The sequence below is a fragment of the Silurus meridionalis genome, chromosome 18, assembly GCF_014805685.1.
Source record: "Silurus meridionalis isolate SWU-2019-XX chromosome 18, ASM1480568v1, whole genome shotgun sequence".
Taxonomy (NCBI): domain Eukaryota; kingdom Metazoa; phylum Chordata; class Actinopteri; order Siluriformes; family Siluridae; genus Silurus; species Silurus meridionalis.
In genome coordinates, this window is record NC_060901.1 from 7781438 (window position 1) to 8023000 (window position 241563).

Sequence of the window (241563 nt, forward strand, 5' to 3'; positions counted from 1 at the left end):
TTATCTGGTTTATTTGAGAAAAGGGGAAGGAAAAGCGTTGAAGTGGAAATATCTTGTTTTGCGACTGTTGCACAATATTAATATTAATAAAAATAAATAATAATAATAATAATAATAATAATAATAATAATAATAATATAATACATTGATAAAATATTAGTTAACATAATATATTATTAGGATGTGCTTGTATATTAAAAATAAATATTAAAAAAACAAAAACTATATAACAACAAACCCTGGGCCACAGACACCGTTTACTTGAATACATTACACTAATATATATTTATACATGTTTCATACATTATTGTGGTTATTACATTTCAAATAAAACACGCCTACTCGATGTTCACAGCCAATCGCGTGTTACAAACGGAGTACATTGGTGGGCAAGTCTTGTTTTCTGAACTCCTATTGGTCAGATTATGCATATAGGAAAATTGATTGACAGGTCAACAAACTTCCTGCAGAAACGGAGTGAAAAAAAGCAGAGAAGTGGAAAGTGCGCTTCTGTGTTTAACAATGGCTAAACGGTAAGATATACTTTTAATAAAACTTTGAAATGCAGGAATACAGTCGAATAGTGTTTATAACAGAGCTCTGTGTCATTGTGGGCGTTTTTAAAAGTAAAATTGTTCTGTTATATTTAGACAATTAAAATAGGGTTGCAGCAGGTGTGGTGGCTGTAGATTAATGCAAATGCAGGATTAATTGTCTTACAATAAAACAGACTGGTGATCTTATATTAAATTCGTTTGTACGTATTTAGATCTGCTAGGTGTTTATTTTATTTCTAACTAAGTTTGACAAAAAAAATTATAAGTAAAATAGCAGAAAAAAACAAACAAACAAACGTGGTTGAAGGACATGAACTAAATTTACTACTGTATAGTTATTTATTGCTAATACTGAAGCATGTTTTTATTATAATTATATTTGGAGATTTGTGACGGACATCCGGGTCACAGCCCGAGACGCTGTTTAGATTGTCATGTTAAAATGTGGGAAGTTGCGTGAGAATGCTCACGAGGGGAGAAATCTACTAAAACCGTATTTCTTCGATAAAATATGACAAATAATTGTCTTTTCTTGTAAAACTAAACTAGTTTATACAGACAGTAGTGACTTTGACTACTTTCTGTGGTGACAGTTTGTCTGACTTTATTGTGCCTGTAGGGGAAATTCTGCAGTTGCCTGAAATGATTACAAAGTGTCGCAAAATAATAATAATAATAATAATAAAAACAAGTATGCGACGCCCGAGGGTATGTGCAGGTGTGTGTACTACCAAGCTGCTTTACACTTATTATAAACGTATTTTATAAAGGGTTTTAGTCAATAAAGTAGTTTTATGACGATTTTTCACTTTGTGTTTTGTGAAGACTTATCTAAGATTTTATCTGAATACCCTTTGTACCTCAAAAACAACAACAACTACTCTAAAATCTCTCATCGTGTGTGTATGTGTTTTTAAATTCTTAGAATAAATGCGAAATGTAAACTCACAAAAGAACAAGTGTTCATACCACAGTTCAGCACTCTGCCAGTCACCTGATCATGCCATAGAAAGACCCTATATCCATTTTCCTAGAACAACAAGCTCAGTCTTGTTTAGTAAGTATACTCATGACATTTGCCCAGCAGGAAAAACATGTATGCCAGGATATGAAACCCGATACAAGAGCATTGGTATTTATTTACTGTCCTGGTGCTGTTGTTCCCTATTCATTTGTTTCTTTTATAATCCTTAAAGTAAACAATGAGAGCAAGAGTGACTGCTTATGCATAGAAATGATTAAAATGCAAGTAGTAAGCATGCCTCGACAGTGTCTGTGTTGAACCTGACTTGTTGAAATGTTCTGTGTTGATTGGATGCATTGTTACATGCTCAAACTGTTGTCATATTTGACCGGGCCAGTCCTAATGTAGACCAAGAGCTTTCTGCGATCCTAAATGAGTTGTGGAAGTTGGATGTAAACCGCTTGAAGCCAGGAAAAGACTATACCATCAATCTACAGGTGAGAGTTTGCTTTAAAACGGCATCATCAGAATCAGAATCAGGTTTATTGGCCAAGTGTTTTGACACACACAAGGAATTTGGTTCCAGCTGTCTCAAAATGACAGACATAAATAACACTATACATTCATTTTGGACTATACAAGACAAAAACAGACAATACAAGACAATATAGACAGTTTGAGTATTGAATATGGATACAGAGTATATGACGGATCAGTAATGTACATAGTGTGAGAGTGCATGGTAGTGAAAATAACAGTATTGTGCATCAGGTAAGATAGTTACTTTAGAACTTTATACAGAACAATATAAAGCAATACATTTTTAGAACAATATAAAGCAGCAATAGTGTGTGTAACATATGGATGATGTGATGACTGACAGTTCTGATAGTGCAGTACTTATAGATATGAAGCAGGAATATAGTTATTAATGAGGCTGATTGCCTGGGGAAAGAAACTGTTCCTGTTTCTGGCAGTTCTGGTAAACAAAGTTCTGTAGCACCTGATATGGCAAACCTACTACTATTACCCAATGTACATTTTTGTATAAAAAAAAAAATTAAAAAGAATCTCTGGGCATATTCAGTAATGGAATACTTTAGTTTTTTTAAATAATTATAATCTTAAAAACAGCATTTTATCTGTAAAGCTTTAAACATGCTATAAATTAAATTCCTTTTTTCTTTCTTTAGCAAAGGAATTTCTAATGTACAGGGAGTGCAGAATTATTAGGCAAGTTGTATTTTTGAGGATTAATTTTATTTGAGGATTTAATTTGAACAACAACCATGTTCTCAATGAACACAAAAAACTCTAATATCAAAGCTGAATATTTTTGGAAGTAGTTTTTAGTTTTAGCTATTTTAGGGGATATCTGTGTGTGCAGGTGACTATTACTGTGCATAATTATTAGGCAACAACAAAAACAAATTCATACCCATTTCAATTATTTATTTTTACCAGTGAAACCAATATAACATCTCAACATTCACAAATATACATTTCTGACATTCAAAACCAAACAAAACAAATCAGTGACCAATATAGCCACCTTTCTTTGCAAGGACACTCAAAAGCCTGCCATCCATGGATTCTGTCAGTGTTTTGATCTGTTCACCATCAACATTGCGTGCAGCAGCAACCACAACCTCCCAGACACTGTTCAGAGAGGTGTACTGTTTTCCTCCTTGTAAATCGCACATTTGATGATGGACCACAGGTTCTCAATGGGGTTCAGATCAGGTGAACAAGGAGGCCATATCATTAGATTTTCTTCTTTTATACCCTTTCTTGCCAGCCACGCTGTGGAGTACTTGGGCGTGTGTGATGGAGCATTGTCCTGCATGAAAATCATGTTTTTCTTGAAGGATGCAGACTTCTTCCTGTACCACTGCTTGAAGAAGGTGTCTTCCAGAAACTGGCAGTAGGACTGGGAGTTCAGCTTGACTCCATCCTCAACCCGAAAAGGCCCCACAAGCTCATCTTTGATGATACCAGCCCAAACCAGTACTCCACCTCCACCTTGCTGGCGTCTGAGTCGGACTGGAGCTCTCTGCCCTTTACCAATCCAGCCACGGGCCCATCCATCTGGCCCATCAAGACTCACTCTCATTTCATCAGTCCATAAAACCTTAGAAAATCAGTCTTGAGATATTTCTTGGCCCAGTCTTGACGTTTCAGCTTGTGTGTCTTGTTCAGTGGTGGTCGACTTTCTGCCTTTCTTACCTTGGCCATGTCTCTGAGTATTGCACACCTTGTGCTTTTGGGCACTCAGTGATGTTGCAGCTCTGAAATATGGCCAAACTGGTGGCAAGTGGCATCTTGGCAGCTGCACGCTTGACTTTTCTCAGTTCACGGGCAGTTATTTTGCGCCTTGGTTTTTCCACACGCTTCTTGCGACCCTGTCGACTATTTTGAATGAAACGCTTGATTGTTCGATGATCACGCTCAGAAGCTTGGCTATTTTAAGACTGCTGCATCCTCTGCAATATATCTCACTATTTTTGACTTTTCTGAGCCTGTCAAGTCCTTCTTTTGACCCATTTTGCCAAAGGAAAGGAAGTTGCCTAATAATTATGCACACCTGATATAGGGTGTTGATGTCATTATACCACACCCCTTCTCATTACAGAGATGCACATCACCTAATATGCTTAATTGGTAGTAGGCTTTCCAGCCTATACAGCTTGGAGTAAGACAACATGCATAACGAGGATGATGTGGTCAAAATACTCATTTGCCTAATAATTCTGCACTCCCTGTATATGTTTGTATTAGAATACAATAACTACATAAATAAACACAACACATTTCTTACTGTTAAATGAATCTCTGAAAAGCAAAAGAATACTTTTATTAATAAATCTTAGCAGCAAGTTTGCATTTATGTTTCCAATTATGAATTTAAATCTAAAGTCACTTGTTTACTGAGAAATGTTTTATTCTTTATTTTTTCCCAGGGAAAAGCAGATTATGTGGCCCAGGGCAGTAACAGTGCTAGAGACAAAGCCAACAATCCTCTGTTCACATACGTTAACGAGGATAAACTTAAAAGCTTGCCCACATATGCCAGTAAGTACCACCAATCCATCCATTTCGTGTGTGTGTGTGTGTGTGTGTGTGTGTGTGTGTGTGTGTATATGTGTGTGTGTATGTGTGTATGTATGTATATATGTGTAAAGGTGTGTGTGTGTGTGTGTGTGTGTGTGTGTGTGTGTGTGTGTGTGTGTGTGTGTGTGTGTGTGTGTGTGTGTGTGTGTGTATATATATATATATATATATATATATATATATATACATATATTATATTACACGTATGTGTGTGTGTTTGTTTGTGCATTCTTATAATGTATATCTGAATGCTTGTCTATTGTTTTAATTAATAGCTTGTTAATAATAACAAAGGCAAATTTGTTTACTAGGTGTTCTGGGTCATACTGTTCCCTAAATAGCAAAGGATGTATAGTTTATTTATTATTTGAATAGTAAAATATTTGTTTTCATGGAAAAGTAAAACTACACAAAAGCAATACGTGTTCATACCACAGTGAATTAACCTTTTATTGTTGTTGTGGTGATACTTTGTTTGTGTTTGTTTGTTTGTTTAGCAATTGAAATTTCATCACATTTTGGAATCTTTTTAACGCCATCCAATCCAAACATTATTGTAGTTTCTAATTACATAATAGCTTTACCACAGGTAAATAGATTTAATTACCACTTGTGAGTCAGCCTAATAAAAAAAGCTTGTATAGGACAACACCAGTTGGGCATGAAAATCAGCGTGTTTAACAAATATGAGTGTTGTTATAAAGGAACATTTTGTTAAATAAATTATTTTCATGATACCTTAAAATCCTAAAATGGAGCATGTTTACTCAAACTGGTGAGAAATCTCTGAAGGGTTGTCTACAATCTGTCCAACATTCTCTCTTCAGGCTTTATAAAGCTCTTGGACAACTATGAGATGTCCACAGGTGTGGCGGAGAAAGTGACCAATGATGAGTTGGAGGAGAATAATGTCTTCCTCAATGCCATCTTACAGACCCAGGTCATGAAGGTACATCTCCAATAGTCTACAAGGGTTACTTAGTGACACAAGCCATTTTTAGAAGGAGTTTGTCCTTGTCCTAACTCTCAGCTGTTTGTCTTTCAGCGTGCACATGGATATTTAGTGAGTAAAGGACAATCCCCATCTGATGTAACTCAGTTTAAAAAGCAGCTCTTTGACCTCTGGTTCAAACTTTACCACAGAGACAAAAGTGGAGGGTGAGTACAAAAAATATTGACCTCATACTTTGAGAACATAGTATTTCAACAGCCCCAATCATCTCCTTTCCTACAGTGTTCATTCACAGCACAGTAAATATAGTTTTATAATTTTAGATAAGGGAATTTGGATTTGACTTTTGCATTGTTCATCCAAATGCAGAATGCAGGAGGAACATCTGTAGCTGATCAATGGATGTTCTGATCTCATAAGCATTGTACAGTGTAACCCCATTTATTTATTTGCCTCTTTCTTAGACCACTGACCTTATATTTTCTTTTTTTTATTTTGCTGTTAAAAAAAGTAAAACAAATAAAAATAATAAACCCAATATCTTCAGAATACTCAATGTTGAGTTGCTATGAATGTGAAATGTCCACTAGATGGCGGTATTTACTTCAAATTATAGCCACTATCAGGTCACAGCATGTACATGATGTAAAAAATATTGTTCATTACCATATGTGACTTTTCTTAACCCCTTTTCTGAAAGATCACTGAATGAATGCTTATGAATGAAATGTTTTCTTCGATAGCCTCAGTCCTTGGTCATACAGAGATGCCCATACATTGCATTCAGGTTGTTTTTTTGTTTGTTTGTTTTTTGTCCCCATTACAGTGAAGACTCCTGTGGATTTGAACATGTGTTTGTTGGCGAGACCAAGTACGGGAAAGAGATCATGGGCCTTCATAACTGGGTTCAGTTTTACCTGCAGGAGAAGCTGAACTTTGTAGACTACAAGGGCTACAAAGCCAAAGATAAGGACATGGTATGTAGGTCTATTGATAGTACAATATCAATGTCTGTTATTATGGGCGAATGAATCTAATACAGAGTAACATACAATAATTGTGGAATGAAGCAGCAGTGAGAAGCACATTTTTAAATTTGTGTCTCATGGACTGTATCTGACCTAAAAATGAAGATGGTTCACTATAGGTAGTAAAATAAAGCTTTACTACTGCATAATGCGCTAATGATTTTATTAATCATTCGCGAGCTACAGGTTTGAGTACTTTGGGTAGTAATTTAGTTTCTAACACCGATAAAGTTTTATGAGTGTCTTCTAAAATATATATCTTTAATACTACTTGTACTTGGTGTCTCATCTGCTTGAGTCTTGTGTTTAATGGTCACAGCCGGATGCGAACGATCACGTCATTAACCTGCAGTTCAGCTGGAAAGGCCTGGTGAAGCCAATGGGCAGTTCATTCATTGGCGTCAGCCCCGAGTTCGAGATTGCGCTCTTCACCATTATATTCCTAAAGAGCAACGAGCGTGTGACCAACGCCATCGTCAAAGTGGACGAGTACCTGCTGGAGGTTGTGGTTTGTCGACATGGACGTGCTATTGGAACATCCTACCCCAAACTGCTCAGCAGCAACAACAGGGATGTGTAGTGTGTTGTTTCTTTCATATGTACTCGGATCGAACACCACTATTCAAAACCTGCCTTTACATTTTATTTGAAATTTTTTCCATGATTAATTGTTACAGAACGGTGCTACAGTGCTGTTTTTCTGTTTACATTTTTTTTTTTATATTTTCACATTTTATTGCATCTGAAGAACCAACGCTGTTATTCGTATATACGAATCGTAGAAATTTAGTCTATAATATTATACTGCTTTGAATGTTAATTTCAAAGCAAATTTCAGGTTAAAATTTGAACACTTATAGGGAAAAAAATGTTTTTTAAATAAACAAGCACAAACATGACAAACCTTTTATGTTTAAATTAGTTTTCTGTTTGTTGTAGCTAATTTTTTTTTCTTTTTTAAATATGGCAACATTTTACATGTTAGTCCTGGATATTTGTTAATGGACTATTTAAATTTATTGAGTACTATTAAGTACAGTACTATTATTATCTTTATGTCCAGAATTATTACTTGTTGTTGGATATATGCAGGTCATGTAGTAGAAATGCTTTCTGAATGCCCATCTATATTTTGATGTATATAATAAACTGAATTTGTAATTTAAACACAAGGTGTTTGTTGTCGTTGCTTTTTATAGATGGAAATTAGTATAGTAAAGGTTTAAACACCTAATTCTAGCTACAGTAGCCTAAAACACCATTATGAATCAAAACCTATTAGCAGTTTAGTTACTGTCCAGGAAGGCTTTAATGTATTTAACTGATCCTAGCTGGCATTATTGGCAATTTATTGTTCTGAATACAAAAAAAGCACAAAAAATTAATTAAAAGTGAATCAAATGTTTTAAGATTTAGAATTTTGCAAAAGTCTTCATCTATTTTAACATTTAGGTGTGTGTGTGTGTGTGTGTGTGTGCGCTGTCAAGTTTGAGATAACACCGGCCAGACATTCCTTCCATTCCAGCATGTAGATAAAGTAAATGTCCAGTGGATAACACAGTTAAAAATAACACTTTACAACGGTCCTCTACTTTAATGTGACAAAAGAATTTCAGCAGGAAACAAAACTGGCAAGTCTATTCCATACAGTTGAATGTAAAAGTTTGTTTACTTGTAGGACGGGAAAGAAGAGCAAGGTATAACAACAAGACATTTGGTATGATGAGTTTTACAATGTTCCCTCTTTATTACAAATATGAAAAATGTCAGCTAGAAGGAAATGGGATTTGTTTAACAAATTGTGTATTATTTTCAAATAACGTGTCTGCCCACACTTTGCCTTTATTCTGGTCTAAATCCTTTGAACAATGTTCAAATGTCCACTCATTTATATATCCTTGAAGAGATACCTGATATGTAACACGCAGTTCTTCACTTCTTGTCCCATTCTTCTGGATATAAGTTCTATCTATGGCAGATGTCAAACCATGACTTTTTATACTACAGTGTTTTTTTAAATACATATATATAATTTTGCATCATTATGCCGTCCTTGTATATGCCCACATTTTCAAGTTTAACATCTTGAAATAACATTGTTTTTTTTTTTTTTTGGAAATACATTTCGGAAACACACAATTTTTCTTCAGTTCCCTTCACACACAATAGGGAACGCAAACCTTTGCTCTCAGTTGTACGTGATACAGAGAAAACCAGGATGAACTGGAATCTTTAAACACTGTCAGTCTTGCATATGTAGGGGCAACTAACATGGTCTTGGCTGATCTTTTTTACCAGTACAATTCACTGTAAATCAATGATAAAAATCTGATACTTATTCAATAAAATAAAACTGTGAAGAGTCTATACCATAATCATATATTCCCTAATCCACAATATCTACTTCCAGGATTTCCTGGCGGTCTTGGTTGTCTTGCTGTACCTCTGATGGTCACTGACACGGTTGCGCAGAACATTCACGTCATACTTTTGCCTCTTCAGCTTCTCACTCAGGTCAAACTTCTCAGCATGGAGCTGCTGCAACCACTGCCAGAGATCTCTGGCTTTCTCAGCCAGTTTCTCCTGGTTAAGGTGGTCGATGTTGAGTGGCTTGCGGCGCTCCATGAGGGCCTTGGTTTTCTTCTCACGTTCTGTCAGCTTCTTGCCCTTTTTCGGCTCCACCTTCTGCAGGTAGCCTCCATAGCCCTTATTTGTGAGTAGTTTCTTCTTTTTGGCCTCCTCCTCAGCTCGGAGTTTAGCTGCCTCTTCCTCACGCCGTGCCCTTTCTTCAGCCAAACGGGTCTGTCTTTCACGCTCCTGTTCGGTTCGAATGCGCTGCTGCTCTGCGCGATCTGCACGTCTTCGCTCAATCCGTGTTTTTAGGGCTACCAGCTCATCTTCCTCTTTCTGCCTGTTGGTAAAGTGTGCCTCGATGAGGCTCTGAAGCTCATTGTAGTCTTTCTCGACACGTTTACGATGGAGATCATCAAAGTCCACCTTCTCTCCATCGGGGAGTTTGGGAGGGACAATGGCAGTGACAAACAACTTTGGCTTCGGCTTGGAGTCTTCTTCTTCTTCTTCCTCTTCTTCCTGTACCTCATTGTCTTCATCTGCCTCATTTTCTTCATATTCTATTTGAGGGGCCTCCTCTACATTCTCCTCTTCTTCATATTCTTCCTCTACTTCCTCCTCTTCCTCCTCCTCTTCATACTCTTCCACAATATCCTCAGTGTCAGACATTGTAGCTATGATGTGCCCTGTTCTTGTGAGAATGGAAGGTTGAGGAACAGCCTCAGCACACCACTTACTCCAGCTGGAGATAAGAAGACTGAAGGGAGTGAGCTGTCGTACATGGACGCCGTGTGCTTTTATAGTCCTCCTGGACCATGTGACACCTCTTGAGTGAAACCCCTCACGCCTAAGACTGTGAAGGGAGGTTTTTGGACAGATGCACCCAGAGCTATTTTCTTCTTTAGACTTTTTCAGTTTCTCTAGGACCCATACACACACTCTGACCTGTGGCATGTGCTTCCTGCTATGTCAACCAAGTTCTTTTTTGAGTCACATAACAGATGTACCCATTTGTACCTCATAGGTTCTTTTGCAAGTTGTTTAAATCAGGCAAGCCACGGAGCTTATCTGTGCTCATAATTAGTTCTTCCAATCATAGTAGTTCTTCAATGTAAATGTAGATTTTCCTCCAGGAATAAATGTTTCTTATGATCCATTTCCTTTCATTTTTAATAGCATTTGCAAATTGTACTGTGCCTTTCATAACATGGGGTATTCAACATTCCAGCCAACAGAGACACCAGTCTAAAAGAGGGCAGACTGAAAGTAAAATTGCATAACCTTTATGATTGAACTTCAGGCAATATCATAAGGAACACAGACGGTGCCTATAGAAACTCATCATGCCCTAACAACTTTACCTTTTGTCACGTTACACTCTGGCAAATACATTTAGAGCCGTATGTACACATAACCTTTAAAGTGAAAATAACATTAAAACATTTGTGAAAAATCTGTTTTGGTGTTCAGCTCCTTAGAGAATACCATTAGAAACTCGCTTAGGTGCAACCAGTCAACTTCCAGATCGAACACCAGGCTATTTGCCCCATCAGTTGTAGTGGTTTTGATTACTTCAGATCATTGCATGATACTACAATGAATTCACCATGGTTGAGGAAAGTGCTTTCAAAAGGCAAAGGTTAGGAGAAGGCTACCAAAAGATTTGTACGGTACCACCAATGTGGATATGTTGGTAGCTGGTTGTGTTCTACTCTCCAAAGTCATTTTTCTTTAGCATGGATAAGAGAGCAATAAATAGGTCTTGAATATGATCACGTTGCAATGGACCTGTGGAAACAGTCCCACTCAAAAAGCTCTTACTATTGATCACAGAAAGGTTGACTTGTTCCTAGATGTTTTAATGATTACATTTCATGAACATCCTTTCTGCAGACAGTTCGGTGGTCCCCGAGAGCTGCGGTAGGAATGCGTTTTTATCAGTACTTCTTTGACATCACGTTGGATACATCCTGAAGTTTCCTTGATCTACCTGAAACATTACTATTCACAGCATTATAATTCACTTAGCAGCCATTAATAGATGCACTTTGTAGGAGTGCAGTTGCTGACTGAAGACCACCTGTTGTTATTCAGTTTCTCAGACCCCACCTTTGTCATGTCAGTCAATGGAAAGAGACCACCAAAGAATCTGATATTACTCTTGTATTGAGTGCAGCAATAATACTGGCATGGCGCTGGCTTAGGAGTGTGTATCTGGAGCTGCAGTTTTGCTACCAGACAATAAAAAAAACGGACATACAATAGCTTTATTGCGTGCCACAAATAACTTTCTGTTATCATGAGAAATCCCATCAGACTCACGCCATGCCTGTGCGTCATTTGCAAGTGGCAGGTGGTGGTTGCTTTTAAACCCAGCCTCTGTTAGGACACAAGTAGTGAAGGACAGCTGTGGCTATCAATAGAAGCACTTGTGATAACAGATAAGAGCCAAAATTAACCAGTCCCCAGTTCCAGAATTTCTACTTCACACATCATCATAATTATCCTGTACCTTGAAGAAATGCACTTCTATAGAACATAATGTAATGGCACCATTTACAGCAGTGTTTTTTTTTTGTTTGTTTGTTTCAAACACCAATAAATGATCCATTACAAGAGCAGACTGCTTTGTGGTGTAAGTATACTAATCTTAAATGTCCATTATTCATTGAAAAATTTTAGTATTAGCAAATTTCTGTATTATAAATAAAATAAAACCTACATTCACAAAAAAAAAATATATACCCGATCCTGTCACTCATTATTCCCCTTTAACTGAACCCCAATGTTATATAGTTTTAAAGAAAATTTCTGAACTAAATTTAGTCCCAAATCCCAAATTTAGTCCCAAATCCCAGTGTTCTGAAGACAGAGACTATTGTTATTTACACTGTATTTATTAAACAAGCACGAGAGTACACAGTTAGCACAAAGTGCTGAATAACAACCTGTTTCAATTACACAGATGACTACATGAGAAAAAAATGCAGCATAAAAAATTTTGGATATGAAAAGGAAACGTGAGCGAACAGCAGCAAAGTGAAACAGGTCAGAGAGAAAGGTGGAGAACGAGGGACAGACAGACTGAGAGGAGTCTCACTGTGTACAATAAATGCAAATCTACAAATGTTCTTTAATATATATGCTTTCACAATGATATAATTATATCAAAAATATATCAGTGGGTCTGAGACTGAATGAAAGAAAAAGCACATACAATGGCAAATATACAGTTTGTATGCACGTATTGAACAAATTCTTATATACAACAAAGGTTCTGTACCAAGAGAAGTCCTGACGCTCACTGAGATTAGAACATCAGCGAGGAGAATGTTATTATTTTTTTTTTATTATTTTTCCAAGAATTAGAGTGCCAGAGTAAGCTTGGGTATAGTCCAAGTAATAATATGAAGGAGTGCTTACAGAAAGGATCATGCACTCCTGACAAAAACCCCCTGATTTCCCTTAATTAGTGTGTGTGTGTGTGTGTGTGTGTGTGTGTGTATGTGTGTGTGTGTATGTAAAAAAAAAAAAAAAAAAATTTATATATATATATTTATTTTATTTTTTTTATTTTCTTTTCATTTTAACACACACACACCAGTATGTGATTTCCAGGATGCTATGGTGACGTGAGAACCTGTGGATACAAACAATTAAATATTAATTAATGCATGATGATTAAAAATATATATTATATATAAATTGCATAAAAAGAAATGTCTTATGCTGTTTTCTTTATCAATTGTTTACTATTATAATGCAGAGGAAAGGCACTGAAAACGATCTTAAACGGAACAGGGTGTTAACACTGGCAGACGAATCAGGATCTTAAGGAGGACGAATTTTATTACTGACTTGGTTCAGGCATATTTACAATCCAAATCATATGAAAACAGATTTCTGATCCTTAAATAACTTAAACCTATTTTCATTCTTGATGGTGAAATCCACCCCATTCTGTAAATAGTATTAGAGAAGTTTCAATGAAGAAAACAAACCTGTTCAAGGACTGTTCTGTCTCTGGACTTTTGAGCTTGTGTTACAACCAGAATCCTCGTTGTGACGTTTCCCAGATGACTGTACAGTGCTGGAGTGATGTCCCCGCCCTGGAAAAGACACAGACATTTCTACATAAGGTCTAAAAAGGCTTAGTACAGAACACAGAAATTTAACTCCTTCTTCAAAGTACATATAATACACAGTCAGACAATTGAAAACTATAATTTGGTCTTGAAGTCATTACCTTGTTGTAACACAGGACCAAGGATCTGCTGAGCTTCCTGTCTGTAACACACCATTCCACTACTGCTGCCAGAATAACCTAGAGACATTAAGCATCATGAGCATCATTATAAACAAGCTGCACACTTTGGTGAGATTCCAATTCTCACATACGCTGAGTGGGTTAGAGCTGTAAAAAAATCTCAAAAGTCCTCTTAATCTCCATGGCCCTCCAGAGGCTCCCAGTATTACAATGCATTTAACATCTTTACAAATTACAGCAATATTGTTCATCACTTATTAACATCTTAGTCATGTTTGCAGTGGGTATATTCTCAATGATTGAATGAACATTTTTGAATAATACAGTCAGCCATTCATGGCACAGTGCTGAAAAATATGCAGACACAGTGCAAGAGCTTCAGTTCATCTTCACATCAAGCATCAGAATGTGGCCTCAGGGACTTTGATTGTAGTATTCTTGTTGGTTCACATGAGCTGGTTTAAGTAAATCAGAAATGGCTAATGGTCGGGGATTCTGTGAAATCGAGGTAATGGATGTATAATCGCTCATTACAAGTGTGGTGAACAGGAATGCCTTTCAGAATGCTCGACATGGTGAACCTTGTGGTGGATGAACTACAACAGCAGAAAAAACCACGATTGGATCAGAAATGAAGAGGAATCTAAGGCTAGAATGGGGACAGGTTCACTAAATCTGGAAGAAAAAAACCACTATTCCAGCCTTTTCTTCGAATCTCCAGTTTTAATTCCACACATTATTTCTGCATTTTTCTTCAGTGAGTGAGAACAGGATGTGATTTCACTGACTTGACCATGACCAGGTTATTAGAGCCAGAAAAGACCTGTACATGATTCTACATGATTTTTTCTGTTCTAATTAGACATCAAATGTCTTAACCAATGAGCTTAACTGCCTTATGATCTGGAACTTGTGTACAAGTGCTCGTAAAAAGGCTTGTTGGTAAATGTGTGTGTGGATGTTATGTACCTTGTTGTGTATTGCAACTAGGAGAATATACCATCATTCCACTGGTCCACTCCCCCTGAGAGTTAGCAGGCATCTGGAACCCTAAAGTAAAGTAAAGCAAAGACCGTCTGAGTTGTTGTATATGTTAAGTGCAATATACAGTGCAAAAATATGTTTTAATAGATGGAGTTGTTTTAATATGAATGTCAGTTTATACAGTTACACAAATAAGTTACTCCAGCTTTCTGCAATTGTTAAAACAATTATAAACAATGGTTTCATAATGGTAACACCTAAAATGCACCAAAAACTGAGGTCGCCCAATTTAAAACAGAGAAAATAACTGTTGTACTTTATGCTTGTACAGCAATACAATGCTGTGGTCCTAAATAATGTGTTATGCAAAACAAGTGCAGGAAGGCATCAGGCATTTAAATATACCAGAGGATGCAGCAGTTCCCTGGGTGGCATCTGCACTGGGGATTCCCATCACGCTTGTCCCATCATGCTTTTCCCCGTTTCCGTTAGGGTTGGATGGCACCATTGCCAGCAGACCTAAAAGAATCAGGACTTGATTATGTCATAGGAAATATGTTTCATTTCAGTCTGGAATGTTCATACTGTAATATAAATTTAGCACAAGTTAAAAATTATACTCCAAAGAGACCTAATACAGTTAAATGTTTTAATCCTCTCCCTATGATTAGACACTATATAATTTACCAGTCATTTTCATTATAAGATCAGACACTATATAGTTTACCAGTCATTTTCATCCTGAGATCAGACACTATGTTTTTTTACCAGTCATTTTCATCCTGAGATCAGACACAATGTAGTTTGCCAGTATTTTCATCATGAAATCGGACACACTGAAGTTTAATAGTAGTGCTCATCCTGAGATTTGACGCTATTTAGTTTACCAGTTATTTTTATTATAAGACCAGACACCATGTAGTTTCCAGTCATTTTCATCCTAAGATCAGATATGTTGTAGTTATACTGCGTATATGTAGTCAGACTGAAAGTATGTCAGCAGCTTCATTAGCAAGCTTAGAGGTTTTCATCTCTGATGAAGATCTGTAGTTACTTTATTTGAAATACCTCAGTTATCCTAATAACTTCAAACATTTTAAGCATGTCTACTTTTAGTAACATCATTAAGAGCAGACACTGTAAATTAAATCATGAAAGCAATCAAGATTAGAGTAAAAACTCCAAAATAAAGCTAATAAGTGCTGTTCATGTCTCAAGCTACACAGACGAGACTTACCCAGACCACGGTAACATGACAGCTGCTGGTAAATCTGCTTCATGCGCTCGATGTTGAGACGGCTAGCTTCTGCATGGTGCACCATAGGCTTTGGGTAGTGCACACCAATCACACACTTGGCTGACTTCTGCACACTTTCAGGGGCGTTCCATGGATCATAAATGTACTTTGCCGGAAATCCTCTGAGCACTGGTAAATACCGTCTACATGAGAAAGCGAAGCAAATTAGTTACATGTGCCTTTTAGAAAACTATTTATTCTAAATATTTATTTACAGAAACAATAATATCTTAAACAAACAAATCTTATGATCCAACCCACCGTATGTAGTCCCCGTTGGGGTCGGTGCGGCGGCCGAAACCCACTGGGCAGTAGCAGTGGAAGAACTGCTGGAAGAAGGAGCTGCAGGAGAGCCACATCCAGCTGCCTGCATTCACACTCCAGTCTGCATCCAGCAACAGCTCCTCAAACACCTGGTACCATAACAGTGAACGTTGTATTGCAGCAATGACATAAGCTTGCAGTGACACCTACTGTGTAAAGCATGTCACTACACCATCATTTTGTATGCAGTTTTTTTTTCCAGTTAAAGACGTTAAAAAAGACAGATTAAATACTGACGTCATAAAGTTATCCTTAAAATGCACTGTAATTATATGTTTGCTTGGCTCAGATTTTTTTTCAGCTCATGTTTGCTTGGCTCTTTACGGCTTAAAGGTATCGGGTGTAACTAAAATAAAATAAAGCTACGCAAGATACCAGTTCTCATTCGCTGTTTGAACATGTTGATTAAAGACTTACAAAAAGAGAAAGGAAAGGTAAAAAAAACCCTGTTATACAGGCTAATGGACATTAAGATTTGAAAAGGGATTTGGTAAACAATGGGCCTCATTTATCATGCGGTACAACCAGTTCTGCAAACAAAAAACAAACTAAAACTAAATTATATAAATAAGGAAACTTATATAAGAGACTAATGATTGTGAAACTTTACTCTTTGATGGGTTTGAAATTGTACACATTGTAGAATATACAATATACAGATTATGTTGACTAGTTTAAAGTAATTATTACAATTACAGACACAAATCTAATGATTATTATTAATCTAATTGAAAACTATTTCAGCAGACTAGCTATTGAATTTAGGGAAGGAAAAAAAAAAACGATGAGGAAAGTAGAAGGCTTGTTTTGAACATAACGTTAATTTAAAACTACTTTAATTTTATTTGGGTGGTACTTCGTAAGGATATCTGCTATCTAGAGCCTTCTGGAGGAGGAAATGAGCTTGCCAGTGATTTAGGAGGTGCCACTGGTGCTCAGCAACGCACCACCAGCTTCAAACCGTGCGCACCTGCACATTCCTATTCTGCCGAGTTTAATCAAAGGCGCATCTGTTCTGACTGGAATAATACGGATCATTATGATTAATGGTGATAATAGATGACCAGTAATTGCATAGCACTCTGTTGCAGCGATTGCTCAGATTCAGGCAGAGTGTCAAAACCAGAGTACTCGAAAGTGCACATATACTGGTTTGTAGCTGGAAGCTGGAAATATAAATTGTAGCCTGGGTATAATGTTTTACTTTAAAATAGATAACTTTTATTGAATTAGTGGATGACTAACAGTAAACAAAAGATCAGTTCTTAAGACACAGTACCTTCATGCCCTCTTCCCAGCTGACCCACAAGTCTCCACGTGTGAGGAAGCAGGCCACGGCGTGCCGCGCCAGGTGGTGAATCCACCCCTCCTGCCTCAGCTGGGTCATGATGGCGTCGATCCAGGGGAAGCCTGTCCTGCCCTCGGCCCACTTAGCCAGTGCCTCTGGGTTGCGGTCCCATGGGATTTGCACGCATATGGGGTTGCCCTCCATTTTGTCAAAGCGTGGATTGTTGGTTGCGGCTGTGTAGAAGAACTCGCGCCACAACAGCTGGCCGTAGAGCGAGAGAGGTGGCGAGCTGTTCTTCTTTACCTGAGGGATGCACACGGGAGAGGTGTCTGCCTGGATTAGTGTGACCCCAGAAATAGCTTCAGAGTGGTATTTTGATTATTGTAAGTTTTACTGATCTACAATAAAGAGACAGGTTCTTTTACCTTCTTGTAAAGGTCTGTGAGTTTGAAGTAGAAGAGTCGACACGAGAGGCAGCCAAACCTCAAGTAAGGACTGAGGCCAGTAGGACTAGCCAGCAGCGAGTTGGCGTTCATTCGGGGACGCTCAAAGTTGGCCACCCATGCCTGGAAGCATCGTTATGGATTAGTGACCATTTGTAAAACTGTGCCAAACTGCATAATTTATATAAATTTTGATCTTTATTTGAATGGTACAATTTATATGGAAAAGATTATGTCTGACTGTTAAAAAAAACAAAAACATTCATTTCTGACCTTTCTCTCCAGATGCCTCTCGAGTCGTGTAAGGGCCTCAGTCTCTCCCCCAGGCCACACAGCTGAGGACAGACCTTCTGTGTCAAAACCTGGACACAACAATCAAAAACAAGCTACTGAGCATTTACAAATTATTTGTCACAACACAGCATTTTAAAATATCTTTACACGTGTATAAACAATTTGTTAAGATGGATTGTTGGAAAACAAAATATCTGATGTTAACTGTGTGAATTACGTGCTGCATGTGAGGCAGTGAATCAGGATCTTCTGTAAGCTCTTGCATGAAAGATTTGACACAACCAGGAAACCAATTGGGAATCAATTCCTGAAGTAAGCAAATTGAACAAAAATGGTGGACGAATTAGAATATGAAGAAACTTACCGAGCTCTTCCAGGGAAGGAACACCAAACTTCTCGTCATGATCATCAGAAAGAGGAGTGGTGCGAGAGCCCATGACTTCGGCTGTGATGGCCTCGGCGGGAGTCTCCACCGCCTCCATTCTGCTGATGAGGGTCTGGAAGCGCTTGTAGGTGAGTGGAGACTGGCCACCATTGAGCTCGATGATCCTGAAAGTGTGAGTTAGTAAAGTGTGAAAATAGAAGATTGTGGGAAAAATTATGAAATCTGTTATAATTCTCCATTGTATCAATTTCCGATACAGCAGTGACACTGTGGTAGTGATTGACCATTGCCAGGGTACATACTTGTCCAGATCATAGAGTGTGTGGGAGATCCGTACTGTCACCTCCACTCCGGCCTCACTGGCCAGCTTTTGAATGGCTGCATCTCGCTCTTTTCCAAACGGCTCAGAGTCATACTCATAAGACAGCCGGGTGATGTTCCACTCCTGAGTGGGGATCAAGAGAACATTATTAGCCTTAACAAGACAAACAAAGGCTCTAAACAGAGAGTAAACTCCTGTGAAAACAAACTTGGAAAATGCTGCATGTAGCAAGACTGGAAGGTAAAACGAAACTGCTTTAAAAAGAAACATAATGGCGATGATCTGTTGGTTTTGTTTAGGACCTGGCTAGAGGGCTAATGAACACAGTTCAAAATTAATAGAACATTTACTGTAGTATTTTAGGCATTTTAACACTGATCAAATTATTAAAAACTAAAACAGACTTATTGTTACATACAAGGAAGTGCAAAAAATAAATGTAATTACATAATAATTGTAAATGTAATTAAATGTAATTAGTCAATTACTGCATTTGTACCTTCATTATCACAAGGTTATAAAATGGCCAAACAATGTAGGCCAAGACATTAATTATCCAAAAATCTAAATAAGATGAGTTTAAAAGTTTATTTCTCCCATTCTTATCTCATTCCCAAAGTATTTACTTTAAGGTTCCATAAACTGACATCGCTTACTACATTAACAAACCGCAAACCTGAATAAATCAAAATCATCATTAATAAATCATTCTGACAAACAAGCAAAGTTAGTTAACATGTATTATTAAATGTAATTTATTTAAATATATATTTAAATATTCAGGATTTAAACATGAATCCATATAAATGTGCAAAATTGTTATTAGATCATGTTTATTGCTGTTATTAATAAAACCCCACCTTTCCCAGAAAGTAACTATAATTATGTTAAATAAGGTGTTGGTTGTTGTGGGCTTTTTTTGGTTTACTATCGGAAAAAGAAAAAACTTCACACGTTAGTAATTTAATTAATGTTATGTGACGTATTAATCCTGAAGTTTATTCATATTATGAACTACTGAAATGGATTACAATATATTTTAAACATGTAACAACCTTCCTGTTGTAACTTTTTTTTGGAACCGTCTCAAAATTAAAGTTTTACTTGAAATATATATATATGTGTGTGTGTGTGTGTGTGTGTGTGTGTGTGTGTGTGTGTGTGTGTGTGTGTGTAATTATCAAACTTAATTCATCCCTTAAAACCGTTCGAAATCCGAAATGTTCGAAAACCGGACCTAATTATGCCAGACTGCTTGTTCGCTTTTTATAAAATCTTTTTTTAATATGTCCGTTATAAATCTGTCTTCTGCGCATCGGGTCTGAAAAATTTTTCCCAAATAAAAAAGTTCGCTTTTGAATGTTGTGTTTAAGGCTGCTGACGTGTTGTCATCTTACCTTGAAGAGCCGAGGGAAAACATCAGTTGGCTGGCCCCGGATTACAAACAACCGGGAGTTGAGCTTGCGAAGGCTGGTGTCCAAGTCCTCCAGACACTGTAGTAAAAACCTGCACAGAATAACATGATATACAGTATGCAACAGTTATTGAGGAAGTCTTCTGGATTCTAAACATTCATGCCAAAGCATTTATAAAACATTTAAACTAGACTCACTGATGGTTCTGTTTAAAAGATTGACAAACAGTGAGTTATATTACATCAGCATGGTGTCAGTAACATTAGTACTCCTTGTTACGCAAAACTCTTAACTGAAAATATGCAGCACGAGTGTTATGTAAGCAAACCATTCTTATATAAGGTCAGTGAAACATCTCTCTGCTTTTCACAGACCCGGACCTTTTGTTTTAGCAATGCCTTAAAAGGTATTTGCACAAATGTGCCTCATTTATTTTGATTTACTGTTTTAAATCTTAAAGTACATTTAAACACACTGAACCCTGTATTCCATGCCCAAGTCCTACATATCACTTTCCTGGACATTTCCAGCATTTAAAATAGAATCTACTAAATAACTGGCTTTTGTAAAGCAGAGGGGTTTTACCTATACTATTTAGGTACCTGGTGAACACACATGACAATTAAATTTATCACAGTCCTCCACTTTTCCACACATTTAACACACACTCATTACTCATCACAATCCAGTTCAACATCATTTATTTATTATTATTTATACTTGACCGTATTACACTGTTTACATGCTGTTTTTTGCACCTCTTGACTGCTGCTACTGCTGTTTTTTGCACTGCATTGTGTTTGTTTATATTTACTCTCAGTTATAGTTTTTACAGTTCTCATTGCACAGTACTGTATATTCAGAGTATACAGTAGGTTTACTGGGCGGCGCTATCTTGGGTTATGTGTTTTGTCTCGTGTTGTCTGTCTGCACTGGTTTTCGTCTGCACTGTTTGCACTAGGTTGCGCTCGATGCAGTTTATGTAGCTTTATGTTGTGTGTTGTAGCTCTATGTTGTTTATTGTAGCACCAGGGTTCTGGAGAAACGTTTTATTTTTCCTGTGTACCACTGTGTACAGAAGAAACGACAATAAAAGCCACTTGACCTAACAACAGCATTCAGAGTCAGTTTTAGACACAAATTGGCATTTTTAGGGGGAATGCTGATATTGCATTCAGCTGTTAATAGCAATGGACCTTCATATACCAAATTATTATATCACCATGAACTAAGATGGCCCCTGTAGGTCATATCCCATAATGGCTTCTGACCAAATGTTAACTAATCTAGCATAATCAGTAATGTTTTAGGAGATTCATAAAATCAATATTTCATTACATGAGGAGTTTGCATTCACAAATTTAGTAAACAGTTTTTAGACTACACACGTGCCATTGAATGACCGTTTATAGCTGCTAGAACTCCTCTAAATTATAGCAAAATCTTCTGTAATACTAAACGTACAAATGGATTTCGCATTTTTAAAATTAAAACCAAAATGTTATACTGTGATAGATGCGAATATAAATATTTCAATAATATAACAGAAACCGTCTGTAATCCAGAATATGTTCATATACATCGTTGCTTCAGGATAGTATTTACAGTTTTCCTGTCTTGAAATAAGCTCCACCACAAGGTTGCTAAACTCCGCCCCTTTACTCTTCAATTCAGGCAGTTGCGGGCGGTAAAATACTCGTGTGTGCGGGTTGCGGGAGAATGAAATCAATCTTTCGTGGTCTTAAAAATATGTATTAAAAATGTATATATTACTAAAAACAAAAACGGTTATGTAGTGCTACAGATATTACTTCATTATTAAAGAAAGGAACAAACAACAAAACAATACCTTGGCCTGTTTTTTTTTTATATCGTTTTAGTTGGTGTGCTATTGTTCTGAAAAGTTTTCTTGTTCATGTCCATGTTCATCATTTACACAAAAAGTCAAACTCAAATAAAACTAAACTTGTTTGTTAACATGTTTTGTTTCTTTTTCAAAAAGAACCGAGTGAAACTAAAAAAGCAGGGTAGTGAGAAGAAGCAGTCAGTGCATTGATAATAAAACTACGGTAATAAGTCCTTAACTCTGTGTTCTGTTATGTAGCACTATGCTGTTTATGTAGCACCAGGGTCTTGGAGAAACATTGTGCCATTTTAGTGTGTATATATGCTATATATGGTTGAAATGACAATAAAAAAAGATCTTAAATAAAAAAAAAAACAAGATATATGCAAGGAATTCATTGCACTGCACTGTAGTGTATATGTGACAAGTAACATTCTCTTCTTTCTTTCCTATTTAGTGTCATTTGGTGAGATTGCACTCGCTACATTATATTACATGACAGCGTGGCTTAAATTCTCAAATCTGATTGGTTAGAAAATGTATTTTATTTAATAGCACCTCTGACAGTATCTAAATGGCAGGTTTATATAAATGACATGTATCCTAATGTATCCTAACTTTTTTAAGTCAAAAGCTTCTGTTTCATTTTATTAAAATGACTACAACCAAACCTCAAGACATGGTAATAACACTGATGATGTGGAAATGCATTTCTAACTTGCTGCTTTAGGGTTCTGGATTATTAAATCCACATACATACACAAACATGAACACAAACAAGAGGACTGATTATTGTGTTCGAACTCCTGTTGCCCACATTAACCGAAGAGTATTTTCTAACCGAGTCACACCCACAGACACAAGTCAGAGACATGAATTATTGCTGTTGCCAGGTAACGAGCTCAGTAGTGGTCTGTATTATCCTGGTAATAACAGGGTACATGGTGGGTGAGAGTAAGCCAAAAAATCCATGTCTTTCTTGCACATATTACTCATTTTTTTCAAACCAATTCTGAAGTACAACAGTAAAACGTTTCAATCATATCTACATTATTCTACAGTATTTATTGGCACCCTGTGTGAGAATGAGCAGCAACTAATATTAACTGTGCACCACTGTACACTATATTCTACTATAATATATAAGCTCTGTATATCTGAAGCCTCCCATAGAAGAAAAATAAATGCACTGTAAAATGTTGCGACAGCTATAGAAGACTATTAAGATGTCTTTCCCACATTTCGTTTTGTGAACAATCCCGCTTCAATCCCGATCATAAAACAAGATGAAGGCTAACGCATGCTTCTGTGAAACCGGCTGCCAGGATGTGCCACAGAGAAATATACCGAACTTCAACAAAATAATCTGCCCATTAAACAAATGGCTGTGAGAGTATCAGGATTCAAACGTGTGATTTCTCAGAAAAGACTCTAAACTACAGCCATGTCTCAAACTCTGGGCAGAGGTAATCAGGTTTTATTTGCTTGTGTGTCCACTACTGGGAGAAATGCAAACTGTTTCAAACTTTTTAACTTTTTATTACAGCAATAACTGGGTATTATGAGGCATCTGTTTCTTTTATAGTGGAGCTTTGGATTCCCACAATCTCATATTAATGGCCTTTTCCAAGAAGCTGAGACACAAGTCAAAGTCAAAAGAACTGATTTTATCATTCATTTTATAAACGGATAACAATTTTATTGCATTTGTTTGAAGTACCGTTAGGTTTACTTATTTATAGGTATATTTCTTAACCCACACAATTGAACGGTGCCAATAATTCTGCTAACCATGTCAACAATTTGCCAATTACGAACGGATAGCTTCATACACATGACACTCAATACCAGATTAAACCAATTAGACTGGTAAAACCTTTCTTAAAAACAGTTCATCATGTCAAATCTTGTGGTAGTTACAGTGGTTTGAAGGCCGTCTACACACTGCTCATTTAAAGCTTATACGCTATGATTAAGAAGAGATCACTAACACATTCAGGATATTAGAAAGACATTAATCACCACATGTAGAATGCACATGAATACGTAAAAAAAAAAAAAAAATTCAAAGTACAGATTGTGTTTCAACAGTCCTTAACAGTTTTCATCAACAGTGAATAAAACTGTTTATGTACATGGCATTAGTTTTGATTACACTTTTGGCTCGTTCATTAAATGTATGATATAACCTTACTTTCGGCTTCTCCCGTTAGGGGTCGCCACAGCGGATCCTCCGCATGTTTGATTTGGCACATGTTTTTATGCTGGATGCCCTTCCTAACGCAACCCTCCCCAATTTATCTGGGCTTGGGACCGGCACTAAGAGTGGCTGGGGTTGGTTCCCTGACCGGGGATCGAACCCGGGCCGCAGTGGTGAGAGCGCCGCATCCTAACCACTAGACCACCAGGGGGACCCCCCATTAAATATGATATAATAAAAAAATCATTAGTACAATTCTTAGGAATTAAAAAGTTTGTGGAAAAGGAGAGCATAGAGTATTTCTCCTTACTGTAATAGAAAAGATCCCTGTTTTGTACAGTGAGATCAGACTGATCAGTGAATGCTGAACAGTAAGTAGGTCACTGGGGGAATCAGTCACTTCCATTACTATTGCCCCTTCATGTCACACTGACCCACTTCTACAGGTTGTACAATAGATACACAAGGTGATGATACTACAGATCATGATGTTATATAACCAAGATACATAACAAGACTCATCAGCCACACCCACACTCACATGTGACCAAACAAACTCTCTGGAAGCTTCTGGAAAAGCATGTTTTAAAAACCCAGACCAAGTGATTTGTTTTAAATGACAGTAAAATGATCAGTGATATTGTTCTTATCTGGCTCCTATCATGATTGTCTGAATCAGTACATTGCACATTTCTAGTGAAATTTGTCCCAAACGATTCCAAGGACCCAGACCGGGTGTTGTTTTTGTTGCAGTAAAATTAATAAACAATATGGTTATAAATTAAAACAATAAAACCATTCAATGTGGCTTTTTTGTGACAGGCGAATAAATAATTATAAACAATACATTTATTGCAATGCCGCCATGCAGTCAAATGATCAATATTTTCATGTCAGTGACTTTGCTGCTATACTTTTTTATCATTATTTTTCCAAGTAGCAAATGTAATGACTTTCTGAGCGGATTACTGCAGTCGATATATAACTCTCTACCTCATAGTGGAGCTGATATGAGTTGAGTAAACACACACTGTTAACTAACCACCATTTGCGCAATACCAAAACTGAGTTGCAATTGGGTTGGTCATTATTCCCAACAACCAAATACTGAAATCTCTATGCAACATTGTTTGCCACCGACCAATAAGTAATAACAATAGATTTTATTTCTAGGAAAATAAAGTGCTCTATCTATCTATCTATCTATCTATCTATCTATCTATCTATCTATCTATTCATCATTATAATGTCTTCTACAACTAATAACATATTACTATTACTTATCTCTATTGTTTCCCAACCTCCAATCACTATTTACCATTGTTTCCAAGAAACAATTATTGATCATTGTAAGTCTTCTTCACAGACTTCTTTGCCATAAATTATTTTCCTGTTTTATGTATAATAAATAAAACTGATTTATTCAATCTGTTTACAGGTGGTCACTTGTTGCTCTATACTTCAAATGTTATCACTCTGGTGGACCAAAGACAAACTCATTCTTTAAAAAACAAGGGATAATTTATAATTGTACATTATTATAAAACTTTATAGTAGTTTATGTAACACATTTTGAAATGCAACTCATCTATGATGATTCAGTAGATATGCAAATCAGTAAGTAACCTACAGTGACCCTCAAGTGACCCATGAAGACTTATAGTGACCTATACTAACCTATAGGGGCCTACAGTAGCTTATAGTGACTAGTAGTGACCTATACTAACCTATAGGGGCCTACAGTAGCTTATAGTGGCCTATAGTGACTAATAGTGACCTATACTAACCTATAGGGGCCTACAGTAGCTTATAGTGACTAATAGTGACCTATACTAACCTATAGGGGCCTACAGTAGCTTATAGTGACTAGTAGTGACCTATACTAACCTATAGGGGCCTACAGTAGCGTATAGTGGCCTATAGTGACTAATAGTGACCTATACTAACCTATAGGGGCCTACAGTTGCTTATAGTGACTAGAAGTGACCTACACTAACCTATAGGGGCCTACAGTAGCGTATAGTGTCCTATAGGGACTCAAATACCTAGAGTGACCTACAGTGGTCTATAATGACCCATAGTGACGCAGTTAGAGTGTACACACAGCTCCCATACCTCCACCTGTTGATTCCGACGTTAGACGATCCAGCAAACCAGGGGTCGAGGATGTACACACAGCGCACACTGTCCGCTCCCCGGATGGATTCTTGGAGGGAAGGATTGTCGTGGAGCCGCAAGCCCTTCCTGAACCAGTGGATTGTATTTACGACCATTACTTCACCGGACAATCTCTTTAAATGTTAATATTCGAGGTGTCAAAACTTCTCAAAAAAGTCTGTGCAGTCCAAAAAAAAATGGATGGTTTAATTATGGTTTATGCAAATCGCCCTAAAACTTAAAAAAAGTGTAAATTGTTGAAAAATCAAATTATCCTTGCTCTAACAAAACACTCGCCATTATGTCAAAGCTTTTAGACACTGGCCTCAGCTGAACCATTGGGATACGAAAGTGCGTAGCTGTATACACGGCAGGCTTTAGGACCGAGCTGTGCGCTGTACTCCCCTGTTGTATAACTTGTTTTTTTTTATTATTATTATTTCTAAATCATACAAATAAGATAATAAAATAAGGTAACAGACAATCAGTTCTGTTACCAGTAGCTGCTTTTGACAAAATAATGAATCGTGTGTGTGTGTATAGTTGAATGAAATCAAATCCTCACACTCTCTCCCTTTCTACGCCAGCACGCTCTCCGAAACGGTAACGGTTACATAAATAGTAATAGTCGCAGTCAACTCAGTTCCGACGCCCTAAACGGCTGAAGTCGGTGTCCAGTAAGGCACGGAAAAAAATAAAGATCCTCCGAATCAATCTCGGCGTGTATTCCTATTTACCGCATCCAGCTGCAAAACGTTGTATTTGTCTCTCCTACGTTGACGCTCGAGCGCACTTTTTGCCCACGTAACTCCCTCGCTCCACCCAGACTAACGCGCACGTGGACCACACGGCTTCTGATTGGCTACTCCGCACCCTGCCGTCACTAATCCTAAAGTCACGTTCTTCTAGTGTGATTGTCATAGTCTGTTGTATTTTCCCACTTTAATGATTAACCCGCCCCTGAAACAACTCAAATAACGAATTGAATAATACAACTTATTTCAGATATTACAATTGATCAATATACGCGTTTTAACGCTCTTTCAACAAATGGTTGCGCGAGCTCTCTCGACGTTGATAGGCTGTAGCTAAAGTCCCCGGATGAGCACATGCCATCAGGCATGAACGAAGAAGGAAGCGCCGTCCTGCGCATGCGCTGGAGCGACGTGCGCGTTCTCTGCGCTCGTAAACAACGAGTTGCGCGTTACGCGTTTACGTTTACGCGTCAGTATGAAGAGTTTGTCGAGTTTACGTGGCTTTATTCTCAAGGGTCAACGTTTCATCACAGAGTATAATAATATTATTATAATGTGGTGCTAAAACACGACTGGAAAATATTGAGTTTAAATCCCAGCATCACCCACCGAGCTGCTAGTGGGCCCTTTTGGGCCCTAACCATCATCGCAAAGTTGTATAAATAAGATTGTAGGTCACTATGAATAAGGGCGTCTGCCAAATGCCATTAATGTAAATGAATCAAGGCTCCAGTTTCTTCTCGCTGAACAAGACCACGAGGCATCAACTGGCTCTATGATCATTTCTAAATATATTGTAAATATCGTACTTCTTTTCAAAAGTTTCCAAACTTTTTCGTCATCTGAACATTATTTTTAGCAGTGTTTCCCTGGAGAAGTTAAGCAGGTTCACATTAAGTGAATGTTTTACTCCTTGTTTTATTTTTAAGGTTTGTTAAGTTATTGACATTGTTTCCATCTCGAGTTGCTTCTCTAATGTTTACAACCCTGCCTTATCTCATTTAGTTTCAATGCCAGGCTTTCTTTTCTTGCTTTAAATGAGCTGCAGTCGATTGGTAATAATAGTCTTTATTAAGTTTATTAAACATTAATAATGAATAGATCAGTGTTTTGGACACAGTTGGCATTGGCGTTATTTGCATGTATTCACTCGCTTCTCCAGGGACAAGTAGGCTACCTTTTTTACTGGCATACAAGTAAGAGCTCAGGCACATTGTGAGAATTGGCATCTTCATGGATCTTTAGGCTTTTCATGTGAAACCATGACCACAAAGTGGTCTTTAAATGGAGAGAACTCAATCCAGAGGTAAACCATTGGGATAAATCAGGCAGATCTGAAATGAGGGAAGAGACAGAATCACTGGTCACTGGTACCTCAGGGGCATGTTTAACTCAACAAATCAAGCGAGAGAGATAGATAAATAGAGAGAGAGAGAGAGAGAGAGAGAGAGAGAGAGAGAGAGAGAGTAGCTGGGTGAAGAAGACAGAGAAATAAGGAATATGTATCCTTATATTGACACAAATTATTATTTCTTTATTAATAATAAGAATATACATTAAAGAATCATTTGTATTGGTTTTTGGTACGGTTTGTTATCAACATGAGAGCAATAAGATGTAAATGAGTGTTCATTAATAGGAAGCATTTATATATTTTTTGTACTTTCACACCCTTTCATCATTTGCAATGAGACACAATCCAAGAATACTTACTATTGGAGTAGCCCATACATATACAGTACCTTTAATGTATCACATTTTATTTACATCATGTGAATGGATGGGTGAACCATCCACAGCACCGAGTCTGACTCTGGCTATGGGTCTGGGTCGGCTTATTTAGTATGTTATAAAAAAATTAAAAAAAAACGTGCAAACCCTAAATTAGACAATAACTACTATCAAATGTATTAAGTATAATAATATTGCCGTTTGGAATCAGACGTCTGTTCTGATTCGTAAGTTAATAAATAAATAAATACTACTACTTCTATGGTGTCCACACATCTCTGCACTGCTATAGCCTTTATATTTATTCACTGTACATATGCTTACATATATACATATATATATATTACATGCTGTAAATATGCTACATATTTATCTCACTTTTTGCACAATTGCTACTTTTTGCACTTCTGGTAGATGCCAAACTGCATTTCGTTGCTGTGTATCTGTACTATGCAATGACAATAAAGTTCTATCTATCTATCTATCTATCTATCTATCTATCTATCTATCTATCTATCTATCTATCTATCTATCTATCTATCTATCTATCTATCTATCTACTGCTACTACCATCAATAATAATAATAATAATAATAATAATAATAATAACCAGGGTTTTATGGGTGTAAAGTTCTGAAATGAATAAAACCCCCAGGTTCCAATAAATAAACAAATTATTTCCCACATAACATTGGGCCTTATTTTCGAGGCGTGTTGGAATTGGCATACACACTCGCCTGCATTACCGCTGTTGGCCACATGTGGGAAGCAAACGTATATTACAAGCGCATTACGTCTAAATTCCATTTCTACTTTAACATAAATGCTCTCTATACGTGAGCCTTCTTCAGCCCAGACATAAAACAGGACTAGATTAGTACATGATTAGCGCAGGTTTGTGTTGAAACCTGAAAACTGGATAAATCATAACTTACAACCCCTATAGTGAAAGTGGCAGGTCAACTGGTTAATGCTCTGGGTTCCTGATCAGAAGTTTCAGTGGGTCAAGCCCCAGAATTGCGAATCTGACGCTCTTGGGTCCTTGAGCAAGGTCCTTAACTCCCTGTGCTCCAGGGGCGCTGGGTCATGGCTGACTCTGTCGCTCTGACCCCAGCTTCCTTGCATCGCTTGAATAGGCGAAGAAGTATTTCACTGTGATGCAATGTAAATGTGACAAGTAAAAAGCACCTTGTTAAAAATCTATTTCAGATACAAGCACATTGGCTAAATATTAATATATTTATATAGCTGTGTAGGTTTGTTATGATTTTATATGAATCTTTTTGACAGCATGCAATGTTGAGATAATGCTCAATAGTATCAAGCATTTATATTTCATCAGTACTTTCAGACACTTTCATCATCTGCAATGAGACACAATCCGAGAATACTCCAAGTGTAAGGTGAGGGTTACGTAAATTGCAACAACTTTGTGTCTTAACTACTTTGCCTTTAATGTAGCCAATACATATACATCTAATAAATCACATTTTTTTAAACATGGCTCCACATGGATAATTGTGTGTGTGTGTGTGTGTGTGTGTGTGTGTGTGTGTGTGTATCCTTCCTGATTTAGAGATGCCACCAGGATGCATTTAAGACGAGGGCAAGCTGGCAGATGCATTTTGATGCTTTGGGTGATGTTCTACTGGGAAACATTGGGTCCAGGCTTTCATGTGGGTGTTACTTTGACAAGTATTTTCTTTTATGGTAACATTATTTCCTAATATCAGTGTCTTCTTTCAAAAGAAATGATCAAATAAACAAATTCAACAGGAATGGTTTGAGGAGTAAGAGGGAAGTGTTGTCTCAGATCTTTTCCAGATCTCAAACTGATTGAGAATCTGTGGGATGTGCTGGACAAACAAATCTAATCCAAGGAGGCCCCAACCTGTAACTTTTCACACTTAAAGGATCTGCTGCTCACATCTTTTGTGCCAGATACCACAGAATATCAGAGCTATTTTGGTAGCACAAGGTGTGTTTTAGTGCGCGTGTGTGTGTGTGTGTGTGTGTGTGTGTGTGTGTGTGTGTGTGCGTGTGTGTGTGCTCGTGTTTGACTTGTCTGTTTGGTATTTAATTCCGGAATTAACATACCCATATCTATTTGTTTTGATGTGTATTTTGTGTTCATTTACAGAATATCCCCATTACTGCTCACTCAGACATTCATTCTCATCGCATCATTATGCAATTCCTGTAAAATCTTTTTAATAGGTCATAATGACCGAAATGTTAATTAGTAAGTCTAGGTGTGCCACTGCATTTGCATAATGATGCTTTGTGCTTTGCTAGAAGAATAAAAGTAACTCTGTCACAAACATAACTACATTCTATAAGACACTGTGATGTTTCCAAAGCAACCAGAAGATCATGCAGCAGTAACTCAACAAAAAGGCAGGATGTCTGTATCCCAGCTAGCTACTACTCTCTGCAGACAATACATGTACTCAACAAATCACAAATTAAATGGTAGGCAATTGAGCGCACAACTGAAATATTTATGCAGTGTAGCCACTGTGCTGCTTACTAATGAGCAGTTGCAATCAACTCGAGCAATTGGCTATACAATTAGAAATATATATATATATATATATATATATATATATATATATATATATATATATATATATATATATATATATATATATGCCACACCTCTTAATAGGCATATACATATATTTTAACCAAATTGTAATGATAAACCACAGCATGAAGATTAGAATAGTAGTAATAATAACATGGTTTTGCATTCGATAAAAGTGATGATTAGAAAATTATATCAGAGTAATACTCAAAAATGACACCAAGGACTGATAAAATGATCCTCGGTGAACTAAAAACATATTCAGGTTAAAGAATTAAATAAATCAGCTACATGCTACTAACTGAAACAGCTAATAGGTAAGGGTGATTTCTATGGGGTATCCTGCTGCCCTTATCAATTTATGATTTTAATGAAATTGAATTCCAAATGTAATGAGATGATATTTCATGAGATTTTATGTGCAGGTGCTGTGGATAAGGAGATGGCTAGTGGCATCCTAAGGATATTCATAAGGCAAGGCATTTTGTACCACAGCAAGAACTCTGACCCATGCCATGTTACTCTCAGCTGGACATATGCGCTTCCTCATGCAAAGTGCATCTGACTTCAAAAAGTTATCCGACTACTAAAGCTGTAGCTCATCATGCCAGCTAACGATGTTAAAAACTGCATCTCTATGTGAAGAGCAAATTGTGGTCTAAAAGCCAGTATGAAGTGGTCAATCACGGACATGTCAAAAAGCGTGGGGATAAAGATAATTCGCAAGTTCAATAACTGAGAAAATGTGTTGATAAATGTGGTTCTTATTAAATAAACACTCCAGCATCTGAACAAGTAAATGTCATGAAGAGCATAGTGATATTTAGTAATTGGTTTGTGATGGTGTACTGAAAAAGCCATGTATAAAAGTGTACAATCGGACTGTATTTTATTTTGTGTTCATGTATGTAAAAATTGTAGAATATCTTTTTTAAACATTAGAAAAATTAATTTATATATTTCTGGTGAATATGCTGTCACCTTGCTGTATAAAACTCAGTATTTAAAAATGTCACTATGGTAAAATTACTCTTTTACATATTGACACTACCTACTGTATTAAGTGCAGAGCAACATGCATGGTGCTATTTAACACTTAGTTAAACTATTCCAGCTGCCAACTATGTAGCGTTTTAATCAAATCAAAGACATTTGTAGTTCCACTTGCTAATTAATTGATTTTTTTTAGCTGTCTTGCCACTTCTTGTGAGTTTTTGCTCAATATATATATAAAGTATACATTTTTATAATTAAACTAAAAATAGTATTACAGTTCTAATCAATGTGAAAACAAATAAACTAATATGCAGTCCTAAGAAGGATTCTGCTTACATTCTGTTTCTCATTTAAGACTATTAGCTTATACTTCTAGACATTAATCTGTTCCATGTGACATTGAAATGACATTGAATCCAAACAAAGTAACTGAATTCTTTAAAATTCAAAAATGAATGTGTCAGGGATCCACCAGCCACACCTTCACTCAACCCACCTATCACTCCGAACAGCTCTCCTACGTACTAATCATCTACACCTGGAGCTCATCAGCCTCCAGGCTATATAACCACCGTTCCTCACCAAGCACATTGTCCGTTCTACAGTTTAGGCTGACGAACATTACTGGACTACCCAAACCACCTTCACTATGTGTAGAGGTTTGGTTTCCCAGCATCGGGACTCTGTTTAGCTCTTTGAGCTTCTGTCTACTCGTTGCGTCTACCAGGATTTGCTACATCCAGATCTTGTCTCTGGTTTGCCGTTTTCTGCTTTTGCCCTGTGATTATTCATTCGAACTTTGTTTACTGCACTTCGGTTTCCGGCACGTTCTTCCGCCTGACAGAATGTGACTCATTCTAATGGCTTTGGATGAACTGGCACCTTTTAAACCGCATTTCTGTCACGTTACTTACAAACTCATAAATGAGTCATGACTCATGTCATGAATATACAAACCCACAATTCAATCCTATATACCACTGAGACAGGATAGTATGAGAGATTTCTCTAGCCTATGACAAACAAAAAAAATATGCATGCACATGAATACTAGACAACAGAAGATGGTCAGAATGCTTTTTCTCTGTTTTTCAGCTACATGGGTGTTTGGAAAATGACTACCAAATCCCTTAAACCTGTAATTTCCAGTACATTGTAATTGCAACCCAGACTACTGTGAGAGTTTCCACATTGTCAACATCAATTAGACTTGAGGCACAGCGCAGGTTTGTGGGGGGGTCAGAATTCTCAAGGGATAATTAAATGTGCATTTTTTTTTTTAAATAATCTATTAAAAAGGAATTCATAGGAATGAATTTGAATGTAACTTGCAATGATGATATACATAATGTCCTTCTTTATTCATCTTTAAAACATTCATTTATTCATCATTAGTAACTGCTTTGTTCTGGTCAGGGGCACAGTGAATCCTGGAACTTATCCCAGAAAGTCCTGGATGATACACAGTCTATAGGGCACCATTATCACACATCCACACACTCATTCCTGCTTAGGGCACTTTAGTGTAGCCAATACCAAGCATAACTTGGGGAGTTTGAAGAAAACCGGAGGACCTGCAAGAACACCAGACGGCCATGTGAAAAAATACGAAAAGCACTACAAAAACAGTGACCTAAGATCAGGATTGAAGTAGAAATCCCAAAGCTGTAAGAAATCAACACTACCTGCTGAGGCACCACACCACCTGTTTACTGCTGTGTTCCTATAAATTTCATTCGAATAAAATTGCAGCTGCTGCACCATGACACCATTACAGTTTTATGTTTATGTGCATTTCTGCATGATCACTCATTTACTATTATTACTGCCTGAAAACACCCTCGCAGGGTAAACAGGAAGACACTGTATCCATTTGGCAAATTGGAAGCTTAATGAACTTAATTAAGACTCCAATCCGCAGTCCACGGCTGCCACTTGATTAGGTCTTGAAAATGAAATTGGACCTTGCCATTAATGACACAATCACAAATTGTGTTATATTAATCATGCAAATCTTGAATTACTTGATTACTGTATACCAAACAGCCTTCCCCTGATGCTCTGTGGGGTGTCACAACATTTATTGATTAAATAAATCACTTGAGCTGGTTTTATACTATTAGTATGTAGCATGAGTTTGTTTGTACTTATGCGGTTAAGATTCTGACACAAATTCTTTTTTTTTTATATATTATGAGAATAATGCACACCTGGCTAGGGAATAATTAATAACCAATGATTAATAAGATGCTGTGAGGATGATTAAGCAGCAACAGTGATGAGGGTATGCTCTTATCTACCGCGTAATAACACACACGATTATTGTCTGTCTCTTTGACATTTTTCACATTCATTAAAAGCAAGGTTTTTCATTGGAAATATTAAAAAATAAATATAACAACAATAATAATAACAACAATAACAATAATGTTCATTTTGGTTTAAAGGAAATAAATTAAATTAAATCGACATTTACAATAATTCTTTTGGCTGATGTTATCCAAGCACACAGCTGAGCAGTTGAGGGCTGAAGGTCTCGCTAAAGAAGTCAACAGTGACTAGGCAAATCTAATCCCATCTGTCCTTGAATAAATAAATGAACATCTGTATTATGCTGATTTCCTTTACTGTCAAACTGAAAGCTATTATAATATTTTGCACTTTATATTTTATATATTTGAAAATATTATACATATTATATACACTATAGGCCACGTCTTTTGATTTTTCTGGTTATTTTATTTTCATGAATGTTAAATGTTTATTGGGATTATTATGATTGTTCTTACTAAATTGTGATATTTAATGTTTGTCACCTCATGAAGATTATGGACCTTTAAAGAAGTAGATGCTGAACTCGCAAACATCCCAGAGACGTACCAGTGACTATTGACACTGGACCTCCTGGAGTGTTTAAAGGCTCTGGCATGGAGAAGCTGATGTTGGATCTGTGATGATCGCAAATGTTAAGCTATTTTATGAGTTGCTCAGTAGCTCCTAGTTTTATAACCATAATGACTGTAGAAGACTGTAGGAACATCATTAGTGATAATCTTACATTCCAGTGCTCATGTTAGTTCTCACTCTCCAGTGTTCTGTATTGCTTAAAGACTATAATCACACTCTTGATGTCACTCAAATGAGGATGGGTTTTGAGTCTGGTTCCTCTCAAGGTTTCTTCCTCATATCATCTAAGGGAGTTTCTCCTTGCCACAGTCGCCATGGCTGCTCATCAGGGATAAACACACATCGTTCACCTTAACTGTGGATTTCTGTAAAGCTGCTTTGAGACAATGTCTGTTGAGAAAAGCGCTATAGAAATAAACTTGACTTGACTTATGTTTGGGGATGAGATTCTGTTTGCTTTTTTTTTGTGCTAACATTGATTTTACAAGCAGTTGATAGCATGCTGATAGCTACATGTATGCAATGACCTTGACTACACAGCTATGGTGAGAATGGTGTTTTACATTGTGTCTGTGAAAGACGCAGTCTGTGTTCTTATCTTATCTTTTTTTTCCCAGCATCTTTAGCCTAAACAGCCTCTGCAGGCAGTTTGATAGATGATGAGCCATGAGGAGTGAAAATGATGCAGAACAGATCAGCTGTTATACCGCAGTAAGTGTCAGAAGGCATCTCAGCCCCCATCATCGTGACTTCTGCCTGGAACATGTTGCTTAAAGACTATTACCTTCTCCCGCCTCATTAGTCTATTTCAACATCCAAAATGGATTAGGACGATTCACTTTCATTCGTCCTTTGCTGATTCCGTTTTTTTTCCCTTGCATTTAATTCCTTTTGTTCGCCATCAACACCTTAGCAGCTAAACGCAGTGATAGGAATCTCGGGTTAAGTCCAGCCTCTGGCTGTCACTCAACCAAAATCCCAGGGTGTTTATTGGACACTTTCATGGATTATTTGCATATCCCCGCCCATCGAGTGGTTCTGCAGTGGCTGGAGAAGGTATCAGTGATCGAGCTCTCACACTGCGCGCACTAAGTTGGAGAGGCGCTGAGACTCTGGAGGAAGATCCGCCTGTTGAGTGTTGAAGGAGTGAGAGGAGCTGCACCTGTGCGCATCTCCCCAAACGATTTCTCCTACAAATTTGTTTTTATTATTAGACTTTTCATCTTAGACTTTTTTTTTCTCCGTGCGCTTTAATGTAACCACATTCTTTCTGCCTTGTTCCTTCCCGTTAAAACGCAAGGCACAGCCCACAATTATGAGGTGCAGCCATGGCAGGCAAGGGTAAGGCAGCCGCGAGGACGCTGGAGGATTTGACGCTCGATTCCGGTTATGGTGGAGCGGCGGACTCGTTTAGGTCGTCCAGCGTGTCGCTTTGCTGCTCCGACACGCACCCGTCGTTCCCGCATGGGGGAAACTGCTGGCATCTGACCGAATCCATGCACAGCAGACACAACAGTCTGGACACGGTGAACACCGTGCTGGCGGAAGACACGGAGATCCTCGAGTGCTCGGGCCAGTGTGCCAAGCTGCCCGAGCTCGAAGAGGTGCCGTGGAGCGTGGCCGAGGTGGAGGGCGCGCTGCGGAAGGACGACGAGGCGGTGCGCTCGGCCGGCGTGCCCCGCGACATCGTGGCCAAGCTGTCGGCGCTGCTGAGCCGCGCGCTGGTCCGGATCGCCCGCGAGGCGCAGCGCCTGAGCCTGCGCTACGCCAAGTGCACCAAGCGCGAGGTCCAGAGCGCCATCAAGGTGGTGCTGTCGTGGACCATCTCCGCCAACTGCGTGGCTGCGGCGCTCGGCGCGCTCTCGCTCTACAACATGAGCACCGGCGACCGCTTTAGCCGCGGCAAGTCGGCGCGCTGCGGTCTCGTCTTCTCCGTGGGGAAGTTCTTCCGATGGATGGTGGACAGCCGCGTGGCTCTGAGGATTCACGAGCACGCCGCCATCTACCTGAGTGCTTGCATGGAGACCCTGTTCCGCGAGGTGTTCGGTCGCGTACAGAGGAGCGCGCTCGTGGAGAAGGAGAACGGCGTTCCCAAGCTCACTGTCGAGTCCCTGGAACAAGCGATCAACAACGACTCAGAGCTGTGGGGTCTGCTGCAGCCCTACCAGCACCTCATCTGTGGCAAAAACGCAAGCGGTAAGAACCTGAAGTGAACTTTATACCATTTTACTGGTATTCTGATGCTCTCCGGCTTTGTCACCTACGCGCAGGGACCTTCTCACCTTAATACCACCATCATACCCACTGCGTATCCTGTGCCACTAATACAATTTCATAGCTTACTTTTTATTCTACTTAATGTTTAGGCACAAATATGAATCAGCTGGAAAAATGGAAAAAAAATAGTTGTCCATCAACCCCATTTATTTTTGGCTAAACCAGTTCAATTCATTTTAGATATAAATAGCACTGGTCTAAAAGTCATCTTAAACTTGATAAAGTGATTTAGACAGATGTTTTAGATCAGAAAAGGATTGACAAGGTTTGCACCCTGCACCGTTATATGCATCAGTGGGTCAGATCTGATAGTAGTGATCCAGTCTTTCCCTAATACTCACTTCCGAACCAGCAGCTCCATTCTGATTCCCAATACACATTACAGTAGTATTAGTATAGAGAAGATTAAATTCAGTAATTTAACTACTTAAAATATCTGCATTCTCTATATTAAAATTTAATTACTGGGTAGTCCAATCACTTAATCCAAGACTTACTCAGTCATCACAACAGTAGAGAACAATATTATTTTTACATAACATCAACCTCTGAGTGTTTTATTTCTCTTATACTGTACCACAACAATCTTTCAGCGAAACAAGTGTTTATCAATTCAATTGTTAAATGCAATTAATAAGAAAAAAATGCATAGCTGTCTGTCCTGATGACTTTCTCATGTCGGAAAAATGGGGGAAATGAAGCTTTTGAACTGGACAAAGCATTTAGCACTGGATAAATGAAATCTGTTATGTTGAGTGTCATCATGCAAGTCCTTATGTAAGATGTTACTATAGAAAGAAAAACATATTTGGAACCAGCACAATGATTTTCTGACCAATCAGATTTGAGCCTTCTATAGAAGGTTGGGATGGTTGGTTGGGATGTGCGTGTTCAATGCTGTGTTTTCCAGACTTTTAAACAATCCCTTATAAACAATTGCAACTGTACTAACATAGGTTTACAGTCGCATGCAGAGACAGCTATCGTAAACACTTAATTCGCTAAATAAGGTTTGTGTGCTTATGTAAATATGGTAATTTTGAGAAATGGGGTGAGGGATGGGAAGATAATATTAAAATGACACATGTAAGTTATGGAAATTAAAATGTCACAAGGAATATTTTGATTTTTTCCCAATCTTATCACACTACTTTATCTCTGATTTAGAGCAGGTAGAGTTCTTGATCTAGCGAACTATATATAAAAAATAATTAATGAAATTAAAGTGACTTTGATACTTTCAGTCAAATTGGCAAGTGACAATAGTTTAAGGAGGCTAGTTCATGGCCATGTGTGTGTTACACACTTTTTCATGCACGATGTTTATGCAAAGAACCATTTTTGTTTCATTTTTTTATTTGCTGACATGTCAAAACTTGATGAATATGACCACATTATAGTCCTCCTCCATCTGCTTGTATTAATAGCATCATATATACAAAAGCCTCATCGTAGATAAACATTTAATCACAGGTTTCGTTTAACAGGGAGAATTCCAGCATGTCACTGGTGATACAGGAGCTCACTCTTAGAGGTTATTTGTTGATTGTTGATTTTATATTAACCCATAAAGCATTAGAGAGATTGTGCATATGAACATTGTCAGAGCCAAGTTCTTATTTAACACAAAAAGGGTTAAGATTACCGTATTATTCAGACTATAAACCGCTGCTTTTTTCCCACGTTTTGAACCCCGCGGCTTAAACAACGAAGCGGCTAATTTATGAATTTTTCCTGGTTTTTTTCCGGTTTCACAAACTTCAAGCCAAAAATCTGAACCCCATAACATTAGACCAATTAAATTTCCGAACGGAAACGAAAAAACACACTTCACCTGTGTTCTGAGCTGCACGGCATCGAGAGAAAAACTTCACCGATGGAGATTTTTAAACGCATGACGATGCCAAAAGAAACTCCCGAGAGAAATAGTTGTGAAAGGAAGGAGGAAGACAGTGAACAATGCCTTTCTTGGTCGGCTACTGTTTAGATACAAGACGTTGTAACGTGTTGAGTCTGGGTGAAGGGAGAGCTCGCTTCTGGCATGCTATTCCCAAAATACCGCTATGCTCCTAAAGGGAGCGCAACATATTTCACCCGTTATACCGTGTGTAACGTGTCTTTCGTTAAAGCCTGTGTAAAGTACATTAGTGTAGACACCTGCGGCTTAAAGACAGGTGCGGCTTATTTATGTTCAAAATAAAAATATTTGTAAAATTCAGTGCGGCTTATATATGGGTGCGCTTTATAGTCGGTATACTATGATAGTTAATTCAGTGTAACAACTCAAAGAGTTTTTTCCTTCTAACATCTTGTAGCATCATTATGATTGTTTTTCTTGGAGGACATACCGTGTCGCTTTGCTGAATCGAGAAGCATGCACAGCAGGCCTTTTGTTCCCAGCCTTGTTATTAATTTGGACAGTTGAACAGGTGCGAGTTCACCATTCGCTCTGCTGCATGGTGTGCTGCACAACTGCTTCCTACACCTGTTGAACCAGCCATTCCTCTAATTCATGCAATAATGCGAACCTGTTTCGACATTACGCATTTTGGTGTTGGTGATTGCCATGTATTTCTTGCATTTCTCACTCCGAGTGTTACGTCAGTGATTACAAAAAGACAAGGTGACAAGAATTTAGAGGACTCTTACTTTACCAGGAAGTGAAATTTCATCATGTCAACTACTGTTTTAGAAAGTAAGAGTGAATATTATATATAGGTATATATCAAACTTCTTATACCTAAAATATTCAATATTGCTGAATCTGTCATCTCCTCTTTATCAGAGATGTATTTCAGTAGTCAGGAATTCGGGAGATCAGTAGGGACTGGTACTTGGCCAGATATCAAATAAACAACCGGTTGCGTAGGCACCGCTTAAATGAGTGATTTATTCTAACCTGCTGATAGCGATCAACAAGGCACTCAATTACATTTACAAACAATACTAATAGCTGCTTTACTGTGTAGATAGAACATAGCAGTAGCAACAACAAAGGTATTTTACAGAATGTTTTCTAAAGTAACTAAAGTAGGGTTGTGCAATACTGTACAAAAAATGATTTAATTTTAAGTGATGAATGACAATGATTAAATCAGTGGTTCTTAACCTTGTTGGAGGTACTGACCCCCACCAGTTTCATATGCGCATCCACCGAACCCTTCTTAATTGGAAAAATAAAATATGATTTTTTTCAAATTTAAAACATAGGTATATATTTTACTGGTGCTCAAAATAAACCCTGCATCAACATCGCTGTGTTCAAAGAACAAAACCATTAAAACATGATTTTCACACAAAAACAAAAACATAATAATGAATATTTACTGCAAATCAGTGTGACTTCTGCTCACGAATCATATGACTCCCCTGAGACTGACTCACCGAACCCCTGGGGTTCGATCGAACCCAGGTTAAGAACCACTGGATTAAATCTTTTGTTTTGCTCTTACATATTGCAGTTCAAAACTATGCAATTTATATGTAGTTTTGTCATTTGTTAGAAATGTGTTGATGTGCAAAATACAGCACCATTGATATAAATTAGTGCAACCAAATGCACTATTTGTGTTTAATTAAAAAATAAAATATATATTTTTTTATAATGGCATCAAAAGAAGAAAAATGTTTGCATATTTCTTATAAATGGCATAAAATTTTGCCAAGTAAAGGATGCATCATATGTATACTAAACTTCTTTTTGGACCTAAACGTATGACATCAAACAAATCGGCTAGATAGTATGAATCTAAAAACAAGTAAGTATGATGTAAAATTAACATATCAGCTAGGTTTTAGAGTACTGATTTCCATACTAATAATTAATAATCATGAATATTTTCTGTTAACAAGAAAATTACGATTATTATTAAGTAGAAGTTGTGTGTAGTAGAATTTTTGTGCAGTTTATTTGCGTACAAAATGTCAATTGCACATATTGTGAACTTCAGTAATATTAATGCATTGCTAAAAATAAGCTCTCTATCAACTGACCTGCATTACTGTAAACATAGGGACATTCAATAATTGACTTTAGCACCTTCTGAGTAGTTGGAGATTCAGTATTCCTCCCACTCAGGAGACCTAGCACCTGCAAATCCACCTGCTGTTGTTATCTCATGTGTTATCTAAGAGAGCGGATTTATAGATGGATCGTTCTGGAACTTTCTCGCTGTCATTTTCTTTCCTGCTCCTGCCCCCGGAGAATACACAGATGACTCGACAGATTGCCATCTTTACAGAGTTAAGATGCAAAGCACCAGTTTTTTTTGCCAAAGCTGGCTTTGATGCATTTTTATTGCACTGTGACTTTGGAGCGAACGAGGTGAAAATCTCGAAGCCATTTCACAGCTCCTTTGAGTGCAGAAAACAAAGATGAATGTCCCACTTTTGTGTGTGAGTAATTCCTACTCCTCTCAGGTGTACTGCACATCTTCACCTCATTTCTAAAACGTGTAAAAGTGTTGAAGGTCCTTCTCATGTGGGTTGGGAGCTTTTAAGAAATTGTGACGCAGCTTCATTTGAGACATCTGTCATCAGACTACAGGAAATACCTCATTACTTAATGGATAAAATGTGTGTGTTCGTAACTGAAGATGAAAGGACAATGTCGAAGGGTAGTATGAAATGAGATAAATGTTCGGCTTAGATAAAGAAAGAAGAGAGATATGGCGATGAGGAATGAAAAGTTTATGAGATAAGAAAATGGAGGGCAGAAGGAGGAGGACTTTTAAAGAAGATTTATTTTTAAGATCGCAAAACAAAGTTGTGGCTGTTTTACATTGCAAATCTGAATAGATGATGCAGTGTGTAAAGAGCAAAATTGGAGCAAATTTGCGGTTATAGTACCGTAATTTCCGGACTATAAAGCGCACCCATATATAAGCCGCACCCACTGAATTTTACAAATATTTGTCTACACTAATGTACTTTACACAGGCTTTAACAAAAGACACGTTACACACGGTGTAACGTGTGAAATATGTTGCGCTCCCTTTAGGAGCATAGTGGTATTTTGGGAATAGCCTGCCAGAAGCGAGCTCTCCCTTCACCCTGACTCAACGCGTTACAACGTCTTGTATCTAAACAGTAGCCGACCAAGAAAGTCATTGTTCACTGTCTTCCTCCTTCCTTTCACAACTATTTCTCTCGGGAGTTTATCTTTTGGCATCGTCGTGCGTTTAAAACTCACCCGATGGGTTTTTTCCCCCGATGCCGTGCAGCTCAGAACTTTTTGTTCGGAAATTTTATTGGTCTAATGTTGTGGGGTTCAGTTTTTTGGCTTGAAGTTTGTGAAACCGGGAAAAACCCAGGAAAAATTCATAAATTTGTCGCTTCGTTGTTTAAGCCGCAGGGTTCAAAACGTGGGAAAAAAGTAGCGGCTTATAGTACGGTAATTCGTGTGGTATTAACAACAACATAATTACTGAAATTACAAACTGTAAACAATTTTGATATTGTGGGGATAACATTATTAATATGGGTATTCTGAAAATGAAATGTACTGAGATTTTATTATAGATTTTTTATATAATTATTTTGTTTATATTATTTTTATTATTGAAATTCTGCATTTGCAGATTGCATTTGCAAAAAAAATGCCTGACTTACATTTCTTAAATGTTTTCTTTTGTGATAGTTATTGTAAGATTCTATTTAATATATAACGTGAAAATAATATCCAGAAATATATTTTTATACTTTGTGGAGTTTATCATTTTCCCAGTGTTCGTGTTGCTCCACTCTGGGTCCTCCGGTTTCTTTTCACGCAACCACATGCCAGTATTTTACTATGAGGTGTGTGCTAATGGTGCAGTGCAATGGACTGGCATCCCATCCAGGCTGAGTTTTTCCTCCTTGTGTTTTGTGCTCCTTGGCCAGCGTTCAGATCCTCTATAACCCTGATGAGAATAGATCAGTTAAATCAATAATTGACTATTTTCTTGGGTAATAAATTTACACTTATACATAAAAGTCTTTGTAAATATGCTGTTGCCTATAAGAACATGCTGTGTGACACATCTAGAGAACCATGTGTTAAAGTAAAATGCAGCCACAGTAGCAGCTTTCCCTAATTTAAAATGATTGGACTATAAAACTTGATGGCAGCTTATGAAACTGACTGAAAGGAAAAACGAGCTGAAACAGACAGTTTATGTGTCCTAAGAGTTGTCCATGGTGTATTTTTTATCATACATTATTCATAAAGTATTATCTCATTTCAGACAAAGATGAGCAACATGTTCTACATGTAACACGTTCTACAAAGTGTCTAGATATTTTCCCAGCTAAACGTTAAGTGCTGTAATTTGAGTATCACGCATTTTAAAATATCCCTAAAAATATTAAAGTTAATATTAGTGTTTTTTTGTCTCATGGCACAATGGGCAGAGTTGAAGCCTCGCTGCTCCAGGTTCACAAATTCGACTCTGCGCACTTTTTACTGTCTGACTTTTCATATGGAGTTTCCTTATGTAGATTTCCTCCTCTAGATTTCCTCCCTCCCAGCCCCGCGAAAAGCATAGTGCATTGGTAACATTAAATTGCCCCTAAATGTGAATAAGTTTGAGATTATGTGTGTATATCACCTAGTTTTTTTATTGCCATCTCACACCTAGTGTTTTTGGTGTAAGCTCTGGATCCATGTCAGTCAAATGGCCTTTTTCTAAGACAGAAGGTGGTTGCTTTTATTCACGAAATGTATCAGGCTCTCTAATGTATGCTAAATATCTGTCTGTTTAGCAATGTATTTTTTTCTACATTAATGTTCTTAATAGTCAGTAATTTTATTTACTGTATTCATGCTACTGTAATCATTCCATTTGTGCTGCTGTAAACATAAAGATATATATGTGCTAATTTAATGACTGTTCATCATAGTATTTGCATACTGAATTTTATTTCAAGGCACTTATTATGTTATAGTATACACTAATCATTTTCAGTCAGAGTTCCTTCTCAGGTTTTTACATCCCTGCCGAATTTCTCAGCTGTGTTTCTCTTACCGTAGCAATCTACATGTGTTTTATACAGAGCTCTTATAGATAGTGAATTCATCAGTGAGAGTATAATATGTAGCTTAATACTGTATATGAAGCTTTATCCTATAAGACTTTCCATTAGTGTGGCATAGCATTATTGGATTCAAGACAACTTGGCCAAGACAATGTTAAGACCACAACCATAGCCATTAAAGCCAGATTCAAAACCGAGCATAAGAGTAGGGCAAGACCAGGATGAGATCAACACAACACAAAGCTGAGCCATTTCAAATATGCTGGCTGTATTATTTCCCTTACCTACTATGCAATTTTTAATAAAAAATTAATTAACTCATCTACATTTTGTCCAATTATGTATACACAATAAGTATAGCCCAGTCTTTAAGAAGCTTCAGTTTAATCCTTTTTATATTATTACACTGTAAGTACAGCTGCTATTATTCTGAGCAAAAGAAGATGAAGCATTTTGAAGCAGTCACTTGAAATTTATAGGCGTTATAACTCCATGTGTGGAGACAGACATTGTCATTTTGTACTGTTACAAGAGAACATTACGTTTAATATTTCTTCATGGAGATGATATAGTCTTGGTTAGTACTGAGAAAATATATTGGGTGTGTAAAATTTTGCATGTGATAAGTATAAGTTGTGGTCTTAACACCAGTACTGCAATACTTTACAATAATTAAAATAAAGGTTTTAGTTTATTGTATCATTTTCAAAGGAATCACATGGAGGAAACTAGTGAAAACTCAAAAAACTCACAGGGCAAGAATGAATGTTATAATGTACTAATGGTTATCATGAACAATCATCCAATGTTGATTCATCATCCAAGTGTGGGCAGGATATATCCTAACAATATTTTAGTCATTTACAGTGTGGTATCTTTTGCAAAGATACAAAACATCAAAATATTTAAATGCTCTATACTGTACTTATAATGATTAAAACCTAATCGCTTATAATGATTATGACTTATAATGATTATGACCTAATCATAAGAGTATTATGAGAGTGTGGGTGTGAAGATTTATGCTTATTCAGTATTCAGTCAGCATTTTAATTAGTCCCAGAGGAGTTGAATGGAAAAGTAAGGTGTTTAATACACACACACACACACACACACACACACACACACACACACACACACACACATACATATATATATATATATATATATATATATATATATATATATATATATATATATATATAACTGTTAAACTATCAAACTGAAATTTGAATTGGGAATAGTTTTTAGTAATGGCTTCAGAGTTTGCAGCACGGTGACATATTGTTCCAGTGAACTGTTAAGCTTCTCATGGAAATTGAATTTGGACTCACATCTGAACTACATATGCTTAAGCTTGTAAACTCAGTGGGGTTTCTTAAAGTTATTCTTAAAGAAATTATATTTATTGGAGAAAGCTCAGGAAACACAACATCTGGAAATAAAATAGGGCATCTATTAACTATAGGACTATTGAGCATGACTGGTTAACCAGTGCAAAATAAAATGTCATCATTCGGTCACGATCATTTAGCTTTGTGAACAATACTGTAAAATGTGCTCCGCACCATTAGTATAACGGTGGCTCACTTTATTGGTGTTTAAATTATTTGCTTTGCTTCACTGTGAAGCTCAATAGTTTTACAACCAAATAGCAGTGACTTCTGATCTGAGACAATAAAAAACTGCCTGTGATCACATGTTCTAAACTAAGGCACCAAAACTAATATTGGCCGATCACTGATCAAATACAGTATTTATACCAAAAGTTTATAGCTGATCAATTCTTCATTTCAAAATTGAAACAGCTCTGGTGTCCAGTTCATGAGTTGATTGTGCTCTGTTTTCCACTGGTTAGAGGTAGAGATGTAAATGCCTCTCCAGAAGGCGCCTGATGACTGTGCAGCAAGCCTACGCTGGGCCTCTAGAGAGCATTGAGCTCAAGGCCCACGGCTCACACACACACACACACACACACACACACACACAGGCATGACGCAGCTCTTCATAGCACTCTGCTGCACGTGGATCCATAGAGAGAACAGCTCACTGCTGCAATATGCCAACATCTAGCTTCCACTCCTCTCAACTTTGCTCTGAGAAGCTGCTCGAATGCTAATTCAAAGTAGGTTAACACTGTAAATCATTTATAGACCTTCAGCCTGTAGTTGATTTATTATTTAATGTACTGAATTATACAAAATCAACAGTTTCTTATAAGTATTCTTATGATCATCACATCAAAAGGGTCAATCATGGTGATGCTTTGGCTTTACCCATGTATTGTTTTTTATTTGTTTTGTTTTTTAACAGAGGAATCAGAGTTTGAACAGAGACATGAAGTTTCATGTTCATGTTCAAGTATGGTGTAATAATAACAATTTTTACAGGACTGCAATGTAGTTATTGATAAAGTATTCACATGAGATCATTTTCAAGTATTCTGTCTATCTAAGATTGTAGATTTAAACGACATCAATATCACATCTGTAGAATGCCCTTGATTGGTTGATACAATTTATTAGGAATGAACAAACTAAATTATCGTTACATTATTCTCATCACAGTATGTATTCAGGTGTCTGTCCTTGAACCACCTTACGTATGACTCATCTTGGAGTCAGATTAAACACAAATTTTTTTCCAGACCAAATGTTGGAGTCATTTGTGGAAAATATTGAGCATAGCCCCTGTGCTTCATTCCACAGAGGTCAAAATGACCATGTGTGCTGCACCTTCCCTGCCTAAAACTGAATTTATTACAACTGAAATAATAACATAACACTGCTTTTCTGATTGCAAAAAAAAAAAAATTATCACAGAACACTTCCGTTCATTTATCTCAACGTTAGAATGCGTACTGTATGTCAGATTATCATAACAGCACTAATCAGAGTGCCATTTGTCTGGTAAATGTGAACAGTCCTATAAATACAACACAAAGATGCTTTAAGCTTCACTCATTATCAAATGAAATCCAGGTTTAAATGGCTAAGAATAAGACAGCGTGACATTCCGGCACCTTAAACTGGATTTGAATTTCTATATTGATTGGACTGTTTATCTTCTAATTAATTTCAGCTGGCAGCCTTTCTATTTCAATTTCATGCTTAATCCATGCTGTCGTGAGCTACAGGCTTGTGAGAATTTCCAAGGTCATGGGAATTCTGTTAACGTGCATAGAAAATTATGTCACAGACATCATTGGTTGTGTGGAGCACCTCTGCTTGAGTGATAATGATGGTTTTACTGTGCTGAATTTGAAGCAACCAGAGGTATGTGGACATTATGTGTAGTTATACAACAAGACTGTTGAATTCTAGAGTCTGGCTGTTCAGAAAGTGTTGTTCATTTTCTAGTAGTTCCAGCTGTAAGGCAAATGTTAGGTTTATATTTTTGTGCTTTTTTTTAATCAACTTCTATGGTGTCTGTTCCTTATAATCTAAACATGATAACAAGATAAGAAATTTATTTCATTTAAATTAAAATAAAGGATCACACTGATCGGTTATTAACATTAAAACCAGTGACAGTTGAGCAGTTCTCAGAGTTGAGCAACTTTGACAAAGGGCAAATTGTAGGCCATATACAGTGATTATAATAAAAATGATCTAAGGAAATGAATTGGTGAATTTGTAAATTGGTGACAGAAAAGGTCAAGCCGTGTGGTGATCCGCATTGTACTGCTGAAAAAGTGTTTCTGGTTCTGGCATTCACACTGATGTTACATGTACCACATCCCTAAACATTTTTGAAACAAGCACACCTCTTAATAGCATTGTATGGAGACCATAGCTCTTTCTGATGGATAATGTACCCTGCCACACTACTAAACCTGCTCAGGAATGGCCATGACAAAGAATTCAAGGCGTTTATTTACCCCAAAATTTTCTCAATCCCAATGGAGACCCCACTTTAGACATACAGAACTGAAAGGATCTGCTGCTAACGTTTTGCTTCCGAAAACCACATCACCACTTTCAGAGGTCTTGTGTGGCCAATGCTTTGATGGGTCAGAAATGATATGGCTGCACAGTGGGGTAATACACCATTTAAGAAGGTGGTTTTAATGTGTGGGTTATCGGTATATAATTGTTAGTATCCTACCATAGAAACATCTTTAGGACATAGCATCTTTAAGTTTCTTAATAATGCAAAGCTGCATTTCTGTCTTACTTTATTACAAGACAGAATATGACTAAAGGAACGAGTTTTTAAAAGTAATTGATAATAGGAGCTAACTTGTGGGGATGAAAATGTATAAAAGTGCAATTCTAATTGGAAATATTGATATATTCAGTACACCAGGTCACTGGTGTACTGAAATGGGAAAGAAAGATTTGACACATCACATCTTATCAGAATGGATTGCTGATTGCAATATTTAAGAGGCAAATACCAAGTAGCAGATCCTGCTGAAATGACAAGGCTATAAATAAAACGCCATAGTCACACACTCTGAGTAGGTCTGTAATTTTAATTTAATAAGAGGGGTAGAGAGCTGCTCTGCATGGCTAATAATTCATATATATATATATATATATATATATATATATATATATATATATATATATATATATATATGTGTGTGTGTGTGTGAGAGTGTGTGTGTGTGTGTGTGTGTGTGTGTGTGTGTATGTGTGTGTGTAAATATGTGTGTATATTAAAATGGCATAATAACAGGCAAGCACTCCAATTAACCTCTTGCCTTTGTGTATAAAACCCAGATTTGCAGCTTTCTCCTGAATATTTTCATTTGTTTTAGAATCGTGTTGTGCACTGCATATGATATGTTGATATTTCTCTTTTTTGCCCAAAGGCGAGCTGCACAGCGTCTATCACTTGAAAACACATCACCAGATACTCTGCACATGCCTGCAAACAGACATTCTGCTAATATGTGATTGCAGCTCATCATGGCATGGACTTAATTGCATGAGTTTCTAGATTTTTCTCCCTGATTCACATAATAAGAGTTAAACTCAATTCTTAATGCTGAGTTAAGAGGTTTAAAGATTTTTCCACTGCTGGCCTCGGAATTAGGATGACATTGATTACTAGAAAGCTTTGCCACAACACAATTTGGCTGAAAAAACAATTATTTTTTTTGTAGTGGGTGCTGTTCCTAACAGAGAATACTAATTAAGGGTTTTTTCTGTCTTTTTAGTTCTATAATGGAAGGGATAGACATGATAAAGATTGATAAGTCAATACACTATTTACAGAAATTATCAACAGTATACAACAAAAGAAAAACATTTGAATCGATATTTCAGTGCATATTCTGTTAAATTCTTGCAATTTTTAGATTCAACCTGTTTATCTAGTGTGAAATAACAGCACTTAGGCATATAGGCAGAAGTGATTGTGATTTTGATTTTGTGTTTGAAGATTGGACTGCTCTAAAAGGTTCATGCTGGGTTTAAAACTCCTAATATTTTAAACAACACAACAATAAAGAACACTAACTTTATTCATAGGTCATCAGTCCTTTTGTGAAATTTGTAGTTTGCTTGGATGATGCTTATGTCTACATTAGTTTCTTCTCTTTCTTCCTCATTTCTTTTTTTTTTTTTGTTATTCTACCTCATTAAGATTCATTACACCTATGATTGCATTTCACAAGTTCCTTCTCAATCACTGCTAATGGCGTGTTAGGGATGTGTCAGTGAAGTGGGCTGAAAACTGTCATCTTAAATGGAGATTTAATGGTGGAATCTCTAAGTTTTTCAGTCTTGGTTTTTCAACCTGACATGTTATTGATAGACTGCAGGAATCTACACTCTGGGCTAGAAAGAAATCAGCTCTAACCTTGCTTCTTCATATAGTTATTTGTGTTTTTCTTATGGTGTATTAATAATATTGCATTTGTACTCTGTTCAAAAACATTTGTATTTGTTAATAGCAAATAGTTTGTTAAGCGGAAAGTGTTATAGTGATGTGGAGGACTCAGTCCTGCTAGCACACTTGTAATTTTTCCTACATAAGAATACAGTTCGGTGACATTTTTCAGCTTCTTGAAGATTTAAAGCTGGATTTATCAAGATTTATGAAGTGCAGATGTAAAAGTAAAGGGTCAGTAGGTTGGAGTGGCATCGGGGACTTGTTAAAACAAATGTATTTCTAGATCTTGCATGATATCGTTATTTATACTGTGCACTGCGTTTTCAATTCACTATATTAGATTACGACCAAATTGTGAGCGGTTCAGGTATGAAACAATACATCATCTCAAGGTTTGAAAAGATGACAAATAATCTTACTTGGTAAACAGTTGGTGAAGGCAAATCAATCATGTGGTTCAATTATTCACATTGAAAGTTCTTGCTTTTCTTACTGATCAAGTTGTAAGAGCAGATTAATTAAAGAGAATTAATGAAGCTTGTTGTCGGTCTGCCGGCCACCTAATGCATTCATTCTAGTAGGCATTCGGACGATTCGTCTCTATCTACATCTCCATCATCTGCATGAAGCTGAATAATGCATTGCTTTGGCGAGTAATTTAATTTTACCACGATTCACTGCAGCACAGGCTGAAAGCAGTCTGCACTGAGAGAATTTGAAGTGAACTTCTTTCATGCTCACCCAAAGATTTTTGCACTGCTTGTAAGCAGCTTTACAGAGTTTGGAATGAGATTCTGTTCCTTAATGAGCATGCTAGGGAAGATAGTGGCAACAAAAAAAATCTTTCTTAGACATCCCTAAGAAAAAACCCTTGTGAGACCTCAAAAAGGTTGGGTTATAGTGGGGTGATAAATCATTATAGTATACTGGTGTGGAAGAGATTAGTCAAACTGTACTAATTGCGCTGTTTGAAAAGTTCAAACAGATTGTAATAGGTTGCTTTTAAAATGACAATAGCACTACTTATATGCAGTCCACAATCCTAAATTTATTCAAGTGGCAAAATGAGAAATAATGCATCAAGGTTCAGCTGAATTGAAGCGCTAAGGGAGCTCCTTAACTTTCACACCGAAATTTTTTATTTTTTATTTTTTAAATGGGAGCCTTAGAATCTCTAGGGCTGGTTTATAGTAAACTTGTGGTAACCCACTCTTCATCAAGTTGTAATTAGCAGTTTTCAAAAGGCCTCACTAGGCTATTCTGGGAGCGCTGATAATTACTGTTTTGGTGCCAGCCTCGAGAGAGAAGTGTAGGGCCTAAAGGAAGCAACAAATTGAAATATGTTTTTTTTTTTCCCCCACTTGACAGGTGCTGAAGAGAAGCAAATACGGTGCTTTTAGTTATAGAGGTTACAAAGATTAAGGTTTAGCCAGAGGTCACAACTAAATAGAATATAATTTGTAAACTGGAAGAATAAAGGCTTGATTTAGGCTTTTTAGAAAAGAGACCTGGATTAATCTATTCCAGTAGCTTTATATAAGGGCAGTGGATAATCAGGACACATGACCTTGTATAAATGATTTCTCCTGCTTTCGTCATTGTGGATGTGGATGACTCCAAAATGACTCATTTATATTTTCGCAGTTTCTAAATTAGTGTTAGGGTCATGATTAAATCACGTCATCACAGAAACATGACATTTACATACCAAAGGTACACTAGCATACAAATCATGACATTTGTAACGGTACACAAAATCAGTACGTACCTCAATTCGGTACGGTTAGGGAATGCAAAACATATAATTGGTTGTCGTTTTTTATTATCGCATTATTTTTCACATTTGTGATCATCAACATATGAACAGTTTACATTTTTGAAGCAATTTTAAATAAAATTCCTGCTTGGTTGAATAATATATAACATTTTATAATATTTTATTTTTAAAATTTAAATAGAATAAATCTAATTATTGCAATATACTTTTTTATTTTATTGATTAAATTGGGTAATCAATACAATTGGCACAAATTAAAATAATTAAATACAATTAAATAAATGGAAAATATTAATGAAATACTTTACACCATCTATTATGTAACAGCTACTGGTTTGCACATAACAAATTAGGTTATAACATACTGTCATAACCCAATATAATAACAATCTGTCACCTGATTTAACTTAACATGCTTTATGACAGTTAATATGTGCTGCAACAATCGTTTTAAATTTTTTATATGGTCATTACCTGTGAAAGGGTTTTATAGGTGTTTTGTTGTCCTAATCCACTATATAACTCTGAGTAGAGTTTTAATTTTTTATTCAAAACCATTTCTTAATAATGAGGTGTAATTTGTTTGCCAGGCCGTATACATCTGTATTTTAATGTTATATATTGTTGTAAACACTAATCTCTTTATCATATCTTTTCATCTTAATACTGCTTGTGAATTAATTGCAGACGTTATTGCATTCTTGTTTACAATTGTGGTTGTAGATAGTTCAGGTTAAACCTGCTTGTGGATAGTAATTGCCATGAAATGATATCCAACTCTCATTTTGCCCTCTGGGTTTATGGGTCTAGACTTGATGATATCTGCTGTGAGGAACTGGAGGTACTCAGGAACTTACTCAAAGTCGCAGATCATGTCATGTGACTATACATGACAAACAAGAGATTCCTGGGAAATTTTGGTTTTACTGCTCACTATGTCTTTGCATGCAACAGAAATAGGCTTGGCCATACTTTTTTATTTATAACAGCCATGCTTTTGCCCCTTAGGGTAAGACTTACATGCTCACAGTCACCTAAAGCTCTCTGGCTCTATTCTATTCCTTCATCTTAATTTCCCACAGGCTAGACAGAGAGAGCCTTAATTTTTCAGAGCACTCATAAATGTGGTGGCACTGGGGGATTGTCAAGGGCACATTTTTCAATCCATTCCTTTGGCTGACCGTTGGTTTGTGATGGTTTGTTAAATGCTAATCATGTCTCCCACATTCTTGTACCTGCCATCAAACTTCCAGAAGGGTCACTCACACAAAACCAATACCGTATTTTTCGGACTATAAGCCGCTACTTTTTTCCCACGTTTTGAACCCCGCGGCTTAAACAACGAAGCGGCTAATTTATGAATTTTTCCTGGGTTTTTCCCGGTTTCACAAACTTCAAGAAAAAACTGAACCCCATAACATTTGACCAATAGAATTTCTGAACGGAAACGAAAAAAACGCACCTCACCTGTGTTCTGAGCTGCACGGCATCGGGAGAAAAAACCTCTATTGGGTGATTTTAAACGCACGACGATGCCAAAAGATAAATTCCTGAGAGAAATAGTTGTAAAAGGAAGGAGGAATACAGTGAACAATGACTTTCTTAGTCGACTACTGTTTAGATACAAGCCGTTGTAACGCGTTGAGTCTGGGTGAAGGGAGAGCTCGCTTCTGGCATGCTATTTCAAAAATACCGCTATGCTCCTAAAGGAAGTGCAACATATTTCACCCGTTGCACCGTGTGTGACGTGTTTTTCATTAAAGCCTGTGTAAAGTACATTAGTGTAGACAGGTGCGGCTTATTTATGTAAAATATTTAAAAAATCGTAAAATTCAGTGGGTGCGGCTTATATATGGGTGCAATTTATAGTCTGGAAATGAAGGTATATACAGCCGATAAAAAAATTTCATACACAACTGATAAAATGCAAGGTCTTTTGGGATATGTTAATTGTAGAAAAGCTTGAACGTGGTGTACGCACACAAGATCTGGGAACGGATTCAATGCTTTTACATGAATTCTTATGGTAAAATGACCATGTGGAAACCCTCCATACTGAAACCTGTAAATTGTTGTCAGCTTTTCCAGTATCGAATGGCTGTTACAAAGCACTGACACTGGAGAATTGTGATTCCAAAGATGCTAAATTACTGCAACAATTTATATAAACTTGTGTCGTGTCTGCCATTCAAGTCCCTTTATAATTTGTTACTATTGGAAAGTTCATATATTAAAGTGAATGCATTTATAGAAACCATGTAGCATTGTGTAAGCCTTGTTGTATTGAGAATTCTACAACAGTGTGCTCTGAATTCAACAGCTCTTGCCATGCTCTTGCCAAGCTGTTGCCATTCTTGCCTAACTTTAGGAAACATAGCTAGGTATATTTCAACATTGTTTGGCAAAGTCACTGTTGGAACAGACAGCACAAAAGCTTTAGATTTACTGAGAGTGCCAGCTGCAGCATGAGGTGATGGACAGCATTTCTTTCTGTCCCTTTCACTCTCTCTCTCTCTCTCTCTCTCTCTCTGTCTCTTTCTTTCTGTGTATGTCTGTCTTGGCTTTACTTGCATAGCCAGACACTGAGATTTTAATGACTCTCCACATAAAAACACCCCTCACATCCTTCACAGACAAGAAAAAAGCACACAACTATATACATTTATTTTTATTAGATGGAAGCCTTTCTTAGAATGCACAGTGACACTGAAAAGGAATGAAGCATTGAGGAGGAGTGGGTGAGCTCCAAAAGAGACTGTCAAGTAGGAGCATCAGATGACAGTACTGCAGACACGTTCATCATGCCTCACGCTTCCTCGCTCCCCCACTCTCCCTCGGTGTGGGAATTGCAGTCCAGCTGTTCTGCCCCCTCATTTTTTCTGATTTCATAAGTGAACAACTAAAGATTTTTTGCAAGACCTCATAGCGACCTTTGAAATTCAGTTCTGTAAAGTCTCCCAAATAGTCACAAACTTTTCAAACGTTTGTGATGGTTTAAGAGTTTCACTTAACTTGCCATAACGTGCTAAATATACCTGGCCTCATTTATCAGTCTTGAGTTCGAATGTTTTCAGAGGCCAAACTGAACAAAAATTCCCAACAGATTTACGGTTACATTGCTTTACATCGAACTTGCGTATATTGCTAAATGCGGTAAGAACACACGCATGTTAATGGTACTGCTGATTTTCATTTTGGTGACAAAAATCTATACAAAAAAGAAGCTCACAGGTAGCTAAAGACAAAAGAGAACCTCCTGCTATGTATATTAAGTGAGGCTGAAGCAGCATATTTGTGATGAAACATGGAAATAAAGAAATTATAATCGAAATATCTATGAGTGGCAGGCCATGCATTTCACACTTAGGTCTCAGTCGTGTCCAGTACACCATCAATCCACCTCTAATTACCATCCTCATGATGCCACAGCTAAATTATACAGAAATGCAGTATAACAGAGCATTGCATCATGGACAGTCATCTCATGCAGTGAGAATAAAAGGCATTGCTAAAACAAGAAACCCTATTAACACAATTTAACAAGTCTCCTTAAAGTGGCGCTACATACACTGTTTTGGATGAGCTTCCTCGTGATGTCCAGCTTTTCTTGAAAAGTCCGTCTTGAAAATGTCTTTTAAGAATATCTGTGACCAAATCCATTTCTTCGCCTCTCTCAGCCATTGTGTCATGAAAAAACAGCTATTAAATCTGCATGAATATATTTGAGCTTGTGCAGTTTGCTGCAGATGTGGTTTGAGAGCTGTGACAAGTGACTATACAAACAAAGGAGATGAAAATGCTGATGTTATTGTACGCCTGATAGATGGCCCCAGTGCCTTCACCTATATCTGATTGGTTAAACAACTGCTTCACACAGTATATAATTTACGCTACAGGCGTTATCTATATATAGCTGCTTATATATGCACTGTATAAATCTATTTACCTGCATGTCTGTTCACCCATGCAGAGCAAATTTGAAAAATAAAGTCGATTTTGTACAAATTACCTTATCAAAACAAGACGAGGCAGACTGCCTTTGATCGCATAGCAGTTATCATGTCCAGGGTACAGGATCTCAAATAGGATGTCAGGGTTAGATTATTAATTTGTATCACACTGCTGAGAAACATGACTAGACAAGGACTAGAGGTGCAAGACAATGCATTTTATTTTTAAAGGTCTTGTCAGCCAGGGCTCAGAATTTTTTTTTATTGAAATACTTCAAGTACGAAATAAAAGCTATTGTTTGAAGTCACAAAAAATTACTTTCAAGATTGCATTTTGATAATAAGATAAGATAAGATATACCTTTAATCATCCCAAAGTGGGAAAACAGCACAGTTTTTTCTGTGTTTCAGCAGCAAAGAAAAAGAAATGTGCAAATATATATAAAAAAAAGTTGAAACATGATACAGTATATACAACATATTATATAAATATAAAAGAACATAAAGAGACCACCAATAAGTAGTTACGCTATCAAACATATTGCACATAGGTAATATTGCACGGTTTTCAATAATTGTTATTGTACATTTATCGCATAAATAAAAATATATAAAAGCACAACATAACATCACATATCGAAGCTTATTTAGATATGCAAATCCTAATTAGCTTGCAATTTTATGTTGTGAGAGACAGAACCATAAATTAGTAGCGTTGCAGAACTGCAAAGTGAATTAATCATGGTTTCTGGTTTGCAATTTCTAACATATAAATGATAAATTGTTTTTATCAATTACTCATGCAGTGATGTTAAGATTAACATTACATTTCCTATTAAAATAACTTAAAAAAAACTAAATTTAATAAACTTAAAAAAAATCCTATAAACATTAAAACCAAATCCAAACAGTACACACAGCTGGTCTAAATGCTGACTGTTTTTTATTTGCTGCTGTCACCTTATATAGTATAAATTAATATATACTACAATATATACTATTATATCCTATAAAATATACTACAGCATACATACAGTATGTAATGTTAGATTTGTAATATTCAATGTTTAGATACAGAAAAGTAGGAGTCAAAGGCCACATTGTTCATAATATTGCAGTGATACTTGTTCTGAACTGACTCTATGTCTATATTTTGTTCCATTTTTAAATCATTTTTGCATTTAGAATGTAAATGTTACATTTACAATTTACATTTTTACACACATACAGCTTGGGGGAAATTTGAGCAAATCCGAAAAACAGATTTTTGGAATAATTCATGATTGCAAACTTTTCGCTCGTTGGACACAAGTGGTCATTAATTTGGTTCTTCAACATCTGACTTAAATTAACCTTATAAATAGCTTTACTTCAAATATTTTACCATTTAAGTTAGACAGAAAGTGTGACTACCATCCAATTGTGTGTGCTTTTTGATAACCTTGACCAGTTACTGCCAAAACATATTTATTTTAAAACAAAAATTAGAGTCTGTGCGATCGCATATAATTGATAGAATAGGTATGAATATGAATAGGTATTATGTTAATTAATTGCATAAGCATATCAGCATAGAATTAGCCTGTCCCAACTGAAACCTCCATTACTCTTTTCTCTCCTCTCTGTGGCCCTGAGGATGTTTTATGTACGGGGTGAGAAATGTTCCTCACGTAACAACTTCTGCTCATTTGGCAGCAGCAGGTGCTGCACTGTGGGTTGCATTCAAGTGTCAGCTAAAAAATATGGCATGTTTCTTCAAGGTTGTTTAGTGGAGCCCTGAATCAGCACTCATGTTGACATGGTGAATTGTACCGCACTCTAATATATTTTCCCAAACTTTGCTTTTCACGAGTTCAGAAATTCATATGACTCGTTCTATTCAACTTCAGCTGCTTACAACTTACTTCAGACCAATGCAGCCTGTTTTAATTCCCATGATCCTGATATGTTGGAATACACAATGTTTTTTGCATTAAATAATACCCTGTTTAATTGTTTGCGAGGTCTTTGTTGAGGAAGCTAAGCGCTACAGATGCACTGTTATATTTGCTGTAAAGCAAACATTTATATCTTGTGTGCACATGTAGCTCGATACTTAGTTTGTTTTACTGTTTATATGGAATTTTAAATGTTCAACCTGTGGGTTTCCTCTGGATTCACTGGTTTCTTCTTTCCTCTAGAAAACATGGAGATGGGTGGATTGGTGACTGTAAATTGCTCCTAGGTGTGAATGAGTGTGTAAATGTGTGTTCAGTGCCCTGGGATTGACTGCTGTCCAATCCTGGGTGTGTTCCTGCCTAATGCTCATTGTTCCTGGGATATGGCCTTTGAATTCACTTAAGATAAACACTTTGTGGTGTCAAAGCAAGCTTGTTAACACATTCAAATAGTGATAAGTTTAAAACATGACATAAAAAACTTGTTTCATGTATTGCATCTAAAATATTGCATCATTGGTCTGTAATTCTATTGCCACACCAATACTATATCTTCCTCGGTATGTGATTAATATGCATAGGAGTGGCTTTACAAAAGGATCGTATGCAAATTGATAACCGATGTTGAAAAATGTTAAAACTAATTTAATAACAGGGTTTAAAGTGGATCAACTCTTTTACATGAGCAAAATAACATGAATTAATCAATGTGTCATTTTGGAACTTGCTTCAAAACACACACCAGAAATGATGATTGCATTTGCAATTCAAGTAGATTGAATGGTGGTGTTTAAAAATGTCGAAAATTGTTTTTGCTATTTAAAGACAAAATACAAACAAAAAGTTCCTTATAAATGTGGAAATATATATTTGAGAATTCACTGATACATACATAGATCTTGGTTTATTATGGGGTATACCTCATGGAAGTTATCTTATATCTATACTTATTTATTTTTTGTCCGTTTCACATTTTTAAAATGCCAATGGCTATTTGGAGGAAAAAGGACATGTACTGCCTTTTGGTGTGATGCTATTTTAATATTTGTTTGGTAAATCACCTGAAACAAACTCTCACCAACTGCACAAAAATCTGAATTGTACAAGCAAAAGCTTTTATTTGGTATCTCAGTAAATCGGCCGAAGTAATGTGCCAATCTTATAAATAGTAAACCAAATTAACAACTAAATGTTGGAATACAATAGGTGTAAATCAGAGATTGGGGATTGTGATAGTCATGCAATTTTCAATCTAAATTAGTTTCTCAACTGTAATTGTTGCATTGTTGAGCATTGTGGCATTGATGGTAAGACTTAAAATCCGATAGACAACTGTGTTTGTGAGTTTAAAGTTTTTTTATTTTTATTTTGCAATGCTATAATAGGCTCATTCCATATTCTGAATGGCAGCGGTAAAAGTTCTATTTAATCCAAGCAAATAAGAAAAAAAACAATACAATTATAGTTTTTTTGTTAATTGTTTGCAATTACTTTTACATAATAACCTCAGTTTGTACTTTTGCATTCTTATCCAAGGGCATTAAAAAAATACCACATTTATTCTCATTACACTTGTGAATGCGTTTACATGTACAGCATTTGGTAGATGCCCTCACCCACAGCGGCTTACAATTATCTCATTTATACAACTGAGCAGCTGATGATAAGGGTCCAACAGTGACAGCTTAGCAATTTGGGGGTTTGAACTCATGACCTCTCAGCTGATGGTGACTGTTTCTCATAAATCTACAATATTGTCTGGAATGAAATCAGTCCCAACCTTTGTTTTTTTCCATAAAAAAATCTATTTAGCCTTTTAGCTTGTTTAGACCAGCCAGCCACCCCTGATGCAAATATAGACACCTAACCGAAAAATAGAAACCCAATTCCCGATTGATTTATCCAATTTTTTAAGTTAAACAGCTCCCAGCTATTGAGCATGCACAGTTGGGTCATGTCATTGATGGATGCTCCGGGCCTGTCCTAAAAGATGTTGCACGTTATTGGGTTGCCAGTCCTACTTTAGCCATTTGTTTTGCTATTGGGCTGAAAGTAGGCCAGAGTGTGCCTGAGAGCACACATGCCAAATGATTCAGCATGCTCCCATCTTACAGCAGATGCTCCAGGGTTCCTCCAGAGGTTTCTCACAACTGGACCCATGTTAAAAAATAATTCTCTTTGCTCCTCTTATTTACACCTCTAAACAGATGAGATTGTGCATCTAAGAGAATTGGTAGTTTTTAATTTTTAGGTGGAATAATGCAATATTTGGTGGTAGCACTATCAACTCTCGAAGTAGTTCTTGCAGACTCATTCCAAGATAAACTTAAGCTAAAAATGCCCATTCTGTCCCAAATATACCTCCCCCCACTACGCATTTAGTATTCGGTACTGTTCTAGTTATTGGATATTGGAACATTATGGTTCTTGTGGTGTCTAGTCAGTCCCACAAGCTTTCAATGCAAGGAGAGATTAGGGGGAAAAAGACACACAGACATAACTTTTAAGGAGGAGGAGAAGGAGTTGGGGAAGAAGAGAGTGTTGAACCAGTCTAATCAGAGCGGGGAAATGAGGCGAGTCCCATGCGGCACAGCTCCGCCTGTAGGCCAACTTGTCTTTGACAGCTCTGATGGATAGAGCTATCCGATCTCCAGAAAAAAAGACAAAAATGCGAGGAAAGTGGCAGACACACTGCAGGTGTGTCTCTATGGGGCGCTTACTCTGCATTATTTGCTAGATTTCACCAGCAGAGATAGAGGACAAGAACAAGACACCTGGAAGAAAAGATGGAAAAGTTCTCACTTGCCCCTTCTTCTTATGACCCTAAGAAAGGTCATCCTTTTTCTTAACTCCCAGGGACCTGCATTTCTCACTCACACAACTACACACCTCTACTACTTGTTTCACTTTGGTTACTAAATAATTCATAATGATTGTTAAAATTCTTTACATTGAATAACAGTACAATAAATTGGAACTTTAAAAGGTTCCTGCTTTTAGGCAAAAAGTGTTCCTTTTCAGGGTTATTATTTGGTAGTTACAGTGTTCTAAGTTTGCTAACAGGGTTACCGCAGGAAAAATTCTAATTAGCTTCACTGGCAAGGTTTTTCTCCACTCCAGTTGACATTAAAATACATTGGAAAAGCTCTAAAAATGTTACTTAATAATCCAAAAAACAAAACAAAACCAAAAAATAGTGAAGAAACTGACAAAACCCTACATGAACTAGTTAAGCACATATTGAAACAGTCTAATTATTATTAATTAAATAATTAAATTCCCTGGTTATCTTATTGTTATTGTTATTAAGGTGAGATCCAATATGTATTAGACACAGCATCACAAGATGGCTGATTCACACTTTATTTCCCAGCACACAGTCACTCTTATGTTCAAGGTCACTTGATTATTGGTTACACACCCTTGGACTCAATTACACACACACACACACACACACACACACACACACACACACACACACACACACACACACACACACACGCACACACACAATATCCTAAACTCACACCTACTCACTGTGAAGTCTGGCTCCATGTGTATCCTGTGTCGATTCTAAGCCTTTGTTTTTTTATGACACCACCTGGTCTCGATCTGGATACTGCCTGGCATTTTTTTTTGTTTACCTGTGGTAAGAAAATTAGCCGTCATTTATTAGCTTATTAGTATGGAGCAAAGCTGGTAGTAGCAAATTAAATCTATTGAGTAAAGATTTATATATATATATATATATATATATATATATATATATATATATATATATATATATATATATTTACATTTACATTAACAGAAGAAGCACAGATCTGGTGTTGCTGGTTAACAGATTCATATTTATGCATCAGATGCACAAGCCAGGTGCTATAGTGGCAGAAAAACTCCCTGAGCCAACATAAGAAAGAAAGCATGATAGAAGTCAGTTCAAAAGGGAATCCATCCTTATCTGGATCATTTATATATATAGTTTATACAACTAAGCTCTGTGTTGTTCAAGTGTGTTGTTCAATGCAATTATCCATCATAGTCTTTGTTTGAAAGAGCAGCAAATCATTGAAGGAAGTCTACAGCATCCAGTAGAGATTATCAACTGAAAAGAGTCTTGGGCATGAACTGTTTTTTTGGGAAGTATAAATCTTCAGGGTATCCATGTGGGACCATCTACAGAAGCAGAATATGAGTCACGGGTCCAAAAATCTGCAAGCAGAAATAGCGCATGGGGAGAAATCAGGCAGCTCCTCAGGGAAAGAGAAGACACAGCAGAAGAAGTGTGTCAGGATTAGGCAAGAACTTCACAGGGGGCAGCAGGAGGACACTACATTACATCGAGAGAGCAGATTATTATGTATGCTCTTATCCTAAAGTGGATTTATAAATCAATATAATCTAAGATCACAAAGTCTCACAGAAGGTAAAATCAGGAACTAGGAATTTGAAACAATAAATTCTTCATTGTACCTTTCTTATGTGTGCTACATCTTTATCATTTAAATCTGGATTATCACAAAGATTCGATGAGGAGAAATCCACTGGTATGAGCTAATTCTTTTTCTGTCACACACTACAAATCAGATTTGCTCCACTCAATTTCATGCTGAAATCAGATTCGAATTTTTTACCGCGCTTCTCGTGACTGAAGTCAATAGCGAGGCAGAATGGGAGGTAATTTTTTTTTTTTTTTTACAGCATCACCTTTAAGGGTTTTTAGATATGGCTGCAAAATCTGTTAGAAAGATAACATGCTCAGGTTATATAGGATATACGGTAATTGTAAAGTCCTCTGTAGTAACAATAAAGAAAAAACTCCTGGATGGTATAAATATTGATATAATATCTATATTAATATCGATATGTGATATGGTTGATATTGATCTGAATACTATGAATAATATGTATAATATGAATAATTAGATTCATTTTTATTTTAAAGAATACCTCAACTAATATTAATAAGAGATGACCCCAAAATTCCTGGAATCTAAATGTGGTGTGACAATGATGATTGTGTTTTTTGACTTTGTTTGAACAGACTTTATAGAGAGAAAATAGCAATTGGAAAACAATGTCCAGAGAAGTGTCATCTTGCCCCACATTAACTGCGCTCATTTCATTGCCAAGGAAAGAAGTTTTAGACGGAATCAATATGGTTATCTTTACCATATCGTGCTCCTTTGGCTGTTCTTTGATTCCCGAAGTAAAAATGAGACTGAAGGAAAAGACATTTGCGACCATGGAACAAATACAGGAAAAAACGCAGGAGACTTTTGACATGATGACAAAAGACTACAGGAAATGTTTCCAGAAATGAGAAATTGTGAGGAAATGTGTATTGCATCACAAAGATAGAACTTTGAACGGGATTAAAAAAAGAAAAAAATCACGTACATTTAAATACACTAGGTTTTAAAAGAAAAAAATCATAATTCCTTGGGAGTTTTTGGATTTCCCCTTGTATACAGTCCTATCAGATGCATTACACCACCCCATGGTTGATCATTTTCATATAAGCATAAATCCTGAAGTGCTTTAATATCAGTAATTCAATTATTAGAAATGACAGCATATATTTATCTTTGCATTAAAATCTTGTTGAAAGTTCTAGACACAGGTTAGTGTATGTTATCACTGACATTATAGCAGCTATAAACTGCTGTCTTGTGTTCTGTTGAAGTTCTACCATTATGTGGTATAAAAGTTAGTTACAGCCATAGCTGTGTTACACAGGCTGTTTTAAATAAAAGTCCTTCCACATAAACATTCAATATCAACTACTATACATTCTTGAGGTATAACATACTTGTTCATCTACAGGGAGTGCAGAATTATTAGGCAAGTTGTATTTTTGAGGATTAATTTTATTTGAGGATTTAATTTGAACAACAACCATGTTCTCAATGAACACAAAAAACTCATTAATATCAAAGCTGAATATTTTTGGAAGTAGTTTTTAGTTTTAGCTATTTTAGGGGGATATCTGTGTGTGCAGGTGACTATTACTGTGCATAATTATTAGGCAACTTAACAAAAAACAAATTCATACCCATTTCAATTATTTATTTTTACCAGTGAAACCAATATAACATCTCAACATTCACAAATATACATTTCTGACATTCAAAACCAAACAAAACAAATCAGTGACCAATATAGCCACCTTTCTTTGCAAGGACACTCAAAAGCCTGCCATCCATGGATTCTGTCAGTGTTTTGATCTGTTCACCATCAACATTGCGTGCAGCAGCAACCACAGCCTCCCAGACACTGTTCAGAGAGGTGTACTGTTTTCCTCCTTGTAAATCGCACATTTGATGATGGACCACAGGTTCTCAATGGGGTTCAGATCAGGTGAACAAGGAGGCCATATCATTAGATTTTCTTCTTTTATACCCTTTCTTGCCAGCCACGCTGTGGAGTACTTGGACGGTGTGATGGAGCATTGTCCTGCATGAAAATCATGTTTTTCTTGAAGGATGCAGACTTCTTCCTGTACCACTGCTTGAAGAAGGTGTCTTCCAGAAACTGGCAGTAGGACTGGGAGTTCAGCTTGACTCCATCCTCAACCCGAAAAGGCCCCACAAGCTCATCTTTGATGATACCAGCCCAAACCAGTACTCCACCTCCACCTTGCTGGCGCCTGAGTCGGACTGGAGCTCTCTGCCCTTTACCAATCCAGCCACGGGCCCATCCATCTGGCCCATCAAGACTCACTCTCATTTCATCAGTCCATAAAACCTTAGAAAAATCAGTCTTGAGATATTTCTTGGCCCAGTCTTGACGTTTCAGCTTGTGTGTCTTGTTCAGTGGTGGTCGACTTTCTGCCTTTCTTACCTTGGCCATGTCTCTGAGTATTGCACACCTTGTGCTTTTGGGCACCCAGTGATGTTGCAGCTCTGAAATATGGCCAAACTGGTGGCAAGTGGCATCTTGGCAGCTGCACGCTTGACTTTTCTCAGTTCACGGGCAGTTATTTTGCGCCTTGGTTTTTCCACACGCTTCTTGCGACCCTGTCGACTATTTTGAATGAAACGCTTGATTGTTCGATGATCACGCTTCAGAAGCTTGGCTATTTTAAGACTGCTGCATCCCTCTGCAATATATCTCACTATTTTTGACTTTTCTGAGCCTGTCAAGTCCTTCTTTTGACCCATTTTGCCAAAGGAAAGGAAGTTGCCTAATAATTATGCACACCTGATATAGGGTGTTGATGTCATTAGACCACACCCCTTCTCATTACAGAGATGCACATCACCTAATATGCTTAATTGGTAGTAGGCTTTCCAGCCTATACAGCTTGGAGTAAGACAACATGCATAACGAGGATGATGTGGTCAAAATACTCATTTGCCTAATAATTCTGCACTCCCTGTATTTATTATTATTCTTAGATAATAAAGTCCACCCAAAAATGATGTAATATGTTACCATGGAAATGATAAGGTAGTCAAATGAATGCATTAAAATAAATTTTACAGACACAACTACTGTCAGATCCTCTACCCATACAGATTCAGCCAGTTCATAAAGTGCATATGGTGGGCTAAAATACTATAGTATACTGCATATATTTTCAGGCATAATTTCTTTCATTACACTGGAACATATGAGGACAAACATTAATTATATATTTACATTAAGGGCCCTATGCTTCATTAACAACCACTATTTCTGTTTCTCCCCATTTGTATTATAGTATTTTTAGTATTTTGAATATATTTGTAGTAAATGTGGATAAGCTTTAGTCATTACATTAGGCTGGCTACAAAGCAAACTAACTAGATCATTTAGTCTAGTTTTGGAACAGCTAAAATTTTTGGCCCGAGCAGCAAAAATGTTGTCCTTCACCATAACATTAATGTGTTTGGTGTCAATAGTTTAATACTGTAATGACGGCCAAAGCTGAACAGAGACTGACACACAGTGTGACATTTTCCTGCTGTAAGATTTCCCTCTGTTCTTTTCCTTCACCTTCATCTTTACTGCTGAACAAGCCGACAGCAAGGAAATGGTTCACTAGGAAGAATCTTTAGCTAGATAGCCATCTATCCTGCACAAACCACCTTGCATCTATGAACTGGATAAGCTTGCAGTATGTGGTCGCCTGCAAGAAAATGACAGACACCTCCATGGTTTGCTGCCAAGAGAAATAATCATGGCCATAAACATTTAGTGCTAGAGGAGGATTCATGAGAAAAGCTATTGCTGTGTTTGCGTAGTTGTGGGGGAGATGCAGAGTGAAAATATTTAGCCACATGTAATCAGCGCATCTTCGTTTTGAGAGCATTTTACTGTCACGGCTGGTTCATCACACTGAAAGGGAGGTGGGTTTGAGTTTGCATATATGCAGGCATGTTTGTGCATGGGAGAATTATCTTAATCAGCTTATTAAAGGAAAGCAAGGCTCACGGTGTGCGGCTTTGGGAATGGAACAATTGTCAGTTTCACTGGAGCATTGCGGATTGAAGAAGGCATTATTCTGTTGCTTAATATACGGTTTTAATGGACTAAATACACTAGACTAAATGTCAGTCAGTGTTAGCTTTTTAAGAGGCATGTTTATGCAGTATGTGGATTAGTCTCATAGCTGATACACTATATAGGCAACATCCCTTTCGAACAGCCCTTCTGAAATCTATGGGTATTAATACTGACTTGTTTCTCTTTGCTAATAACCTTCACTCGTCTGAGAAGGATTTCCATTAGATTTTGGAGTATGGCTGTGGGGATTTGGTAATTTAACCACAATATCCAACATCTGCAAACCATGTCAGGGAGCTCACTTTGTGAATAGAAGCATTTTCATGATGGAACAGTATTGGGTTTCTTAGACACACTGATGGCAATCCTGAAGGTACCAACACAATAAAAGACAATTGTGTGCTTCTTTGTGGCAACAGTTTGGAGAAGAACCACATACTAGGGCCATGTCAACAATCAACATATGTTTGTCCATATATTGTACATTAGGTATTACTTTCAATTTATGATGCATAATAATTTAAACACAAAACAGTGAAGAACTAGAAATTCATATATAAATGAAACACAATTACAGTTTCTTATTCTGCATATATCGTGAAAAACATTCATGATTTCAAGCAACATTTTCTTAGTTAGGCTATAATTATTATTTTTTTCCCATTAATAAATTATTTTTGAGATAATTTTAACCTGACAAAAATAGTCTGAATATGAGCTGCCTTCTGTTATAGAGGTATATAGTTATCTGATAGCCTAAAAACTTGTATTGTTATGTATAGACAGAGATTTTTTTTCTTCTGTATTTGCTAATCTATTGAATCTTTTCTCTTTCTTGGTGCAAATCTTTATCAAGACGACCTAGTGGTTAATGAGCAAGTGCTGAATCACTAAATATGTTCTTATTAATGATGCAGTATAAAAGGCCTGCAGGAAAAAAGAGTTTTGTTTGAAAAGTGTGTCTACGACCTAACCTACTGCTGTTGAGTGATTCGTGTGAAACACTGAAGCAGAAAGTATTCTTTCTTGCATTTATAAATAGAGTTTCTTTCCCGAGGCAGTCAAGCTCCTCAACGCCCTGCTGAACCCCAGCACACTACTGAACTGAACAGAACTAAACCAAACCCCACCACCATCAACAATGTTCACAGCTACTTTACAAAACCAAAAATATGTCTCAACAAAACATGGAAACATTTTTTTATTTACTTCTTTAACATATTGTCTGTTTTACATGCAGTGGTAAAAACATTCAGTCTGTGTATGGATGTCTAAATCTTTACTATCTACATAGGATTTCCTCACATAATGAATGTTAAGCCTTGACCAAGTTCTTAAACAGCTAAGTGCCATAGAGAAATGGACATTCATGAAGCCTAATCAGTTGATTTTGTATTCAGATACTGGCTGTCAAAATGTCAGTGGTGCTCTCGGGCTGTAGTCAGCCTGGAGCATATTTTAAAGCATTTCTATTTCTTTTCATTTTTGGGGATAACTAAAATAAAAAGCGAGAATGGAATTTTTCTTGCAATTAAGATACTTTAACAGAGATTTTTATTTCACTGTAGGAAAACAGTTTTCAAAGGTATAATACAAATGTGATTCTGTTGATACTGTTTGTGCAGTTTTTGTAATATGGCCATGCTATTTCACCACCTCACCATTTCCAGAAAACTCCTGCTGCTGTTATAGATAACATTATGAGATGGACCAGGATACACATAGTCTCATCAGGTTTGTACTTGCTACCTCTATCATCCATTTTGTCCAGTGGAAAAACCATAAAAGTTAGTTTTAATAATAGTCATAGGTTCAAGTCATGTAATTTGCCACCTTACTGAGATATTTTTATACCTTATTGAGATATTTATCGCAGCAGAGCTTCCTGCTACTCATTGTACAGTTTATGACAGATTATGAAGTGTAGTAATGCGAGACAAAAATCTTTGTTCATTCTATCTTCTTTATTCTGTATAGATTTGATGTGGTGGGCTGGCTGTTATGTGTTATGTATGTGATGTGTTATGCCTGAGAAAGAATGATATTGTGCAAATGTTTGATGAACATTCTGCCAATGGGTTTGTTATATTACATGAATATTGATGAATAGATCAGATCAGATAAATGCTAACAGTTTAAATGGTAAAGCATGTATTGGTCACAATAATATTCAGTGAATATATTTGACAAAGAAAATTCTGATAAAAACTAATTGAATGTGTTTTTGCTAGTCAGACGATTTTTCATGTAATAACTATGCTGTTTTAAGTTTTTTTCCCCCACATGAGCACCAAGCAACCAGAAAGAAAAAAAAAGTCAAAGCAGGTGTCATCATCAGTAGTCAAGCTTGCTGCATTCTACTGATCACAGCTAATAAGTATCTTTCTTGTCTAGCATTATTTCCCCTTCAGTGAATTTTCTTTTCCATATATTTATATATGTTTTTTTCTCATCTTTCTTTAATAGTTTAAAGGTGTCTTTAATATCACTATGTATCACAATATATCCAAACCATAATTGTTGGCAGCTATGGTCCGAATCATAATTTAGCTATCTTCTACAGATGGGATAGGGTCACTCACACTCAACTCAGTTTCTATTAGGGAGTTGATTAGGAAACCCAGCTGCACTCTAAAATGTAATTAGCTAACTTGATTCGAAAACACACAAAGTCATTGCCTCGGAAAAAGTGAAGTAAGGAAAGCAGGATCAAGAGGTTGTGCCAGTTAATGAGTTTGAAAGTGGTTTGTACTGGCTTTCCTATATTCTCCTCTGAAAAATGCTGCATGGTGGGTAATTTCCTTCCATTTTGTCTGCAGGAGATAAAGCAGAGATCTTTAAAGTCTGCATCACACCAGTGGTCTTGTGTCTCAAAGCTGTGAGAAACTCCATACAGAACCACTGAAGACTTCACAGCTTCGTGAGCTGATAAGGATAGCCTGAAAAATGCGAGAATGGGACACGGGTATTGGCCAGGAGCTCACCGGAGAGGTTAGGTTATCTGAAGTTTGTGCAGTTTCCCTGCCTCTGCCGCAAGGATTATTTAATCTCAGATAAGCACAAAGGAATACTTGTGGCTTATCTTTGAAGTTCAGCCCTAAGGTACACAATGCAACTTAAAGAGTGATTCCACGATTGCGGTACTATTTAGTCTTTATCAACCTGCTCAGAAAAATTCATCTTTTAATTTTTTTTCTTATCATTTATCAACACTGAATCTAAGGAACCAATTTAAAACGAGTCCATCTCGGGCAACAGTGTTACATTTTTGTAGGTAACTATACTGAGATTTTGTTATAAGTAAGTAAATGTTGTTGAGTTTATTAGCATGGACTTATCAGATATACACTGTACGAATGGCTAGCATCTTATTTTATCCCATAAGGACATTAATCTATAATGTAATGTCATCATATAGTGAATGTGACCTAAATTGTAGTTTTATATGTGTAGATGTGTGTGTGAGCTGCATTTGTATACAGAGCAAAGTTCATAAAAAAGTGATAGAAGAGTTCAGAAAGACAATCTCAATGCAAATTAATTAGATTTTTTGATTACAAATTTGACACTAAGATGATTGTCTCAGTACATTAGAAAGCTAACACATAGCCACTTTAGCACAATTTACAGGTTAAACAATGCAGAAAAAGGTGGTGCTTGTTAAACAGGTTAAACAATGCAGTAAAGGTGGTGCTTATATCAGATTTTTCCTCAGTTGTGTTAATAATTCTGTCATGTTAACTCTAGCAAAAAAACACAAAATGATCTTATTCGAGGAGATTTAAAAGTGATGAGAATTTGTCTTGTATCTATAGTGAACACAAATTTGCACTGGAAAATAGCATCAATTCTAAATCTATGATCAATTCTTCATTTTTATCCATACATATCACATTTGTTTACATTTTTTGTACTATATAGTTTATTATACATTAAAAAATCAGAACATAATAAAATGTGTTTAAATTCCTCAAGTTGTACTTTGCACAAAGACAGTGCACAAGTCCTACACAAAGGAAGACACATGAACAGGTCAAGATTGAAATAATAAAAAAAAAATCCAATGACTCTGAACTAAAAAAAGGTGCTAAACTAATGAAATGGCTAGAAAAGAAGGAGCGTGAACATTAAAGGAAAGGGATTAAGGTTTATTGATTTTATTGAGTGGCCCAGAAGCAAGCAGCACATTTGTGGAGGTTGTTCCAATGATAATGAATGGAGTGCACACTAAGGCAGAAAATTATGAAATGGTATATTTAATCCTCTAATCTTGTATCAATAACCTGTTTTAGCCACATCTTATAAAATGCACCCTAACTAGTCCTTGTGCTAGACATGTGCTATCTTTTGATATTTTAGTGTCTACTACAGTAGACAATATACAGTAACTTGCATAAACCTGCAAGTACCTGCTTACCCTTCATCTCTGCAAACTTACAATTACAAATGCATTTTCATGCATTTTTTACTTTGCTACACTGAAATAAAAAACTCTAGCTGCTTATGCATGGATTTAACCATAAGCAGCTACAGTTTTTTATTTCAGTGTAGCAAAGTAAAAAATGCATGATCCTTACTATAAATCGCTATAAATGTTTCTCAGCCTTAGCTACATCGCTCAAGTTTCCAATTGATTTCAACTACCGTAATTTCCGGACTATAAAGCGCACCCATATACAAGCCGCACCCGCTGAATTTTACAAATATTTTTATTTTTAACATAAATAAGCCACACCTGTCTATACGCCACAGGTGTCTACACTAATGTACTTTACACAGGCTTTAACGAAAGACACGTTACACGCGGTATAACGGGTGAAATATGTTGCGCTTCCTTTAGGAGCATAGCGGTATTTTGGGAATAGCATGCCAGAAGCGAGCTCTCCCTTTACCCAGACTCAACGCCTTACAATGGCTTGTATCTAAACAGTAGCTGACCAAGAAAGTTATTGTTCACTGTCTTCCTCCTGATTTTCACAACTATTCCTCTCTGGAGTTTATCTTTTGGCATCGTCGTGCGTTTAAAAATCACCCGATGGAAGTTTTTTCTCCTGATGCCGTGCAGCTCAGAACAGAGGTGAGGTGCGTTTTTTCGTTTCCGTTCGGAAATTTGATTGGTCTAATGTTATGGGGTTCAGTTTTTTGGCTTGAAGTTTGTGAAACCAGGGGAAAAAAAATTCTGCTCACACAAGTAATACTTTTCTTTGTATCTGTCTACGTATTAGATATTTTCCAAACAATATATCATAAAATAGTAAAAAGTACAATCTAATTTAAACCAAAGCAACCCTTAACAGTCAGTTACTCAGTTTGAATGAATGAACACTGCAAATTCAGTAGGCAACATGTAAAAGAATGTATTTCGTATTTGTACACGAGCTTTGTATTGACTGCTTGCTCATGCCCACATGAACCTCCCACTTGTACACTTTTTACTTTTTGTTGTATCCCAATAGGTCCTAGTGTACATCTAGTGTCCAAAAACAAATTAATTAATTAATTAATATTAATAATAATGATAATAATACAGTGTGTGTGTGTGTGTATATATATATATATATATATATATATATATATATATATATATATATATATATATATATATATATATATACAGTATATGTGTGTGTGTGTGTGTGTGTGTGTGTGTGTGTGTGTGTGTGTGTGTCGGTATAGAACATATATTCGGTTAATTCCTAGTTGTAATTATAATATTTAGAAACATGGCATATAATGTGAGTTATGCTTTTAGGTTTTCTGAACCTTTTTCTAATTACAACTCATTAAACAGCTATTTTAAGAGCAGTCACGCAGGTCAAATATATATTTTAACTCACTGGGTTAACAATCTTTTTCTAAAATGAAACTGCAGAAAGAAAGAGAGAGATGCTGAGCATGGCTTATCTTCTGTGGAGGAACCCTGCAGTTTCACATAAACGATCCTGTCATGGAAAACTGTTTGACTTCTTAATAAACCAATGAAGAGGACAGTATAATAGACCATAGTGTGATTAATATGGATTTGTCTATGCAATCTGTTGTAAATTAAAACAGTAAAATCTTTGTTATATGCCATCTAAAGAAGATTACACCATTCTGTTCCAATCTTTCATTTCAATAGAAATTAATGGAAAGATAGTACATAATTTATGTAGGCTTGTTCATTACAGTGGTTTCTATCTAAATACTGATGTAGCTGTTTAAATAATTTTAATTAGTACTTTCTTCTTTAATATCTTTCATCCTTCATTTCATATTGATGTGCTGTTATCATTTTGTTAAATACTGGATGATCACTGTAATGGGAAATATTAGATCTTCCAATATGGGGGAATACTGAGCTGCCTCACAGCTTCAGAGCACCCAGTACATGTGGGTTTTTTCCAGCTTTTTAGCTTTTCTCATACCTTGCAAAACCAAGGCAGTAGGTGATGTGGCGCTGCTTCACAATCATAGGTGTGAATGAGTGTGTGAATGTGCATACTTTGCAAATCACTGGCATCCCATCCAGGGTGTATTACTGTTTCGTGACCCAAATCACTGAGGATAAACAAATAAATGAATAATTACTTTTTATTTTAGGATTATGTTTTAGGTTATCCAAGAATACAGATTAAAAATATATATATAATAATAGATTGTCATAAAATTTCATCAAAGTAAAAACAAACAAAAAAACAAGTATCATACTGGAAATAAATGGAAATCAATCATTATGATGTGAGTAAAAACATGGAAAAGATTAGACAGAAGTTCAGAGTGGGAGAGAAGTTTGTGAAAATGTTTCCTCTGTAAACTGTACTGTATACACACACATATAACTGGCTGAATGTGTCTGGTGTTTTGGGTCTCACAGACACCTGCCTTCATTTTTTCCCCCACCAAGCTCTGATGACTTTTATCTCCGTTCCACAAGTGACTCCATCCATCAAGGCAAATTTTTATCTCCCATAATGATCCCTCGTCTCTAAGCCTGTCTGGGATCTAATGGGGAGGAACACAGATGGATTGGAGGTGGGAGACCGGCGACAGCTCAGGGCCAAAACCATTTACAACCTTCCATCTTGTTGTGAAAATTAGTAGCTGCTTGACTATGGTCAAGCTTAGTCGTCGTACTTATTGTCCCTTTTGGCAAACAGCAGCGATAGTTGTCAAGTGTGTCAGTTTCAGGTGAAAATTTGTTCCATTATCTCCTGTGCTTCTGTAAAACGAGCCCATGTATCTAGGTTAATTTTGTGCTTTGATGTGCTTTTGTTATTTCTTTAAGACTCATGGAAAGGACTGTTATGGTATTAAAGTTTCATGGTGGGTCAATTACTATGATATGACTTCCACAAAGCACTCATTTGAAAAGCATTTTAACTATTTAACTTTCTTATATGTTGTTTATGCTGACTGTAAAAGTTTGACTCATTGTTTCTTACTGTACATCCACTGAATTGGCTTTGTGGTGGTGTTTCAAGTATCAAGCATGTAAATGGCAAATCTGAAGTATATCCTCATGGTAGTACAAACAGCTCAGGGTCTAAGAATGCTATTGATCTCTTTTGGTGCTTATCCAAGTGCTCGGTGAAGAGGTAGGTCTTCAGTCTTCATCTGAAGATAGCCAGTGACTCAGCTCTTCCTGATGTAGTGTCTTCCTAGGAGCTTGATGGATGATGGGTTTAGATGAGCCATGCTGGAGACTAGATACATGGATGGTTGGGACCGAAATGACTTACTTACAGTTGATGTCAAATTGGATACACTTTCAATATTAATTTTCTTGGGTTAAAATTTTTTTAGTGAATTGCATGACCGCAGAGAACGATGCATGGCAACTACTTTGTGCTCTCAGTGAAATTAAACATTGAACCAGTTGCACTTAAATCACATCCTGCATTATTGGGTCTAAAAGAATGAAAGAAGTGACTATGCTTTCTGGGTGGGTGTCTTTGTGGGCCTATAATATATGCATGCTTCAATCAAATATGCTTACATTTACTAGGATTTAGCAGATGCCTTTATCCAGAGAGGCTCAGACAAGTACTCACATAAGTACAAAGCCTATCCTTATGCTAGTTCAATAGACAAGAGACAAAAATACCACCAAGCCTAAACCTTGTAGTGTAAAATTACTATAGCCAGAAAAAAAAAGAAATCAATACAAAAAGCTAATGTATTTGTCTGTTATGTGATGTAGCATAAGTAGCAGTTTTACATTTCTGGATCTCAGAACTAGCCCTCACCCATAACATATGGTAGATCTCAAATGAGAGGAAGACCTAGCTAATGAGTGGGAATGGGCAGATGACAATAATGGGAGAAAATGATGTCAGACAAAACCCATGTGTACAATGTCAAAATAAAAAAAAATCTATAAAAAAATCTATAGTGTATGTCTAATGTACTAAAAAAAAGAAATATATAGTGTCCTGAAAACTAGCTAATGAAAATGCCACAGTGATGCTAATGTAAAGACAAATCTCGCTGTCTGCACTTGAAGATCAAAAACCTTTTCTTGTTCTGACCTTCCTTACATCTTAGTACTGATTATCATTCTATGTTAAGATCATCAGTAAATTTCGGCTTTTAAATATGTCCCTAAAACACCACCTACTGAATGTTTTGCTAAGATGAACAGTAGGAGAGCATCTTTTATCATACACACTGTGCCAAACTGATTAGCCGAGATTTAGAGGTGACATTGGATGAACAAATTCTTGCAGTCTTTTCTTATATAGATAGGATGATTAGTCAGATGTTTTAAACTTTATTTAAAGACAGTGGTATTGTAGATATATTGGTAAATACCAATATATCTATTATCTACAAACCAGAGCTGCATTTAAAAAAATAGCTAATGGATCAGTTACATATTCAAATCTATATGTAAACAAACAAAAAGGGAAATTTGCCTTGAACCTTTCACTCTGCTCTCTGTTGACACCCTAATTGACCTGGCGGCATTGATGCATGTTTAAAGCTGCCCAGCTCCCCAATTGTGCCACAGCAAGTAATCAATGGCAGCCTGGCTGGATATTACATCCCCTCACAGGACATTAAAATGGATTTCTAATTAAGCAAAGCTTTTATTCTGCAAAGCCATTAAACAAGTGGCACAAAAGCACAGTGAATTTCTTTACGGTAGCAATTTCACTTGTAGATAAAAGATGGAAAAAGTGAGTGTCAGGCCCATCATGCAGCCCTAGTGATGGAACTAATTGCGAGATTCCCTGCAGCTGAAAGCAGAACCCCATTAAGAGGAACCGTAAAGAGCCTTTTCTCTTTTTTTGCGATTTAATAAATCATTTAATAAATCACATTATGAAGATTTAACTGATATAGATTTATGAAACATTTGTTTTGCTGCATTAACTGAATAACAATTCCATTAGTATCAGTTTGGCTAGATGAATTTGATGAGATTTGAAATGACAACACATGGAGCCTTATTATTTCTTCTATCTGAGTCTCACCGCATTTTATTTTTTTTCTTACCAGTTTCTGCACAACCACTGCTGGTTTATTTTCTTTTTATAGCCCTTTAACTGAAATGCAGGCTGGTGATATGGCTGTACCTATGGAGAATCCCACTGTCCTGTAGATCTGTGGAATGTGTATGACAGCAGGCCTCATGTCTCTAAACTCTGAGGACAGCCAGAAGTCAGCACCATTGCAAAAACATGTCACTAAAAAAACACCAGCCTGTCTGCCCAGTAATAATTTAAGCATATACTTTCACTTCCTTGCACTTATGCCAAAATATTTCTAATGCCAGCTGTAATTATACAATAAAAAGTAGTTGTGCTTATTATAAACCGATACACTGGAGAACCTCTGTGCACATTTCCTATACCAGTGATAGTAATGACCTTGTTTAGCATACAAATACACTATATTCACAAAAGTTTGTAGATACCGGACAGTAAGATTTCTTATGTTTTTATTAAAAATCCCATTCTACATGTAGTCTATTATTTTTTGCTGTTATTATAATCTCAACTCTTCTGGGAAGATCTTCCACTACATTCTGGAGGACAGAAAAATGCTGATGAATGTTCAAGGATTAACATTTTAAACTATGTTTTCACTAACAAATTTCATTAAAAAAAAAAATTGTTGTATTAAAGTGACATAATGTCTAGATGAATTCACTAAGGTACCATAGAGGCTGCAGGGGTTTGTTTTTTTAATTTGCAGGGCGTCTTAGAACGTAACCCCCGCGAGTTCCGGGGGACCACCGAATATCTGTTTTAGTTGTGATTATCATGTAAATCATTTCAAACTTTGTCTGATTTTTCAGCAGGCTATAAAATAGTACTTGATTATTTTATAAAAGCGCAATTATTTTGCAGATTGAACTAAAATTGCAGCATCAAAGTGCACCGGACTAAAACCAAATGTTGAGTGTTGTAAAAGCTGCATGATTTTCATTATGCTGTTAAAATGTAGACAGAACTTTTCGAATGATCTCTGACTTTAAATCAAGTGCTTTAAACAAAAGTAAAAAAAAAGTAGCCAGACCTTTTGCTCTTTGGTAGAAGAATTATATAACTCTGTGCCAATTGTTCAGTATATTGCTGTAATATTGCTCTGTGCCAAAAGTCAGCCCATATTATATTTATTTATGTATTTATATATATATATATATATATATATATATATATATATATATATATATATATATATATATATATATATATATATATATTTTGTATAAATGTATTTTGGTTTACCTTCACTTATAAAACGTTGTTCCATATTTGGTTTTGTGGACAGCTCAGTTCTGCTGTTAAAAAAATCTGCATTTAGCAGTGTGAGAATTTGTATATACTTTAGCATGCATAGGTTAGCTCCTGCTCCCCTCTGTGCCCACTCTCAGTGCTGTGTGCATGCCCACACGCTGGCTGTCGATGCTTGTCCACCCACAGTAAATATCACACGAAAGTGATATTGTGAGGTTGGGCAGAAAGAAGCACGTGTCTAGTATTAACAGAACTACCCAAATGCAGTGTCAACACAGATGTGCATGTTTTAAGCCAAAAAGACTTGGCACACTGTCAAAATGACCCCCGATTGTCTCGTTTTAGCAGAGTGGTCAATTGATGGTGTGGGAAGAATTGCATCATCCTGACCTGTGGCAACTGTGTGCCGTTTGGCAAATGTTTACTTCATTATGTGGAAGTAAATCAATGGAAAACTAAAATCTAATAAAATGTCTATTGATTTTTTTTTTTTGCTGCCCACTAGGGTGCTGTTTGTATTGGGACAACAGATGTAAATTTATCTCTGTCCACATAAAATATAACAACAGGACTGAAGTGCAGAAGGGGAAAAAATATGCTTCATAGAGTTTTACTTTGGTGGGTACATCCTTTATTTTAGCCTCAGGGTTGTAAGCAAGGTGAAAGGGTTTAGTGGTCACTAAGGTGAAACGCATTGCCAGAAAAGATTTGTCCTGTTCAGTCATCCATAAATCCCAAAGGTTTTCTTATAAAACTGAATCTTTTTTTTTCTTTTGTTTTTGTGGTTGTACATTTCAGTTCAAGGATGGATAAATCACAGATTTAATTTTTAGCACATTGCATGGTGACTGATAGAAATGAAGCATGGCTCATTTAGAAAACTACCATGCAACATGTAGTAGATACTCACTAGTAGGTTTTGCAAAAAGAAAAAGAAAATCAACCATACTGTTAGAGACGCAACATGTTTGGTCATGCCGAATCTCATCGCCTGTTGCAGTTTTTACTAGTCAGGTTACTTACTAAATGGCAGACTATTATTTTGGAATAATAGACATGCAAGTATTTGGAATCACTGGTGATACTGACAGGTTAGAGCTCATAATGAATATACCAATACATTTCGGATTTTTTTAAAATCAAGGACAGAAACATGAGGTTCTACCTGATCATATTTTCATTTGTTTCCCTCTCTCTCTACATCTTATATCTATCTTACTATTTCACAAAAATCTATTAGATTACATTGGCTAGTCTATTCAAACAGGTCTCATAGCAACCACTGGGTGATCTAGCTAATGAGTTTAGGGTTTGCCCGGACCACTGCAGTAACAGTTTAAGCTCAATTCTTTTTAATCCTTTACCAGATTTTAATTTACAATCCTGATTTTTTCATCACATTCTTCCTCTAAAGATCACAAGGAAACACAGATGAGAGGCATTAACTCCAGTGCCTTGGATTTCATTTCTAAACCGAGAGTTACAGCTTAGACAGGTGGGCTAACATATTGTACGTCAGAAATTTGAGCAATACAGAGTAGCTCGCTCATATATACTTGACATGACAGGAACAAATCTTATTTTCTGACTATTTACTGCTTACAGCTGCAGGATAAAAATGGATACTCAGATTTCAGTGCTGTTTTTCTAGTTAAGCTTCAGTGTGTCCCAGATGACACAGTTCAAGAAAGTTTTATGATATGTTTTTGCTATTCAGTTAATTTAAATTGCAATTTCTGACAGGGCATTGGCATTTTTCACTCATATTTTTACTGTTGTTTTTTTCTGGTGTTTTCTGTAAATAGCTTACTTATTGGACACCAAGACAGATAAACAAAATTATACTAAAAAGTTGCCTGGGTCTAATTCTTCTGGGCATTCTGAAATATACCGGTGTGTTCTTGAATCCGCAATTCTGATTGGTCAAACATCTTTAATTGAATGAAAAAAACCAAATCATTTTTATAGTAAAGTCATGCAGAGGGACTTTCACAGGTGCTACAGAAAAATGTGTGTAATTTGAACTTTTCTATGAGGAAATGTTATTTATTATTTTTGGAAGGAGTCTCCAGTGTGAGGACTTTGTAGTCTTAAAGTTGTTGTCAGATTTGGGAAAAGTCTTTAATAGTAACTTGACAAGCTGCATTTTTGTCTTGTTATCTTCAGGAGTGAATTAAAATGTAATGGCTTATGAGGCAATGACTGTAATAACTTGTTTAATATTATATAACAACAAATGAATACCATATTTTTCGGACTATAAGCCGCTACTTTTTTCCCACGTTTTGAACCCTGCGGCTTAAACAACGAAGCGGCTAATTTATGGATTTTTCCTGGGTTTTTCCCGATTTCACAAACTTCAAGCCAAAAAACTAAGAGACATAACATTAGACCAATGAAATTTCCGAACGGATACGAAAAAACGCACCTCACCTGTGTTCTGAGCTGAAGAAACTTCCATGGAAGGAGAAAGACAGTGAACAATGACTTTCTTGGTAGACTACTGTTTAGATACAAGCCGTTGTAACGCGTTGAGTCTGGGTCAAGGGAGAGCTCGCTAACTCCAGTTGCAACAGAAATCATATGAGCACAGACAGGTTTCCAAAACTCGTGCTTTTTTATTTTTCTTGGCAACAGCGTTACAGGTTAGTCAAAGAAACTTAGAAATGAGCATCAGAAAATAATAAGGACATATTCCTCGGTCTTGCACACATGCAGTAATAGCGGAAAAATGCGGCGGCAGGCTATTCCCAAAATACCGCTCTGCTCTTAAAGGAGACAACATATTTCACCGGTTACACCGTGTAACAGACACTGTCTTTCGTTAAAGCCTGTGTAAAGTACATTAGTTTCAGTGTAGACACCTGCGGTTTATAGACAGGTGCGGCTTATTTATGTTCAAAATAAAAATATTTGTCAAATTCAGTGGGTGCGGCTTATATATGGGTGCGCTTAGTAGTCCGGAAATTTCAGGAAACTAAAAATAGCTAGAATTGGCAGTTTGTTGTTTTAAAAGACTATGTTACTATAACACATTTTATACTGTCCTATAACACACATTGTTTTCATTGTAACAATTTAAAAAAATTCTTTTGTAAAATTTGTCAAATTTGTAACACTCCTTTGTATGGCTTTGTATGGTTCTGTAAATAATGATCATCGATTTGCAGTTATTCTTAGTGGCCTCAGTGCTCCTGCACTTACCCACTGTTGTCATCTCAGCTTGCTGTTTACACTCTTCCTAATTGCAGCCCTGTTTGAAATAATTGATCTGAGTAATCCACCCTTTTTGTACATTCAGCTCTCTTCACATTCATCAGCTAGCCTTTGTGACAAACAGCAGGAGGTATGAGACACTGAAATGGCCCCACCCTCCTCACTAACTGATACCAACACAGTGATAGATTTGATACAGATGGCTCAGTGTTTGCTTTCTTGTACTTGTCCTCTCCTGCATACTATTTTGTGACTTCCTTCTTGGACCAAATGATCAAGAGTTTTACTATTTTACTCCCATCTCAGCAGATTTTAAATGGAAACATTGTGGATCATATTCGTTTTGCCTTCTTCTGACACCTCAACGTTGCAAAGTGGCGATTTGGCTCGAGGATGGGGACCTTTCCCATGACATTTGTTTGCTCTGTCACTTTACATCAGTGCTGAAAAGATGACATTGGGTCTGCCAAGTGTGTGGAATGTTTCTTAGCCTCATAAAATATTTTATTTATCAGTACTGTGCATGTAAGTGCAGTTAACATTTTTTAAGTACTGTCCCTATGATTGCATTACACTGCTGCCCAGGCTTTGGCCACATGAAACTGAAAAGTAAATTAATTTAAAATGATGCATTATATAATGATGTGCCGGTTAAAGGTTCTGGCAACTAAAATAGGGGAAATGTCAGACTTATCAATTAACAGTCTGTTCAGGCCTAATAGTAAAACACCTCTCGGGTGATCCAATTACAAGTGAATCGCACAGGGTATGGATATGAACAACCTAAAATCAATCTCGGGAATGCACTGTGCTTTTGATTGTAATTTCTACAGACATTATATACACTTGCTGCCGACTTTTATATGGGCACCAGTTCACATGCTCCTTTAGTCAATCATGTGACAGCAGTACAATGCAGATACATGATTTAAGTGCTTCAGTTAGTATTCACATGAAAGATCATAATGAAAAATACAGTGACTTTAATAACCACTCTTTACAACCATGGCCAGCTGATATGCATCTTAGAATGTGAGCCAAGAACAAGAATTTAAGTCACAGTGAGTTTTTAAAACTATTTGAGTCTTAGTGCCCATAGTGCCCTTCCTGTCAACTCAAACCATTTGAGATATTATACTCTGACCTCTCTCATCAACTGCTGCTAACTGGGTGTTTTTTGTTTCTTTTCTTTTTTGCACCATTCTGTAAAAACTTTATATACTGCTGTGTGAAAAATCCCAAGAGATCAGCAGTTGATGATGTCAAGTTGATGTACCTGAAATGCTCACACCAACTTGTTTGGCACCTCAGATCACACCTTGAATGTTGAAATTAAGCTATTGACCTGTATCTGTATAATTGTTTGCAGAGCTTACAGAAATCACTTGTTTCGTAAATGCTACTCGATTTTAAACATTTCAGTTGAAACTTTTCAACAAAGTATGAAGTCATTGTTGAAATTTTTTATTTTTTTTTTTATTAAAACCCTTGACCAGGTGGCTTTACTACATAATCTACAAAAACTTAACAAAAAGACGTATATGACTGCATATGTTCTCTTTAAAATGTTCATTACAAATTATGCTTTGTTGATTGGCTTTTTAAAAATGTCAGAAATGCAATAGTAAAAGCAAAGTCTAAGGATTTGTGATGGTGTAAAGGTTAATGAGATGCAAATTTCCTGAAAATTAAAGTAGTGAAATGGTCTTATTGTGGTGCATTGCTTCTGTATTAGTGCCCTTATTTTGCTATTTATTTTAACCGACTTAAGCGGAAGCAATAAATGCAAAATTGCACTGCAGTATTTCTAATAGTATGTCATCTCTTTTTTTCCCCCCATGGCTTCACTTGCTTGCTGTGGCTGTGCACTTACAGGTAAGTCTGGTTTGTTTTTTTTGTTTTTAGTAAGAAAAGTTTAAATTGTGTCTCCCGTAACTCAAGCTCCAGACAATGAAATGCTATAAATGATTTAAATGTATTATTGCATTTGTAAATTATAATAGGTGTTTAATAGATGTTTAGATTTACAACGTTTTGTTCCTGATTCTCTACACCAAGGTGCTTCTCACTTGCCATTAAAACAATAGAAGGCAGGTCACATAAAAGGCAGGGCATTGGATTTTTGGTCTCTTGCTGCAATTGGTGCAAAGCCGTGTACTAAATATCAGTGACGTGCAGGTGATCTTTAAGCCGACATCAAAGCTGACTTGTGACTGAGTCGTGATTACTGGAAAGGAAAGCAGCTGGCAGCTGCTTGTGGCTCTTATGTGTTCTGCTCTACATCTGCAACAAGGAAGGGACCTCTTGATTTAAAACCGTTGATTTAAAGTAGTTGCTGAGGAGTTTTAGCTTTGGTGAGAGAACAGACCTGAGAAGAAGTGGAAAGAAGCATTTATCAATGATTATGTGTGAAGTCATAGATTTTTTAGTCTCTTTTCATAACCATTCTTTTTTCTTCAGAATTTGTCAAGTTTAAATCTTAAAAGATTGCGAGAAAAGAAAAAAATTGTTAAATAAAAAATATCTAAAAAATATGAGAAGAAAATATAATTTTTCAAGTTTAAAACTCTAATTGCTAGTATGATTTTGTGATTCTGGGCTGAAGTAACAAGTATATTTTCTGGTTGTTAAATCCTAGGTAAAAGTAAAGTTTGATTAGATCTTCCACTCCAGGCATAATGCAAAATAAGTGACATCTGCCCATCCATGTGTGTGTTTTTTTTTTTTCTTGAAAGTTTTAGTTTTAAACACAAAACTATTTAGTTTATTTCTCATGGATTTGTGAGTTTTTTCTTGTAATCATTCAACCTTGAACATTTTTTTTTCTTGAAAATTTAGACTTACATCTTGAAAAACTCAGAAATTCTCTGTCCCTCCCCCTCCCCAAAGATTTTCTCTCTGCTTCACTGCAAATTATAGCATGTTTCTAGCTTTTTATTCTGAGGTATTACATTTGTAATAAATAAACTTCTTAGATAAATCTTAATTATAGAAAACTGTCATTTAATCATTAAGCTCCTTTATAATGTTTATAAAAATTCCTTGTGAGGAGTTATTTAAAAAATAAGTCTTAATACTGTATAAATCAGTAAATTGTATGATATCAGTCAGAGCTGCTGTTTATAGACCATTAATGAACACCAAAATGAGATTTCAATCATAAATTTCATTTCAGAATTTCAACATTGCTCTCTGTCATAATTCATAAAAAAAAACTATTAAATAATGAAACTTGAATGTCAGTACTATAAAGTCTAAGCATGGAAGTCTAAGGGTTATGGTGTATTAATATTTTAGCGTGTACAGCAGTATACATGCTTTAGGATCTTTAAAGTGTTTATAGCAATTATTCATAGTTCAAAGGTCAAAAGTTTAATGGGGAATACAGCTCATCTTTAGGATAATGCCAGAAGAAATGCCAATGCATTAGTTCTTAAAAACCTGAAGATCCAAGGCTGCATGTATAGTACGCACCCTGGAGATGAACATTAATACATTTTTTGGAATTAAACCTACTGCTTATAATGATTTGTAAAATAGAGACAAATACAGATATTAATCAGAGCCACTGTTTTTTTCGAACCACACAAGGACAAACAAAGATCATGTTGCTGCAATGCGTTTTCAGCATTTATGACCTGCTGACATTTCTACCTCTGGGGGTTTTTTCCAGTTATTTCCAAAGACATTATGCAAACAAACAGACTTCTTTAGGTCATACTCAAGCATCATCTATGGCACATTGAATGCACTCTATAACTAATTACACGTATCACTTTTGACTTTGTATTACAGCTGAGTATATTTAGTTGTAATCTTTTGTTGCCATTAATTTTAACTACATTTAAGATAAAAATAGGGTTAGATTACATTAGACTAAATAGACTTCATGTTAATAATGCATGTATTTCCTAGACATAATTGCACTTTTGACCATATAGTACACAGAGAAGAGAATGGTTTATATTTACACTATCCAGTTTTACCCAGAAGAAGATGGTTACAATTTTTGTGTTTGGTTACTCTCAACCGTACTTCCTTATGTTGTCTCATGGAGTTTTTTTAACACCATCTTCACTGGCTTGCTCATTGGGGATAAAAGTACAGCAATAAATGCATTAAGTTAAAATGTATACCCTAAATATGTTTTTTGTTTCATTTGTAAAGCTGCATTGCGATAATGTCATATAAATTTAATTGAACAAAACTGAATTATATTAATATTTCTAAATAACATATAGCCCCCTGAAATAAGTGTATCAAAGGCCATTCAGAAAAGTTTGTGTTTTTGTTTCAGATTTCTTCCATCACAGAGATAAATATGCTCAAATTAAAGCTGACATTTTGCTTGTTAAACCCATCCCTCCATTTCATCTTCACTATACAGGATTTAAGACCCAGAGCACCTTTTCCGTCAGATTTAAACACCACCATTCATTTAACTGTAATCTTTCTATTAATCATCTTTTAATGGCATGCAAATTGCTTTTAATGGAATCTGGGTTTTCTGAGAAGAGCTTTTCTTCTCTCTCTAAATGTCATACCATGAAACCTGCCGATGCAATCTTTTCATTAGCTTTAATGTTTATGTGACCTGCTTCTCAAAGGGCATAAGTTCTAGAACAAGCCATGAATTATGTAATAGATAGATATAGGCTAGATTTGTAGGGAAATTCCTTTAAGGCTGGTTTTGTGAATGGGAGTCTGAATCATAATGTAATGCATTATTACCCGTTTCTAATTTTGTAAATGTTTACAGTGTAGAAAGGTGTCATGTTTGGAGTACATGTAGGGCAAGTGGACAAGATGGACAAGCCCAGTGTTATGAGGGACGCTCAAACGAATAAATGTTTTGTTAATGAATAAATTAAAAAATGCCTGAAAAGGAGTGAAAATTGTTCAGTTGATTTTGAAATTCTTTCCTTTATTCAGTCTATCACTTCACACAGCTATGTGTGGTTTTCAGAACTAACACATTGACAGAATGTTTTGTGGTTCAGACGTAATCTACCATTTAGCGGAAGAGCTATTTAGGCACTTAGAGGCAATCATTTTCTACATAATGAAAATGAACCTTGCAGCCACTGCAGATTGAGCCTCAAACGCAAACATTTTTTTTTTCCTGTAAGAGCATTTCGAGTGAATACAGTTGTTAAGAAGATGCATTTCATATTTTGGTTTTAAAGTTGCTTGACAGTGATTGTATTTACGTTGATCATCATATTAGTTTGAGATTTCTTTTTTCCATAACAGGCCATTTTTATACAGATGATCCTGAGTTCTGTTAACGCTGCGGGAATGCCCCCGCCCCCGCCCCCACATCCAACCGGCAACCAGAATCTTGCTAATGACTTATTCATAAAGTTCCATCTGCCCACTGTTGAAGAACTGCAATTCCTCCCCAAGTTTAGAGGAATTACTCTTGACTCCACTGACTCTGCACACACTGTTACATAACCAATACTTTATTTACCCTGGACCCCAGAGGGTTGTTTTTGTATTTTTTTTCCTAACGTGATTCCTGATATAGTCTTTTTTTTTTCTGACTGCACATGTTTAATAATTTAGCGCTGAACTTTCCAGTGGGTGAGTCTTTTTTTTTATACTTATAGTTAATCTGTTCTTTTTTCTTTTTTTGAAACCTTAATTTCCTGATACTTTAAGATATAATTTACAAATTAATAAGGTAAAAATAGAGAGTGTGTACAGTTTGGGGAAAATAATCTGACAGATTGACAGACTCTTAGTCACTACCATGAGGTTTTATTTGGAATAGGTTTTTTAGGTTCATACATATACAGTTAAAAGGTCATTGTCACATGTACATTACAGCACAGTAAAAATGTTTCTTCACATAGCCTAACAATGTTACAAAACTAAGGTCAGAGCTCAAGGTCAGCCATGATACAGTGCCCTGACCTTCCAATCAGTTTCCAAAGACTTCACCTTCCCATTGAAATAGACAAGGAATAAAACATCCCAGTAGAAATCACCAACATCACATACATATACACTCACCATCTCACTTACTCTATTTTAATACATTTGACCTTTATTGTAAGTACTTTAAGGCTTGTGGCTATGCATGACCTTTACTAAGCTATGGCCATAACATATCTGTAAGCTTCACCCTTGCGCAATAAAGGAACTCAATAAATTGGCTTTGATTTGGCAAGAGATGAGTAGAAAGAACATTTAATAGTGTCTTTATAATGAAGAGAACGCACAAATCCTTTTCCCCTCTCAAGATATATTGGAATCCACTGCAACTTGTAAACCTGGTTGTAAAAAAAAAAAAAAAGGCAAAAAAAAAAAAAATATGACAGACTTAATAATAATTACATTATTCCACCTCCACATGTAAAAGTAAGTCTGAATAGGACTTGAGAAAGATTTCTTTTTTTTTTTAGAATTTTAGAATTCCCATAATATCTATTAAATTGCCACATTTGATTGTGATGTCGTTATGAGATTAAAGAGAGCGCAGCGGACAGGAATGGATGTGTAAATGCATTTTAATCTGTATTTTAAAAAAATCCTCACTGAAGCAACTGATTATTCGGTGCAACTAAGTCTACAAGCATGACATTAAAAACCCTACAGAGAAGATGCTGATGTAATGCTTTTCAAATAGAGCAGGATATACAGTATTTTAAGCGTTGCATTTAGACCTTCTTAACCGAATAAAGCGCAAGGTGGTGCAATATTTTAATCTATGGATGTAATATCACTGTAATCATAAAGGAAGAGAGGTCAAGTTCTGATGCATGCAGACTGGATTAATGCTTATCGAATGCACCTATAGATCCCAAGATAAACACATGAGATCAAGTATGTAGTTGTCATACACAGTTTTTATTTTTATCACATTCTAATTTTTCAGACATATTCAGAAATGTTTGGCTCTATTTCATGACAAGGTTTACTGATGAAGGGGGAAAGAGCTTGTGTGAAGACTGAGGTTGTTTTGTACAGATTGATCAGTAGAATTGCCACAGTCAATACCACTCTGCCAAAGTGCTGTTTGACAATAGCCTCTTCAGTCGGACTTTTAAACTCTTGAAATTGTTTTCCCCCTGCAATCTCTTCATCGCCTTCTATTGTTAAGCCTTATCTTTTTTCCCCCAGACAAGCACTGGACTATATAAGCACACGTAGGGGTTTCCGATCGATCTCATCGCCTTGGTGCTCTAGGCTAGCCTCCTAAATCCTGCCTGAGGTTCACTTATGACACCTATTGCCTGTAATAGAGACGAAGTGTAAAAAGAGCTGTCTGTTTTTATATTACATTAAATGAAAAAAATCCCACTCATGAAGGAGATGAGAACCAGTGAAGTGTCAATGCTACTAATGTTACTCCCTGAAACTAAAATATCAGATTGAGACCTACTTAAATCTTTTTTTATGCTTCACAATAGCTTTTTTTTTTTTTTTTTTACATTGTTAAGCAAGAACTGCTGTCAGCAGTGGAAAATTACTTGGCAGACCACAGTGTAAGAATCACAGAAATTAAGTACTTAAGTCATGCAGAAAAACAATGTAAAACTTTTGAATAGCGAAGATTAAAAATATATATATATGCTAGATATGATAGACCTGGATAAAAAAAAATGCTGACTAACATCATCTTATTATATTTATATTGACTTAATGGTCATAGTTTGCTAAATTCTACATGCCTATAGGCATTGGTAGAATCTATTATTCTTCAGAGGTGGGAGGTAATGTAGTACAAATACTTTGTTACTTTATACTTCACTATTTTTCAGTAGAATTTGTACTTTTACTTATAAAATTTTGGACAGAAATATCTGTAGTTTTACTACTTACATTCTGAAAACAGTCTCGTTACTTTTTGTTTTAATCTGTTTGGTGACATGAACAATATTATTCCTTCTCATTGAACCCATTTTCAGCCCACCAACCAATTTCTTGTCATTGTGCGGCTTTTTCAACCTACCACTGGTGTATCATTTCTTGGCTTCTACGCACCACAGATGTATGCTAGTTTACGAAGCCAACAATGTGCAGTCAGAAGGCAACAAGAAGTATGTGGGTAATGTAGATGAGACAGAGGGAGTCAGTGATGTAACGATGACTGAGTACAGGGACATTCCTGATCACCTGATCATCATCATCTTTTCTCTGCTTGTGTTCTATATGGTGATTGTTCAGCCTGGATACATTTATTAGATAATAACATTTGAAATTCTTTTGTATTAATATATTAATATGATGTGAGATCCAGTTACCAGCGCGACACTTTGGTTGTAGTAATGACTATAACAATGACACTATTTTAGACTAATAATCTAGAATATAATTTAGGAAATACTAGAAAAGCTGACTAAATTCAAGGCATTTTCATTTATTCTAGCTCATCCTTATATAACCAGATGAAAAATAGTGATATGTCACTGGAATAGTGATGTTTACATTATCACAACAGAAAATACACTTAGGATATTTTAAAGGTGGCATTTTATTATTGCATCCATGCACTATCCTAGATTAGACATCCAATGAAATAATGATCTACTTTATAGAACACTGCAGTTATACAAGTTATGCCCTTGACCACAAGGAGAAGCATAATGTATTTGTGTCTATCTCCAGCCCCAGGGATGATTTCTTGAACCTAGGCATCAGCTTGACCTTTACCCTAAAGAGGGACTTTGCTCATAAAGAGGATGGGATGTGACGGCTGATGGGTTTATCACAGCCTCTCTCTGGTCCAAAGCAGTCAAGTGTGATATATAGTGTGACAGTCTAGTCCTCTCTCTTCCCTGCTTGTGACAGTTGAGGCCAAATACAATACACAGTAAACTGACTTAGGGTGGTGTGCTCCAACAGGAATTAAATTAAAACTGAAATTTTCTTGTGTTGCAAAATGTAATATACAGTGCCTGTCAAAAGTTTGGAAACACCTAGTCATTTATTGTTTTTGAGACACATGCATGTTCCTTTTGTTTATATGGAACAAACTAGGTAAAGGGCAAAAACACAAGTATTAGACATTAACAATTTTTTGGATAGATGAGACCAAATTTTACATTTTTGGCTCTAATAGATAAACTTATGTAAAACGGAGAACAATAGCAGACTGCCTCAGACCCACAGTCAACCATGAAGGTGGAAGCTTAATAGTTTGGGGTTGTATTGGAGCAGAGAATGTTGAATAATTACTTCAGGTGAAAGCAACACTGAATCAACATGGATACTATTCTATACTTCAATGCCATTCAATTCCGTCTGTCTGGACTGCAGCTAATTAGATTCAACCAACCTATTATACTGCTCAGGGGTGAACTGGAACTCACGATCAGAAGGACGTATCTAACTAGTGAAGAACACCTTTGACAAGTGTAACAAGAGGCATGGCAAAGGATTTTTCGCTGAATATTAAGAGGAACTAACTGATGCCAAAAGTATGTATTCATATATTTTTGGTCCAGTATGGTGAATTCAAATAGCACTATGCAGCAAAATAGCTGTTACTATATACTGGTGAATATTAAAAGGATTCAGACGTAGCATGAGCTCAGGAGACTGCTATCAGATCAATAAGGTAGGACGGGTGTGGAGCAGGGACTTTGCTGCATGAGCTCCTCGATTAAGTTCAACACAGACTGAGTCGGCTTTTCACCTGTCAGAAAAATGCAACCTTCCTAGAACAGCTTTGTGGCTCCAACACTCTCCTGGGACACTACAGCATTATTGCCTATCAATATGAATTATAGCATAGTCTAGTGGTGCCTCTATCAGGTCTTCCAGCTCTCACCTTCTTTCTAATAGCAATGTGTAGGGTGTGACACGTGTTTCATACGTATTACACAATTACTGAATCTGTCTGGGGAACAGTAGCAAGACCCCCAGGATGCACTAATTCTTATCTCAGAATCCTCCCACACACCTTTAGTTCAGAAAAGGCAATCAGGTCTATTACAAATATATAATCCCCTTTTTAAATAACTTTCACATGGTCAAACTTAGATATGTTTTACTATACATAGTTCTGAGAACTATAGATTTTTTTCCGAGCTTAAAAGTTTTTATTTTGTCATAACCACCAGGTAAGTTCTAGCATTTAAAATTCCATCAACGTGAGAAGGGAGAAATTTAAAGATTACATTTTGCGAGAGCACAGGAGCATCATGGACGTTTTGACAGCCGGCATCCGATTGCAATCTGAACTGATTACACTTGTGTCCATTTGTCCATCAAAGCCTGACATTCACTGTGTGAGGAAATCATACATTGCTAGCAAGGTTTTAAACAACTCTCTAAACATTTATCCTCATCCAACATGATCTTTGCCAGGGCAAGAATAAAAAGTGAGATATAACTTATAACCAGTATAATGGTGAAATATATTTCCGGTACCGTAATTTCCGGACTATTTAACACGCCCATATATAAGCCGCACCCACTGAATTTGACAAATATTTTTATTTTAAACATAAATAAGCCGCACCTGTCTATAAACCGCAGGTGTCTACACTGAAACTAATGAACTTTACACAGGCTTTAAAAAAAGTGTCTGTTACACGGTGTAACGGGTGAAATATGTTGTGGCTCCTTTAAGAGCAGAGCGGCATTTTGGGAATAGCCTGCCGTCGCATTTTCCGGTATTACTGCATGTGTGCAAGACCGAGGAATATGTCTTTATTATTTTCTGATGCTCATTTCTAAGTTTCTTTGACTAACCCGTAACGCTGTTGCCAAGAAAAATAAAAGAGCACGAGTTTTGGAAACCTGTCTGTGCTTATATGATTTCTGTTGTAACTGGAGTTAGCGAGCTCTCCCTTGACCCAGACTTAACGCGTTACAACGGCTTGTATCTAAACAGTAGCCTACCAAGAAAGTCATTGTTCAGTGTCTTCCTCCTGCCTTTCACAACTATTTCTCTCGAGAGTTTATCTTTTGGCATCGTTGTGCGTTTAAAAATCACCACCGGTGGAAGTTTTTTCTCCCAATGCCGTGCAGCTCAGAACACCGGTGAGGTGCGTTTTTTTCGTTTCCGTTCGGAAATTTAATTGGTCCAATGTTATGGGGTTCAGTTTTTGGCTTGAAGTTTGTGAAACCGGGAAAAAATCCATAAATTATCCGCTTCGTTGTTGTGGGAAAAAAGTAGCGGCGTATAGTCTGAAAAATACGGTAATTTTACCGCTTGTTAGCCAATGTGATATGCCACTCTGTTTTTTAAACTAGCAAACAAATCTGATTTTCTTGCTTATCACAGAAATTGTGGCACCAAAGTGCCATACTGGAAAACTCTATGACTAATTTACTACATATAGAACATTTTGATGTATACCGAATAATTGGCAAGATCTTGTAACATCTATAGAAACGTTTGATTATACTTATGTCATTTGGCAGATATTTAGATCCACTTACAGATACAATTAAGAAAGTGAGCATTTAAGGGTCAGGGGTTTTGTTCAGGGACCCAAAAATATCTACATTTTGTAAGTATGTCTAAACTCACAACCATCAGTATTACAATGTCTTAACTACAGAGCTACACTGCTATAGCTGGTATTATTTTTCAATAGACATTACATTCCTCAAGCTAAGAAATTCTATTATAAATCTTGGCACAAATTAATAATCAGTTGTAACATCGCATCTCAGGATAACTCAGGATGAAATGTCCTTTTCTGACCTTCTGTAATTGGAATTAAGATCTATTGAGATTTACTGCATAACCTCCTAGCTTCCCATTATGTTTATCAGGACATTTTATTTTTTCAGTCCAAGGATCTTTGATCTACTGTTCTTTTTTTAAAAACATAATATTCCAGCAATCGCATTGAAATTATAAATAGTTGCAACATGACTGACAGAATGTTTAAAAATGTAATGCAAGAATGTTCTAGAAACTTCCAAGAGCATTCAGTCAGGTTTATCGGGGTTTCTGGGAAATTTTTTTCATATTGATTATAGCTTTTCCAACATCACTGCAACTTTTAATGCAAACATGATTGCAAACATTAACATGGAACATTTTTGCAATAGTCGATTTGAAGTATTTTTTTATTATTATTTGTAACATTTGAGCCCAAACAAAAAGCACATTTCTTTTCTGAGGGTTCAGATAGATCTGAGGGCTGCTCTTGGCTGGACTGACTCAGTTTGCTGCATCACATTCAGACTCTACAAAGCAAAGCTGCTCTCAAAGCAGTGTGCTGGCTGCCTGTCTCTTTCTGTCAGATCAGCTGCTGAAATTTTGTCCTGAGGGATGCAGCCACGGTGGCTCAGAGTGCTGCTTTAATCTCTGTGCTTTATGAGAAGCTGAGGGCAGTGTGTGCAAAGCAAAGGTGAAGAAATGTTCTGTAAAGAAACAATATACAAGGCTTAGTGCCCCTTGGATGACACCAAATCTTTTTGATGGGGTAATTTGAAGGAACATTTTGACGTCATTAGGCCACAGTGGCACTGTTACATCTTCTGTTATAGCTCCTACAAGGTCCTTTACAGGATTTTTGAATGAAGCACTTTATTAATCCTGATTATTAGGAATTCAAACAATTAAAATGAGGCTGAACTTCAGAAGCTCAAGCAGTCAGTCAGATTTTATACTTTTTTTTTTACTTAAAATGGATAAATTATTAGTAGTGACAAAGAGGAACTATATAGACATAATTAGCCATAGTAGCTTTAATTACACTTGGTAAATTAAGTATGGTCTAGTTAAGCCTTTAATTATTTTTTAGCAGGAGTTACATTGTGCAGACTGACAAATTCTATTACAAAACTTAGAAGAAGATAATGATTAGATACAGTGTCTCATCTCAGAATTCAGTATGGAATGCATTTTTTAGACTATCCGCAAGTGAAATTAAATTCTAGTGAAATCTAGTGGAATTAGCACTGTCCCAAGGTCATTATAGGTTCTCATTGCCATATTAAAGCCAGTCACAGGCTCTGACTTTTGTGGTAATTTTCAGCAGTTGAAGGTCAAAACTTTTAATGCCAAGCTTGAAAATGTCAAAACAATTACTGACTGAATAATGGACTATGCTTCTGAATTTTGAAAATTGTATGTATGCCTGTGTATGATGAAAGAAATTGTCTTTTGAGCATAAACATTAGGCAGGTGGAATTTGATACTGGTACACATTAGCAAATCATACTGTAACCAGCTCATGATCCATCATGGGTGACAGCATATTTGAAACATCTTACCTTGACTACTCAATACTGATATGAATAATGGAGACAAATGAGTGAGTTCATGTATGTGGTTTTTTTTTTTTTTTTTTTGAGGAGGCATGAGGTCATTACTTATAAGCTCATTAGCTGAAAAGCAAGTGGCTTTGAAGATAAAGACAGTATATTATAATAATTGAACGCAAAGGGAACGGATCTGTGCTCTTATTGTCACCGCATTGGTACACTCAAGGGGACATCTTATATACATTTAATGTGTATTTCTTTAACCTGATGGGGAGAATATAGTATAGCTTTAAAATGATTTAAGGCAGATAATTAGACCTTAAGGAACACTGCTGTACCTCTAATTAGCTTTGGAGGTGAATGACATTCCAGGTGAAAATGCTTACTGAGGGCACTTTTGATATGCCATGTGAGTTTTCTGTTTTGTTACTGATATTCTGCTGTACCCTGTAGTAAAGGTTAAGTCTTTCTTTGATGAAATGTATCTAAATTTATCCACGTTGAAGAGTTTTATTGTACCTGGCAGCTTAGTCAGCGTTATATAAGACATCCTTACACTTCCGGAATAAGATTATATGCCAGTGTACTTATTAAGCCTCAGGGCAAATTAACCCAATACAGACCAGAATAGGCAAATATCACATAAATCATTACTGCACAGCAGAACAGTCGAGGTAATGGCATATTTACAGATCTCTCATCACGCCTTGAGGGCTGTTTCAACCTCAAAGCGTGATCAAAACAAGAAGGGATACAAGAGATGATGACAGATTGTCAGTCTATGACTAATAGCCCACATGCTGAAATTGACAGAAGTATAGTCGAGGTCAGAAGTTCTCAATTTTTGTAGCCAAAAACCCCTTTAGGAAAAAAAATATCATGAAACCCATTAACACATTATGTACTATTTATTATTTAAATATATACAGTAATATTATAGATATATTATTATCGGAATGTTATATTAGAGCGTTTTATATCTGAACAGTCATTTCTTACATTATTTGTAATCACATTTCTTTCAGTTATTATGGTTTGGATTAAATTAATTTTTACAGCAGTACTGTAGAATTCATTTTACATTACATTTATGGTATTTGGCAGATGCTCTTATACAGAGCGACTTACATTTATCCCAGTCATACAATTGAGCAGCACTGGAGTAAAAAAATCCTTGCTCAGTGGCCCAGCTTGGTGTGACTGGGATTTGAACTCACTACCTTTGGAGCCAAAGTCCAACCACTAAGCTCACAGACCTTTTTGACTGGTCATATACTAAATATATAAGTTTCCAAAACAGCTGTTATTGAACTCACAGGTTTACTGTATATTAACAGACAATTCTTAAGTTCTAATACATTTATTTATTAACAACTCATTCAGGACTTGAATGTGATGCTTAAACTAATCCTAATCCTAAAAAAGAAAGTTTGGTTGTGGACTGAGGGAGTTCTGGAGCTGCTATAATATACATAAGAATAGGAAGTCATTTGTTTTGCCTTTAAAAACTAAATGGGTAATAATTGGTCTAGTATAAGGGAAACAAAACACTGGACCACATCATGACACTGTTGATTTTGTTCTTGGCACATTCCATTGTGTTTTATTTTTTATTTAAATTAAGTCAGACAGGGTAATAACTACAAAAACTCTGTAATAAATAGAACTTGCCACCACTGGGGCTCTATTTTGTCAGCATTCAGAATAACCTTTACTCATAGTTGATTTTTTTATATCATTTGGGTCCTGTGTTGCGGCTGTGTCTTATATGCTGATTAGTGTCAGCACATTTGTGGTGACTGGAGTGATGGCGTGCTTGACCATGAGTGACAGCTCATCGAGGTGTACGTCGGACCCCATCATATCAGAAAGAATTAGCGGGGGGTAGTGGACAGCTCAAAAGTAATTTCATTAAAACAAACACCAGATGAAGGAAGGGGATCAGACCTGTTATTCTTTTCTGGATAAAAAGTATACATTATATATTTATATTAATGGTCCAATGACACTGAAAATATTCTAGTAAATGAAACATCATTTTAACAACACTTTCAAACTCTACAAACTGGCAAAGGAACAGTTTCCTGCAGTTACTGTAAATGCCATGGGACAATATCATGAAAGTGTCTACACCATGTAAGCTCATGTTTAGGTCAGCAACTCATCATTCACTCTGCAGGCTCCAACTGGCCTGTAGGTGCCCACACCAGGCCTGCACATGTGTTTTGTTTTATTATTAAAGTCTTAAAAGAATAAAAAGTGCACAGAGATTTTAAGTTCTTTGATTTGATTAAGAACATTGATTTGTTTGATGTATATTGAGTGTTGAAGTGCTTGACTGATTTGCACATCTACATTAAAAATACCTCCATTCCTGAATCTAGAAACAGTTTTCAGTACCTTAGCAGGCTAGTTAAATGTGGAGAGTTTAGTGAGAGGCTGTTTTTTTCAGCTTTGGAGGATTTTTCACCACCTACTTCACCTAAGCCTGTCAGTTGTAACGTGGACAGTATTCTAGATGACAGGATGTGTTTTTTAGTTTTGTGACATACATGTTCAAACCGGGGTCGATTGTCAGTGGTAGTGATGGTGACAGAGAGCCACATGATCATCACCGGGAGGCCTCTGTCATGTCTGAAAGGTGGAAAAAATGATATTGCAGATTCACTAATGCAGAAACCATGACGGTGAATAAAACAGAACTTAGAACTTGTTTTCATGCAGTCTGAGGTAACTAGACATTTCTGCCCTCAAAATTGCTTGTCATATAACCACCAACTTACACAAAATCCACCTTTTTTAATTGAATAAACTCCAACTTCTTCACTGAAGCACTAGTTGGAAATGGAACTAATGTGTGGGATGACTGACAGGAAAACAAAACACACTGTTGAAATATGTTGATTGCTAATGAGCTGCAAATGTACATCAAGACTTGCCATTGGATGTGGAGCATAAACAGTATATCTTAATGGCAAAATATATACTTGGACACACTTTAACCCTCAGTGTTTTTTCTTTCCTTTTTATTATATTGATATTGTACATTCATACTAAAGAAATCCAAACTATAAAAGAACACATATGGAATGATGTGTAGTAAACAAAAAAAAAGCACCAAGAGCTACCTCTGCTGCAAAGAAACCATTACTTCAGAAGAACAACAAGCAGAAGAGACTAGTTTGGGCCAAGAAAAACACATTAGATCAGTGAAAAACTGTCCTTTGGTTGGAAGAGTTAAAATTCTATCTTATTTTTTATCATAAATCTTTGTTGACATACAGACAAAATATTTTAACACATTTTTGTTTACTACCTAATTCCATGCATGTTGCTTCACATTTTGGATGTCTACAATATTAATGTAAAATGTTGAAAATAAAAATTAATTAGAACAACTGAAGGTGTGTCCAAAATTTTCACTGTTACTGTATATATATTTTAATCTTCTATACAGTAACAGCTGATGGATGCACTTACCATATAATATGAGAGTTTGAGACAATACACACAACGCTTTAATGTATGCAAAAACATTAGAGAAATTAGCAGAAAAATGCGTGATTTAACATCACGAATAAATGCCAAAAGAAAGATCTTTATAATATTTGATTATATAGCTATTAGCTTCATACATACAGCACATTTTGTTTCAGAAAAAAAACCCGAAAAAAAACCCCACAAAGGTCAGTAGGACTGTAGGCAATTTATTGGCTTAAAATAATAAATCTACAACTGGCCAACAATGTTTTCCTTTAGTGAAAAGGCTTTTAGCATCAAGGGTCTGTTTTACATCTGCTAAACATAAGTGGTGGCACAATGGATAAGGCTTAGGGTTATTGATCAGAAGGTTGGGGATTTAAGTCCCAACACTGCTAAGCTGCATCTGTTGGGCCCTTGACCAAGGCCCTTACCGTAACCTCTGCTCCAGGGGTGCTAGATCATTGGCTTTTATTTTAAAGGATTTAAAATAAATGTATTAAAATTTTATTTCTCACATATACACAAAGTATACTGTCATATATATATATATATATATATATATATATATATATATATATATATATATATATATATATATATAGAAAAGCCAAGAATTTGAAAGGTATTTTGTGTGCTTACACACACAGAAAAAAATAAAAAAATAAAAAACACCTAATTCTTGGCTTTACTGATGTAATGTCAGTATAATATACACTGCAATAATGTACTTTGCTTTCCTTGTTTGAGTTTCATGCCAGTTTCACAGTGTGTGTAATTTATGTGTATGAGCAAAAAACCGTCCAACTGTTGACAGCACTGCAGTTCCCTTTAAGGATTTTTATCACAATACCATGATCTGGAGGTCTGATTTGGTCACTGAATACCAGACACTGTCAATTAGAATCTGATAATGTATCTCTAAATACTGTACACTAAAGTCTCATTAATTTGATATTCTTTTGAACAGCTGCCAAACTCACTGCAGGGTGCGAGCCAGTGTGAATAAATTAATATGGTTTTTTTCTGGGTTTTTATTTTTTTTTTTAATACTTGAGTAGCCGTGGCAATCAGGATCTTCAAAATTCTAATTTGCAATGGTGGTTCTGAACCTACAGATTATCTAGCTACTTAGTGTTGTGTGCTTTTGTAAGTCAGGTATGATATGCGCAAATCACGAATTTCTACAAATTAATTTATCAGTAATTACCATAGACAAAAACTAAATAATGAATTGAATTTCATTTAAAATACAAAGCATATACTGATTTTTGTTTTTAATAGGAATGCTTAGCTGGTGTTCATACAATTCAGATGCTAATTGGAATCAATTTTTATTCTTCGATCCTTTGTGATATTGCATTCTCTCTTTTGGTGTGTCATTTTGACTGTAGTTTCCAATGACTGCAGTTTTTCATCTGCCTTTTAACTCACCAGCTTTTGTTTTTTAACTTGAATTCATGCTGATCTTTGTGAAAGCATTTTGCACTAATATTCTTAGATGAGTTCTGCCTGTTATATAAACCTACAATATTTAAGACCCTGATGCAGTTTAAAAGTAATTAATATGTAGTAGTTTACTCCAGATAGATGTGTGTCTATTAGAGTAAAACTGACGTGTAAAAAAAATAAAATAATAATAATAATTATTATTATTATTGTTATGCCATGTTATATGCTGCAATCTGTTTGTAGTTAACTTTAAAGTTTGGGAACATCCATGAATGAAGTTGGCTCCTGTTATGAATTAGGTTATATTACCTTTAAAGAGTTTTCCCTACCCAGCCTGCATTTTCCCCCCCTGAAGTATAAATGTGAAAGAGAAGGCTTTTTATTCTGAAGACTTTCCCAAGTCATGAAACTTAAAGTAAAAGGCTTTACTGCTGGCTGTTGCAACTCAGCCACTTTGCCAAATAAATAAATGTCATGTCTTCAAAAGCCACACCATATCATCATTTTCACAAGCTCTTTAAATTTGTTTACCATACAAGACCTGGAATGCTAACATTATAAATATTGCATTAATATAAACTTGTGATTTGCCCTGTAGCCTAGAACTATTGTCAGATTTGCTGTTATAGAAATATTGTCAACTAGACAGAATTAAGAATTCAACAACACTAGTATCTTTCTAGGTTTCTCAATATGGACAAAACCATATATCTCAGTAACCATTTGTGATGTAAAATTAATAAAACTAGTAATGCCAGATTTCACTTAACAATTTAATAAAGCTTTAGAAGAAACTTGACATGAAAGTCAATATACTGTGCAGAGCTTCTCTCTCTTGGATATCACTAAGATACATGAATATCAAACAATGTCTTTGTGTGTGTTCACCCAATTCCTGTGGTGTAGTTGTAGAATGTATGATAGATTGGGTTTTGGAGAAAAGGACTTATAACTCCTATTGAAGATAGGACAAGCCTTGATGTTCGTAATAGAAAACTGCAGGGTCTCGCTCATTTGATTTTATTCACTTCAGTGCATTGACTTATCAGACTGCCACTGTTAGAAAAATCAAACAGCGTGGTTGGAAATCCAGCAGAAAAAAGTGCACAACTACAAACCTTGACAGAGGAGAATGTGTGTACTCGGGCAGTAAGTAGGGACTGCAGTGACACTGTTGATGTCCTGTCATTTTTTACAGTTTTAGTTAAAACCACCATTAATTGCTGCATTTATTATTCTGTACATTAAACTACCAAAAGTCATCAGATTTTATGAGTGCATCAGGAAAAAATGTGATTTAAGAGACAGTTTCATTAAATGTTGGCCATTCAGTTAATGTCAAAATTTGAAGTATGCCACTGCAGACCAAAACAAGCAGCCATGAATCACAACCTGAATGAGAACAGTGACTGCTAAAACTGTTGCTGGCCTATATAGTAATGAAGCATTTGATTGATCATTGGCAGTAAGGACGTCCCCTATCAAAATTATGCGTTCCATTTAAGAAATTTGCTTGCACATTTGCTTACATTTCATTAAAGCTTTATTTCTCTGTAATCTTATAACCAAGTTTTGCAGCGTTCATTATTGGCAAATTAAAAATCAGACAGTTGGGCTGAATTATTATTGGAGGAGCCTGTTGTTTGTTTCACAGCATTTTCACCTAAAGTTTCTTCACATTTTTTTCCCCCTACAATAAGTGGATACAATAAGTAGTAGAATATTAGCAACATGAACATAAATTGATGCAGAGGAAGGATCATTGAATGTTTCTGACAAGAAAGAAGGAAGACTGGAATTTATTTTGATGCAGATGAATGCTCAAGGGTTGTGTGTGATTCTGGAGCAAGCTGAGGCACTTAAAATAACATGAGGCTATGACTGAGAGGGAAGGGCTCACAGTCCCTAGCTTGACACATGGGCTGAGCTTGACTGTTGGGAAAGTTTTGTCACTGAGTCGCTGAGCCAAACTCGTGATCACAGGCATGGGATTTGAATCAGGCACTAAGGCAGATGCAGGGAAGAGTAACAGATTTGGATGAGCAAACGTCAGTGGGTGAAACTAAAGGCTTGAAGTCCAGGATGAGAATGCAATGGACAGTGGAATACATGTGCAGGAGGTACATAAAAAAATACAAGACAAATTTGGGAAGAATTTGCACAGGCTGAAAGTTTTCATTGATTAATATTGTCTGGAAACAGGAAGTTGTTTTTAGGTGATAAAGAAGGTGGTAGTATGTAAAACCTCTTCTAAAGAGGAGGGAGGTTATGTACTTTAACAAAAAGTAGAAATAAAAGCTCAGAACTTTTAATAAATAAATGAACAGTGCCAACTAGATGTAAGCAGTTATTGTTTTTATTTATGTTTGTCCACCACCATACACAACTGCTGCAGGTTGCTTATTTAAAATCTTCTTGACTAAAATTACTTACAATACAAATTGAAAACAAACCATCTACTGTACTTTAATGGACACAGTACTGGAGTTTTGTTTGTCACAAGCATAAGCATTTACACTAGGGCTGCAACTAACGATTATTTTGATAATCGATAAATCGGACGATTCAGGGTATTTATGTATAAAAGTGTATTTAAAAAATGCAAAAGCCACATATTAAGTATCTTTAATTTTGACATTTTAAAGCTTATAATGGCTGCTTGTTGAGGAGTGCATGGGGGATTTCTCCTTCACTCATGCTGGGTTGTTTCTTTCTGTAAAATAATAAAAAATAAAAAATAAAAAAATACAATAATAATAATTTGAGTATGGAAGGTGAAGCAATTTGTGTAAATCAACATTTGTATTGTATTTCTGTATTGTATTGTAGTTGATAACATGCATAAAAAATCCATATAAAATATAATACAACACAGTTACTGTTTAAGTAGACAAATGCTATAAAAAGGGAATGGAACTGAGAAATGCAGCAGGCTAACAGGCTTGATGAAAAAATAGGCATTGGTGTATACCTGCATCAGCATTCACTGAAAACCACAACAGTGACTAATAATGTAATCGTTTACTGCTGCTGATATTTACTGCTTTTGGATTAAGTTTTTTTTTCGCACAGTTTTAATTGAATCCATCAGAATGTTGTGAGCGAGCTGATTGTGCAACCTGATGCTTGCAAGTCACGCCAGAACATATCCAGTGTGACTTTCCTGTTACAAACTAACAGTTTTTCCAAATGGCACTTCAGTAAACTATACAATTTTCACGTGATGAGGATTATAGAGTTTTTGCCTTCATCCGTGACACCAGTGTTTTTTCTTTTCATGTGCTGGTGCATCACTGTGGTACTTCCATTCCACACAAGCTCCGCTTTGCATAACTTCCAGGTACAGTTTTCTTTTTTGCGTTTAATCTAAATTGCTCCCATGCCTTCCATTTAATATAAAATGTTTCCATGCCTTGGATGACTTGGAACACATATTTGTTCCTGCTGCCGGTTGACCCTGTACAGTCCGCCACTTTCGCAGACAGCTATTATCTTGTTGACACGCTAACGCGTAACTTGAGCAGCCCAACTAATCGATAACAGCATTTGTTGACAAAGAATTTCATTATCGATTATTATCAATATCTGTGCATGACCTAATGATGAGGCCTTTTTTTTTTCATGCTTGGAATTCACAACTTGAAACACTTTCATATCAAATGTAAAGATGTAAGTGTAAAATCGTCTGAAATTATTGCATTGTTATAAAATTTCAGACAATTCAGAAGTCACATGATGTAATTGTCTGTTATGCAGCACTCTTTGGTACTCTTTGCAGCACTCTGTTAATTGGGCCCAGCAGTCACACACACACACACATATATATATATATATATATATATATATATATATATATATATATATATATATATATATATATATATATATATATATATATCTCAGAATCACTGACTTAAGTTTAAAAATATTTTTGTTCATGAATATGTATAACCTTATTTCTAATAGACTATTCTCTTCATTTCATAGCATTTCTCTCAGGTGCGAAAATGAGCATTGCATCAGAGTGTAATTTTCGACTTGTTTCTAACCGATCAGATTTCAGCCACCACATTCTGTTGCCATGGTCAAAGTTATCTGTCTGCCTTGAGCCATAACTATGAACCATGCAGGTGTCTTATAGCTTTCAATCCATATTGCTGAAGCTGTTGCTTTAACCAATCATACTGTGATTTAGCCACTCCAAGGCCCCCTATAAAGAGTCTAATCATGTCGTTATTTTCACGTCCTTTGATTGATTGGCCAGAGAGCTTGCAAAGCATATTTGTGTCGATTTAATAGCGTGGTTTTGTTTTGTTTTCTTTGCACAATGGCTGAGAGAGGAGAAGAAAACGATTTGGCTGCAGATACACATAAACATTTACAAGATGGAGTTTTTAAAGGGAAACTATACATCTTGAGGAAAGGTCAGCCAAAACAGTTCAAATCAGTTGTTAAGCTTTTTCATGAACTATTTATATTTAAGTACAATGTGCACAAATACACACAATTTGCCTTAATTTCAAATCCCCAGGAAAACTACAGAAAAATGGATGGAAAACCTGAGGACATTTTATAAGGTTAATATTGATGCTTCTGCTAGAGATGATGTACAGCATGTGGGCAGTGCAGCTGTGGCTGCAGTGAAAGGGGACTTGTTAAATTGTGTTGGGTTGGGGTTCTTGCATTGGGTATCTTGCTTTAATAATGCTATTCATTCTCACTGCATTCCTAGATTATACATGCGTTTCAGTATAATATTGATGGTTTCTATAGCTGTGGCTTCATAATGATGGTATTAAGAGGTAGATTACAGAGGTCAGGTACATCTGGTGCTCTTATCTATTGCAGAGTATGTTGGTGGTTCAACACTGCTATGTTGTACATATATATTATTGGACATGTCCTGGAACATTGTGTGTTTTAGTTAGTATCTAAAGGACAATATATTGCAAACATTTAATTGTTTTTAATGATTTGTGCTCATTTGAGATTTTTGAGCATTTTCTGCATCACGTAATGTTCTTAGGCAAATCAGATTGACAGAAAGTGATTTTATGTGCAAGACTATATTATTTTCTTTATGCTTCTCTGATAAACATCTCTGATGGTATCTAATTGTATTTTTATCTGCCTCCAGTTAGACATTCATGAGGTCCTTAATAAAATATGGACAGAGGCAATTCAAATGCAAAAAAGTTGATTGTCATTTATTTGAATATCTCTATTGTACTATATGTCTAACACTGCTTATTATGAGCCTATGTAAAATATTTATGGAGACAAACACACAGGCATCCAGTATAGTATCTAAGACCTTCTGTCTCCATGGTCACTGCTCCTGCAAATTAACCTCAAACTATTTTAAATGGTTGTTGGCCAAAGTCGTCTTTTCAGATGAAAGGAAAGAAAATGTTTCATTTAATTTGGAATCAAGGTCCCAGGGTCTGGAGGAAGAGAGGAGAGGCACATAATACAAGTTGCTTGAGGTCCAGTGTAAAGTTTACACAGTCAGTGGTGGTTTGGGGAGTCATGTCATTTGCTGGTAGTGGTCCACAAGGTCAAAACAGCCGTCTAGCAGGAAGTTTTAGACCACTTAATGCTTCCCTTTGCTGACCAGCTTTATTGAGATGTTTATTTCATTTTTCAGCAGGATTTGGCACCTGCCCACACTGCCAAAGGCATCAAATGTTGGTTAAATGACCATGGTGTTGGTGTGCTTGACTGGCCAGCAAACTCACCAGACCTGAACCCCATGGAGAATCTTTGGGGTTTTGTCAAGAGGAAAATGAGAAACAAGAGACCAAAAAAATGCAAATAAGCTGAAGGCCACTGTCTAAAGAAACGTGGGCTTCTATACCACCTCAGCAGTACCACAGACTGATCACCTCCATGCCATGTTTTATGAAGTATACTAATTTATTTTAGATTTAGATTTAAAATGAATAAACTTTTTAATGATATTTTAATTTATTGAGATGCACCTGTATCTGCTTTATCATTTTAGGGCCATTTGCAAAGAATGCAAGGCCAACATGTTTATTTTCTTGTGGAGATTAGAAAAATAGATGGAAGGTCCTGACCATCAGCATGCTCTCTGTTCATGATTGAGTGTTCACATTAACCTTGCTAAAATTCTCTGCCACATGCCAGTCACATTTCTCCTTCACCTTGGATGACTTAACAAAGGCTGCATCTAAAAAAACTGTAAATAATTATTAAACATTTTCAAATGAATCTATCCAGATTAATCTGGTTTGGAGTAAAAGCCCTTGGAGGCTAAAGAAAGCTGATCGATTAAGGTCAGAAGACACTTTGCTTGTAGATGGGGTAAAAAGGTCTGAGAGTGGAGGAGGGGTAAATGCACGAGACAGTCTAGAGTGATTAAATGAATGGTGAGACATGTCTCTTGTTCTGTACTGTCACCTTCATCTTATATTTGATTGTGAGCTGAGACTCAATTGCACTAATGAGTGTATTGACCTGTTTATAAGCATGTAAAGCTGACAGCAGCAAGGTTAAAATGGTATTTTAGAACTATTATTAAACTGCTCAGGGAGTCTACAGCTGATGATTAATTCATAAGCTCATGCAAACCTTTATATTCTTATATAAATACAGCGTTTGTCATTTGATCCAAGACTGTCAGCTCAATATTCAGGTTTCTACATCACCAGAACTAACTTGGAAAAAAGCATATTGAAGTTTTATGGTCTTCAAGGTGTTGTCTGAAATTTTGATTGAAAATTAGTTCTTCTTGTACTTCATACTCCATTTGCATTTGGCAAGGTTGTGTTTGGTGTTAATTGGTCTAACATTAATGATGTCCATGAGATAATGAGCTAGCAATGTCAGTAGACATTGTTATAATTAAGGCAAATGGTAGAGAAACACTTCCCTGAATAGAAACCTGCATATAATTAGTACTGGTTTAATGGTTATAATGGAAATTCTAAAAACTGTTATGTTACTGTTAGTCTTTTCTCACCATTGACAATGACAGAATATATTTGGCAACTTGTAGATCACATGTTGGTATTTACTGGAAATCAGCAGGGATCGTTAGGACTTTTTAAAACATTCAGTTTCCAATCAATTTCTTTAATTTTAATAAAGACCTGTATAGCTATTAGAGCCTAAACTTTACTTTCACAACTTTGTCCATGCCACCATTAAAACACATTATGTAATATGAGGTTAACCTCAAACCAGTTATACTATTTTGTTGCAAAGCAGAAACTTTCAGGCACCTTTTGGTATAAATTTGCATCTTAATGTGCTACATGAAATCTGTCGTAGCTTCACATGAGCCATTTAATCATGTTTGTAATTTTTTTTATTACAAACAAACAATCCCTCTTGTCATTTTAAAGTCAGTAAATGTACCAAAATCTGAACTATATTTTATGTCTAGCCTTTTCAAGACGGGAGAAAAAGCCTGATTTTTCAGCTTGTTGTGTTTGGTTTATGTAGTATTCATGTCTTCAGTTATGTCAGACAGGTAGAACATATCCACATGATCAAAACGGCTCTTGTGGCTATATGCAGAGCTCTATATAAATAAAGAGATAAATACAAATCGTTTACCTTAACTCTTAAATTTTGTTAAGCTGCTTCGAGTCAATGTCCGTTGTAAAAAGCGCTTTTGAAACAAACTTGACTTGTCTCTATATAAAAAAAACTGTCACCGTGGAAAAACAATTTAGGTGTACCCCAATTAGAAGCCCTGGATAATAAAAAGAGGTCAAAACACTCCTCAAGGCATGAAATAACAACGAAATAACAAGTCTGAAGAAAGGGCTCTTTACAGTGCTGCTAAAGCCAACCTAAAAAGAGGCAGCAAGGAGGCTAAAAGTGTCTACAAGAAAAAAATCAATCATCACTTCACTAACAACAACCTACAACAGGTGTGGCAAGGTATTCAGCACATAACCAACTACAAGACCAGGTATCACATGACGTCCGAAGGGGATGCCTCATTAGCAGAGGAAATTAATTGTTTCTTTCTGAGGACTGGTTCTGAAGAAAAGTTCAAACCAGATCTCTGCTGTTTTTACCAAGATCTTATACCAATCCGGGTTCTCCTCCAGCATACCACCCTGCCTGAAGTCTGCCACTATCAGCCCAAAAAAAGTGTTGCCTGTAGCTGTGACTACCACCCAGTCGTTCTCACTCTGGTACTAATGAAGTGTTTCGAGAGGCTGGTTCTACAGCACATCCAAGCTAGTCTCCCACCATCCTTTGATTTGCCTACAGCGCGCAAACAGATCTACAGATGAACCCATTGTCACCGCTCTTCACATTACACCAAGCTACCTTGAACTTTAGGGGAACAATGTGAGGTGCTGTTCCTCAACTTCAGCTCTGCCTTCAATACTGTCATTCCAAGTAGATTAGTCACAACACTTGATAATCTTGATAATAAACACCATGTGCCACTGGATTAAGGACTTTCTAACAGATTGCCAACAGTCTGTTAGATTAGGCCACTACCTCTCCTCCATGCTTACAATCAGCACCGGCACCCCACAGGGGTGTGTCTGGAGTCCTATTCTTTATACCCTTTACACACGGAACTGTACATCAACACATCCCACTAACAGCATCATTGTTTGTGGATGACACATTATTATCGGGAAATTATCATAGACTTCTGTAAACATAGCACTGTTCCAGATCTGCTCTACATCAATGGTGACTATGTGGAAAAGATTTCTACTTTTAGTTTCTTGGGCACACATATTGCTGATGATCTCACCTGGACTATAAACACTACAGCATTGGCAAAGAAGGCACAACAGTAACTCTACATCCTGAGGATTCTCAAGAAAACTTACAAGAGAATCTGCTGTTGTCTTACTATCGCTACTCTACTGACAGTGTTCTGGCGTACTGTATTACTGTATGGCACAGCAGACAGGAAGGAACAGTTTCTACCCAGAGTCATTAGAGAACTGATAAAACCTAATCAGTGAATGCTTGGAACTATTTACATTACACGCTTGCGTTTATACACTTCACAGACTTCTACCTTGTATTTATTTATTCCCGAGCACAATCTGTATAAAGACTTAGCCTAAATATTTAAATGTGCAATACCTTCATATTTCAATGGATCGCTAATGTTTACATTTTTAATGCTTTATTATACAAACCCGATTCCGAAAAAGTTGGGACACTGTACAAATTGTGAATAAAAACAGAATGCACTGATGTGGAAGTTTCAAATTTCAATATTTTATTCAGAATACAACATAGATGAACACAAATGTTTAAAATTAGAAGATTTATCATTTTAGGGGGAAAAAAGTAGATTTTAAATTTCATGGCATCAACACCTCTCAAAGAAGTTGGGACAAGGCCATGTTTACCACTGTGTGGCATCCCCTCTTCTTTTTCTAACAATCTGTAAATGTCTGGGAACTAAGGAGACAAGTTGCTCAGGTTTAGGAATAGGAATATTGTCCCATTCTTGTCTTATACAGGTTTCTAGTTGCTCAACTGTCTTAGGTCTTCTTTGTCGCATTTTCCTCTTTATGATGCGCCAAATGTTTTCTATGGGTGAAAGATCTGGACTGCAGGCTGGCCATTTCAGTACCCGGATCCTTCTTCTACGCAGCCCAAAGATCACAGGTATCCAGTATGGTTTTTGACTAAATAAACTTGACTAAACTTGACTAGGTTTTCTGGCCTTGACCCTTACACACAGAAATTGTTCCAGATTCTCTGAATCTTTGGATGATATTATGCACTGTAGATTATGATAACTTCAATCTCTTTGCAATTTTTCTCTGAGAAACTCCTTTCTGATATTGCTCCACTATTTTTCGTTGCAGCATTGGGGGAATTGGTGATCCTCTGCCCATCTTGACTTCTGAGAGACACTGCCACACTGAGATGCTCTTTTTATACCCAATCATGTTGCCAATTGACCTAATAAGTTGCAAATTGGTAATTCAGCTGTTCCTTATATGTACATTTAACTTTTCCGGCCTCTTATTGCTACCTGTCCCAACTTTTTTGGAATGTGTAGTTCTCATGAAATCCAATATTTGGCATGACATTTCAAAATGTCTCACTTTCAACATTTGATATGTTATCTATATTCTATTGTGAATAAAAGTTTATGAGATTTGTAAATTATTGCATTCATTTTTTTATTCACAATTTGTACAGTGTCCCAACTTTTTAAATCTGGTTTGTATTTTATTTACATTTTTATGCACCTTAAAGACCGAAACTTAATTTAATTGTTCCTTGTGCAATGACAAATCTCATCTCTTCTCTTCTCTTCTTCTCTTCTCTTCTCTTCTCTTCTCTTCTCTTCTCTTCTCTTTGAACTAGCAGTCAAATAACAGCTACAAAATTGTTCAGTTCACTTCAACAGAAAACTGTTCATAAACTATATTTGATATGATTTTTGACATGGACCTGATCTATAGCTCTTTCATCACCACAAGCTATATTCAAGGCTAAGTTAAAGAAAAATTTATTTCATAAGTGAATTCAGTATTACAGTCATTTTCTAGAATCACAAAATCTATTTCTGATTACCCTGAGTGCTATGGTTTGAACAAACCTCTCACAGTAAAAGCTAAAAGACTTCATAATGATAATCATTTAAAATACAGTAATAACAATTCATAGTAAGCACTTTGTCAGGTATGTGTAGTCGGAATTGGCAGAAAATCTATGTATGAAATAATACTATACTAGGAAAATGGTTTAGGAATAAAGCATTTATTTGTTCTATAATTTGAATGGAAGCTAGTATATTATTTTTGACAATTTGGCCTTGTTGTGGAATTCGTATTGTTACACAGTCGTGCTGTGATAGCCAGCTAGTTTCAGATCTAACAAGAGTTAATAGGATTATTGTATTTGTGATATGTAACGCACAGAGCCAACTCAGATATGAAAAGTGTAACACCTGCACAGCAACATGCAGTGAGATGCACGTCAACATAGAGATGGGAGATAACCACAGAGAAAAGTTTTTTTATCTTCCCTAATCTATAGCATGATTGCTCATTTCATGCTGTCAACACTAATTACAAAGACACTGTGTGACATGGCTGAAAGATGTTAAGCATTTAGCAAAAGCTAAAATAGTTTGCAGTAAAATAGTTTGCAGTCCATTTGCATATGGATAATGTGTGGCTACATGAAATGAGCACATGACTACATCCACATCCTGCAATGGCTTTGTTTTCACTCGAAGGCTCACATGATAGTTTAGCATCATGTCAATGAGCTGTGATAAAGTAGGTTGCCTTTTCATGACTGATATTTAGTCCTGCTGCTTCTATGTGTGAGCTCAATAGTCTAGATATATCACCTGCTGTCAGGAATGTCCTCATGGCAGCCAATCAACTAGATAAATGACTACACACATAACCTGGTGCTGCAAGACAAACTAAAGCAGATTGTAAACACTTTGTTAACATCTTAGTTACATTATCTTTACCTCATGACCACTGCCAATTCCTCTACTCTTCTAATAATACGGGGTTGAATGACTGAAACATTACCAGGTTCGGTTTTTGCTGCAGTAACACAGTAAAACTGTTGTTGGCAACATTACCCAACTTGCTAGAAGCTTACTAGAAGCTTGCTATTCTACTCTCAAAATGTAAGTAACTACAAGGTGGTTTGTTTATAACCTTATTTATATAAAGGCCTTATATCCAGACTCATTTCCATCCAGGTATTATTTGCTTGTTTGGAGAGAATTGTCTATTCACTGCATGCACTAAAGTTATGTATAGGAATGGGTGAAGGTAAACAGGCCTGGAATTAGCAACATTTGTAGGCTCAAGGGTTAGTTGTCACTCAAGCAGATATATTTAAGGAGAAGTACACGACCTTAACTTTTATCAATATAAGAATGACAAAGTTGACATTGCAGAAAACTTACAGACTTTCTACATAAGGACATGTTCACAAGGTTAAAGCATTGGTTTTTTTTGTACTTGGCAAGGTGACAACTACTTTTTTTAATCCTTTGGTTATCATTCATAAGAATAACCTGATAAATTAAAGTAAGTGCCTATAATGACCTGCTTAGAGCTACAGGAGTCAAATCTACTTCTGGTTAAGAGACATTTTCTGTATTGACTTGGCATTATTAATTTTATAAATATTATTTTATGTCTATTAGAAATAGTTACTTCTATGAGCATAAATACTTCAAAAGAATCGGCTTTAGTACAAGAAGATTTTCATAGTCTAAAAAGATTACAGATCAAGTTTATAGAGTTAGGATGAAACTATGTAATGTGATATGTATTAAAAAGGCTTATTGACTTCGTTAATGTTATTTATACTAAATAAATATATTTATATATTCCAAATATCTGACCTACTGCCTACGATCTAGTTTTTTAAAACTGCATAGCCCTGAAACAAACTTACTCTGGCATATTGTTTCCCAGAAGTACATAATCACTTTAATTTGGGGTGAAAGGACAGTCCTCATTTGTTTTTGGATAGTATGGTTCCAAATGCAGAAATCTTTTATTCAGTGATGCATTGTGTGTGTGTTTATTTCACTGAGCTTGAATATAGAGCAAAAAACTACGGGGGTGTGATTCTTCATCGTGAGAGAGGAATATTGCGACATTGAAAGCATACTTTTTTCGAAAAAAAAAAGTGCAGGCATTTTAAGAAGCTCTGACACTCTGACACTGAAGGAAATCCTTCAGCAGTTATACCGCTGTCACAGTTTATTCGCATAATGAAAAAAAGACAGAATGGAGAGACAAGCAGACAGAAAATTAGGCTAGTGGATTTTGTGTGCTATACAAAAGAGGAAAACTATATATACAATATGTGTACTGTATAACAGACCTACTGTACATCTAATAACTTTTAATGTAATGAGAGCTATATATTAAAATGTTTACGAAATTATAATAAAAAGACATAAATTAATGATTGAGAGAGTACCGTATTTTTCGGACTATAAGCCGCTACTTTTTTCCCACATTTTGAACCCCGCGGCTTAAACAACGAAGCGGCTTATTTATGATTTTTTTCCTGGGTTTTTCCCGGTTTCACAAACTTCAAGCCAAAAAACTGAGCGACATAACACTAGACCAATGAAATTTCCGAACGGAAACGAAAAAAACGCACCTCACCGGTGTTCTGAGCTGCACGGCATCGGGAGTTGTAACGTGTTGAATCTGGGTGAAGGGAGAGCGCGCTAACTCCAGTTGCAACAGAAATCATATAAGCACAGACAGTTTTCCAAAACTCGTGTTTTTTTATTTTTCTTGGCAACAGCGTTACGGGTTAGTCAAAGAAACTTAGAAATAAGCATCAGAAAATAATAAGGACATATTCCTCATCTTGAACACATGCAGTAATACCTGAAAAATGCAGTGCCAGGCTATTCCCAAAATACCGCTATGCTCCTAAAGGAGCGCAACATATTTTACCCGTTACACCGTGTGTAACGTGTCTTTCGCTAAAGCTTGTGTAAAGTTCATTAGTTTCAGTGTAGACATAGACAGGTGCGGCTTATTTATGTTCAAAATAAAAATCTTTGCGGCTTATATATGAGTGTGCTTTATAGTCCGGAAATTACGGTAACAGTGTTTTAGCCCATAAAGTCTATGATTATCATCAATTGCTCTGTTTAGCTACCAAAAGCTAAATCATACATAATATTTATTAGAATATAAATATAGAGTCATTTATCCTATATGTTAATTAGATATTAAACTGGAAGCCATTAGTTTTCACTAAGAATGAGTCTTAGTTATCTACAGTTAGTTAAGCATAAGCACATAACATAAGCACTTAGAGTTCCCTTTCCACTTTCTCTAGTGGCTCAGAGTGTTCTAGAAATACGCTACTGGTGAAAAAAGATGTGGTTTCCCACAGGGAGTTGGATGATACCTTGTGGTGCCTGTCTCAATAAATGCAGTGTGGAGTGAGGCACAGTTTGACCCTATGAATCAGCCTCCACAATGAGGAAGAACAATAGGCAGAAAAGCCTGCAGGTGTCCTGAAAATTGCATGACGTGTATTGAAAGTGAATTTGATGAATAATTGTTTATATTTTGAAGGTTTTACTTGAAACTTAATGCACTTGAGACTCAGTTCTACAAAGATATGTAGATCTATTTCAGTTGCACATAAGCTAAGTATTTACTTGAATTTACACAGAATTTAGGTGTTTTTTTGCAGGGTCTCACATAGAATGTGAATTCACCTGTAGGACAAACAATAGATGAAGGGAGTCCCTGGAGAATTGTTGTCATTTACACAATAAAAAGGGGTTTCTTGAAGATTCTTGGACTGGTTGAAGGTTGTACGACTAAAAAGGAAACTCAGAACCTTCTCCATTTAATCCTTTGTTGATAGTTGCACATAGCATCTCATCAAGTTTCTTCACAGGGCCAACCTAAAGAACTGTTCAGGGTGCTAGATTTAACAATCTGTGAATGCTCTGAGTGAAGTAAACAGTAAATAAAGGTTCTTCTGTTTATATTTTTTGGAGTAACCCTTTAATGTCATATGTAACTTCAAATTTACAGAAGGTTTTTAACCCAAAGGTTCTATGATGCATACAAATACTTTGACACTAATGAGTCATTTGGATGTTTGGGGTTCTATCTTTTTTGAAGTGTTTTACCCTTCAAAAAAGGGAAACCCTCTGCTGTAGGGTTCTACAAAAAAAACCAAAATACTTTTCCCCTGAAAGCCTTCAGAAAATCGAATTTGATTCTTGGAATCTCATCTATTCTCATTCCATCGCATCTAGGGGAACTAATGGTACTGTTTCTGAAGGAGTTCTGCTTGAAAATTATTTTAGGATCATACTGTATGTAGAAGCTATGGGTTTTCTTACAGAAAATGCTAGATTTATGCTTTTACTTCTACAAGTGTTGATTTTTATGGATTATTGCAGGACGTGGTACATTTTACCATCAAAATTACTGTATTCAATAATATATGGTAGAATGATAGAAATGGAGAGGTAGTACAATAAAAAGATTTTTTACTATAGTAAACAGAGAACCAAGGGTTTTCACCAGGTCAAGTGCTTCTGAAGGTGTGTGATGTGAAATCACTTTAAATCCACAGGGTTAGTTACATGGCAGCAGCTGAAATATTTATTTTTTATCCATAGGCATGTAATGGACATGAATCTCTGTCTGATCACTGTTAGCATTTTTATTGCTAGTTGTTGCCATGGCAGCAATGCAGCGAGGAAATCCTACTAATGTACACTTCATTGTGGATGGTGAAATCCTTTCTCTATCAAAATAATACTGCAGCACCATAAACCAGCACTGTGTGTGATCATGAGCCTCATTTTTTTCTTTCTTGCTTTATCCCTTCTCTGGGAGTTCTACTGCAGTCCCACACATATACCCAGTTCAGGTAACCAGGCAACAGTGCTTTCCAGGTGGGCTAGCTTCTAGTGGGGCATCTCCAGAAGCTGAATGGAAAATCTCAAGGTGTATGAATACATAGATGCACCTAAGAATAATCCTTTCTGGCAGCATGTCCTCGACAGCATGCCAATCCCTGGTGATCTGGAGGTTAGTACTTCCCTTCACAGCTTCATGTGCATCACCATATGGCCAAAACTGCAGGTGTAAGAAGTTCTATATTTGGAAAACTTGCCATGTGAGTTTGATTGCACATAGGTTTAAAAGGTTGTTACAGAAGTTAAGTCTTGTCAAGAACACATTTTGTGATTATTTCACATCATTTGTTGTTATTTTCTTATAGTCTTTTTTATATACTTTTCTTATAGTGTTTTATTCCTCTTATATATATATATATATATATATATATATATATATATATATATATATATATATATATATATATATATAAATAAACAAAAAACAAAGAGTGCTTTTGAGTCTTACAGATGCTTGGTTAAAAAAAAAAAAAGGTAACAAACTAAAGGTTTAAATCTAGAAAAATAATTTTGAACTCTAGAAACCAACAAACTCTAATCATTATATATATATATATATATATATATGCATCTATATATCTATATCTATATCTATATATATATATATATATATATATATATATATATATATATACACGCATCCATTTTTCAAGAACTTAATTAAAAAAATTTAATGTGTGAATTTCATTACATTTATTTTCAATGTAAAATACATTTTATCAAGCCAGAAACACTAACCTTTAAAAGAATACCTAGAAAGTTTTTTTAGAAGGTTTTTTGTTTGCCACAATGGAGAAACCTCAGTTGTTCTGTGTAGTAACAGAAGGTTGTCCATTCAGAAATGGTTGTAAATCGAGCCTCTCTAGGAAGCAACAACCTTCAGAGTGTACACTCTTTAAACGTGAAAGACAAAACCATTGTCTACTAAATAAAACTCTGATATGTGTGAGTTTGTGCATGCTGCTATATGGTAGTCTGGCCTCCCATTCAGTGTGTTTTCCAGGAATAATAATAATAATAATAATAATAATATAAAGCAGGTACTGAAGATAAATTAATGTATAAATTGTAGAAAATGGTATACTACATGTATTATGCTTTTTTATGTTTTTGATATATTTCTGGTAAAATTTCAGAACACTTGCACTATTGTCTGAACCACTGGGGGATAGGCTTTAAACATTTTGAATGGTGTGGAAAGACCTGTAAGATAGTTTCTACCGGATGCTGAAGAGGATGATGAGTGTGGTAAAGTCCAAGCATGATTAATGGAATCCTGCTGGGAACGTACACAAATTGCTTGCATTGCTGTGCTAAATAATCCCCTGAACTAACTATACCTGAACTAGGTAACCTCAGATCTTGGGCTGCTGTCGTGCGCTTGATGCCCAGAATTTAATTGCTTGGAGAGTTGATGAGACATGGAGATATTTGAAGATTAATCAATTAATCTGAACTCAATAACACATTCTGTTGCCAAGGAAAGTTTGTGGCCAACATCGATTGTGTTCTGTGTTTAATATTTATATTGCCAGGAAATACTATCCTCTTAAATCCAGCCTGCTGTCTTTCTTAGGACAAGATTTCACAACACTTCGCATGACCCAAATCCGTCATGTTTCTGGGTTACATCTTTCAGAGTGCTGAGTCCCAGATTGGTGCCTGCATTGCTGCTGTAGTTCCTGTGTACACCAGTATAATTAACATCTCCACAAAACGAGACCGGAGACAAGCTGCTTACATAATCTAGGAGGACATTGCATACAAGAGTCATGACATCATTCACTACTTGGCACTATGTTTAGGATACTGTGCCTAAAGGCATTGGGTAAGCGCCAGCTGCTGATTGGCAGGGATAGGACTTGACAGGGTTTGCCCTTTTGGGCTGGACAGGAATTTTTCATAAGTTATCTGCAGAGTCCTACTGTGTTCCTTCTGTTTCCAGGGCAGTATGTTTGCTCCGTAAGCAGTTGGGCGCATGTTTCCTCTGCTGTCTCGGATCCATCAATCATCCCAGACTGTGGAGGGAAAGTGGGCTAGCCTGCACGGCTGCTTCTAATGAATACAGCAAAATAGAAAAGCAATAATGTACAGGAAAAGAATGGATGTGCGACTGGGTACTTTTTAGAGGAAGTGTTTATGGGGCATGGAACATTGTTTTTAAGGGTACTTTAAACAGTTAAAAACCCTCTGTTATAAGGTGTTGTGAAGAACCATAAATAGATCCTTTAAAGTTTTTCACAAAGGAATTGTAGAAATGAACACTTTGTCTTGTTGATTTATTCATCAGGACACAAAGACTTGCTTAAGTTTTCTTAATTGAAAACTTGTCTATATAAGCTATGTATTTGTGGCCAATGAGTATATACAGTACAGACCAAAGTTTGGACACACCTTCTCATTCAAAGAGTTTTTTTTATTTTCATGACTATGAAAATTGTAGATTCACACTAAAAGGCATCAAAACTATGAATTAACACATGTGGAATTATAAATGGAATTATATACATAACAAAAAAGTGTGAAACAACTAAAAAATGTCATTCTAAGTTCTTCAAAATAGCCACCTTTTGCTTTGATTACTGCTTTGTACACTCTTGGCATTCTCTTGATGAGCTTTAAGAGGTAGTCACCTGAAATGGTCTTCCAACAGTCCCGAAGGAGTTCCCCGAGAGATGCTTGGCCCTTTTGCCTTCACTCTGCGGTCCAGCTCACCCCTAAACCATCTCGATTGGGTTCAGGTCCGGTGACTGTGGAGGCCAGGTCATCTGGCGCAGCACCCCATCACTCTCCTTCTTGGTCAAATAGCCCTTGATGCCTTCAGTGTGACTCTACAACTTTCATAGTCATAAAAATAAAGTGAACTCTTTGAATGAGAAGGTGTGTCCAAACTTTTGGTCTGTACTGTATATATAAAACAACCCCCCTTGATGTACATTTTTATTGCTTTACCAGTTACAAGTTACAGTTACTTTGCAGACCATATTCTCTTCTCATGTCTACTACAGGTAGTAATATTACACACTTTGCTGTATTAACTTCTACATGTAGGTAGTAACTATGTAAACTCTGGTAACCCCAGGATTGACACTAACCATACTTCAACAACCTGTCAGCATGTTCTTGTGCTTTTGACACTTCAAGTTGCATGTCTTCCTCCAGCATTATACACAAGTAACCAAGCATGACAGGATATGCAAATTTCCAAGCTGGGGTTTTCACTATCTATGCTAATCTTCCAGTGTAACACAGGTCACACACATTCTGCTTTGTGAAAATCCCTCTCTCGGATGATTCTTTGCAGTTTTTGCCTGAGCCAGCTATGTCTAATCTCTTAATATTCTACGGATGATTCACATCAGTTTGAATCCGACCTGCCAGGTGGTTCCTGTGCCTGTAATTAACCACTCCCCCTCTGATCAGTGGCAACTGTGTTCAGATAGCACACATCCTGTAAGGACTAGCTAATTTGTATTAATTATGATAAGATGCCACAAATTCAAAATGCAAACGTTTAGGTTCTGATTCAGATCGTATAATTCAGTTGAGAAAGTACGTCAATTGTTTTAAAGTCTGTCAAACTTTTTAAATAATTTTTCCAGATCTTTAAATTTAGTTATTACATTACAGCCTTATCTGAGCTGATTGCATTTATTAAAAGCGAACAGATTAAATTGTTACTGAATAGATTAAATTGTTATTGTATATTTTCCTAAAAAAACATATTGTCCATGAGCACAATGCTTATCCCTAATATGTTTATTTATATAATCCTTAAGGTTTTTGTCATTATACTCAAAGCAGTGGTCTATAAATTATTTGTAACCGTAATTTGTTCCTCAATTTGTATCTGTTGAAACACGTTTAATAATCATAAGAAGATGCTGATTACTTTTCTAGAACAGTAGTCCTAGTAGCAATTCAAGTCACATATTTATATTATGCATTCATTATATTATATTGCCATTTCTGTAGTAGCAACTGATTAATAAAAATTTCTATAGACGTCTACATAATCGAAGACTATCAGTGAATTGATTAAAAAGAATTTCAATTTTTCCTGTGTAATATAACAAGCAGCATTATATTTTGTCTTTTATCTGCCATTTTACATGTAACAGACTGAAGTGACAGTGCTACATGCTGTAGAACTATGTCAAGCACAGGGAAAAATACTTTAGTGTATAGTTTTTCTCAAATTATTGATTTTTCTCAAATTAAATTTGAAAACAATTATATGTATTATAATTATTTGTAAACCAAAAGCTCAAACATGGCAGGCCTTGTTTCTGTATGAATTTGTTCGTTCGAAAACAACAAATGGAAGTGGTTCATCGTGTGCTCTAATAGATTTATTTATAGTGGAAAAAAGACTGTTGTACATTTCGCTTCATAGATAAAGACCTTGAGAGCTGTACACACATATCTTCAGGAAAAACAACTCAAATGCCTTGTGGGGGTCATGTGATGCTACAACAAGGTCAGGAGTGTTGCGTGGCGACATGACCAATAAGCTTATAGAGCCATTATTGCAGTACAATTATCTTATATAGCTCAATATGTTGAGGCAGGCAGCAGCAATAATAGTATTGTGTCAGTGACAGGTGAAAAAGTTACTGTATAATCGTACGGTATATCCAGCATAATAGTTAATAGCTCTATGGCTTATAGCATGAGTTGACCTTGATGGTTCATCATCATTATCATCATCATCATCATCATCAAGTGTGCAATTTTGTACCCATAGAAACCCCTTTACAATGGTAATACCAACATGGGCCTATTCTACCTCTACTTCTGCAGAACTTTTTCACATACCTTTTTACAATGTCACATTGCACACTCCACACTTTATACCTACAAACACTTCTGTCTCCTACATTTGGCATCATTACTTAGGACATTTGTAACTTATTTTCTGCTTTTTTTTTGTTTTCCTTATGTCAATTTGCCATAAGGTGATAGAGGATTTGCTGAGTAAGAATTTCATTATATAGTGTAACAGATGTTTTCTGTGCATATGACAGGAAACTCTTGAATATTGAATTTTGAAACCTTATCATCAGATCTATTTGGCCATCTTTATTCTTTCAGCCAATTGATAATCATGTAAAGCAATCAATTCTCATCGTTAAACTTATTTACTATGTCTAAGGTGTCATCAATGCTAAAATGGCCAGAAAGAGAACAAAGACATCCGTCTGACTTCACTTATATACTAAATACCCAAATGCATTGAGGAAATTCACAGCTAGTTCCCAATCAGGGCCACTTTTTAAAGGACTGACACAAGAATGCTCCAAAATTGTGAACTATTTGTGAACTCCAAAAAACTACTCATACTTTTCATTTATTCAGTTTCTGTCAAGACCAGTCACATCAGATTGTTAGTTAACTGGTTTAAACAAAAGAAAAAAAGACAAGACTATGGGGCTACATCAGAATTAATATGAAAAGATTCATTTTAATTAAAATAAATTTTTAGTCTACACTGCCATTTTTTTAAATGTCTTCCAAAAATGGTTCATTCTGACTGAAACATCTGAGAACGCTTATATTCCTATTATGCACATGAGCAATTTACATTTTTGAATTGATGCAATTGCAAGTCAACATTCCATCCCCTTAAATTATGCAGTCTTTATATAGAACAGCATGCACAACTGCTGTACAACATTGTACACCAGCTAGTTTTTTCAGTTGAATGTCACTTGGGTCCATATTATAAAAAAAAACATCATCTTTTACTTCATTGATCTTTATTTTTTAAGTCTACAATGCAAATATTGCAAAAATTTACAAATTTGGAGAGCGGGAAAGTTTTCAAAAGGTTCTGTTTCGGACAAAAATAGCGTGTATGGGTTTCTCTAAAACTGCCATGTGCGCATTGCTAACAATGAATGTTCATGCTCTGGTTAATCAGACAACCCTGTGTGTGTAGCTCCATCAGAATGCAAAGAGATTGTCTTACCTGGACATGTCTTCCCAGGGGGTTTGTATCAGTTTGCATTTATCTGCAGTTTTTCCTCTGTAGAAGTGAAGCCGGTGACACGTATTCCAAAACCTAATTGCTTCAAAGACTTTTGCTTGGCAGACAAATTGGGCTAAATGTCAGTATAAATAATCATTCTAAGGACTGGTCTCATTTGCACTTGTGAGCTCACGCCTCCATGCCATTTTCAGGTGACTTTTTGACATGACCTTCAAATCCGTCCCCCCACTGCTAATAATTTAGTTGTCAGGTCTATGCAAAAGTCATGTTTTTGTTTAGCTGCAGAATTTTCACCTAAATCAGAAAATCAGAAGTACATGCCAGTGTAAAAAAAAACAAAACACCCTAACCTCTAGAGTCCAGTTCTTAGAAGACCTAATTAGAGCAGAGTTTAGTGCTTTCTCAGTTCCAGCACAGCTGCTTCCTGAAATGGTGGGTGATTAGCTGATGAGCTGAAGCAGGTGTTTTAAATCAGGGAAACAAACAACCGCAGAAGGACATTGCTCAGTTCAGATATGAACAGAAATCAACCCTTGGTAGTGTCCAAAAACTCTGTCACAGTGACATTTTAATCAAACTTAGAAGACAGAAAGCAAGATTATTGGGTAGAGAGTTTATCAGCATTAATCATGTTTATTTATGTTCAAACTAATGCATGTAATTGCTGTTAATTCAGAGAGCTAAAGCAAACATAATAGCATGAGAAGCAGTAGGTGTGTGTCTGATTATAGTTAGAGTAAAATGATGGAAGGTAAATCCACCCTTTACTCAGCTTGAGTCAGTGTGGATTAAAAACCTGTTAAAATAAGAGAGTATCTATTGCATCTATTAAAGAAAGGGCCTTCTTGAATCTGACTGTCAGGAAAAAATAACAGATTTCTTGCCCATAATATTAAAGAGATTTATAAATAAATGCCTCTTTCTTACTGATTCTTGTTCTATTCAGAATGTACCTATGTTAAAGCCATAATGCAGTAACTATACTGTAGCTCATGCTCCTGAATCCTGCCACCTCCTGCACTACACATCGTATGCAACAAATTTTCCCATAGAATCAGCTGGTAAATTTGTATGCATCATGCATAAGGAAGTGTATAATAAATGAATCCGAGTGTATGATACAGTACAGAAAGTGAGGCGATGTTCAAATGTCAACAAGCAATTAATTTAGAGAACCTGCCATTAAAACCCGTCTGTGTAGGTGGAAAAGACGTCTCTCACATATTGAAAGGATCCTGAAAGATTTCAAGTGATGAATATTAAATGGAATGCACTTTAATAACATTGAAATATTCTACATAATTTCTGTTCCAGTTCAATTTTATCTCCTGGGTATTATTCAGTTATTCATCTTTAAGCACATCATTTCGCTGACTGCTATTAGGGGTGGAAAATTACGAACTCATGTGCACTGTACAAGCAGATTACATGTCCGTACTATTAGTTTTTTAATTATAGTTGCCTAGTGGATAAGTAGGCTTAATAAACTAGCACGGTATTTCCATTTTTTTCTTCTTAATTTTCTGAATTTGATGAGTTCTCTTTCTCAGCATGCTCCACATTTCCCAACAGAGCAAGCAGTGTGCATGCCTTTTTGTTTTGAGTTCAGTTTTTTGATATGCCTTTATTTAGATTCTAGTCATAGCCCTAATCTCATCCTGTCATTGCTGCATTTTCTCATTATGTCCACTTGCTACTGATCACTTTCTCTCTTGTTGGTCTTGTCCATGGCGAATGTACATATTTAAATTCTTATTTCATTCTCTGGTTTCTTCTGACTTGCTTTCATCTTTTGTTTAGGGATTATCCTGGCTTTTTTCCATCTGCATGTGTCTATTACTTTATTATTTTGCAGCCCACTATTTGTTTGTACTACCAGTGGTGGACAAAATCAATTTCCCTATAAACAATAAAAGTAAATATACAATGAAAGAATGAACATATTACTCATGTTAAAATTGTACTTCTACATTTCTGCTTGAGTAAGAATTTAAAAATATTTACTTTCAAATGGACTTTTGTATCAAATGTAAAAAGTTCTGAGGTCCCCTGTGCATCATCCCTTTTTAAATAGAGGGTTTTACAGGGACACAGCGAGAAGTAAAATTACTGTGTTATTCCATACCATTGTGACCAGTTCTTTTAATTTTTTTTTTTTATTAGGAGAATAAATTAGTTTGCACTGATCAGAATTAAAAACACGAAGCCTTTATAATTGTGTTTATGAGATACATTCACCTTGCAGTCTTACATTTTCAGAGATTGAACATGCATGAATAATTGTTTATTGTGCCATGTAGGGCAAGAAAAAAGACAGCTTTGGCTAATGCTGTTGCTAATCGTTGCTTAATTGTCCCATACACTGACATTTTTATACCTATTACTGTTTGTATTAATGCTGTTATCTAGCTCAACATATATAATAAAAATATATTAGCTGCAAGTCAATTAGGATTTTGGCCAAGCAAAACTGGGCAGCACATTGCAGCTTTCACTTTTTAGTAGGCTAGTATCTAAATTTGATTTGTTCAGATACAAATAATATTTTAAGTGACCATAAATTTTGTTGAGTTGTAAATGTACAGTATGTCACAAAAGTGAGTGCACCACTCACATTTCTGCAACCATTTTATATGTTCTCAAGGGCCAATACTATAGAAATGAAACTTGGATATATTTCAGAATAGTCGCTTGTATAGCAGTACATATTTACTGTCCTCTAACAATAACTCATCATACAACCATTATTGTCTAATTAACTGGCAACAAACATGATTACACCCTCAATACACAGTCAAAACTGTGTATAAAGTGTCAATTTTGTGTGAGCACCATTGTTGTCTAACACTGCCCTAATCCTCCTGGGCTTTGAATTCACCAATCTGCACAGGTTGTTGCTGGGGTCCACTTCCGCTTCTCCATAATGACATCACAGAGCTGCTTGATGTTAGGTACATGGCACTTCCTCACCATCACCTTCACTTTCAGCAAGGCAGTTTTCATCTTGGTGGTACGTTTGGGGTCGTTTTATTTTGGTAAACTGCCATTCAGCTCAGTTTCTGAAGGGAGGGCATCATGTTCTGCTTCAGAATGTCACAGTACATGTTGGAATTCATGCTTTACTCAATGAACTGCAACTCCCCAGTACAAGCAGCACAAATGCAGCCCCAGATCATGATGCTACAACCACCATGCTTGACTGCAGGCAAGACACAATTTTCTTGGTACTCTTAAGCAAGGTGTCATTACACATGCTGGACACCATCTGAGCCAAACAAGTTTATCGAACAAGTTTGTCTCATTAGACCACAGGACATGGTTCCAGTAATTCACGCTCTTGGTCAGGTTGTCTTCAGAAAACTATTTGCAGGCTTTCTTGTGAGTCAGCTTTAGAAGAGGCTTCCTTCTGAGACAACGGCCATGCAAACCGACTTGTTGCAGTGTGCGGCGTATGGTCTGAGCACTGAGAAGCGAACCTTCTGCTTCAGGAACCTCTAAAGCAATGCTGGCATCACTGATGCATCTGTTTTTTTAACCAGTTTCTGCAGCTGACGCACAGCAAAGGCAGACAACTTCTTTGATCGACACTTGCGAGGCCTGTTCCGACTGGAAACCATTTTGGAAAATCCGTGTATGACCCTGAGGTGCTGTTTGAACATCCAGTGGTCAGTCTGAAAGAATTGTACCCAAAGCACCAAATTTAAACAACTCTAATACAAGATAAAAAATATGTATGGTCTTGTCAAGCAGAAACAAACATGAACGTGATGAATAGGACATTTGGCTTTGCAAGATTACACTACGACCAGCTGTTATCACTTAGGGTGTACTCACTTTTGTTGCCAGCTAGAGTATTTTGACAGTAATGGCTGAATGTTGAGTTATTTTCAGAGGACAGTAAATCTGTACTGCTATACAAGCTGCACATTGACTACTCTGAAGTTTATCCAATTTTAATTTCTATAGTATTGTTCTTTGAGAATATATGGTGTACTCACTTTTGTGAGATCCTTAAAATGGGATCAGCATAAAGGGTTAATTGCTTCTGGTGTGGGGTTTTTTTCTGTCTTATTTTTTTTTAAGCTGCAGGATCTTTTTGCACCGGAAAAGCAAATAGGCCATATAGCAAAGGCAAGCTCCTAGGAATGCATTGTTACACACACTACCTTGGGTTTGCTTTATTCTGAGGTCTATGTGAATCTTCCTGCAATCTCTCCTGAGTTTACCTTTCACTTCCATAAGCTCCTGCTATCTTCTCTTCCGTGTCTTTTTTAGCTGGGTGGAAAGCATTGATGGCACCGGCTGCCTGAGTTCGTGAGTCAGAAAAGAGATAAAGCATATAAAAGAATTTCCTATCTGTAGTCATGTTTTCTACAATGAACAAACGCCTGGATAAGTAGAAGCATCTACTGCACATTTTACAAATGGCCTCTTTTCCACGTTCTGTTCTCATCACTGCAAAGCGAAGCTTTTTTGTTTTGAAATGTTTACAGGATCCAGGCAGGTTGGTTCAAGTATACAATACTAGATGTTTGAGGCAGAATAATAACACTCCAGTGTTCACGGAAATGAGTTTAACATGGACGAATACACCAGGTATAATATAGATATATTATTAATAAAATATATGTTGTTATATATATGTAAACATATTCTATATATTATTACATTACTTGCAGGTTTTACATCATTCAGTATAGTCTTAGAGAGTGTGCAAATAAAGTTGAAAAGAGGCAGCTGCCCAATATATAATAATAATATTTCGAGTAAAATGCAAGCAGAAACAGTTGTGCTGAACAAATAATGTACAAACAAGTGTGACCAGTTTTTGTGGCCAGTCACTGTGCTTTTTAATGAGAACATAATATGTCACCTGCCCTGCTGCACTGCTCAGCGGAGGAATACGTTTCCATGCAACCAAGCAATACATTTATAAGCACCGCCGAGAATGTGACACATACACTACATTAGATAAACAAACAGAGTTGGATATTTTTGGTTAATAATTATATGTTGTATTAGATAGCTTGGTCTGTAACCTGTTGAGTCAGCATTTCTGAATAAAGGGACAGAATACAGGTAACCCACGAAGGAATTTTTTTCAGTGTTATGACTGCCAGCCACTGCACCCTGAATGATCTAATATGCTCTTCCTTTGGAATTAACTAAGAAATAAAAAGCATAGGACTGTGCCGAGTAGACAAATAATCAACAACAAGGTGAGATGATGATGATAAGCCACCTCAGAATTGGCCACCTCATCAATTATTTTCATACCTGCAAGTTCTTCATTTCTCCTACAGCATATAAATTTGCCATTAATTATAAGTTTGATAATTTGCTCATACACTCCATATTTCTGTTTAATACTCATACTGTCTATATTGTCTCACATTGTCTATATTGTCTTTTATAGTCTGTCTTGTCTTGTCTTTGATTTGTATAGTCCAAACGAAATGTATAGTTTTATTTATGTCTGTATTTCTGACAGTCACTAACAGCTGGAACCAAATTCCTTGTGTGTGTCAACACACTTGACCAATAAACCTGATTCTGTTTCTGATTCTGATTTGAAGAAAGACGTTTTACTGTTTATCAGTTCTTTGTCGAAAAAAGAAAAATGTTGGAAAATGACAGAAACAAGTTAAATGATTTTATCACTTGCACACTTCTGCTATAGCAGCTGTAAACATTTATACTCACCTCTCTTTTTTCCCTCTTACACTTAAAAAAAGGGGTAAAAAGTCTTAATGATAAAGCTGCTGATAAGGCAGTAACTAAGAGAATCTTATCATAGATGTTAACATTTTACCATAATCAATGATTAAATGATTATACATTTGTCTTATTTTTAATAGCATGTTCATTTGGTTTATAGGGTCATATTATTAGTCTTAATTATGTGGGGCGTTTGCCATACAAGATTGTTACTGTAGAAATGATCAGATATTTGAATGAGTGCATTATTATATACTCATTACAGGAAATACAGCTGGAACAAGTCTCAGAGCTGCTGTTACAGAAAACTAACCTGTAAGACTACACAATTCAGCAGTACTGTGGAATTAAACAAAATAATAAATATGGATTTTTTTTAAAAAACATTTTGTGTTGTTGTTTGCTAGAAATTGCATCAGCTGGCAAGTAGACATATACATATGAAAAAAATGTTTTTGGAACAACTACAGCAATGCACACACAATTATGTCAGAGGTATGTGTGCATATTAATTTATGTATCTCTGATCTCAGAAAATACCATGACAACACACATCATAGATAAACTGGTAACTGGTAAACATAAATGTAATAAATAAATCAATACAAACACACACACACACACACACACACACACACACACACACACAGTCTGTATATAAAATATAATTATGGATCAATGTAACAGTGACAATTTAAAGAAACACTAACATTTACCATGTCTGATTAATGATAAGGATTGGACTGTGACACTGTAATGATGAAATGATGGTAAATATTCTCTTTTACATGAAACCTGTCAGCATCTCTCAATTAAATCATGAGTCATTGCTAACGGTAACAGACAGATGAGAAGACAGTGTAAAAAACAATCCACATATTCTTTATAAAAGCAGCATTACATTAATCTAATAACACCACAAGTGCACAGAGCTCCTATACCAGTTGTCAAAGCTTTCTGACTTAAAATAAGTCACTCTCAGAAGTGTCATGTTTTAACCTAATGTCAGCAACAATTTGTCAGTTTGCAAACGCTTTATTCATGAGAGGCTGTTGAACAAAGTGTTAGTTCATGTCAGCTGCCATTAAAGGCTCATGTCAGTGCTGTGTTGCCTTGGGGACATCTTTCTTATTTTTCCCTTTCCTGCATGATGCATATGGAGAACATTCTTGTTTTTATCAAATGAGAGGTAAAAATAACTGTAGAAATGAAACACTGATCATTTTTCACTGTTAAAAAACTACAAAACTACAAATGAACTACAAAAATGTGCAATTATAATAAGGAAAATATTGTTTACCAATGAATAAATGTAAGACAAGATATGCCCTGAACTAATGAGCATATTTAAACTCAGCTCAGAATATACCATGACAACACACATCATAGATAAACTGGTATCTAATAAAATAACCATATGATAAATAAATAAATAAATAAATAAATAAATAAATAAATAAATAAATAAATAAACTGCTTCTTTATGAATCTTATTGATGGTCTGCAGTAATTTATGGTTGAAGCAGCTGAGTGACGTTTTACTCTGGTCTCATGATTTCGATGTGAGACAGCAGCCCATCTTGTGTGTTCCCTTTTGCCTTTCTCTGGCTCCTGGTCATGTACTACAGACATATGGCCACCATCTGCTCCAACCTGGGTATGCTGAGGCAAGCAGGCGAGCCTTGAACAGGGGTCTTTGGACCACTTTAACCCTTCAGAGCCTTCATCCAGCAAAGCAGGACAAACAGAGATTTAATCTTGAGTATAAAACAATGCACTCCTCCTCACATATCACTTACAGCTCCACAGAGAGTCACAGAAGGGTCTTTTGTATTGGAATTGAATCCTGTCACACAGACAGACGGGAACATGCTGGTGGGTGTTGACAAAATGAAAGGTGAAATGTAAAAGAAAATTCAGGCTTATTGGTAAATATCCGTTATTTCACAACAACAAATTTACTGAATATATTCAAATCAAATCAAATTTTATTTGTCACATACACATACATACAAAGTACGACATGCAGTGAAATGCTTTATACGATTGTCCGGCATGAGGGAATAGGATGGGGAGAAAAATAAAACAAAGAAAAAAGAAGGTATAAAGATATATATAAGGAAAAAGTGTATATACAAGGTATGCTTATGGATACAAGGTATGCTTATGTACATACCTTGTATATACACTTTTTAGTTATACAGTGGTCCCCCGGTTATCGAACTTAATTCGTCCCTTAAAACCGTTCGAAATCTGCCTTCTTTTTTATTTGTTTTATTGTTTTTTTTTTCCATCTTTGTTTTATTCAGTGTCATTTACAATACAATTTCCTTTTGGTGTTTTTTTTTATGAATTTATTTAAAAACAGCAATCCTGTAGGAGTCTTTCAGTTGTCTTTAAAGGATGCTTAATGCCTCAATGACAGAGGGTTTCCATTTTGAAGGGCTTCCCAGGTGAGCGCTTGGGTAACTATCCAAAAAAAAAAAAAAACTACCCAGCTAATCTTTTTTCGCTTATTTTCTCAGATTTTGGTCATTCAGACTCGGGGCGATAATGCTTAATAGCGATAAAGCACATGCTTTTTTTATGTGCCACTCTGGAGCCTGCTTTTTTCCCTTTAAGAGTGTAGATGTGTGTTTAATTTTGTGCTGCTGTGGCAGCATTTTCACAGCAATTCCAGTTTTGTTGTTAGTCGGGTTAGATTGAAGAAATGTCTGTTTTTTGTGGAGAATTAGGGATAGGAGCCAAAGAAGAAGAAGAAAATAACTAAGTGCTAAACAGCTTGCATTGGAATAGAACATCTTGTTTTCTTCTTATTGGCTGACTCATTTAAAATGTTTGCTTCTGTTATTTTGTTTTGCTCTTTCGTTTTCCCCCCAGTCTTTCTTTACAATGCTATAAAATGTTTTTAAAATGTTTGATTCGCAGATTTATAGTGGATTATTGTTATTTCATAATCATGTTAGATGATTTTAAGTTACGCATTGGAATGAGGACTGATATCTGTGGGGGTGGGGGTGTTTAGACTATTTCGAAAGTATGAGTGTATCTGTTTGGTGTGAAATCTTGCAAAGCATTGCATTGATGAAATTCGGTTTTGTTTTCTTGCCTCTAAGTGTATTTACTTTTGCTTTATACTCTGGTGTATTCTTGGATTCTTCTTTTGGCAATTCCTTTTACTGTGGCCTGTCTACTGGTTAAATTTTTTTTTATTATTTTTCTTTGCCATGATCTTGATTATGTTCCTTTTGCACCTTGAACCCCTCATTGCTTCTTTGTGTGACATGTTACAGCAGGGTTTAAGTTCAGTGGTGTCCATGTCATGTTTTCTATATTGACTAAGACTGGTGTCAGAGTTATTGGTAGTTGAAACTCATAGTGCTCATAATAGTTTCAGCACTAGGCATTGATGTTGCTAAATATATTCTCGGTCTTAACTGAGAGGTTTTCGTCTTTTTAATTCCACATGCACATTGTTGACAAGAAGTAATTCCTATTGCTAGAAAAGATTGATTGTTTTCAGTCCTGAACTTGCTTTGGTCTGAGCTTTCATTTGGAATTTCATTTATCCTTGAGACTCGACTTAGTCTTTAATATCTAATGGTTAGGGTTAGGATTTAAAAAATAGTACATAATTGAAGGTAGCAGGTTTGTTTTATAATATGAAATGATGATGATGATGATGACATGATTCTTTTGCTCACTAACATCATACCATTATGTCGGGCAGTTCAGTCAAATTTAGACCACATGGAAAGTAAAAATTATATATATATTTATATATATATATATATTTGCAGTGCAACCTCGATACTCACAGGGGTTACGTTTTATGACCCTTTGTGATTAACAAAAGATCGGGAGGTTTTGACTCTCTTCTTTTGATGGTTCCTTTTTCAAGGGGAATTGTAAATGTACTGTACTGTAAACTCAACAAAAATTGTGAATTACTGATAATAAATGTTTTGTTTACTACTTTAAATGAATAATACAATAATAAAATACTTTTTTCAAATATCTTAATGTAATTTATTAGTACAAATTCTGTTTTTAAATGTTACTCCGAACATTCAAGCCACTCGCGGCTTCTACCGAACTATCAGATTTTTCGCGAGTTACTCTCAGTCCGGTTCCAAATGAAAAGTCTGAAAAATCAACACAAATTTTACCAGAAATTATATATATATATATATATATATATATATATATATATATATATATATATATATATATATATATAAAGAGAGATACAGAGAGAGATAGAGACAGAGAGAAAGAGAGAGAGAGAGAGAGAGAGAGAGAAAAGCATTTTGCCTTCGCTATAATATATAATATATATACACACACACATATATATATATATATATATAATAGCAGGGCAAAATGCTTCTCTGTATTTATTGGATCTGATCTTAGGAAACTCAGGCACCTCGTGACAATGTGTAACTTCTGTAGGATCTGTAGTCCAAAACTGCCTCCATAAAACAAGATGCTGCCAGCCTTATCTGTGTTCAAGGCACTTATACTAGTATAATGCTTCTATTAGTGTCTTCTACACTGTCTGGATTTATGTTCAGTATATTTTATGAAACATTCAGAGATTTGTATGATTTGGGAGGCCTATTGTGTTACATAAGTTAAGGAATTCCACACTGTTCTGAATCACACACTGAAGAGAAGAGGTTGAATTTTGAGAATAAAAGTGACTTGTGTGACTGATCAACTGCTGTATCATTGCCCAGGCTGCCTGTAGAGTGTGTTGATAATGACTCATCCATCCTCGTCGAGCACAGATGGAGCTTGAGGCCATGCAGCAGAGCATCATAGGTCTGTCTTTGAAACTGTCCACAGTTTTAACTGTTATAAGTGTGCAGCTGCGTTTGTGGGTTAGTGTGGGGTGAGTGATAGCGATTGTGTAATCCAGAATTTTTTTTTTACTATGAAACTCCTGGTTTTATATATAATTATTAGCAGGGATTGCCCACATTGTTTTATGAAACCCTGAGTGAAGAATGTTCCTAGCTGGTGACTGGATTGATCCTTACATAAAACTGTTACGTTCCCACCTTGGCTAGGCCTAGGGGAGTGTGGGAACAATACCCATTTACATGGTACGGGTTGTTTGGACAAAAAGCAGGACCAGAGTTTAGAGTAGTTATTGTTTTAATGGTCAAGTGCAGTATGGTAAAAAACAATTTCCAGGAGTGTTTAACAAGTCAAGAAGACTAGACACTGGCAAAAGAACATGGACAGTGCCAAAGAAATGAACACAAGTAAAAAGGTCTACTCTAGGCTGTATTTTGGAAGCTTAACCTAACATACAGCAACAGACTAGCTGACTACTGTAGGCTATGCTACCAGAAGTTACAGTGGGTGGCATCTGCCCTCTAACTGCTAGCTAGCTAGCTAGCTCTCTCTCTCTCTCTCTCTCTCTCTCTCTCTCTCTCTCTCTTTTCTCTCTCTCTCATTTCATTCATTCCCCCTCCTGAGCTGCTTTTTTTAATGCATTTTTTAAATGGAAGGCTCCGCCTCCTCTGGTCGGGCTCTCGCTCATCATTGGTCCTTTTTTCCAGGCTTTCATTTTAATTACCAGGTAGCTCCACCTAAAAAGCTGAAGAAAGAGCCAACAAAAAGGGGGGAAGGGAAGAGCAGTAGAAAAAATAGCAGACATAACAAACTGCAATGGAATTTTTTTTAAATAATTATTTATTTAGGATACCTCCTGTTTAATTGAATGTGTATTTTAATAGAGATTTCAGTCTGTAATTGTTATGACAATTCAATTATATTTTTTTAGATTTAGCATTTGCCCATGATTAGATTGCAACTTTTTCATTCTAGTCATTAATACAAAATATACCAGCTGTTCGGTTTAAGTGAGCCTATGCTGACTACTGCCTGTTCTTGGCTGAGAAGAGTTGTCTCCCAGGTTTTAGCATCTTATACATTCTAAGATGCTTTTCTGCTCACCATTGATTTAAAGACCTAGATTTTTGACTTCCTGTATTCTTCCTCCAATCAGTCTGGTCATTTTGCTCTGACCTATCTTAACAGCATGGTGTTTCTACCCACATAAATGCCACCTATTGGGTGTTTGGATTGTTTTTTGTTCCCACACCATTTTGTGTTAACTCTGTGTGTGTGAGAATCTCAGATCATCAGTTTCTGATATACTCAGATGTTACACAGTGTGAGATGACATAAACTTTAACAGTCATGTTTCTACTGATTATCTTTACCATTTCCATTCTGAATTTGAAATATTTATCAATGGTAGAGTAAGTGGGTCAACATGATGCATATATCCACATACATATGCAGTCTTGATTTATAAAAGCATATTGTAAAGGCAGCTCATAGATTTACCTGGCATTCCCTTGAGTAACTACTTTCAACAATTTAGAGGTTTATTAAAGGAATTCCAGGGGAATTTGACATTAAGGAAGGAAAACTCCTCCAAACTGTAGAACTACAGCCAGTGTAGTGATAGGTAGAGGGCATCTTCTTTAAAGTGAAAGGAGGATATCTTTTTTAGATTCAATGCATCACCAAATTAACCTTCCAGTGACTAAGAAAAGAGACCCTGTGACTGCCACTCTATAAAAGTGGATCTGCCTTTGCCCCCAAAACAAACCTGCTGTAGGTTAATGTGGACATGAAATTGAAAACCCTTTCATGGAAAAGGAAAGGTCAGCCACTGATTTGTAGAAATCATCTCTGTATCGCAGTAATGTAGCAGCTCTCTCCCTCAGAGCCATCTTGTTCATCAGACCAGGCATTCAGCTGCTTCGAATGAAAATGGTGTATGGTTCAATGTCATTATATCGTTCCACTAACCCAGCCTGCCCCAGTCCCTCAATTATAGTAGCGACACTGAAAGATCAGATATGTCTCTATATCAAGAACTGAAGCTTTGAATCAGGGCTCAGTCCAGGTTAAAATATCATGGCCTACAAATAATAATAATTGAGAAACAGCTGGTTTAATAATCTATTTTAACTGCATTAGTCATTGCCAAGTGAGATTTTATCAGGATAAAGTGCATTTTATTGCCACTAATTGAGCTCTTGATGCATGTGCAGTTCACTTTGCAGGATGCTGCATTAAAGGTACTCTCTGTGGTCTTTTTTCAGTAAAACAGCACATTAATGGCAATAGCGAGCCTGTTAGTACTGGAGGTAGGAATGGATGACCTTGTTGTCATGGTGAAGGAAATCTTGAGCAGTTTGAGATGTGATGTAATGATTGAACGTGTTCACACCGGAGGCGTAGCCTGACTGTTTACTCGAACGGCTCGAGTCGTTGATTCCACACTATAACAAGCAAATGATTTGTTTCTCTTTATTGTTTAAAATGGTACATGCTTGAAAAAAAGTATTTATTTATTTATTTATTTGAGGTCTATTTTCTGGGTAAGGCTGGTATGCTTTTTTTTTGTTTGGATGCAAGCCAAGTCACCCTGTTAGTCTGTTACACACTGAACCCCGAGAGTGGAGAAGTACTAAGAGGTAACCCATGCACACATGTCGAACACCACACAAACTTCACAAAAGCTCAGGATCATACCGGGGACCGGAGCTGTGAGGCAGCAATGCTACCCACTGCACCATCATGACATTTGTAGTCATAAATGAACATGCTGTGCTAATATAAGTGCAGTGGCACAAAAGAGGGTGTGACATTTAAAAATCTGTCAGCACAGTAGAATTTTTTTAAAGCCCATTTTCAAAAAATGTCCAATATTGTGTGCAAATTACTGCCTCCTGAGTGTGGCACAGCGTAGCCTTAAGTCTTATCCCATAATAGTCCATAATAGATTATACAATTGGTGCATAGTAAATCCACAAGAACAAATATGAAAAAAAATGGAATCTCTTATTGTCTGTATGGAATAAATGAGATACAAGAATACTATCTAAAAAAACCCAAACAATCGAATCACCCTCAATTCAGAATAAAGATATTTAGTATAATTTGAGGAATTAGTGTAATTATGTTAGTCGTACCACTGCATGGTTGGATGAAGGTTAATACCCATCATTGTGCTTATGTAAGGTTCATCCAAACAAATTACTCTTAGATTGGGGTTATGAAAGCAATAAGTTATTGAAGGGCATGGATAATACTGATAATCCCACTGTTAAGCGCGTTCTTATGCCTAAAATGTTCTAAACCCTATAACCCATGATAAAAATCACTGTAATTCACACCCTTGAGTGGCTTAGAGCTTTGAAGCGGTGACAAAAACAATGTGTAAATAATTAATTCTCAATGATGCTTGGTATAAACAATTATTGTGCCATAAAACATACTTAGTTATCGGAAAGCGTTGGTTGCTAAGCAACATAGCATGCAATGATTAGGGCATTCCCTATACAAAGTAATGGCAAAGTGTGATGCTTTTATTGATTTTACATGTGGTACATTAATACAGAATTTATCCCAGTGATGCTCTCAGTGCATGTATGTGCATATCAAGTATTTACAAAAGCTTTGAACATTTTCTAGCTGGATTGAAAAAGTTTTATATACCTGAATTTAACTACATCTGTGGAAGTTGATTTGCTGCACATATTCTGATTTTATCTAGTGTGATAATTATGTGCAAAAAAAAGCAATGCAGCAGAAGAATATCAACTTCAGGAGAACAGGCAGAATGTGAAACAACACAATTTTCTATTTCAATCTGCCATCAATAACACTAGATAAATGTGCTCTCCATTGTTGCAATGAGGTGGATTTTATAGCTTAATATACTATTTACGTTGGTGCCAATGGTGCTGTTTATACTGCATTCACAAGATATACTTCCTCAACTCTCACTCCTTTCACTGTTTACTCATTCAGACCTGTTAAAGCCTGGAGTTTCCACTCTAATCATATTATCTAATTCTATAAGCTACCAGAGCTGAAAAGCATCAGAAAAATCTTCCAACTGATGTTTTGTACTTCATTAATAAACATGGCGAACAAAAAAAGATCAATAATAATAGATGAGCAACACACCAGGCGGAAGGACAGACTATTCATTGTTTCATATTTACATGTCAGTTTGACAGCCTGACGTCTCTATAGTTTACCATGAAAACATCTCTGTTTTTAAAGAATAAAGAAAAAAGTAATGCTCTAAAGGCAGTGGTGATTTTATTCAGCAAGAGGCTAAACAGGGGGCAGGCATCTAAGTGTTGTCAAGCCAACTATGTTGTTGTGTTATCGTTCCACTGCTTAGAGAAAAGAGAAACACTTTTTTGGGAGAGGATAACAAATACAGGCAGCTAGAAAGCAAAATAATTACCTGTCAAGGAGAAGCAAAGCATGCTGGCATCGGTTCATGTTAAATCACAAATTAAAGCCATTTGAATCAATAAGGTCTTTCCAACAGGCTTCGTTCTTGTAGTGCATTGCGAAAACAAAGTGTCTTTTTCTTCCTTCCTCTCTCTCTATTTCTATCTATCTATCTATCTATCTGTCTGTCTGTCTGTCTGTCTGTCTGTCTGTCTGTCTGTCTGTCTGTCTGTCTGTCTGTCTGGCTGGCTGGCTGGCTGGCTGGCTGGCTGGCTATCTATATTTCAAAACAGAGTTTGTACTAATAAATTACATTAAAATGTTTGAAAAATTATTTTATTATTGTATTGTTCATATAAATTTGTAAATAAAACATTTATGACAAGTAATTTACAATTTTTGTTGAGTTTACAGTACAGTACATGTACAATTCCCCTTTAAAAAAGGACCTAAAGGAGAGTCAAAACCTCGCAATCTTTTGTTACTCGTGAGGGGTCATAGAACGTAACCCTCACGAGTATCGAGGTTGCACTGCAAATACATATACAAGGTAGATCCAGGTAGTTATGGTCAGTAAACTTTCTTTTGGCTTCTCCCATCAGGGGTCGCCACAGTGGATCATCCTCATGTTTGATTTGGCACATGTTTTTACGCTCTAAATTCATGCTTTTCTTGTGAACAGTGATAATCAGAGTGAGACACCTCTCATAAGCGTTTAATAATACCCTAATTACTTTACTAAGCTAAATGGACAATTTCTGCATGTCATTTAACTTATACGGTAAATGTGGCAACTTTAATACATGGGCCAAGGTGCAAACAACCCAGACAAACTGCAGAAGTTAACATAAAAATGTTAGGTAAAAATTTGGTGTTTCACATAGAGTGTCATACAAATGTTATGGGTTCCTGCAGAAACACAGTGTTCAATACGTTAGTAACTTTTTTTCTTAAAGAGTACAGTTATTTGTTGTCAGACCATTTATTTTACTATGTCCCCAGCTCTATCATGACCCTGACCAGAAAAAATGAACATTATTTAAATACAAACTGAAAGCATCCTGGCTCTGTAATTGGATCAGCAATGTGCTGATTCCTACGAAATTGCTGAGAAAATATCAAATCAAACAGAATATAAAATAGGCCAGCTGAAACGTTTTTCATGTTTTTAAGCCTCATTAAAAAAAGTAAAAAAAAAAAGAACACACACACAAGAGTACTTGACCACTTTTATTATGTGGCAGCAAGTAAAATTCATGTGGAATGTTTATGCAGGATTCTCATTTCTGCATTTTACTGCAACCTCTGCCACAAGGAAGTCAGGAGGGACCCGGGCGTCTTCCATTTTCTCCGTCTGTATATTTTCTTTTCACATGAATAGGATAGAGTCCGTGAAATGCCTCCTTTAGTTTGACTTGCTTACGCAGCGAAATGCGTGAAAAGGCATGAAAATAGGAACATTATTTTTGATAAACAGTTTAGTTTGTCCTGTCTTTTTGTGCCTTCTAGCATTTTTACTTTCAGAGTGCAAAGGAGTGATTGAAAATTGACTTTGCAAAGCTGGGAGCATTTTTTTTTCAACTCCAGCTTAGAAATACATGACACACTTTTCACCTCTAATGTAACTAGACAGCAGTATTCAAGTGCTTGCAGGTACATCAGCGCTAAAAAGTTAACCAAGCTTTTTATTTCGCGAGTTGAAGACATGTCATGTTTTTGCTATCAGGGTTAGTCAGACTGTTGTAACTCACATTTAGGAGTCATGAGGCAGAACATTAGGTGCAGTTTTACCCCAAAAAAACACAAAGAAGATTTGAAAAAGACTACTGGTGTGTAGAGTGACAGATTAAGTTAAGTACCTGAATCTGCTTATGTTAGTAACCACAAAGCCGTACCTTTTTGCCTTGCACTTCCAAGATAAAGCACATCTCGCTCTCGGTTTTATAAGCTTCTATCGGGGTGAAAAACAGTTTAGAGATATCAGGGATCACATTTTTTGTCATCTCAGCTAGCAAAACTGTCGCATGGGACTCTAACCTACATCCTGCAATTTAACTCATAACATAACATAACATAAGGTGTGCAGGGCTAATTTTAGTTACCATATTCTCATGAGATCGAATGGTGTTTTCAACAATAAACATGTTTGTCGCATGTGTGATGGTTTGGGGATAAACAGTCTGATGTGGCCGTGGCTTAGTTTAGCCCCCCCTTAAAAGCAATTCTTTCCTCCCACTAAGGATATTTAAACATCTTTGAGGAACCCTGACTATATTTATTTCCTTTCCACCACCCAGCCCCCACCCAATGCATAGCTCAGCCTTGCTCTTATTTTTTCACTTGTTTGGTTTTTACTTCCTGCTTTATTTTTTGACCTTTAAGACTCTGCCACTTTACGTTATCAATTCGGCTGATTTCACCTGTTTCCTGTTTAGTTTTCTAAATACCTGGTCTTTGTTTATATCCTTTTATTCCTGAGTCTTTTTCTGAAGTTTTGCTTTATTCCATTACATTGTACATTGTTATGTCGATGTCACAGTTTGACCTGTTGCCTGTTTCTCCAGTTTCTAATTATGGAATGGTCATGTGGGATGCTGTCTGCCTGTCTATCCATAATGATTTTTTTTCCTTTAAAAACTTGCTTACTTTATTCATATATTTCAATTTTATAAAATATTTTTATCTTGAATAGTTTTACCTCAAAGATCATGCAAAGAGCCTAAAGCACCTCAATCTGTCAAACATTCAATCTACTTATACATGTATAAAACCTTGCTAGTTTTTTTTTTTTTTTACTCTGGCTTATCAAGTTGTTGGATCACTACATGCTGTATCGAAATGGGCATTATCTAGAGCAGTTCATTTAGATGTTCTTTAAATATTTGCAATAACATTTTAAATGCAGTTTTCTCCCTTTTTGGTGGAACATTCCCTGTGATAAAGGTGTTTTAGGCCATTGATCAATAACATTTTTGTATGATCTGCTTGAATAGGCACAAGAGTTCCAACAAATCTTCACACATTAAATGCATCTATAGACAGTACATAATGCTGAAATATAGTCAATCTAGCTCCCTCTGCATGTGAGTTCATTTAGCAGAAAACTTTGTTAAAATAGTTATTGTAACCACAAAATTAATATAGTCATGTAGTATTAAATATATAGTTTAATTATAAAGTCTAACTTGTGAAATATAGGTTACAAAATTGGGCAATAATTTTGGAAGCGTAACTACTTATTGGAGGTGTCTTTTTCTTTTGTATTTATACACTGTAATGTATAAACTTTTACTACGTCTCTATTTTTCTTTTATATAATTGCACATTCATCTTATATTGTTAGCATGTTTTTTAATCAGTGTAGGGTTGCTGCTATTACTTCCAGTACCAGGGCTTGCCTTGATGTTGAACATTTTTTAATTCTGTTTCTTTAGTTTAGCAAGTAAAAATTTACAATTAAGAAAAAACACAAATGAAAATAACACTGAACTCTTCTTTCAATCAAAGTTCAGATTAAGTCTTGCCATATACAGTAGAAATTATTATACCTGCATTATCTATAAACATTAATTAACCTTTATTATCTTTCATGACCTTGATGTGGGTGCTTTCCCGTTATGACTCTGGGCTCATGGAAAACTTTGGTAGATTAGCAGCAGCCACAAACTGTTTTGAGGGGGGACTCAACATTTCACCTTCCCACAAAACACAGTACCTGTTCTCACCTCCTGATGCCATCTCCACACTGCCATCATCGACACCTTCCACCAATCACACGCTGCCTGGGCCGTTCTTCTCTGTTGCTATGGCGACCTGTTAATATTCTGAATGTGTTTCGCACTGACGATAGTGCGGCTGTTCACCACAGAGAATAGGAAAGGGACATTCCTCCAGAAAAAAAAGAAATGGCCAGTTGTACAGCAAAGACCAGTGCAGAAGGGAACAAGTGGGAGTCGTGTGATTACTTGCCCTGATTAAAAGGGCATCCAGCAGGGTGCTACTTCAGCATTTGTCAGTGCAGTATAATAGCACAGAGACATGCAAATGTAACTGGTTATGAAAATATTACAAATGCAGTGATAGTTTTTAATTAAAGTGCTAAGCTTGATTTAGATGTCAGAATCTGATTCAAACAATGTGTACCAGGGGGAACTCGGATTTGCACTGGCTGTAGTTTGTCAGTGCTGTTTTCCCAATTTAATAGCAGCACATCATTGTCTTTAAGCTGCAATATTCTATATTAGAAACGACAAACACGCATTACAAGAGGGACAATGGAGAGGCATGGATACACCAGGGAAACCATTACAAGATATTTTTGCTCAGTGTATGGAAATGGATGTGCCGTTAATAGAGTCCATTATGTTCCATTATGTTGGTTATGTCACAATACAACTACACAGTACATTTAAAATATTGTGAAATGGGCAAATTAGAGCATGCCTATACTTGTAATTACTCAGTATTTACCCTGATGGTAGGCATGTATATGTGCAATTACTGTAAATGACTCGAAAACCTTTAATGTTATTTGTAATGTAATCATTTTAATAGCTTCTTAATGGGGATCCTACGAAATGTTATCCCATCGCATTGAGACTGTAAAGACTACAGAACTTATCATTTACAGGTTTCTATCCTGTACATACTGTACATGTATATACGTGTATATATGTGTGTATGCTATCTGACAGTCTCTTTTAGAGATTATATATTGCAGAGTAGATGCACTTTGCTGGAGGGTGAATAATGACTAAGTAACCCAGCAAGTCTGTAAAAAAGATGTCATCAATTCACAAGTCTGCTGTTAATGTACAACAGGTTGATGTTATAGAAAGTCCACATGTGTAAGGTTACAAACAATGATTTGACCTAATATGTGTAGTGGCCTGGGAAAACCTTTTGTATAGTCAGATTTTAACATTTACAACGATATTTATCTGTAAAACTGAACCAAAATCCGTTTCTCTTTTGCATGTAACTCACCTACAGGTAGCAACAAATCTGCTAAGCACCAAAAACGGGAGAAATTTACAGTTAAGGCTTTCATTCCAACTGCTGTACATGAGCATCTGGGACATATTCGACAGCTGGTATCTGATTACACACTGAATTGATTAGACTTATGTCCATTTTTTTAGCTATTCAACCACTTGATCAAAGTCTGATATCCACTGGGTAAGGAAATGACACTTAACTCGCGAACGGCAGACTGCTGACATTTTTCTTTGTTTTGCTACAATGGTTTAAAATGCCCAATTCTATACACAATTTGCAACAGGAAATCTAGGCAAGGTTGCATAAATAAAAACTAAAACCAAATAAATAAAAACTTGTTAAAATATATTTAAACAAATACATTTTATTCTACTGATGATAGCAACGGGTATTACAGACTGTGTGCTTGAACCTATTCTTTTTTGTCTTTTATTTTATTGTTTATTCAGCTAACAGTGATGGAATGCTCCATTAGTGCCACACATTTAGGATGATCAAATGGATATCCATGTGGTGGGAAAAAAACTTTCCAGGTTTAAATCCCAATGATGCAACATACATGACTGGGGGTCAAAAAGAACAAAATTGGTTGCATCCTCATGGGGTAGGATGGATGACATACTCGCCTCTCCCAGCAATCACAGTAAAACCAGCCAATTGGGGGTGTCTGTGAGCCCATGTATGCAGCAGATGGCATATAGAACATTCCTCTGAGTGTGCTTTGCTGCCCTGTGACATATGGGTGAACATCAGATTGAATTGTGGTTGGTTGGGCTCATTTATCTTTGAGTAAGCATTTTAGCACTTTTGCTGCATGGTAGCACTCTTATGATAATAGAGAGATGATGAGGATAATGATGAGGATAATGATGATGATGATGGGGATTGTTTAAAACTACTGTGTTGACACAAGGACATTGATCTACTGTCTTAACTCTAAAAGTCTTAACAGATGAAGGATGCGTCCAAAAACATAAATATCTTGTTTAAAGGCTGGGCGTATTGTTCCAGTTGGATCTCACTTCACGTGCATGTGAAGTGAGGTCATTCAGTATGTCTTCAAAAACATGACCGACCGCTGAACCTCTCCACATAGAAATATGTGCAGCTGTTATGTTTGAGATTCACTCGCTGCCTCTTTCTGTCTCTTTCTGTCGTTGTCTATTTCTCTCTCACTTTCTCTTTCTGTCTCTTACTATTCTAAACTGTCGTGTCTGGCAGTTCTATTAGAATCTTCACTATGGCAAAGCAATGCATGTATTATTCATTTCAACCAGCGTGAGGCGACGACTCCTTCTCGAGGTTCCCCTGACCTAGTCTTCTGTCTGCAAAACATGGAGCAACAGGAACTTCAGTCAGGATTGCAGACATGTACCATTGTAATAATGTATGAAGGGATTGTGTGTCGCCCCCCATTTGGACACGTTTGTACCTGGGAGCACAGGCAAAAACCATTTTAATATGGAAGCATTTTTCCAGGATGAGATATGGAAAAAGATATGCTAGTAGAGCTTTGTAAACCACTGTAACTCACTTAATGTATCACAATTGAATCTTTATCGGATTTTCACCGGCACCAAACCCTCACTTAACTTATTTAACTCTTCTGCGTCTCAGATTAAATTTCTTCAGATAGCTGATTGTGTTTTACTTTCCAGTTCCCCTGCTACTTAAGGTCACGTTGTGACTTTTTTTGTTCTAGGGAGTTTTTCTGTCTCTTTCTTCTTCCCAGGCACAAACACACACTTTAAATCAATCTGTAGCTTTAAAACAGCAATGCATTACAGGGAATTAAAAACCACTGGGGTGCCAGAGTGTTGGAGCAAAGATTGTGTAAGGAAGGATACTGCAGTAGAAGAGAAAGGGGGGGCACACCAAGCATATTATGTTTCATATTTTTATCAGATTGGATGAATAATGCAGAGAATAATGCAAGAATCTTCTGTCGCATTAACACATTTTTAGGCAGTGAAAGAAGGGGTTCCAAGAACTGGGTGGAGAATGCTGATACAGAGGGAGAAAACAGCAAGTAATAAAAGATATTTCCATAAGAGCCAAAGGGGAGTGTATGTTTTGTATCCAGTAAAGAGTTATGAGAAGATTTCTGTCTAGCTGCATTCTGGGAATTAAAGGAGAGAAATGGACAGCATGCCAACAACTCCTGTTTTTTCTTTCCTTTAATGCATAAGGGTGTGTGTGTTGGAGAGAGAGAGAGAGAGAGAGAGAGAGAGAGAGAGAGAGAGAGAGAGGAGGGGGGGGGGGGTGTTGGGGGGTTCCATAACGGACTTCAGATTCACATATTCACAACAGATTCACTTACCTTGGCCGGATTTTCTCCTATCTGATCTTTCATGGCTCACAGAATGAACCGTCAATAGCACCAACAAACCTCTGCGCATTAGACAGGAATGCAACATTTAGCACATGTCATGGATTTAATATCGTACATCATGTATTATTCATGCTACATGTCTTGCAAGAAAGTCTCACAATCGAGATGCAAGTGACAGGTCATTTTAAACACACCTTTATGAAACTTTGATGAGTGTTAATATTGCATCTGTCACAGAGGTAACTTTCAAGCTCCTTTTACAGTGCGACAGTATACAGGATATTATCCCGCTTCACACGGAATGTCATAGTTGTGTTCTTCGTGAATAACAAGCAGGAGAATACTTGAAACCTTTTTTTGTGTCCGTGCGTGTGTTTATGCATGCCCATGTGCTTGCTCTCAGTAGGTGTCCATCAAGAGAGCCAGTGTTTGTCTTGTCTCGGTAATTAATGTACACTCTGAAACATAAAATAGCTTCTTTTTCATGACATGTCAGATGCTCAGTCACTCGGGCACTTGTGGCCCTCCTTATTCTCCTGTGGCTAAGTTCAATATCCCATCTGTCACAGCCGGTTCATTCTGTCTAAACAAAGGCTGCAGATGTGGCTCTGTGCTGTAATTTGATTAGGACTATTGAAGCAGCAGGACAGGATTGCAGCTCGGGGTGAGTGCCACATCCAGGAAATGTTGTCGGTGAACCCACCTGTGCAAAGTTTGATTTTCGAAGAGAAAAACTGTCCAACCTTGACAGCTGTATTCATTAGCAGCTTTCAAAGGGTGGGTAATTAGCATTGTGGGTCTTTAAAAGAATTATATTTATGGTACGCTTTGGAGAATTGAGATTCTTTTTATGTAACTGGTAATCTGTAACAACAAGGGATAAGATTTGAGTCACAAAGTTCCTACCTCCTTAAATAGCCTGACTGGCAACTTGACTGACTTCAAAGTCTTTGACTTGTAACTCAACCCTGAATTATAGGCTTATACCTTGCAACCTGATTCTGACTTTGAAGCTTATATCACAAGTTGCAACTTAACACTAACATAATGCCAATGACGTGGGATTTGCCTAAAACTTCCTACTTTATGAGTAAGCTTTGTTTGAAACATGTAAATTACTGTCAGACTAACTTAAGGGTACATCCAACTTTACATACAGTTCAGCCCAAAGTTTAGTCCTTGGCTCTCTTCTATTCATTGTTTTTCATCGTTTGGACAGATAATTCACCAACATTGTCTTAATATTTATTGATGATAATGCTTAGATTTATGTTAGCACCATAACGACCAACACCACTCCATAACCTAATGTCTCGTATACATAATATTAAACACTGAATTCATTCCAAACTTCTTAAAATGAATCAGAGTAAATATAAAGTTTTTCATTGGCCTAGAATCAATTGTCTAGCTATTTACTTGATGATAATTGAGTGATTCTAAATGCTCCCTCATGGCAATCATTACTTTGTTTTCTTATTTTTGGTCACATTAGGTCTCTTTTTCTATAAATGGTTAACAAAACAAATAGACAAAGTTTGTTTCATACTTTCCTCCTATCTTGATTAGTATAACTAGCTCTTTATTGGAATTCCTCACTTCAGTCCTTTATCAGTTACAATGTCTACAGTGGTGTGTCCAATTAAAGCCCTACTAACCTACAAAGCCTTGCATGGCTTATGCCCACCCAATTTATTAATTTACCTCTTCCCCCTGGCCTGCACCCTTTGGTTTGATAGACTTACAAAAATACAGACTGGTCAGTGTTGGGAGCAGAAGTGTCATTGCTCCTAAACTTTAAAATGCTTTGCCACAATCTATTTGACTTTTTTCCTTTGCGTTCCACTAACATGTCCTAGCTTCTGTGTTTTTCCCTTGAATTGTGTATTTCACAATGGTACTCAGCATCCAGCATCCTAAAATTTTAAACTGGTATCTAGGTTTGCTGAAATATACAGCTGTGTGTCATTAGTGTGGTATTTAAAAAAAGTTTATTGCCAATGCTGCTGTATATATTTAGACTCTGGACTTTACTCAGAAATGCCTTCTCATAACTTGACTCGGACTCAAACATTTTAATAAACAATGGCATACTCCATGCTGATTTCTTACAAAGTAATATGCAGTATATTTGATATTCATGAGTGTAACCTTATGCTTTGTTTACCTGCAGGTGTCCTGAGCCTGCCGGACAGCCTGAATGAACACCGTGATCAGCAAAGAGGGGGAAAGAATGCAGAAGGTCATGTCTTTACCCAGGCTGAACTACGGACCATCGAACAGTCCCTTCTGGCCACCCGTGTGGGAAGCATCGCTGAGCTAAGTGAGTCTGCATTTGTGTGTTTGTGTGTGAGATGCCACTGTGCAACATTAATGCTGTAACAGACTATTAGACATGGTTATAATGACTGAATGTCTGTACCCATAAAAAATATATTCCAGATAATGATTTATGAAAGTATTGCTCTATATAAAGTAATACTCTAATTACCACATGTAATAATGTACATATTTTTTCTAAAGGGGAAAATAAACAAAAAGTATTGACTAGAAGCAAATCTTTTATGAAGGGCCAGAGTTTTTTGGTGTTTGGATAAGTAAATGTTTAAAAACTGCAGTTGTATACTCAAGAGTGCAAGTGTTTTTGCAGGGTCTTTCAGTATTTTCTTGCCGTTCGGACAAATGGAACTAATAAACCCAAATCGGTTCCAGTGTAAAAAATGCTCATCTGCACAAAAATCAACTCCACAAAAATTTAAGTTGTCAAAGTTGGAGTAGAGGAACTTCAGTGTCCTGCACAGAGCACTGACCTCAACCTCACTGAATGCTTTTGGGATAAATTGGAAAGCTGACTGCCCTTTCGATTCTTCACCTGACATCAGTGCCTGACCTTCCTAATGCTCTTGTGGCTGAATGATCACAAATCCTCACTGCCACACTCCAAACTCTAAAAAACAACAACTTCCCAGTGGAGTGCAGGTTATAATAACAGCAAAAGAGAATTATACAAGCACACATAGTAAGAAAATATGAACATTTTACTTATAGAGCATGTTGAATCAATCTGACTAATATATAATGGGTATAATTTTTTCATCCATATGTAGTTTCATTGAAATAGAAACCTGTTAATGCACAAAGGGAGCTCTATGAAGAATTTACATGGGTTGGAGTGGAAGATCTTGAGTAGTCTGCTATAGAGTTCTGATCTTAACCCAGTTAAACAGTTGTGGAATGAATTGGAATGCTGACTTTTCGCAAGGCTTCCGCACCCTACATCAGTACCTGATTTCACTAACACCCTTATATCTGAATGAGCACAATTTTTTCCCAAGCACATTCTGAAATCTGGAACATCTTCCCAGAAGAGTGGGGGTTATAATTAACAGCAAATAGGGTCTAAAGGGTTCTAAAAGACCAAATTATTTTCTATATAGTGTATTTTGGTCATATAGTGTAAGGCTTAGAAAGACTTAAGTGACCATAATTTACTGATTTATTCCAAATGTCAAGCAATTCAGAAACCACAAGGGTTCTTTAAATGCACACTATGCTTTGCCTAAGATTTTATGGCATCTATGAACTCCTAACTTTTTTTACTTTATGTGGCTATACCACATTCCCCATGGGAAAAGTTGTCACATCTCTAAAAAGATAAAGTATACATATTCAAACTGGTTTAGGTTTAAATACCTGTACAGACACCTGTTACTATCCTTGGTGCTATTCCTGATGAAAGTTGCATAACAAGTGAATTTTAAATATTTAACATATTTTTTCTCTGTATAGGAAACATAAACATATTTTTGAGTGTATCTAAATAATTTCTTAATAGTAAATAAGGACTAAGCATAATGGGTCATATGTATTAAAGATTTTCTGACAAATTAGAGTTTAGCAACCAAAACACACTAAGGCATTTCTACACAATGCATAAATACTGTGAGTAGATAAAAGTTTGACACAAAAAACTCTTTCCACTGCACCCTTATGCAAACCCTCCTGAACTATTTGACATCTGGATGATCTATTGAGATATTGGCTATTTTTAGACTGTTGTGTGGGTGTGGGAGCCAGTGGTCAGCAGTTGGAAGGCCCCATCCAAAATAGAGCTGGGTGTGCCTCCTTTTAGATGGATTGTTTTCCAGCTAGATCACACCACAGTTCAACAGATTAAGACGTACTTGTGAATTTCTTTTAATGACAAAATCTAGTGTATAGCATTTAGGTTTGTGCATATATATAGTCTGTTTTGTCTTTTTTTATAATGATCTATCAAAAACTATCAGGGAATGCAGCTAGTCACACACAAAACACATTAAAACTCATGCAAAATTACAAGGAGAAAGCTCATCAGTGCATTCTGCGTTGAGGCAGAAAGCCCGTCACATTTGTTCCACTCACCCACACAATAGCACACAATGGCTGGACAATAGTGGAGCACTACGTGAATATTTATACACCAGCAAGCCCCAGCAGTGCATGAACACTTTGTAAATGAACAGCTTAATCTCTTAATTTTTGAAACCAAATCGTCTCAGCGAATCTCTTGTTGACTTGAATCTGAGCGAATCTGAAGTTGACTTGTCATGACATTATACAAAAAAGCAATAGAAATAAGCTATCTACCTTATATAGTCAAGAATTTTATGCAATACAGAATGGAAAGAAGAAAGAAGGATAGGGTGTTATGCTGTGCTATTGGGATGAAATGCAATGATGTGCTTTGAGTCCGAAGATAAATGTTTCTGCCAATTTTGTTGGATCTAACCTGAAAATCCAAGAAGCAAGTGAAATGACTGACTATCCGTGGGAGGATGGAGGGATATAGCAAAACAGAACAGATAGATAGATGAGTGATGTCAGTATGAAGTGATGATAATTATGATAATTAAGGAATATAAAAATGAATGAGCTTCTGTGGGATGAAAAGGTTGATGAGTTTATGTTAAGAGGAAAGAGAAGTGGCTGAGTGCAGCATGAACATTGGAGCATCTAGCCTATAGGAGTGAGAGATATTTACAAACAAAACAAACAAAAAAAATCATTATGTACTAGAAACTGTAGTCTGTATGAGATTGGTGCCATTACCGCAAATTCTATAAATTCCTAAAACATAATGTACTGTAAATGTAAATTTGGTGTGCATATGCAGTATAAAACTTTACATTCCTGGCATGCAAAGTACTTTATACTTTTTTTTTTAATTTTAGAACGAATGCAACTATTATTAGGCTACTTAACGCATTATATCGTGTTTGATATGCATGTTATCTTTTAACTCTTGTGCATCTAGTGTTCATAAAAGTTTTTAATAGATAATAGCATAGCATTATATCATGTTATTACAATGTGTACTTATTGCAAGTTTTTTTCTTATCTCTCAATCAATAGTAATCTTCCAAGTGTGAATGAAATTTCAACCACCAGTTTCACCTTTTAATTACGATGCTTTTTGTGCCTAGGTGATCACAGTTACAACTATGATTAGTTATTGGCAGTACCCCCCTGCTAGCATGGCCTTAGCTAATCTTGCATTACAATTAGCTTATGAAGCTTGTAGTTAGTCTCTTGTGGGCCTGCAGTGACTGTGTGTGGGTGTAACGGTACATGTATTGGTACCGAAATGTTTCGGTACAGGGCTTTCGGTTTGGTACACGTGTACCGTACGCAATCCTTTTTACGTCCAGAACATAGTTAAAATCTGAGTTTTCTCACAAAAGTATCAAGTGGCGGACCACAAGTTTAGTTAGCTTTAGTTAACCTAAAGTTTTTAAACTTCAAAACATACACAACAATACCAGGGGTATAAAAAAGTGCAGTGTCACTGTGGCTACTCACTCCGTACTGGAAATAAGATTTTTTTGCGCATGCATGAATACGCTAAAGAATCAATAGCGCTAGTAATAGCCGCTAACCAGGAAGTGGCTACCGGGTAATGTTAGCACTATGGATTCAAGATTCAGGATTTTTTTATTTGTCACAAACAAAGTTATATGCAGGATGCAACTTTCAGTAAAATGAAAAGTTAAATTTTTTTTTATCTCGAATCAATAGCACTAGCATACTAGTTAGCGGCTATTGCTAGCGCTAGGATTCTTTAGCGTTGTATGTCCAGCTTGAAGAATTTCTTATAAAAGTAGAAAATCATGACAGTTGCACATCGAGGAAGTGAAGAAATGAAAGATAGAAGGAATGAAGACATTTGTTAAAGTATGCTGAAATAAGTAGAACGGTTAAGTAGAACATATCTTTAGAAAATGTAATATTTAAATGTAAACGCACACACACACTTGCTCTCACACACACACACACACACACACACACACACACACAAAACGAACCGAACCGTGACTTAAAAACAGATGTATGTACCGAACCTTGAATTTTGTGTACTGTTACACACCTAGTATATACTGTTTATATATAGCTTCCTCAGCTATCGAGCTAAACACACAAAAATGCTAAATAATTCATTTAAAAAGTAATTAATATACTTAGCAATGGGTTTTCTACCTATTGTCTGTATTCACATTTACTGATAAATGTAATCACATTTAGATTTTCCATCTATTTTTGTTGCAAATGAAACAGTAAACAGGATCTTATTGAGGGTAGGAACTAACAGCCTGTGTGTGTCCGTGTTTGTGTGTGTGTGTGTGGGATGGTATTAGTTTCAGACACATCCCCCCCTTCCCCATTGTCTCCCTTTTTACATACATTTGTGAAATTCCCATTTAAAACGTTGCTTATTGCTGAAATTGCAACACTTTTCTGACAGGCATACATTGAAACATAGTAATCAAATGAACATTATTTCCACACTATAGTATTCTAATGTTTGAAACTCAGGTGACACTGCACCTCGAAGAAATGTGAAGACTTTACTGTACTGTACTTGTATATGTGGCAAGTTGCCAATATAATATTCCAGTATTTTGAAGTCTATATTATTATATGGTTTGATATCTATGTCTATATCTAAGCAATAAAGAAATAATGCATAAAGGAAGGACAAGTGTCACAGCAGGTTCGGTAGTTTTAGCCTGAGAGATGTCTAAAATAGAATCACTAGAAAAATGGAAAGGTAGAAGAATCTTTCTATCTGAAAGTTGTGAAATCAGTAACCTAAGGTTCCATCTGGGTTATAATGGATGGAGCTCTTATAATATTAAGATCACTAACTTGAAAAAAAAATTCTGGATAGAAGAAAGGAATAAAAGGAAAACCAGTAAATATTGAAGTGAGTCTAACTAACTTTAAAAGGTCAGTAAGGTGTAACTTATTGTTTCTAAACTTCATCAGTGCAGTAAAGTCACAGATTTTCAAATACTGAAAACTTTCAAAGGCATGGTGATGTTATTTATGAAAATACGGTAATGGATGGCAACATGCAGCACATTTGCTATTGTGCCAAAAGCTAGGCTTAGAATCATTAATAACTAGCCACTTATTTTATTTTTTCTTTGAAGGTACAATTATGGCAAAGCTTTGTACACTGATTTTAGATAGCAAATGGTCTGCAGAGTGCAACTAATGATTAACTAATTGCTTCATTTACATACCCAAATTCTCAGCTTGTAAAACAGCATTAATTGTAAGTGTTGTAAAATAGCCTTATGTTGAAACCAAACTAAATTGATGGTGTATTTATTGTGTGCTTTAATGCTTTATTAATACAAAACTATAAGATGGTGTTGTAAGGCTTTTTGAAACTATTATTCAACTTCCAGTGGTTTCCTTTCAGGACATCCAGCTGCGTCAACAATGCTTTGGGAATGCTTCCGTGTTGTTCATGCTCTGAATCACATGTGCAATCATTTAATGGAGAGGAGCGATCTCACAGACAGGGTGACGTCACAACCAGGAAGCTATAAAACGCACATGCAGTGGAGCTGACGCTAGCTTTAGTTTGTTCAGGAAGCGCTCTGTGTGTGTTTGTCCCTTTACAGGTTTTTGGTAGGTGGTAAATGTCTGCTTACTTCCACATATACATCCTCCCTTCCCACAGGAAGATCCTTAGGTTTGCTTTTTTTTTCACCAAAGCTTACAATTTTGGGTCCTTCTGTTTGGCCTTGCGATGTTCACCCTGCACCTTCACAAAATGTGAACTATATAGACGATTAGTTGATATTAGCTTAATCGTAGCTTCTGGCGGGCCGGCATCGAGACGTTCTCGCCTGTATGAAGGAGCTGGGGCTAAGACTAAATGCTAAGAAGAGTGTGCTTCTCCAGTACAGAGAACCACCTTCCTAGGCATAGTGTGGGATTTGACCGTTATGTGGGCACAATTGTCTCCCGCCTTGGTGGCTGGGCAGACCATAGTTTGCAGACCTGGTGGCCTTTATCGAAGAAACTCCTTAGGAGTTTCCCCCCCAGGAGCGACCTTCTCTCCAAGGCAGGGGGCACCCTGGTTCACCACCCGCCCGGAGTTATGAAGGCTGTGGCCCCTGAAGGGGAACGGTGACTCATCGACTCATCTCCGTGAAGAGGATTGGGAACATACAGGCTCTCTCCGTGGCCCTCTTCACCCTGGAGTTCACTCCAGGGCCCTTGGTTTCCCCACAATCTGTCGTGCTGCAAGCATTCTATCCTTCTCCTTTTCAGGCCCCTGACAAGGAGTAGCCGCTGTAGCACTGGACACATACATCCACAGGACAGAACTGTCAAGGTAGTCAGAGCAGCTGTTTGTCTGTTATGGTCCCTATAAGAAAGGTCTCCCTATTGGGATCAAGGCTTACTCTACCCGGAGTGTGGCGACTCCACCGCATGCCTGTTTTTTTTAGCTTCCTGGTCATGACGTCACCCCGTCGGTGATGTCATGCCTCTTCACATGATTCAGAGCATGGACAACATGGAAGTGTTCCCAAAGCGTTGTTGATGCAGCGTCTCGGTCCCTCAGGGAGCCAGGGTTACATACTGTAATCCAGAAACATAATGTTGGCTTTCAATTCTATTGTGATGCTGCTTATCTGTACTTATAATTCTGGCCAATTATAATAAATAATAATAATATATTTTAGTTTTAATTTACTTATATTTTTATATATATTTTGTTATATTACTTTTTATGTTGTTCTGGCATGTGTGTTTGCCCAGCCTGTTCGAAGCTGTCCACTAATGAGAGTTTATCCACCCAATAGTGTGGCATTGGTTCTCCTTAGAGGTTTCTCTGGTCAAAGACACGATGCTACACAATAAGACTAGGAAATATATTCCAGTGTGAAGTTCCTACCAATTGGCACTATCTGCTTCTTTGGCTTTCATTTGCTTTTAGATCATACTACTGTTTTTTTTAAGGAAGCATTGCCTACTACTGGACTCCTTTTATTTTTAAACAGAAACTAAAAAGTAATTATTGGTAAATAGAATGTAACATGTATATTAGACATTTGTTAAGTTAATATGGTGTATGAGCAGGAATGCTGTTGCCATAGTGATAGTTTTATAGTTTTTTGGGGATTTTTTATTTCCTGCATGATTATGGATACATCTCTGTGTGTCATGTGTGTGGGTGTCTGCATGGCTATATGTAGTAAATTTGTGTCTAGAGATCAGAGACAAGTATTTTTTATTCCCTCTGGTACAGAAGTGCCTTGGATTATTAGTTTCCCACCCCTTTTATTTCTTAAGAGGATTCACATTATTATGTGTCTTTTCAAGAGCTTTTTCATCAAAGCAGTCACTCAATACAGTAAAACTGGTTGGCTAAAAGCCCTTCTTTGTCACAAGATGGCAATGATGTCTTCCAAGTATCCTCCTGTGGTCATGCACACAGATTGAATTGATTGAAGAAATTTGGCCTGGAAATTCTGGTCTCATATGGGCCTGGATAATTAAGGGCTCACTGGATTTAGCATGCATTTTATCAAGCTAACAATAGAACGATGCTCCTGTGTTTATTTTGTGAATTTATATGAAAGGTGGATTAATTATGTTTTTTTGTTGGACTTTCTTGCTAAGTTTGAAATATCAGCCATTATATAAGAATTAAAAAATTCCTTGGGCATGCATTCTTAGGAAAATATGAAGGCGATGTGACAAGAAGCAAAGTATATTGTTATTAAACTTAATAAATAGCAGTTTTAATCATCATTTTAATTTCAGGTAGTGTCTGCTGTGCATCTTGAAATGCTTTTCTGCTCACCACAGTTGCGAAGAGAGATTGTTTGAGCTACTGCAAATTCTCTGTCAACTCAAACCTGTCTGGCCATTTTCTTCCTGTAATTAATTTCACTCCTACAAGTCTGGCACCTTGTCGATGAGTCATTATAAAACAAAAAAAAGCATGATTGCTTATAGTGTAAAAACAGAAGATATAGTGCAATAACAGAATACATGTATGGATGTAAGGAATAAATGTATGGATGAATTCTGGTAGTTGCTTATAGTGAATAATAGGCATCTATAACAGCTGCACTGATATATTTTGTGCTGAAATTACTTGTTCCATGTGCTCCTGTATAAGTAACAGATATTTTAAAATGGGTTGTCTACAGTGCAAGGTGACAATTTTCTGTACCTTTACCTAGATTAATACACATTATCTACTTGCCACTACACTAATTTTATACATCAAAATGTATGTTATAAATATAAATATAGCCAATTATGTAATGCTACAAATGTTGTCACTACTGTATATGTTGTATGCTTATGCTCAAGAACAACAAGGCAGCAGAAAAGTAATCAGTTTGGTTAGTGTGTATGTGCTAAATGACAATAGCTGATGATTTCTGGTACTTTACCAGACCTGATATAAGCGTTTCAGCATAAAATCATTGTGGTGAATATTACTAGTGAGTATAAAGACAGCTATATAATGAAGCTGGAGTTTTGTTTCATTTTTTTCAAGTATTAAAACAGGTGTTTTTGCTCACAGTGAGCAGAAAAACTACAGCATGCACCTTAAGTGCTACCATGCATTTAATTGTACATAAATAAATCAATATGTCTGATTCAAATTATGCAAATATTAAACCTTTTAGACTGAAGAGCACACACACACACAAATGAAAAAACCTTGCTAGTGGTAGAAATATTCCTAAACCTGTGTTTGTGTTTTTTTTTCCATGTAATCAGCTTTAGCTTGCTTTGCTGTTTGATTTTGGCAAAGCGAATGAAATTACACAATATTCATTATTTCTCTTTGAACTGGTCACTCCCAGGTCTTAAAAATAGAAAAATCAGACATATTAAATTACAGCCCACGTTTTGACTTAAATTGTTTCATACTAATAAAAAAACATTAAAACACAAAACCAGAACATTTTTCTCATGCTGAGCAAGAATTCAAGATGGCTACATCAGGAAAGCGAAAACAAAATAATAATCGTGGGATTTAATCAAATATAAATAACGTGGGGTAAACAGGAATAGAGGGGAGCCTTAAAACAAGGCACAGGGCACAGAGGCACCTTTATTTCAATAACAGCTGGATGAAAAATAACAAATATGAACTAAAGAATAGAGGGTAAAATTATTTAAATTGTAGGACCTTGTTATTTTACACAAATACTGTAGAAAAAAGCATATGTAGTGATTATAAATCACTACATACTGAGCTATAAACGATTATGGATTAATACCTAAAATGTAAACATAAAATTTACATTTTGTGTAATGCAGACTTGAGAAGTTTTGTTTTCATTGTAAACTATCCTAATTTTAAAATTGTAAATATTTGAATGAATGCATTCACCATCTATCTATCTATCTATCTATCTATCTATCTATCTATCTATCTATCTATCTATCTATCTATCTATCTATCTATCTATCTATCTATCTATCTACAACATAAACACAGTGTGTAATATATATATATATATATATATATATATATATATATATATATATATATATATATATATATATATATATATATAATTTTAGCATTTGCAATTTACTGTAAATCATATAAGCATTACTGTAGGTTGCACTGCAAATGAGTGTGCAGTGATTTACAGTAAGAACCAGAAAACGCTATGCATAGTGGGATTATCTGAGGTTTTATGCTTGATTAAGAATGGAAAAGAATCTTGTATTACATTAAAATGTGAGCAGATTGCTTTTATTTTATTTAATGAAGGTGTGCACAAACTCTCTCTGATGTAAATCTAAATGCGATTAAAAGCCTTCATTTTTGTGAAGCAGTGAAATTCATCCTTTAGTGTGAGTTAGAGGCATGTGAATCAGTGGACACTTGTTAAGGGAAGTTGTGTCTCAAAGGCATATGAGGAGGTTCTGAGGTCCAACTACCCAGATGTCATGGGTGGGTGCTTGTACAAAGCCTTTTACCTGCAATTGAATTAAATTGTTTTTGGACTTCTGATCAGAAGGTCATGAGTTAAAATCCCAACTCTACCAAGCTATCACTGCTGGGCCTATGAGCAATGCCCTCAACTGCTTAGTTGTATAAATGATATAATTGCAAGTCACTCAGGGTAATTCACTCTCGTTCTGCCAAATGCCATAAATGTAAATTCATCCCTAATGAGAAATCCTGCTCATTTATTTCCTCTTTGAATTGAAATTTACATTAGATAAAAGCATCATGCAAATGGGTAGAAGTAGTAAATTGTTTTATTTTAAAAGTACAGTATATTAATATTAATAATTGTTAATTGCCTCTGTATGATTGTTCTAGTCCCTGATAGTCAAAGCCTGACCTGTTTTTCTTAGGAGCTTTGTGTCCATTGACAAGTTCAGGTCAAGGTTATGCTGTGGTGTTTTTCCCATGTGTGTGTGTGTGTGTGTGTGTGTGTGTGTGTGTGTGTGTGTGTGTACAATCTCCACCATGGTAACCTCTATACAATAGTGACTTTCACCCTTTGTCATTGATAACATTAAGCTAATTCAGTCTAAAGCTAAATCAGCTCCAGCTTACGAAACGTAATCAATGTTGTGTTGACCTACATGTACGCTGGCATGAAGTCAATCACCCCTCAGTTGTAAAAGTGCCAGCAGGAGCTGCAAACAAGGCTCCGCTTTTTGGCTCGGCTCCCAGAAGCTGTGTCCGCCTGCGTTGGTGACAGTTTACTCCACAGCAGTGCTCACACATACTCTGTTCATAATGAAATGTACAGCATAAATGTGTTTAAAGGTAAGTCATATACATGTTATATATGTCATGTTATATATAGCACATTTCGCTGTGTAGAAGACATACAGTAAGTAAATGCATTCGAGTGCACAAAATGCATCGTACATATATTTTACATTCTCGATATTTAAAAACACGTCTAAAAATGTGGCTGCACCCTGGCATGAGTCTACAACCAAAAAAATGATTTGTCAAACCAAATTATGAGACTCATGATGTCCATATCTTAAATGAAGCTCTCAGTGTGTATGACATTTGGCAGAAAAACAGGCAAAGCTTGGCCAAATATGTCAAGAAAAGCCAGGCCTAAATAATACTGAAAGAGTCGTGGACAGAGAGTAGGTTAGAAGCTAAAAATGCCATTTTTATGCAAACTTTATTGTCTTAATATATAAGTAACAATCCGTTAACAATAAAGGAACAAACCACAATTGTGATTTATTTATCATTCAGCCTCATTAAAAGCTTTACTTTAGTCTAGAGGTCTACACAGGCTTTAAATTGAAGCTTGGACCCTATCATACTCAAAATAGTTTGACCCTACACCATGACTGACATAACAGAAGCACATGTATGAACCAGGTTGCATCGTTTGAAATAGATGTATTTATATTTAAAATATTTTCTTCATTTAGTTAAAAACCCGAACCTGAAGCTATTCACGAAAAATGATCCCAAACCGACTTTACTGCACATGTTGTGTTTGGGTTAGGTAGCAGACTTCTATGCTTGAAAAGTGAATTTGTAGGATATCTCAGGAACCCAGGTGGACGTAGGAAATACACCCTTTGGAGGTGGGAGGAAACTGAAGAACCCTTAGAGACTGTGTAACAATTTTCACAGAGAGTAAACCGAGCACAGAATCGAACCAGGATCTCTGGAACTTTGAAGCAGAAATAAATGAAATGTCTCTCTTTTGTCCTAAGGGTACACAAACTTCTGCACTCAACTGTAAATCTGGTATAAATTTTCCTTTGTCTTTTCTTTATTTTTGTCTCGTCATTACTTTTTTCATTATCTGAAAGTGGTGTCGATAGCTTGGGTCAGATTTGCAATAAAAAAATAAATAAAAAAAAAAAACAATACAATACAATAAATCTTTAAAAAAACATTTCCTCCAACTCCTGACACAGCAAGTCATTGTGACATAATCTTTTAGCTTTGGGCTTTAGTGCAACTGTCAGACAAAGCTTTTAGGGAAGCTCACAGCAGTGCTGAACATTTTGTTTCTCTCTTCTATGGGTGGATTCAAGTCATGAATAAGTTGGTAGTGATGTATTTTATATATATATATATATATATATATATATATATATATATATATATATATATATATATATAATTAATATGTGCTGTATAGCATGTTATTTTGCAATTGCTTCTTCCCTCATTGAGGTGCACTAATGTCCTGACCCTTTTTCACAGCTATTCATTAGCTTCTGTAAAATTTGCCAGAGGGACAAACGTATCTGACAAAGAGCCCAGTGTATAAATGAAAGCCGAATAGTGGGTGAATAGAGAAGTAGGTGTGCTTTATATGATTTCAGTATCAAAATATTCAGTTTTTTTATGTTCTTTTTGTCTTATCGTTAGCTTTTTCAGGGCTGGATTTAATGTGTATTTACAGTAGAGTGATTTACACAAAACAATGCATATACCCTGAATTAATAATTAGCAACAATCATGAGTCATTAGGGATTTAACAAATTGTATTGCTACTTATTGTATATACAATGCTGAATGCACACTGATTTAACTGATTTTCTCTATCATCCAAAAGAGGTAAAATACAAAGCTGTGGTCATGGCAACATATTTTATTCTGGGTTATACATGTTCTTTTTTGCTCATGAAATGAAAATAAATAATAAAAATGGCTAGTACAATGCCCAGTGGCGGGCCGTGCATTTGGTACCTGGGTCTTCAGTGGGGATTTACCCGACTTAATCCTTTAACACATTTTAATACCACCATCACATCGCGATTATAGTAACCATAAATACAATACAAAAACGCAATATAAAAACAAGTGGCATTATAGAGAGAGAGGCATTTCACATATGGAGGGTGAATACCATTTTACTAAAGCAAGAAACCCAGTTAAGACTCCAAAACTCTACACTACCACCACAACTGTGCACCTACATCATCTGGAGCAGTTCAGAATAAATATTTGTCTAATAACATGAAAAAAACATACAAATTTAAATAAAATACAACCTCCTCACCAGAGATACAGATTCATAATTTGCACCGCTCCTCAGAGGCTGTAATCCAGTGGTACCGCTCGTATTCACTGGTCTGGAAGTGGCAAACAAACCCTTTCTCGGACTAAGACAAGCTAGCTAGCTTCGGGGTTGGCCGACCTCTCCTCACGATGGTAAAAGGCCAGCACTACTGATTGTGAAGGGCCTGGGCAGATTAGATTGACATGGCAGCACATAGAGGCTGAAATCTGATTGGACATAAAATCTAACATCCACATACCCGTACTGGAAGCAGTGCAGCCAAGAGAAGCACTATGAAATGAAGAGAATAAACTGTTGGGAACAAATTAATACATTTTCATGGAACAAATATTAGAATTTAGGTTGTAAATGTAGGTCAGTGCTTCTGATAGTGTTTAGGCCAGCAGTGCAGGCTTTGCTGGCCCTGACTGCCCACCACTGGCAATGCCGTTATACCTAACCACTGTAAAATGCTCAACTCTTATTGTTAAAAAAAGTTTTTTTTTTTGTAATGACAGCTCTTACAGTAGTTCTGGCCTCAGGTTTATATTATTGTGCATATTAGAATAAGCATAATTACTAGAAGGAGTCTCTAGTTTTAGGTTACAGTCTTAAACTTCTAGGACAGAAAGTGCTATGATGTGCTATTAAGCATAATTAAACATTAGTAATCAGCTTCAGGGTGGAAATAGTAACTTCACCTCTTGTGCAGCACAGTCACATTATCATGTTGCTGTTAATTCTTTTGCAGTTTGCCACATTATTTTATTTTCCTTAATAAAATAATTTAACTTGAATTAAGATGAGTATTGCTCAGAATAAAGGTGATTTTAAAAACAGCAGCCTTTAGCTCCTAAAATAGAACATTTTTTCAATTTCCACTTCTTGCAAAAACTCATTTGCAATAAAATTAAGGTTTTCACCCAGGTTTTTTTCCCTTCTGATGTCCACACATTGAATAAAGACTTCTTTGTTCACAACCTGGCCCTGATTTATATGTGAAAGGATTATTTTACAGCACTTACCCAACATTCTTTAGTTGGATTGAAAACGCCAAGTCAGCAGACGACTGAGGGAATCGTTTTACTTTTAATTAGTCATTAAAGATTTGTGGGAACACTTTTGAATCGGGAACAACCAAAACCAATTCCCAAGAATGAAAAACAGAGTCTCTCCCTTCCTCTTTCATCCTCTCTGGCAGTGTCACTGACCGTCGCAGCCGATTGAGTCTTCAGTTTTCTTCCTCTTTACTTCACAGCTTCCTCTAACATGCACAATTTCCCACAAATCGACCATGACAAATGCACTCGGCAGAATCCAAGTAGTAAACCATCAACTGGACTTTGCAATATCCTGCAGTCTTTCTTTTGGATGAGATTTTAAATGGAGTTTTGGTTTTTGGTGAGGTAGATGTCAAATTACATCCTCATGACTAAAAGTGCTTTGATTTTGTATCAGGCTGTTAATGAGCGTGAACAGCCAGGAAACATTGTGGTCTGATAGATGCTAGTAAAATAGACATGAATACCTATTTTTTAATGCTACAGCACTAAAAATAATATATTGAGGGTTTATTTTGTGTATGTTTAGGTATTGTGTTGTTTGGGCTAAATCCTTTAATTAAATCAAATTAAACAGATGCACATAATGACTTTATTGTACTTTAATATAAATGTCTTGTATAATCTGTGATAAAAACAGATTTTTTTACCACCAACAAGATGCAATATCGAAAATGAATTTCAGTAAAGAGGAGTTTAGTATGGCCTATTTGAGAGAGTTTTGCTTGAGAAGAACCCCAAACTACATCTGATAATTATGCAAATGTTTGTGGAATCTGAAACAAATGACCATGACAAACGATGCTGCAATTGCAAAATGGGACTAGAGGCAATGGCTGAGCTGAAAAAATTACATTTATTTTTCCAACGTAGTAGGCCTTCATGATATGTGCAGTCTTTATGTAACACACACACACACACACACACACACACACACACACACACACACACACACACACACACACACACAAATGGTACTTTGCAAACAGATGTGGGATGGTTTCAACAATTTATACTGCAAAGGCTATGTGTATTATTTCAATGCAAATGTTTAAACATGCTGTGTGAAGGTGAGTGAGTCTCAAGTGTTGAGGTTTTGAACACCATAAGCCAACTCATTGAGTGCCAATGCAATGATTATTGTATTTTGTGTTTGTATAAAAAAAAAAAAATTTATGAATGAACATTTACTTCATTTAGCAGTCCAACAACTTAACTTACTACCTCACCTTTAAGCTTACCTTATACTGTATGAGGCAAAAGTGGGAAAAATACATTAACTCTTTTTTTCTAGGAATATATTTACTGTTGGTGGTCCATCATTGTTACTGTCTGCTATGCAGTTTGCAGTTCTTCTTCTTTTTCTTTCTGCTTCACCCATTAGGGGTCGCCACAGTGGATCATCCGTCTCCATCCCTCTGTATTCTACATCTGCCTGTTTTAACGCAACTACCTGCGTGTCTTCCCTCACCACATCCATAAACCTCCTCCTTGGTCTTTCTCTTTTCCTCTTCCCTGGTGGCTCCATTCTCAGCCTTCTCCTACCATCCTACCAATATACCCCATGTCCCTTCTCTGTATATGTCCAAACCATCTCAATCTCGCCTTCCTCACCTTGTCTCCAAAACATCCTACATGCGCTGTCCCTCTAATGAACTCATTTTTAATCCTGTCCATCGTCGTCACTCCTAATTCCTATTTACTTTTCCTTTCACTTTTGCAGATACCCTTCTATCACAAATCACTCCTGCTATCACTCTTCTCCACCCACTCCACCCTGCCTCCACCTGCTCCCTACTCTCACCTCAAATCACGATATCATCCACTAACATCATAGTCAGACGCCTATCTGACCTCATCCATCAACCTGTCCATCACCACTGTAAACGAGAAAGGGCTGATCCTTGATGCAGTCCAACCGCCACCTTGAACCAGTCTGTCGTTTCTACTGCAGACAGAATACAGCCATTTGATTGCCAGCTGTCATTAAAGATGATTAAGATTTTGCCACTTTACATTTATGGCATTTGGCAGATGCCCTTATCCAGAGTGACTTATGACAACTGAGGGATAAGGGCCTTGCTCAAAGGCCCAGCAGTGGAAGCTTTGTGGTGCATGGATTTGCTAAAAGGTAATTATAGAAGACTAGAAATGACAGCTATTCTCCAACACAACTTGTCTTTACCAAAGCAAAACATTTGTAGTATATATTTAAATAGGTCTAAATATAAGATAATCCTATATTTAGTAGAGAATACTAGAGAATCTTCAAATATCATAGGTTTCTACTTGAAAATGTAAATGTGTGGCTGTCTGAAATAAAATAAAAAACCTTCACATAAAGGAATTTTGACATTTTCTTCAATATTTCTGCTATAAATAATTTGTAAAGTTTAAGTCTACATAGATTAATTAAGAAATGATTAAGAATCAACCTCAAGTGGTGAATTCAGGCTCTTTGTGGGAATTGCAAATAATATGCAGCCTGTCAGGATATCTGCAGTAAAAGTTCTAGTCATTTTGTTTCCCCATGAAAGCTCTGTGTGTGTGTGTCCTCTTGTGATTGCTGATGGATATTCGTAATAACGGTGTATATCCTATCGCACCTTGAGGAGTAAACAATGGTGTGCAATATTTCATCAGAAAGTGAGATTTAGAGACTGTAAAGTAAGCAGAGAAGAAGATCACTAATCACTGTCTGGCCCCACTGGTGCGGCTGTACAGGGCTTCACTGTAGAAGATCTCACAGACTGGTATGAATAAAACATGAGTCAAGCTCAGACACCAGTACTCCTGGCTGCTTCAATCTGGGTTATAGTATTGACATGCTCTTTTAAATGTTTCTATTTGTAATCTGATACAGCCATCTGGTCCTTATTGTCTGTTTCCTAATTATGTCTAAACAATGTGAAGCAAAACTGTGGCAGTGTGTGTATTTTCACACTAATTATTTCCTTGTGCCTGTGTGCCTTACAATGTGTACTGGAGAGAAGCAAATATAGTCATATTTATTTGAACTATTTGTTATATGGACTTTTTATCTTTTTAGAACTTTTTTATAACAGCTAAAACTATTTTTTTAAAGCATAGTGACTACATTCTTGATTCTGGTTGGTCAGAAGGGTGTTAATTAACAAGCGCTTTGAATATAGTGTCAGCTGTGCAGTTTAATGGGTTTCTTATAAAATGCTTTAACAATATCTTACACAATCCTGTTCATGGAACACTTATGGCAAACATAATCCAAGATTAATGATAAACCAAGCATGTTGTTATCGAGCAATGGAACATAAATGCTAGTTGATATGGTGAAGTTTTCTGTGATAAAACGTCTTTTTAACTTCCCGCTGTGGGATAATAATGACAATAATCTTCAGGATAAAAAACTCAAACAAAACTGTGCTTTGTTTGTATGGGGTTTTTTTTTTCAATAAATGACAAGCTTTTTTAATTTTTGTAATAAATGGTCATCTAAATGGCACACTTAATGTGAATGGCCTGTGCTTTGTAACAAATTAAGATCTAGGTCAAGGATTCCTGTTACCACACAACAATGTGGGTGGTAATTGGGTTCTGTAACCCTCAAACAACTACCGTAATTTCCGGACTATAAAGCGCACCCTTATATAAGCCGCACCCACTGAATTTGACAAAGATTTTTATTTTTAACATAAATAAACCGCACCTGTCTATAAGTCGCAGTGTCTACACTGAAACTAATGAACTTCACACAGGCTTTAACGAAAGACACTAAATGCAATATGTTGCGATTCTATTAGGAGCATAGCGGTATTTTGGGAATAGCGTGCCACTGCATTCTTCCAGTATTACTGCGTGTGTGGAGACCGAGGATTATGTCCTTTTTATTTTCTGATGCTGATTTCTTTGTCTAACCCGTAACGCTGTTGCCAAGAAAAATAAAAAAGCACGAGTTTTGGAAACTTGTCTGTGCTTATTTGATTTCTGCTGCAACTGGAGTTTTAGTGAGCTATACCTTGACCCAGACTCAACGGCTAGTATCTAAACAGTATTGAGGTATGAGCTTGAGACGCCACTGCTAGATGGCGAAGCGAAGCCAGAAAGCGAAGATTGTGACGAAAATTAAGATAAGCAAAGAAGAAAAAGTAAAAATTTTGAAGGGATACGTAGTGTACAGGAGTGACAGTAAAAAACAAGTTTTTCCTCCGCCTCCGCTTATCGCCTCTACCCCCCTTCACACACACACACACACACACACACACACACACACACACACACCACCAGCATTTTCGTTAGCTCAAGTCGACTCATCTGAAAGGAAAATACACTGAATAAAACCTTATTATATGTTTACATACTCTTTCTATTATGTTTTTATACAAGATTTGTTATTTAGAAATGTATTTTTCAATTTAATAACATGAAACATAAAAACGGGGTGTCATTTTTAAGAGTTGGAACGGATTAATGCCATTTTAAGTATTTTTAATATGGAAAACTGATTTGATGTGCAAGGAAATTGAGATACGAGCTCTTCCACGGAACGAATTAAACTTGTAGGTCAAGGTACCACTGTATTTCTCTCAGAAGTTTATCTTTTGTCATCATTTTGCGCCATCGGTGGAAGTTTTTATCCCGAAGCCATGCAGCTCAGAACACGTGAGGTGCGTTTTTTCGTTTCCGTTCGGAAATTTCATTGGTCTAATGTTATGTCACTCAGTTTTTTGGCTTGAAGTTTGTGAAACCGGGAAAAACCCAGGAAAAATCCGTAAATTATCTAGCTAGCTAGCTATGGCATATATATATATATATATATATATATATATATATATATATATATATATATATATATATATATATATATATATATATATATATATATATATACAATATAATATACTAATATATACATATATACGCACACATTATACACACATATATAGATGAATGTGAAATGTTGGGCAGAATGTACAGTAAGGATATAAAGATATAAAGATACATATAGATAAAAATAGTGCAGATGTAATGAGGAGTAAAAAAGATATACTATGTAATATGTACATTGTATGTATAATTGTACAGAGGTTGTCAATCAAATTAAATATTTAATCGCAACTTAATCACACATTTCTATCTGTTCTAAATGTACCATATATTAATACTTTCTGTTTTTAGTACTTTTAAGCAACATAGACATGGAGAAATATGGATGCAACATAGAGCATGAAGACAAAAAATTCTTGTAAATATAAAGTAATAATGATGGTTTAATTTACGTTAATCATCAGGACACCAAACAGAACCTTTGCAATGTTTCCACACGGACAGTTAATGAGGTGATACCGGAGAAACTGCATCTCTTCAAGTCAAGAAGCTTTTATCATAATCATAGACATTTTACATATTTGAATGATGTATTGTTTTTATCTGTATGATCAATAAAGACAGTAATTTATGTTAGTTTCGCCATTATGAGGGAAAACCCACAAAACGCCACCCAGAGGGTAAATTGTGTGAATCATGGTGGATTTGGTGTTTGATTTGAGACTTGGCGTATAAATAAAACAAAAGTTTACTGATTAAAAAAATTTTTTTCGGTGGAGTTTATTTATTTATTTTATATCTAAGTAAAGAAAGGATGTCGTGAATAAATGTATGTTGTGCTGAAGGTTTTAATATCGTCTCTTTTACATTTAGTTATTTTGTTATTCATTTATGTATTTATATTTCTTATTAAAAATGGTAAAAACAGAAATGCGCGCTGAATTGATAGCGCGTTAATAAAATGTTGTGCTGTTTAAAAACAATTTTTGTTTTGACAGCTCAATATATATATATTATACAAAACTAATTAAAAATGATGTTACCTATATGAATGTGTCCAGGCTGAAGTTCCACACATAGAACACAGGCAGAGAAAAAACGATGATGATGATCGGGAATGATTCTGTTCTCAGTCATGTTTACATCAGTGTCTCCCTCTGTCTCATCTACGTTAGCTTTACTCCTTGTTGCTTTCTGTCCTGCTGATTCTTAACTTCATAATCTAGTCTACGTCTGTGGTGAGTAAGAGGCAGGATTATACACCAGTGGATTGAAAAAGACGCATAATGACAGGAAATCGGTTGATGGGCTGAAATCGACGCGCAGTGAAAATAAAAAATATTGACATTTCACCAAATCAATTAATTAAAACTAAACTAACGAGCCGGTTTTAAAAATGTAAGAAGTAAAAAGTACAGATATTTGTATATATACTTCGTTACTTCCCACCTCTGCATGTAAGACACTTGTCACAAATCAGAGGCAGGTGGATGTAAGGACAAGTTAAATTTTTTGTCAAATTCTACTTTGGCAGGCTCCTGAATGATGTTCTGTCATCAAAAGATTGCAGGTTGCAGGTTGGAGTCGTCTCTGGAGTTGCCATGCTGGCCTGTAGTGTAGGTTAGCTTCACATGTATCACATGTAACTGGATTTCCCCAGTTGGTAGCAGTTGTGTGATAATAAAAAGCTGCTGAGTCTTGGCAGGTCAACAAATTGGGGAGATAATGTGGGAAAATTGTTCAGTCCTGGTAAAAAAAAACAGTCAAAGGTCAAATTATCAGGAGAACAGAGCAATAAAGGAAAACACAGAGAAAACTGAAAGGTGAAAACCAGATAAACAATAACGCTCAGACTTGCTAACTGACAAGATGGCAAATAACAAGACTGGATTGATTGAGTTGTTTAAATATTGTGAGTGAACTGAAAAAAAAAACAGGAAACAGATGTGGTCCTGTTCAGGTGAGTGTTGTGAAAGCCAGATTAGCCACCAGAAGAGAGACTACAAGTGCTTTTACAACATGAATAACACAGCAAATACACGATAAACTCTATAGCAAAAACATGTGTATCAATACTGAGTCAGAGAGTGCAAATTTACCAGAAGAGAGTGTGAAAATGTTGTAAAAGTACAGAGAGAGAGAATCTACAGAATTAGAAGAGAGTGCAGTGTGATAAAGTGGTGTCCTGCAAAAATTACAGCAGTTCATATTGAAAGAACCAGGGGGTTTAGTGCAGCCTCTGAAGAACAGGAAGAAAGAATCTGTTTCTGAAGCTGCTTTTTTTGTTGTCTTAAAGTCTGAATCTTTTGCCAGGGGGAAGGGGAAAGTTTTTTAATGTATCTGATGTACAAAAAATTGCACCATTGATATATAATGTCCAAGGGCCTCTTCTTGAACAGTTTTAATGGTATTCAGTGCTGGTCATTGAACACAGAGCTGCATATGTGGAAAAATAAATAATGAGCAGTTTCAATATGGCAGATTTTAAATTACACACCCACATAAGTAAAAGCACTCACCTATGTTAATGACTCATTTATGAGCTAGTGAGGCGTAACCAATGATTCACCTTCTGTGGATTCCTGGTGAAGTTCCAGCATGCTAACTAATCATGCCTCCTGTCCTCCAGTTACAATTAATATTACACTGTATATGCGAAATAAATACACAAATGTACAGTGCCATGTAGAAAAAGTGTGAGGTGCCTTGGGAGTCTGGTTCCTCTTATGGTGTCTTCTTCATATGTTTTCAGGGAGGTTTTTTGCTATTATTTCTTCTAGCTATAAAACCATCTACAACTGTGTTTCAACATTTCCAGTGTCAATGTGACATATAATAGTTTATAGTTTTGTAGTTTCTTTCCAAAAAAGCATCTATATTTAAACACTGGAAGGGTAATAAATACCTTATATGTTAGACATCATTTTCTTACATCGTGCAACAGATGGGCTCCTTTTCCTTCACTTTCTCAAGTGCTCTCTGAAAAGTTTTCTTCTCGTGAAAAAGAAAACATTAAGGCAGGTCTGTATTAGTTCTATTATATTACTTCCAATGCATTAGGTTACTAAGCAAGGAAAATAAAACGACAGCTTGTGCTGTTATAGGGAAATAAACCATGCTGAGCTGCTAATATGGCCAGATGCAAGGTGTCCTACATGCTGGAAAAAGTTCTTTCCTAAAGACTACTTCATGTCAACCTTTTTTTTTAAAAACAAAAAAACAGGTCATTCATATTCACCATGAACGAGTCGAGTTGTTGCGACAGAACGATAACAGGTTAGAATGAGCACATAAAGATATAAAAAATGTTAATCTGTAATTTATGGTACATCAAAACCGTGCCTCACACGATCAACATACCCATTGTATATTTTACAGTAATGCACAGTAAATATTTCCATAATATATTATAACAATACTCGTAATGGTTAATGAGTGTATTAGAACATGAATCTATTATACAGATTATGGCCTTATTTAAATATAATTTTTATATATAAAATATTATTATTACTATAAAGTTTATTAAATCAACATGTCTGGTATAAAGCAGCACTGATTAACATAAAAGCATTAGTCCTTTTATTCCAATACCCTTTTAAATGCAGTCCTAATAGATCATACATCCTGCAATAACCAGACAGTCAATCTATCAGCCAAAGATTAGCCGCTGACAAGCATTTTTCTGTAAACACAACTATAGCAAATCACACTCACCTGATGTTTCATATAATGTTGAAACAAGCATTCTGAGATTCGGTGCCATTATTAAAAGGGTAAAAGTATCACAGTTTTAATAACTGTACAGATCAATGTCGGGTATTGACTACTACTCTGAGCTCTAACTGATTTAGTGGATATTGCAGAAGTGTAATGTTCATCATAGGAGACCCCAGATATAACCTTCAAAGAATCCATGGGCCCTATCACACCAGTGAGCCGATGAAAGGCCAGAGAGGAAGGAAAGGCTGCTTTGACTTTGCTTTTCTGGGCTTCTTTGAAGCTCCAGACTATGAAGGATCACACACTAAGACTGGTCTGTTTTCAGCTGTGCTACAGTCCCTTGTTGACACTACTGCATGGCACAAAAGTGCAACAAGCTTCTCCAATTCTAAACACATTGTATTCACGTATTCATTTATTTAATACACAGTTCAATATACAATTATTAGGAGCACACATTAGCAAAATTACCATTTATTAGACTTTATTATTGTTTATTAGTACATTTATATTGTACTTTTTAAGTGTTGATTCAATTCATGCCTGTATGTTGCCTTCCAGTCCCTTTCCAAAGGAACGTATTGCAGACATTTGTTACCCTGGGGTGTAAATATGAGGCTGCCTACATGTAAATTGCACTATGTACAAAAAAAAAGGTGCAAATGGATGTTGACATGCATAAGTCAAGTAATTCATATAAAAAGACATAAGCAGTTATGATATAATTATGCTTTATAATGGGTGTAATAAAAAAGGTTTGAATCCTAAACTGTAAAATGTGTCTGAAAAAAGACATTTTAGCTGGAGGGAGGGGGGGAGAGAGTTGTATGCTAATGGACAAGAAGGAAAAATGGTGTGAAAAGCGAAAAAATGCCTTAGAGATCGCAGTTTTGAAATGGTGCAGCTTAGTTTATTATTGGCTTTTCAAGATCCAACTACCCACATCCAAAATCCAAATACATCAGATTCATTGCTATTTGATGTTGAGAAGCCTCTCCTGGGAGAAAGCCACAAAATGAAGTTTGTGATCTACACCAAGGAATCAAAGGAACTACAGTTTGGAGCCATGTGCTGTGTTCCAATGAGAATGAAATACATTTTTGGGCATAAACGCCATCAGATTGTTTAGTTACACAAGTATAATTAATAAATAAAGTAAACACATTGTAAAGTATGGTGGTGAATCATTGATGCTTTGGGGCTGCTTTGTGGATGTTGATGTGGGATAGAGGATTGATGACACTGTATTCCTTAACAAGGTGTTTTAGCCCAATACCTGTTTAAAGAAGTCTGCCAGGAAGTAAATTATTGTCCATAGTTGGAGCTTTTAAACACAAAAAAAACTGCATACATTCAAAAGTTGTGGTCTGAAATAAAAAATAAAAATGTTCTTCATGGAGGCTTCCAAGGTCTTCTACAAGTGTGTTTAACCTGGTTAGACATGACAAGAAAAGACTGCTCTTATAGTAGATAGTTTTAATTCATTGTAGATGTATCAATAACTTTGAAATCTGTGCCTTGCAAAAGCAAATATACATAGTAGTTTCTGTGTTTAAATACACCTAGACTCATCTGGCTTTTTGTCTAGTTTTAGTGAGTTTGTGCCACTGTAAAGTTTGACAGAAGTGGCACTCAGTGTAGTCTTCTGCTGTTGAAGCCCATCTACCGCAAAGTCCAGTGTGTTATGCATTTTGACATGCATTTTTGCTCACCACAGCTGGAAAGGGTTGTTATTTAAGGTAGTCCAGCCATTCTACCGACTTTTCTCATAAACAAGGCATTTCTGCTGCACACTATAGCCACAGTGACCGAGAACACATTTTTCTTTTGTCTAACATTTGATATGGTCATTAACTACAGCTCTTGAGCTCTATCTGCATGGCATTTACCCTGATCCGCCTCCACAGAACCACCAGAATGATCAGGTGTTTCAATTGAAGTGATCTACAAGTGGACTTATTCATTTTCGTGCCAAAGCATTAAAGCTGCCATACATGCAGTACTGAAGTCGTTACCCAAATGCCATATTTTCTGGAGATACTGTGTTGTAGGTGGTGTGTGATATTATCTGTTAGTCTTCTATAATTAACCACTGCAGTGCTCTGTCTCTCTCATACTGCAGACTTCAGGTGAATGAGCTCAATGCAGCAAATACAATTTACTCGAAGAAAGTACACAGCCTTCTACTGTTAGATTTCTGAATTGATCGATGTGCTGTTAAAGGCTTGTTCGCTTATTTACTGATGTTGGGAGGGAAAAGAAAAATTCTCAGAGCATGGGAAAAATTGTAAACCTTATTTAGCTTTGTTCGACACCTCAGTGTTTTTACGATAGTGAGCCACAAAAGACATTACAGGTATATTTAATAGCATGTATATAACATACAGTTGTATGACATTCCAAAGGTGTTATAACTTTATAATGTTAGATCGAACTCACAAATTCTGTTTGCTAAATAAATAATGATGATGATGATGATTCATAAATTATAATAGTAATTAATTTAATCACTTATTCTGGATAGTAATGTGTTGCAACAAAAACATTTGTCTTTATTTGACCTATTTTACATTGAGCTCTGTTTAGAATGTAAAAAAAGACTCTAACAGGAGGTAAACAACCCTTTTCATGTGTCTTTCTGATGCATATTCTTAAGTTTCTGTATTATGTGAAAATATACAGTGGAAAGTGGATATCAGGTCTCTTAGCTTACACACAGCTGAACAATTCTGGCTCACAGGGATTGCCTTGCCCTTCTGGTGTCATATTCGACGGGGGTGTGATCCGTTCCCCGTAATTACACCAACTATTATTGCATCTTGCACGAGCAAGAGGAAGGAGGGAGATCCACTGAGCTGTTCCTGCTGATTAATGTAGGTATGCAGTGTGGGGGCACTAGGGAACGTCTGGTGCATAATTATTGCAAAGTGCCAACCAGTGTGAACGCTTTCCACCACCCGAATAGCTCCCCCCACCTCCTCACAAACAACACAAACCACAAAAATGATTATACTAAGAAAAGGTACATGTAGAGCAGCTGCATTAGGGTATATATATATATATATATATATATATATATATATATATATATATATATATATATATATATATATATCAGTAAGTAGGTAGATTTGTAAAGAATTAAGCTTTTGTGCTGAAATACAGTACAGACCAAAAGATTGGACACACCTTGTGTGTCCAAACGTTTGGTCTGTACTGTATATATATTATATATACAGTACAGACCAAAAGTTTATATATATTATATATATACAGTACAGACCAAAAGTTTGGACACACCTTCTCATTCAAAGAGTTTTCTTTATTTTCATGACTATGAAAATTGTAGAGTTACACTGAAGGCATCAAAACTATGAATTAACACGTAGAATTATATACATAACAAAAAAGTGTGAAACAACTGAAAATATGTCATATTGTAGGTACTTCAAAGTAGGCATCAAGAGAATTCCAAGAGTGTGCAAAGCAGTAATCTAACCAAAAGTTGGCTACTTTGAAGAACCTACAATATGACATATTTTCAGTTGTTTCACACTTTTTTGTTATGTATATAATTCCACGTGTTAATTCATAGTTTTGATGCCTTCAGTGTGACTCTACAATTTTCATAGTCATAAAAATTAAGAGAAATCTTTGAATGAGAATGTGTGTCCAAACTTTTGGTCTGTACTGTATATGGAACTTGCGTTTTTTTTTTCTTCTTCATTTGTTCTACTTGCTTTGATGTAGCATAATGGAAACCTGTAACACATTCAATTATTGTACAAATATATTCCTTAACGATATTAATGTTTCCTTGTGCTTCTTTTGGTTCCTTGAATAAGACCATAAGACTATTCGGTTTCTTCTTTCTTGTAGATTTCTTCACCCCTACATGCAAAAGGGATTTAGGAATTATAGTTTCACTGATATGAAGCTGTTTGAATAATTCTGATAATTCAAAGTTATATAAATGTATAAATCTGTTCGAATATGCAGTCCCTTATAAGCTTTTATCACCGAAACTCATTAAGATCTGCTAAATCTTAATGCTGACACATGCTATTTCTTTCCAAATTAACAAAACTAAATAAAATACATTACCTGCTAAAACAGGAAACAATCTTACGTACTCTGTGAACAGTAATTACATGGCATTCATTCATTGCAATTATCTCTTAGAACAGCAGCCAGGGGTAAGCTGTATGATGTGCACTAAAGTAGGTCCAGCCTTTACTTTATAGTTAAAAGTTTTATTCTACATTTTTTGTCTATCAGCTTTAACTAATCCACCTCTTTATATCATGATTATGACAGCAGGGCTATAGAAACAATTATTATTATACAGAAATGCAGTATAACAGAGTGCTGCATCACAGGTACAGTATCTAATGAAGCAAGACTTAATGGAATTACTTAAGTAAGAAACCTAATAAAGCCAATTCAACAGGTCTCGTTTCACTGAAGCCGAAACTGCTTCACCCATATACATCATCTCTAACAGAAGCATTGATATTAACCCATAAAATATCCTCTTTTTTTATGCATTTTGGGAATTCTTTCATGCATTATAGTTTTCCTGGTGATTAGAAAATAAGGCAATTTGTTTTCATGGAAATTCAATGGGAAAGAAAACACGGAAGTATAAATGGTTCATGAAGAAGCTTAACTGTTTTGAACTATTTTGCTGATCCTTCCTCGAGATGTCCAACTTTTCTTGAAAAGTCCATTTTGTAAATATGCATCCAAATCAATTTCTTCTCTGCCATTGTGGAGTAAAAAACAGCTTTTAAATCCACACAAATATATTTAAGCTTGTGCAGTTTGCAACAGATGTGGGTTGCGGTAGTGAGCTCTCTGACTGTTTAGTCAAAGGATGTGAAAATGCTGACGTATTTCTATGCCTTCTAGTGGCCCTAGTAGTGACCAAACTGCACTCTCATTGGTTATGGGAACAGCTTCAAACTACATAGATTTGTATCTAACACGAGCCCCACGCTATTCATTTCTGCTGGCCTCACTGCAATACATGATGTCATGCCTGAGATCTGATCAAATGGAAAACCTAACCGAAACTCTGGTGGCACTGCTCCTTGTGCACCAGAGAGAAACGCTATGAAATGAAGAGAATAGAGTTTTGGGAACAATTGAATATACATTCATGGCAAAAATATTTTATAACGTAAGTCAGTGATTCTGATAGAGTTTAGGCCAGCAGAAAAGACCTTGCTGGCCCTGATAACCCTCCACTGGTGTAATATCTTTTTACTATACTGCATTTAGAAAAGCATGTCGTTCCTTGGTACACTGAAGTGAATACATAAATTGCGTTGCATGATAAACCTGTTATATGACAAAAGCATTTCACCATGGTTCTCACTAGAGTTTCAGTGGAGTAAGAGTACTCTGACTGTGTGCCTCTAACATTAGAAAAAAGTTGAATGTACATGTGAATGGACCATTAAGTTGCATCAATTGTTAAAATATACATAATATGGACAAAAATATTGGGTCGACTGACTTTTCCAGCCATATTTGGTTCTCTTAGATCCGTGCATGTACATTTAATATGTATGTACATTCAATAGCAAGTACTGTTGTTCATTTGCTTAAAGTAGTAATGTAAAATGAGTATTTAAGGAGAGTAAATGTGTTTTTACTGAAATGCAGAAATTGTGTACTTCATTAAAGTGCTGGACAATATAACATGTGTACTTTGTTTTGTAGTCAGTGAACTAGAACTTATGATTATATTATTGATTAAACTCAGCTATTAGTTCCCCTTCTGTTGCACCACATAGAAGTCAATAGGTAATATTTCTCCTTCCTTGCTGTAATGTCTGTAATAGTAATAGATATTTTATCGTGTTTGACAGGTTCAATGGCTTGTTTCCAAGGTTACACTTTTGGTTCCCAGTGGAAGGTCACTGTTTTTGAGCTGAACCCTGCTGGAGTAATGAGATCAGGTCTTTCTTCTCTACTGCGCCTGCAGTTACTGACGCCCACCTGTGTGAAAGCTGTTCTGCTACACTGCAACTACATTTCAGTCAAATATGCTATAACTGCAGCTCAGGGGCCATATACTTCACTACTCAAGCCCTATGTGTAGTGCGGTGTTTGAGTAATAAACTGGGTTAAGATTTACAAGCCGGTAGTTGTCAGGTCAGTGCTTAGATCGAAACACTAAATAGCACTTTTCTACCTGATTTGCAGCTCAGCTTAGCTCAGAAAATGACATGCGAGCCTGGATTCTGTTCTTGTTTTTCCCATTGCTAAGTTAATCACACTGCCTGAAGCACCTCTGCTGAATTTTAGTTATCTTTCTAATCTGTATTTCATGTTTGCCAATATAAACGTATAAGTGGAGGAAAAATAGTGCCGATCACTGATTAGGCAAAAACGTATTACAGATTTGTCCTGATTAATGTCTATGGCTGAAATTACTTTTGTGCTAGAGAGTATTTAGTAGTGATGGTCTTCTGCCTTTAAATGAACTGGCAGAATTCGTTAGCAACTTTGCAGTTTCACAGAAAGGTTTATCAGGTTATTATAAAAGTATATATATGAATGAATAACTGATCATCACAGAATTATCTTACAGTTTACAGTGGTCCTGGGGTAGTCTCCTGCTTTGCGTATTAAAGCAAATAAAAAATAAATGTATTAAGGCATAAGTGATATATTGCTGTTTTTTGAGTCACTTACTGTGCATATTATGTCTTATACCTTATATTTTGCCTTGTGAGAAAGACCCATGATACATAAGACACATCAACATTAGTTATTAAAATTAAATAAAGTAATAAAATTAAGTAAAATTGGCAATTTTATAACTTACTGCCTATCATCCTCTTAAGAACTTTTCTTATGTAGTCTATTAAGGCCATACCTTGAGACATCAACTAGTGTGTGTCTAATTATGTATTCAGATTTGCTTCTGTACTATACAGTGCCAATATGTGGTGGGAAAATAGCTGTAAAAATTAATTAAATTATTTAATTAAATTATTTATTTATTTAATTAATTAATTCTTCACATTTAAAAACAGACATTAATGTATCTGTGTGTGGACCTTCCATTCTGTGTCAATGAAAGCATGTGGATATGTGAATGCTTGATTAATCAGAATCGGGCAACAGACTCCAGGCTGCCTGCCACTGCTCCTACTTCTCATTTACTCTCTTTCATGTAGCTTGGAGTCATTGACATTTCACCCTAATGCAGTGGAGGCAAAAAGAGTTGCAGATCCAGCACTCAGGAAACACGCATTTCACCGAGAAGGTTGTTTCTAATTTGAAGAAATGCTGGACATGTTTATGGATTTGTTGTAGTACATGCTAGTAAAAGCAATTGCCCACTAGCTTGTGGTACAGCAGATGTGGTTATGAAGCATTTGCCAAGGCTGGAAAATGAGTGTAGCTCATTGTTGTGCAGCGATTTATTTATTTATTTATTATAATTTTTTCTCTTTCCTTATAGAAGTACATTTGGCTAGGGATCCTTTAACACTCCCACTCTTAACACTTAGAGTCGACGCATTCAAGGCAGCTGAGGATGATTTTGATAAAATACCTGTATAAGCACTGACTAGCGGCACAGCAGCTTTTTTCTTCTTTTTTTTTACCAGTCTTGAATTTTCTTCAAATTGACACACTGGAAAGATCATATTGTGCAGATTTTAGTTTTGATGTGTCCATGCTTGTGTGTATGTGTGTACAGAGGATGTGATATTTAACACTTTGGGAAAGCTGCAGATTTAATTAAAAAACTAATACACATTTTATTTTGATACTTTGTAAACAGTGGGCATAACTCATGATGTCTGTGATGGCAACATCCACCAAAGTGAGTTTAGAATAGAAATATGTGTTGTCCATGTAAATAAATATATACTGCTCTTTAGCTTCTCTTGATATTCTCCCTAAGTCTAATAGTTGTTGACATGGTCTTTTAGGCACCACACTGCAAAATGTCTGTTTTTATTTTCCACAGCTCATTGACAGTAGACGATTTCCCAAAGAGATCATTTCAATTTCCTCTTCTCGCTCAATAAAGTTGATTGCAAACCACAAGCATCAGGGCATTTTGTCTGACCTAGCATGTCACCCCCTACAGGTGATCTGGTGTCTCGCGCCATGCACCATCTCCAGCCCCTTCACATCAAGAGCCCAAGCAATGATACGCCGGTGCACCAGAACTGCGGAGGACCTATACACTGGGAACCTGAGGCTCTGTACACCCTCTGCTACTTCATGCACTGTCCCCAGATAGAGTGGGAGAACCCCAATGTGGAGCCCTCCAAGGTCGCCCTGCATACAGAAAGGTGAGAGCATCTACATAGCAGAGAATCTGAATAAATATTTGTTTTTCAGTGGTGGACAGTAACAAAGTGAATGTAATTCATTATTGTATCTTGTATCTTGTATATATTGTAGCTTTTTCACTATCTGTACTTTACTGAAGTATTTCTAGTTGAGGAGACTTTTGCTTTAACTTCACCACATTTTAAAGTAAAATATCTAAATTTTTACTCATCTACATTTTGCGAAATGAGTCATTTTTTAAATTTATAATTGATATAAATTTAAATTGTAAAATAAGCAGCCAGCCACCAATCAGTCTTGTGACAAAAATGTTAATAGGACATTATAGCCATAATAAATCATAGTTCTTTGCATACTTAAGTACATTTAAAGGCGAATGTTTTTGTACTTTTACTCAAGTGAAAGTATAAAGGGAGCACTTTTACTTTTGCTGGAGTCTTATTTTACCTAGTGTATCTCTACTTTTATTCAAGTACATGGTTTGTGGACTTTATCCACCACCTCTGTTTTAGACTGTATATAAAGTATTTTGGATATCTGTAAAACGACTAAAAAACTAAACCATAAGTCAGTCCAGATGGAAGGTGCTCAATTCACAGTGCTAAATGTGTCTTAATTTGATTTGAAGGCAGTTATGAAACACAGTCAGAGACAGAGAGAGACAGATCATTAAGGTTTCTAATTGTTATGTTGTACAGTAAATCAGCTTCAGGCCTGCTGGTGAGTAGCTAATGGAGTTGAGAGTGCTAATGGAAAGTTTGGCGAGGTGTTCACTGTTCACAAAGAGCTTTGCAGTTGGACATACCCGCCGGGACATTTCAGGATTGATGAGTTTCTCTGATTAAAAAATCCTACCACAAGGGACCCATGTACTACCTGAGAAGTAAAAGCACAGGAATGAGTTACCAGATTCTCCAGAGAACAGCTGCTCAGCTGTCGTTCTCCTCAGGGCTCATTTCATCTGCGGATCACTGTTCCACATAGAGTGCAAAAGATAGGAGGGAAATAGGAGAAAAAGTGAGAGGTAAGAGGAGGCGTATGACAGGTTGGAAGAAGGGAGAGCGAAGACTGTAGGGGTGTGGATTGCTCGTGAGCTACTGATCAAGAAGACGAGGCTGAATTGATGGTGATGGTACATTCAGAAAGGGACTAAATAAGAAAAAAGCACAAGAAAAGCATGTTGAGAGACAAAAACTGTGTGGAGTCCTAGTATGTATTATGTAAAGAATAAAACACCACAGACTTTAGGGTTATCAAACAGGTTCTTACATTGATTTAGAATAGATTTACCTGTCTGTGACTTTGAAGCACCTGTGAATAGTGAAATATGTTTTTGTATCAGTATGTATGATGAATCTGGCTCTTTTAAAATAGACAATAAATCCTTTCAGTGATGACCGAGATTCTCTCCTCTCCTTCAGCAAATCAGTGTTAGAGTCATCAGTGAAACCTCTTAATAAAGACCAACATTTGGTTTTTGTTTTCTTGTTTTTTTTTGTTGTTTTTTTTTTCAATCAGTATATGATTCAATACCAAATCATTTTGTTCATGACTAAGATTATCTCCACTTTTTTAGTGTTTGACAAATGTGAATGCTTGACATCATGACTGAAATTCTCAATCATTTTGTTTATGACCAAGATTCTCTTCTCCCTTATAGCAATTCAGTATTTGAGTCAGTAGTGGATCTTCTTTTTTATGACAGAGATTGTGTCTGGTCTTTCAGCGAGTCAGCATTTGAATCACTAGCGAATCATTTTGGTCCTGACTACAATTTGCTTTTTTTCTTTTCAGTGAGTCCATGTGTGAATTCATGATCGAGTCACGACTGAAATGTACTCATCTCTTTTAGGGAATTGTTTGAGTAATGAATGATTCCTTTTGGTTACTTGATGATTCAAGTAACTGAAAAGAGTGAAAAAGTATCAATAATATTTTGCTGTTAATCTTTACTTATTCCTTCTTGTACTTTCTCTCACTCCATCCAAAATTCCTGTCTATTGCCAAGTTTGATAGATTTTAGATATATACAGTACAGACCAAAAGTTTATATATATTATATATACAGTACAGACCAAAAGTTTATATATATTATATATACAGTACAGACCAAAAGTTTATATATTATATATACACAGTACAGACCAAAAGTTTGGACACACCTTCTCATTCAAAGAGTTTTCTTTATTTTCATGACTATGAAAATTGTAGTCACACTGAAGGCATCAAAACTATGAATTAACACATGTGGAATTATATACATAACAAAAAAGTGAACTGAAAATATGTCATATTGTAGGTTCTTCAAAGTAGGCATCAAGAGAATGCCAAGAGTGTGCAAAGCAGTAATCTAAGCAAAAGGTGGCTACTTTGAAAAACCTACAATATGACATATTTTCAGTTGTTTCACACTTTTTTGTTATGTATATAATTCCACACGTGTTAATTCATAGTTTTGATGCCTTCAGTGTGACTCTACAATTTTCATAATCATAAAAATTAAGAGAACTCTTTGAATGAGAAGGTGTGTCCAAACTTTTGGTCTGTACTGTAGGTTTTCTTCAAATTTAATAGATCCTCAGTGGTCAATCTGTAATTGCTTGGCTGATGTAACACAGAGTAATTAATTTTATAATTAAATATTTATAACTACATTTTCCCTGTGGGTTTCATTTCATGTTTTTTTTTTGAGAAATTCCACGTTATTTGTAAGCATGTAGTTTTGATTTGTCATTTCTAAAGCTTGACATTGATCTGTTTTGTGATCCATTTCCACTTAAAGCCCTGGTGCCTTTCTGTTAGAGATGCCAACGTGTCTCACAGTGGGGGCATCTTGACATCTTTAATCACATTTTGCTCACAGGTATAATTTTGCAGACATCATTTAGTTTGGGATGAAATTCTTCATTAATACATAAATTACCTCTTCAACAGGTGTGTGTGTGTGTGTGTGTGTGTGTGTGTGTGTGTGTGTGTGTGTGTGTGTGTGTTTACGCTAGGGATGTACATGGATATCCAGTTAACTGTTTACATTTGTATTTGTCAACATGAAGTCATTAAAAAAATTAAAATGTTGCTTCGGGCAGTATTTTGATGAAGAGAGGTGTACAAGTTAGATGTGTGCATTGAGGCTAACGAACAGCAGACAAAAAGCAGGCAGTTAAATGTAGCTTGTGGGACAAAATACATTTCCAATACCATGCCTAACTACATCTTACCCCAGACAGCCACTCAAATTTCACTCCAGGTCAATTCTAAAATCTGAAATCTCAAAACATACTTCAAAATATCTTTTTAATTGTTATTGATGACATTTCTATTATATTAGCAGGAATGTTAAAAAAGCATTAGCTAGACAGTTTGATAAGTAAGCCAGTAAGCTAGTACCGTATTTTTCGGACTATAAGCCGCTACTTTTTTTCCGACGTTTTGAACCCCGCGGCTTAAACAACGAAGCGGCTTATTTATGAATTTTCCTGTGTTTTTCCCGGTTTCACAAACTTCAAGCCAAAAAACTGAACCCCATAACATTAGACCAATGAAAAATCCGAAAAGAAACGAAAAAATGCACCTCACCTGTGTTCTGAGCTGCACGGCATCGGGAGAAAAAACAGAAATCATATAAGCACAGACAGTTTCCAAAACTCGTGCTTTTTTATTTTTCTTGGCAACAGCGTTACGGGTTAGTCAAATAAACTTAGAAATGAGCATCAGAAAATAATAAGGACATATTCCTCGGTTTTGCACACATGCAGTAATAGCGTAAAAATGCGACGGCAGGCTATTCCCAAAATGCCGCTCTGCTCTTAAAGGAGACAACATATTTCACCCGTTACACCGTGTAACAGACACTGTCTTTCGTTAAAGCCTGTGTAAAGTTCATTAGTTTCAGTGTAGGCTTATAGACAGGTGCGGCTTATTTATGTTTAAAATAAAAATATTTGTCAAATTCAGTGGGTGCGGCTTATATATGGGTGCGCTTAATAGTCCGGTATAATTACGGTATATTAGTGCATTTTTGATGCCTAGATCAATTTCTTACTGAAGCATGACACATAACTTACACTATATGGACAAACGTTTTTGAACACCTGACCATTAAATTCGTATGTGCTTTTTTAACATTCCATTCCACATTTAGTCTTCATTTGCTGTTTTACTAACCTTCACTTATCAGAAAAGTTGGAACAGGCTTGGGTCTAATAGTTCAAGTGAAGGGAAAATTTAACATTAACATATACAAAAATTATTCTATATAATTGGGTGCCAAGAAAACTAAGCCAGAAACAAGTGTGCTATGTTTTGCCATAAAAATCATTGCATATTAATACATTTCTAAGTATATTATTGTATATCATTAAGACTATTTCTTTACCATCTGGTGAAACCGCTGATATTTTTTCACCATACTTCTAAGAAGAGGAAACTCCCTTCCTCTCGAGTTCTGTTCTCGGGCTTGTTGTAATTCCAGAAATTGAATCAGAATAGAAATATGTGTGTGGATTCAACAGTGTGGTCCGTGTGCATGCATTGCTTTTGAGGGTGGAGATGGGAATAAAGTGGACACGTGTGAGAAGGGCTCGAGGAAGTCTGTAAGGCATGTGGTTTGTTTTGGCGAAGATTAATGGCAGGCTGTCTGGAGGTGGGTAGGTGTCTGGGGAGAAAAGGCTGTTGATTGTGTAAATCTAGCTGTAAAAAACAGGTCATGGAAAACACATTGGAATGAAGAAATGTGAAAATTTGTGCACTGACATTTTATACATTTGGAAATGATTTTTTGAGCATTTCATTTCATTCTTGCTATCTGGGTTATATTATGGAGCGGTGAGCTCTAAAGTCTCCATGATACCTGAATCTACAGTAACAGAGAGAGATTTATATAGCACAAACATTTTTTTTGTCCCGCTTATAGCTCGTGTTTAACTGCCAGTGGGCATGTGCAGAATGTGAAACCCAAAAGATCAACATTTTCACAGTGTTTTCTGGGCAGCGTGTGGGCGAGTAGATACTGCAAAGCTGTTGTGCTGAGGTAATGAACAAATAGCATGAGCCATTTTAGAGCACACTCTTCTGTGTATGTTTAAGCATTCATTGAATAGGTCATCTCCTTCACACACAAGGAATAAGACTCAACAGGGCATACTTTAATAGAAAAATTATTAATAATGGGATAATGGAGTTGATTATTTTGAAATAACAGCACTTCACAAGGTGTTTCGCTCCTCTTACATAACAGAAGTTTGCTGATGATTGCATATTATATAATATATTTATAGTATAGTGACACATTGTACAATGGCAGCAATGTTCTTTGATGATCATCATGCACAAGCTGCCAAATGATAGACATTTTTTGATAGACATCAATTGATTTCAGATGGTGTCTTGGCTTTCCATGCCTTTTCCACCTTCCTTTTTTATGTATTAAATACTTTTTACCCTGTGTCATTTTACATTGTTACACATAACTTAATTTATGGACATCTATGGTTTGATTTCTTTGTGTATGTGTGGATTGCATGGGTTGTTACCAACATCTGGTAAATATTTAATGCCAATAACACCTTAAGAAATATATTTACTGAGAAAAATGGTGACGTGTTTAATACTTATTTTACCCGCTGTGTGTGTGTGTATATATATATATATATATATATATATATATATATATATATATATATATATATATATATATATATATATATAGCTTACGTCTAAGCAAGTAAATGCTTAGTTTGTTATACCTTACCCTTTCTTATTTCATGTTTTCGATTCTTTTCTTGTTTGATCACCTGACATAAGCCTATCTCTGATCCTGATTCTGTCAAATTTTGAATATTTATAGCTTTTCTCATTCAAACACATTAGTTCCTACATTTGCATGTGTCTCACTGCTCATTATAAAACACTGTAGAAATGCCTTAAAATCTGTGCGTTAATACAAAACTTGGAGCTGGGTTTACTGTAAAAGCTGCTGTTATGCAACACCTTCTGGCAAATCAGATTTGAGAATTCTCTCAACTGTGCTTTGGTAAAAAAAATATTGATTATGCAAGATAGTTATTCAGCAAACAATTTTTTTGATCCCGAGCCTCATTTTTGATTACCTGCTGTGCAAACTTTGGATCAGAAATACGATCCATAAGGTCAGTCGAGGACATGCCTTTTTCTCTCAGTAAAATGGAATAACTAAAAAATATAATTACTTTGCTCTGCTTTTCTGCAGAGGTTGCATATTTTGGAATAGGTGTTCGCAATGAAAACAATAACATATATATTCAGTTTCCTCATCTTGACTGAAAACCTCTGACACAGAGAAAATTAAAATCAAATTCAGCACATTTCATATTCATATTCTGGGCTGCACTGATTTGAGGCAGCTTAGTGCCTGTAATTAGTAGCATGTGCAAAAGTCGCTCTTGTATCTGTCATGCAGCTGACCTGTCAGGATTTAGTACCTGGTTTGATTAAATAATTGCCCTTTTTAATTCCAGAATTGTTGTTTTATTTCTCTGCAGTGTGCTAAACTTTGGTTTGTTCATTATTTTCTCGGTACAATTCGATAACCTGATTTCAGCTCCCCTCTGGCTGTTCATTCTCTTCCAGGCCGTTCATCGTTTTACCTCCACTGATGGAGTGGATCCGGGTGGCTGTAGCACACACCGAGCACCGGCTCAGCATTTCTGTAGACAGCGATGATGTGAGACAGGCCGCCAGACTGCTCCTGCCTGGAGTGGACTGTGAACCGCGGCAGCTAAAGTAAGTTGCAGCTCTTGCTTTGGTCTATGTATACACACAGAGTCTATTGAGCCTGAAGTATCACTGCTTTTTATATTGGTTTTGCATTAAGAGGATTGATTTTCAGATAAAAACAATGATCCTACCTCCAATTTTTATATTTACATAATATATGAAAATAAAGCAGCAGATGTTCATTTTTCTTTCTTGATCATTTTTGCTTGGTTGGATCTTAAGTAGAATTTCAAACAATAGGGAATGTTGCAACACTTATTATTAAATATAACAAGCTATGTGTTTTGTGTTATCTTTTTTTTATCAAACACACACTGTGTCTTTATTAAGTTAAACCTCAGCAAGGCTGGCGTGATAATTTAGAATTATTCACATAGTCAGTGTTTTTAACGAAGAGCTTTTCCTGCAGGCAAATTTAATAAAGGAATCAAAAAAAGGAATGTAAGTATGGAATCCGTGTGACAAACGCAAAGTGATGTGGGATATATAAAGTTAATCTGACTGGTTTTTTTTTTTTTGGTTTTTTTTTTAAAATGTCATCTATACAAGTTTCTTGCGTATTATTTCATGGAAGCTATAGTTATACTTAGAAGAATTCATATAACAGGGATTATGACCTGGTACTGCTTTTACCCTTTCAATATTAGGACTTTATAGATCTTCACATGTTAATGGTGACCGATTAGCCTGTAAGACTTAATACTTATCATTCAGTAACTACTATGAGTATAAGGAATGTATGTTTGGCATTCTGACAGGTTCTCTATGGTTTAATCGGTTCAAATTCATTACTGTCAGTATTATACCAATGAAGGGAAACCAGACACAGGGAAACATCATCAGGACATGAATCAATGACAAGAGAAAAGTGGAGACTGAAAACAGAAGCCAAAGCAAAGCAAAAGCATATGGTACAGTTGCGATGGAACACATGATACAAAAAAGCGATACAGATATTATCCTTTAGATTTTTTTCTGCCAATTTTTTGATACCTAGGATTATCAATCAATAAAGATCTGTTTTGTTTTGTAATACTTTCAGCATTGCTTTGGTTTAAAAGCTACAGCCATTTTGCATTTACATCTAACTTCCATCTTGCAAATGTAAGAGAACAAATACACTTACAAACGTTTGTCAAGTGCAGGTTTATAATACAAGCAAATGTCTCATTTTGAATCACTGTGCTAATTATTTCCTATATTGATATTTTATTAGTAAATAGGAGAAGAACGATTTTCATCAAGATGGCGTGTTTTACAATATAGAGTCGATCAAACATTAACAATTTTTGCTGAACTTATCATAAAGCAGACTTTAATTTTCTGAAAGTAACAACTACCAGTAGGTGCATTGGCTATGCTAAATCGCCCCTAGGTGTGAATGAATGTGTGAATGTGGGTGTCTGCAAGACATTAATTCCAGGTTCTATTTGTACCTCATGCACTGTGTTCCTGGGAAAGGCTGACTTGCATGAAACAATTACTGAAGATGAATGAATGACAACCAGTAACCTCAGTATGAGATTTACTGGCATAGTGACACATCCAGCACTATGTAAATGACTTCTGCAGCTTTCACTTAAGAAATGTTTGACAAATGTTCAAATCCTGCCAAATAAACAAAGCTTAGCTTTAGGGCTGTTCTTACACTGGCAGTACTTTGTTGAAATAAAACTTCACTTGAAATCAGTAAGTGCCAGGCTTCCTGTTCAGCACACAGTGGTTTTAATGTTAAGGTTATTAGAGTGCATACAGGCCATTAACTACACAGCAGAGCAACATAAATGCTGATGCTTTTTCTGGTAAACAGGCCGAAAGAAAAGGAGAGATAAAAGAGACTTTAGCTATCAGTGTGGAAAGCTATCTGAAATTGTAAGTACTGTACATGTATCTTTACATGAATTCACAAATTGGTAAATGCATGCAAGTAGATTTTAGTATGTTTATTATAGAATATAAATCAGCATTGTTACTGGTTACCAATTACTGATCACCATCTTTCCAAAAATCTAATCTCTGATAACCAATCACTACAGTTTCCAGAAGTCAATCACTGATCACTATTGTTCACAGATTGACCAATTAATGACTACCATTTATGTCCCACATGCATTTTTTGTCAATTAAAAGTTATTAACTATTCTGCTTATAACGTCTTATAACACATTCTATTAAATTCTATTCTAAAATAAAAAAAAATTTCTTCACACGTTTATAAGCAAATTACTATAACGATTCTACAAATATGCAAATTAGTCTGTGACATCAGCTGCCATTTTTCGAAAGCGGTTTGGTCTACTTTTCCCTGAAACCACCAAAATTGATAAGTTGATAACAAATTCTACACTGATTGAATATAATAAATTAAAACATCCCCACTTTTTTGGTGCCATTTTTGCTGCAAAGGACCAAATAAATATATTCCTTTGTTACCCAAATACAAAACTCACCATACCCTGGGAGAAAAGTTTGGTTTTTTGGTGATTTTCCAGCTGCTTTTCCACTTTGTATAGTCACAGCACAGCACATTTCTCTGAAGACAGCACTCAGAACAAATGCCAGTATGATTTCAGGCAATTGATTTAGCTCAGAGTTTCATTACATTAAATAATGAATCAGCACATTTTTGCTCTGTTTTGGGGAAAAAAAACATGAGGGCACCAAACAGTCTTTTTGAAGATGATGACTATTTGTATTGGCATTCGAAATACCCCTGTATGGTGACCTTGTTAGCATTTAGCTAGCTGATTTACCAGTGTGCGATAGCATTATCTTGATGATTCAGCTGTTATTCAATTTAAGCTAACAATTGCTGATAAAATTTAAAACTCATCACATTCTTATAGATGTATATGTTGGGTACGTCTTCTTCTTAACAACAGGAGCTGTATTACAAAATGTATTCATGATTTAATGAATATTGTGTGTCTTCTTATGAATATTATTGAATAGTTGTCAGCCTTTCAGATAGCGGACTTGAAGAGGTACTATGACACAATTCATTTACAATACAAACATGAGATTTAAGACGTGAGGAAGATCTGCTTCTTATAGAAACTAGCTTGGCTTGATTGAACTACCAGCAAGATACTTGTCTTTTAGGAATATAGATACAGTAAATGTATATTTTTAAATGTAAACAAATTAAAACATCTCTTTATATTATCAAAATATCCAACTCACTTCTTACTTGTCTAGATATGTAGCATCCGGTTTAATCTGAACTGTAATATATTTAGGTATATGTATGTAAAATAAAAAAAACATTTATCAAAATAACTTTATGACTTATCTATACATACTGTATAAAATTATTTTTATTTGACTAGCAAGCTTAGTGTTAACAATTTCATCTAACTAGCCACCTAGCTGCTTTGCTAACTACAGAACAAAATACTTTGGAGTTACTTAAGCTAATGCTATCACAGGTTAATAAAAAGACAGCCATAATTTATGTTGCTTAAATGTTCACCTATTTTTTCATACATGTTGCTGTAAATGAAAAACTTGCTACAGCAAGAAGGATTGAAAATGTACTTGCAGTTCAAAGGGCATAAAAGTTCCAGAAGTCAACTAAAGGGGCTGTTAGTGTAGCATAGAGCTGTTGGTCTGTCAGGTGAATTTGTCACATTGAATTGTTTTAATGGATTTTGATTAGGATTGTTTTAGAAATTATGCCCATTTCCATCAAATTGTAGTATCAGAGTTCATCTCTGATCAGAGGACTCCTTTGAAGGATGGCCAGTGCATTAGCGATTGTATAATTTTATTACAGTTGCGAAAATCACCAGCACCATTATCAAAGATATTACGCCTTTAAATAATTATAAACTGGAATCTAATGACATTTTAATTACAGTAAAAGTGAGCTATTTGCATATAAGTGTCGGAGATAATAAACCCTGTCTACAATAAATATCCAAAATATGATTTCACATGGGTAGTAATGTGACAAATTTTTTTTAATAGCTTGTCAAATAAATCTTTACTGAGAGAATACATTAGATTTTGTTACAGCTAAAGTGATCCCTGACAATAAAGCGCCTGAGAACCCCTGATATAAAACACAGCTGTTTGAGCGTTGCTTCTGCCCAAATATATCTTCTATTGTAACACTGTTCATTACATTAGTACTTGTCTTTTTTAGAGCAGACGATTGCTTCTGTGCCACGCGAAAGCTGGACGCAGCCTCTACAGAGGCCAAGTTTCTGCAGGACCTGGGTTTTCGGATGCTCAATTGTGGCCGCACTGACCTCGTCAAGCAAGCGGTCAATCTTCTGGGACCTGACGGCATAAACAGCATGAGCGAACAGGTCAGATCTGCTGATGCACACAGAAACACATGCTTGACATGACTGCAATGACAAGAACCACAATTGTTTAGTGCTGACTGTTGGCAATTCGTGATATTTTGGTAAACTTGAACACAAACCTGTGGAAACTTCCCTGACACAAAGCATTTCCCATAGTGCCTGCTGCTCTACATGCTGCATTTGCGAGAACTGGATTTTAAAGGCACTGAGGCTGGATAATATGATAGGATAATCTTGATACATTATGTCACAATGCATTTACCTTAGAGATCACTGGTATCATGATTAATATAAATAAAAATACAGAGGTATTTTTCTTTTATAAACACATTATAAATATTGTCTATCAAAGGTATTGTGATACATTTTTTTGCATATCACCCACCTCTATGAGATACACTACAAAAGACGTTTTACCTCCTAGCTTGAAGGTCTTCATGTTGCATCCACAGTTTTGCAAGCAGTCTTTTTGAAGTTGTGTCAGGAATGCTTGACTCTTTTTAGAAAAGCACACTTATATCCCTCCGATCCTTCCAAGCTCCTGTTTGTGTTGGACTTTATTACCACCTGCGGGCCAAATGGAGACCAGCAGTTCATGTCCTGACTCTGGCACTACTCCTCAAAGACTGACAGGGATAAAACCATTTAGACATTGTGGGTTTTTTTATTTTTTTATAGCTTTAACATGTTTATCTTAATAAAGAAAAAATCCAATTTATAAAATTAAATAGCAATAAGGTATATATATTTTGTATATCAGTTGAATTATTTGTTAATTTCTTTCCTATTTTTACTCTGGCTAACAGTTTCCTCCATTGAACTTTGGTCTAAAAGTGGTGCCATTGCCATTGCTTAATCTCCACTTTAAGAGACAATGCACTGTAATCCTCACCTTCTCTCATGTCCTCATCTGTACCCTCTGCTCAAACAGATTAGCTTTAAAGCTGCAACTGTCATGCTCATAGCTCCATCAATGCTAAAAATATTTCCTATTTTATTACGTGCTAAATAGCAGAGTCTCCACCTTAACTCACTGTAATTCAGAGTGTATCTGCATTGCATTTTAAATCTTTAAGTGAGAAAGAAGCTCAAGCTTTTTTCTTTTAAAAATGTAAATCTCACTCATCACTTACGTTTCTGCCGTTTTAATTAGATCTCATTAAACAGCATCATATTTGTTCTAGCAGTGTTCTGAATGAACCACTAACTCAGGAAGAACAAACCTATTGAATTAGTCTACACCTAAACACATCACACAATATATAATACAATATAAATATATTTAATGTGTTTCTGTTGGAGTTTTTCTTTAACAGTACAATACAAATGAAGTCTACTTTAATATTTCTAGTAAAGAATTATTAAAAATAGAAATGTCAAGGGCTATGGTGGCTTTTAATGATGCAGGAAAATTGCAGTTTAATTGAATAAGAGCCATGACCACACACAAGATTCTCTTATTAATAATTGTGTTGTATAATGTAAATGTTTAACTTTTGAAAATCCTGTAGAGGATTTTTATACAACACTGGATATTTTAACACTGATGAAGCAGCAGTACACATTGAGTTATAGAATAACTGAAATCTAAAAGAAAGCCTGAAGCTTCCCATTAACTTCCTATAAATTCCAATCCCTCTGTTTCTCTACTAATGATGATGTTTCTGCACCCACCATTTCCTTTTTCTCCCTCTTTCTATTCCAAACACTCCTACCCAAGAGGCTTTAGTGGAGAGCCTGGCTGTTGAACACAAGCAGAACTTTAGCCCAACTTTTTACAGTTTCACAAATATTCTTTATGTCATTTAATTTAAAGCATGGCCCGCACCCCCTAAATATTATTTGCAGAATTTAACTCTTTGCAACCAGGTTTGATTTGAACCAACTATCAAACCTTTACACCAAAAATTGCCTGCATTTCTAACTGGATTACCAAATCATTTGACAAATTCCGTCATATTCTCAAATTTGTTATAGAAAACTAATAGTTTTGTGATTTATTGTTATATATTGATAACTTTAATAATGTATTGTCTGGCAACCCTGTTTTTTTATTTAAGTAAATACTTTTTACAAAGGTAGAGTACAATTGTCTCACCAGCAAAAGGTTTTGTGTAAATCTCAACTGTTCATCTATGTGATTGGAAAAGTTAGACCCAACAAACCCAGTTTAGTTTTCATTCATCAGGAGATCGAAAATTTGAGTCCTCACGATGGCTGGGAATTCTGAACATGAATAAGAAGGATGGGTTAGATTAGAATTTTTTTTTTTTCTTCATTTATATTTGCCAATAATGGGCGTCTGTTTGCAAATGAATGTGGAAGATGGCAAAAATATTTTCCTCCAAGTGTGTCACACAAACCCCTGTGATGTGCCATAATAAGGAGCTGGAAATGTCGATGTCTGGTTTCACATGTCTCTGAGGAATCACATGTTAGCCTTCATCCTCTGAGTTACTTATCATATAAAAGGGGAAGTCTGGAAAGTGGAGTGAAATTGGCAGGTGAACAAATTGGTGAGAAAATTGGGAAGATCCGAAAAAAAAAGTTTGACCCTCACCTTGGTAGAGAGGCCACATTTTGCCTGGAACAACATGATGTGTGAATCTGAAATATAGATTGAAATATAATATTCACTCATTTTCTTCCATTCACTTATAAATCGAGTTTATTGGTTGCAGTAGTAGGAACAATAAGCTATGCAGTTGCTAAGCTTTTACTTGATATACTCAAGAAAGATGTAAAATAAACAGAGTAACTGCTCTGCTTTGTGTAAACCTCAGGTTATAGGTTCCACTGGTTTAAGCTGATGGTGCAGTCCTGATGTTGAGCCCTGATATGAGTGATTGACACACTGCAGACGTTGCACATACTGTGCTTGTGGTTCAGGTTGCTATAATGGTGTGTATTGTTGAATCCAGCTGGAACTAATTTGAGTTCTCAGTGGGGCAGGGACGAGCTGACTTACAGTGTACAGTGAATTTCTGATTATTTTTATCTGTCTACAGTGAACAAATTATCCATGATGTGTTTATTTCACTTCCTTTATTATCACTACAGCAATTCATACATGCGCCAATTTGTATAATATACAAAACATCATTTTCCACACTAGTTCTTTGATTTTATGTATATCTTCACAAAGTTGGTATCAAACTTAATTGATTGACTGGAATTTTAGATGTATTTTAAGTAAAAGGGAAATGAAAGGTGATGTCTGAAGCATGGTCATCTACAAAAGGTGGGGTTGAGTTTCAAAAGCTGATTCTTACGACCCAATTATTAATGTACTGTAATATTTTATTCTTATTCAAGTCTGTAAGTGTTTTTTCTAATGATTAGATCCATAAAAAAAGGCCAGTCAGCTTTCAGCAGGCATGTGATAAGGTTAACATAACAAAACAAAACACAGTGTTCATTTATTTAGTGTTCTACATCATTTTATAAGAACTATTTCTAGTGAGGTCTATTTGTGGAAGAGTTTGGGCCTCCTCAGATTGCAGGTATAAAGTGAATTGACATTGGATTTATACCGAGTTATCTGAGAGCAAATGTGGAAAACCTTAAAAGAAATAAAATAAAAATCAGTGAAACTGAAAGACATGGTGTTACATCTAACAGTTACAAACTAAGTGATCCATTTGATCTACTCCTGTCTTTTTAAGCACCATGATTTTTTTTTATGAGTCTTGTATCTTGCCGCACTATAAAGTTAGTAGAGTTATTGTGTGCATTTCATCTGACTGCATTTTACGGAACATTAAGAAACACAATACATTATGCCTTTGATATCTAAATATGGAAACGTTTACAACTTTATTTTCTCTCCATTGTGAACATAAATTTAGAGATAATAGGACTTTACTACACATTGTTTGTCAAGTGTCATATCATTTTATTTCAAATGAGGTATGGATTGATTTTGTTTTAATGGTCAATTAACCATTCTATATTAGGTAAAGCAGAGATTATAAAATAGCAATATCTTCAATTGTTCCCTCTTATCAAAAATTCCTGCTTTATAGCTATTATAAATCTTAAAAAATCTAAATGCAAGCTGATTAATTTTATTTGAACATCTTCAGCGTTATGAATAACCATTGTACTTTCATTCCAGTTCATCAGCTCTGTTTTGTCACTGAAATGCAACTACAATTAAACATGTTTCTATTAATCACCTACCTCCCTTCTCATGAGTGTATGCTTGGATATGTATGGTGTGTGTGCAGGGAATGACCCCTCTCATGTACGCATGCGTCCGTGGTGACGAGGCCATGGTACAGATGCTGCTGGACGCAGGGGCCGATATCAATAGCGAGGTCAGTATGCATCAGAGGATGTTAGAAATCGAATCCAGTGTGTCTTTGTAGCTGTACCTTGTTCTCTAGTATCAGTACTTTACGTCTGTTTATGTTCTTCTCTTGCTGTCAGCTTGCCATGTAGAATGTGTCAGTGAAGTCTGTAGTCTTGTCAGTAGTGCTGCATTTAACCCTTTAAACTCTCAGAACCCTCACCAACCTGTACTTATTATTATTGTAGAATGTAACTGTTTTCTATTTGTTTTACTGAACCTTTCACAGAAATTGCTTTGAAATTAGTGGCTAAATGAGTTTAAGGGGTTAAAAGTGTGTCTGCTTAGAACTTGATTATAAAATCAATAAATAAAAGATTTACTTTATTATATGCAAATAAAAATGTATTTCTGTTAGATTTTTTTAAATGTATCCCTAAGTAGACACACTTTTCTTATTCTGTATTGTCAAAGTCAAAAACATGAAGCATCCCATATAGACTGAACCCAGATAACCCAAATTGTATTAAAGCCTGCTTGGCAAATGGAAAAGGCTTCTTGTATTTGACTGTTTTGATTGGTTTGTGGTTTCTTGCAAAGAGAGTGACTCGTGAACAAAATGCCAAGTGCCTGTTCAGCTATGAGCGTTCTTGTTTCATAATGCACTAAAATTTAGAATAAGGCATCTCTGAACTGAAGGTTATTTGTGTGGCAGTCTGGGGAAATGCTTCACTTAGGGAAATGTTGCCATTTTCTTCTATGTATAGCTCTGAAACCCGCAGTCTTTCCTCAAATGATTTTTTTGTTTTTGCATGTCTAGTATTTTACATTTTGTTTAAGACTAAATATGAAAAGGGAGAATATCGTATGTAATGATTTAATTCTAATTTAACACAAACATTATAGCAGCTAAAATCTGATTGATATCGATTACTCTTATTTAGATTTTCACTGACATCTACTGTGGGTGGAAATCACTAGCTAGCACAGTTTAGTGCAAAAATGACCTTTCCCGAATGATCTCTGCATGAAGACAGCCAAGCAAAATTCAAAAAGGTTAAACTAAAAAATGTATAGACTAAAGAAAAAACTATTGGCGCCAAAGCTGATCTATCATACATTTTCCCAGAACACCATATATATGTTATATATAAATTATATATATAATTTACAGGATTTTTCTATGTCAGTATTTATATCTAAAAGTCATGAAATCTTGGGTTTATATAACAATATATGATCAATAAATGAATTTATGCTTGATAGAAAGCACAGCTTAAAGACAACGATATTTAAGCCAATTCAGCTGCTTTTGGCACTTTGCTTATGAGTCACTCCTTATGTGTGTGTCCTCCAACATTTCTGCTTCTCTGCCAATTATCTCTCCTCCAGTCTATCTGTCACTATCTTTAAAACTTGCAAAGAACACAGCAGATTATGGCCAGGTCTCTGGCTAAAACCCTGGGATATGTGTGAGTTATTATACGGAGAGTGAGGAAAGGGAAGGCTAGTTTTCAGCATAAGGGTGGATTTATATTATATAAAAAAATCCTATAAGTCTATTCTTATCTGTCTGAGGTTAGCGCAGTGGTAGGTGGGGGAAAAATCTGGCTCCTACTTTCTGCTCAAACACTCCTCTCAGTCATTCCTTTCTTTTTCTTCCTTGCATTCTCTTCTTTTCTTCTTCTTCTTCTACGTCCAATTTTACTCCAGTGTTTAATGGCTGAATGCTGTTTTCTCCTTGAACCTCCCCTATATGACTTCCCAGGTTCCCAGCTCAATACACAGACACCCCTCAGTTTATCCTGACACCAGGCAGGGGACTCCACTCACTTTCGCCGTGTTGCACGGACACGTCCCTGTCGTGCAGGTAGTAATGACGCGAATAATTCAATGCCTTCCATCTCTGCACTCTCCTTCAATTATTATTATTATTTAAATAATTATTATTATGCATCAACATAATAATAATGGCAAAATAAATACTGCTGTGGACTGGATGATTCTCTTCAGGCTGGGTTTAATGAGTCAGTAAACAGTGCATAGCAGGATATGTTTTCGGGTAAAAGCGCTTGAACACATGCATTCAGGAGTGTTTGATCAGTTAAGATTGCAGGAGCTGTATTAGCACTGAAGCAAAATCCACCTGCTTGGTTTTCTTTTGTCTGAGCTCTCCTACCAAAAGCATTTGCTTAATGAACTTCTTTTTTGTTGGCTTTGCTTGTTTGGTGAATTTGTAGCACCTCTTGGGTTTTATTATTGCATTGAGATTGTCAGACCACTGCATTGCATGTACACGATCACTGATCACTGATTTCACTGTGATCAATTCGATCTACAATTAATTGTATTTTTGCTGAATTTGATTCTTTTTTCCTCCCTGTGTTTTAAATGTCTTATATCTGTGTCATGAAGCATGTAAATAGATCTGCCACTTAACAATTATTATAATCAAATAACTATCTAATGATTTTATATTATGTATTGATTATTTCAATTGAATCAATGGATTAATATTTTTTTGTAATTAATCAAATATAACCGAATTAATAAATAAATCAAACCACTAATACTGCTACATCACATAACATTAGAATTTAAAGGACTAGTACTACTGTGTATATACTATATTATATACTATAGATGCTATTAGTAATACCATACTACTACTACTAATACTACTGTTAATAATAATAAAATCAGACAAACAGCATGTGTTTTGAACTTCATTAGCAGGTATTATTTGCATTCCAAGCTTTTATTTACACATTTAGTAAATATAGAACACTTAAAAAGTGAAATTTTCACAGTAAAATATTGCTTGCTCTATTGTTGCAAGACGCATCACTTCTGTTCGATGAAATTGATTTAGGAGCTTCTGAGTCAGCTTCCAGCATGGATGATGTGAACCGAATTCAGGATCGTGATTTGATAATGTAACACAATATATAACATTTACATATAAAGAGTACAGTGTGTAGGTCGTGTACATTTATCGAAACAGCTGGGCTGAAAAAAAAGATTATAAGTTAGTCAATTCAAGCAGTGTGATGTAAAGAAGTGTGCTGCATCGTGTCCAAATTTTTATTGAATTTTATCGATTTTGATGGTTTCATCTTGCGGCCCTGAACGAAACTACCGGGTATGTAAATGCATTCAGATGAAACAGGACGTCGTCTCTTGGTAATTACACATGTGTAGGAGGGTGAAGGTAATTACAGTTGAATGAACTGCTGGTTTTACAATGACTTGAATTTTTGACTTACTAAATCAGCTTTGAAAGTTGAATGAATTTTTCATGTAAATTATCGATGCACCACTTTACTTAGGTATAATGTTCACTTGGCAACAACTAACAAGCCTTTTTTTAAGTAGTATAAAACTAAGAATAAGTTTTCGTTTACGTTTTTTGTCAGTTGTCAGAAAGTGATCATGTGAATTATAACTGTTGCTGGAATGTTGTTATACATATGTTATGTTCACCCTGTTACATGTGCAATTATTCATAAGGAAAAGTCCTGTTACAACCGTCTAGATGCACTTGTGTCTTTACACATGATACCGTAGTGTCCTGTCCTATAATCCTTTTTTTATTCAGCACATCCACTGCAGTTACACTGTAGTTGCAAATATAAAAAATTTACATAGGTGTTAGAGATGCTGTATAAAGTAGGACCATTTTTTTTTTTCATAATGATGTGTTTTGTCTATTATGGCATGATCACACTAGCTGCTAGTGGATGCTCAAGCCAATGTGGAGGGGGCATTGCAGGACGGAGCTGAGAACTACAGTGAAACACCGCTCCAGCTGGCCTCTGCTGCAGGTGACACAAAAATCCTCTGTTATTCAGAAAGGTTTTCCTCAATATGTGTTACATGTGGATCCCAGTGGTAGTCTTAACAGCAAGTTAACCTTTAACATGCCTATGTAGTAGCTGAGGGAGTCAAGCACTGGCGATGACCCAGATGTGTTATAGAGACACTCATGAGATGATCACACTCATTTTTTTTTACTTGAGAGTATACAGTTACACAAGAGAAATGATTTATTATTACACTATCTGATGGTATCCACAAAAGAATGCATTCTTTTCTGAGTCTGGTTCCGCTCATGATTTCTTCTTCATGTGGTCAGGGAGGTTTATTTTGCAACGGGTGCCGCTAATCCGCTTGTTAGCCATGTGATGAAATTTTATATTCTGATTTTGGAAAATCTAGGTTGTAACAATGTACATTGCTTTAAAAGTGCTATGTAAATAAAACTAATAAGTTTTGACCTAGTTTCATGGGATAGGATTGAAATGTCAATTCTTCTTTTACAACAAACACAAATGTATAACACTTTACCTGTTTAGCTCTAATAGAAATACTGCAAGGTATATCTAACAGGTCTTAATTTCAACTACTATCAATGATCATTATTTACTTTTCAAACATATTGTAATAAAGCCAGTTTCAGGTCCAGCCTATAAATACCTATACAATGAATATCAAGCTTCTGTCACAGACATACTTTGCATAGTAATGTACCAAATTTTCACACTGCATTCTGCACCAATCTAATTCAACCAAGCCTGTTTGTACCATTGAGGCATTTAAATACGATTAACATGTAAGATTTTTTTTTTCTTTTATATATATTAGGTATTGTACAATATTTTTCTGTGTAAAATATATAATGAGACCTACCAGGCTTATGAAATAAGCCCAACTTTCTTCTCTGCCAACACAAACAGGCTTGAAAGTCTTTTTGAAAATGTATTTCATTATTATTTTAAAAAACATCTATCAATTAATTTAAGTGTCACCTTGCGTTGTTGCTTTAATCATATTGCTTCCAGTTTCTTAATGCCAAGTTTAACATCTGATAATGTTAATGAATGCAGTAAATAATGTTAGAAGTGAAAATATTCTGGAAATATTGTACTATAAATCCAGACAATGAGATGGCCATAGACTGTTCTTCATTTGGAACAAACATTTCCAAGAGAAGCATCTTCATGAATATGAACAAGGCCAAAAGCCATTCATTACAGTCGCCTAAACACATTCTTGCATAATTAAAAAAAATCACTTAACTAGTCCACTTAGCCCAAAGGTCCCTAGTCAGGTTGCAGTGGAAGCCTGCTTGATTAGGTGCTCAGGTAAATGCCTCCATCATCCCTTATTTCTAAAGCTAAAGAGCATCGAGTTTGAGTAAAATATATTTTACAGTAATGTCAATCTGCATGCTCTATAAGTGCTTTAATGTGGCTGTAGAGGAAATTGTGATGTTAGCGTTGTAGCTCTTCCCATCCCAAACTCATCAACACCCATTCCACATGCTCCATTTGACAAACAGCTGGTCAGTTATCCCCAGCACTTGCATTGTATTCAAAGTTTTTTTTCTTTAATGCAAAGGCGTTTTTCTTTGCCACTATTCTGTGCAAAGGGCAGGACACTGACTTGCATTAGCAAAACAATCAGCAGGAGTGACAACTTCCACAATATCAGTCAGGAAGTAGCAAAACGTTCTGCCTGCTGTTGTAACGTTGTGGCACAGATTTGTGGGATTTTTCTCCAATTTAATTGCTGCATTTATTCATTCTGAGTTACAGTACATACAGTACATGGACATCTGATATACAGGCATATCCAAGTATTTTTAAATAGAGAAGCTTCTGATGTGTAATGTAGTTTATTGTAATTCAACACTGATTTGATCTGTGTATAGAAAACTACACCCATGGTCAAGTCAAGTTTATTTCTATAGCACTTTTCACAACGGACATTGTCTCAAAGCAGCTTTACAGGATTTAAGAGTTAAGTGTTGTAGCCTAATTAACTTCTGCTGCTTGAGAAAGCCACTGAACCTTGGCCATATGTCAACTGTGAAAAATGTTTTATCATCTCTGAAAATATGTGTAGGAGTGCACTGTATAAATCACATTTCTATGATAAAAAAACAAACAAAAACAAACAATAAATGCTCCTGTGAAGCATTTAAGTCTGGACCTACTGACAGCCCCTGAGCTTTTTTTTGAGGGGTTACAAAATTACCGTGTGTGGCATTTCTCTCATTGTTTATATATAAATCCATCATCCGTTTGCTACAGCATGAAGTGAGAATAAAGATTACAACCAGAGTCATGTGGTCAGTGTCTGGAATTGTGTTTAATTATGATAAAGAGAATTAATGCAGATTCAAGATAGAATGGATTAAAAAGAGAGAAAGGAGATTGTTGTTGGAAAAAACTAGCCCCATTTCACAGCTTCACTTCAATTAAATGTAATTTTATTTGTACACTGATTTTAACAATTGATTCTGGCTCAAATATTTAGATTGCTAATGGGCAAGGCTTTAGCAACAATATCAAGAAGAAACCCCGATTCGGCAGACTGGATAAATAATACTGTCAGGTGGAGTGTGGTTTTGAGAGAATGATGGTACTTTAAACAAGGAGTCATTTCATGTATTCCATGACTTTATAAAAAATGTTGTGTGCTTATAAAAAAAAAAGAAAAAAGAAATGAGTGATGGGGTAGAGTTTGCATAAAACTTTAATTTGAATTAATTAGGGGTAATCAAGGTGGAGTTTTCAAAGTGTGAAAATAAATCATAGATCACGCTTTTGAACTTTTTTAATGTTATAGAATGTCAATAAAACCAGTACATACTAATATATTGTGTGTATATAGACCATCCACCACTGTCAGAGCAGATCATTTAGAATCAACACCTTCTGATTAAAATCATTACCTGTATGAAAACATCTGCACTGAGCAGAAAAAACATTGAACTCCTCATTCCTGAAAAAAGGGATCTGCTAATGTACACACAGGTTTTAAACGTTTAAAGAAATCAAACGGGAACGCTATCCCATACGTATCTACTCTATCTATTTGTTGACATTTTTGCAAGTTTTCTGATCCATCAATTGTTTTTTTACAACAAACAATTTACAGGAATGTACATATTTACTAATTTACTTAAAATTAAATAAATATTAAGAATAAAACTAAATGGCAGTAAAAATTAATAGGCAAATTAATATGGATTATATATGAATTAATATGGATAGCAAACTACTGGTAATATGGATTAGTGTCTAGTTATCTACATTGATGTAGTAAGAGATTCCTTATGTTCAAAACTGCATTTATTTTAAAACCCAAATATCACTAATAAAAAGGTTTACATTTCATCATGACAGTTAAGGTGAACAGATTACCTAAACTGAAACTTACTGACATTTAACAAACATGTATATGATATGGAATTAAATCATTTTGTTTCTACTCAGGCTCCCAACATTACGTAACATTTTATGTACTATTTTATTGGTTCAGCCCCCTTTTTTGTGAGGTCAAACAGACATTATTGCTAAATGGCAGTGAGCAGTACTGTTCCTACTATTTTAATTTAAGATGATAATAATATCACTGTGCTTTAGTGAAACTAGATCTGTGTTCGTTGTACTTATCTCCCAGTAAAATTCACACAAGTTAAAACACAATTACTTTTACTGTTTCCAACTCAGAATTCAAGGTTGCTCATTATTCTCGTTTAATTGTCTGTTTTTGTTTTTGTTTTGTTTTGTTCTTTTAGGTGTTTTTGTAGGAACAGCCTATAACGACAGCTTAAATGTACAGTATATATATACAGTAACTTATATACAGTAATTCATCAAGTACAATCTGGTAGATCCTAAATAACTAATTTCCAGTTCCAATCCTTAAATAACCCTTTTCAGCATACTTCAGTAGCTCCCGTACTGTTACATGCAGCAATCGACACATCAGCTCATTTACAAGCACTTTTCTATAATGGTTGTGCTGAATCACAAAGGTTTTTGTTGCAGCATTACTGCAGGGTGATTGTGAAACACAGGTGTAAGCCATTTTATGCTAATTTGTTAATTAGAACGTGAGTTTAATCAGACGTGTTGACAGCAGAGAAAATACTATGGGGGAATTGGTGTACTAGGGGAAATGGAGTTAGAGTTTGATAGAATACTACAAGGTGAATTCTGTTTTATTTCTGGATAAAACTGGAAAAATCTGAATGTAGATTTTGAAAAGATCTCTGAGACATGACGAAGAAACCGTCAGAGGAACCAGCTGCAAACTTCATGGGAAATTTTCTTTTCTACAGTTCTACAGTAAACTATAAAGACAAACAGTACTGAGTGTACTGAAAGGATGTTCAGTACTAAGTATATAGAATAAAAACATGCATTTCTTCTTCACAGGTAATTTTGAGTTGGTCAGTCTGCTTTTGGAGAGGGGAGCGGACCCCTTAATTGGAACCACATACCGCAACGGCATTACTTCAGCTCCTTTGGGGGATATGAACTCATACAGTCTCGCTGCAGCTCACGGGCACAGGTAAAACACAGTCTACCAGTGCAACATAATGAATTAGGAATGCACTCAATTCCACTATATGTATCTATATTTGTTTAGTGTTTAAAATATTCATATTTGTTTTGTTATTGGATTCAAATTGAAAGTGGGGCTATACCAGAATGCCACAGGGGCTTTATTTTTATATTCATTTCCTAAGCACTGAAAACATCACATATGTTTTTAGTATTTAAATGTAAACCAGAAGGATCTTTTGGTTGCTTTTTGATATTGAGCCCTAGAAACACAGGAACACCCTGAAAGGAAGTAGTTCATTCACCAATTCACAAAAACAACAGTAAAGCAATTAGCAGAATATTACCAATTCATTTTTTTTATTTTTTAAACATCAGTGTCTTTCCCAAATAAGGAAACTGTTGTTTATCATTGAAAGTAATAGACAGTGTATAATATTTAAGCAGATAAGCAAATTTTTGCAGTTTACCGGAAAATCTTAAAATTTAGTCAAAATAAAGTGCTTAAATCGTCATTTCATTAAAATTATTGTGATTTTAAGGGAGAATTTATTTCATTAGCATTGGAAATTGTTCATATAAGAACAACAGAAATCACACGCACACAGTGAGCAAGTGAGGTTGGTGTTTTCTTTTTTTTTTTTTGCTTCCCTTGGACTTACAGTACAGACCAAAAGTTTGGACACACCTTCTCATTCAAAGAGTTTTCTTTATTATCATGACTATGAAAATTGTAGATTCACACTGAAGGCATCAAAACTATGAATTAACACATGTGGAATTATATATGGAATTATATACATAACAAAAAAGTGTGAAACAACTGAAAAATGTCATATTCTAGGTTCTTCAAAGTAGCCACCTTTTGCTTTGATTACTGCTTTGCACACTCTTGGCATTCTCTTGATGAGCTTCAAGAGGTAGTCACCTGAAATGGTCTTCCAACAGTCTTGAAGGAGTTCCCAGAGAGATGCTTGGCACTTGTTGGCCCTTTTGCCTTCACTCTGCGGTCCAGCTCACCCCTAAACCATCTCGATTGGGTTCAGGTCCGGTGACTGTGGAGGCCAGGTCATCTGGCGCAGCACCCCATCACTCTCCTTCTTGATCAAATAGCCCATGATGCCTTCAGTGTGACTCTACAATTTTCATAGTCATGAAAATAAAGTGAACTTTTTTAATGAGAAGGTGTGTCCAAACTTTTGGTCTGTACTGTATATACACATATATAGACGTATTGGGGATTCTTCTCGTTGAAACCCAAGTCACTAAAATACGCCTTAACCACAGGAGCACCACTGCCCCCTATAGTAGAACACTTCATACACTATTCCCACTATCCCATTCCACATTTGCCGAGTCCCCATTTGCCCTTATAATAAGTTCCACTCTTCTGAGATGTTCCTGCAGATTTGTGGAGATTTGTTCAGCCGCAAGGGCGTAAGTAAAGTCAGGTGTTTATGTAGGTGAGGTGAGGTGAGGAGGCCTATCGGCGCTTGCATTCAACATGTTCAACAGAGCTCTATAGCAGGAGAACCTCCACTAAAACCCATGGAAAGCAGATCTTCATTGAGCTGGCTTTGTGCATTATCAAGCTGGAACAGGAAAAACATTTCATGTCCCTGCATCCAAAGACTAAACAATTGCACCCCTCCAAATGTCATCTGGCGCAGCACCCCATCACTCTCCTTCTTGGTCAAATAGCCCTTGATGCCTTCAGTGTGACTCTACAATTTTCATAGTCATGAAAATAAAGAAAACTCTTTGAATGAGAAGGTGTGTCCAAAATTTTGGTCTGTACTGTATTTGCAATGACAGATTGACCCAGGACATAACTGCGGGATTAAAACACCTGAAAAAAAAACCTCATGAAACAATGACACTATGGTCTCTAAATCTCTTACAAACAGTAACAATGACAAATCTGTAATTAAAAATATTTCAGCTATGTTAATGTGATACAATCAGTGAATCAACATAATGCACCCATGTCTAGCACTAGTCATGTTTCTTGTCCAAGATTTGACTAGTGATATCATTGTGTTATACGTGTTATAAAAGAAATAAAAAATACAATCAAATACAATTATCTGAAATAGCTGGATGAAACAGAACAGTTTTGTATTATTAATCATTATTATTATTATTATTATTATTATTATTATTATTATTATTATTATTATTATTATTATTATTATTATTATTATTAGCTGTTGTTTAACAGGACTGGGTAAAAAACATTTTCAGAAGCATCATTCCCCAATGCATAGGAATTGTAAAGTGCATCAATGTGGACACCCACTCTTTCACTCGCACACAGGCTCAGCACTGCATAATGCAGGCTTATTGAAATTCGCCGTAACAATTCGACTCAAGAATCAAATGCATTAGACATCTGGCTTTTTTGTTGCAATCTTAAGGCAATCACTTAGACACATTTGGATTGGAACAATATTGCAGCCTGAGCCAAGCTTAAAGAACCTGCATTATTGTACATCAAGCCCCTGAGACATTTGAGACAAGACTTGTGTTGATTTGTTGCTTTGCGTGAATCAAACCAGGCATCTTTAGAGTCAGAGTATACTTTACCAAGCTGTAGTCATGCCTCAGAGCAGATGGTGGTAAAATGTGCTAAATTATTATTTTCATTTCTTGATAAATGAGTCATAAATAATAATGGGCTCGACGAGTTTTGAAAATGCACAAGATATTTTACAGTATGCAACTCCAGCTCATCTTTCTGTTGGTAAAAACAGTGTGTCAGTTCTGCGTTCATCATTTTTAGCTGGATAGCTAAGCAAAACGCGTGGGGATATGAAATATCATGAAATGTGTGAAAGTAATGGAGCAACTCTCTCGAGGTGTTCGCATTAACCAAATGTTCTGAGAAGTTAATTGTAGTAAATTAATAATTTCCCTAATCTCAGCAATTGTGTTTTGGCATAATGTGTCTTCCATTACTGTACATTTCACTTCTGTATGAATGTTCAGGAGGCTAAGTCGGGGTGTTTTTGTGCAGGAATGTTTTCCGGAGGCTTCTGTCACAGTCGGAGAAGGACAAAGGCGACATGATGTCTCTTGAGGAGATCCTGGCTGAGGGCTCGGAGGCTGTCAAGGAGAAACGAACAAGCCACTCGGAGGGCACACTGCGCACAGGCAAGGCGAAACTGAGGGCCCTCCGAGAGGCCATGTACCACAGCGCCGAACACGGCCATGTGGACATTACCATAGACATCCGCAGCTTGGGTTAGTAACCACACTGCACGACTGCCATCACATCTGCAGCCTGTCACAGTACTCATTAATTTTGATTATCGCATGCCTTCACTGCCTCATTTCCCACTACTGCATGGGCTAGTACTGACATAGTACAGCAGTTGGCAGAGATAATTTACCACTGCTAGGGGTGAAACTGATTTATGCAAAGATGCCATAGAGTGACAGATGAGTGTTGGTGGTGTGTGTAGGTGTGCCGTGGACTCTGCACACATGGCTGGAGTCTCTGAAGACGTGCTTTCTGCAGCAGCGACGGCCGCTGATCCAGGGCCTGCTTAAAGACTTTAGCTGCATCCAGGAGGACGAGTACACCGAAGAACTCATCACACATGGCCTACCGCTCATGTTCCAGATCCTCCGAGCCAGCAAGGTTCACACTTACTCCTCTGAGTACATACTTTCTGACATGATATACATAGTACATGATATTTTACTGAAAGTCATTGCAGCATGTGCACTGATATACAGTAAATTAATAGTTTTAAGAACACTCACAATGAGACAGCAGCTTATGTTAAAAAAACAAAATGACAGTAAATAATTGTAAAAAAACAAACAAAATTGCAATCTGATAAAGCAGAAATATCTATCTATCTATTTTTTTTTATATGGGAAATACATGAATCCTATAACTTACTGTATGGTGAAGTATAAAGTCAAAAGACAGTGTTTTGAATATTAGCACAAATTGAATAAGTAAGAAAGAAATCTTCATATGGGATTGATCAATTGTTAGAAATAAAACATGTTCTTGTTATAAAACATTTATGATAGATAGATAGATAGATAGATAGATAGATAGATAGATAGATAGATAGATAGATAGATAGATAGATAGACAGATCGATCGATCGATCACTGTATTCATCCTAGAGTGAAATACATCAAACACACTTTACAAAAATTCATTCAACATTATAATGAAAAAGAAGATGCATATATAAAAGAAAAGAAATGTGATAGAGTGTAAGGTTGCAAGCAGGATGGTTGTAGTTCAACTGTTCAAGTTTGGCAATTGCCTATTTAGTTTTGTGGCGATAGCATACAGGGTCCTCAGTATAATTTCTAAAGCTTTAAACTTCAAATATACGATTGACATCTGTTCCATTTACTAATATAAGGATGGGCAGGAAGAATATAAGCTCTGAATAATAGCCTAACATACTGGAAATATATTTAGGTTGATATTCATCATTAGTCATAACCATGTTAATTATATTTGTTTGCTATTAATGCTAATTTGTCTCAGTTTGGAAATCTGGAAACCACCCACAATAAATTTTTGCCAGAATAAAAAATACCACTTTGATGACATAGTAGTGTAAAGCCGATTCTATTAACAGTTGGGAAGAAGGCTAAAGAAAGCTTTACATTAGACAGTATTTTTATATGCTTACTGTTTTGTCTGCTTAGTGGGTTTTTTTGTTGTTTTTATTTTCTATTTATTATGTCTGTCAAAGATTGTAAAACACAATGGCTGCTCTTGGGAGTGGCAGCATAAGTGTATTTTATTAACATTTTATTTTAATATTCCCCTTAAATCTCTTATTTACTCCAAAATATGAATTTCATGGTGAAATGCAGACAATATTATAGACAATATAATACATTTTTGTCAATAATTACAATGTAATGTCCACACTCAATTTTAAAGAACCAAGACTGCCATCTGGTTTTTAGCCAAATCTTCACCACTCACATGTCGAGTCTATTAGGTGGTTCACTGTGCACCAATTCAGTGTTAATAGTTCACAACATGTCAGAATTACTGTAATTATGTGCTTTCAGCTTGCATTTACACTTTTGTTGCAATCATAATTACAAATTGTGAACATGAAGCATTCTAAAAAAGCTATCACGTGAAACTGTGTGAAATCAAGTTACAAAGAAACATACAAAAGAACCCTCCGTTTTCATGTTTAAAGCAGGCAGTATAATGAGAAGATATAACTCTAACTTTATTAGTCTATGTATCATAATTGTACTTCTGTTTTAGTAGTGACTGTAGCAAGGATGGAAAAGGTACTGAGAATTTATACGTTTCAAGATTTTACTTAATTAATAATGGAAGCACATTATGCCATATGGCAAACTGGAGTCAATGCTAGTCTTTGAATTAGCAAAGAAATCAGGCTAACATAGTTAAATATAACCAGTTAGCATTAACAAATTAGCAAAAATCACTCTAAAATTATATATATATTTTTTTAAAGATAGAGTTTGGGCCTTCTAGGGAAGCAAATGCCTCAGTATATAGATCCTTACCAGAGTCTGGTGGCTTATCCAAAATGCATATGAAAATGCATATGGACCGCGCCCAGTATATTGTGTCAAATATGAAGGTCACTGAAAATGACAAATTGGCTTGTATAAACGGGATACTTATGTTCATGTATTGGCTGGATAGAAAGAAATGGATTTTAAAATGTATAACTGTAAAGGAGAACATTTAAGGAGTCAAAAGGCAAAATGAAATATATAATTATAATATACATTAGTATAATTACACAATTTCAAGAGCACTCGTGTAAAAGTACAAATTCCCTAGAATAATATATAAATATAGAAATGAATTACGATTACTCAATTTCCACCCCTGCCAAGTTGTAAGTGGTAAAGTTTCTACCTGCATTTAGTTTAGTGTGTGTTTCTATAAAAACAATTCATTTGTTTATCTGAACTGAATATCCAAGCCATTATCTTAAAATTCCCATAATTATGAAATGTCTGATATGAATGTATGAACATTTGCATTTTAGTTATTTAAGCTGATGCTTTTATCCACTGTGACTTATAATTTTAGATAGCTAGGATACAGCTAAGCTTTTGAGGAACTGCTCACGAGCCAAAATGGGGCATTTTAGCAATGCTGGGATTTGATCACTTTAGATCAACAGCTTAAAGGCTTACCCACCCACCCTCTGCTGCCACTTACAACATACATTTTACTGAAAGATGTATGTAGTCTAAATAGACATTATTTTGGGTCTGTGTGAATTTATTCGTAGCGGCTTGTAAATGTTTGATCATTTTACCTGCTTTCATGATTCTCCTGTGTGTGTGTGTGTGTGTCTGTAATATACAGAACGAAGTGATCAGCCAGCAGCTAGCTGTAATCTTCACCCAATGCTATGGGCCATTTCCAATCCCCAAGCTGACAGAGATCAAAAAGAAACAAACCTCACGACTGGGTAAGTAACACACCGCTGACCTACTTTAAAATCACTTGACTATAGTTTTGCACTATTTACCTCCAGTTTCAGATGTTGAATCTACATGTACCTTCTATTAATCTGTGGAGTTTATCTAGATGCAGGTTTTTATTCAATAGTGAAATACAGTCAACTCCAGACTTATCAGGACCCTGGCAAATGCTTTTATGGAAAATCACAAACTATTTGAGTCATAGTTCCCAGTACTGGTTACATACATGTCATGTATTTCATTCCCTGTGTAACTTGTGCTTCTTTTTATATTTTGCTATTTGCCTTTGTTTTGGGTTTTGGTTTCCTACTATGATTCTCAACTTACTATATAACCCATTGAAAGTGATTATGTATATATGCTTGTTATGTTCAAATAGTTCCTTTAATTCCTGCTACACCTGTATTAGGTACTTTGTTCAAAATAAATCGATGAACCCATTAATTCCAGTATGTTTTGGGGGAAAAAACACAAACTGACCAGTGAGGATTATGTTCTTTTTATACTCTACAACAAATCTTATATTCTTGTTCCTAAAACTCTTTATTGTGGTCATGCCTTCTAAAAAATGTGTATTGGCATAGAGTTGGTATCTAATAATAGATTGGGAGAAATTATGATCTAAAGAAAGCACCAGAAATATCCAGCGGTGATCTTCAGACAATTGTCAATATTCTCTTTGCTGACCATGGACAAATTAGGATTGCATCCTCTTCCATTCAGATTTATTACAGTGCTGTTTGTTTGAAACCTCTTTGATTATTTTTCTTACAGTGGGACTTTGGAAATGTTCTGTCATGTAGCTGTTTTTATAAAGATCACCACATTTTCATCTCTGTCTTTTTTCTGTAATCTACCTAATGTTGATGGAGGGGAATTTGGGAATTTTTTTTGTTAGCAAGCCTTTTTACATGTTTTTCTTTTTTTTTAAGAGAATGTAGCAAAACACTGTAGTTTTACCATCAGAGAATAAGGGGGAGGAAACCCAAGGTGAACTGAAAGCATTTTTCCAGTTTTGGAGGAACACTACTGCCATCTTGTCATCACATATGGGATGACAGAACATATAGATTATTGCATAACAGTTCTTGCCTGTGTGTAATTTTCTGAATGTTCTCCTAAATTAAGATCCACATTTCCTGAATAATAAAGAGATGTCAGATGTGACATTCCTGGTGGAAGGGAAACCGTTTTATGCCCACAAGGTTCTGCTCTTCACGGCATCTGCAAGGTAATTGAATTAAACTGGAGGTAGATTATTTTATATATAAAAAATGCATATTTAAATGTAAATGAAGAGTATTTCAAATATAAAGCTTGTTTTAATCAAAACTGTTGTTTTGTTTTTTTCACCATTTAGGTTTAAGTCTCTGCTCTCCAATCGACCCGCTGCAGAGAACACATGCATTGAAATCAGTCATGTCAAGTACAACATTTTTCAGGTTGGAATGCATTTTGTGCATGGATGCATTTAAACACTGTGGTTTGTGGACTGTTCTGCTGTATCATTTACAATACACGTTGTGTGTGTTTAGTTGGTGATGCAGTACCTGTACTGTGGTGGCACTGAATCACTACACATCAGAAACACCGAAGTCATGGAGGTATTACAGGAGTGTTTCCCTTCTTTGTATTTCTTTACACATCATGCATCTCTTCATCCATCCATGTGTCTCCCTTAATTAGTAGGTCTAATAGAGTGTCCTGAAAGACAGGATGGTTCTCAAGCTTTGATTTCCAACTAGCTAAGCAATTAAATCATCTTGATTTGTCACTAAAGTTTTTCGTTTTTATAAGCATACAGAAAGTATAACCATAAAAAAATTTATTTTACCCAGTTGGCTCTATCAGTCAGGATTCAATACATTGTTAACTTCCATATAAATCGCTCACCTCCTATTAGCATCAGCTGAAAACCTGATCATTAAATCCTGTCTCGGCTATTTTTTTTGCAGCTCCTCTCTGCAGCCAAGTTCTTCCAGCTTGAGGCCCTCCAGCGACACTGTGAGATCATCTGCTCCAAGAACATCACCATAGAAACTTGCGTGGACATTTACAAACATGCCAAGGTGAGAAAACATATTAAAAAAATCTTTCATGGTCCTTTACAAGCTTTTCAACACTAGCTGAAAAAAGATCAACCAGCCTCTGCGAGCCTCTGCCGCTCCGATTATATTCAATAGTACATTACTGGCCTTGGAAAAAGCTTCACGTAATGATATATTGACATTTTCTACACTTTTGCGTTCTGAAAAAAATAACATTTCAGACTCTACTGACCTGAGATGGGGAAACGTGTTTTTGGTGCATACTGTGGTGTCCAAAAGTCTGATATCACACTGAGAATCTGGGATTTGTTTATATTATTTTATTAAAAACTAGAAATGCACAAAAAAGTTTGGAAAAATTCGAAATTAAAATAGGAACTTTTCAGTAGACAGTATGAAGGATGCAACACAGTTTTTGAAAAATTGTGTAACTGACCATATTAAAGGCTTTGTACAAATAGTATGATTTCCTGTGTGACTTCCTTTAGTAGTATGCTATCAGACAGCACACTGATAAAGTTCTAAACTGGACCCTTGTGGTGTCCATGCCAGCTACACACATGCATTCCAGCAAAATGTACAAAATACTTATTGATTCTGAAATTCATACTATGTATATTATCAGAAACAACATTTCACACAAGTTGTTACTGATAATATACACAATATGGACACCTGACTTGAACATATATGGTTCATCCTCAAACTGTTTCCCCTCACTTGAACAAGAAGACCCAAACCCAAAAATAATAAAAGCCTCATGCACAATAAGTGCTCGGTGACAATATGCTTCACACGGGTACAAGTGGAAGATTTTGAGTGACATGCTAGAGAGTTTAGAACTAAATGGCGAATGGGATGTTCAAAAAAAGCACATATGAATCTTATGGTCAGGTGTCCTCAGACTTTTGTTCAAATTATAAATGAAACATTATGTAATAAAATATTTTGTTAAATTAAAAAGAAAACAATTTTTTACTAGTACCATCAGAATCTCAACCACGATGAACATTCTTGCAAAAGTCTTGTTAGCTCCAAAACTTTTATATTTAATGACTTTTGACAGCTATCTGATTATATTCGGAATCGATCAGGCTTATGTCCATCACATTATCGCACATATCAGTGCTGATCAAAACCTGTGAGGAAATCACTCTCAGCTAGCAAGGTGTTAAATATTTTTTCTTATCTGTCAATTATTTTGTTTTTTTAACTATGAATTCTTCCCTGAATGCAGTAACTGTTCTCATTTCCAATTGTTTCCCAGTTCCTGGGGGCCACAGAGCTGTCAACCTTCATCGAAGGCTATTTTCTAAAGAACATGGTGCTCCTGATTGAGCTAGAGAACTTTAAGCAGCTCCTCTATGAGATACCTGCTGAGAGCCCCGGCCCAGGCCCTTCCTACGACGTGCTCCAGGATGTGGAACAAACTCTGGCCACTCGTATCCACTCCATCCATCTTTCCTCTTCCAAAGGCTCTGTCGTCTGATCCAAGAATTAACCCCTTTTTCACATTTTTCGGCCGGCTATATAACAAATTTGGATTCATTGTCTGCTCCTTCGGCTGATTTCTAGGATGATTGTTTGTGAGCAGTTATAACATCTGATCTGTACCAAGAGGTCACAGGTCTGTTTTTTAACTTCAGAGGCAAGTGTGCCATTTCACAGGATATATTATGTGTCATACAAACACTGAACTGGCGTTCTGACATGTAATTACCGGGCACAAAAACAGACGTTTCCACTAAAGATGTCATTTTCACTCTGCTTAAAGCTTTTGTGGACACTGCAACTAGTCAATAAGGGAAAAACTATGAATTGGGGTTCAGTCACTGCGTTTCCTCACATTATCTTTCGGATCACTTGTCCAACATCAAAATATTACGTAAAGTTTTTCCTTCCACCTTTCACATTCAAGATAAAGAATGCATCAATCAGAAAGTATGCTATAGGAACAGACTAATCCATTGAACCGATCTGCTAGAGCTAATTAAAGTAGACTTTGTTGCCAATGTGCTGTTCAGAAATGATAGAGAAGCTATTTATTTATGCTATAACTTTTGTTTGAATTGACTTTATTTGTAGCAGTAAATAAGGATTAGTCTGGAACTGTGGGTTCCATAAATTAGTTAGCAAACAGTGAAACACATTAACAGATTTTTTTGTGCAGAAAGATTGGCCAGCTAATCGTATTTAACGATGGATAAGGTCTGTAGTTAAAAAGCAGTCTGTCATACCACCCTGGCTAATTGTCCTCTCCTAGGTAACACGCTGTCCTCACTGTAGGAAGTCCTGTGCTCCATGTCCCCGTTCCTTTCTGCCCAGTTTTAATGACCTATGAAACCACCACTGTGCTTAGTACACTGAAAACTGAGCAACTCATCCTTGCCTTGAGGTTGTGTAAAAAAATCAATATTCTACTTCAATAAACTGCATGGGCCCTTTGCAGCCTTTACATTTTGTAATAAAAAAAACATAAAGGGAATATAAAAAAACAAACAGTTTTACCGAACTCTGTCACTATGTCATTAAAGGACGACCACTTAAATTCCAAACTGTGGACGGAAAAGTGTTTGTGCAGTTTGCTCTGGTGCAGGAGACGAGCGTTTCATTGACTGCGAATAGAAAAAAAAAACTTTTACAGGAAGATGCCAACACACTGGTCAGTACCACTTTGACTCTATGAAGTGTACATACTGCAAATTCACATCTGCACCTCTGCTTTGGTTCTACGTGACGCCAAGCTCAAGTGTTGCTGTTTTAATTGTGCAATTATGTCATTTGCCAAAATGCATGTTGTGTGTTTTTGTTAGGTTTTTTTTTTTTTAGTTATTTATTTTTTTATGATGTTTTCTTTTTTTGTTTCCTCTAATGTCAGTGTTAAACTGTCAAAGGAATGTAATACCAGCATGTATGTGTGTGTGTGTGTGTGTGTGTGTGTGTGTGTGTGTGTGTGTGTGTGTGTGTGTGTGTGTGTGTTTCCACATACTGAACCCAAAGTAACTAATGTATAGGAAAAACTGATAAGGCACTTCATCCAAAGAACATCTGAAGTTACTGCTAGTATTGAAAGGAAATTCAAGACGATGGTCTGTTTGTCCATTTTGGTCTTTGTTATTATTTGCACCCGTATTGGCAACCCAGTAATCCCAGTATATCATGTATTATATACATTGCGCACATAAAAATATAAAGCGTTGGTATGGAACCTTCAAGAAAAGTAAACGGAGATTAAATGATGAATCGAATGTTTGTTATGAACATTTAATGTAACAGGAGCCTGTACATGACAGACGGGAATGTTTAAGAGGACAAGAAGGTTGGTTAATCTTCCTGTTTCCAATGTGTAATAAGAGATTTAAAGAGAGTTTAAAGAGTTTATTCATATGTAGCTAACAAAGGGATGATATCGTGATGCAAATAATTATAAACTGTGAAGATTATTTTATTTGAAATCATAGTAGCTTTATTTTCTTACAATATATGTCATATTGTTACACTCCTTTCAGCTGTTCTGTTGTAGCTAAGACAATCGTATCTTTTTTTTTTTGTTTTTTTTTCTGCCATTCTCACTTTTCGGTCAAATGTCACTGTTTTTCTCATGTATGTGCGCCAAAATGTATCGCAACAGTTTCAACACACGCAAACCCACAGACAGATTTGACAAATGGATAAGTTCAAGCAGTCCATGTTTTAACTTTTTCTATCTCCTGATGGCTGTTTTTGTTCGTTGCGCCTGCTGGAAATAAGGTTGTGAAAGCAATATCGCACATTTAATCAACTCTTAAGAAAGGTATGATCTTTGTGATTGTGGCATATGAGGGACACTGGGAACAGTTGTCTTACTAAGTCTTTATTGATTAGTTGAATAGTCCTGTAGTTCAGTACTACACTAATTACTTATTATCTGAGGACCAGTTAAAAACTAGAGGCCATTGTGGTTGTTAGTGGATCCTTAAACAAACTTCTTCAGACAAAAATAACAACTTGCTCATTGTGTCTTGGCTTTGACGTTTGTCTGCTTTGGCTGCTATTAAGACATGCTTACAGACAGCGCGGCTGGGTGCCGTGGTTTTCTTTGATGTCTCTATTACACAAAACTTGCATGCTTTTGACTGAATCTGAGGGACTTAGTTTGCTATCTTTATTTCACTCGATTGCAAAATTGTACATTGTACAAAGGATACGTATATAGAAGTATATCTATTAAACTTAGTGTAAATATAAAGGGATGTGGTTGACTTTATCATTTGAAAAAAAAAGAATGTCACTTCTGCTACAGTGCAATTGTTCAATGACATGCGTTTGTGTACAGCCAATAAAATGATCATAATTTAACCATTTTGTCAAGATTCTTTTAGTACCAATTTGTAAAAGTACAGATTGCTTTTCTTACTATTTCAGTTCCCAGAAAACCCCAGTCTAAAATGACTTCCTTTATCTATGATAAATTAATCACTCCCACTGACTTGATTTCAGAATTTCTTTTTTCTCCATTGCCCTGATTGCCTTTTTATCTGTTTGTATTGCATTGCATTTTAGAAGTTAGAAGACAGCTGTTTTAGATTCACTGTGGTGGCTCGAGGAAGAACTCACTGTCATGCACAAAAAAAAAAAATGACACATCAAATCTCATAGTTCAGAGAACTCACCTGACAACATTCCACCCGAGTCAAGGTGTAGAAGGCTACAAGATCTCGACAGAGTATAATTCTCCTGTAATTTCATCATTACCCATGTTGCTCGCTTTTCCCTGATATGTATGACAGTGATCTGGCCTAATGTCTTGCAATGCTTGTTATTTTGCCCACCAACCTCAACTAAGATTCTTTCCTGATTGCCTTTAAAATCCCTCTTTTATCTAGGATGCACCTGAAGGGACTAAAAGTTTAAAATAGAGGATATAAAGGAAAATATTTGAGCAATTTTCCTACTCTGTTACTGAAAATCTTGTATCTCTACTATAAAGAGAGAACTATTACTTTCAATTTCCAACAGCTAAATATGATCTAGAATTTCATATCCTGGCTCAAATAGTGGATAGAATGAGCCAGCCATTTTTTATTAACATATACTTTTATATATACACTTTTGTTGAAATTTTAAGAAAAAAAAAAGAATAGCTACCATTCTTCCGGAACAGTGCTGAAGAAGCAGTTTGCAACATCAGCTACATTGATCACTCATCACATGAGTATATCCTACACTATAAATTCAAGCTCTTGAGAAAAAGGTCTTTAGGTCCTTATATCATCAGACATACTAGCCTTGTTAACAGTCCAGTTTACTCCCAACTCCCAGAAACATACAGGGACATGGAGTGGCTAGAATAAAATGCCCATAACTGTGATTGTGTGTGCACGATGCCTTGTCAAACTTGAACACACATAAGAGAATTAATATCTTGTGCATATAACTTTGTCTAAAAAAAAAAAAAAAGTCAATATTAACAACATATTCTAGAAAGTATGAATATTTAGTAATGCCATATGGCTTGCTTAATGCCTTATTTGCATTTCAGCTTTTCATGAACAATACAGGTAGTTGTCGACTTACGACCGTTCGACTTTACGACCGTTCGACTTTACGACCACAACCGCTGCCCACGGCGTGCATAATTTCCGGCAGCGCGCACCGGCTTCCGGCCTCATTTCACAGTACTGTACATATAGCCTACTCAACTTACGACCAAATCGTGTTACGACCGATCTGTCGGTCCCGATCGTGGTCGTAAGTCGACGACTACCTGTATTTGAAAGTACATTCTTAGTTCATTTTTAATGGGTTCATTTTTAACCGAGTTCACAGCAATTCTCTACGATTTCTACTTGCTAACAGTCAGTGAACATGCAAGGAGCTTCGATGCTTTTTTATAATATTCATATGTCCACTATTATGTTCTTAACTCTCAAAATACTGTTTTGAGTTATTGTTGGTGGTGGTGCTGTACTTTTGCTTCCTCTTTACTGCATTAGTCATCACTTCTTATTGACAGCATTCATCTATCTCTGTAAGCCAATTGCATTTATGGAGAACTTCAAAAAGATGATGAAGAAGAAGAGGAGGAGGATCTTCTGTATTCACAAGAGTTTGCTTTGGTTTCCTGAGTTAGCATTTAGTCCATTTCCTTGACCACTTACAACACCCAATGAGTATTATTTGGAGTTAGCAGAAATTGTTACAGTTCTGACACTGGTTTTGTAAATGTCTAAAGAAATGGTAAAATACTGTTTAATATTTATCAAGACTCCTACTGTGGACTGACTGTACAGCTGTGCCAATTAGGTTACTTCAGAGCAATACGCAAAACCTCAGTCAAGTATTGCCACGGCCATGAAACTTCATTGAAGTGTGTGTCTTTTAATATTATGACACAGTTGCATGAACGAAAGTGGACAACACTTTAATTCACAAAATAAATAATATTGTTGGGGGAAATAATGTAATGAATTTATGAAGTACATTTTTATAACCTAGTATTTGTTCAGACACTTTTATTTGTTTTATAGCCTACAACAGTGGTTCTTCAAGTGGGGTTCGTGCTCCTGACTGCACGGTGTTCTTAACTTAATGAAATCAGTGAGCTGGGAAAACTGGTAAAAACAGATTTGAGAGCAGACAACAAATCTGTATTTATTTCAGTCGTTCTGTCTTTGTTTAATGGCAGGAGTCCATTCTGGATGTTTAAAAAACTCTAGAACTTGTTTTCGTAAAAATAAATAAATAAATAAAAATAAAATGAAACAAGTGACAGAAAACGTTCTCCTATTTGAATCATTTATTTTCCTTAAAGTATTAAAGATTTATAGAATTACACAGCATTATTTTTGTTTGGATCCCACAATAATCTCAAAAATAATTTTCTGCCTTCAAAAATTCTATTGCCTGATGTAAACAAATTATGATTGTTATGATTCTTAATTTTAATTTTTAAGACCAACAAAATGGCTATTTAAGGAAGCTAAAATGCTTCACCTTATGTTATCCCTGTAAAGGACTAGACTTTATAAGTATTTACATTTCGCCTCTCATTGTGTCTTTTATGTTAATGCTAAATTATTCAATCTTGTCAGGAGAATGAACTGATTAATCAGTTCTAAATTCTGCAAATCTATCATTAGCCTTACCACAACTAGCAAAACCAGACATGCTTGGTCTAGATAATTCACAATAAATATTTACAAAATCAAGCTTGTTACAAAAATGTAAATGCAATTAGCATGCTAATTACAAACCAGGGTTATATCACTTGCAAATAACACCAAAAAGCATCATGAAGTAGTAGCTGTGTATTTTACATATTCAAATCAGGCTTTTAAATATGCATGAGATATAGCAGAATGACATTTAATGACATTATTTTCATTGTTTATAAATTAATTTATTGCAGGCAGGAATCAAATAAGTTAAAGGTTTGAGATTCATGCTGGACAAATGTTATTTAAAGAATAAAATAAATGCTATTTTTTGGCACTTATTCAAATTTAAAATAAAAAAATTCAACAATTCTATAATGCCATATGTCAGCTATTTAAAAAATATAGTATTCAGGGACTCTTGTTGTGTAGTCACTGAAGCAGTTTTACAAGGTCCTGTGGAGACTGAGCACTTTCTCTTTTTACTTCACAAGGAGCTTTTGTTCTTTCAGAAAAGCCTTTTTTTCCCACAAAAGTTTACTGAAGAGTGGGAGTCATCACCATACCATGGAGCTCTACTGGACTAGAAACCGTAACCTCTGACAACCGTTGACCAGGAAAAAATAGGTTGTAATTGCTCAAAATAAAAAAATAAAAAAATAAATAAAAAACCCAATGAATGAGAGAGAAAGAGAGAGAGAAAAAAGATAAATAGAGAAACAGATACAGACAGAGAAGAATAATGACCTTTTAAAATACATGTAATATTTAATAATAAAAACAGTGCACACTAGAAGTATCCAGACTTTCACCTTCACCTTTTCACATATGCTTCCAACTTTTTTCTGTAAAACTTTTAAAGCAATCCAGAATCCATACACCATACTGGCAAAGCAAAAGTCATATTTATAAAATAAATTAATAAATAACAAAGGTAATATTATAATAAGTATTTAGTCCCTTGGCTGTGAGACTTGAAATTGAGGTCAGGTGCAACCTATTCCTCTAGACCATCTTAGGTTGGAGTCCAGCTGTGCTAAATTCGATTGATTTGGACATGATTTAAAATGGCACACACACTTGTTCATATAAGGCCTAACAGCTCAGAAATCTGCCTGCACTCAAGCCTAAAACTAGACTGGGGAACACTAAAAGAAATTCTGCTGGCTTGACTGTTCTCACAAGCAAACTGGCCTCCACAAATCTTAAATAAAAAGTCTGGAACAACTAAAAGTCCTCCAAGATGTAGCCACCAAGTGAAACTTAGCACTCAAGTGAGAAGGGACTTGTTAAGAGAGGTAACCTAGACCCTAATAGTGATAGAGATGAGACAGGAGAAGGTGAACCATAACAGCAATGCTCCACTGAGCTGGGTTTTATGATAGAATTCAAATGGAAGCCACTCGGGTACTCCAGTCTCTGTGCCATTAATACTCTGAGACGCTGCCACTTGCTGGTTTGTCCAGTTATTGGATTGCTGTGATGTGACATCTGCAAACAGATGTGCTATTTTAGATCTGAAAAAAGCTTTGCCCAAGCATCACCTGAGTAAAGCAGCAAAACATTACATGTGGCATTTTATGGTTCTATTAGCACTGAACAACGGCTATTCCATCCTCCTGTACACTCTCAACAATTTACAGTCTTCAGCTGCTTGGCCTAAACACACTGCCCTTACCATGACATATAAGGAGTGTCTCTCTTCCTCATGGCACCAGGGTCTTCGTGGTTTTCATACCGATAGTGTAAATGTGGTAGTCAACTCCAAAAAAAAGTTCTACGCAGTTTTCTCATGACAGTGTGGTTTCAAACTATCCAGGAGATACCTCCATTTCCTTGAAATTAGAAAGTTCAAAAAGCCTTTATGATAATTTTTTAGGTTAATAAGGTCTATAAGAAATTACTTTATCAATGTAAAAAAATCATTCTAATAAAGGCTGGATTTAATTACAAATGTTTACTAGCTTTATGTCAATAAATTAACATATAATTATTTATTCATATTTTAATGCATTGCCAACAAACATTTATGGCATTTGACAGACACTCTTATTCAGAACAACTCACAACAGAGCAGTTTAGGGGTTAAGGGCTCTTGCTCAAGGGCCTAGCAGTAGCAGCTTGGGGTTTGAACTCATGACCTTCCAAATCGAGTCCAATGTCTAAACCCCCGAGTTACTACCTCCCACTGAGCTCCCACCATCTGCATTTTACATATGCTCTATATAAAGAAAATCCAGGGACTTGCTACAGTCTGCTTTATAACAAATACCTAACAGTATAAGTAGTAAGAGTGAATAAATGATCTCATCCTGTTTGGTACTACTCTGCTGTTTTTACCATCTGCATAATTTCACTTAAAAATAAGTGCTAAAATAAAAAAAAAAAGACAAATCCCAGGTTTTCATGCACGTCTTTAATATATCAGTTTTTCATATTCACAACAAATACATTAAGCTCTTTCTCCTTTTATATTATACAGTCAAATATTTGTACACAGATTTTTTTTATTTTTTAAAGAGTTTCATCTATCAAAATCTTTTTCTTAACCGTTATGTCTTCATTGGAAACATTGTATAACTCGTTTCGTTGTTTTGTTTTAACTCCATGCCTCCTAGCAAACAGACAGTATTTTCTTTGTACAGCTATTTACAAGTGAAAAGAGTCTCCCAAATCTTCTAGGATGGTTCTCGGGTTGAATTCATTTACACTAGGGCTGTAAGGTGCAGGCAAGGCAAAGGAAGAGAAAGGAGATACATAGGAGTCGAACTAAAAAAAACTAACCAGGATATAGAGAGGTTGAAATGTGTTTTTTTTAGGCCCTTAACAGGAAAAAAGTGTGTCATGATCAGAGCGCAATCATGTGAAAGAAATACCTGTTTAGTAACATTCTCATATAAAACATGAAACTTTTGAAAATAAATACAGCGCGATAAAAACTTGCCACGTTGTGTACACTGAAATGAAGGTCGACAGTGCTTGGTGATGTGGGCAAGAATGAGTCTGTTTAAATTTCTCAAAATGTATCAGGGCAACAAGCAGGTCCTATCCAACAGAATCCCTGTAGATGCTTTCTGCCTAATGATTTTACAGAACGAGAGAGAATCAGATCCTTCAAAACCAAAACAGGCCGTTAGGTACACGTCCTTGTACGTTACTATGTAACAGAGTGCAAGAATCACAATCAGAAGAATCAGTAGACTTCAATCAATCTTTATGAGGACCATTAAATGAATCTGCACCTTTTAACTGAGACACTGAGAAAAGGTGAAGTCTCGGGTAACACAAGTGCAGAAAGAGCTACGATCTTTAAATCTCATATCAGAAATAACCAACCAAAAGCTTTAATCAGCACCATCACAATTTTTCTATTTACCTTTTACTCTTGGGCCAAATTTCATCTCTCCTAATGTGTAGCGACTTTTAAATCCTGTTTCGTTTGTGACTTTTTTCTTGCTTTAAACACTCTATGGATGGACAAAATGTTCCCTCCATAGAAAGGCAAATTGCTTGTTTGCATCAATCTGCTTTAGAAAAGTGCAAAGGACACACAGCTTATCATCCATTTACACAAACACTTAAAAAGAACGCTCTCCAACAGGTGAAGAGGAAACGCACTCCCGACACACACACACACACACACACACACACACACACACAATAAAATTAAAACTACATAAATAAATCTAGTTTTTCGCAGGCCTGCCTGTCCATGGAAACGAACAAAACAAAAAACACAACCACTTTAATAACAAACACGCCGGAATGAAGACGTATCAAACTTCAAACGTTTGCTCTCCAAGGATGGCCTGCCTCCATTGCCGTCTGAAATCGAAGCCAGGGAAGAAAAGAGATGAAGCTTAGAATTTGCCTGGGGACGATCTGCGAGTGCAACATTTTACACGACCACCTCACAGTGAGTGTAGCAGCAGAGTAGACGTATGCTTCAGACACGACGCAAAAGATCTACAGTGTGCAGCTAAACATGCTGATCGAGAATCAGCACCTGCTATTCATAACCTGATCCTGAATCAACAGTCCTTTTTTTTTTTTTGCTCCCAACACGCCCCTTAATTCACCAAAAAAAAAAAAAAAACCCCACAAATAAGCAGCTTGTTTAATTGATGGAAAAATGGCACTGAAGGTTTATCTTTAAAAAACTAAACAAAAAATACGAACACAATGTTTCAGGTGCAGTTGTGTGATAATGAGCTTCAGTTCACACTAACAGAGTATGAACATGGAGGAAAAACAAAGAGAAATCAGTTCTAACTGAAAATAAGCACAGTAACCCTTCCTAGAATATAAGCTTCTCTTCATTGAATAACTCAGAAAAGAGTCAGGCGTTTTGATAATTTAAGTTAAGAAATGTGCTGAATGTGCGCTGTGCATGTTCCTGAAAAGCAAAAGAAGAAACTTAAAGAAAACATTGATAAAGAAAAAAAGTTGCCAGCTCCGGCCAACAGAAATGTTACACAGTCAGTAAAAAGCAGAAAAAAAAAAAAAAGTCTCTAAATGACATTCAAGTCTCCTGGTTTTAACCTGAACCTTTAATCACACCACTCAAATGAGCAATGAAGTGGGCGGGGCAGGGCAGGGCAGGGCAGGGCGGGGCAGGGCAGGGCAGGGCGGGGCATAGCAGGGCAGGGCACGCTATTCTCCACAATCACACCACCTGTCTAAATGTTGGTCCTGTGCTCTGATTCGCCAGCGCTAAATTGTAACAATGGGAAGAGTGGGCGGGGCATCATCAAGGTCCCTTCATTAATTGTAAGCCTTTCCTTCATTCGTTCTCTTCATAGATCCGGTGGTCGTCCTCCATTTTTTTCCGTAGAATACAAACACTCCTGGTTTTGGGTTGTGGTCATTTTTCCAGGCGCAATGCTGAAAGTTTTTGTTGTTTTTTTTTAAATAGGAATTCCATCAATATCATTGCTTTTTGGATAAAGAGAAAAAAAAAAAAAAAAAAAGACCAGCACATTCTTTGAAACTAGGTGTTTTTGCTTGTTTTTTTTTTCGTTTTTTTTTTAAAGGATGAACCCCACTGTAGAACACAAGACGTCTGGAAAAAGTGACCAGGGATGAGTGTTTGAGTCGAGAGCACTACTTAAATGCTGAAAACTCCCCTTAAAGAAAAAAACAAACAAAGATAAAGTTAAGATATTACTGAGCAAACCTTACAGCAGTCTGTTTTTGTGTGTGTGTGCACGCTTACCATAGCCTCCTGCCTGAATAGGTGTTTTTGGCGACGCGCAGGCATACAGACTGAAGTCTTCTGTCTGAAAGCCAGCGCGGTTGAGGGACGGTTCTGAGGCGCTGCGGTGGATTTTGGGTAGTGAACGTGCCAGCAGCTCAATAGAGGCTAGGATCTTGGAGGAAATCAGGACAGAATCAGAATATATCTACTGTGCTATTCTACAATATACTTTAAATAAGCACTTAAATGCATTTGTGTTCTGTAACAGAAAGTTAGAATTATTGAGAAAGGTGGAGCCCAATATCAGGCCCTGAAGTATTGAATTCCTCATATACCACAAACTTCTGCTACAAAAATTAGAGATGTTTAAAAAAAGTCAGATTGTGACTCCACTGGGTAGTTTTAGTGATATGAAGACATTTTGGATGGCATGAAAATACAGCGAAATAAGTCAACGTATATTAGTTTTAAAGGGAACTATTGGAAATTATTCGGTTCAAGTAAGATCTTCACGGATTAATTGATCAGAAGAATATCGAAAACATCAATTTGGAAGTGTCCATAATTTCGTGATCTGATGCACTCTGCTGCCATCTTGTGGTAATCGCTGAAAATGCAGCCAATGAACTGATGTGATGACCTTCCTGCCATTGACTTCAATTGAACTTGTTCTACTATAATAGGAGTAAATTATTACCTGAAATTTTGGTTCAGAACAACAGAATCAGAGTTAACCTGTGCAGATATGCATTTCTCCTGAACTTGTCGTTAAAGAGCCGCCATTCCCCAGAACAAGCTCCTTCAGAGTCTCATCTAATTTGCTAAACAAAAATAAAGAAACTCGCTGCAACAAATTTACCTGAGGGAATAGAGGTCGCTCCTCTCTTTTCTTCTTCAAGCAGTCAGCCATGAGTCTCTTCATGGCTTTGGGACAGTTGCTGCGCACTTTGCTCAGGTCAGGGGAGAGGTAACCTCGGCCCACCATGAATATGATCTACAGCAGGAAAAACGTTAAAAAGCAAGAGTCGTCGTTTCAGAAAGACACGCATGTTTAATAGGGATGGTAAGATTCACCAATTTGCATCGGGTCATGCATCGTTTTAAAAAAAGTGCATCGAAAGTTGACATTTTTAATATATTTGCATCAGTAAAAACTCATTAATATATAATTTATTAGCAGATGCGCTATACTTTTGTTGTTTAGAAATTGACCAATAATTTGCCAATATTTTATATGTAGATTGGTTTCTCCTCGCTAAACTGTTTCTCAAAAGCGTTCTCTCAGCACCACTGCTGCTACGTGAATATGACGTATCGCAACGAAATGGAGACCGAGGCGTGTCCTGAATGTCACATGGAATACAGATTAACATGGTAGAGGTAGAGCTGCATGTTTCTGAAAACAGAACATGAAAAAACATCTTTATTTAACAACATTTTTTCCTCTCTTTTTTTGCACTACAAAGGCCTTTTTGTGAAAGAGCCATGTGTTGGAAGTCAGAAAGTACGTCAGTAAATGTATGATTTGCTCTCTGCGATTCAATATGGTACAGATAGTTTCTTTGGTTCAGACAATGAATCATTTTTTGCATAATAGGGGTGAATCATATCAGTAGCTGCTTCATATGTATCTTTAACGTATCGTATATCGTTGGTTATGCATCGAGCTGCAAATCGCCTCAGTTATGGAAATGCACATCCTTAATCTTTAGTATAAACTCACATACCTGGTCTCTGTTGTTGATGTTGGAGTACGGCAACGCCCCAGACATGAGCTCATACAGGACGATACCGAAAGCGTAGACATCTGACTGAAAGCTGTACGGGTTCTTATCCTGTAGCCGTATAACTTCAGGGGCCTGTCACAGAATAACTTCATCAGCACCTCTGCATAACTTCTTTATGCCTCACTGAAACACTGGTGTCTTCACCAATTTAAAATAAGACTTAATATTGAGACAATGAGAAACTCTTAACAAAAAGAAATATTAAATGCTATTAAAAAAACATGACTGTGTTACATTATTCCACCATTTATAGATGTCGCAGTTATTTTATTCACATATAAAATCATCAATAAATGATAAAGATGTAGCCTCTTTACCTCCAGACATTCTTAAAAAAGGAGGCATGGCTTTTGTGCCAGCCAGTCTTAATATGAGGTGTGGCATCTGAGCCTATCGGTCTTAATACAGGAGGCATGGCATCAGTACAGAAAGAAAAACACTTACCATCCACAGGATTGAGCCTGACAGCTGCTCAAACTGGTGTGATCCACTCCAGCGTGACTTCACTGTAGCCAGACCGAAATCCCCGATCTTAACCGTCAGATCATCATGCAAGAAGATATCTTTTCACATGAAGTTAAAGTGCATGTACACAAATTGTGAAACAGAGATGGCTTCACGCTAACCTTAGTAATCATGCAAATTAAAGCTAATATATACATACAGCATTTTATCCCTATAGTATTTTATTCTTCTTACTATTAAGGTCAGCATCTTCTGATCAATCAGAATTTAAAAATACACAGTGCTATGGAATATGTTTATGGCCTGTTGCAAAGAAGGGATACTGTTGCTCTTCAGGTCTCTGTGAATGATAGACTTAGCATGTAGATAGCTGGAGGAAAAAAAACAAAAACAGTTACACTTATGTCAATGATCCCACTATATCTTAGCTTTTAGCAAACTCAACCCATTCCAAAAACTCACTCCATCCCCTGGGCTGTCTGGCGAGCAATGTCGATTAGTTTGATCATCTCAAACTTGGTCTCTATAATGTGTAAGTGGTGATAGAGGCTTGAGCCTTCACACCACTGTGTCACGATGGCCAGCTGTGGCTTGGTGGTGTAGCCCATGAAGAGCAGAATGTTGACGTGGCGAGTTTTCCTGAAAGATATACGCAACCACAAAACAAAACATCACTATGCTGCAGAATTGTTTGCTTTCTGACACTTTCATTAATATTAAATATGCATTTTGTAAAAAGCTAGTTATTGGTTATCAGGTTAATGTTGTGACAAATGGTGAAAGTCTCGAAGGAGTGTGTAAAACATGATGTATTAACTATTAGCTTCTCTGTAAATCACTCTTAAATCAAATAATAAATATTATTATCACCTCTCACAAATGCAAATTTCATAGCAATTAATATAAACTACACTACTTATCCTCAAAACTGTACTCACTAATAAACAATGTTTTAAAGGTTATTTTGTTTTTGATCTAAATTCTACACCATGTTATCTTTTGAATGCAAATAAAGCCCTCTCATATATTCCTGCTTAAGATCTTTGCCAGTTCCAGCTCTAATAATATGCTAAGAAAAGTGACAGCTTAGTGTTAAAGCTCCAGAACTAGATTAGAAAATATTTGGACTGAAAGTACAGGCACTGCTGGATCTGTGAGCAAGACCCATAACCCTCACCTGCTCTGTTGAGTGCATGAATATTACCTTGGAGGGAGAAAAAGTTAAAGAGAGCGCACTAATATAGCATAAGAGTAGACCAGTCTTACCTGAGGACCCCTACTTCATTCTTAAAAGCCTGCAGTTGTTGAGGAGTTGGAGCAGTGACATTCAACATCTTGACTGCCACGTCACCTGAAGAGGAAAAAAAAAAAAAAGATTAGAAAAACTAAAAAAAAAATGGCAAAAATGTAACATCCTAAAAAATTTTTTTAGATATATATTCCAGGTATATTTGAATGCATGTGTATAAGCCACAAAAGCTTTAGAAGAAATTGTCTAGGAGTTTATGTAAAGAGGCTCTGATTTTGACTGATTGTTGACACCATTGTTGTAAATTAAAAATAGGGCTGAAATGATTCCTTGAATAATTCGAATACAAAAAAAAATCCAATACAAATAATTTGCCTCGATTTGTCCATTTAACTACAAACAAAGCACAGTGTTTCCCCGCTGACCCTTATTACTGACGCACCACCCGCTAAACTCTGGAGGGCTCTGGACAGGCAAAACAGAAGACGTTGCGGAATTTAAAAAAAATGGAGGAAAGAGGAGAAAACAGCGAGGGGCGAGGAGAAGATTAATTTAGAAGCCCGTTTCGCCACACAAAACAAAACTTTAAATGATTCCGACTTTTTTCTCTAATTTCCGCCCAATCTGGCAGCGTCACCCCCTCTGTAGTGGCAGAAAGCTTTACACATTTAAAATGAAATGGGCTACAATCAATAGAATCACATGGTATCAGACTAAGCCTCCGATCCCTGGACAGAACTCCGTCTAACAATCAGCTCTGGAGGAGACGGAACAAGACAGATAAAGCAGAGGAGCCTCGTTTATACACCAACAGCTTCAAACACCAGGCCCACAACATGGTTACATGGTGGATGCACCAGAAATGTCGGATGTTTACTAGAAATAAAAGTTGGAATTACGAGAAACACAGTTAGAATTACGAGAAAAAAAGTCGGAATTAAGGCCAAAAAAAAAAAAAAAAAAAAAAAGAGAGACAACGTTTGGGATCATTTCAAACTAAAACAAAGAAAACACAGTACAGGGTGCTTACTTTTTTTTTTTTTATAGTAATCTAAAATTTTATTTTATATTCCTCAATTATGATCTATATATTTGTATTTTGATGTAATATGGCAATTAAATGCACTAAATTGGTTTGGTTTTCACAGATATTCTTTCTGCAATTTCAGCAAATGTACATTTTTCTAAAAAAGGAAACAAATTGCTTGTTTATGTTAAAAGATCCGTCTTATTTTCTCTTGTATATTTAGTATTGCTCTTTAATGAAGAAACAGTAATAATTATCCGATTAATTAGTAGAATACGCTTTTTTGTTTTTAAGACGTGGGACAACACTGATCTTTGCACAAAAGAAGATCTGAAACTCAAAGACAGTAACCTGAGAGTTGAACCGAGGACCCTCTCACTGCCTACTCTTCCACTGTACCATCGTTTAATCAATCATGTGTGTGTTTGTGCAAATATGACTCAAATCCAGAACCCCACATACCATGCCACTTTCCCTTGTAGACAGTTCCAAACGAGCCAGATCCTATCCGCTGGCCCAGAGTAATCTGACCTTCTGGAATCTCCCAGTCATCACTGGAGTCCCGTCGGCCCAAAGTTTTCTACCGCACATTACAAAAATTCAAGAAAACTATTACAAAATACAGACTTTATTGCATAAAAAAAGTAAGGTAAAAGTTGCATTCGGGATCAGAAATACACAACTCTCGCAATATCTAATTACCATTTTATTGCGATCCTCGGATGAGGATGACGACTTGCGCTCCCGCTGTTGGCACGGCGACTTCTGTGGCATCTTCACATTGGTCAGGGAACCAGGTAGGGAAGCGGGGGGCGTGGCCGAGAGTCCAGTAGTGGAGCCTGAAATGTGGTTATGTTAATACAAGACAAACAAAGATTGGAAGGAAGCCTGATAGCATAAGAGCATCAGACATGCATGGAAATGTGTGTGAAGTACAGTTAATGTAGAGTTAATGGGGTTACAGTAGCTAAAAAGCTTATTGAGCAAAACTATGAAAAAACAGGTTGCATAAAAACTATACACTGCACATTACTCTAGGACTGACTGCTGTCTAAGCTAGAAGTATCCAATCTTATCCAATCTAGAGCGGTGTGGTTTTCATTCTAGCCATTGGATGCCAATTAGATGTGTCTCTAATAATGAGGGTTAAAATTAAAACCCTGAGTCACACCACCCTTTGGGAATGAAAATAGAATGTAATAATCCTATTTTAAACCATGACTTCTATTAGAGCTTTGGAACTCACATGAGTGGTAAATACTGTACTCAAATATAAACTGTTCACATTTTAATTATATTTTGATATAAGAGGTGAATATGATCTCGTATGCTTCAGAGACACATACAGAATCACTGCCCTCAGAGACCATGCTTTATTCTCTAACTAACTAATAAGAAATTAAGGTGTTCCTTGTGTGTTCCTGGTTCAACTAGCTGAAGCAAGGGTGCAGTATTGTGTGTGTTGTGAAACTTATACCTCCGTCAGACCTCTGTAAACCTTGATCACGAATCAAGTCCTAAAACAAAAATTGGAAATTAGCATATAATCTCATTAATCAGAAGATAAAAAATAAATAAACACTGTGTTTACTAACATCAATGTTGACTGGCTCGATTGTGTTGATATGGACGTTGGGGGCTGAGGAAGAGCGGTCTCTCTGGCCAAACTGATTGCGGTGGTCTTCCTCCCCTGGCCGGAAACTTTGCGGAATGGGAATGGATTTGGACGGGGACACGGTGGGATGGCACAGGGACCTTGAGGTATGGGACACAATGTGTGTAATTAGTGTGACTGTAAAAAAATATATGATAGCGGATTATTGTCATACCTAACGCAGAATGACTGGTCTTACCCAATGGAGTCAGATGGAGGGATAGATGGACACACCTCTGACACAGGGGTGGTGCCCTCTGATGACACCTCCTCCTGTGTGATTGGGTGGTGAACCAGAAACTTGGATGTCAATAATAAACTAGAGGAATGGGAAATAAAACCTGTTAGACAAACACTGCAACAACTCTACACACAGTACAGTGAATATAATCCAATAGTCTCTTTTTGAACTATTCAGCCTGCAGTTAGAGGCAGACAAACTTCAATCCCACTTCGTGCCCATTTTCCGTGAGCACTCACTCCAGCTGGTCGTAGTTGACGCACATGAGCGGCACCTCAGTGCTGCAGCGCTGGTGGAATTTGTAGCCACATGTCTGGCAGCGGAAGCCCTGGAAAAGCAGCTTCCGGCAGAAATCGCAGAAGGCCAGTGTGAAGAAGGTCTTTCTCACCTGCCAGGAGCAGCATAAAGTAAAGACTCAGGGGACAATCTTTCGAAAACAGCTGCCAAACCTTCATCAATGAGATCTCACGTATACTAACCCATACTAACATTACAGATAAAGCTATAGGAGAAGCTCTGCTATATCCATCTGGGGAAAACATGTGTGGCAGATAAAGCAGGATCTTTTAATGCTTTAAATTCAACATCTACTCAGCTGCAATTTCTTACATTCAAAGGTCCAGATAAGCAAACAATAAGCTGAATTGGGGACAAAGTTACCTTTGAATGTTGAACCATTAGGGTTAAGGATATAAATAAGACAAAGTGTTTATGTTTTGGTTTGGTGTGATGCTCCATGTAAGAACTTTTGGCCAGTCACATGAAGTTCTAACAGATAAAACATGCTCCTTTTTCCCTTCTGACAAATTGATTCTGACCCTCTGGTAGACAGAGTTGCAGTTAGCTATATAATTTGCATAAATGAAAGTTTAAATAAACCACAACAGAAGATATGCTACAGAAACCATAGTGGCTCATGCTTAAAAAACTTGAGCCAGTCTAATCTAATGATAGATTAGACTTTTTTCCTGAATATGTTCATTAATTTGGGGTTCCCTTAAGTATTCGGATTTTTTTTAGAATGAATTAAATAATCAATTGTAATTATTTTCATTACAAAAAATTATTAGCTCATTGTGCAAACCGTGGTTTGAATCTTGCACACTTTGGTTTATTCCTGAATTGCATTTGCCACATAACCAATCTGTTTGGCTGATTTTCCCGTTCTCTTGCCGATAGCACAATAGATCAAGGAAATGTTTTTATGAAGTTTTATGTGGAAAAATGCAATTAATTAATAAAAATATAAAATGTTAATACAGTACAGTACTATATACATAAAAAGCATTCTTGGGGTGGCGTCCATTCATCTAGTTTCTTCCTTTATCGTGGCCGGTTTTGGAACGTAACCATGGCGATAAACGGGGGATTACTGTACCTGGCCAAATAATTTAGGCCCATCACAACTAGGATTTCCAGTGACATTCATACTCTTAACATTGAAGATAATTATATTCAGCTAATGTAACCATTAGATTACACATTTTAAAACATCTGCAAAACTTAACTTAATTGAAACAAATTTAATGATACTCACAAAATTATGAGTTGTCAGAGGAACATTCTCTAAAACCTCAACATGAAGCTCCTCCCCAGTTAACCAAGAAATGTCTGTATCCCAGCCAATGGGTTTCTTCTCTCTGATGAAGAAAAGAAACAGTTATGGGTATCTCCTCATCACAATGGATGTTTTTAGTATTAATGTACAGTGTTAAAAATAATAATAATAAAATAAACACTAAAGAAGACATACATACATAAGCATCTATGTACTGTATGTGTCTTTAGTGATTTTTCTTTTTCTTTCTATGATTATTCTATCGTATACTGTATATATACACACACACATCTTGCATGCGTGTAGTGATAGTCTGTGTTTTTACCCATCCTGAACCCTGTAGACAGCACAGCATTCTGGGATCAGACCTCGCATCATCAGCGCTTTCTTTAACGAATCCCTTACAGTCATTCCACAGCGTGCTGGAACCTAAAGACACACGAGAGATCCCAAGATCAGGACTTTTCTCAGACCAGTTTTCAAGTCTCTGCTTTAATCCACAAAAAAAAGTCATGCTGAGAAGCTTCTCCAAATTAAAGAGGTCACCTATATTTACTCAGTGACTGTGGACTCACACCGCTCTACAATCTGGTAGAAGAAAATGAATTCGCAACGCTCCTATTCTTTGATTCTTGTTAAACAAAAGGCAAATTCTTATTACGGAAAATGTCAACCAGATCGCACCTTTAAAAATTTGGTGTAGCATTTACATTCATTGCAAAGACTCACAAATGGCAGATGGAGGTTCCTCAGATTTGAACCCATGACCTTCCAATCCAAATCCAACATATTAACCACTGAGCTACCACTTCTCATAGGATCAAGGCCCTTAAACTGTTTGTGTTCTGTAAAAGTCAACAGAAATCCTTTATTTATCTAATTACATAATTTTTTTGCAATTGTCTGAGGGAGAACTATAAAAATAAATAAATAAATAAATAAAAAACTGGCCTGTCCAAGTTACCAGGTCCACTGATTTGTCTACCTCATTACATCCCAAACAAATTTTGGGGGGATTTTTCCTCCCAATTTGGTTTCATAATTTCCCACCCAGTAACAACTCTGCCCTCTCCCACAACAACTACTAGCCGAGGGTGAGGTAAACATGTTACTCCGCCAACGTGCATGCAAAGCAAACCACCAGTATGTTGAGGACTGCACTACCCACCCTACCTGTTTGGCATACATGAGCTCACAGATGTCCATGACTGGTTAGAAAGTACGCCATCACTCCCACCATGAAAACAACCAATTTAGCTCTCAATTCCTAGCTACAGATGTTCCATGGTATTGTCAATAAAACAGGGTGAATACCTTTCCATCCTCCATGGAACCATTTTTAAAGACACTTAGCAGAACTGGCAACTGAGCAGCTAAAAACTCACCACCGTCCTCTGTTTATTGGGCAGAAAGACTCTGACGATGGGCTTCTGAGGTGAACGTGGGTTCGCACGGGTTGCGTCAGTTGGGGTCTGCAACACCGCCAAGGTGTTTGGGGTTGCAGCAGTGCTAGGTGCCGCCCCCAACCTGATTTCCAGTGGTGCTGAAGTGGGAGAGGAACAGAAGTCTGTACCGTTCCCAATAGCCTCCAGCAGCTGCTGCTCCCTCTGCTGTAATGCATCGAGTTTACTAGTGTACTCTTCGTAAGCCTGGGAGAAAGAACAAACATGTTAGCACCTTCAATTCCAGCTTGAAGCAAACAGTACAAAATGCATCATGTTTCAAAGTGCATTGAACAGAGATATTTGATGCTGTTCCGCATTACTAAAGTTTACAAATTGAAAAAAAAAGATGTTCTAGGCATATAGTTAGAAATATGCTTATCATTGGGTTTAAAGGTTCTTGTGTACTGCTCTGCGAGTAATGAGTATCTATATGTAGTTTAATGCTTCCATGCTTTAACATAAGCCCTCTCAATACATTCTTTAATTTCGTCAACTCACCTCCAGGTATATGGATGGAGGGTTGTGTTCACCACCAAACTTGTCCAGCAGTGCCTCTATGTGCTCTTGAGTCAGCTTAATCATCTGTTTGATGTTCCATATCTGCAAATACGAGAACCCAGTTGTCTAAGTATTGTGCTTGCTTCGTGTCAAGTCTATTTGTACCAAACAACAATCCACATGCTTCATCATGGTGTAAAAGCTGACAAGGGCCCTACACAGAGGAAACATAGCCCAGGCGATTAACACAATGCTGTGAGAACTTCCAGAATCCCCAGCCAAGTGGGAGCTGAGCTCTGAAACTTGGAACCATAACAAGACAACAGCAGCTCTGCAGTGGAGACGATGCAGGACCAGTCAGTCACAAGAGACAACAGGCAGGCTCTAATTGAATTATTCATATTATATGGTACTCTTTTTTGGTAAACATAATTTAGAACCTAACCGACAACACTTCAGCTATGATGTTAGATACAATGCAATAACCTTAAATAACTGAGAAAACAACAACATGTATCAACTTAATGTGACAAAATAGAGAAACAGTTATATTTGAGAGACTTCAGGAGCCTATGGAACAAAAAACTGGTGGGGACCGAAACCTAACTGGTAAAAGAACGACAAATATTGTGCGTTTTTATTAATGATTTACTAAATGACTATTTACATGCTGAGGCAACAATTGCAAGGCCAAAAATGATCCACAAGTTAAAGCCAACGATCAGCTCAATGGAAGCACTTAAAACATGACAGTGCTTTAGAAGTCTAAAACTTCCGCCAAAGCTGAGACTAATGGACTCGACTCAGCCTTGTTTGTTTAATATGTAATACTTTTAATTAAAATCCAGTTTCATCTCACATTCTAACCGTTGTCCTGTTAAAGTCAGTACTTGATCACCATTCGTCTAGATGGCGGCTTATTTCAAATCACCTATATTACAAGTCAACTTACTTCTACGTGAATCTTAAACCCTACTGTAATGGTGAGCTTTACTTATAGTGCATTACGACAATCAAGTCATTTTTCTTGTGACGGCAGGCCATGCAAGTTGAGCAACAAACAAGGTATGACCAAATACACAGGTGATCCATTAGGCTCAGCAGTGCAGACGAAATTAAGTCCTGATGTACTTCCATACAAGCTAATTTGATTATCCATAAAATACTACACTTCTACTTATCTTTCACAGATCACTGACATATGCAATATTGCACATAGTTCTTGTTTAAACAATGATTTGAGAATGATATTTTGAAGTATATATATATATTTTTTTTTTTTCTTTTCATACATTCCCAACAATGCTGTTTGACCAACCTTCTATTAGTAGTATTGCAGAATTAAGCCATTGCCCCATGTCTACAAGACAGTGATGCAGCAGAGCTTTAGAGCTTACAGCGCTCTCATCTTATCATCTCTACGTGTTATTTGAAAACTTCAACACGCATGCTCATATTAACTACTCATCGGCGTCCATCACTATCCGAGGCAGTTCTCAGGAAGATTTACAATGTACCTGCAGTGCATTCTGGATCTTTGCTTCCAACATGTGCATTCTACTTCTACACTGAATTTCTCATTGAGAAGAGACTTCTTATGGATGAGAAAGGAATCGGTTCCTGCATTGTTTCCAGGTTGAAGCTTTCTATCAAACACCATTGTAAGCGCACTAGCAATGTCACCCTGTGCCATAGACACAACACGGAACCAGGATCTGATGGAAACGAACAGAAAGTAGTGAAGAAACCTGGAGATGAATACCAGAACTGCTAAACGTTTGAGAGTGGACATCTACAGTAATGCTAGCAATAATACAGCTCAAGGAGCATGTGTGCTGTAGCACACTGATGGCAAAGCTGATACACACGGGCACCTGTAATGATGTAGCAAGCAAACACACACGTCATGGCAAATGAAGGCCAGAAATTGGCTACAGTGTAAATTCAACATGAACATGTTTAGAACTGTTCCTAAACCAGCAAGACTGTTTCATGGACGGTTCGTGGAGCTGCACAGAGCAGAACCTGTGTAGCATTCTAGCCCTGATTACACAGGGTAGATGTTGAAGACAGGCTGCAGGACAGAGATTTTTCTCGCTAAGAACCTGAAGAACCAGTAATAGGATGATGCTATTTCGATGTAGCTCGAAAGCTAGCACGGATGCTAGCAAACTCGGCTACAACTGCAGTGGGTTCGCGGAGAAAACGAAGCGCAGAAGCAGGCAAGTGAAGGACGGCCAGGCCCTGAAGGAAACACGGGCATGGTGGGGAAACTGCAGCGGGCAGAGGAACCAACATGGAAGAACCTTTATATATATATATATATATATAAGGTTCTTCCATGTTGGTTAGTGAAGCACCTCTCAGCGGTTATAAGAAGGCACCTGGTCAGCTACATATACATGCACTCGTACTTACACACATCTATATGCACCTATACGCATATACAATGATCCGTGTGTGTGCTATGACACTTTAGTCAACCCTTATTTTGTGTATGATGTGTGTGTATCGAGAGAGAGAGAGAGAGAGGGAAAGAAAAAGACTGTGTGTGAATGTATATATATGTGCATCATCTAGCCCCCCTCCCGTGCAAACGCATCCCCCGCGATCCATATTAGAGCCGGTGTTTCCTGAAGGTCTCCTCCATCCAGGCAGATTTCCCCCTCCTCAAAGCTGCCTGCCTGCCTGCCTGCCTGTCTGTCTGCCGTACCTCCTCGGGAATGTCGTGGCGATGCTCGGCATCGGCGGACGCAGAACACGCCGTGCACACCGAGCCGAACCCAGCGCCCAGAGCCTCCAGTCCCGGGCTCGGCTCCGTCTCCCGCTCCGCGTCGTGCGCCATCGGCTCTCCGTTAAAGACGGCCGGTGGAGACTCGGCGTTGCTCAACGCCGCCATTTTAAACTACGAGACACCGAGTGGGGAGAGGAGGGGAAAAAATGTGTGTGTGTGTGTGTGTGTGTGTGAGAGAGAGAGAGAGAGAGAGAGAGAGAGGAGGCGAAGGAGAGAGAGAGAGGAAGGTGGAGAGAGTGTGAAGAAAAGCGAAGTGACGCTGGAAAACTGGACTGTTTTACCCCTTATACATGGGCCTTCAACCCCCCTTATATTACACTACAGATTAAAGAAGTATTTACTTCTTTAAAAAAAAAAAAGAAAAAAAATCCACTAAGACCTCAATACATGAGAAAACATTGAAACTTTCTGAAAAGGAAAAAAAAATAATATTATATATATACAATCCAACCTTTTGTAATCATCCTTTGTGAAACCATAGAGACACACAGGTGTTTATGACTTGTTCGATTGTTAGTTTGTTTTGGTTTGGCCTACAAGAGATCATTCCCAAAAACATTATGAACTGGTTTGTAATTATTTGGACTGGAGCCCGAACGTTCCCAGAATGTTGTGAAATGGTTCCCAAACAAGTAAACAAAAGACACTGTGAAATTCATTCTAAACAAACAAAAATCGCAAAGCTGGATCAAGTGCTTTTTTTTCTTTTATCGACGTGAAACGCTCTCAGAATGTAAAGAAATGCCAGCGTTAAAGCAGAGGTGCCCAAACCGTTTCCTATGAAGGGCAAAAAATCGAACTTGTTTGCAAACCGTGGGCCGAAAATAAATGTTGCATTGTACCACATTTTATCGAAATTGAAGTTGCTATGGTTTCACTCATTTATCACTTCAAAACATGACTCTGTATTCGGTTTAACTAACACAATATTTTCAAAAGGTCTAGTTCAGTGAAACTTATGGTACGATGAGAAACAATCCAGTTTATTGTACAATAGAGCAAAATGCCTAATACAGCTAATGAGCTCTAATGAGGGACTTGGATTTGTTTCTTATTTTTCAAATGTTCGCAAATGTTTCCTTTTTTCTCCTCTTCTCATATATAGCATTACGTCCCAAATCAAAGGATACCATGGGCCAACTTTATTCTGTAGGACCTAGGTTAGGCATTTCTGTGTTCAAGAAATCTTCTGTATATACTTTGTATATGTTCAAATTTTTCATTAGATATTTTTTCAGTGTGTACTCTTTCCAAAATGTTTGTTCTTATGCTCATAGTTATGTATTATGTATGTATAGTTAAGGACATTAGACAGTAGACGGAAGTATTTTTACTAGGTCCACATGCAGCTAGAAGTAAACTTTCGGATTATGTAGCATCCCAGGATGGTCTTTCTGTTGCAGTGTGTATAGCAGTAAAAGACCTTGGTGTGATTATTGACCCTAGGCTGTCCTTTAAGGGTAATGTGAATAACATTACCTGGATAGCCTCCTTTTACCTTAGAAATATTGCTAAAATAAGAAATATGATGTCGTGTCATTTTCAGCTGGTCCAGAATGCAGCAGTCCTTACCCCTGTTTTAATAAGTCTACACTGCTCCCAATTAAATCTCGCATTGATTACAAAATACCACTACTGACGTATAAACCACTGAACGGTTTTCGTGCCACAGTATTTGAGCAATGATGATCCTCCACACCTATTTAGATCAAAAGGTGCAGGCTATTTGTTGGTACCTTAAATAATGAAGACTACAGCAGGGGGCAGATGTTTCTATTACAAAGCCCCACTGTTATGAAACAGCGTTCCAATTTGTATCCGGGACTAAGACACAGTCTCAGTGTTCAAGTCCAGACTGAAAACACATATTTAGTCTAGCCTTTTGTCAGTAGGTCTTTCTTAGGTCTTAGATCTTTCTTACACCCTGATCACACTGTATTGTGTCCTTAAACAGCTTAACAGTCTTTGTTCCTGTCAAAAATTTCTCTTCCTCTCTGTTTCTCTATCTCTGTCAAATAAACATGCCCCAAACATGCTCCACCTCTGAAAGGAGATCTTCTCAATTGAGAGAACTCTGTGTGGCTCGGGATGGTTCCACACCCACAGCCTAAAGATCCATGAAGCCGCTGAACAACTCAAGAACTTTGTTAATATCAATTACAGTCTGAAACAATCCTTAGTCTACTACAATGGCTCAGAACCACAGGTTGCATGAATAGTTCAGCATTTTACTGCACACCTCAACAATGGGACTGCAATGAATGGACATTCGCTGGCACTCAGATAAGGATGGTTTTCTTCTAAATTTGGTTCCTCTTAAGGTTTCTTGCTCATCTCAGGTAGTTTTTCCTTGCCACAGTCGCCACTAGCTTGCTCATCAGGGATAAACAATTATAAGGACTACCTCATATGCAATAAACGTACACTATTTTTTTTATTATTATTTAATTATTATTATTATTATTTTTTATATTCTAGTTATTTTAATTATACAATATCTGGGCGTCCCCAGTTCAGTCCTCTCTGTGTGAAGTTTCATATGTTCTCTGCATGTCCACATGGCCTTCCTCCAGGTTCTCTAAAGTGGGTTAGCTAAGGTAAATTGCTTACTTAAAAAAGAGGAATAAACTGTTTAGTAGCCTTATATAAATTATTCGGAAGGGTCACATTTTTCCCTCACAATCTTCATTAATGTATAAGAATCAGGCTATAAGAGGGTATAAGAGAAATACAACACTATAACATAATTAATTGGAAATGGGCAATTTCACTGTGGTAACAAACACTCTTTAGAGTACTGTTACTGTTTACTTTCCTGTTAGTACCAGGCTTCAATTTTTATTTAACAAGATTGAAAAATGTGTTTGATAAGTGACGTGGGGTTAAAAGGTAATATTTACCATTTAATGTTGTTTTATAGCTTACCAAACACTTTGACAATATTGCAACACTGACAGTACGTGTCTTTTTAAACTGAAATGTATGCTTTACCAATCTATATTTTGGATTCTGTACTATATAGCATTGTGTTACTTCTCATATAGAAGTAACAGAATTGCAGGGAAAAAGCAGTTTTCCCAGCAGACATCACACCGCTCATCATCGCTATGGCGAAAAGTCACACTGGATGACTCAGGAGGTCAAGAGTTACATCTTCCTACTTCACAGAGATATGGCATGGTTAATTGAAAGGATTCACAAAGGGGATGAGTCAGAGAGCAGCAATTACTCTGTACCCGGTATTGGTGCCTGTTGCTGTTTAGGAGTATGGTTCACTATTAATTTCACGTTTAGAGGTGTCACTTGATGGCATTGAGTTTGACCGAACTTTCAGTACCTGGCCAAGTGTGCTGTTGTGTGCTAACTGTTTTGTAGACCTTGAAAATGTATGACAGCCATATAAGCTTGAAATCACTGGTTAAAACATTATCTGACAACAAGAATGGTTGTCTATTTCTTATATATGCAAAGATATAAACATTTGGGGTGTTCATCAATTTAGCATTTTAAGCACAAATAACTAATGTATGGTACTGTATGCAGATGACAAGGTAACAATTTTTGCCTTTTATCATCTCTCAAGATTTTTCCTTGCCACCATCACATCTGGTTTACTTGCTTGTGACAATATCGATTGATAAAAGTGCCAAAAATCAAATTTACCTGAGGATCCTACCCAGATGAGGAATCTACTCAACCTGGCAACCTGTAACTAATTTCTGTCATGAAGGTGACAGAAACAGAAAATGGATGTAACAAACCAACAAAGACTGATTTGTGTGAAAGTAAATATTTTAATCCACAACAAAATGAGCAACACTCAAGCGGATGGCTTGAAATCTTTTCCATTGCCTGCTGAGGATTCACATCTCTGCATTCTCTGAAGCAGTGGAATGGGACAGTCCCTACACCCAAACAAATAAATGTCTTCTGAAGTGTACAAGAATTCACCAAGAGTCTCCAAGATTTCCTTGTAATACAGCATCTCCATGCCTACTTTTTCTTCATGGCTCTTTTTCCTTCTCCTTTTTTGGGCTTTCCTTTTCCACGCAGCTTCCTGAGCCGCCGCATCTCCTCCTTAAAGTCCTGGTGCTCGTCTCTGCAGGGGACGAAAAAGCACATGTATATGAATGCATTCTCCAATGCACGAGAGAAGAGTGTTTAGAAAGCAGACCCTACCTGAAGAGGCCCATGTATCGGAGTTTCTGGGTGAGGGAATAGTAGATCTTGTGCTGAGGATACCATTCAAACACTTCTTTCTTCTGTGCCATAGGGGGCTCTTTAAACAGCTGCACCACTTTCATGGATTTGGAGTCTGTCGGCCGCACCACATCACCAAAGATGCGGGCGCTGAGGCGAGCCATGCGCACAGCATAACTGGACAAACCCGCCATCTAAAAGCAGACAAGTCGTGTTAAATAGTCGTGTGATTCTTTATGCTCAGTGTCCATGAAATGCCAAGAATCTTGATTTGGTTCCATATATTTATAAGTCATAATCACAAATTAATTGTCATCTGATTTACACAACACTTAATAGCATTCGAGATATAACCACATGGCCTCTAAACCTGATTAGAGCTTAGTGAGGGCCTTTGTTCAACCACGGACGACTCAAACACAGCTTTCACCCATGCCTGTCAGCTCTAACAAGGACAATATCTTAGATTTAATTGATTGAAAGTTATTTGATCTGTAAATCGTACAGATGCATGTAATAACTACAGGTGTTTGAAACCTGCTTACTTAGTGTTGTATTATTTTAAAAAGGTGTTTTGTATCGTTTTTAAGATTCATAATCACAATCTTGATGTCACCCAAATGAGGATGGGTTCCCTTTAGAGTCTGGTTCCTCTCAAGGTTTCTTCCTCATACCATCTAAGGGAGTTTTTCCTTGCCACAGTCGCCCCAGGCTGGTCATCAGGGATAAACACACATCTTTCACATTCATTCTTAAGTTCTGTAAAGCTGCTTTGAGACGATGTCCACTGTGAAAAGCGCTTTAGAAATAAACTTGAACTTGAAAAGATGCCTTCAAAGGTATGGTTTTATACAGCTACAGTGGCCTCTCCTAATTATGACACTTGTCTTTCTGGAAGCTTCCAAAGTAGCTACATCAATTGCTGGAATCTTACAGAGTGTTTAAAGAGACAGTCAAGTTACTGTGTTCTACTTTAATGCAAGACCCTGAAAGTGGGTTATATCAATATATATTCTAGAGAGCATGCATTGGGTGAACAAAAGACTGGTACAGGATGCATCAACTAATGAGGAAATGAGATATATATATATATATATATATATATATATATATATATATATATATATATATATATATATATATATATATAAAATGTATATATATATATATATATATATATATATATATATATATATATATATATATATGCAAGTATGTTTGTATGAGTATATACAGTACAGACCAAAATTTTGGACACACCTTCTCATTCAAAGAGTTTTCTTTATTTTCATGACTATGAAAATTGTAGAGTCACACTGAAGGCATCAAGGGCTATTTGACCAAGAAGGAGAGTGATGGGGTGCTGCGCCAGATGACCTGGCCTCCACAGTCACTGGACCTGAACCCAATCGAGATGGTTTAGGGGTGAGCTGGACCGCAGAGTGAAGGCAAAAGGGCCAACAAGTGCCAAGCATCTCGGGAACTCCTTCAAGACTGTTGGAAGACCATTTCAGGTGACTACCTCTTAAAGCTCATCAAGAGAATGCCAAGAGTGTGCAAAGCAGTAATCAAAGCAAAAGGTGGCTACTTTGAAGAACCTAGAATATGATATTTTCAGTTGTTTCACACTTTTTTGTTATGTATATAATTCCATATATAATTCCACGTGTTAATTCATAGTTTTGATGCCTTCAGTGTGAATCTACAATTTTCATAGTCATGAAAATAAAGAAAACTCTTTGAATGAGAAGGTGTGTCCAAACTTTTGGTCTGTACTGTAATATTATATATATATATATATATATATATATATATATATATATATATATATATATATATATATATATATATATAAAGCCATTTAGGATTGAACTATTAGCATTAGACAACACACAGTCTGAGGGTCAATCACTGAGGAAAATACAGAATATCTTACCGCTCAATGAAACTCCAAGATTACTCAGGGATCAAATTATTTAGAAAGAAAGGTAATAAAACAATTATATCGGACACATAATATTGTGTTAATACATTCAGTAGTAGGTACTAGTTCGTTATAAACGCAGTGCAAGACTATAAGCATCTAGCGTGTGACATTGGGTGGGTATAAACCGCGCATGCGCTAGTGAGGACGTTTGATTGGCCAACAGATGAACAAGCAGCTACATACGATATATAACTTCCTCTTTACTTCTGCAACTTTCACTTTAATTTTATATAAGCTTTCATATGAACTTTCTATTTATATTTTTGCCGGTATATCAAATCATAAACTGCTAACATATTGTCAAAAATACGGTGGGAGATTTAGAGTATAATACGAGTCGGTGGATATTTTCTGAACACCGAGCTGAAAAGACACTATTCAAACTAGACAGATGTGCGACGTCGTATTGACTCCGTGTTGAAACAATCGTTAAAATGGTTCCGCCTCGAAAAAAAAAAACGTCTAGCAATGCTTGAGGGAGGCATTATTTATCCGTGGAATTCTCCAAAACCACATCCGGGTATTACCATTGTGAAAATATAACATCAAATATTAAACACACCAGCCATTAATATTAATATATTCTATGGAATCATCTTTCCAAGTGGCAGAAAGGAAAACTACTATCGGTCTCTTCTTTACACTATTCCAATATCAAAATATTATTTTTAATTCCCAAATACACAACAAACAAACAATCTAAACATAACAAACCAGTATGAGCAGTCTAATATAAACTGCATACCTTTTCTTCCCTTCCTTCACTCTTTAATTGTTCGTTTAATCCATCTATCCTGTAACACGTCACCGTACAGAAGTAGAATTCAAATCTAGAAATTATCAGAAAATATGTTTGTACTTATACGTTATAAGTTTTACTGCATTAAAAAGCAACTACAAATTACTGAGCAGATACGATTATTTTATTTTTCTTTATTAAATTTATATTATTATTAAACCTATATAATTATTAACATTTTAACACATTTCTTGTTAGGGTAACTTCTGTGAAACCTATACAAAATTTACCTTTTCTTGAAAAGTCTTTTTTTTTTAGTCTAAAAGGTGAGCAAGCTTTTGTAACACTTGCTATGGGTTGATTTGTCCACTAGATGGCGATCTGTCACTGGGAACAAGTTGGCCATGAACTAAATATTTTGATAGATGGCTTTCCATATTAGTATGAGCATCACGTTTTGCCTTCTCTCACAATGAATGTATCTATTAACACAATTCTGGGGACAACAAAATGAAAACAAAAAAGAAGAAGGAAAAAAGCTGTGTTCAAGATAAGGCACTTCCACACAGCGCAAGACAAATTGCTCTGGTTGTATCTGCTGCATTTTCAGATTACATTGTCTGGCATCCTAAAATACTGCAAAGAGGAAAAATAATTAAAATCCGGCTGTCAAGATGCCATTCATACCACCGTAGAGGAAATTGCAGTCGCATAGTTAAAATTCAGTTATAAAGTGTGGAAATATGAGCAGGGAAAGCTATTAGACCTACTTTTATCTGGGCCCTCAGGGCAGAGATTATTATAATGCCACATTAAATCTATGACTGCTTTGCCAAGTGCTGTGGGGGAGAAGTTTTTATTTTTTATTTTTCTTGACACAGTAGATGCTGTGTCATTCTGATGCTGAATTTTTTATTTTTATTGCCTTCTTCAAATCTCCTTGAGGTGAAACAGCAAAGAGAGGATATACGCAGTGAATAAACACTGCTTTAAAATTAAGTTCAGTTGGTTCCTTGTACAGTGAAAGGACCAAAACATGACAGAACATTCATTTAGCCAAAGAGTTTAAATTAGCTCCAGCTAGTCATTATTCAGCAGTACAATGGGTCTTTATCATCACAAGTTAAAGGAAACGTACATCTGTGACACATTAAATCTCTTTATACTATATATTGTGTTGTATTTTTGTTCATCCTGTGAGATGTTAGCATGTGAAAAGCTAATATCACAAGAAGACCTGTCTAGCATACTGTAGTTACAATGGAGTTTAATAAGAGAGAAGAAAAAAGGTTTTTTCTCACAAAACATATGAACATCCACAGAAGTCCCAGCACACAAAGCACCTGTACAACATGTGCTGCCTGCTTCGTCCCGGCCTGCGTCTGGACGGTGTTCTCCTCAATTGGAAGCCACTCTGTGTAGCTGGGGAAGGTTTGTTATCAATGCCCTGGGGATCCATGAGATTACAGAGTGAGAACAGGAGCTTTAAGGAGGATTTGGACTGTAGGTAATGTTGACAGTCTACTACAATGACACATAATTACAGTTTTCTTCTGATCACCATTATTGCACACCTCAACATTGTTTATCTGTAATAAATGGACATTCG

General features: G+C 36.3%; 6 protein-coding genes across 7 annotated transcripts; 2 read left to right on the forward strand and 4 right to left on the reverse strand.

Moving 5' to 3' along the window:
* Positions 1-451: 451 nt before the first annotated feature.
* On the forward strand, positions 452-7779 carry si:dkey-222f8.3 (Poly(U)-specific endoribonuclease-C-like). Its single transcript, XM_046872776.1, has 7 exons — positions 452-533; positions 1919-2018; positions 4482-4593; positions 5460-5581; positions 5678-5790; positions 6411-6561; positions 6932-7779. The coding sequence occupies exons 1-7, from the start codon at positions 523-525 to the stop codon at positions 7190-7192; spliced, it is 870 nt and encodes a 289-aa protein (XP_046728732.1). The 5' UTR covers positions 452-522; the 3' UTR covers positions 7193-7779.
* Positions 7780-8191: 412 nt separating this feature from the next.
* On the reverse strand, positions 8192-10152 carry tnnt2c (troponin T2c, cardiac). The gene has a single exon (XM_046872514.1). It carries the CDS (start codon positions 10135-10137, stop codon positions 9013-9015), a length of 1125 nt encoding a protein of 374 aa, XP_046728470.1. The 5' UTR covers positions 10138-10152; the 3' UTR covers positions 8192-9012.
* Positions 10153-12738: 2586 nt separating this feature from the next.
* On the reverse strand, positions 12739-27429 carry cry1a (cryptochrome circadian regulator 1a). The gene is made up of 14 exons (XM_046873426.1): positions 26364-27429; positions 20185-20293; positions 18768-18910; positions 18445-18629; positions 18060-18148; positions 17769-17909; positions 17335-17646; positions 15993-16144; positions 15672-15874; positions 14840-14953; positions 14420-14500; positions 13430-13507; positions 13185-13292; positions 12739-12823 (listed from the first exon to the last, which is right to left on the reverse strand). The coding sequence occupies exons 1-13, from the start codon at positions 26519-26521 to the stop codon at positions 13189-13191; spliced, it is 1869 nt and encodes a 622-aa protein (XP_046729382.1). The 5' UTR covers positions 26522-27429; the 3' UTR covers positions 12739-12823; positions 13185-13188.
* Positions 27430-36423: 8994 nt separating this feature from the next.
* On the forward strand, positions 36424-212315 carry btbd11a (BTB (POZ) domain containing 11a). 2 transcript variants are annotated; one of them, XM_046873443.1, is made up of 17 exons: positions 36424-37577; positions 144665-144814; positions 175527-175734; positions 182342-182494; positions 186636-186801; positions 191031-191120; positions 192861-192962; positions 194823-194916; positions 199324-199459; positions 202469-202695; positions 202917-203095; positions 205811-205916; positions 207058-207160; positions 207290-207371; positions 207465-207533; positions 207885-207998; positions 209245-212315. In XM_046873443.1, the coding sequence occupies exons 1-17, from the start codon at positions 36710-36712 to the stop codon at positions 209464-209466; spliced, it is 3069 nt and encodes a 1022-aa protein (XP_046729399.1). In that variant the 5' UTR covers positions 36424-36709; the 3' UTR covers positions 209467-212315. The 2 variants fall into 2 exon arrangements, with proteins under 2 accessions (XP_046729399.1, XP_046729400.1); XM_046873444.1 differs by lacking the exon at positions 192861-192962.
* A 5194-nt stretch (positions 212316-217509) lies between these two features.
* On the reverse strand, positions 217510-233423 carry braf (B-Raf proto-oncogene, serine/threonine kinase). The gene is made up of 19 exons (XM_046873316.1): positions 232948-233423; positions 230235-230336; positions 229677-229940; positions 228617-228720; positions 228271-228373; positions 226973-227121; positions 226692-226811; positions 226434-226593; positions 226316-226355; positions 225541-225677; positions 225301-225418; positions 223829-223913; positions 223025-223201; positions 222886-222932; positions 222542-222660; positions 222038-222169; positions 221170-221304; positions 220329-220482; positions 217510-220239 (listed from the first exon to the last, which is right to left on the reverse strand). The coding sequence occupies exons 1-19, from the start codon at positions 233131-233133 to the stop codon at positions 220217-220219; spliced, it is 2355 nt and encodes a 784-aa protein (XP_046729272.1). The 5' UTR covers positions 233134-233423; the 3' UTR covers positions 217510-220216.
* Positions 233424-236802: 3379 nt separating this feature from the next.
* Positions 236803-239621, reverse strand: mrps33 (mitochondrial ribosomal protein S33). Its single transcript, XM_046873549.1, has 3 exons — positions 239165-239621; positions 237208-237422; positions 236803-237127 (listed from the first exon to the last, which is right to left on the reverse strand). The coding sequence occupies exons 2-3, from the start codon at positions 237420-237422 to the stop codon at positions 237022-237024; spliced, it is 321 nt and encodes a 106-aa protein (XP_046729505.1). The 5' UTR covers positions 239165-239621; the 3' UTR covers positions 236803-237021.
* Positions 239622-241563: the final 1942 nt, after the last annotated feature.

Coding starts and splice junctions, on each gene's coding strand:
- si:dkey-222f8.3 (XM_046872776.1), top strand. Junction 5,582..5,677: donor TACAGACCCAGGTCATGAAG/GTACATCTCCAA, acceptor TTTGTCTTTCAG/CGTGCACATGGATATTTAGT. Junction 6,562..6,931: donor AAGCCAAAGATAAGGACATG/GTATGTAGGTCT, acceptor TAATGGTCACAG/CCGGATGCGAACGATCACGT.
- mrps33 (XM_046873549.1), bottom strand. CDS start 237,422: ATGGCGGGTTTGTCCAGTTATGCTGTGCGCATGGCTCGCCTCAGCGCC. Junction 237,128..237,207: donor CGATACATGGGCCTCTTCAG/GTAGGGTCTGCT, acceptor CGTCCCCTGCAG/AGACGAGCACCAGGACTTTA.
- tnnt2c (XM_046872514.1), bottom strand. CDS start 10,137: ATGCCACAGGTCAGAGTGTGTGTATGGGTCCTAGAGAAACTGAAAAAG.
- cry1a (XM_046873426.1), bottom strand. CDS start 26,521: ATGGTCGTAAATACAATCCACTGGTTCAGGAAGGGCTTGCGGCTCCAC. Junction 16,145..17,334: donor GCTGGGAAGAGGGCATGAAG/GTACTGTGTCTT, acceptor TTATGGTACCAG/GTGTTTGAGGAGCTGTTGCT. Junction 14,954..15,671: donor GTCATGTTACCGTGGTCTGG/GTAAGTCTCGTC, acceptor TGATTCTTTTAG/GTCTGCTGGCAATGGTGCCA.
- btbd11a (XM_046873443.1), top strand. CDS start 36,710: ATGGCAGGCAAGGGTAAGGCAGCCGCGAGGACGCTGGAGGATTTGACG. Junction 202,696..202,916: donor CATAGACATCCGCAGCTTGG/GTTAGTAACCAC, acceptor TGGTGTGTGTAG/GTGTGCCGTGGACTCTGCAC. Junction 207,161..207,289: donor CTCTTCACGGCATCTGCAAG/GTAATTGAATTA, acceptor TTCACCATTTAG/GTTTAAGTCTCTGCTCTCCA.
- braf (XM_046873316.1), bottom strand. CDS start 233,133: ATGGCGGCGTTGAGCAACGCCGAGTCTCCACCGGCCGTCTTTAACGGA. Junction 228,721..229,676: donor CCAATAAACAGAGGACGGTG/GTGAGTTTTTAG, acceptor GTGTGTCTTTAG/GTTCCAGCACGCTGTGGAAT. Junction 225,678..226,315: donor TTTACAGAGGTCTGACGGAG/GTATAAGTTTCA, acceptor ACCACATTTCAG/GCTCCACTACTGGACTCTCG.